Source organism: Pagrus major, chromosome 20, assembly GCF_040436345.1.
Source record: "Pagrus major chromosome 20, Pma_NU_1.0".
Lineage (NCBI taxonomy): Eukaryota > Metazoa > Chordata > Actinopteri > Spariformes > Sparidae > Pagrus > Pagrus major.
Window position 1 is genome coordinate 20,102,456 of NC_133234.1, and position 229,333 is coordinate 20,331,788.

Genomic DNA, 229,333 nt, shown 5'->3' on the forward strand with positions numbered 1-229,333 from the left:
GGTTCAGTCTGTACTGTTCATTGTCGCATCGCACTGGCTTTAAATCAGTCCTAAACAAAATATTCAAAGTATTGCAATATTTTTCTTCTTGCTTTTTTTTTATTGTTTTTCTTCGACTGTTTTGTTGTGATTGTTTTTTTGTTTTTTTTTATGGGATGAATGTAGTATTAATAGTTGCAAAATATATTCTACATGTGTGTCTCTGTGTGTGCATGCTAGCTTGTAGCACGCACACGTTTGTGTTGGAAAGAGATAAATGATGCAAAATATACTGTGTGTTTGATAACAAAAATCTGAAGTATACTCAATGCCAAAATTTGCTGCCATGTAATGCCATTGTTGCATAATAAAGTTTAACCTTGAAATGTTATTATAGAAAATAAAGTTTGATCAAAACTTCAGATGCTGCGTTTTTTTTTCCTCCATTTACTTTTCATTCTAAAGCTGAAGCTACAGTTGGCAGAATATGTTGTACAATCAGAGTGAATAAAGCAAAATTCAACACATGAAGCATTTAAGATTGAAGATGAATGAGCTTCTGGTTCATTTTCGGCTTTGTGCAATTTGTTTTGGCAGTTGACTTTGTTTGGTCATTTAAAGAATTTTGATTTCTGTGGTTTTGATCATGATTCCCACTGCTGTCTGGAACATTGCAAATAAGACTCAAAGGAATAGCAATAAACACCAGCTGTCAGATGATCAGACTGGTTTTAATAATCCCCAGGTTAGCCCACATTTGTTTTAAGGTGTGGATCACTGTACCTCAGGTCCAATCACACATCTGTCAAGTTTTGTGACTGCATCTTGCACAGTTGTGATGCGATCACATTAATAACCTGCCAAAGTACAGAAAATCACCTCAGTGGTAGTTTCCGCTACAGAGAGGCAAAATCAAGTCCCTTCTGGTTGTCCCCCATTGGGACCTTATGCAGGAATTACATTAAATGTAATTTCGCAAGTCAAGAAAGTCAGAGTTTGTTGTAAAGACAGCTAAATTCGATTTAGGTTTGTGTGAAACAGCTCAGTATACGTCAACAACACTTTCGCGGCTGGCTATAATAATGACTGCCAGGTACTCGTGGGTCGGAGCGTCAATATGCTGATGGGTGTTACCTGGTGTAATGGTAACGGTTTTGTAAGAAATTAAGATGAGCACTAAAACTACAAAAACAACATCCAAATAGTTACAATAAGAATTGTCCTTTAAAAGTACCAGACTTGTAACAGCTGTGTTTTTCTGCAGAACCAACACTCAACCTGAGAATCTTGATGGTCGGTTGGGTGTTCTCCGGGAAGAGCGCGTCTGGGAACAATATTTTGAAAGCTGACATGTTTCAGGCTGGTGACAAAACAGAGAAAGCTTATAAGCAAAGTGGCGAGGTGGCTGGAAGGGAGGTCGTCATCGTGGACACTCCTGGATGGTGTAAATTCTTCCCAGCAACGTTTACCCCTTTGCCTTTGAGGGATGAGATTTTAAAAGGGGTCTCTCTGTGGAGAGACCTGACACTAGTCAGCATCAGCAACCAGCATCAAAAAACACTTCAGCACAAATGTCAGAGTTTCTAGCACACGACATCTGATGCAGAAAGATTTATCCATCGTCACGTGATCTCTCTGTCTCTCACAAGCTCAAATATGCTTCATTATTGAGATAAGCCATTGTTGCAGCAGAAATACGTGACATACCATAAACAACCGTGTGACAACAGAAACATTGATTGACAGACAGATATATAAACACCTGGCAAATACTCAGTCGCTTCAGTGTTAGGTCTGCCGTGGCAACTGAAAATCAGTCGCTTGTCTAGTGCAGATGAGAGTTGGTCAAAACACAAAGTTTGACACAATATTTCTTTTCTAGAAGTTCTTTATTGCTTGCAAACAAGAGTCACTCATTAGCAGCGCATAGACGATGACTAAAGACAGGCAGTCTCCCCTTATCCTTTATAATAACAGAAACACAACAAATACACACAATTGTAACATAGTCACAAGTTTTCATATGATCTCACTCAAAACACTCCAATCATCTCCACATCCACCTCATGTTACATATAACACCTCCTATACACTTCAACCATTGTTGTGTGTTTGTGTTGTTGTTGTCGTGTCTGACAAGATTTCACTTTACATACATAATAATGTTAGATCTACAATTGTTAGGTTTCATGTGCAAGAACAACATATCGAAATAATAAGGGACATTAGAGAATTTCCCTCACAGGTCCTTCTACAAAAGGTGTCCTTTTGACCTGAGAATGAAACACATCTTTCTTCAGAATCACTTTGAGAGTTTGCCTACATTAGTGTTGCTTTACTTGTCCACCTTAATGCATACACGCTGGCTTGCCTCTCCTTTCTGTTTCTCTATCAGCAACATTCTCTACTTTGTTTTTAAAAAAGTCGTCCCAAAAAACTTTTTTTTCACCTGCGATTCTGATGTCATAACAGCAGGTGAGCCGTCCGGGAGGAGGCTTATTAATTATGAAGCCAATCAAAACCAATGTGCACTGTACGAAATCGCAACAACCAGGTGCGCTTACAAGTTGGTACAAAACAGATGCAAAAGGAGGCCAACATTAATAGGAGAGGCTGCAGGACAATCAGTGAGATTACAGGAGAGATAAAATACTAGAGAGCGTCTGTCTGTCTGCAGATCATGTGTGATTGTAGACGCAAGAGCAGATCCAGTAGTTAATCGATCACGGATGGTGTTGTTCTCTCAGACGTAGAAGAAAATACAAGTACAAAATGGATCACCTGGTTTTACTTGGGCTGACCACCCAAGTAAAATATATGTGTGGGAAACACTGACATCAAGCACTTGAATGAATCGTAGTAAGCCATTGTTCCACCACAACATTTGCTCATTTGCATTTGTTTTGTTCCAAACAAAGGAAAATGCTGCAAATAAATCAGATTTAAGTGGGCATTAGCCCCATTAAACATAGTTTTATGTTAAATTTGTGACATCTGAGTAGTTCACTGTGGTCACCACATGCCTGACATGTTGTTACTGGTAGTGCACTGAACAGGAAACCTGACTCCTCTCATCTCTACACCATGAAAATATGCTGCTGGTCTCGTTCATACATGATGGAAGAAAATGATAAGAAAACAACCAAAGTGTGAGTGACAGTACATTTAGCAATCACACAGCCAACAAGACACAGGAGGAGATGAAACCCATTTGATGCCTTTAATGTTGACTACATTCTTCAGGAAACATGGAGAAAGCTACACCTGTCAAAGGTGAGTCCATAAAGTAACTCTCATATTGTGAATGAATGTTTTTCTGTCTTCAAGCATTTTTTCATGTTACAATCTTTGTCTCATTTTCTTTCCATCAGAGCTGAACGTTTTACTTGTGGGATCAAACAGCTCCCGGAAATATCTGGTTGGAAACATCATCCTGGGAAAACAGGCTTTTGATGTAGATGTAACAGCCTGTTGTGAGAAGGGAGAAGGAGAAGTGTGCGGGCGAAGAGTCACATTGGTCAAAGCTCCCGGGTGGCTGCGAGGATACGACCTCTGTAATACACCTGAACTGTTCAAGACAGAAGCGATTCTCAGCGTCACACCTGGACTGCACAGTTTTATCCTGGTGATCAATGCTGAAATACCATTCAAGGACATGTACGAGAAGACAACAAAGAAGCACTTGCAACACTTTTTTGGTGACAAGGTTTGGGATCACACAATAGTGGTCTTCAGCCACAGAGGTCAGATAGACCATGAAACCATTGAGGATTACATCAAGAGTGAAGGGGCTCTGCTTCAGTCGCTTCTGGAGGCCTGTGGTAACAGATACCACCTCCTCTGTGACGATGGCACAGACCGCAGCGAGAAAGTCAAAGAGCTGTTTGAGAAGATTGACGACATGGTGGCTAAAAACAGTTGTTATGAAACTGACAGAATGCTGATAGAAAATGCTGAGTCGAAGAGGAAGGAAGTGGACAGAAAAGCTGAGGAGCTGCATCTACAATCACAACAACAAAGGGAAAAGCTCAGAAAACTCATGACAGGTCAGTTGACTTTATTTGGTCATTTAAGGGACAGAACTCTGATTTCTGTAGTTGGTCTGTAGTTGGTCTGTAGTTGGAAACAAATCATATTTGATCCCGTTTGAATTGGGCCATGAAATACACATATGTTGGTCAATTGTAAAAGGAATTTTGCAAGTCAAGAAAGTCACAGTTTGTTGTAAAGATAGTAGGGCTGTCAACAAATATTTTAAATTCGAATATATATTCAAATATTTTTAAAAAATGGAGATTCGATTGTGAAAATTAATATTCGACTGTGGGAAAAAAATACATCAGCGGCTGCTTTGCGAGTGGGCGCACTGCATGACGGGTCAGGGACAGGTCACTTGCACAGCGTCACTCACTGCTGAAAGTGAGAGGCGACAAAAAACGTGGCAGATGCAGATGGCAGAGAAAAAAAACGAATCGGCAGAAAGTTCAGAGCCCAACTCGACAGCAGAGAGAGTGGTTTGGACTCCAAGCAACCTAAAAAGCCCCGTTTGGAAATACTAAGGATTTTGGTCAGTAGACGGCAAAAATGCGGAGCCTCGAGATAAAGTTGTATGCAAGCTGTGTAAGCTACAGTTAGCTTACCATTCCACCACTAACAACATGAGGGGAGTTTGCGCATAGAGAGAGAGGGGGCGAGCGAGAGAGAGGTCTATGGTTCTAAAAGTTTTACGGTATAGGCCACTAGTTCATTTACTTATTTTATAATGTGTCGGTATATTTTCAAAGACATGTTAAAACTAAAAAAAAAAAAACCTATACAAGTAGTTATGTCACGTTGTATTAGTTTGTCCTCCTATTATTGACATAATGCGCAAATCTAGATATTCGAATGGTTCGAACCTATGTGTTTCTTTTAGAGGGTATATTCGAACGTCATTTTGGAGCAGTTTTGACAGCCCTAAAAGATAGTAAAATTCTATTTAGTTTTGTGTGAAACAGCTCGGTATACGTCAACAACACTGACATGGCCGTCACCTCGGCAATTGAAAGTAAAAAAAGAATGAAAATCACAATAAATCTGGTCATATTGACAACTGAAGTTATGTGAAAGGAGAGTTTGTTAACTCTAAGCAAACTAATATACTGTTTCATGTATATTTTGTGTAATTTATATAATTTACATATATTCTATATAAGTCAGTTGTATCAGATATTCTATTAATGTTATTTGTAAACTGTGACTTTGTTGTTCTGTTCTGTATACGAAACATCGTTTGTCCGGCCTGGGAGAGGGATCCCTCCTCTGAGCTATATAAATAAAACTAATTTGATTTTAATTGATTTAATTTAATATGTGGTACCGGCTGTACAAGGTTTCAGTTATGGGTTTTGATGAGCATTAAACGACCCAATGTCATTTACATGACGATTTAATGACAAACCGCAACTTTCTTGAGTTTAAAAAATATCTTTTAAATTGCCAAACACGTGTGATCCCCTTCACAACTCAAGGATTATTAAAAATGTTATTTGTTGCTCCTCTTTGATGTGCAGATGTTTTCCAAAAAAAGGTCCCATGTCGGTCCATAGTGGGCATTGATTCCCATGTCTTTAGGTGTGTCAGCACCACATTTTTCCATGATCACCCACACACTCACACACAGACAGACTGTCTCAAAAGGTGAAAACAATAACAGAATGACTGAAATTGGGAATCAGTCATCCATGACTCTACAACAAATGTGGGCTAGGTGTGTAAAGGTGTCCTTGTTTGGACCACACCCATTTTCAAACTCAGAACTAGTTCCTGCTACAACAGGTGTCTCCAGGATCACATTTTGCTATGATGACACAGACACACACACACTCAACAAGGGTAAAACAAAACAAGCTGGCTCTAACGTTATAATGAATGCCGGGTACTCATGGGTCGGAGCGTCAATTTGCTGATGGATGTTAACTGGTGTAATGGTAATGGTTTTGTAAAAAAATTAAGATGAGCACCAAAACTACAAAAACAACATCCAAATACACTGAACAAAAATATAAACGCAACACTTGTGTTTTTGCTCCCATTTTTCATGAGCTGAACTCAAAGATCTAAACCTTTTTCTTTATACACAAAAGATCCATTTCTCTCAAATATTGTTCACAAATCTGTCTAAATCTGTGTTAGTGAGCACTTCTCCTTTGACGAGATAATCCATCCCATCTAACAGGTGTGGCATATCAAGATGCTCAATAGCTGTGCGAAGTCGCTGGATATTGGCAGGAACTGGAACACGCTGTCGTGTATGTATCGTATACGTGTCGTATCCAGAGACAATAAAAGGCCACTCTAAAATGTTCAGTTTTATCACACAGCACAATGCCACAGATGTCGCAAGTTTTGAGGGAGCGTGCAATTGGCATGCTGACTGCAGGAATGTCTACCAGAGCTGTTGCCCGTGAATTGAATGTTCATTTCTCTACCATAAGCCGTCTCCAATAAAGCAAAACTGCACATTTCAGAGTGGCCCTTTATTGTGGCCAGCCTAAGGCACACCTGTGCCTAACCCTAACCTAACAATCAACAACCTGATCAACTCTATGCAAAGGAGATGTGAGGCAAATGGTGGTCACACCAGATACTGACTGTTTTTCTGACCCCCCCAGACGCCCCCAATAAAGCAAAACTGCACATTTCAGAGTGGCCTTTTATTGTGGCCAGCCTAAGGCACATCTGTGCAATATTCATGCTGTCTAATCGGCATCTTGATATGCCACACCTGTTAAGTGGGATGGATTATCTCAGCAAAGGAGAAGTGCTCAATTACACAGACAGACATTGTGAACAATATTTGAGAGAAATGGATCTTTTGTGTATATAAAAAAAGTTTTAGATCTTTGAGTTCAACTCATGAAAAATGGGAGCAAAAACAAAAGTGTTGCGTTTATATTTTTGTTCAGAGTAGTTACAATAAGAATTGTCCTTTAAAAGTACCAGACTTTTAACAGCTGTGTTTTTCTGCAGAACCAACACTCAACCTGAGAATCTTGATGGTCGGTTGGGTGTTCTCCGGCAAGAGCGCATCTGGGAACACTATTTTGAAAGCCGACATGTTTCAGGCTGGTGACAAAACAGAGAAAGCTTTAAGACAAAGCGGCGAGATGGCTGGAAGGAAGGTCGTCATCGTGGACACTCCTGGATGGTGGAAATTCTTCCCAGCGATGTTTACCCCTTTGCATTTGAAGGCTGAGATTTTAGAAGGGGTCTCTCTGTGCTCTCCATCACCAAATGTCATTTTGCTGGTCTTGCCGCTCGACACATCGTTCACCGATGACCAAAGAAGAGTCACAGAGGACAACATGAGGCTGCTTGGACAAAGAGTGTGGAGACATGTTATCGTGCTGTTTACATTCGGAGACACTCTGGTGGACAAAACTATTGAGCAACACATTGAAAGTGAAGGAACGCCTCTACGATGGCTCATTGAGAAATGTGGGAATCGATATCACGTCCTGAACAATATGAGCACTGATGATGATCAGGTTACAGAGCTGCTGGAGAAGATGGAGGAGATGGTGGCAGGAAACAGCTCCTTTTACCGCAGTGCCTACCCTGATGGAGATTATACAAAACATCTAGATGACAGAAGTGACAATTTAACCAAAGTCAAAGATGAGAACACAACCAAGAAGATCACAGAACAACTCACCATCGAATGGGATCGCAAGAACTGGGAAAAACACCACTGTGAAAGAAGCATGGGCTTACCACCATTGAGTAAGTTTCCACAGACATGAACGGACGCTGAATTTTTAAACACACCATGATTACAGTAAAACAAAATACGTTTTATTGTCCCTCCTGGATCAACATCATCACACCAATACAGTGTATTTGCAGAATTTGATATAATTAAGATTTACCAGCATGGGGATAATAATGTTTGTTTATTATTTTAGTTGCAAAAAGGATCCCTTATACTGTATATCTTTTTGTTTACCAGAGACATTCTGGTCATAATAATGCTTTAGGTTTGCAGCATGCATACTGTGTCTGAAATGACTGTTTACAATATACTATATTCACTCAGGCTACCCACTTAAAATCAATGGTTATTGAGTATTACATTTTTTTAACTAGTGAGTGAAGCTATGCTGAGCTCTCAGGGTTCAGAAGGAGAAGAAGAGCAAACGGAGCATGAAGACGACCAGTTCGAGAGCTGCTTTGGTCCTGAAGAAGACAGTGAAGATGTTGCAGGATCTGGACCTCCGAACCTCTTAAGGAGACTTTTTGAGAGAGAGTGGAGCAGAAGAGAGGTGGCCATGGAGTACGCTTCCAGGAGACAGTTCTACAATCCTGTGGCAGGTGAATAAATCAAATTACCTTTGTGCAGGTACTTCCATCTTGTTCAGTTTTGTATTGCTTTAACATTCTTATTTTTTTAATTTCTATGGTAGCCACCTCTGAGCCAGATAGTGATCAGCTGCTGAAATCAAGAGAAAAAGTGAGAAGTTGGCTCAAATGTTCAACATCTGGGTATGGGACAGCCTCTAACACCAGCGACCAGACAAAGGAAGATGGTATCTGTTTTGGCAAAGAGCCTAGCTCACCACCAGGCGGAGGGGCACCCAAGAGGAGGAAGAAATCTCAATGAAGAAGTAATGGGTTTGCGGCCCGGCTGCAGCCGGGCCTTTCTGTTTGGAGTTTGCATGTTCTCCCCGTGCCTGTGTGGGTTCGCTTCAGGTATTCCGCCTTCATCCCACAGGCCAAAGACATGCAAGTTAAGTTAATCAGTAATGGGACGAGGATATTATTGAAAAAACGTTGATGTTATCACCGCTACCTGAAAGAAACATTTGGGTTTCCTCATTTTGAAGATGTAGAGTTGATTCATTCCAATTCCATTTTTTAGATAAAACATTTGAGAGTCATCAGCATAAGGTTACAATGGTGTGTTAATCCTCACTGTAACTCATGACTACAACTGAAGCGGTATGTCTCTAACATCCTGAAATGAAAATAAAAACCCTAGTATTTTTCTTTAGTTGAAATGTGGTTCAGTCTGCGAACAATGAAACAAAACAGGAGGGGTATTTATATCTATCTAGTAAATCTGTGATGTAGTATTGCATGTTGGTGGTGGTGGAGATGTATAATGTGAGTGCAAATAAAAACAATCAATAAATAAGCAAGTATAAAAAATATAAATAAATAGATGAACATAAACTAAAATATACATGTGAAAAATATAACAAGGTCAGTAGTTAATATCATCAGTTGCTCTTATATCATGTGTTTCTTGGTGGTGTATATGCCTGTGCAATCTGCTGTATACACTGATTTAAAGATGCATTCTAAAATCATTATAACCAGCTTATAATTTTATGTTTTAATGTATATTATTACTGATTTTAATTAAGTTTTTATCATATTTTTTCTTTTTTATGTATATTTAATAGAAATCTATTTTTACATATTATTATTATTATTATTATCATCAACTTCTACATTTATTTTATCTTTTTTATTGCTCATATTCATCTTGTTTTCTTTATCTTTTATTATTTAAACTACTCATTTTATTTTAATTGGTGTGCATTACTCTCTAAATCCATTTTTGTTTCCTTAATGTTTTAAAATCACTTGTAAGCACTTTTTGCATTTTGATTTGTTTGAAAGGTGATATATTATTAACGATCGATTGATTGATGAAATTCAAGTCCAACCTTGGAATTCTGTTATTACAGAAATAAAGCTGGATCAACCTTTTTAATTTTTTGTAGTGTTTTCCTCCTTCTTAAACACTTTATTTGAAGGGTTGTGCATAACACTGACATGACATAATATAACCATGACATCGTGAACCATGTCAACTTCCTGCCCTGGATGGATACCAGGGTAAGAAGAGGTCAGGGATCACAATAATACTGTAATACTGTGTTAAACTACTCAATCAACTGTCACATTGTTAGATTTTGACTGTATTTGACCTTTGCTTTGGGTCATTACCTTCAATCAATTACACCCCATTGTTCTTGTTGACGTAGACACCAGGTATAAAAAAACAAAGGCTAACTGAGAAAAAAAGATTTTAACATGATTTAACAGATTTTTAATTATGGTAGTATGATTGTTCTAATGCAGCACCAGTGACCCACATAATGTGCAGTGAGTGGACAAAATCAAATATCCAACTTCAAACTCTTACATTCAGGAGACTTTTTTGAAAGGATTGATTTCATAACAAAAAGCCAAATAGAGTAAAGGATTTTTCAAATATTTTCTAAAGGCTGCGATAGCTTTTAACTGATTTCCTGAATAATATTAATGAATAATAATTCTTCCTGATCTTGTCTTAATTACATAAAACTTTATGTATTTGTCAACACTTCCTATTAATGTGGTTACAAAAGGGAGCTGGCAGAGGCTGAACCTGACACTAGTCAGCATCAGCAACCAGCATCAGCAACATATCAGCACAAATGTCAGAGTTTCTAGCACACGACATCTGATGCAGAAAGATTTATCTGTCGTCACGTGATCTCTCTGTCTCTCACAAGCTCAAATATGCTTCATTACTGAGATAAGCCATTGTTGCAGCAGAAATACATGACATACCATAAACAACCATGTGACAACAGAAACAAAAACATCACACAAATATTGATTAACCCAACAAGTGCATCAAAACATGCTGTTCACAAGGGGCTGATTGGTTAATCTTTGGTATTGCTGCTGAAAGCTCAAACATGACACCTGTAACTGTGCTTTCTTGAGTATTGAGCAATACACCTGCCATGACATAGTTGTGTAGAGTGTAGTGTGTGTAGGAGTGTGAGGAGTGTACAGATCCAGTCTTAAGCCTCCAAATCATCATTAACAAACCTGCCAACTGCAAAGGACGTACTGAAATTCACATTGATTGACAGACGGATATTTAAACACCTGGCAAATACTCAGTCACTTCTGTGTTAGGTCTGCCGTGGCAACTGAAAATCAGTCGCTTGTCTAGTGCCGATGAGAGTTGGTCAAAACACCAAGTTTGACACAATATTTCTTTTCTAGAAGTTCTTTATTGCTTGCAAGCAAGAGTCACTCATTAGCAGCGCATAGATGATGACTAAAGAAAGGCAGTCTCCCCTTATCCTTTATAATAACAGAAACCAATACACACAATTGTAGCATAGTCACAAGGTTACATATGATCTCACTCAAAACACTACTCCAATCATCTCCACATCCACCTCATGTTACATATAACACCTCCTATACACTTCAACCATAGTTGTGTGTTTGTGTTGTTGTTGTCATGTCTGAAACTAACACACACAAGATTTCACTTTACATACATAATAATGTTACATCTACAATTGTTAGGTTTCATGCGCAAAAACAACATATCGAAATAATAAGGGACATTAGAGAATTTCCCTCACAGGTCCTTCTACAAAAGGTGTCCTTTTGACCTGAGAATGAAACACATCTTTCTTCAGAATCACTTTGAGAGTTTGCCTACATTAGTGTTGCTTTACTTGTTCACCTTAATGCATACACGCTGGCTTGCCTCTCCTTTCTGTTTCTCTATCAGCAACATTCTCTACTTTGTTTTTAAAAAAGTCGTCCCAAAAAACTTTTTTTTTACCTGCGATTCCGATGTCATAACAGCAGGTGAGCCGTCTGGGAGGAGGCTTATTAATTATGAAGCCAATCAAAACCAATGTGCACTGTACGACATCGCAACAACCAGGTGCGCTTACAAGTTGGTACAAAACAAAGGCAAAAGGAGGCCGACATTAACAGGAGAGGCTGCAGAACAATCAGTGAGATTACAGGAGAGATAAAATACCAGAGAGCGTCTCTCTGTCTGTAGTTCATGTGTGATTGTAGACGCAAGAGCAGATCCAGTAGTTAATCGATCACGGATGGTGTTGTTCTCTCAGACGTAGAAGAAAATACAAGTACAAAATGGATCACCTGGTTTTACTTGGGCTGGCCACCCAAGTAAAATATATGTGTGGGAAACACTGACGTCAAGTAATTGAAAGAATCGTAGTAAGCCATTGTTCCACCACAACATTTGTACATTTGCATTTGTTTTCTTTCAAACAAAGGAAAATGCTGCAAATAAATCAGATTTAAGTGGGCATTAGCCCCATTAAACATAGTTTTATGTTAAATTTGTGACATCTGAGTAGTTCACTGTGGTCACCACATGCCTGACATGTTGTTACTGGTAGTGCACTGAACAGGAAACCTGACTCCTCTCATCTCTACGCCATGAAAATATGCTGCTGGTCTCGTTCATACATGATTGAAGGAAATGATAAGAAAACAACCAAAGTGTGAGCGACAGTACATTTAGCGATCACACAGCCAACAAGACACGGGAGGAGATGAAACCCATTTGATGCCTTTAATGTTGACTACACTCTTCAGGAAACATGGAGAAAGCTACACCTGTCAAAGGCGAGTCCATAAAGTAACTCTCATATTGTGAATGAATGTTTTTCTGTCTTCAAGCATTTTTTCATGTTACTATCTTTGTCTAATTTTCTTTCCATCAGAGCTGAACGTTTTACTTGTGGGATCAAACAGCTCTCGGAAATATCTGGTTGGAAACATCATCCTGGGAAAACAGGCTTTTGATGTAGATGTAACAGCCTGTTGTGAGAAGGGAGAAGGAGAAGTGTGCGGGCGAAGAGTCACATTGGTCAAAGCTCCTGGGTGGCTGCGAGGATACGACCTCTGTAATACACCTGAACTGTTCAAGACAGAAGCGATTCTCAGCGTCACACCTGGACTGCACGGTTTCATCCTGGTGATTAATGCTGAAATACCATTCAAGGACATGTACGAGAAGACAACAAAGAAGCACTTGCAACACTTTTTTGGTGACAAGGTGTGGGATCACACGATAGTGGTCTTCACCCACAGAGGTCAGATAGACCATGAAACCATTGAGGATTACATCAAGAGTGGAGGGGCTCCGCTTCAGTCGCTTCTGGAGGCCTGTGGTAAAAGATACCACCTCCTCTGTGACGATGGCACAGACAACAGCGAGAAAGTCAAAGAGCTGTTTGAGAAGATTGATGACATGGTGGCTAAAAACAGTTGTTATGAAACTGACAGAATGCTGATAGAAAATGCTGAGTCGAAGAGGAAGGAAGTGGACAGAAAAGCTGAGGAGCTGCGTCTGCAATCACAACAACAAAGGGAAAAGCTCAGAAATCTCATGACAGGTCAGTAGAGTTTGTTTGGTCATTCAAGCAACAAAACTCTGATTTCTGTAGTTGGTCTGTAGTTGGTTGGTTGGAAACAAATCATTTTTGATCCCGTTTGAATTGGGCCATGAAATACACATTTGTCAATTTTAAATGTAATTTTGCAAGTCAAGAAAGTCACAGTTTGTTGTAAAGACAATACAATTCTATTTAGTTTTGTGTGAAACAGCTCAGTATACGTCAACAACACTAACATGGCCGTCACCTCGGCAATTGAAAAGTATTCAAAAAGATAAACACACAATACATACACGATACATAATAAATCTGGTCATATTGACAACTGAAGTTATGTGAAAGGAGGGTTTGTTAAATCTGAGCAAACTAATATACTGTTTCATGTATATTTTGTGTAATTTATTTAATTTACATATATTCTATATAAGTCATTTGTATCAGATATTCTATTAATGTTATTTGTAAACTGTGACTTTGTTGTTCAGTTCTGTGTACGAAACATCGTCTGTCCAGCCTGGGAGAGGGATCCCCCCCACTGAGCTTTATAAATAAAACTGATTTGATTTTAATTGATTTAATTTAATATGTGGGACCGGCTGTACAAGGTCATTTACATGACAATTGGATGACAAATTACAACTTTCTTGAGTTTAAAAAATATCTTTTAAATTGTTCAAGTACCACATTTTTCCATGATCTCACACACACACACACACACACACACACACACACACACACACACACACACACACACACACAGACTGTCTCAAAAGGTGAAAACGACAACAGAATGACTGAAACTGGGATTCAGTCATCCATGACTGTACAACCAATGTGGGCTAGGTGTGTTAAGGTGTCCTTGTTTCGACCACACCCATTTTGAAACTCATCCTTCATTTTTATCTCAGCTATACACTTGTAAAGGTACTCAGAACAACAGGTGTCTCCAGATCACATTTTGCTATGATGACACACACACACACACACTTACAAGGGTAAAACAAAACCAGCCGACACTGTCGGGTACTCGTGGGTCGGAGCGTCAATATGCTGATGGGTGTTACCTGGTGTAATGGTAACAGTTTTGTAAGAATTTAAGATGAGCACCAAAACTACAAAAACAACGTCCAAATAGTTATAATAAGAATTTTATTTTAAAAGTACCAGACTTTTAACAGCTGTGTTTTTCTGCAGAACCAACACCCAACCTGAGAATCTTGATGGTCGGGTGGGTGTTCTCCGGGAAGAGCGCGTCTGGGAACACTATTTTGAAAGCTGACATGTTTCAGGCTGGTGACAAAACAGAGAAAGCTTCAAAGCAAAGTGGCGAGGTGGCTGGAAGGAAGGTCGTCATTGTGGACACTCCTGGATGGTGGAAATTCTTCCCCGCGCTGTTTACCCCTTTGCATTTGAAGGCTGAGATTGTAAAAGGGGTCTCTCTGTGCTCTCCACCACCAAATGTCATTTTGCTGGTCTTGCCGGTTGACACATCATTCACCGAAGACCAAAGAAGAGTCACAGAGGACAACATGAGTTTGCTTGGACAGAGAGTGTGGAGACATGTTATGTTGCTGTTTACATACAGGGACGCTCTGGGGGACAAGACTATTGAGCAACACATTGAAAGTGAAGGAAAGCCTCTCCGATGGCTCATTGAGAAATGTGGGAATCGATATCACGTCCTTAACAATATTTGCACAGATGATGATCAGGTTACAGAGCTGCTGGAGAAGATGGAGGAGATGGTGGCAGAAAACAGTTTCTTTTACCTCAATGCCTACCCTGATGGAGATTATACACAACATCTAGATGACAGAGGTGACAATTTAACCGAAATCAAAGATGAGAACACAACCAAGAAGATCACAGAACAACTCGCCATCGAATGGGATCGCAAGAACTGGGAAAAACACCACTGTGAAGGAAGCATGGGCTTACCACCATTGGGTAAGTTTCCACAGACATGAACGGATGCTGTATTTTTAAACACACCATGATTACAGTAAAACAGAATAAGTTTTATTGTCCCACCTGGATCAACAACATCACACCAATACAGTGTATTTGTAGAATTCGATATAATTAAGATTTACTAGCATGGGGATAATAATGTTTGTTTATTATTTTACTTTCAAAAAGGATCCGTCATACTGTATATCTTTTTGTTTACCAGAGACGTTCTGATAATAATTATGCTTTAGGTTTGCAGCATGCATACTGTGTCTGAAATGAATGTTTACAATATACTATATTCACTCAGGCTACTCCCTTAAAATCAATGGTTATTGATTATTACATTTTTTTTAACTAGTGAATGAAGCTCTGCTGAGCTCTCAGGGTTCAGAAGGAGAATTAGAGCAAATGGAGCATGAAGACGACCAGTTCAAGAGCTGCTCTGGTCCTGAAGAAGACAGTGAAGATGATGCAGGATCTGGACCTCTGAACATATTGAGGGAACTGATGGAGAGAGAGTGGAGCAGAAGAGAGGTGGCCATGGAGTGCGCTTCCTGGAGACAGTTCTACAATCCTGTAGCAGGTGAATAAATCAATTATCTTTGTGCAAGTAACTTTTGTCTTGTTCAGTTTTGTATTGCTTTATCATTGTTATTCTTTTTTATTCCTATCGTAGCCACCTCTGAGCCAGATAGTGATCATCTGCTGACAGCAAGAGAAAAAGTGAGAAGTTGGCTCAAATGTTCAACATCTGAGTATGGGACAGCCTCTTACACCAGCGACCAGACGAAGGAAGATAGTATCTGTTTTGGCAAAGTGCCTAGCTCACCATCTGGCAGAACGGGCGCCCAAGAGGAGGAAGAAATCTCAATGAAGAAATAATGGGTTTGTGGCCCGGCTGCAGCAGGAAGAAAGAAACTTTTGGGTTTCATCATTTTGAAGATGTAGATTTGATTCATTCCAATTCTATTCTTTAGATAAAACATTTTGAGAGTCATCAGCATAAGGTTACAATGGTGTGTTAATCCTCACTGTAACTCATGACTACAACTGAAGCGGTATGTCTCTAACATCCTGAAATGAAAATAAAAACCCCAGTATTTTTCTTTAGTTTAAATGTGGTTTAGTCTGCTAACAATGAAACAAAATTTTAAAAAAGGACCAAAAACAAAAAAAAAACAGGAGGAGTATTTATATCTCTCTTGTAAATCTGTGATGTAGTATTGCATGTTGGTGGTGGTAGAGATGTATAATGTGAGTGCAAATAAAAACAATCAATAAATAAGCAAGTATAAAAAATATAAATAAATGGATGAACATAATCCAAAATATAAACGTGAAAAATAACAACAAAAAAAATAACAAGGTCAGTAGTTAATATCATCATTAGCTCATATCTCATTTGTTTTTTGGTGGTGTATATGCCTGTGCAATCTGCTGTATACACTGATTTAAAGATGCATTCTACAATCATTATAACCAGCTTATAATTTTATGTTTTAAATGTTTATTATTACTTATTTTAATTCATGTTTTTATCATGATATTTGTTTTCTCTTTTATCTATTTTAATATAGTTTGCAAATCTATTTTTACATTTTATTATTATTATTATCATCAACTTCTACATTTATTTTATCTTTTTTATTGCTCATATTCATCTTGTTTTCTTTATCTTTTATTATTTAAACTACTCATTTTATTTCAATTGGTGTGCATTAGTCTCTAAATCCATTTTTGTTTCCTTAATGTTTTAAAATCACTTGTAAGCACTTTTTGCATTTTGATTTGTTTGAAGGGTGATATGTTATTAACGATTGATTGATTGATTGATTGATTGATTGATTGATTGATTGATTGATTGATGAAATTCAAGTCCAACCTTGGAATTCTGTTATTATAGAAATAAAGCTGGATCAACCTTTTTAATTTTTTGTAGTGTTTTCCTCCTTCTTAAACACTTTATTTGAAGGGTTGTGCACAACACTGACATGACACAAATATAACCATGACATCGTGAACCATGTCAACTTCCTGCCCTGGATGGATACCAGGGTAAGAAGAGGTCAGGGATCACAATACTACTGTCATACTGTGTTAAACTACTCAATCAACTGTCACATTGTTAGATTTTGACTGTGTTTGACCTTTGCTTTGGGTCATTACCTTCAATCAATTACACCCCATTGTTCTTGTTGACGTAGACACCAGGTATAAAAAAACAAAGGCTAACTGAGAGAAAAAAAGATTTTAACATGATTTAACTGATTTTTAATTATGGCAGTATGATTGTTCTAATGCAGCACCAGTGACCCACATAACGTGCAGCGAGTGGACAAAATCAAATATCCAACATCAAACTCTTACATTCAGGAGACTTTTTTGAAAGGATTGATTTCATAACAAAAAGCCAAATAGAGTAAAGGATTTTTCAAATATTTTCTAAAGGCTACGATAGCTTTTAACTGATTTCCTGAATAATATTAATGAATAATAATTCTTCCTGATCTTGTCTTAATTACATAAAACTTTGTGTATTTGTCAACACTTCCTATTAATGTGGTTACAAAAGGGAGCTGGCAGAGGCTGAACCTGACACTAGTCACCATCAGCAACCAGCATCAGCAACATATCAGCACAAATGTCAGAGTTTCTAGCACACGACATCTGATGCAGAAAGATTTATCTGTCGTCACGTGATCTCTCTGTCTCTCACAAGCTCAAATATGCTTCATTATTGAGATAAGCCATTGTTGCAGCAGAAATACGTGACATACCATAAACAACCGTGTGACAACAGAAACAAAAACATCACACAAATATTGATTAACCCAACAAGTCCATCAAAACATGCTGTTCACAAGGGGCTGATTGGTTGATCCTTGGTATTGCTGCTGAAAGCTCAAACATGACACCTGTAACTGTGCCTACTTGAGTATTGAGCAATACACCTGCCACGATATAGTTGTGTCGAGTGTAGTGTGTGTAGGAGTGTGAGGAGTGTACAGATCCAGTCTTAAGCCTCCAAATCGTCATCAACAAACCTGCCAATTGCGAAGGACGTACTGAGATTGACATTGATTGACAGACACATATATAAACACCTGGCAAATACGCAGCCGCTTCTGTGTTAGGTCTGCCGTGGCAACTGAAAATCAGTCGCTTGCCAGTGCAGATGAGAGTTGGTCAAAACACCAAGTTTGACACAATATTTCTTTTCTAGAAGTTCTTTATTGCTTGCAAGCAAGAGTCACTCATTAGCAGCGCATAGATGATGACTAAAGAAAGGCAGTCTCCCCTTATCCTTTATAATAACAGAAACCAATACACACAATTGTAGCATAGTCACAAGGTTACATATGATCTCACTCAAAACACTCCAATCATCTCCACATCCACCTCATGTTACATATAACACCTCCTATACACTTCAACCATTGTTGTGTGTTTGTGTTGTTGTTGTCGTGTCTGCGAAGATTTCACTTTACATACATAATAATATTAGATCTACAATTGTTAGGTTTCATGTGCAAGAACAACATATCAAAATAATAAGGGACATTAGAGAATTTCCCTCACAGGTCCTTCTACAAAAGGTGTCCTTTTGACCTGAGAATGAAACACATCTTTCTTCAGAATCACTTTGAGAGTTTGCCTACATTAGTGTTGCTTTACTTGTCCACCTTAATGCATACACGCTGGCTTGCCTCTCCTTTCTGTTTCTCTACCAGCAACATTCTCTACTTTGTTTTTAAAAAAGTCGTCCCAAAAAACTTTTTTTTCACCTGCGATTCTGATGTCATAACAGCAGGTGAGCCGTCCAGGAGGAGGCTTATTAACTATGAAACCAATCAAAACCAATGTGCACTGTACGACATCGCAACAAACAGGTGCACTTACAAGTTGGTACAAAACAGAGGCAAAAGGAGGCCGACATTAATAGGAGAGGCTGCAGGACAATCAGTGAGATTACAGGAGAGATAAAACACCAGAGAGCGTCTCTCTGTCTGCAGATCATGTGTGATTGTAGACAGAAGAGCAGATCCAGTAGTTAATTGATCACGGATGGCGTTGTTCCCTCAGACGTAGAAGAAAATATAAGTATAAAATGGATTGCCCATTTTTACTTGGGCTGACCACCCAAGTAAAATATATGTGTGGGAAACACTGACGTCAAGTAATTGAAAGAATCGTAGTAAGCCTTTGTTCCACCACAACATTTGCACATTTGCATTTGTTTTGTTTCAAACAAAGGAAAATGCTGCAAATAAATCAGATTTAAGTGGGCATTAGCCCCATTAAACATAGTTTTATGTTAAATTTGTGACATCTGAGTAGTTCACTGCGGTCACCACATGCCTGACATGTTGTTACTGGTAGTGCACTGAACAGGAAACCTGACTCCTGTCTTCTCTACGCCATGAAAATATGCTGCTGGTCTCGTTCATACATGATGGAAGAAAATGATAAGAAAACAACCAAAGTGTGAGCGACAGTACATTTAGCAATCACACAGCCAACAAGACACGGGAGGAGATGAAACCCATTCGAGGCCTTTAATGTTGACTACATTCTTCAGGAAACATGGAGAAAGCTACACCTGTCAAAGGTGAGTCCATAAAGTAACTCTCATATTGTGAATGAATGTTTTTCTGTCTTCAAGCACTTTTTTCATGTTACAATCTTTGTCTCATTTTCTTTCCATCAGAGCTGAACGTTTTACTCGTGGGATCAAACAGCTCCCGGAAATATCTGGTTGGAAACATCATCCTGGGAAAACAGGCTTTTGATGTAGATGTAACAGCCTGTTGTGAGAAGGGAGAAGGAGAAGTGTGCGGGCGAAGAGTCACATTGGTCAAAGCTCCCGGGTGGATGCGAGGATACGACCTCTGTAATACACCCGAACTGTTCAAGACAGAAGCGATTCTCAGCGTCACACCTGGACTGCACGGTTTTATCCTGGTGATCAATGCTGAAATACCATTCAAGGACGTGTACGAGAAAACAACAAAGAAGCACTTGCAACACTTTTTTGGTGACAAGGTGTGGGATCACACGATAGTGGTCTTCACCCACAGAGGTCAGATGGACCATGAAACCATTGAGGATTACATCAAGAGTGAAGGGGCTCCGCTTCAGTCGCTTCTGGAGGCCTGTGGTAACAGATACCACCTCCTCTGTGACGATGGCACAGACAACAGCGAGAAAGTCAAAGAGCTGTTTGAGAAGATTGACGACATGGTGGCTAAAAACAGTTGTTATGAAACTGACAGAATGCTGATAGAAAATGCTGAGTCGAAGAGGAAGGAAGTGGACAGAAAAGCTGAGGAGCTGCGTCTGCAATCACAACAACAAAGGGAAAAGCTCAGAAATCTCATGACAGGTCAGTTGACTTTATTTGGTCATTTAAGGGACAGAACTCTGATTTCTGTAGTTGGTCTGTAGTCGGTCTGTAGTTGGTTGGTTGGAAACCAATTATTTTTGATCCCGTTTGAATTGGGCCATGAGCGACACGTTTGTCAATTGTATAAGTAATTTTGCAAGTCAAGAAAGTCACAGTTTGTTGTAAAGACAATACAATTCTATTTAGTTTTGTGTGAAACAGCTCAGTATACATCAACGCTGACATGGCCGTCACCTCGGCAATTGAAAAGTATTCAAAAAGAATGAAAATCACAATAAATCTGGTCATATTGACAACTGAAGTTATGAGAAAGGAGGGTTTGTTAAATCCGAGCAAACTAATATACTGTTTCATGTATATTTTTTGTATATTCGATATAGTTCAGTTGTATCACACATTCTATCAATGTTATTTGTAAACTGTGACTTTGTTGTTCTGTTCTGTATACGAAACATCCATCCTCTGAGCTATATAAATAAAACTAGAATAAAAAAAGATTGAATTTAATATGTGGGACTGGCTGTATAAGGTTTCAGTTACGGGTTTTGATGAGCATTAAATGACACAATGTCATTTACATGACAATTTGATGACAAACTGCAACTTTCTTGAGTTTGAAAAATATCTTTTAAATTGACAAACACGTGTGTGATCCCCTTCACAACGCAAGGATTAAAAATGTTATTTGTCGCTCCTCTTTGACGTGCAAATGTTTTCCAAAAAAGGTCCCATGTCGGTCCACAGTAGGCATTGCTTCCCATGTCTTTAGGTGTGTCAGCACCACATGTTTTCATAATCACACAGGCACACACACACACACACACACACACACACACACACACATACACACACACATACACAGACTGTCTCAAAAGGTGAAAACGATAACAGAATGACTGAAACTGGGATTCAGTCATCCAAGGCTGTACAACAAATGTGGGCTAGGTGTGTAAAGGTGTCCTTGTTTGGACCACACCCATTTTCAAACTCATCCTTCATTTTTATCTCAGCTACACACTTGTAAAGGTACTCAGAACCCTTTTCTGTGGTCGTTCCCGCTACAACAGATGTCTTCAGGATCACATTTTGCTATGACACACACACACACACACACACACACACACACACACACACACACACTTACAAGGGTAAAACTAAACCAGCCGACACTGTCACGGCTGGCTCTAATGTAATAATGACTGCCGGGTACTCGTGGGTCGGAGCGTAAATATGCTGATGGGTGTTACCTGGTGTAATGGTAACCATTTTGTAAGAACTTAAGAGGTTCACCAAAACTACAAAAAAATAACATCCAAATAGTTACAAAAAGAATTTTCCTTTAAAAGTACCAGACTTTTAACAGCTGTGTTTTTCTGCAGAACCAACACTCAACCTGAGAATCTTGCTGGTCGGTTGGGTGTTCTCCGGGAAGAGCGCGTCTGGGAACACTATTTTGAAAGCTGACATGTTTCAGGCTGGTGACAAAACAGAGAAAGCTTTAAAGCAAAGTGGCGAGGTGGCTGGAAGGAAGGTCGTCATCGTGGACACTCCTGGATGGTGGAAATTCTTCCCAGCAACGTTTACCCCTTTGCCCTTGAGGGATGAGATTGTAAAAGGGGTCTCTCTGTGCTCTCCATCACCAAATGTCATTTTGCTGGTCTTGCCGGTTGACACATCGTTCACCGAAGACCAAAGAAGAGTCACAGAGGACAACATGAGGCTGCTCGGACAGAGAGTGTGGAGACATGTTATCGTGCTGTTTACATTCGGGGACGCTCTGGGGGACAAAACTATTGAGCAACACATTAAAAGTGAAGGAAAGCCTCTCCGATGGCTCATTGAGAAGTGTGGGAATCGATATCACGTCTTTAACAATATTTGCACAGATGACGATCAGATTACAGAGCTGCTGGAGAAGATGGAGGAGATGGTGGCAGGAAACAACTCCTTTTACCTCAATGCCTACCCTGATGCAGATCATCCTAAACACCAAGAAGACAGAAGTGACATATTAACCGAAATCAAAGATGAGAGCACAACTGAGAAGATCATAGTACATCTTACCATCGAATGGAATCGCAAGAACTGGGAAAAACACCATCGTGAGGGAAGCATGAATACGCCACCATTGAGTAAGTATCCACAGACATGAACAGAAAAATTATTTTAAACACACCATGACCATATTGGGCATTTTTTTTCTGGCATGCCCTTCAAAAATGTCCAGGCCCCCACAACATAATAATTCATCAATCATTAGCAACACACCCCCTGCCTCTACCAGTTAGTTCTTGCCTTGGGGTAGGGTGTCCTGATTCTAGTTGGGATAGCGGGGTGGGTTGAAGTGTTTCCCCTAAATTCCGCCAGATCCGTGTTCGGTCCGTCTCGGATCCGCCACGGCAGCAGAGCTTATAGGTTTCACTCTAGTCTATGTGTGTACCTCCACTGGCTCCGCTGCGTTGCATATCTACTCTGTTGCAGCTCCGGCAGTCCGGACCCTTCTGTTGCAGATATGCAAGGCTTCTATTTCTGCCGGATGCTGGAGCACGGCACAGCAATTCAGCCGAATTCAGCACAGAGCAAGCAGGAAGTCACAAACCGAAACAACAATATAACATCCGGTTCTTTTTCAGAATAAAACACTAAGTGTTGACGCCAGCACAAAAATCTAGAAAATCAGACAAATCCAAGCACTTCTTCTAATCCTTCGGTTCAGAACACTAAACTTTTTTTCTGTTTGTTGTTGTGTTTATAACACATATATGTATAATTGCAATCGCACGTGATCCTGTAATCACCGCGGGAACTCCTCGTCTGCCACACCTGCTGTCCAGCAGTGCTGCAGCTTGCTGCACTCGAAACGGAGCCGGTGGGTGTCGATGGACGAGGGAGCACAGAGCAAAATCACAGCTGAGCCGTTCCACAACACACATGCAACCACTGGGATTCCTGGGTTAGGGCTACATGGCCCTTCAAATGGAGGCTTTTCAGAGGCACACTTCAAACTGAGGGTTATGGGAACTCTCTGTCATTTTAATGTATTACGGCTAGGCCTGTCACGATAACAAATTTTGCTGGACGATAAATTGTCCTAGAAATTATTGCGATAAACGATAATATTGTCGCTTTGAGACCATTTTTCAACTAATATAATGATAATGGCATAATAATGCAACTACACCCTTTCAAAGATCAATAAACCTTTATTTCTAAAGAATATTTAACATTGGAATGTGAAAAAGACATTTTAAATATCCAAAATAAATAAAGATGGAGGCTGTGGCCAAAGCAATTGAGCCATGGCCAGCCACGGTTCCTTACTGCAGCAACAATGTTAGCGCCATGTCTGTAGTGATGCGGAGGCGTGACGGTACACGTGATGATGATGACGTATGTGTGTTTTTCCAAGGTGTTTCCCCGGTGTCCTCCTGTTAATCTAAACATGTACCAGCTGTCTGTTTATAATCATATGGATGCTGTTATAATGTGTTGTGATTGAGATCCTGACCCACCAAACATCCTGGAAAGTGACAAAGTTACGTTTTTCTATAATTTACATAATTACATATTCGCCATCAGTAAACTGGACGCTGTCTGACTATTTCACTCGCGGGGTTCACTAAGTTCACTGAGTCTTGTCGGGAGGGCTGACCGTCACCATGACAACAGTAACTGACCGTCGCGCGACAAACACTTGGTGAGTTAAAGTTTTTTGCCGGGGACAGACGCTGTTTTTCGGGCAGAAATGTGACGAAGAGTCGGTCGGACCGGCAGCCTGACAGACACTTCTTCACGAATAACTGCGGTATTTTTTTCCTCACATAAGTTGCCAAAGACACGACCAGTTACTACGTTCCTGTTGTTTGGTCCTGTAACGTTGCTTTGTGGGACATTTATTTTTCTTTTGTTGAGTGAAGGATCTGTAGAGTTATCAGACACCAACACCATCAGATCAACACGCCCTCGCTCCGCGCCGCCGGCTCGGTTCGCCTCTGATACTACCTCCGGAGGCGCAGCGAAATTTCACCCGTCACCGCATCTGAAACTTTCACACAAAGGCGGATGCGGAGAATTGGCGCAGTATCCCCGCATGCAAACGGCTGCGTGAATGGGGCTAGTGACTGACAAGAGGGTTCTAGTGAGAGACACGAGGAAAACAAACAAGCATGCAAATGGAAATTATCGAGGCCGGCAAAATTATCGAGCTCATTTTAATTTATCGTATGATTAATTGATTTATTGATTATCGTGACAGGCCTAATTACGGCCCTTTTCTTTGTAAGAAGCATAAAATAATCACGACCATTTTGCTGATGTCTCAGCAGCTAACTAGCTAGCTCGCTAACGTTACATTGTTATTGCTGATTTGTGCATGACAGTCCCCCATTTTCATATTTGTCAATGGGGTTAGACTTGGAAATGGGATTGGGCCTAACTATGGTAATAAAAAGGGATCCTAAATGAATTTTAGTGAAATTAAGGTCGGTATGATAGCATCAGCAAACTCCTCTGTGTTTATGTTTCTTTTAAATCATATCCATTCAAGTTAATTTCACCCACCATGTTTGGGAGACACTACTCTAGAGTGTAAAGTCAACAAACTTAACTGTAGAACTAACCTGATTACTGTATTTCCTCACCAGTGAGCGATGCTAAGCAGAGATCTCAGGGTTCAGAAGGAGAAGAAGAACAAAAGGAGCATGAAGACGACCAGTTCAAGAGCTGCTTTGGTCCTGAAGGAGACAGTGAAGATGATGCAGGATCTGGACCTCTGAACATATTGAGGGAACTGATGGAGAGAGAGTGGCGCAGAAGAGAGGTGTGCATGGAGCAGGCTTTCTGGAGACAGTTCTACAATCCTGCAGCAGGTGAATGCATCAATTACCTTTGTGCAAGTAGCTTCTGTCTTGTTCAGTTTTGTATTGCTTTAACATTCTTATTCTTTTTTTTTATTCCTATCATAGCCCCCTCTGAGCCAGATAGTGATCAGCTGCTGACAGCAAGAGAAAAAGTGAGACAGTGGCTGAAACTCAAACCAACTTCATCTGGGTATGATACAGCCCCTGACCGTAGCGACGAGTCGAAGGAAGACGGGGTCTATTTTGCTCAAGCGAGCTCACAACCAGGTGGAGGCCGGCGCCAAAAGAGGAAGAGGATATCGTTTAAAATGAAGTAATGAAATTAAGTGAAATTAATCGGTCTGAGTCCCTCTACACTTTTATGTCCATCACTACCATCCAATGCACACATCAGATTGTTAAATATAAAGTGCTTACTCTGATCTAAACTGAGATAAGCCTACAGACAGACTGTAGAGGGACACTCTTCTGGGGACCGACGCTCGCCGGCATATCAAAACATTAAAAATACAGTTATATGCTTATTATATGAGGGTGAACAGGAGTGGATGATGCAAGCAGAGCAGATGTTTTGCACTCATGCAGTGGCTCACAAAGTCCAAAACTGTGAACTATAAATGTTGATTATAATCTGTCTGAACTGAACTCTGAGGTAGCTTTTGTGTAGTGTGAACTTGTACAACACTGGTGATGGTTGATATTACCCTGAGGTGTCAGTTGTCCCTTCATGCCCTCTGCTTTGCACATTGAGCCTTCTGTAGAGAGCAGCTTCTTAAATGATGTGGCGACAACAGTGATTATAATCTAATCACTGCTACCAGGAAGAAATATTTTCATCATCAGATAATTTGAAGATGCAAGACAAGACAGGACATTTGAGAACCATCATCAGTCTGTGACAGTGTTGTGTTATTTTTGCTACAAGTTAATTCTTAACGTGACTCACATCTCTAAGAAAAGTTTGTCCTTCACTTGAGATATGGTTCAGTCTGTGCTGTTCATTGTCGCATCGCACTGGCTTTAAATCAGTCCTAAACAAAATATTCAAAGTATTGCAATATTTCTCTTCTTGTTTTTAATTGTTTTTCTTCGACTGTTTTGTTGTGATTGTTTTTTTTGTTTTGTTTTTTATGGGATGAGCAAGTACTCGGCTGAAACGAATAACCAGAACAGATATGTTCATTTTACAAGTGACAAGTGAAAATGTGACAATATCCGTACACGTGATGAAGGAAAATCCTCACTGGGTATCTGACTGAAGTTTATTCAAGTTTATAAAAATCGTATCAAAAACATCGATCTGAAGCTCGTTTCTGAGTCTCCTCTGTAAATAGTTTTCTAATGAATGATAAATGTAGCAAATTCTGATCAGATTATAACAACTTTAGGCTTAAATGACCCACGTCTGGTTTGTCTCACCCACTTGCCCATTCCACGTATCAAGACAGGTTTAGTTTGGTTGGCTGAACAAATTGTGTACACGCTCACCGCTACTATTTATATGTAGCTCTTTATTATCTGTACTGTACTGTAGGGTTACATGCTGAGGTGGTGGTGGCAGTGTATGACGTGATAAGGAGGAATCAGAATTGTATTGTTAGCCATGTATGCAAGAATTAAAGAATATCTTTTCATTTGCCTAATAGAGAAATAATAATAAAAACAGAGCCAAAGTGAGGTGATAATGAGATGATGTTGTCGCACACTGCTTGTTCCTGGTGGAATGCAGCTGATCAATGGGGGGCGGTTTGAGAGTGTGTATATATTAATGACGAATCTAAAAAGGTGCTGAAAGTATTCTTTCAAGTATACTAGTAAAGACAAGTTCTGAAGAGCTTGCAGTTGTGAATGCTGGCTGTTGAAAAGCCGACGCTAAACGTGCTTTGCTGACTGTAAAAACTTGATTAAATACCAATAATGTGTGAATGTTGTTGGTTTGGTTTGTTGGTAAACTGACGCTAAACCGAAGTGCTGTCTTTGATTGATATGAAGTTGCATCTGAAGAAGGTTAAGAGTCATAACAGTGAGTTGGCAATGAAGGATTCACAATATGTTTAATGGGAGGAAAACTGCAATACTGACTTGAATTTGTGCAGAGAAGCAGCTGACGGAGTTTGAAGGAAAAATTGAATCAATCTCATAATGTATTGAGTTAAAAAAAAAAATAAATATAATAGTTGAATGTGTATTAATAGTTGCAAAATATACTCTACGTGTGTGTGTCTCTGTGTTTAGCTAGCTTGTAGCACACACACGTGTTCGGCTGTGTTTGTGTTGGAAAGAGATAAATCATGCAAAATATACTGTGTGTGTTTTATGTCAAAAATCAGAAGAATACTCAATGCCAAAATTTGCTGCCATGTAATGTCATTGTTGCATAATAAAGTTCAATCTTGAAATGTTATTATAGAAAATAAAGCTTGATCAAAACTTCAGATGCTGCGTTTTTTTTCTTCCCACATTTTCTTTACATTCTAAAGCTGAAGCTACAGATGGCAGAATATGTTGTACAATCAGTGTGAATAAAGCAGAATACAGAGCCACATTCAACAGATGAAGCATTTAAGTCTGTTACAATTAAGTTTACATTCACACCTGTTTGGATTAGTTTACTTGAACTCAGGTGTGTTTGCTGGTTTAGTTTGATTCACTCGGTGTGAGAAAGCTGTAAACTGAACTCTGAGACTGCCTGAAGAGGATCGTCTCAGAGTATTTTCAAGCTTATGTTGTTTGGTACTGATGAAAGAGATTTGGTCCGGACCAAGGAAAAAATATGTTGGTGCCTTTGGTTCTGATCTTGCTCATGTTCACGTTAGCTTTTTACAAACAAACCAACAACTGTAAGCATAAAGTCACGGTGGTTTTTTTTACAGATTTTTTTCCTGTTTTTTTTTTAAATACACAAAATATCCACAAAATTACAAAAAAAAGGAGGTAAAGTTACATGTCCAATGTAAAATGACATGAAAAAACTGAATATTTTTTCCACATAAAAATACATACTAAACTAGTATCGTAGTATACTACTAATACTGTTTTTTATTGAAAATGTAAAAGTCAAGGCTAATAGTGTAATCAGGTTTATTAATGCAGAAAAAAATCAGTGACAATCAACACTAAAAGTGACAATCTTAACACACTAGATTAGGAACCCAAATGCACAACGTGAAACAGTTCAGGTTGAAAAAGGCAAAAATCTTTCCTGGAATCAGGTTCGGCACACAGGAGATCAGTCAGCGAAGCAAACATAGACAAAGGGATCAGACAGAGGCAAAAAAAAAGGGTCAAAACACTAAAAAGGCTATCACGAGGAGAAATGCTGGGATGTTTACTACAGGGAGACAAAGATGAACTGGCACAGAAGACAGGGAGCACGCAGACTAAATACACAAGGGAGGAGGAGATAATGAGACACAGGTGAAACACATCAGGGAGAGGTGGACAATCACAACAGAGGGAAAGCACAGAGGGATCTGAAACAAGAGGAGTTAGACACCAAAATAAAACAGGAAACAACTAAAAGAAACAAGAAAAAACTAAAAACGTGACCTGAAGGCCAATGAGACATGACACTCTACTATTAAAGCCATCTTTTGTATATATAAAGAATATATATTTGTTTCATTGACAGATACCGAGTCTACTTGTGGTGGTTTAACGTTTAAACCGAGTCAAAACTTAAACCTCCTTAAACGTCCAGGAACAGCACTCCTGTGCCTCAAACCAGCAACACAGCTCAGCAAAATGTCTGCATGTGACAGACTGCTCCCTCACTGCTGCATGCATTAACAACCTGAGGGCAGCGTCCATGCATACCCACATCACCACTTATCAATTCAAACTCCTCAGAGGATATTGCGAAAAACAGAAGATCAAACGATTGTGTGTGGTGGGCTGTGTATCGACCACTTCAAAGATGCACTTTTAAGAGGAATAATGTAATGAAATACATGAAAGAATGACACAAAAAGGTTTTAAACATCACAGAGGGAATAAGAGCGAGGAGGGCGAAGAGAATGAGATTAAGCTGACAGCAGAAATGTGGAGAGGAGCTTCCGATGAAGAGCGATGAAGAGTTGGGAATGTGTACTCGAATCCTACTGAGACTCCTGAGCCCATCAGCCGGACCGTCAGAGGGGATTAGGAAGACCGGGGATTACCATCGGAATGGCAAAATTGGATCTCTGTTATATCAGAATAAATGTTAATCCAGAGTTAAACCTCCTACAGTTGTGTATTCACAGAGAGACAGGCATCGATACACATAAACACATGAAGACATCGGTTCAACGCTTACAATGATGTCATTTATCAGCTGGTATCAGGAGATCCATGAACACGGGAAGTACGGAGCATCGAAAAAACCATCAATCAATAATGAGCTCGTGATGCAGAGAGTGGAAAAGAAAGAAAAAGGCAGCATGAGAATATTCGTCCACAATAATATAAAGACTGTCCGTCATCATGAAGCCTAATGTTACTCTACAGTTCTGTGGTTCATCACTCCAGTGTATGAACTGCACTGCAGACTGGAGTCTGTGTTAAAACTGCATCATTTTAAACCATGAGGCTGTTTATCCCTGCGTCTTTGGTGATCCAATCACAAGTGGACAGCGCTAAATCCGTCCGTTCACACTTGGCATTAATATGCGAATCAACATGCGTCTCGTCACTTCCCCACTCTATATGCAAATAAAGACATACGGACAAAGAAAGACAGAACTTAATGTGTAACGTCTGCCGAATTTACAAGAAGGCTCAAATACTGTAGAATTATTCATGGAGAGACTTTTACAACGTTTATAAAGTTATCCCTAAATCAAAAACTCACAAAATTCAGCAATTTAACAAGGGAGTCTGGGGGAATCTTCATCTCCTCGCTGGTGTTGACGTGCAGTTGTGGCTGCTTTGGCCTGTAGTAGTGAAAAACATTTTCAAATTATAAATTGTTGTAAATTACTATTATATATATATATATTATATATATAAGTTAACCTGGTCATTCAGATAAATACAAAAAACATGAATGACGCCATTATCTATGACGCCACTTTATAGATTGACCCTTCAGGAACCCCAGCTGTGATTGACTGCCCGAGGACGTCATTACATTTTCTCCAGTGAATAAAAGACAGCAGGAGATGTTGCTGATGTTCACAGTGGTGGTTTAAAATATATAATCTGAATCTTTGTACATTAAGTGGAAGGAGCTACTTCAAGTGCTGCCGGTACCAAAAGTAAAAGTCATTTTTCCCACAGAGATCATTACATGAACACAGACGAAGGCTTGTACCAGCATGAAACTCACCTGGTTGAATCTTCAGCTCAAAATATGAAATATTCAGGTACATTGAAGTCAAACTGCAAACCTGTGAACTTCAAAACTTCACTTCACTTCACTTCTGTGAGTGTTCTGCTAACGGTACGAGGAAGCTAACAGCTTGAATACATTTACTTTGGGATTCTGCTTCCATTTTGGATTAATTGGGCGACTTTGGCAATGCCTTTGTTTACTAATTCAAAAACCAGGCATCTTTAATTCACCATCGCTCTTCACATCTCCGACTGTCTTCTCAACAGCCGAGGCAGCCAAAGCTCACGGGTAGTGGAGTAATAAGACCCAAACCCAATGCCAGAATGATGGACAAAAACATGATTTTGCAGAAAAACTAAAAGAATCTTTCATGAATCTTTGGTCTGAGCAGGGTTTTAAACTGTGTTGAGCTTGAGTCCTGTTCAGATGTAAAGCGAATGTGTCCTTTAACTCAGTTGCTTGGAAACAAATTCCAGTTCCCAGCTACTATAATAGCAACGAGGAGACAGCAGAGTTGTGGAAAAGACAAAGACGTTGTGTTGCTTCTCTTTCTCTGAATAGAGAACGTCAACACACCGTAGTTCTCTTTTTTGAAGTTCAAAATTGACATGACATTGACTTCATGATGCTACAAACAAAGACAAGAGGAAAACAAAAGAAAATAAAGAAATAACAGAGAGAAGTGGAGTTTTGTTTACGTTCTACAGATAAGTTGAAGTCGGAGTTATCCCCGTCTCCTATACCTTTTATATATTTATATAACATTCATATATTCCAGTAATGAATATTTTCAGTCATTTTCAATCTTGACACACAGGAACCAAACCCCACATCCCTCTGGGGAAGTCCTGTAAATGATCCATTCAGCCACACCAAACACACCACAACTTGGACTCTCCTCGCTCTTTACACCACTGCACTAGACTGGCACTTCAGGAAGAGATGCCAGAGGGGTAACAACAGCGTACTAAATAAAAGTGTTGGGGGTGAGAAGGTGCTGCAATGACTGGGAATGTCATTCCCCTGGAGGGGAAATTGGAATTTCTTTAATTGAGATTGCAAGTTTTCATTTGACAGCAGTAAAATGCTTTGGTTCAATCTGTGTAATTGTAATACATTACCTTTCAACCTCAAACATTGATCAAGCTGCTCCTCAGGGGTTTGCAGAAGTCTCATACTAGCCTGTGATTGGTTGTTTGCCACAGCTGTGCAAGAAACAATCAATTATTCTTAAATAAACTGTACAAATGTGACTGAAGACAAAATACAGCTCTGCCTCTGTGGAAGCTACGTTTGCACATTTTCAAATTAATGAACACCGCAGAGCAAATCCGAGCTGACGCTTTGGTAAATTATTGATTTGCTCCATTGGAAACATTAATTCACGTGTGAGGGGAGGGGTGTAATGTTGTAATCCCAGAACAGATCTCGACGAGACGAGAAGGACCCTTGGACTTTGAACTCTGCAGGGCAAATCTAATCACTTTGGGCTGAGCAGAGGATATCTGCAGGAGACAGGAAATGGAAGGTTTGGCGGGTAAAGAGTTTACAGCGTGCATGTAACTGACTGTAAGAAAATTGCAGTATTGATGCAGAAGATGATTACCTGCTTATCAAGCCATTTTCTGCACAGACAGGAAGATTGCACCGAATTACGTTGTTCTTGTTTGTGTGTTCAGGTTCACGTATTTCGAGTAGTTCCAAGGTAGTGACTCAGAGGATGGCACTAAATGAAACAGAGGACATTGCTTAACAACAACATGACGGCTGATGTGTCTCCATTTGATGGAGTTACCACCAAAAAGCATCTGGCTGCCCTGTGTAGTCCTCGCATAAAAGGCAAACAGATTAGATTAAAATGGCATACAACAGATTAAAATGGCACAGCGGGGGGAAGTGATTTCATAGAGCTGGCAGACGAGATGAACGAGGGCATGTCAAAACTGACAAACAGCGAGTTGGACTCTTTCTCTGCGTGTGTGTGTGTATGAAAAGAGATTAGCGAGAAAGACTGAATGAAAGAGAGAGAAAAAAAAATTAATCATCAGGTTTTTTGGAAAGGGTAGAGTTGAAGAGTGCGTGGGAGGGTTGGGAGTCGATTTTAGATGTAGAATAAAAAAAGAAAACAGCGGTAAAAAAGTGACTTTCTGACACTATAAAAGGAAAAAATGATAACATGTCCACGGGTTGACAGATTTTGCCAAAAGAGGCAGCGCCAGATAAGCCTTTCTGCTCCCGACTGACCCTCGAAGTGAAGCATTCTGGGGTTGAAGAGATGGTCATGGCATGAAACATAAAGGAGGAGCTGGGTTGGGAGGGGGGCGGTGAACAACAAAGCCTCATCCAAACATAAATTTCAGAGATTTGATGCTCTTTACTGAAACATCTGACGACAAAACGAAGAGTATAGAATGGATCTAATTAGGATCTCGCCACCTGCTCACACTCGCTCTTGAGGCACACAGTGTTTACCGCACTGTGCTGCCAGGTGTGACACATATTCAAATGCAAACATTAAAATCAGCTCGTCACTCTCTCACTCACATACCTAAACGACTGAATGGGTTGATTGCCAGTGACCCCCAAAACGACTTATATCACCGTTCTCTAAACGACATGATTGTTGCAGCGTGCCAGCGAAAGGCTTAACGGACCTTCGCTTGGTTAAAGGTGTTATTGCTTTCTGTTGCGTTTGGGTTAAAACGCCGCAGTCGTTCCGATCATCTGACCCCTCAAGTGGTTGCCAGTTTGTGCCCTCGCTCACGTTGCTAACGCTGGCTAATGCTGGTGATGTTGCTAACCTGGTGATACCAACAGCGTTATACTATTGGCTGACAAACCTTGTGCAAAGCTGGAACCAACTGTTAGAACGAATGTACCTATGTTACATTATGTAAGAGATGTTTTGGTTTCACACTGGACACAAAGAGCGACCTCCTGAGTGAAAGTCTAATGCTTGTCTGACCCGACCACCTGTCCCCGACGTCCTCCTCATGTGGGTTTTCTCACTCTATATTCTACCTCGCCTGACGTCCTCCTTTGTTGCCGTAATAATTGCTACGGCCACTAGAGGTCACCACCTAATGACAAAATATGGGTCGTAATAAGCTACTTTCATAGTTGACCTATATGGTTGTTTTTCTGATGAGGACGGGTTGCACACTGTGCTGTACCTCCAAACTGGCATAGCAACTAGTGATTATTTTCACAACTGATTAGTCTGTTGATTATTTTCTTGGTTTATTGCTTCATTAGCTGTGGGGTTTGTTTAAGGCTTACTTTTGATTAACTTCTTTGTTAACTTTCTATTGATTTGTCTCTGTTTGTTTTTTTGTTTTTTTTCCTTATTTCTGTTGTGAGGCAATTTGTGACTCTCAGAGAATAAACTTATTATTATAATCATTATTATAAGATGTCAAAAATCGCAGGAAAAATTGGCAGACCACAAGACGAGTAAATTAAATGCATAATGAAAAAATTGATAATCAGATCAGAGAACAGTTTGTGTGCTTGCTTGAACGTTTACTGTTTATCAGAAAAGTTGATGATAATTTTTTTGTTTTTGTTTTGTACAGAATATCAAACGAGATTTAATGTGTTATTGGTGAGCTTCAGTGGTTCTGGTAGGCAGATTTTTTTCTTACTTTTGAACAAAAATAAAGACTAATTCCAATCTTTATGCTACGTTAAGCTAACCAGCTGCCGACTGTAGCTTCATGTTTAATGGACAGACGAGCGCGGCACTGATCTCCTCATCTGACTCTCATCAAGAAAGGTGGCATGTGGCATGCAAAGCCTTAAGTGCTACTTCAGGATCACAGTAGCTATGCATTCAGCTAAAAGTCAGCTAAAAATACCAAAAATAACATGAGGTTTGGCCACCAGGAAGACTGACGAGCTAGTGGTCCATCTGTGTGGAGATCAGGTAGGGATCTAATGTAAACATGTCAGTGTGAGCCTGTTAAACCTGGTTCATATGAATCCTGCCCGAGTGTCCTTGTGTAATCTTTTAATCGTCCCATATTAAATTGCCCCAGTATACGTGGAATGCACGCTACGTGTGCACACAGTCTGGATGGTGTCCTGCTGTCCATCCAATTATGACTGTGCCATGGGGGATGATGATGAGGGTGATTCAGCTGGTCAGCATAAACGAATGGAAGAGGGAAACCCCACGGGGGGAGAGCGAAATCTCTCTTGAGGAAAAGGTAATGCCAACCAAGTGATGAGGACGGTGTCACTCACTCAGATGTGGCCAATATTGTCACAGAGCACAAAACCCCAAATCACGTCGCCCTTCGACAAAGTGTGGAAAAAGCAACACGACAGATGACGGAAAACGTGTGGTCACTAACCCATTTCTCTAAGAATTCCACCTATTGGAGGATGCTGAACACAATTCGCAATCTACAGTGCAGTAAGTATAGTTTATTGTTTACATAGCATGAAAAAAGTTTGGGTTATACCCAGACCAAATGTGACAAGCTCCACAAAACATCCACCTTCCATGTATTACCTCTGAAAAGCCATGAATCCCTATCCAAGGGGCCTGAGAGGATGGCGAGGGATGATCATGCTGTGCAAAGGGCAAAGCCCAAATAAATTAACTCTTACCTGGAGGAGATGGAGAATGGTGGTGTGGTAACTGATCACACATGAAATAGATTATGTGACTGTAGGATAATAAAGTGTTGTCTAGTTTCAAGGAAACACCCGGCTCAGCGCAGCAGGGAGTGGGGAGTGACGATAATAACCTAACCCCCCCTGGGCAATGTAGACTCGGAGCCTGCAGGTGGATGCTGGGCTGGAGGTGGGGAATATGAAATGCTATGTGAACAGCAATATGTTTTTTGAGCAGAAAAGAAGCTCTGTGGCAAAAACAACTTTTATCATCAACCCAGTCCGGGATAAATGTCAACCATGTACGTTTCTGCAAAACCACACACAAGTTAAAACTGAAGGTTTGTCTTGAATTTTCTTCTTCTCTCTTGTCACAACACTGTGCTCGTGCTCTGGTTAGATCTATAGAACATTTTGTCTGTGGTGTAACAAACTCAGAACACATAATGTTGCTATACAAAGACTTTAAACAAGGACTTAATTGCCCAATTTCAACCATTCTGTAGCTGCCGTTCACTGTGTGGCTGTTGTAGGAATAACCATTCACAAAATCTTGGCACTGAACGTCCAGCTATCATCCTGCCGAGTCCGCTGGGACTCATCCGTCCACTTTTGCTCATTTTGTCTGACATTAAAACGTAATATCATTTTTTTCCCCCTTCAGGTAACATCTCAATCGATTGTGTCAGTATTTTATTAATAATGTGCCCTCTTGCTGGAGATGTTACATGACTGACGGGGAACAGTTAAGCTACCTGATCTGGAGGGATGAAGCAGGGAGATATGAGACATTGGCGGGGAGAGACGGAGAGGATGATTGAAGGGGAACAGAACATGGAGACAAATAGGGAGGACAGTAAATGCACAGAGAAGAGGCAAAGAGTCAGAGATTGAGGGAAAGAATGACTTGACGAGGTGAAAGAATAAAGTTAGATACAGGGAAAGGCAAAGGAGGAGATCCATTATGCTCGGAGAGAGTAGATGGCCTTGGCATCAAGCGTTATTGTGACAGATTAAGGGTTAATGTTCAACAGGGCGGAGAGGAGTGGAATACTTCCATCGTGCTTGCACACACACAGCGACGGTGCTGCTGAGTGTGATGCCGAGGGCTGAAATCAAAAGCGGTGATTCTGATAATAATAATTGCAGTGATTACCGCTTGTTCGCATATCTCCCAGCCATTATTCCCGTGATGTTGTTTTTTCTACTCGACCGTGTAAGCCTGCATTAAATCTCTTCAATCTCGGTCTCTGTCAGCAAGCACAGCTGAGGAGGAGATTGCACAAAGGGGGAAAAAAAAGCAAAAAAAAAAGCATCCCTCTTGCTCTGGAATCACAGATGGACTGCTGCAGAAAATGTAATCAAAAGCCCTGAAAGGGAGTTCTGACTTTTAATATGTAGAAAATGATGCCAGGTTGATGGGTTTATCGGTGTGTGTGTGTGTGTGTAGGTGTGTGTGTGTGCTCAAACTTTAACCATACTGTGCTGCTGTTCATCGCAGGGAGAAAATGGATGATTTATAGTTGGTGTTGGTGCACATTACAATACAAATCACATTTGTTTTCCAATCGCTTCACTTTACATATACTCCCACTATGCCTATACAATATTCAGTGCAGGGATATTGTTTGTCTCAGTTACACATCGAATAACATCGTCTGGCATCACGTTCACATTACATGTTTATGACCAGACTTGCACACTGGGAGGAGGAGAGGATGGATGGTGGTGGAGTTACAAGCGAGATAGCTGCCAGAGACCACACTCCGAGACTGCATTTAAACATTTTAAAGTGTGAAACCACTGCATATTTTTAAGGAGACGTCAGGACAAATATCTAGCCATGCGTGTCGGGACAAAAACCGGATGTTTTTGACAGTCAGTCGGGACATCGTCAGTCACGTTTCTGTTGACTAAAACGGGTATTTTGAGCCACAACGTGATCTTTTCCTAACACTAACCCAGTGGTTGCCAAGCCAGTGATCGCAGTTCAAGAGTGGGTTTCAACATTAGTGTGAAGCCACTGGATATTTTTAAAGATATTTCAGGACAACATCTAGCCATGTCTGTGGCAACAAAAAACAGATATTTTACATCTTCAGCCATGTGTATGGTGACCAGAACAGGTATTTTGAGCCACAACATGACCTTTTCCTAACCCTAAGCAAGTTTTTCCTTTGCCTGAACCTAACAAGACCTTATGCACAGTGTTGTTGCGAGAAAGAATTGAAAATTGTACCAAAATAAACAAAAAAATGCAACATAAAGAAATGTAAAGTTTCATCGTATTCGTGGTCGGCAGAAACGTACTTTGCCAACATTTTTCCTGGCGATTGGGTTGCAACAGGTGGAGTTCTAGTTCTTTACAAAAACATTAAATAAACACTTTCACCTGATTGCAACTAAAATATAGTCTGTTTATTTACTAAACGATTAGACAGAATACTGCTCAGGAATGCTAAATGTGGGAATTTAAGTAAAAGTTTGCTGAAACATGTTGCACTGCAGGTTTAATGCAATCCCAACGCCAAACACCTCAATCAGCACCTCCTGTTGTTAAAAAGCAAGTATATACAGAATTTTTTTTTTACAGAATTATTGCACTGCATTTCACTGCACGGTTTCTCTTTCTGACACTTAGTGGAAGTCAGTGCAGTTTCCTCATCGACGTGTGTGTGGGCGAGAGACAAAGAAAAAGACCACGGAAGGAAAAAACTGAAGGAGTCAATGAGGGACTGAATGAATACATTGATGAATGGAGGACAGAATGAATGATCCAGCCTGTGCACGTGCAATAGGCTAATTGGTAAGTCATGGTTGCTATGGTTACAGCTCTGTCTGATAGATGTATTTTTTCCTTGCAAACATTCATTCTGAAACCGCCGGCTCTACGTGTCTGGAGTTAAAGTGCAGTGATTTGTCCAAAAAAAAGTTGAACTGGTACAGCGTGTCTCTGAAAGCGTCGCTGTGTGGGAGCATTAACGAGGGAAGCTGCATGCCAGACTTTTTTTTTCACCCCGAGTCACTGCTGGGTTTGATGGAAGAACTCCCCGGTTCAACTGAACAAAGAGTTTAGACGCCAGCGAGGGTGCACACCGGCAAAAATAGACCAATAAATAAAGAAAAGGCGAGAGGGTTTTTACAGGGAAGAAGTCACGCCTGGGTTGCAGCAGACTGACGCAAGGGATAAAAATAACCCCAAAGTTTCTATTTCTCTCCCGCAGTAGTCTACTCGAGCTCATCTCCCTCCTCCACCGGTGTGCTATTTTTAGCCCATGATGACTCTTCTACAGAGAGCGTGAGGGCCTGTCTGCCACCGTGCCGCACGTGAGTCCCCCTGCACGTGCGCTCCCCTCCGTGACAGGCAGCTCGGGCGTCAGACACAACTCCCACCACCGCCGCCGGTTATCGACGCCAACCGGAAGGAGGGAAGGGGAGGAGGGATGAGGGAGGAGAGACAGTGAGCAGGAGGGGAGGAGGATTGATCGGAAGATACACTTTATTCAAAAAGACGAGATGGGAATTGTTGCTTCCATTTTACTTTTGTTCAAATTCATGCATTTTTACATTACACTGTCTCTGAGATGGATTATTGCCGTGGATATACTGTATGTAGGCTGTTTAAACTTGTATGGGTTCAGTGAAGAGTCCTGTGCTTGGATTGTTGTTGATTAATATGTCTGAATAACAGATGTGACATGTAAATGACCAAACAATGAAAGGAAAAAAGTGTGTTTTGCATGAACACACTAAAAGAGTGCGTTCATTGAAAGTGTTCTCAGGTGAACTAGTGATCGTGAGCAAGAGAGGACACTTGTTTGTTTTTTGCCTTTCCTTCAGTATTTTATACGCATTCTTATGCATGTAAAATGTCTCGAAAGTTAGTCCACACCAACAGAAGCTCCTCTCTCCCACAGAAAACACTGCTCCTGAAGTGTCATTAGTCACTTTGTGACATCACACTACGTCAAACATTTGCATAATTCACGCCAAGCTGCTCGTTTGACACGTGAGAATTCATTTAGCACAGCTGCTCTGTTGTTGTTAGCAGTGCTGGCTCAGGCTTGTGTGAACTGACCAATCAGAGACTGAATATTCAAGAGGCGGGCCTTAAAGAGACAGAGTGTTTCTTTTGAGCTTTAAAGCAAATTGTAAACCTATTCTAGTAGTAACTCAAAGATAAAATTATGAACCTGAAAACGAGCACAATCTGCTCCTTTACGTCCTTTAAGGGCTTCCGTAGTTTTCTATTGTCCCTCTCCAGGGTTTGAGGTGCTGCTTGAGTCACAGGACCAAACACGTCTCAGTCTTACCGAGCTGTATTTCATAGGATCAGATGTATTTTTTTCACAAGCCAAGCACCATTTAGTTTGATTATATTCATGAAAAGGCAGACGTCTCTATGGCCACTATCTCCAAAACAATTTAGGTGGATAAACAGCACTACAGGTAAGAGGAGAAATGAGTATTTTTGATTTGGGGATGAACTGTCCCTTTAAATCCATGATCATCAGCAAGATATATCCCATCCACCTGACTGCTGTGGAATACTGAGATGCTGATTTAACAGCATGATAATGGCACAGATTTGCCTCGGGCAGGTAAATAAAATGCCACTCTAAAAATGTGCTGTTTTATCACACGACAAAATGCCACAGACGTTGCACGTTGTGAGGGAGCGTGCTATCCGGCATGCTGACTGCAGGGGTGGGAGTCAGAGCTGCGTTTTGAATGTTCATTACACGACCATAAGCAGTCCCCAACGTCATTTCTGAGAAACAATCAACCAGCCTCACGACCACTGACCAAGTGTAACCACGTCAGCCGTGTCATGTAATTATATTTATATGATTCTCGTTATTGCACTGCAGCAAGTGTCAGCAGTGTTTTTCTGCCTTTTTCTGACATCATTCAGGTCGTGTGATTGGAAATGTGGTAACTTTGTTTTGTGTAGGATGTAAATTCCAGACAACTGGTGCAGATTAAATCAATTTCTTTCAATTTATACAGCCCAAAATCACAAATCACATTCCCTTAGGAGGCTTAACAAGCTGTACACTGTATGACAACCTCTGGGGGAGGAAAAAGGACAGTGCTAACTACTGAGCCATCGTGCTGAGTTCATGTGCAAAAGGATAATTTTAATAATTTTTGCAATTGAACTCATCATATATTTACATCATGTCTTTACATATACAAAGAGAGATGGGAACATTGAGTGTAAGGCATCGCTCTGTGTCCACAGGGCCATGAAGAGGGGGTGGTGTTGCTGAAGTCAGTCGGTGAAGAATTCTGAAAAAACTTTCATAACATTGTTAAAATAATTTATCTGTTTTGTCATGAAAACACAGCCTCACCGCTGAGGAGGGCTGGGTTGGCAGGGCGATTTTCAGTTGAATGATCCATTCTTACAATTCTCCCCTCGTACGAAGCTGCTGACTGTGACTCACTTTTAACAATCTCTTCTCCCACTCTCTCCTCCTCTTCTTGGGCTCCTCTGGTGAAGAGTAAGGAGTCCATGTGCAGCGGACCGTTTTTCTCGTAGCGCCCCTCAATCCTTGAATCTCAGCTCCTCTTTCTGTGTGTCCAAGTGAACGTCCAGAAGTGTCCTCACTTTCTCCCTCTGGTTGTCCAGACGGATCAACTCGGGTCGTCGGTGGAGCCACGTTGGAAGATGCAGCGGTGAAAATAGATCAGAGGAGGTTTGTATTTGTGCGTCCAGAGAGAACATGAAACAAAATTAAAAGAATGAATTCTCGCTGTCTTCTTGTTGTCTCTCCGTCTCTTCCTTCAACCTGCTTTCAGCCTTCACTAAATATGATCTCTTTACTGGGTTTAACTTCTGAGAGGTGTATTTCTTCCTCCTAGATTGTCAAAACAATGTCCAGTCTCATTTGATTTCTCTGGGTTTGAACATCTTTGGAAACATTCGGGACTGTTCAAGTATACAACTAAATATTTACCTATAATCTAGTCATTTTTAGACATTTTAATGCAGAATTCCTACATATTATATCTTTAAAACTATCATTTGTGGTTTATGATAACATTAAAAATGATTTCCACTGAAAGAGTGATTCAACAGTGATCCTTCCTGTAGATGCTACTACTCCACTCTTGGATTCATCCGGTGACAATTTCACAGGTAGGTTGACCTCGTAGTACTTCATTGCAGGTGTTACAGCGAGCAATTTGCTCATGCTCATTCTCACAGTGTCAAATCACACCTTCCTGTCCAGGCGCCTGGGAAACTTCCTTCCTGCTCAGTGTTCAGACAAGAAGGTGATTGTTCTTGAGATGCTTGAGAGATTGTCTTCATTACCTTCACAGTATTTCAGCTCCTCCAGTTTTATTTACTATTTTTGCTGCATCGTTTCCTCTGAAGCTATCTCATGTGATTTTGTTCCTTCTCGTCCCACACCAGTAAGTTATCAATGTGTGCTTATACTCCATCCAAGCCTTTAACAATAACCCGCTTCACCGTCCTGGAAAATTCCAGATGTAGTTTATAATCAAAGGAAGCATTGAGAATCAATAGTGTCAGTGGACAGTTGAGCGATTTTATCATTGAGAGTCAATTATCATGTGATTTCGTCCACAGTTGGATGCTTGCATCATATTCTGACACTTCCAGTTGGCTTTCCTAACAGAGCATTTACATTTTCTCACTCTGTGGGCTCGACAGCTCTCATTTTGTCCAGCGGGCAGACTTATTTGCAGTTTATCCACTGATTTCTGCGTGCAAAGTGTGAACGACTGCAGTTTCTTCCAGCAGTTTGTTCTCCTTCCAGGCAGCCCAAGTCCTGAAAGACATCTTTGTGTTCTGAATCATCTGTGTTGTTATCTGTGCTGACTTCACCACCTCTATTTATCGTGTTGACCCATTTCTTTTCAACTCAGGTTGTCATGCCTAATATTGGCCTGAAAGCATGGGCTCTTTTAGCAACACAGACAAATTACAATTATTGTGTTGATTTTCCCAAATCCCACAATCCCCCCCCCCCCCCCCCCCCCCCCCCATTTTTTTGTGGTTAGCCAGTCACACCAGTGGATATTTTTAAGGACACCTGGGGATATTTCCATCCATTTTAGTCACGTCTCATTGGGTGTTTTTTTAAAGAGACCAGGGGACATTTGCAGTGTTTTTTGAGGCGACCACGGGATGTTGGACCATCTCCATCCTTGATCGGGCCGACCTAAACAGGTATTTTAAGTCAAACCGTGATGTTTTCTTAACTCTAACCAAGTGGTTTTTGTGCCTACGTCGTGACGAGAGAGGAATAAAAAAAACTCATCCTAAACAGACGTAAAGTTTGCAACTTAAAGAAACTCTCAGTTTTAACTTATCTGTGGTTTAAGATAGCATTATTCTGGCAATTGGGTTGGACTTCTAGCTGAAAACTGGTTGATACGTGGTTGGTCTGAACATCTAAGATGTATTTTCGCCGTCTTTTCAACATCAGCGTGTCACAAAACACAAAGTTGTGTCTTCATTTTTAATTTTTTTTTATTTTTGTGAAGGTTTTTCTCCAAAGTGAAATTGCACTGTGGTCTACATTTATAGCATTTAATGCTTCATTTAAAATATCATAAATATGGAACCAGACAGGCAGCAAGCTGCTAAATAAAAGCTTCCAGGACTCTGTTTCATACATTAATGTAACGCCCGTCAACATTCCTCTTCCCTGGTGACTACGTGGCCCAATGACAGACAACATTGTACAGTGATAGTGAGGTTTATAGGGGACGAATGTAAACACTGATGGTCTTATTTTTCTATATTCATTACATTGTGCAATCAACATTTACTTCATAATGGTACGCTGGTTGGTCTCGATGCTTCGCAAATGCTGATGACATTTTCCCGAGAGATGTCTACAGCTCTTAGCAACATCTCAGTCATTAACGAAGATCTGATCCCACTCACTGTTTTGTCTCTAACCAGAGTCGCCTCTCTGACATCAGATTTCACAGCTTCACCTCTTTCGTGAGCTTAAAAGCGTCTCGTCTGACTCTTAACACCTCATTCAGCACATAAAAATGTTGGTTTGTTTTGCTCTTTCATGTGCATTTTCCAGCAAAAATGTGTTTACACCTTTGAGTGCATCTTTCATCCACAAAAACTACAATTTTGCACCCACACGTCTGTGGCCTTCAGGAAATATTTGTTGCCATCTTCCAAAAATGTTGCCCGTCTCAAAAACAAGGCCAGAGCATCAATTTTGAGATCAAGTAAGAAGTTTGTTCTTGGCAAACAACACACAAGATAAGTGTCTGCGTGTCTGCTCATCATCAATCGCTGTCAAACAGCTACATTTGGCAGATTATTGGGCATTATTTTATAGTACTTTTTTATCACGGATAGAAACTAATCTTTGATGTTGAAGGAGTGATGAAAGTGGACCGATAAAACTGCACTTAGCAAAACCATCCAAACCCTGAATTCAGGTCACTGGTTCTCCAAAGGATTGCAGGACAAACATAAACCCACACTGACATATAAAAGAACCATTAAATGTATTTTCCCTGTACCGGAGAGCGGCGTATGTGCAAGGTAATGGCTATTGATTCATCACCTTTTCTCTGCTCTGTTCTGCAGGGATTTGGTGAGTTTTCTTTTTCCTCGTTTCCAAAGCAAGGACTCTGTCAAACTTTTTAATCGTCACCTCGAGCTAAAAAGAAAAAACTTTGACAACAAAAGGCGAGTGCAACGAGTATGGGTCTGTGAGTGTTTTTACGTGTCAGTGATGACAGTTGTGTCAATAGTTAATGCAGTGTGTGAGAGCATGCGGGCAAGTGTGTCACTGCCTACATCTAGTGGTGGAGGGACAAACTGCACACTGGACACCATAACACAACTTAATAACATGTGCATGTTGACTGAGGGCTTCACAGTAGTAAAGTTGAGCAGCTGCATTGAAGAAAACTGCAATCAGTAAGTCTCAGCTCCCTCTTTTTTAAACCATAATTACTTCAATGATTGGTTTGCAGAAGAGAAATTGGTCAAAAACATCTTATTGTCAAGAGTCTAACTCAGTCCAATATCAACACACAGACATGATACACATATTTTATGTTCAGCTCGACTTACACTTTCCGAGGATGTCATTATCTCTGATGTCCATCCCGAATTCACGTCCGAAAATCAGCTTAGAAATCACAGAAAAAAGACGCTCCTCAGCTGCAGAACCTGCCTGAGAATCGTCACGTTTTAAAGTTTCCTTCAGTATCTAATTAATCCAGTGTTAGCTATCTGTACACCCGTGAGTACATTAAAAACAGGAACTGATATTAGCTTATTCGGCATACTTTTAATGATGCCAATTTGCTAAAAAGTAAACAAATAAAGGCTAAAGTACGGGGCTCAGGTTGATGACGCCACAGCTAAAGGACGCCATGGCAACATTTTACTTCCTGTTTACATCCCCAAAATAAGACACCCCAGAAACAGACACATACTTAAATGTATGACACGTAATTTGCAGTGTTTGCAAGCACAACATAATACTAATACTGCCAATAATTCGACTTAAGTAACAATAAAATTAATTGTTTTGAGTTGTTTTAAGTAGCCTGTTCAATTTTAGCATAGATGAGCTACATAAGCCTATCTTCAACACTGTAAGAAAAAATTTAAAAAAATTAAAAGCATACATTCGGTCAGGTATAATGGCTAATTAAGACAATATCCTGAAGATTTATTTGATAGTGTTTCTTCTTGATATTGTGACTCTTGTTTCAGGACCTGGAGACAGTGAGAATTTTCAATTATTACCATCTGAAATCATTGTCTCTTTGTAAATATGGTACAAGAGCTGATACCTGGTTTTCCTAAGCTCTTATAATTAATTTTTACAGGTATATGGTCTGAAAGACGGTATTTAAAATCTTAAAATGTAATGTACAGTAAAGTACTTTGGTACACATTCAAGATACTATCCAGCTTTTTGCTTTACTGAATCTCCCAGACATATTGTACTTTTTACTCCACTACATTTGTCTGACAGCTTTAGTTACTAGTTACTTTTCAGATTACAATTTTTCATACCCTTCCTGTACAGTAAAAAACATGTATCTCCAAAGTTGGTGCTGTTTAGGCAGGGCTGGGGTCCATGGGCCGAAGTTGGACCAACATAAGGTTTGATTTGTGCTGCCAGATGTTTTTAATAAAAAAAAACAAATAATGTGAACATGTAGAATTTGAGTGGCTGCTAATGCTGTATTATTTTTATGAGGTAAAATACTCTTTAAATATGTAAGATCCCTTATTATTCTCAATTATTTTTCACAATCTGAGCATGGACAGAGGAACACTTTGTGCAGGAAGTCAGTCAATTAAGGGAACCTCAGATCTGAGTACTGTGAAAGCGCTGAGAGGCAAGTGAAAATATTTAAAGGAACTTAAAAAGATTATCTTGGACTTTGAGACTTCGAAAATAGACTTTTTTTTTCACTTTCACCTCAGGCCTTCTGTGTAAAACCATTTAGCATCCTAATACAAACAGTAGTGTGTTGCTTTTCAGCTGTGGTCCACTATTAAGTTTCAGTTTTGGCCCTCCAAGAGAAAAAGTTTGGGTGGTTGAGAAAATTCTACTCCTTCTACTACTGGATTAGCTGGAAAATACATCACAGAGCTAAAAACGTTAACTTTTAGAGATATGTGTCACGCTACAAACATATGATGACCTAATAGAGTAACAGTAAACAGTATTTAAAATAGTTAAAACTGGCTCAAACTGAAACATCTACGGCAATAAAATGATGACACAAACGCACACAGTGTACGGTGGTTACGCCCCCTGTGGGAGTGCATTGGTAATAACTTTATTGCAAAAATACAGGTTCCCTCTTTCCCCGAGCAACACCACCCCAGAACTGACACACAGTCTACACACACCCACAAACAATAAACCATCTGCAGCGGTTTCATCTTCACTCGTCACCCGTCTCCTTTTGTCTCTGACCGTCGCATCATTCACAAACACACACTTTCATCCTTAAGTTTACATTCATTCGCTCTCTTTCTGCCGTTTCGCTCGCTCCTCCTCCTCCTCCTCCTCCTCCTCCTCCTCCTGGTTGCTCTCTTTTTGCATTCCATTGGTTAAAACGTAATAGTAGATGCAGAACAACAAAGTTCAAACCAGCAGCATTAAAACATGAGATCTCCTCCTCCTCCTCTCCGTGTCTCTGCCAGAGTCCATGAGAGCGCCCGTGGGTGGGTGTGTCTGCCTCCTGACTGTCTCTGATACAGGATCGTGAGGGAAGGTTGATTTGCATAGCGGACTCATGCGCTACAATTGGCTACATTCTCCCACATCCAGAACCCAAAGAAAAACAAACAAATCAACAACAACAAAAGAAAAAAAAAGACAACAACAAAAATCTGAACCTAAATGAAAAATAAAAATGTTAAATACGCTCTCTGAGTCAAGTGCCAACCTTTGGTTTAGTAACAACGATCAATCAACATCAGTAAATTCTTGAAGAACTTTACATTGGCCAGTTGTTTTGTTTATAAGTTGTTATTTTATATAATATTTAATAGAATAAAGCATATAATAAATGTACTCTACACATGTCAGAACGCTCCTCAGTAAAGGGGGGAGTGAATGAAGTTACGTTACTGTGTAATAACTGTTCATACAACTGAGGAATGGTTGACATCTCTGAAGAAGAAGATAGCTCACTGGCTGAAAATATACCTCTAATACATATATATCATATAAAGCATATTCATAGTAGACATGTCACTGTCTCAGGCTGAAGATGAGCATTTTTCTATTCACATCTGAGGTCATCAAAACCAGTTTCAGTGGGAGGGAGAACTAATAAGAAAACGAGTGAATTCATAAGTTCACCTGAGGCCTTTAAATAAAACAAACGCCAATCGGACTTCTCTCCGGCTGCCTCTCAGTCCAAAAGCCTTTCAGGAAAAGTGCACTTCTGCCGAGTAACCTTGCAAAGCGCACTTGAGTCGTCTCTATTTTTTCATTAATAAAGCCTAAGAGAAGGGTTTCCTAACCTACATACTCTCGCTCCCCGTCTCGACTTCCCTCTCCCCTGTCGGCCTATTTCTGGTGCTACCGTTTCCTGTTTTTGGAAGAAAGAAAGCAAGCGCGAATAAAAGAAGAGCGGGGAAGAAGGGAAGAAAAGAAAGAAAGAAAGAAAGAAAGAAGCAGAGAAAAAAGGAAGCGCTTTTCTTGTTTAATCTCCCGGTAGAAACGGGAGAGCTGTCATTAGGTCGGCGAGCGGTTTTTGTGTGGGGGGGGAGGGCGGAAACTCCAGCTAGACACTTGTGAAGTGCACTCCACTCCTATTTGAAATGCAGACATGAGGAAGTACCACTTTTAAGTTTATCAATATTCGTTAATTATCATTATCAACATTCCATAAGGTCTTATTAATTAACATACAGGTTTCATACATGAGTTTTTCTGTACATGACTTTTAGTTATTAGAGAGTTCGGTCTCGGGCGGGTTTTTACTGTGCGCGCACACAGGAAGAGAAAAAACAAACGAACCCGAAAAACAAAGAAGAGAAAAAATATGGCTGTCCATCTGAAACAGTTCGGCTACGTGTGCGTCCAACAGGAAAATGCCCGTGAAGAAAGAGGAAGAGGCGTGGCTACTTGGTAAGAGCCTCCCCCTGAGTTGAGGGGTCCTGTGTGTGGGGAGGGGCGGAGTCTGCCGAGAGCTCAGGTCCGATCAGACCCGGCCGGTGAGCGACCAAGCCGACACTGAAAGCGGCATGCTCGCCAGGCTGACTGCACAGGGGGGAACCCTCTGAAAACCCAGGGGGAGACAGAAACAACAGTCCCGGGAAGAAGGGGGGAAGGTTGAGGTTGTAGTTGGGGGTCAGAGTGACTGCATAGACAGAATAGTAGGTCGAGGACTTGGGAGGGGGAGGGAGGAAGGCAAGAAGGGGCTAAGCAGGGTGCTGCAGGCGCTGAGGGAGGCTCTACGTCAGTGCAGATGTGCATGTGTGCGTGCATGTGTTTGCGTGTGCATGTTTGTTTGAGGGAGGAGGAGGAGGAGGAGGAGGAACAGGATGGGAGTTTGATCCTCCTGAGCCGATTCCAGGTCCGTCGAGGCGAGGCCGGCAAGGACCCCGGCGCCGCCGCTGCCCCGGGTGGAGGTGGAACGCGGTGAGAGATTAGTGAAGCAGAGTCGGACTCTGGTCAGAAGACAGTTTGACCCCCGTCAGACACAGCCAGAAGCTCCCTGCACTGCCCGACAGCTCCTGGACGGGAAGGAGGAACAACAGGTCGGATCAGCACGAAGGTGCAACTCAGATTCACGTCAGACTCACTGAGTGAACAGTCAAAACACAAGATGACATTTTTATGTCTGCACAGTTTCAGTGAAATTAGTTCATTCAAAATTAGCCATGTCTTTACTGTACTTTAATTTATAGGCATTTTAATCTTGTCCATCTTTAGAAACTTTGGAATTTGTCCATAAATTTAATATGAAGTGAAGCGTGGTGCGACATAAAAACACATAAAAACACATAAAAACAGAGAACTGGAACCTCCCAGAATCAACTGCAGCAAAATGGGTTTGAAATTATTCTAACTTCAGTGTTTTCTTTAATGATATAAGTAAAAGAGTACAGAGTATTTTTGCACATACAGTAAGTTAAAGAGAACCGAATTTCCTGTTTTGTGCTGAAGAAAAAAGCAGATAATCTTCAGGATGAAATATTATGTCTTTTATTTCTGGTGATGTATATTTCTCTTCTCTTGTCATATGGCTGACTGATGGACTAAAACACAGTCTCACATACACCTTTAGTGTATTTCCATGCATATAATTGTCCCTTTTTTCAGGAGATTCGATGTAAAGAACGTTTCATCTCCCTGCACACATGACGATAACGGTATCCAGGTTTTGTTGAGCATGTGCAGTTGAGTCTGTGTCCCAGTGAATGATCAGAAACCTGGATCAAGTGTTTACATGCCAAAGTTTCCTGGTTTCTGGAGTAATCCAACGAAATCATCCAGGTTTCTGAGACCAGGATATGTTTAAATGCACAAAGCCAACATCCTCTGATGCTACGTGTGCATGTAAACATGCTCTCTGTTGAAGGCGAAGCTGTCGTCTCACGTCTCACATCCGAAACAGATTTGAAATAAATCTGACAGGTGTTTTATTTGTGATACCATTATTTCCTGCTTTGCTCATTATTAGGGTGCCAGCACCTCCGACAGCTCGTCCCACAAATGTCATTTTCAACTTTTAACTGGAGAGGCGCCTCACAACCTGCCACATAAAGAGTTTCCGCTTGATGTATGACACAAGCAGTTTCTGTTGTCAGTGTATCCTCTGTGACATTATTAGAGATATGAAGTGTTTTCTTCACGCCCAGCAGTTAAATCATTACAGTAAGAGCTGTTTGTTCTCAGCTGTGGAGCACTTGTGATAATAAGTATTCAACAACAGGAAGATTTGCATAAAACATCTTGTAAAAATATTGCAAATCAGTGCGCACATAAAAAACAATCTGCGTAAAACAGTCACTGTAAGTATTCAGTGTTCTGGGGACCTTATTTTCCTCTGAGAACAGCTTGTTTATTCAGTCATGGAAAAACTTAATATTTCTGAATTTGTATTATTACCTCATTAATATCAAAATGAATTACTTTTATGTACGATTCTTAAATAATAAGCACTTGAGAAACACATGAAGTTCCCCTTAACTTTATATTTAATCATTAAACAAACACATAATGTTAGTGTCTAAGTCTACATTTATTTATTTGTTCTTTATTAAATTGGATGCTTTATATTGAACTTTGTAATAAATAAATGAATAAATACATGTAAAGGGAAAATGTAGTCCTTTTTATAGGATAATTATTTGGTTGAGCGTGCACTAACCTCAGCTGCCACAGTGAGGTGTGATTTTCTCTCTAAAAAGAGACCTTAAATGACACAAACCACACAAATCTGCAGGGTCAGAAGTGTCATTTTAGTCCAAAACAAAGTAACCTGATTGAAATTCTGTTATTGCTCTGTCCTAAAGGACGATTAACAGTTTTTTTTCTCTAAACTTAAGTTACATTTCATTTAGCTTAAGGAAATATTTATTTTTTCTAGAATTTAAATGATCAAAAAACATCCTCTTTATCATCTGGATTGTGTTTCGGGTTCAAAAGTTTTTGATTTCTGCAGGAATTTTCAACTAAATTTGACACATGGCAGATTTTCCCAGGGATGAGAAAAACCTTTGGCTCTCCAGTTATTACAAATCAGCGCACATCCCCAGGATGTAGCTACGTGCAAATAGGGGCTTAGCCTACTTTTGTGCCAGATGAGTGTGGTTTGCCAGAAAGTGAAAAGATCACCAAACAGTCATAAAACATCACGAAAAGACACCGACTTTGCTACTGTGACCTGATTTAAAAAATCAGCTCTGAAACCCACTCGTCTGGCACCAAAAGTAGCTCAACCAAGGAAAACATGCACTCAGAAGAGTGGCATTTTCCTTTAAAGACTACAAGTGTAAGGTCATTTGAGCTCAGCGCAGTGTTTACCTGTGAAGCGGTGGAGGGAGGTGGTGATGAGAAGGTGTTGGTGATGAGGAGATGGAGGAGATGATAGTGGTGGAATAGCAACAGGGACTCAGAAGAGAGGAAGTAAGCAGGGAGAGGCACTGACATCAGCCTGCTTCACCTTTGAGAGACAAAGAGGACAGAGAGGAAGAAGAGAGAGGAAGAAGAGCGAGGAGGACAGATTGGAGATCGAAAAAAAGCAGGACAGAAGGAAGAAACGAGACAAACAGCGGAGGAGGGGGGGGAGAAGAGCACAGGGAGAAGCAATGTGTCAGGTGCCACGGCGGGAATCATCAGGCAGGTGCAGTTTAGCAGCGCGGCCACATGGAGGCGGCAGAGCACAGGAAGTCACACTCACAAAGCTGCGGGTTGCAGTCAGGCGGCTGCGGCGCGGGGTCACTACTGTGCCGCTCAGGCTGCGTCCAATCCGCCTCAGGTTTTCCCCATCGTCTGGCTCCACCCCAAAACGCAGATCCCGCAACATCATTGGCTGAAGGGAAGGAAAAATGTCTGTCAGAGGCTGGAAGAGATGGATCCACGAGAGAGGGGGTTCTGTCAGGGAGATGACGTCGATGTTACCTTGTTGAGGTAGGTGGGGGTGCTGGTGCAGTCTGCCCCGTACACACTCCTCTCCATGTCTGCGTTGGGGGTCTTGGAGCGAGCCTGCCCTCCCACCCTGGATATGAGCCTCTCTGATGGGCTGCAGCCTGGAACACACACGGGGTGGAGGGTGGAGGTCAGGAGCCGAACATTCAAGAGTCTAAAACATGCTTTTTTTTTACATGGTTGCAACCTTTTCAGCAAATTAAATGTCTTTTTAAAAACATTTTCATTTATTTTTCTTTAGAAAAGTTTGTTTTTTTGTCAAAGAACCCAAAAGCAGTGATGGGATGTAACCAGGTACATTTACTCAGGTACTTTACTTAAGTACAGTTTTGAGGGATTTGTACTTACTCTACATTTTCTGCTACTTCATACGTCCACTCCACTACAACTGAGGCAAATATTTTACTTTTACTCCACTATATTTATTTGAAAACTCAAGTTACTAGTTACTAAAAGTCCTCCAAGTATGACTATGGGTACTTTTTATAACACTGCCCAAAACGCATACTTAGTAGTCATTGTTAAGATATCCTGTTAAAATATTACTTTTGCAGAAGTGAAAGTCAAACACAAATATATTACTTGAGTTTCAAGTCTCAAAGCATCTAATATTTAATGTATTTAAGTATCAAAAGTACAAGTAAAAGTACTTTCTTCATATATTAAAAACTCTATACTATGTGGAGCCTGCACCTAAAGTCTCCATGCATGTCACCTCAGTCAATTTAAAAAGGTCAATGTTTGAAGGTGTGTAGCTCATAGTTTTGTTTGCATGACTGTGTGTGTGTGTGTGTGTGTGTGTGTGTGTGTGTGTACCTGTCTTTCCAGCCTGCAGACTGGCCTGGTAAAGGGAGTCGAGCTCGGACAGCTCAGCCTCTTCACGGTCACAGCAGGGATCACTGTGTTGCCCTGGGGCATGCTGGGAGCTGTAGTGCCCTGGAGAGGACTGGCAACTGTAGCTGTAGCGCTGACTGGACGCCTGCGGCCTGATGGGAACGCAGCGGTCCGGGGGTGTTTCGTACGGCGTCACCACGGCGTCGGGCCGGTCCAAACTCCAGGAGGACCAATGGCGTGTGCCGCTGTCGGCGACAGCGCCGTGCCTCGGCCAATGCTGAGCAGCGACGGTGGGGGAGTGGGGCCGGGGCGGCTGCCAGAGAGGCGTGAGAGGTTTCCTCTGCCCGGAGGCTTCCAGAGGGGAGGACGGGGGAGGAGGATAGGACGGAGGAGCGGGGTGTGTGTGTGTGGGTTCAAGTTGTGTGGCGTGTGCGGTGTGTGTGGTGTGTGTATCCCAGAGACGCAGAGGAAGCGAGGGCAGAGAGATGGCTAAGTGCTTCCCCAGGGGTCTGACGCTCACCCCCCCTGCCTGCAGCAACTCGCACAGCCTCACCCCCGTCCCCTCCCTCCCATCCTCGCCTTCCTCCCCTCTCCTCCCACCCTCCTCCCCCTCCTCCCCTTGGCTGGAAGGGGCGCAAGGGTGAGGGATGCTGAGGGTGAGCGGGGGTCGAGGGGGGGGCGGCCGATAGGGTGGAGGGGGCGGGTCCGGGCCCAGAGCAGCGTCCTGGTTGGGCGTTGCCTGGTCCTCTTCCTCCTCCTGATTGGGCGTCAGCAGTACTTGGACCGGGCCAGGCTGTTCACTGGAGGACACAAGAGAGGGAGGGTGTCAGTCAGCCGGCAGCACGGACAGGAAAAAACAAAAAAAAAGAGCTGCTCTGACGTCAGGTGAGTTACTGCATAGAGGGAAGGTCACAACAGCATACCAGGATAAACAAGCAGAAAACACACACACACACACACACACACACACACACACACAAACAAACACACACACAAGCTCACTACCGTACAGAACAAACAGCTTCGAACACAATGATGCAGCCTTGTGCAAGCATCGCTTTGTGTATGGGATTTCGCAGCCATGCTGTTTGTGAGTCAGGCACAAGCTCAGCTCCACTGACTGACAGAACAAACTTCACTTCCTGATCCGAACGTCTCCCACAGATTTAATCTGATTATCAGAGCAGCTCTTTACCCTCCGCTGCACCGCTGCACCGCTGCACTTTATCATCACGGAAAATAAATGTGGCTTCTGCAGTCTGGAGTAATTCAGCCTCAGCGGGCCGCTATATTACTTTATTGATTTACATACATTGATATGTGGAGGATATGATGTATGTTGAACATTAGTGGATCCTCTCTGCAGTGTAGCAGTGTGTGTGTGTGTGTGTGTGTTGGTATGTGTGAAGTGAGTCTGTAAATTTGTGTGTCTATTTTTAAAGACAGCGTGTGCGCAAAACCTGTATGTGTCTACGTGAGCGCCGGCCCCCATCCCCCACATTAACTCTCCCGTCTCTTTTCAGCCTTAGTAATTACCCAGCAGGCTTTGCAGCGGCAAGCTATAAATCAGAGGCTCGTGTTGATCAATAGAGGAGAGGAGGGAGGTAATAAAAGAGGCTCAGAGCCGAGCTTTACCTCCTCCTCCTCCCCTTCATCCCGCTGTTAACAGTTTGGATTTACAGTTTAGTCACTTTTAACTAATTTCGCTGCAGTTTAATTTGAGCTCTAATGAAGCAGAGACGACTGAAAGCGACACGAACATGAACGAGTTAACAAATCCAATCGTTTCTACTCTCTACCTGTAATTCTCATCAATTCATCTGGTTCAAAGTGCCGCAGTCAGACTCTGACTTTATATATACATAAGCACTAGAGTTTATTTTTCATAGCACTCTGATCTGTGTGCTTTAATTTTTTATTATTTATTTGATTAAACGTTTAATGTTAGTTCTATATAAAATAGTTAAAGCTCCATGAAAATGCCATCACTTCTTAAAGGGTAACTCCACCAATTTTAAGATTTTTACCACCTTAAAAGCACGTATGGGATTGGATACTAAACATATTCACAACTTGCTGACTCAATATGAGTTCAACCTGAGATCCTCAACGATAAACCAGATCAGGCCTCTGAAATTCTGTTTAAAACCTTTAAAAACTGAAATTATGTGACAAAAAGTTTTTACGTTATAACAAAAATGTCTGTGTGTTGTGTCGCAGGGATATCTACTGAAGTTAGCATGCTAACCAGCTATCCCCAGCCTGCCCTTTGTCAGAATACAACTCTGTGAGCTCCGCTAGCTGCACGGCTAACTGAGCTAACTAGCTAACAGCATCTACACTTATCAGCAGTTAGCGGCTACTCGGGTGATATGCTGCCCTGTTTGTAGACCCTGTTATACTTGCCTACAAGTCTAGTTTTGACTGTTTAACTATATTAAACGTGGGTCCTTTATCTCAGATTCTACGTGAGCTGCTCCACGTTTTAAAAATATGAAGTACGTGTGTTTACTCAGCACTTCTTGTATGAAATAATCTACATCTGAATCTCACTTTCCACCTCCCCACACAGCAAAAAACTAAGACATCAGGAAGAGAGAGACTGACTCACTGTAACACACAAACACAGCAGCGAGAAGCAGAACAAACAAACGGACGGGATGCCGAACAGTATCTGTGACTGCAGCGCACAGGACAGCAAACACAGTGACGGACTGCTGCCGCTTTAGGGCGCACAGAGGGACAGATCAGCAGCACACAAAGAGCAGAGGGAAGCCTTGGCAGCACACAGCTACAAAGAGCAGCACAACAACAATGAAGGGAAGCAGTGAAGCACGGAAAAGCAGAGAGCGACTCCATCTCTCTCTTTTTTGCTCTCGATGGCAACACAGAGCCCAGCAAAGCAAGTTTTTTTTACTGCACTGCAACAAACACACAAACCCAAAGAGGATACGAAGTGACCGTATATAGTCGAGTGTGTGTGCTTGAGAACACACGCACATTCAGACACACAAACACACATACAGCGGGGATGTGAGAGCGCAGTGCTCGGGGGGTTACAAAAAAAAAAAAAAACAGGGGTTCTGGGATTTTGTGCAGCCAGAGCTGGAGACACACACATGAGGGTGTTGAGGTGTTTTTTTTTGGACAGCCAGCACCCAGAGGACACACACAGAGGAGTCCTGAGGTGGGTTTGAGGACAGCTTGAGCTGAGGACACACACGAAGTGAGGAGGGGGAGGAAGGGAGGAAGGGGGGTCTGAGGTGGTTTTGAGACAGGCACCGCTGCGGACACATAAGGGGGGACAGTGGTGGTACCTGCGAGGCCCCTGTGGGCGGGCGCTTCCTGTCTCCCGTTCCATTTCCTGTTCCTGCCTGCGTTTGATTGGGCCCCCAGTGCTCCTCATGCACGCAGCTACAGCCAATCCGCTATGAGCGTTAGCCTCATGCAGGGGTCTGAGCACAGCTGAGGATGTTAACATCAGAGCGGGAGATAAAAAGGAGAAAAGACAGAAGAGATGTAACGACAGAGTGGCAGAGAGAGACAGAGTCGTAGAGTGAGTGAAAGGGAAAGGAAACATCAAATAAGATTGAAGAAGAGTAAAAGATGTCAAAAACATGAGGATGAAAGAACAGGTGAGACAAAAGGAGAAAATAGAAGCAGAGCAGAAGGAGTGGTTATGAGGGGGCCGGCATGCATTACGCTCCTCTACTGTAAGTCAACGTGTGTTTTAGACATGTATAGAGCTGCAAAGTGAGGATTTGTTTTGGGCGTCCCTTTTTTCTTTATCGAGAACTTCTTTGAATTGCTTACACCAAAATCTGCAGTAAAAAATATATTGTTCTTCGATTAAAAGTCAAAGGTACAGGCATGTGTACATGAAATCTCAAAGAGGGAAGTCAACTACAACTCCCAAGGAGCATTTCACTAAGAATCACAGGACGTGTGACACTATTTAGTAACTATTGTGTGGTATTTTATTCATAATTACACCAAAAAAGCGTTCTACATCTTAGCTCCCATTTGTGCCTTCTTGTCCTTAGCTAATGTACCACTGCAGAGGCTCATGGGTAATGTAGTATTTTGCGCCATCCGCCACTAATCCTTCTTTCTCACGCACAAAGCTGAAATAATTAAAACTGTAATCTGTGTTCACCAATCGAATGTTTCCTTAAAACTAGATTATGTAACTTTTGTAAGATGTCTATGGAGTCAGAGTAGTGCCACAAAAAATAATCTGTAAAAGATTAAGAAAATAAATTAGGAAATGTTAATGTATCAATTTATTTCCTTATTTATTTTTATTTTTTTATTTATCTATTTATTATGTTATTTATTCCTCTTTGGATATCTTTTTAATTTTTATTTTACAGATTTTTGTTTTTGTTTACGGTCTTCCTATGACTCCATAAAGGTTTTGCGAACTCAAATCAATTAGTTTTTTGATTATGTGCTGTATTTTGTGCTATATGAATAAAACTGACTTGACGTAGCTAATGTTAGCAAACGTATTTCTCACACACAAAGGTTAAAAACTGGACTATGTAACTTATGCAATATGAAACAGCACATTCATTCTCTTACAAATACAAAATGAAATTCATGAGTAATAAAAATACCTTTGCTTCATTTTATACACTGCGTTGTTTTGCCACTAAAGTCTTAGTTGGTCGCTAGCTTGTGATGGCTAATGTTTATGAAGGCCTAGGAGTGCCATAAAAAAGAATAAATACGTAAAAGGATGTTTATTTATTTACTTACTCACTTACTGATTTACTCTTTAATTAATTCATCTTTATATTTCCACTTTTATTTTCTCATTCTTTTACAGATTCTTTCTTTTTGATGTCACTCCTATGACTCCATAAATGTTCATGCTAAATGCTAATGTTGTTTTCCTCACTCAGATTGAGACAGAGGATGTTAGGACATATTTTAAAGCCCACTGAGGCAATGCGAAACGTGATTTTTTTTTTTGCCATATAAATGAAATTGACTTAGCTAATGTTAGCAAACTTAATATCACCTAAAACAGCCATTTCTGAATCCACTTGTGCTACTTTACTGTTACAGTATGCTTTATTCCAACAGCGGTGGCTGTTTGGCAGCATAACTTTTAACATTTTGAAGGAGACTCTTGTGTTTTTACATTTAACAAACATCAAGGATGTAATTTGTAGAAAACTCTGAAACAGGAAGACTTAATTGTAGGAGAAAGACTTCCACACCCAGCATCTGTTCCCACTTTGCAACTCTACTATAAATGCATCAATACAGTATGATAACTTGTACTGTAGTTAGTGAGTCAAAAAGTCAAGATAAGTGAGGAGCAAAGTTGAGGCTACGTTCATGAAACCACACACACCAAATTCAGATTTCTTTGGTGCGCAGCTTTGTGAACGCACCTTGAATGGTGTTAGTTGGTTATAAAAAAGATGAAGAAGAAGAGGACAACAAAAGAGCAGCCATCACCCATTTTGGCTTTTTGTTTAACAGACTTTTGATTGATAGACGCAGAATAAAGGAAGGCTGATGGCAGCTCTGTTGTTGTTGTTGGCTGTAACGTCCTCTAAAACACTGAGGCAGATTGTCTGGAGTCCGCCTGAAACCATCGATAGGGATGAGGGAAACCAAATTCTGTTACGTAATCGCACTGATAGTGATGCCATCTGTTCGTTCGCAAGTCGTCCTTTCACTTCATCAAGGTTGAGTGTACTCATGGGGGTGTGTGTGTGTGTGTGTGTGTGTCAGGTACATGAGGCTGAACACACTGAAGCACACACAGTAGGACAGACAGGGCACAACATAATAATCCCTGATATAGATTTAGTTAGTGCTGAGCTGGAGGGGAAAACCTGCACACCTGCAGTTCATACAAAACTCTCTCACGTACACAGAGACACGTGTTTTCACACACACACACGCACGCACAGAAAAATATAATTTGCGGATGCATGAAAACACACACACACACACACACACGTAGAGTAGTACGTACACCAGCTGTCTTTGGAGCCAAGTGTCATGTCATTCAGGTCAGGTCCAAGTCAAGTCAAAAGTCTGCAAATTGCATCAGCATGCTAACATGCTCACAATCACGATGCTAACATGATAATAGTTTATCTTGTATAATGTTCCCAGAGAAAATATTTTAGCTTAATGCCAACCAAACAAGCAGTCACCGCAGTAAGTTAGCCTACTGCTGGCTATAGAAGGTGCTGCTGTTCGCCATTTTTAAGCGTATTCACTTTCTTGCAAAGAGCTGGGTGGGAAGATTTGTATCTCAAATCTGTGCAATAAATACGAAGCTACAAACCGTTAGATTAGCTTAGCACAAAGACTGGAAAGGGAAGACAGCTAGTCAAGCTGTGTAAGCGTGTACAGAGTTACTTTGAGCTAAATGCTAACATCACAAAGGGCTGGAAAAAGGCTGTTAAAGAGCTGCATTCGGTCCACACCGAAAAGGTCTGCATAAGAGGAAAAGTAGGAGGATCACCGTCCGATAGTTGTTGAGACGTTTCAGTCTGGATCAAAAATGTATGAACCGACAGACAGACATTGTCGTCCATAGAGCCATACTACTAGCGCTGGATCAAACTCCAGCATTTCTTGTACGGTATGCGCCTACATCTTAAAAAAACTCCCAGTCTCAGTTTTCAGTGACTAGTTAAATGACTTTGACATGTCAAATTGGTGGAGTGCCCCTTTAAATATGACTTGAGTCCAAGTCTGAAGTCTCACAAATCTCACACACACACACGTCACACATACATGACTATTAGTATGTATGTGTTTATTTACATGTAAAAACATAAACAAAGCGAGACGCACACACACACACACACACGCACGGTGAATTCCCTCGAGTGAGGCGGTGACATCAGAGCTCTGAACGTGAACTGGGATTGTGATTTTAAAATGGGAATCACCCTGAGAGAATTTCCCACTCAGTGACGGTCAGTAAACGTCCCACAGGAGTTTCCATGTTGGTAAAAACTGATCTGACAGGGATTTGCTCTCTGCTCTGTTCTGCAACACTGAACTCAGCAAGAGCTCAGCTGGATGACACACACACACACACACACACAAATGCACACACACATAAAACACTCGTGGATGACACACAAAAAAAAACAAATAGTATGAGTTATAGTAACACTCGCTGAAGACAAAAATACCGATGGAGGGAGACAGATGGAGAGACAGACGAACAGATGGGAGTGAGGACAAAGAGGAGGTCAGACAGAACCACGGACGTACAAGTCACTGTGACGACTAAGCTAGACAACAGGTGATAATGTGACCTTAAAGCTGCACCGGGCAAGATTTGAACATAAAAATACACAGAAGTGACGCAGAACTTCACATCCCTCCAATTGAAAGGCAGCAGATTTGCCCTCCGTCTGTTTCTTGTAGAGAAAATTAAGAATGAAATCCAAAGTGACGCCGTAAGTCAGCGCTAATGTCTTTGATACACCAGTTTTAAACATACGACGTTGCCACATGCAGCTTTAAATGCAGTTTGACCTTCTTCTTAAAGGGCCAGTTCACACAAATTCACAAAGAAAAGAAACATATTTTCTCACTTACTGATTCTGCTAACAAGCCATGCAGAAAGAGATCTCTGGACTGTGAAGAGTTTTTATCTGAACTCACTTTGACCAAACAAGTAGTCCCTTTAAACTACTGTGCGTATCAAAAATTGCATTAAACGGTATGAAAATGTAGACAGAAATGTCTTAAAGGTGCAATATGCAAGAAATGACATCCTTAGCTTAGTTAGCCGTGCAGCTAGCAGTTGAGACATAATGCCAAAACAGTTTCTCTTCATATTGTGTTGATAATTTTCAGTTTTCATCTTAAATTCATCCATATTGCACCTTTAAAATAAAACCAGGAATATCACAAGATGGAGGTAAGTGAGATAATATGTTTTCCATAAGTTGGGTGAACCGACCTCTAACTCTTGACATCCAATACATTCCTACTCCACAATCCCTCGCTCCTACTCCCTGTCTTTCTCTTCACCCCTCTTCCCTCCATACCCTGGTGTTGGAGCTGGTCCAGGTCCATGAATTTGCTGGGTTTGGGGTTGAATCCCATGGCCGCCTCCCGCTCCGCTTCCCTCCGCTTCTGCTGCTCCTGCTGACGGGCTCTCCTCGCCACCTCCTCCTGCAGCTCGTCCAGCTCACTGCGCCCTGAGCCTGAGCAGAAAAAAAATCCCCCACAAATGAAATCATCAGTCAGAGCAGAGAGGCAAGATACAGCAGAGTAAGTAAGTTTAAATATGTGCACAGATACGTACCTGCATTGGTGCCGCCGCCCCAGCTGGGGGAGGGCAGCTCCTGCAGGATGGCACCGCTGCTCTTTGACTTGGGCACCGAACGCCATGAAGGTCCTGACATCAGCACCCTTTTCTGTTGCCCCACCTCCCTGTGGAGACAGAGAGAGAGAAGGGAGAAAAAAGGGGAAGAAATAATGAGAGTGTAGATCATACGACTCCAGACAAATATGCCCATTCATTGATTTGTTGTACAATTGTTGGAAAATTTGCCGTCCTTAATGTCACATTCGTATTTCATGCCAATAAAGTGAAATTGAGCAGAAAAACAAGAATGACAGAGGAACCGCGGGAGGGAAAGAAAACGAACGACACAGACGGAGAGGAAGAGACAGTAATTGTTATTTGTGAGCGCCCTACCTATCGGGGCTGCTGCTGTTCCTCTCGCTGCTCTCGTAGCCACTCTCCATCCTCTGAATCAGACGTGGCTGGTGCTCCACCCCTCTCAGAGGTGGAGGGGCAGGGGGACCCATCGTCCGCCCGCTGCCCAGAGACCTGGGCTGCCCGACCAGCCCAAACCCCGCCTCCAACTCCCCAACCTCCCTCCCTTCCGCCTCTTGTAACCCTAGCTGTGCGGGTGGAGCGGGTCCCGCAAGGGGAAAGGAGTCCTGTGGCTCCGGAGGGAGAGAGGGACCGGGCAGGGTGTTGTAGCCCAGAGAGGAGCCTCTCGGTCGGGTGAAGATGCTGTCGATGTTCAGGGCCTCTCTCCTGGGCCTCCAGGTCGGCCGGTAGCGGCCTCCAGAAGAACTGGAGAGCGAGGGAGGAGGATGTCACACAGGATGTTACACTTAAATACTCACAAGGTGCAAATGTGTCTTTGAGTAAAATCTCCTTCACTATGTATATAAATTACAATATTAATGAGGTAATAATACAAACTCAGAACACTGTTTGAAGCTAGAATGGTGGCAGGGTCCGCCACCGCAACAAAGTATATATGTTCAGTTTATTCAGTCATGAAAACAAAGAGAGCTTGTTATTTAGTTTGTTTAGGCATAAGAAAATCAGCCAATGAAGATCTTCAAAACTACATAGTGCACCTTTAAGGAAAGTCATTTTAGAGGGTAGTTAAATAAAAATACATGACCTATAAAAAGACTTAAATACAGTTCAGTCAGGAGACTCACATCGAGCTTTTAACCGTTTATTGCACCAACATTTTATTTCTGCTCTGAGCTCTACAACACATCTGAGCAAGCTCGACACAGACTGAGATGTGGTGATAATTAGTTCATTTGAATTTAGAAACGGTAGCGTGACTGTTTCAATAACAGGAAATTTACTGGTATATACTCAAGTATTGAACATAAGTATATTTTTGAGACACTACCACCAATTTTTTCTCACAGTTATAGTTAAAAGTCACGTTTCAGATTAAAAACATATAAGCTTTTAGAAATAAAAATGCAGGATGTCTACAGTCGATGCATCAGCGGTGCAGTACCTGGACTTGCTCTCACTGCTGGTGCTTTCATCCTCCCAGTGGGGCCCTCCAGCTCCGCCCTCGCAGCCCCCCACTCCTGACGAAGAGGAGGAGGACAGGGGACGAGAAGAGGAGGAGGAGGAGGTGAGCGGCCGGCGGGAGGAGAGGAGGAAGACGGCCGTCTCCTTGTACTCCGGCAGGGGAGGAGAGGGAGGGCGGGGAGGACCCTCCACCGCTGACTCTGAACATGGAAGACAACATTTCTATTTATCCCTGAGGGGGCAATTAAAGTAAGTAAATAGTAGCGAGGCGAAGAACACTTCTCTCCACTGATACTTGAAAACTAACCTGTGTTTGCTCTTAATGTATTTGTACAACAAGTACCGCAGTTTCTCTCTTACTCCCTGAAAACACCGCGGTCACTTGTGTATTTGCTTTTGTTTGGAGCTGTCAAGGTGCAGCTGTACTTTGTGAGTTTACATAACTTTGCGCCAGTATTACCTCCGGTGTCAGAGCCGTGCGGCGGTGTGCCGGTGTCGTAATTACAGACCACCGTGGTCTGGGATTCGCTGGAGAGGTGGCTGCCCGTGGACTGGTGGAGAGATCGGCCGCGAGAGGTGCGGTGACTCGAGCTGTCCGTCGAAGAGTCGGTCCGAGTGTCGCTGGATATCGACGGCTCCCGACCTGAGAGAGAATCAGATCAACAGAGAGATGACCTTTTCAGTTAATCCTGAATCTTCATATGTTTACAGTCAAATAAGTTCAGCGTGCGGGGGCAGGAGTTGGATTATAGGGTTGAAGGTCGGAGCGTTAAAGCAGTAACCTCGCCTGCCCCCTGATGATAAACACTGAGTAATCTGATCTGATCTGTAGCAGAGTGTGTCATCTTTGCTGTACCGGAGTCTTCGCTGTCGTAACCAGCCTTGCTGCTGCAGTGCTGGAGCTCCAGCTGCGGGTTGGAGCTGGTACAGGGGTTGGGGCTCTCCTGCAGTATCACCGGCGTCCCACGGGGGTCAGCGTAGAGCAGCAGCAGGGGCTGATAGTGGCCTTTGATACAGCGAGACACCACGTCCTTCCACTTAGGGCCGATCTGGAGGTGCAGCAGGGCAACACACACACATAAAGACACCCATGAACATACATAGAAACCCCCCGCACACACACACACACACACAAAGAGAAAGTAAATCTATCTATATTGAGATATAACATTACGCATATTCCACCAAAAGCAGAAGGTCAAACACACATTGTGCTGCTGTGTGTCCTCATTGATATCATATTATCACACTTTTCCATTAGCTCAATGATCTAATATGACTGACAGCGTGCACTGTGACTGATGGAGGTGTCAAGGACATGTAGATCCACTTTATATCACACTTTGACAACAAGCGAACGCAGCTCCCTTCGGCTCAGCCACCGCAAGATTTATATCATGTTATAACTCACGCTTGAGTCGTGAAGCATTACAACATGAGACCGGCGTTTAGCGCTTAAACCTGCGCTAAGATTCAGACAAAGACGGGGATTAAACCTTAAACACATAATCAATCTCCAGCCGCCCCCGCTGACCATGCAGCACTTGAACTAACCATGCAGCGTAGTTCTTGTCATTGCTGCTCTCACAGGCACAACTGGAGATGCAGCAGATACTGTACAGCAACACCTCCCCCCCCCCCCCCCCCCACCTCCCCGTGTTGCAGCATGCAGACTCCGAACTGTGTCTCACCTCTTTGACGTGGGCGTCGTCGAAGTACATCCACTTGCGTATCTTGGTCTGGAAGAAGAAGGTGGAGTAGTGCTTGCCGTAGTAGCACACCATGCCCACCAAGTAGAGCTCCGCCTGGCGAGCCCTCTCCTCTGTCACACGGTAGAACAACTACAGAGAGAGAGAGAGAGGAGGGAGGGAGGGAGGGAGGAGGAGACAGGGAGGGAGGGAGGGATGCAGGGAAGAGAGGGAGAGGTGTGCAGTAGCAGGGAGGAGATAGAGATAGAGGAGTTAGTGTGAATACAAGCACATTTTTTTGCTCACCTAGAAGCTGTATGCAGTAATCCTTCACTCACTGCCTCTCCTCATTGTGTGCTGCACACACACACTGCACAGTGCTACATGTGTGCCGCAGCTCCTCATGCAGAAGTGATGCACAGATCTCACACTGACGCCTCAGTAAGGTCAAATAACACTGCTGCACATTTCACATGCACAGATAGACGTGATGAAAGTGCAGAAGTTGTTGGTTTAAGAATCGTCTTTGTAATCCCATCTTTACCTGCTGCTGCATACGGTTCAAATGTCATTATTGAGGACTTAAAGGGACAGTTCACCCCAAATTCAACACATATTCTTCCTCTTACCTGTAGGCATATTTATCCATCTAGCTTGGTTTTTGATCCAAGGAGCTGAGTTATGGAGATATCCGCCTTCTCTTGAATATAATGAAACTAGACGGCGCTCGGCTGTTGGTGCTCAAGGCGCCAAAGAAATACATTTGAAAAACTCGACAGCGATGTCTCTTTACAGAAATCACGACCCGATTACTGAAGATAATCCACAGAGCTAGCCTCTCATTTCCTTCAGAGCTAGGGCTGCGTATTGAACTTCAACACTTTTATGGCAATGACCAAAATGCCGGCGAGTATCAAAAAAAGTCTTGTCATTCCACACCAAATTTCAATACCTAAGGAGTTTATCTCAGCGTCACTGAGTCAATAAGCATGCAGCATGCTTGTTGTGCCAAGATCTAATAGTGCTGGTGATTGGCTGTCTCGAGGCATGCAGGTTTCGTCCAGAGATGGGGCTCATTACCTGTATGTGTAATGTAATCTTTTGTGAAAAAGGATTTCATAAAATTGGTACCAAAGAAAGTATTATTCAGAGACAGGTATCGAAGTCAGCGTATCTGTATTGACATTTATTTTAATAATATCCAGCCCTATTCAGCGCGATGATATGGCAAGAAAATAGTTCAAACATGAAACTGCTCAGAGAAGCTCTGTGGATTATCTCGAGTACCGAGTCATCATTTCTGTAAGGAGAAACTGCTGTTGAGTTTTTAAAATCTACTGTATTTCTTGGTTCCATCTAGTTCAGTTATATTCAAGAGAAGGCAGCCATCTCCACGGCTGAGATCTCCAAACCTCAGCCATTCAAACCTCCAGAGACGGATAAATAGCACTACAGGTAAGAGCAAAAATATGTATTTTTGACTTTGGGGTGAACTGTCCCTTTAAGTCGCCAAAATGTCAGATAATAGGCCATGACGACCTTCCACAACCCAAAGTGACGTCTTCAAATTACTTCTTTTGTTCGAGCAACAATCCAAAACTCAAAGATATTCAATTCACGAAGATAAAAAAAACAAAAGAAAAACAGCAAATCCTCATTTTTGACGAGCTGGGACCAGCAAGCGTCGAGCATTTTAGCTTGATAAATGAAAATCATTAACAATTGCCATCTATTTCATTGTAATAGACCAATTGTTTCCGCCCTAAAAAAACCCAAACAATGGGGGGAAAGAACACAAAAGAGTAACGGGGAAGCAGAAAAGAGAGAAAACAGATGCAGAAGACAAAGAGAGAAAATGAAAGCGGCGGCGGGGTGGGAGGGATACAGGAGACAGATGGATTCACTTTCTCTGATCTGAACGACTAAACAAAAGCAGAAAATGCGATAGATTATGCCTCCGATTCCTATCTAACAACTAGCTTCATCTCACAACGGCGGGATGAAAACGAGAGAGACGGCAGCAGGCGGAGACAGAAGATAGAAGATAGAGGAAGGAATTTGACTCACTATAACACATATTCACTGATCCATTATTCATAGATATCGCTTCAGAATGCGGCTGGAGATGTTACAGTGGCATTAAAATGCATCAGCATTACTCAGTCATGACACGGAGTATCAGAGGCCAAACACGTGTGTGAGTGTGAGGTGTGAAAGCTGCAACACGAGACAGAGCAACGACATCCTGAGCTCCATATGAGAGCAATGGAGGTCAGGTCAGTTGTGTCATGTGTGTTATAATTTGTTGTTTGCTGTAACCGGATAGGTTGAGTTTACTGGGCGTTACAGCATGCACAGATTTGTATTCTGTATTTGTATTTCAGTGTATTTACACGTGTGTGTTTGAGAGTATTTGTGTGTCCTTGCGCATGTGTATGTGTGTGTGTGCATGTTTTTTTACCTATTGGGGACCTTGTCATACACACTGACCATGCCAGGACCAGTAGTCCTCATGGGGACCAAAAACCAGCCCTAATGCAGCAAAACATGATCTCTGAGGTCCTGGTTGAGTTTAGGTTTAAGGTATGAATTGAGATTAGGTTAAGGTTAGGGTTACAGTAAGGGTAACCAAGTGCAAAAACCCACCGTGACATCACTCATTGGTTTGTGGACGATTGTTTTGATGACTCGAGTTCGACATTACAGTCCTCGCCATAGGAGGATAGGCTGTTTTAGCAACTTGTCAATCACAAGGTAGCCACGCCCTTAAGCATACCCTGCTGCTTTATCGTCTACTTCACTCAAAAGTTTACAAGATAAACTTCATGTCGCATTGAAGAAGACTTGAAACTAAAGATTGAGACATTAAACTCATTAGGAAACTGTTTACTGAGGTAATTAATCAAGTGAGAAGTAAGTTCAACGACATGAGCATGCCTCTGGTGATTCGTACCTCTGGCCTGGAGTGATGTGTCTGAATAATTTTTCCAGTGTCTTTCCCCAGTTTCAAAACTGTTTCAAAACCCATTCTCTGTGAGACTCTGGTGCTTTGAGCTAAAAGCTAAAGTCAGCATGCTAACATAATTACTATGATAATGCCAACACCTATCATCATCGCAAAACACCTGATGTTTTGCGATGATATCATTATAGATTAGCATATTAGCCTGTGAGCAAAAACAAAAAGTAGTTTTGCAGGTATTTAGTCAGTAGGAGTCAGCCTCTGGAAACCAGGAATGTTTGCACCAGATTTTATAGGAATCCATCGAACGAGTCCTGCAACTAGAGTTACAAAAAATGTGTATTTTTACTGTTTAACTGTAAGAATTTCTCTTGTAAAGGTCCAGTGTGTTGGGTTTAGTGGACTATGTTATCATTTGTGTAAAATCACTCGAAAATGAAGAATCGTCGTGTTTTCGTTGCCTTAGAATGAGTCTTTTATGTCCACAGAGGGAGTGAGTCCTCTTCAGAGTCCTCCATGTTGCACTGCCATGTTTCTACAGTAGTCTCCCACAAACCTGTCTCAAGAGGGGCCTTTTGCATTTCTTATGGTATTAAGTTGTTTGCAATCTGCAACCTCAGAGGAGCACTGAAGAGGCACTCGCCACCACAACATTATTTCTGACTATTGCTCTTAATCTTACTGTTACTAGCAGCACTCACTCACATGTACACACCGTGCACAAACCTCTTTTTACAAACAAATTTAGAGCATTATGTCAGTGTTTGGGTGGATGTACTTGGCTGCTCACGAAGGCATTCATAACATACGTTAATGTGTTACAATGACCGTGTAATGTGTGTGCGTGTAATGTGTGTGTGATCCCCTTACATCTCCCAGACGCAGGCAGGTCCCCAGGCTGTGTATGACGTCCTCCGCCAGGTCGGAGTGGTCCGAGTCCCACACCAGCCCGATGGACACGATCTCCGGTGAGTTCATCAGCACCCGGCGGATACGCAACACCTCCCCGCAGTTACTCTGTGATGGAGGGAGGGAGAGGAAGGGAGGGGAAAAAAGAAGAGCGTGTGATCAAACAGGTTTATTCATGCTGTGTTATGAGGCAGTGTGACAGCGGTGTACATCGCTAAAAATCATCCCTGTATTTGGCAGAGATGAACACACGTGCACGCATGCAGAAACACACACGGGATGAAGTGAACAGTAGGAGAATGAGTGGCCGAGATAAAAGGCAGGAGGGAAGCGACGATGAAAGGATTGTAAGAGAGAACGACAGAGGAAGAAGCGCTGTGCTGAGTTGTATTTGTCCCTTGGGCCTTCTGTTGAGTTCAGAACCGCGTGTTCTGAATCCTTCCTTTGAGTCATGACCCACCGCAGAGCTGGTGCACACACACACACATGCGCACACACGAGCATGCACGCAGTGCTGGCAGAGCGGGCTCGGAAACAGCCTGAGAACACCCCGGCAACCAGACACTTTGCCAAACACAACACTCGCACACGCACACATGCACAAGCACACACAGAACTCTCTCTTTGTGGGCGGCGGGCTGTCTTGCGCTGGCACCAGAGATGGCAGGAAGGTATTTTGCCAGGGTCTGCTTCTCAATTCTCAGAAAGGGACACAAACACAAGCCTGGCAGCGGCAGCCAAGCAGCACAGCAACTGAGACACAGGCTATCTGTTAGCTTAGGAGGCGTCGACGGGACACACGGCCTCAGTTAGCTCCCTGTGCTGTGTCTCTGCTGAGAACAGCCGCTGACAAGATCATTCATCAAGCGATCGTACAAACAGATTCGCTCTGCTTCATAATACAACATTGATCTTGCAGCCTCGTCTCTGAATTTTGTATGCAAATTTCTTTTCTTTGCTTTTTTCTTTTTTTTTCTCGTTGTGGCTATGCAGACCTTTCCAAGAGAGACTGAGTTATATAACAAGTGCTGCTGGTCAGAGGATACTGTAGGTTTGCAGAATGCTGATTGCGGCGTTCTCCAGAGCAAAATGAAACAACTTTAGGAAAATGTTTGTGCTTATGCTTTCTCACGACTCATACGGCAACGAAATAAAGGGACAATCCCACTTTTATCAGTGTTTTGGGAGCTGAGGATGCAGACTGAATAGTAGAATCAGGTGGAAAGTTACTGTAGTTAAAGGGCAATTCAGATGTTTTACAACTTGGATGTTATTTGTGTATTTTTAGCCATCATTTCCATCAATCATGACAATACTCAAGTTATCGCTGGGATCTAAGAAAGCTTAAAAGTCGCTACAACAAAGTCTACATCCAAATGTCGGGCGTTCCCTGCTTTTGTAAGTCTCAGAGCGCTGAGATCTGTACAAACCCATAATTCATCCAAGCTAGAAGGTCCCTGAAGTGGACTTTCTGTAGACTTTCAGAGAGTCAGCTTGGGGTGAGGGTTTGAATTGTGATGGCCAGAAACAATTTTAAGCCAATCATGACAAATATACAGAAGTACAGGCTATAGTGGTAATCAAAAAGCATTACAGTATATTATAGTAGTCCTGAGGCCTGTTTATCGCCGGCTTATATCGCCTTGCAATGTCGCACCTATCTACGTACATATGAGCGATCAGTAGACGAGGTTTAAACCAAGCCAAGAAGCCAGTCAGATTATCTAAGCTACTAAAATATGAAAAATGTGTAAGTCGCTACCGGCAAAGGAGAAAAAGTTCTTCTTGAATAGAAAATTCTCCTCCTCTCTAGATGCAGGCAATTAATTTGGTGAGTATAAAGTTTTAGGTAATCAAATCTATGGAGATGAAGCCCAGAGAGCTGTTTAATAAAACAGCAGGAGACGAAATTGCAACATTCGCTGATACATTTGTGGTTCATGCGTGGTTAAATAGTTGTTTTCCGTTGTTGTTTCTTGTCATTAGTTAAACGTGTCAAGAAGGGAATACTGATCATGTTGCAAATTGCAGCGTGCATGTTTGAAAAATAGGTTATAACATATGAAATGAGTTTTGAAGTATGATTTTGAGATATTTACTGCTTTATACTTTTATTTTGCTGCATATAAGAGAGAAACTACTTCTGCCACTTTTACTTTTGACTGTTAAACTGCAGTTACTACTTATCTTGCTGGATTTTACATATAAAACACAGAGACAACACATTCATGTACATGGCACCTTTCAAGAGCAAGAATGTCGGAGAGTGCCGGAAAGGATTCGGTGTTGAAGATGATCAAACAGTACACACTCATGCTACGCACTCAAACGTCTCTTCAAACCCCTCTAGCTTAATTTCAAATGCATCCTTAAAAGTTCTAAATAGTTATCTAATACTAGGAGAATTTCACATATTAACACATCATTTCATTTAATACTTAATATCAGATCTAATACGAGGGAAAAATTAGACGAGACCGAGCCATCAAAGAGGGAGCGAGGGGCCCCCCACACGGACCCCCCGGCAACACAGCTGGAAGCCCCAGTGGGAGGCAGTGGAGGAAAATCTAATTGAATCTTGACCTTAAAATTGAAAGTCAAATGGAAACATGGATCGAGATAATCGTGACGCCCTTAATATGAAGAACGCTCAAATCAGCTCCGCCTCAAGCAGCTACAATATTAAAAGCTGCTGTAAGTGTCATTTTCTTATTAAAATAAGTGTTAAATAGCTCTGCGTTCCAGCAGTAATCACTGTGCGGTGAGTGTTTGGTCGGTAACTCACGTCTCTCCTCCTCCTGCTCAAGCAGTAAAAGAGAAGATACATTTTCTGGTATCCCTGCCCGCTTTATCCAATCAGGACAGAGAACTCTATGAAGAGGCAGTCCTGTCTGCTCGGGACGACTTATACTACCAAACAGGCCGAGCGATGAAGATGGCTTAAAGAAAAGAAAGAGGGAAAGAGAGCTGCCTCGGAAAAAAAGAAAGGAGTCGTGCAAGTGTAAGCAACTTAAAACACGGTAGTTAAAGACAACCGTACAGACGGAAACACTAAAAACTTATTTGACGTTTTCTTTGTGCTGATTTTATTCACCGTGTTGCTTTGCTATCATCTTCAATGAACCAAATCTACCCAGCAACAACACGTTCCCATTAGTCTGAGGCTCAACAGGTAAATAAAATCATCAAACATGCATTTAAGATGAACTAAATGTTACATTTTAAAGTAAGATCATGAAAAAGGACAATTTTATTATATGAAAGCTAGTGCGTGATGCAGGTTAGAAGATATCGCCAGATCATAATTGGTGCACCAATATATGCAGCATCACTTTTTCCAACCAAGCCCAGTTAAAATCTCTCATGCGAACTTATAAAATGTATCTAATTGGCTGCCAAAACAGGTTTGCATGACCCTCAAGTAAAAAACGAGTATTTTCACATTTTGATGTTACTTTAAAACTAGTAGAAAAACTGAAAACTTCTCCCACTGCAGCATCCATGTAATTAATTAATTAAATTCACTTCAGCTGTTAACCGACCGTCTTCACACTTCCCTCTGTCAACTCTTTGGCACCAAGCAAACATCTTCACACTCTCCTATCTTCAATCTGGCACCTACAGCATCTTCCAGCAGCCTCGCCGCCATCCACATACCATCGCTTTGTTTGAGCAAAGCCCTGCGTGGTATTAACAAAAGATCAGCGCTGCGAGTGATGGAAGATAAACAGAGACAGGTTTGTGTGGGTCCCGCAGGACTGCGCACACAACGTCAGCGTTTGGGCCGTGAATAATCTAATGGTGCGTGTGAGTGTGGCTGCAGCGGCGGAGTTTGTGGTGGCGCTGCTGCTGCTGCTGCTGTGTGAGGCAGCTGAGGAGGCGCTTTGTGCGGATACTTTGGCAGAGAGGGCTGGTCGAGCGCGGCCAAGCTGGATCTGTTCAGCAGCAGCACTTTCCCATGTGGCAGCAGAGAACAGACCTGCAGAACAAAGGCATCAATCCTCCGTCCACCTCCGTCAATACCTACACCTCTTCTTTCTTTCTCTGTCTGTAATCTCTCTTCACTTTCTTCACTCTAACAGTTTTCCCCGACAGGTTTAACATTATTTTTTCCCCAGCGCAGCCGAACGCTCTTTTGTTTTCTGCCACAAGAAGAGGACGATCGTTATGGTTTACTGTAAAGGAGGTCGATGACGACGAGTCGGAAAACGCTTCCGGTAATAGAAAGTGAGGAGAAAAATGGGAGAAAAATGCAAATGAGATGCTGATTATGTAACGCAGACGCGGCGAGAAAGAAGGAGGGAAAAACAAACAAAGACATGATGAAACTGCCAAAGTGGTAACACTGCACATTCTATTTTTAAAAACTGAATTTCACCCGACTTTTAGTTATTTTTATCAATCCAACTTTTGACTTTGGAAAAAACAGAAATTAGCAGATTCTTTTGGGGTTTTTATAGATTGAATATCAATATTGATATTGCAGCAGCATTGTAGGGATGACTCCTGGTCTTTAACAAAATATTATCACAATGAGATTTCTGTGAAATAATCACTGATGATGTGAAAATACTGAGTAAGTTGGTAAAGGACAGTATAAGAACAAGTAGAACAGTCTGGTGGGTTCAGAAAATGACATCAATTAACTGAAATGCAGATTTTAAACCAAGACAAACCAAAGTGTGTGTGTGTGTGTGTGTGTGTGTGTGTGTGTGTGTGTGTGTGTGTGTGTACATGTGTGTGTGCGTGCACTCACAGGGCAGTTGCGCAGGTCTCCCATGTTGCTGGCGTTGCGGAGCAGCTCTCCAAACATGTCCGGTGTGGGTTTCTCTCTGCACTCTAGCATCCTCACTGCCTGGTTACTGCAGCATTGAACACAAAAACAGCACGTTGACACACTCTGTGAACGTGTACGCTGCTCACAATGAGACCAAAGCTTCATTTTACAGGTCTGCACATTTCATTGTAAGAAGGTGGTGATTTACCAAGTAAGATATTCAAATTTCTTTTTTAAATTACCCCCAATGTACCATAACATTGGGCTCAAATTGTATTTAAAAATACCTCAACACCATTCAAATATAATATTCTGCTATTTTCCAGAAATCAGTTAATAACTAGCTGGTAATTTATTTAATACATTTCCAGGAAACTTCCAACTAGCTTCTGTCTAACTTCCCCTCAGCGTGCTACTCCATTGAAGTGATTTGTCGCAGCTTCACCCTGAACCAAACGTCTGAAGGTAAGTAAAGTAAAAGTAAAAGTACATTTTTGAACCATTTCATTTTCACCAATTTCTATCACTTCAGCAACTTTGGAACAATTTTTTTTACAGTTAGGCTTCATATAATTGCTAATTTCCAACAAATACAACTTAATGATCAAGAATCAAGTTCGGGGAGTTTAGGAAAATGGTTGCAAAGTTGGACTGACCTGCTGAAGTGATGGAAATTGATGAAAATGTTAATGGTTAAAAATTTAATTGAATTTACTGACCTGCAGAAGTTGAGCAGAAACTTTAATCTAGTGGCCTGCTGAGGGGAAGTTAGACAGAAACTAGCTGGAAGTTAAAGTAGCATGGTTAGCAAATGTTAGCTAGAAACTAGTCTTTCCTGTGTGAGAAGCTGTGAAACAGAATCCACATTCTGACTCCTCTCTGGCATATTATGATCTTTGACCTTCATGAAGTGTTTGAGATAAAAGAAAATATCCCTCCAGGGAGCAATAACAGTACAGAATCATCATTATTGTTCTTAAAGGAGAAGTTTATGTACAACTAATAATTTGATGACAGAAGCTTAACTCGTGGAACAAAACATTGTTTCTGAGACAATCTCTTTCAGCAAGGCTTACACAGCGACACTGAGCTGCAATTATCCCCTTTAAGAACAGTCGTCCTCTGAAGGACAAACTCAAATATACGTTATTGTTGTTGTTGTTGTCGTCGTTATAATCTGTGAATACCAAATGAACTCATGCAGCTCAGCACCATGTATGGGATTATGTGCGCAATGAATCAGCATTGTTTTGTTTCTGGTGGAGTATTCCTTTAAGAATAACGATTTTAAAAAAAACATCCAAATCTCTCCCTCTCCTCCCCCCTCTCCTCTCCCCTCTCCTCTCCCTCACCCCTTCCATTAGCCTGACATGAACTCAACCTCTTCTCTACTCTCATTCAGTTTCGACCTCTCCTCTTCGAGACGCGCAGGCAGATGTGAGGCTACGAAGGCAGAAAACAACAACAACAACGCAGCAGGCGGAAACACACTTGTTTACTTGTGTCTGACTCGTGCTCGAACCAGACGTTTGTTTTGTATTGTTGTTGCCCTCTGATTATCTTACTCATGTTGACTTTTGCATATTTGGCTATCTCGACTGTAAACAACAGGCTCCACTAAGGGTAAAAATAGCTTGGCAGCGCTAACAGGCACAAACACAGAGCGGTGGCACCGCTGTGCCCCACAACTACCTTGACACAGTGTGTTTATTTGTACTTTTGCCCCCCATTCATCCCTCTATTTCCTCTGCCGTGTTCTATTTCCAAAAGGCATACGGAGTGATATATCCTCTTATTTCCTCATTCGCAGTCTTTCCGACCCACTGTTCCACTTATAGATTTATGTCGCCCCCTGGGTCTACTGAATCAAACAGCTGATTGATTACTTCCCCTGTTCCTTATTTCATTGACTGAGAGCGTGTGCGAGTTTTATGTAACAGCTCTGAGGATGCACACACACGCGCACATGCGTCTCCTCGCCTGTGGATTTACCTGCGCTTAGCGTCTACCTGGACACTGGAAGAGATATTAAGCTCACCTGCTCTTGCATATGCATTATCGTACACGTGTGTGCATAATGTGTGCGTGTGTTCGCAGTTCAGCAGGGACCCGCGAAGGGAAGAAGAGAACACGCTGTACCTTCCTTTACTGCCACCCAGCCTCAGCTTGCTGCCAGATTTACTGCAGTGTGTGTGTGTGTGTGTGTGTGTGTGTGTGTGTGTGTGTGTGTAGGTGTGTGTCTGGTCTTACCAGAGGGATGTAGTGGAGATGTAATGAACCATCTGAATGAAGGGCAAGGGGTCTGATGTGGCTCCACAGCTGTTACACACACACTGCAAACACAAAAGCATCCTCAGATTCATCGGAGGACATAAAAAAATGTTTGCGTGGGCGGTTATTTTTTCTGATTGACAGCTCGGTAACGCTCTCCTACCTGTTCGAACAGCGTCATGGCAAACTTCTGGTGTGGTATGCAGTGTTTGGCTGTGCAGATGTCCTCTCTGCTCTCCGCGCTGATGTGGAAGTGGATACGCATCAAGAGATTCTCCTGAAGGAACACACGAGGCAAAGTGGGCATCAATTAATATGTGTGTTGTGTGGTAAGTTGGCATATGTGCTTGTTTATATTGTATACATATGTACAGTGTGTGTGTGTGTCTGTGTGTGTGTGGGTTTGATCGTTCCTCTCTGTTGGTGCTCTTGTTAATCTGACCGTGGGAGCAGCATCTATATTTCATAAGAAGCCGACGGATTCCCTGACTGAACACATTTACTACCAATCGATCAGACAGCGCCTCTCATGCACACACATAAAACACACACACACACACTGTGGAGGTCCTTAAGGCAGAGAGAAAGCGGCAGAGAAAGAGACCGAAAGTGGCTGCAAGAAAGCAACAGGAAGGGCTGCAGAGAGGGAGACGACGAGTGAAAATGATAAAACCTGTGACTAATGACATTCCCTCGTCTTAATTTTCCCCCTTCAACAAATGATAAAAGTCAATTCCCAAAACGAGACACACACCATTCGAAAAAAAAGCTCCGCTTTGCTTCTGAGGAGCTAAAATCCAAATTAAACGTGATAAAAGAACATCAGAGAATTCAAAATCTGGGAATCCCCAAACCTGTGATACTTTCATAATAACTTCTTTCAGACAGTTAATATGGGTTTTTTTTTCCATCTATCTTTAATCAAGAGCGTGGTCTTTTTATTTGAGAGCATGACTCACAGATTTCATGATCAGATTTTTTAACTCCTTCCCTCAAAGCCCTGCCTGCACTCTTGGTTTGCTTCTGCTCTATGCTTTGCACTCAGACATACTGTAGGTGCTTGAGCAGATTTCTAGCGTTCCAGTTTTTTCCTGTCAAAAACCTTGTCAAAATTCCCCATGAGGTGTAGTGTTTACCAATGAAATGATCAGCAATCTGCCAGACTCCCATTTCTGACTCATAAAGCCGATGTCGATCTCCTCTCTAGCACACCAACGAGAGGCTGCTGAAGCTATTAGAGCAAAAGAAAAACTGTAGGTGCTCGTATATTTTATACTGTATATTAGAGGTCAGGTGTGTGGGATTTGGTGGTGTCTAGACCGCAACTGAACCACTCAGTCTCAGCCTCTGCTGTGGTGGTCGCTATGACCCGACACCTGGATTCATGCTTTTCTTTCCTGCATTCATCTGAAGTCATGTTTCTCTCTTTTAGCTCTGTTTTTGGTCTCTACCACATCCTGAGCGAACCGTCTTGCTCAGCTCTTCGGCTGCTAAATGCTCCGCTGTGTTCACCAGCTTGTCACTAACTGCTTCTGTCTTCTGTGCAGCGCTGTGCAGGAAGTGTACAGAGAGTTTTTAAGAGCTTATTTGCTAAAAACAGGCGTCCGTGGCGCCTTGAGAGCGATGAGAGTGAACCAAAACAAGAAGCTGAAACTCGCTGTAAAGCTCCATAAACTGAGGGGAGCTGATTTGATAATTATCCGTAGGTCCAGCACTACAACCGACCGCCTTTCACATTATCAGATTGTTTTCATATTATCCTTTTAAACGTTATTATGAGAGTATTTGCTGCAAAAACCCACATAGAGCTTCTCTGCACATACAATTAGTGAGGGATTACTTTAAATTAATCATCTTAAACAACACATTAGCAGGTGTGGTTAGATACAAAATACAATATTTAATTTATTATCATTTTAAAATACAAGGTTTCTATAATGATACAGTTTTTTAGTAATTTATGCTACCACTAAAAACAGAAATGATATGGATGGATTAATAATTAATCTGAGTTGAGGAGTCTTGTAACCTGAGGATAAAGCTGTTCTGTAGTCTGGTACTTCTGTATGTTTTGCCAGACAGCAGCAGGGTGAACAGACTGTGGCGGGGTGGGTGTCGTCTTTCAGTGTCTAGTATCTTAAAGAACATCATCATAATAACCCGCTGCAGAGCCTCCCTGTCCAGGGCCGTGCACAAAAAACGTGCCAGTTTGTGAGCTTACAGGTACAAGGGATGGACAAAGTAACACGGTACACCTGACAATATACAGTGTGATGAACCAGTCAAGTTGAATGGATATCGTCGGTCTCCTGAAGGTTTCAGACTGCAGTGAAGAGTTCCTCAGACATTTACTCAGATAAACCTTCAGGCAACCCCTCACCTCTCCTGTATACGTGTGTGTGTGTGTGTGATTGTGCCCATGTTGTGTCTCAGACTCACAAAGCACTCGGCAGCGTCGTCCATGATACCCAGCTGAAAGCGTTGCTCGTCTTGGAAAGTCTTGGCCAGAGCGCTCCGCAGTGCATCTGATGGCAGCACACGCTCGCTGCTGAACTGGAACTGAGCAAAGATACTCTGCACACACACAGACACACACACACACACACACGGAGAAAGAGAGAGAAATCCATTAGTGCTTTATTTCACTGCTACACTCTGCCGTAAATGCTTTCCCCTGCATTGTTTGAGTTGAATCTCACAGAAAGCGTCCGCGCCCACATGTATATATTTATGTGTTTGCGTATTTATTTCAGCAGAACTCTCTAAACACATTTGTCCTGTAAATCGGCACCTTGTTCCGTCAACTGACCCATAAAACAGAAGCAGTGGAACTTGTTGTCAACTTGTCAGGAACCAAAGTGCTGCACAAAAAAAAACAAAAAACCCCAGACTGGACTAAAACAAACGCCGCAGCCGAGCTGCGCAGCACAGCTGGCCTCGATATCAGACCATATCAATAATAAATGGCATTTGTAGTGCACTTTTCTCCTACAAAAAACAGCTCTCAGAGTGCTTTGTAGCGGTAAAATAGAACCAAATCAAACTGTTGCAGGGGGCTCGGAGAGAAAGCTAGGCCACTGAAGTGTGTTTTGAGGGCAGCGTTCAGAGCCTGAGCAGGAGGGTCAGTCAGTTTGGAGAGGACAGAGATGTTTACACTGTTTACATCCACACGGGACCAGGCAGCTGCCAGATTATGACCCCATATAGTGTCATCATAGTTATTATTATTAAACCCGTCGATTTTGTCCTGTTCGTTTCTCCCGTTAGTTAAAAATAAATCTCGAAAACTACATGACATAATACGTCACCCACTGCTTTGTGGACTACTGTTTTAAATCCTCGAGTTTGGCATTACAGCTGGCGCCATCTTGGTTTTTTTGGAGCCAGGAGTGACCATATCTGGATGAGAGGTTGATGTCAGGGTTTGATTTTTTAGTTCTCTCATTTCCTGTTTTATTTTGTAGGTTCTTTCCTCATGTGTCATGTTTTGCTCTACACTTCCTGTCTTTGTCTTTTTCCTACCCTTTTCCCTGTTCACCCCTGTTTCATTAGTTAATTATAGTGCACATGTGGTGTTGGAATAATTGTAAAAATGTATTTCCAGCTGGGTAAATTTACATGAACACCTTCTTAAGTCGGAGCAAAAAACTCATGACATCCAACATATGACGCTGAAATCATCTTGTAATCCACCGGAGACGTCCCTGCTCCCAGGTAAGGAATCACCACTCTTAACTATGAGGTGTTAAAGTAAAATAACTTTTTCCTGGATTAGTTAAGGAATGGATATAACACAGGCTACACCCATATTTCCACCTTAAGCCACCTTTCTGACATTTTGAAATGACAAATTCTCCAAATTGTATACATAAAACCTGAAAAATACTCTCTAATCCAAACAATATGATCATAACTCACTTGAAATTTTGCAGAAAACAAAACATCAGGACTTTTACTATTACTACTACTATACTTTTACTATCTCAAATGTGTACATTTATATCATTATGATGCCTTAGTGGAATACTGTGCTCTCTGAGGGCTTTCTAGGTATTGTTATTGTTATTGTAGTACCAGAGAGCACAGTCCTAGAAGTTACTGTTTTCTGTGGGGTTGATCCAGGCTGATCTGTACTTTAAATGCAGACTAAACATGAGTACAAGCGGTAGCATTCATTCAAACAGAGGCAGCCAGAGTAACTAAGTGAGCCCGGGCTGAAGAGAGCTGCAGACGTCTAAAAATGGGAGAGATAAAAGCATGGATAACTTCCTCCCAGATTGCCAACGGTAAAAAAATGACCTATTTTTTTGTTGGTTAGAATTCTAAGCTGCAAAAAAAAAAAGAAAAAAAAAAGCAAAACCGAGCAACTACTTTTGACCAAAACTAAAAGAGCCCAAGACAGAAATAAACAGGAGTCAGGGTGACATGTCAGAGCGGTGGTTGGTGCTCTGCTGGTTTTTCTGTCCCAGCGGTAATTCAATCACTGATTAGACGGCTGAACTGGAAACCAGCAGGTGCTCTGTGTCCCGAAGACTGAGAAACAGTGTATTAAATGACAGGCAGATATTATAACACAGGCACATTTTATCAGCCTGCGGTGTCAAATAAAGCTCGAGGATTCAGCAGAAATGTAAATACATCTGTGACATGACTTTTTTGGGTAGAGTTTTTGATGATTAATGTGTGATTAATATATTAAAACATAATTTACAGAGTTGCAAAGCGGAACGTGGAAATAATTACAACAAAATCATCACGCAGAGGCTCACTGCTATTATCTAACAGTTGTAAAACATCCACAAACTGGCATCTAAATGGTTTAAAATCATGAAATAAGAAGAAATGTGTAAGTACATGACGCAGGTCAGAGAGACACTGTGACTGAGCTAATGTGGAAGTCGGACAGCAGCGCTGATGGAAAATTACAGCTCAGTCACTGCTGGTTACAAGAGTCCTTTCAGTAGTTAACACAATGGCCCTGTGTTAAGAAAATGTGCTTAATTAGTGTTAGTTGTAAAAGCACAGTGCATTAATCACGAGCCAATCAGTGCTTGGATAAAAAGGCCAGTGTAAGTGAAGTTAAGAACCAAAACCTGCTCCTTAAAAAGTGGAAGAAATGTTCATGGACAAGTTATTTTAATGTTATGTTTCGTCACGTTCGCCAGCTTCCTTCATCACTCTTTGACGCATCATCTGTTTTCCGAGAAGTTATAGCGACAGGCGAGCAAACGAAACCCACCGTAACCTTGACTAAAATTACAGATTCCTCAAGGTTGGAACATTGTTAAAAATTTGGCACAACTCAACTTAATATATAACAAAGGCCGAGTCATTTTTAGACATTTTTATATGGAAATATTACATTAATATATCTTTAAAACGTGTTGAAGGTCAGCAAAAGACCCTGGTCCTGGTTAAATATTGGAGGAGTCGACGTTGACTGAAAAGAGCGCGCCACAGATTTAGCTTTCAACATTTACAGCTTGTTCGCCTGTGTAGCAGAGCTGCATGCGCAACAGACCAACATATGTAATTAATGGACAAGGCAGCGTGGCTCCGTGCCTCGTGCTGAAAAGTGAGATCATTTCAACTCCTGAAAATAGCTTGAAACCACGATTAGGGTGTAAGAAAGGAGCAGCCGCATGCCTGTGCCATAGTAAAACAATGGTTTCGCTGGCGACGTGTTTCTAGCGATGCGTCTCACTGTGATCGACCTCTGAGACCTGAAAACATACTTTGTCGCTCTCCTTTGAGGCATGAAGTTCTGACTTTTTCCCTGACTAAATGTTGGCAACGTATGTTTCTGCAAACCATTCATACGTCCAAACTTAACATTTCTTTATGCTCAGTTTTTAATCTAATGTTGTGGCAGCGGTGCTTAAAGTCTGGTTAGGTTAAAGCACAAAAACCACTTGGTTAGGTTTAGGAAAAGATCATGTTTTGGCTGGTGTTGTTGCCATAAACACCTAGAAATTGTTGGATTGTCTTCTTAAAAATACCCCCAACGTCTCGGTAAAAATATCGTATCAGATTAGATCGCATTGGATCATAACGTATCAGCGGTTTGTAGAAATTTAGCTTAGGTTGAAGCACCTGTTGTGGCTGCCTGAACTCAACCTCTTCTACTGAACATGACATGAAGGGAAATGAGGATCTTCCAGCCTGGTATACATCTCGTGTGACATTTAGACAAGTTAACAATTGCTTGAGTTGTTTGTTGAACTTAATCACAAAGTTTTTATCCACCCCCTTTTTTTTTTTTTTTTAACGTCAGAAGCCATATTTGATATTTCGGAAGCAGTTTACCAAGATGGCTGTGATCACATGGTGAGAAAATGTTATAAAACAAAAAAAAAAAGGCTTCAGTCTGTGAGTGTGGCAGAGAGAGGGCTGGCAATGGGAAAGGTAATGCAGTCGTACTGACAGGGAGTGTGTGTGTGTGTGTGAGAGTGTGTGTGTGTGTGTGTGTGCGTGTGTGTGCGTGTGTGTGAGTGTGTGTGTGTGTGTGTGAAAGAGAGAGAGAGAAAGAGAAAGGGAAACAGAGAAAAAGAGAAGAGGAAAAAGGGACTGTGCGAGCAATAGGGTGTGTGTGTCCGTGAGTGTGGGAGAGTGTGTGTGTGTGTGTGTGTGTGTGTGTGTGTGTGTGTGTGTGTGTGTGTTATGGTGGCTGTGCTGACTGCAGCAATGCGCCAAGGAGAATGGAGGGGGAATATACCCTACAGAGAGAGGGAGGGAGGGAGGAGAACAGGGAGGGATGAGGCAGAGTGAGTAAGAGAGGGAGGTGTGTGTGCTTGCATGTGTGTGTGCGTATGTGTGTTTGTGTGTGTGTGTGTGTGAAGACATGAGCAATCTCCACCAACTCCTATATTCATTCATCTTTCTCTTTTCTTCTCTCCCACTTTCTCCCTTTTTCTTCTTCTCTCTTCCTATTCTGTGCCGTGTGTGTGTGTGTGCGTTCAGGTATCTGCGTCTTGTGTGTGTGTGCGTGTGTGCGTGTGTGTGTGTGTGGTGAGAGAGATAAAGTGTTGCAGTGATTTCTAGAGGGATAGCCACAGGCAGCCTCTGAACTTCTGTTTACTACAAGGGCGGGCGTCTTTATCTGCTGCAGATAAACCCCCCGAATTTGCACACAATCCCTCCAAAATAAAAGAAATCCATAATCGCAATTTATCCCCGAAAAAAATGGATGTTTGAAAAATTTAACACGCCGTTAAAGTTCATTTGGTGCGTTGTCTCGCCCGGTTATTCAGAGACTTTTATCTGCCTTGCCGTGGGGAGCGCAGCTACAAACAGAGCGTAAGAACAACGTTACATCTGTTGGTTCGTGAGAGCCAGTGACAGGACGCTTAATGCAAACTGACGGGAAATGCGAACACTTAACACGGTGACAATACCTTTGATTCGTACACCCACAGCTGACTAGCACACAACACACCCACAAGCCTCACAAGTGTGTGTGTGTGTGTGTGTGTGTAGCATCCCAGCACCGTAAGACAGATTTGTGAGCACAAGGTGCATGTGTGTAGCAGCCTAACGTGTGCAGCATGCAAGTAAGATTTGTGTGCATGCGTAGGTGAGCCTGTGTGTGTGTGTCTGTGTGTGTGTGTGTGTGTGTGTGTGTGTGTGTGTGTAGCTTTCCCAGCGTGGGCTCTGCTAGCTCAGCGCTTTCAGCCAGCCAATTAATTACAGAGAAGCGCTGGAGACAGAACAGCGTGTAGAACACACACATCGACACTGCTACACACACACACACACACTCACAGACACACACACACACACACTACTACACAGCACATCACACACAACACCTCCCTCCACTCAGACACATATTTGTCATCATTGATGCAACAAATGGCTGGAGCAGAGCTGCATAAGGCTCGTTCATTATGAGGGCTTCATGATGTTACAGATCTTCATCTTCTGTTTGGTTTATTTTCTCTCAGCAGAGATTCAACCTGAAACCGCTTTGTGAAGCCGTTCTGTGCCGTTTCCGAACGCTTAATGTGAGGCGGCTCTTTACTGGGAAGAAAGTGTCTGGTGCATCGTACGTGATGTGTTTTACACGATGGTGGAAGAAGAGAATAAAATACAAGGGATGCACCATGGGGGTTTTTTCAGCCGAAGCTGATAACTGATAATTAGCTGCTTTACGTGGCCGATACAGATAAGATAAGCGATAATTTCACATTTTTTAATTTTAAGAGGTGTGCTATGTAGTTTTGGGGAAGAATTTTTAATCAGAAAAGAAAAATTGACTTTGACTTTTTACGTCTAAACAAACTGACGTTAAAGGACAACACAATTTCATACTGTTTTACTTTGTTTATATGTGGCGGACCCTGCCACCTTTCTAGCTTCAAACAGTGATCTGGAGACCTTATTTTCCTCTGAGAGCAGCTTGTTTATTCACTTATGGAAAAGACAAATATTTTCAAGTTTCCACGGCTCTAATAAAATGTGCCCGACTCCACTTCTTCCATCCTCTCTGAACACTTAAGGATCATTTACTGCAAATTACAATCATGTAATATTATTAATTATCAACATTATTCTCATTTTCGCGTTCATACTTTTATTTTGGGTCAAATATTTGCCGGTTCCAGCTTCTTAAATGTGAGCATTTGCCGCTTTTCTTTGTCATTTATGAAAGTGGATGAACAGTCTTTTGGGTTTTGAACAAAAGAAGCAAGATGCAAAAAAAAAGGTTTTGACATTTTATGGACTAAACAATCAATCATGAAAATAACTGGCAGATGAATTAATAATTAAAGTAATCGCTTGCTGTGAAGAAGAGTAGAGTTTAGTCTAGAAAGGAAATTATTGTGAGAAAAAGGATGAATAGAAGGAGAGGATATTTAAAACAAAGAAAAGAGGTAACAAAACCAAAGAAAGGGAAACGAGCGTGAACTATATTCTTTATTTCGTGGCATCTAACAGTTTTCTTTTTTCTTTTATCTCTTTGTATTTCCATTTAACTCTGTTGTATCTTAGATAAAAGCTTCCCATATTCAATTGTAAATAATTGAGTACAAAGTTAGAAAAGAAAACCCTGAAGAGCCGGACTGTAAAATGGATATTGAACAGACTGCAAATGTTTTGTTATATGGATCCATTTGCACTAATATTGATATTACATAAAGTGAGAAATGGGAAATGAATACTTTTCCACTATAAAAATCTAAAAGTTAGAAGTGTGTAAGTGGACAGGAACTTTTCTTCTGTTCTGCCCTCTTTTTTAAAATAAGTAATCTGAAGTATGGTGGAGTGGTTGCGTAACCCGCTGCAGGAACCTCCCCTGCTGTGTTTATGAGGAGATGTGTCTCGCCTACCAGCGGGTGCACCGGGAAAAAAAGAAGGAAGAAAAGAAGGGAAAAGACCAAACATATCAGAGAAGTCACATGAGTTTATCTCAGGTTTTGTGTGCGGCTGTCACTGTCTCCTGTGGCGGCTGAAATGTAGGAAGACTCCCAAAAGGGAAACACTCGAGTAAAGTACTCCACTTCAGTAAACGGCCTGTGGTTTACATTTCTGACAACGATGTTTGTGGGCGCTTGCTTTAGGTTTACAGTAAGACCTCCACAAGCCAGTGGAGGACAGAGAGGGAGGGTTTTTTTTTTTTTACCTTTAAAGCGCAGAAGATACACGAGTCCTCCATGCACTTGTGTGTGGTCAGCTGTCGAAAGCTTCGGCGGAAGATGTCGAGATGCCACAAAACCTGAGAGACAAAACACACACGTTTACAAACAGAGATAAACGTAAATGAAGCAACTAAATCAAAATTAAAAAGACATTTTTCAATTCCTTCAGTGTTTTATATGTTTTTGTGTCTGTAAAAGATCTGGAAAGTTAAGAAGTTAAACAGAAGCTCCTCTCTCCCACCGTAAACACTGCTCCTGAAACGCCTCGTCAGTAGTCCCGCCTTTAATTCTGTGACTTTGTGACATCACACTACCTCACCTTGTCAAACATTTGCGTAATTATAAAACTAGCAGCCAGTTTGGCACATGAGAATTGATTTAACAAAGCCGCTCTGTTGTTGTAAGCGGTGCTGGCTCAGGCGTGTGTGAGCTGACCAATCAGAGCAGACTGGGTATTCAGGAGGAGGGGCCTTAAAGAGACAGGAGCTAAAAACAGAGCATCTCAGAGGGGGAAGGTGTGAGGAAACTGATGGGTTTTTTGAGCATTAAAGCATGTAAATCTATTCTAGTAGTAACCTAAAATAAAATTATGAACCTGAAAATGAGCATTGTATGTTTTCTTTAAAATAGAAAATACTATATATTTAGTTGGTCATACATTATGTGTTTTTTTTACAGGGACACTCCAGACGCTACTTTTTCAGTGCAATTAGTTTGCTTCACATGATTCCTCTTTTTCTACCAGAATCTGTCTTGAGCAATAAGAAATGCACATGTTTTATTCACTAGTTAAGTGTGTGACGACACCCTGTGGTGCATAAGAACTAGTCAAGTTTCTTTTTATTAAAACTTTTAAATAGCTTTTACATCAGCTACAGTTTCTAATTAAGTCTGTAAACAGAAAAGAAGCAATAAATATTGGAATCGCTATTTAAAAACCCTGTTAAATATGCTGTGAGATAAGATTAGTGACATTACAGCTCATTGTTCGCCATGGCAACACAGCATGGTGTCTGGGTGCAGAGCAGTCAGAAATAGCAACTGATAGACGAGCGAAAGGATGAGTTATTATTATGAGGTGCCACTCAGTGATGAAATGAACATTTACATTTGAAAAGCACGTTCAAACTTGAGGTACTTGTACTTTAATTGCGTATTTCTGTTTTATGCAGCTTTGTACTTCTACTCCGCTACATCTCAGAGGAAATATTGTATTTTTTTGTATCTCCAAATTTGCTGATTCTGATTTTTTGAATTTTTCTGATAAACTGAAGGGTGAAGTGCTCCTTCTTCAGCTAAATAAACTTTAAAAACTCTCTCGGATAAGCAGGAAAATGCATTGTCACGGAGCTGAAAGCAGGCTGTTTTTCTTAATGAAGAACATGATGCATCGCTGTAGATTCAACGGCATAAAGTTATTAAAATTAGCTCACCCTTAAACATCTACAGCAGTGAAATCCTACATACACATTAATGCAGCAGTAATATTAATCCAAAAACATCCAATATAATATAAAAACACTGAAGGGAACATTTACTGCACAATGAATCTTTTTAATTTCATACTTTAGGTACATTTTGCTGATAATACTACATACTTTTACTTCAGTAGAGTTTCAGAGGCCGGACTTTCACAGAAGTGCAGGATCTGAGTACTTCTTCCACCACTGGTGCCATGGTTTGTGAACCACTGATCTAGATTCATTATCTGGATAATGTCTAATGTCAGATGTTATTGTCAAAATAAAATTCCAATTTTCTGCCCAGTGGTTTCTCACGCCGGCAAACAAGCAGAATGAATTACGTCTAAACGGAGCAGCTAGATCGCAGCGAGAGCCGAAGCTCCGTTCAGGTCTCCTGTTGGGTCGAGGACGGTGAAGCTGCTCTGTTAGATTCTCAGTTCAGGTGGTGTTAAAAGCTTAACTGGCTCAAAACAAACACTTCACGGCTGTAGGGAAGGATCCCTCTGCAACCTTTTTATTTGTTATTGTTTAGTAGAGCATGGACGCCCGATCCGGACCTGTCAGGACTCGACAGGGCGGGCCGGGTCTGGACAAATTTAGAAACGATGTCCAGGTTCGGTCATGTCACCTGAGATGGTGCTTTCAAGTGATATTAAGTGGTAACTGATAATAAGTGATGGACCTACTGTCTGTGTTAGGGCTATATGTCCTGATTGTTTTGGGGTTTGTTACTGTATTTACTCTGCGTGACAACATCTTGAACGCAACACACAAGTTAACTGTTGCTTTTCTTTTATATCTAATTATCGTAAATATCGTGATATTGCGACACCACTAATCTACAATTAGCATGTCTTTAAGTTCACACGTGAGCTGTAACTGTGGTACAACTGCACTACAAGGTAACACAATTCTCATCCTTTGTCTAACTTTGGATGCTTTGGACGGAAACTCACAGGAGGAGAAACATGCTTTTTAACCAACTTTCCTTAAACTTAAAAAAAAAAAAAGAAATGAAAAAGCTTTTTGTTACACAAACACTGAAGCAAATGACTTCCTGTAATAATGTGAGGCGGTTGCAGAGAATCAACACCCCAGTCTGCAGCTCTGTGTGGCTTTCAGCCATTTTCAGCTAATTGTTTTCTCCCAGCAGCTCCCACTGCGAGCAGTCCCTACTTTGTATATTTTCAGCAACAAAAGAGATTCAGTGGGACAGACGGACGGAAAAACCACCGGCACGAATCCAAAAGAAAAAGGAGGGAGGAACACATGAAAACTGGTCGAGAAGTGGTCTGCATGAGGTAGACCCCTTCATGTCCTCCCCTCTCTCTTTCTCTCGAGTGCATAATTAGAGGAAAGAGCTCTCAGTGCGTTCATTCAGCATGCTGAAAGATAATATTGACACAACACTGTCCCTAAGGCTTCGACTGAGATCTGCAGCACTCATGCACGGGACCACACACACTTACAGTATGCACGCAGGACACTCACGAACACACACACACACACACAAAACCAATAAGTATGGCAACCTTAGCAATACCAGTCTGCACAGTGTGTGTGTGTATGTGTGTGTGTGTTAAGGAGAGGGTGATAGGTGGAGGAAAGAGGGGGCGGAGGATGACAGACTGCATGCTGACGCTAGTGTATGCGTTCTACCTTTCCCCCCTCTCTGTTTCCCCTCCTCTCCCCGTAGTTTATTTGGTCGTGATGAATCGGCTCCCTGCACGGCACTGCAGCAGCCACAAGGAGGGCACACTCTCCCCATGCCCATCTCTCTTTATCAGGATCTATCTGTCCATCCATCTACTTTTTCCTCCTCCTCTAAGCACATCCCTCTATCTCCTCCTCTGCTTCCATTTGTATCACTTGTCTCTCTCCCTCTCTCTCTCTCTCTCTCTCTCCCCCACCCCTCCCATTTTGACTCCCCTCATTTTATCTGCAGGAGCATCTCAGACAAAAGAAAGTGGAAAATATATCGAACAAAAAGACAAAGTGATGGAAACACGGACGGAATAAAAACCGAGCTCGTCAGTTCGTGTTTTGAGGGGGTCATCGTCCTCCAGCTTCTTTACAGTCGTTGTATTTTGAGTAAGAGACGAATGTGAGCGATGAGAGACGACACAGAAATGTCTGTGGTCGTCTAGGAAAAGGTGCTCCTGTCTCTTTGTTTAAACACATACTGTATTTGTATTTTCATTTATTTGACCGTGCTAATCTAAGCTGCCAAGACATTTAGAGTTTTAATGAAAGAAATAATGAAATGATACTCCACTTAGGATACAATTTAGTCAGCTTTGTTGTTTTGTATATTTAGCAGTGGTGGAGGAAGTACACCTGTTCTTTACGTAAGTAAAAGTAGAGATACCATGGTCGAAAAATACTACATCACAGGTTAAAGTCCTGCACTCAGGATGTTACTTAAATCAAAGTATGAGAGGTTTCTTCAGGAAAATGTCATTATACAACATTTTGCTCTGAAACGTAGTACAGCAACAGAATGAAGGAGCACAAAATGGAAATACTCAAGTAAGTACAAGTATGTCAAAACTGTACTTAAGTAGAGCGCTTTAGAAAATGTACTTAGTTACATTCCACCACTGATACTTATTATTATCCCTCTATATAGTAGTTTTGGTTATTAGTGGCAGGATTGCATGCATGACATCCTCCATTTTATCTTATATTATAACAGCGTTGCTTCATTATCTTAACGCCTGATCACAGCTGTGTTAACTTACTGCTAATGCAAACACACATTTTCTCCCTCTTCGCATTTAAACTGGACAAACATTACTGTAAAGCAGCCACGGGAAATGAAATGTGATCCGTAACGCAGCCGCTCAACAAGTGTTTGCTGCATCACTGCACCTTTATTGCTGTTGCCACAGTAACCACCGGTGTCTTCAAATCAACCCGGCCTGAAATCTCAAAGAGGAAAACTTTACTACAAACACCAGGTCGAAGGATGAGAGGTTATATGAACTCTGAACTGGGGTAAACTGTTTCTGATATTACACACGCACCTTGATTTAACACAAAACTAGCTAGATTTTTTAAAGGGACATACGTATATCACAGCTTTGAAGTTCGAATTAATGATATTTCACAGTAATAAAACAATGTATATGTTAATGTTTTAATTAATTGTGTAATTTCCTTTCAAGCGTAACTAACATGCAGATTTAATTGAGTTCATTTGTGTGAATTGTTTGCGTTTTGAGCTCCATATTGCACACATTATAAAAGGTTTAATACTGGTGGCTTTTAACTCAATGGCCTGAAGGTGTAAATTTAAAATATGTTAAAGAATGGGTTTTGCTACAGATGCTCTGCAGGTGGAGGAGTCCCTGTGATGATTAACAACACTTTGTAATAATCACCATTGATAATTGGTACATTAATAGTTAATTCAACTTGAGTTAATAGTTATTTCCCTGTTCACAAACAATAAACTGCTTTATAAACCATTTATAAAGCAGTTGTTTACTGTAAAGTTGCAACTGATGTTTAAAACAATTTGTAAATGGTTATTAAATTCTGTGAAGTTCAACTATAAGCTTTATTTCGCCTTTATAAAGTGGCATTGATGTTTATAAATCATGCTTGATAAATTGATTAACGGCTTCTGAAATGGAACATAACAACAAAACATGAGCACGTTACTGCACATAAATAAAGCCATTAGCTATGAGTCATAAACCTCTTATTATAAAGCCTTTTTATAAACTAGTACTTCCACCATCTGTGTGCAGATACAACCACGTATTGATCTAAACAGACGCATTTTAAATAACTTCAGTCCAAAAGCACGAAGAGCATCAGAAGCACAGTTTCTGTCATGAATGACGGGAAACATCGCTGTTGTTGTCGCTGTGAGGTGTAACTTCTGGCACGTCACCGAGGTCGTGTGCATCAGCTGATCGGCATCAGATGGCTCTCGCTGTATAAACACTTATAATCACATCACAATCACAAAACAAGCCGCCGATTGTATTCAATTAACGCAATAAGGGTATTTATCTAATCTGACAAGCTCACACTCTCAGTTATAATCTGCTCAGTCTGCCTCACACTGCTGTTACCGGCTGTGATTTCTGCCCTCCACGACCCCGAGCTCCTCCTGTTCTGCTCTCCGGTTACCCCACGTGGCAACGGCATATCTTTTTCTTGTGCATTTTGTGTATCACATGACACCGCTGTCGTGGCGTCGGTTTTTTAACTTTCCTGCACTTTTGACCTCAGTTATCGGGCTGCCGGTCGATTGGTTTTTCACAGCAGATGTTTTGAGGAAAAACTGAAGCAGATCAATGGAATTCAGCCATAGAAGTGCAATGATTAGGAAATTGTATTGCCAACTAATTGGACAATCAATTAATTGAGCTGATTTTTCAAGCAAAAATGTCAAACATTTGCTGGTTCCAGCTTCTTAAATGTGAGGGTTTGCTGCTTTTCTTCATCATTTATGACAGTAAATAATGAGCCTTTGGTTTTTGGACTGTTGGTTGGACAAAAGAAGCAATTTAAAGACGTCACTTTGGACATTTAATAGACTAAACAGTTAAAGGAGACATATCATTCTCATTTTCAGGTTCATAGTTTTATTCTGGGTTACCACTAGAATAGGTTTACTTGCTTTAGTGCTCAAAAAACGCATCAGTTTTCTCTCACTGTCTGAAACGCTCTGTTTTAGCTCCTGTCTCTTTAAGGCTCCCCTACCAAAAACCCAGTCTGCTCTTATTGGTCAGCTAGCACACGCCTGAGCAAGCACCGCTCACCGTGTCTACGGTCGGCTCTTTCCTGTTTTCAGCTTCTGTTCAGCTTCACTTCTACCGTGAATGTAGGTGAAAATATGCGAAAGTGTGACATGGTGACGCAGTGTGATGTCACAAAGTCACTGAATTAAAGGCGGGGCTACTGACGAGGCGTTTCAGGAGCAGTATTTCTGTTTTCTGTGGGAGAGAGGAGCTACCGTTGAGGCTTTAAACTTTAAAGACCTTTTCCTGCTGTGACATGTCGAAATATCTCCTGTGAAAAAGGTCTCACATTTTACTCGCCCTCGGCTTTTCCCACCTCTCATCATCACCTGACCTCCACATCGACCTCTGTACCTGCTCCCAGTATCCTCATCACCTGCAGTATATATAGAAATGGCCCCTTTTCCTTTAGTTCGACCTGCTCTGTTGTCGACCTTTGTCGCTTTTGAGTCCAAACATCACCTACCAGAAACATCACAACAACAATATGCGGGACATTGTCGTGCCTCCTCTAATGTGAGTGTCTCTCGCTGGAATCAGCAGAAGCACATAAATACGACTAGAAACTGTCAGTCAGTGTTTTCTTCAGCTGCGGAGCAACGCTGACTCCTAGAAATGATGTTTCTACATTACTGAACTGTTTACATAATTAAGTCGTGATGGCAAATCTCTGCCTGGATTATCTTCAGAGGCGATGTTGTTTTTAATTAATGCAGAGCTACATTTATTTAGCATGCTGCAACGCCCGAGGAGGGCAGCTGGGGAGGATGGTGGGCGTTCACAGTGCCGGAGTTTGACACCAGAGTTCAGGGTGTAGGCAAAAACAAAAAAGCACTCAAGGTTTGATGAGGATTGTTGTTTAGATTAACTGTAAATAAAATGGTCCACCGGTGCCACACTTCATATCCCTCACATCTGTAAAACCTAAGCTCAAAGGTTGTTTAAGTCAAATAAATCATAATAAGTATAAAAGTAATGAAAGTATGTCATAAATTAAATGCTTTTACATCAAATATTACAAAATAGAAACACAAAACATAATGATCCGGAAGATTTCTAAATGTAGAAACATGAACAAATACACTCCAAAATGTATTTGAAGTTTGAGTTTTTCGTCAAATTGTACCAAATAAAAAGATTTCTAAATGTAAATGTAGAAATATGTATTACTTGGATGTATATACTCAGTATTTCTTAACAATATATACATTTTTGACTTTTTAAATATGTTCATTTCAATGAGCAGAGTACAAAGTCGTTTCAATAGTTTAATCTGCAATAGAAGTAATCTTGCTAGGCCTGCTTGATACAGAAATACACTATAATCAAAGCCACAAAATACACTTTGCTCATCATGTGCGCCACACATAACGTAATGATGTCCTTAATGGGCCTTTAGCTTTCCATTGCAAAAAGAACGGATGCTGCAGCTGTTAAGGTTTTAATTTCAGATCGAGTTAAACAGGATCATGTGAACAACCATCTCCTGCAGCCAGGTGAGGGCCGCCTAGTTTAGGTTAAAACCAGATTATTACATCATCTAACCGTGATATTTTCCTAACCTTAACAATGTGCTGCAAGTCCCTTAACATACACATACAAAACTTAAATACTTCTGTAGTTACTGTGGGGTATTGTATTGCTAGAAAACAAATCAAATACATTATCATTGAACATTTACGTTCAGTATCAACATTTCTGAGACTTGCCAGATGTGTTTAAAACAAAAACATTTGCTCATTATGTTCCCAGAAAACTAACTATTATAAATGTATCTCATAGAGACGGGGTTGCTGCAGTGGAGCCGTACAGCTGGAAACATACAAACACTGTATAATTAAAGTCACACTGGATGTATCTTTGTGTCTCTTTTGCTTCATCAAACAATTGAGATGCTTATTTCTTTTCTCAAATTGCAGCTTAATGAACACACAAAGCTTGTGTGTGGATTACGTAACATACTGAGGTCTTCTGATCCTAAATAATGTCCTTTAATCTGAATTTACTTTCACATTTTTCCTACTTCTCGTGAGTGAAGTTACAGTAAGATTTGCTTTTATTAACACAGCGCTATAAAGCTCATTTTCCATCATCAAGTCCTTCTTCCCTCCCGCTGCATCACACACACACTCACACACTCACACACACACAATAACAGCGCTGCTGGATGAGTGAACCCATGTGTTTCTGCTCCATCAAAGCCGGTCGACTCTGTAACTCCTTCAGCTATTTTATTTTCACCTGTGTTGTTTACACAGTCAAGAGCTGCTGAGCGTACACACACGTTACCTCACAGCACCTTCCTCCACTCTCATTAAAATTACCACACAGAGCAGCCGCTACTGCTGATACTGCTGCTGCTGCTGCTGCTGCTGCCACCCTGCAGCTCCACTGCAGCAGCGGGGGGTTAACTGCCTTGCCCAAGGGTCCCTTAGGGGCCAGCAAGAGGCAGCAGAGTGTTTCACCGACCACAAATAAAAGCGAGGAACCAGTGCAGAGCCTTCTTATAAACTGATTGTGTTACTCGATCAACCATCATAAACTCATCTTTCAAGTAAAAACAAAATATTTGATGCTTCCAGCTTCTCAAACGTGAAGATTTCACTTTCACTTTCATTTGGGCTGCAACAAAAGATTGCTTTTATTACTGATTAGTCTGCCAATTATTTTCACGATTAATTGTTTTGTCTGTAAAACGGCAAAATAGTTTCTCAGAGCCCGAATACGTCTCCAAATCCCATCTTAAATCCCAAAGACTCTTCTTGTACCATCATATAAGACGAAGAAAAGCACTTGTTCATTAGTTGACCAATCATTGCAGCTCTATTCTAGATTGAACATGTTTGGGTTTTGAACTGTTGGCCAGACAAATCAGGCAATTTCAACATCTGGCTCTTGGAAAATGTGATTTTTCACAATTTCACATTTTGCATTTCTACATTTTCACGTTTTATAGACAAAATGAACAAAGTGATCAACTATAAAGATGCTTAAAGAGTAACTCCTTCCGAAACCTGAACTTTGACCCCTTACACTTCACCTTAAACTAAGTGCCGACTCATGCACACTTAAACAAAAACACATAAATGCAAACACACACACAGAGAAATACATTGTGAAACAGCCAACAAGCATCTCGGGACGTCACATCTCCCTCAGTTTGTCGTCACTCATCTGTGTCCTGTCCAACATCCTCTCTCCTCTGTGTGTGTGTGTGCATGTGTGTACATATGTGTGTGTGTGTGTCCTTGAAGTGGCCCACTTCTCTCTGTTAAAGCCTCCTTCATGCCTTTGTTGAGGCCTTTTTCTTCATCTCACAAATAAACTTCACGTCCTTCACTTTGTCTCCTCCCTCCTCTCTCCTCCTCCTCCTCCTCCATTTTTTCTCCTACCTTATCCGACTCCTTGATTCCACTCTTTCTCCCGGCTGTATCCCCTTTGGTCTTCTCCTCAGTCTTTTCATACTGTATACTCCTCATCCCTCTTTCTTCTCGTCTCCTCCTTCAGCAACTTTTTCTTCTTCACATCTATCCCTCTGCTCTCTTCAACTCTCCCTAAGCTTCTGCCTCATCACCCCCCTCCCTCCTCAGCTTACCCCAAACTCTCTCTCTCTTCTTGCCTTTCTCGCTCTCTCTCCCTCAAGAGGCATTTATGTGTGTGTGTGTGTGTGTGTGTGTGTGTGTGTGTGTGTGTGTGTGTGTGTGTAGAGAAAGGTATGTCTGTGCCAGCTGGAAGTCTTGGGAGGAGGGATGCGAGTGTGTGTGGATGAAGAGAGAGAGGAGATGCAGCAGTAGCAGCGCAGTGTAAGCACCTCCACACACAGACTGGACGTCCACGCTGAGGCCAGACCGGCAGCTGTGCCAAAACCCACCGAAACACGCGAACACCCCCTTAATATGTCTCTAATCTCATCCCTGTCCTGCTTAAATATCAATTTACTGCAGTGTGAGGAGGGAGGAGGGGAGGGCATGTGAACTGTGGGTGTGTGTGTGTGTGTTAGCATTGTGCAGCCTGTGCAACTCACGAGACTAAAGGCATATTTAACCCTTTATAAAGTGTGTCTAATCAGAAAGTTGTCGCATTTTATATTCCAGTAACGCACAAATCAGAGAATTCTACACTACAAAAATAAAATTACTACTTTAAAAATCTTCTCAGTACGCACGTAAATAATAAAGGACGCAATAAAGGATCTCTGAAACATCTCTGACGCCGTCCGAATTACCTTCGTACCAGTCAGTTGTGTGTCTTCGTGCACTCAGGATAAGTGTCTAGAAATGCAGCCGCTGCAGGCGACCGGTGAGCGCACGAAATGTGCACAAGCAACTGGAAGCTCATCTCGATGGATTGTCGATTTTGACCGCCAAAATCGAAATCATGACAACCCCAATCTTGATATCTTGAAATTTACCCAAAACTACCTCATAAATGACCAAATACCTCGATAGCGATATTGCTACGATATTGTAGGGATGACTATTGGTACTTTCGCGCAATATGAACACAATGAGATTTTACGTAAATAATAATAAAAGTACATTTACAGTACAGCAAAGTGGATATAATGACTAAATGGGTGGAAGAAAGTGTTAGAACAAGGAGGACTTGTATGTGTAAGTTCAGAAAATTACATCACTTTAATTCAATGCAGCCTTTAAGCCCAGTAAAAGACAACGCTCGTGTCATATCATGGTATAATGCTATCCAACATGCTATCATGACAACAGTACATGAACGATACATAGCCCAGCCCGACCATGAAGCACAATAATACTGGCAAGCGCTAAAATTGTGTAAATTTATCTGTAAAAGCCTGTTTTTTGTGAACTTAAAGCATGAAGGGGTGCAAAAGTACAAACAGAAAGTGGTTTTAAAGTGAACTTAAATGAAACAACGACTGTGATGTTAAAATTCCTATTTTCAGCTTTAGTACAAGCATATTCACGACCTCATCTGACAAACAGTCCAGGAACTGTGTCCATTTTTTTTGCCACGTGTCCAGTTTTCGGGAACAGAAAGTAATTGGACAAGTTAAAGCGACATTAAATCAGATTAAGTCATCATATTTAATATTTCAGTGAGTCAGAAGTCTCCAGCCCACTGATTTCAGCAGACATTTGGTTTCCTCATGTGATGCTCTGCAGGCCTGCACTGCAGACACGCTCACTTCTTGCTTCTTCAGGGGGATTTTTTTGGTCTAAGTCTGGTCTTCAGCGAGTTTACGCTCACTAAACGATCCAAAATTATGCAAATATCGACGTTTTGACCACTACAGTTTAGACCACTACATGAAAACCAGTCAAGACCACTACATGATCCTGAAAGTGTTACTCAGAACACGTTACTCCCTTCGATACCGCCTGACGTCCCCGTATATGTGTGTGTTTATCCGACTGACCTGCAGAGCGCTGTTGAGGAAGCAGCTGTTCTGTCCCGGCTCGTTGCTCAGGCCTTTGCTGGGTGCGATAGAGGTCATGGTTCTCGGGGTCACCAGCCCCTGCACCCCGCCTACCGCTCCGCCACCCGACGCAAAGTAGTTCCTCTTCCACGACATCACTACCTGGACGCCCCCGTTTCCACGGCGAGGCGGGGAAGGGGCGGGGCAGCAGACCAGGCGACGGCCTCTATGTCACTCCCATGAGAGAGAACGAGGGAGAATGAGAGAAGAGTGGAGGAGGAGGAGGAGGAGGAGGAGGAAACGGAGGGAGGAAGAGGAGGGAGGCGGCAGCGGCAGATCGAGGAGATACGGAGAGTCTTGGATGGGGATTTGGCACCCATACAACCCTCCCCCTCTCCAGCCGTGTTTTTACTTTAAAATCTGTCCACTTGCTGGAGCCAGCGGTTGGCTTTTTGTTTCTCTTTTTTTAGCTCCTTGGATTTAGCAGTTGGTGTTTGAGGACATGAGAGTGTGTCCAAAGCGTCCTTTGGCAGACTCTGTGAGATAAATGTTGATGTCCCATGTGTGGGGGGCGGGGGGAGGGAGCCTTCAATGCCTTCTTCTCCTCTTTCACTTCGCCTGTAAGACACAAAGACCAACGTGTTAGCAGGTTTAGATAAACAGACAGTGGTTTTAGAAACTAGTATTTTGAGCTGTTAAACGTATAATTTGTAGAATATGGCCAGAATTTGAAGGTAGGACCAAAATCATAGGGAGCAGCATTTCACCAGAGTAACTCACAACTGCTGCTCTTTGTTAGCTATCCTTGGCTGTAGCTAGCTAACGTTAGCCGTGGAGCAAGACCGGAATCTCGACCAAGACTACGACTTTGGGGACGAGAAGACGCGTAGAAATGCGTTTAACGATTAGTTAACAAGGCAGTTAAGCTTGTGATAGTTCGGTTAAAGAGAGGAAAATGCAACCACTCCTGCTGTTAGCTTATCTCATCCTAATCTCTGATGACATACTGAAGTTTTCAAAGTAGCTCATGAGGGGAAAAAAATGTTTTGAGTAAGTTCATCTCCATAGTGTTAGCTAGCTTAGCCCAAAAAACATGGTTAATTTCAAACGCAGACGGGAATATTGTTAGTTAAATATTGCTGATAAAGATAAATATTAAATCAAAGCAACATTAAACCTACATTAACGCTGAAGCTTCATGTTGCCTTTTAACCTATTTAGCTTAATGTTTTGGCTTTATTGCACATTTTCCTTTCAGTTTAGTCTCATTATTCTTCACAAACATGCTCTTAAAAAAACCACTGAAGACAATCTTCCTTGCACCAGACAGCAGACACAGTTAGCAACAAGTTACTTGCACTTTTAGCAGCTAAAAAGCAAGGTATTATCCTCAGATGCTGGTGGAGACCAAAACAGAGCTAAAAGTGGTGAAAACTGGACTTGCATTTACAAGTTAGACAGAAACACAAGACTAAAGGAATGTTGCTTTCTGTCTGCTTGATATTTAAGCTAGCAAATGCTTGCTAACACGCTAGCCACGGCAAAAATGAAAGCTAAGGAGGTTTTGATGTTCTTGTGCCCCCTAGTGGCCACAGACACATTCATTCAAGCCTGTCATTTCATTGCTTTTGCACCACGAATCATGAAAACAACATGAACACAACAGTGTTTGTCAGGGTAACACAACATCAGTGATACGACGCAGCAACTGCTCGGAGAAATCTGTTATGTCATAATCAGTACTTAGGGACATTAGCTAGAGCTTGTGCTTGCTATACGGCATCCGAATGTGAGTGTGTGTGTGAGGGAGATTGTGGGGGGAAAAAAGAGGCAATCTGTGTGTGTGTGTTTGTCACCCTACTGTAAGTCTGCGTGGGTGTGTGTACATGAAGTTGCATAACACCACAGGGCAGTAGCTAACAGATCCGCAGTGCCCCCCCTCCACCCCTCTGCCGCCACCCTCCCCATCCCTCTCATCCCCTATAGCTTCGCCGTGGTTTGCCGGAAAGGCCACAGGGCACGGCGGATGCTGCGGCGAGCGGGGCAGCAGCGTGGGCTGTCGCTATGACGATGGCCACATGGTATCCGGGGTGGCGAGGTGGAGTGATGAGGGGGTGGGATGGAGGTAAGGGTGCGGCGTCGTGACAAGGCTGGCACGGGGGGGGAGTGCATCGGAGCGAATACGGAAGGGAAACATTACGCAACGTTACAAAGTCAGTTCATCCACTTATCTGTCTGTCTGTCTGTCTGTCTGTCTGAAAAACAGAGACGTTCACGTTCGTTACATTCATCCATAAACAAACAAATCCAAATTGCCAGAGGATTTATAAAAGGATTTGGCTGGCATGCCCCTGTGTGCCATTTTTTCCTCCACAGCACAGCATCCTGAGCTTCTGTCTCAGCATACAGTGTGTGTACGCCTGTGTGCGAGTGTGTGTGTGCGTCTCCCGCTGAGCCTGTGTGGAGTGTGTGATCACACATCCTCTCTCTCTCTCCGACTGCACCCTGCAGCCACACACAACCGAGATGGCTCTGGCAAGCCCTCGCACAAGCGCTGTTTATGTGTTTGTGTGTGTGTGTCAATGTGTGTGTTTTTTGTGTGCGTGTGTGTGTCCCCACATCTTCGGCTAGTTACCATGGAAATAGGCCAAGCAGCAGGCACGCGGGGGAAAAGCCGAACCATGTGATTTAACTGAGAGACACACTGTGCTGCACTGGTTGAGACAGCACACACAGACACACACAGACACACACACAAGGCTGGCGAGTGATGATGATGTGTATTGATGGTGGAGAGTTCCTGGAAGCCAGAGTGAGTCAAGGCACAAGTCAATCAAACTCCCTGACCCTGCGCTGGCAGGCATAAGGAAACCAGGACCTGTGGTCTCAGTCCAGACAGCGACCACACATGAAAGACATTTTCCACGTGAGATGTCGAGGTGAGGACACAGACACACCATGTGTGTGTGTACAGCGCGTGTGTGTAGTGTGTAGTGTGTGTGGCTTCATCTTCTTGCTGAATGGAAATCAGTCCGAGCTGAACTTTAAGCATTTAAGGGAAGTGTCGCAAAGTGAGGTCCAGAATAAGGACCGGGTTTAGGTTTTATTTAAAGGGTTAGTTCACCAAAATTTAGAAAAAAACATATTCTTTAAGTGCTAAAATATCAATAAGATTACTTGCTGCCAACCTAATACAGTTAAGTTATAAACTGACTTTTGTTTGTGGCGGTCACAGTATTGAAAAATGTCATCAGGCGACATGAGGAGCTTCAGAAGTTTGCTGGGAGTTTACCCGAGGACAGAGTCTGAAGGATGGCTCGACGCCTGTTTGATCCCTGGTGCCCTGTCACGCTTCCTCTCTGATCCACATCTCTGCGATAAATGTAAACATTCGGCGCAAACATCCGTCCGTCATTCTGTCGCCCCGCGGGATCAAGAATCAGCAGCAGCAGCGGCACATTCGACACATGTTCATTCCATTTTCCATCGCTTATTTTTCATGATGTTTACTCAATTTCTCAGCCTCCCTCCGTCATGTCTCTCTGTGCTTTGGTAAGAAGACGAGAAGGGTATTTTGGTGATACATAGCGAGGTCACTTCATCTCTTCTAGGGATTGGTTTTACCACGAGGGTTTCACTGTGGTCTATATTGGAACAGCTGGGTTTCCATCCAAGTATCGGAAAAGCATCCAAGCACCTGATCTCCCTTACAGTATGAGGATTTTATAGTTGAACTGGAAGTCAGGATGGGGATATTGGGTTTCCAATGAATTATATGGCCAAAAGTATGTGGACAACCAAACAAAGTAAGTGGACACAGGACTTGCACAGGCATTCAATCCTTCCAGATGTTGTAACCTTGTTGGAGGAGTTTGTTCCCAGTCAGCCTCGGGCTGCATAATACTGGAAAAAATAACTGACATTGAGATATTTTGGTTTCCGCAATATGAAAACGTTGCCTGACCAATATATCGGTTGGCTTGTATTATTGGCTGATGGTGACCTATCACAGCTATATCAAAGATTTATCGTATCAGAGAATATGTTGCCTGATATGCACCGATATGAAAACTTGCTTGGGGTAGCGTCTAATTATGGGGTTGGGCCGATTCAAAATCTTCGAACCAGTTTGTTAGAAGACTGAACTGGGCGGGCAAAATACCAAATTTCACCTCTAGATGTCGCACGAGATGCAGCCACTCCCAAGAGGAACAAAATGAGGGCCCATGAATGAGAGTGTAGCAGCACTACAGTCCATCAGGGCAACTGCAACAGGTCGTGTTTTCATTTCTTAGAACAACAATTTAACTTGTCTTTTTCTAAAGTTTAACATCTAAATGATAAATAAAATAAGACTTCAGCCAAGTGAAACTGAAGAAAAGATGGTACCAGTGACAATTCAAGTATGTGAACCAACTTCCTGGCTATAAAGTTACCTGGGTTCTCCACGCTGTGGGGCCCACCGAGCCGGCTAACATCCGGTTTAGCACCCGGCTAACTTGAATAGAGATGCAATTATTTAATCATGCAGCTTATCTAGACTTTTAAAATTATACCGGACCAAAATCACTCAAAAATAAAAGCTTATGAAGCTTACAAAAATCAAGTATCGGCCAGGCTTTATTGTTTGCAAGGTCCATTCAGTAGATGTTGATCATCACACAATCTTCCTCAGCAGATGAAGTTGCCAAGTTGTTCGAATCAAAAACTTCAGAACAATTGCCAACTGCTGTTTTCAAGGTCAAGACTTATTTGACGAAGAGCATGGTGTCCATGTACTTTTGGCCATATATTTGTTGATATAACCTCCCTGAAAGGTCACGTGTTTCAGACAACTTGTAAAGACTCACCATCTGATCGTTTCTCATTGTTCAAATTTGCTCGTTCGTTCTCCATTTCACGATCCTGTTTATTCTCTTCGGCTGAGGCGACAACATTTCGACATTTGAAAACTGGCCTTGGAGCTGGATGGGAACTGGACGCTGCTTTGTGATGTGAATGTGCTGCTGTCTCTTCTCTCCTCCTCTCTGCTGGTGGTTAGTGTGGCTCGGTGACAGTGACACCGGTGTCATGCAAGCTGAACAAAGAGCTGATACTGTCCCCCGAGGACAATAGCCTGTCTGTCACACTGTCTCGCTCGCACTCGAGCAAACATAAAGGCGAGAAGTATATTTATACATCGCTGTAAAAGAGAGAAGTCTTGATCCTTTCTTTCACAAACTCTTTCCGTCTCCTTCCTCTCTCCGCCTCCCATTCACTTCATTCCTGCTCTCTGTCTCTCACTTTCTTCCACTGACCTCTATTTTCCATTCTCATTCACTCTCTCCACTTCTTCGCCCATTCATCTCTGTCTATTTCCTTTTTCCGTTTCCGAAAAAACTTCACTTCACATGCATGTGAACACACACACACACACACACACACACATAGTGGTTTCCCTGTAACTGGGTTATGTGTAACTTCAAATAGCCTTAGTTGACAATAGGGAGAGCCCAGAGTTCATCCTCCCCTCTGCGCTCCTCTCTCTCCTCCTCTTTTCACACTTTGGATCTAAAGAGAAGTTTTACATATATGTGTGTGTGTTTCGAGTGTGTGTGTGTGTGTGTGAACATACAGTAGGCACACGTGCAGCTGCATGTGCGAGCGTTTTACCGAGACCGAGATCTCTTTTTTTTTTTTTTGCAAGATTCAAGGTCATTTCCCCACTCAGACTCCGTAACGTTAAAAGTATGCATGTCCAAAACACACACACGTAATCGCATGCAAGCACACAAAAACACACACACACACACACACACACACACACACACACGTGCGCGCCGTAACCTAGATGCAACCCATTATCGCCGTGGCACATGTGCGCACCCAATCCTATTAGTGGAAAATATAAAGAGGGGTGAATATTTGCTTAATATTTAGGCTATTACATAACCATCCTTATTTATGGTGCATGCTGGGAATTATGTGAGATTTCTACAGTTTAGGTCAGAGTACAGGGGGAGAGGAGAGGAGAGGAGGAGGTACAGGGGGTTTGGGGGTAATGGGGAGGAAGGTGGAGGAAATGAGAGGAGAGGAGAGGAGGAGAAACCTGTTTGAGTGTGATAGAGAGAAAGAAGGAGGAAAGGAAAGGAAAGGAGAAGAGGGAAGAGAAGAGGAGAGGAGAGGAGATGAGAAAAGGGGAGAGGAGAGAAGAGAGTAGAGAAAATGAGAGAAATGGAAATGAGAAAATAGGAGTTGAAAGAAGAAGAGGGGATAAGGAAAGGAAAGACAAGACAAGGAAGAAAAAGGAGAATAGAGAGGAGATGAGAGGAAAGGAAATGAGAAAAGAGGAGAGATGGGTAAAGGAAAGGAAAAGAAAGGAAAGGAATATAAAGGAGTAAGGACAGAAGAAAAGATTAGAGGAGAGGAAAAACTGACAAATGGTAAAAGAAAGTAAAAAGGAAAGAGAGGAAAGAAAAAGAAGGACGGAGAGGAGAGGACAACGTGGGACCTTTCTTTGAATAAACAACCACATATCAATGACGATATGGCAAAAACAGAAAGAGCACTCCGGCAGATGGTAAAGGTCAAAGGAGACGTATGAGCGTGCCTTTCTTTCCCTCTCCTCCTTCTTCATCCTCTGCCACGAAGAAGATAATCTGCTCTTCTTCATACCTCGGCCCTCTTATAATCCCCTACATGTGGATCCAAACCTGACCACGAGGCACGAACACTTCACACTGAAATGTCAACAAAGCACGAACGCCCCGGGGAAACCGTGACACGAGGCAAGATTATTCACACATGGCCACATCTAGGAGGAAATACTCTGAGGATTAAAACCAATTAAATCAATTTAAGTGAATCTAATGGATTTATTGTCTTTAAATACTTCTCAAAGATTGAAGTATGACAAGGCTGTGTGTCTGTATTCTGGATATTCACAAGATATAATCAGGTTTTATCGTACAAAATCCAAAACAATCGCATGAGAGATGAGATTTTTAAAAAAACAAGCTAAAAATAGATCCAAGTCCAAAATCCTGAGCTCGGTTGCCCGGTTGTCCGCCGACAGCGACAAACAACATCAAACCGTCTTCCCTCGAGTGTTTTCAATAACGCCACCTCCAAGTAAAATACTTCTGAGAGGGCTTTTCTGGCAGCGTGGATCCAGGACATCCCTCCTCCTCTTCACTCGCACAGTATGAAAAGGCTGTAAGATGAGGATACTGTACCAAAGCTACAGTGACAGCTCATGAAACATGGACACAGCAGTGTTCGTAAGGCCATGTCGTACTAAATAAGGTACAAATACGGGCATCGAGCTGGTGTTTTTAAAGCTAAAGCGAATAAAGGGACACACCCACATGCTTACATTAAAGGATACGTTCACCCAAAAATGAAAAAATTCAGTCGTGCTGATGGAAAGTCAGGTCGCTTTTGGAGCCTGACAACAAAACAGTGTCTCCAGAAGCCCTGAGATCCTAAATCGTTATTTACAACCTTTTTAAAAGGAGCAATATGTACATACGCTATGTAGTACGCTAACTAGCCAGCCCCAGTCCAAAGGTCCCGTGCGAGCAACACTCCGGCTAGCTGCATGGCTAACTGAGCTAACAAGCCAACAGTAGCTCAACAGAACACAGCTAGCAGCAGTTAGCTACTCTGGTCATGTGTTGTTTGGAGTAGGAGCTCGACAGGTGGCCAGTTCTCACATGTTGCACCTTTAAAGCTGAAATCTTCACTGTAGCCGCTAAGCTAAAGGTTTAGCGCGCACCCCGTCAAAATAAAGTCCCGTCAAATCAACATGAACCATTTTTTTTTAAACAAGTCCCCGTCTACTCCGGCTGTTCAGGAGAACGCTGCGACGCTGTTTCGCCGTGAAGCTCCAGAAATGTTTCGTGGACGACGAAGCTCCCCCCGACTTTCCATCGGCTGACTCTGTTCCTTTTTTGGGGTGAACTGGTCCTTTAAGTGGGAAAAAAAAAGAAAATCTCACTGTCTTCCAGAGTGAAAACTAAAAGTGATGACCAGTCCAACTTTAAAATGTCAAGGCGACATTTTCGGCTCAGTGCGGAGGGAGAAGCTGTGTGTGTGTCCTCACGTGTGTGTTTGGGTTGTAGAGGACATGTTGGCACATTGTGGGGAGACACTGCTGCTGTCTTATGGTTTAGTTTTTATATAAACTGATGATTAAAAGTCCTTAGGAGTGGCAGTGAGGAGGACGTGGCACCCTATTCTCCCTCTTTATGTTAAGTATTCACGTGCGGGGCGGACGCGTGAGGCAGCAGCAGAGGGGCTGTGTCACCGTCGCTAATGTGACGGCGCGCGGGGCCGGCGGCGGTGATGCGGGGCCCGGTGAGGGGGCCAAAGTCATCAATCACGCGGATCGAAACCGCAACGTTAAATCAATAGCGGCCCCCGGGAGCGATGACAGCGGAGCGTGAATCCGCCTCGGTAAAAGGCTGCGGTCTCTCGGCCATCCATCAACAAGTCCGCGCGCTGCACAGCGGCGTGTACCTGGCGGGACGGCCCGGACCGGAACACCTGTTATCCCCGGACTGTGATGCAACTTGAGATGGGAGGGGAGGGGGGGGAAGAGGGGGGGGGGGGGGGGGGGAGCGATGTCCGGTTAAAAGCGGCAGCCACGCGGAGGAGTTGCTGCGTAGCGGGGGGATTAAAGACCCCGCGCGCACCTGAGAAAAACCCCTGAACCTGACAGGAGGAAACAGCACGAGGAGAGGCATGTGCTGCTGATGAGAGTGATGGCGACAGTGATGGAGATGATAGGAAAGAGTGGCACGAGAGCACATCTGTTGAGGATCACATCTGGTCGACACGCTGGCTTGCCCCCCCTCCCATAAACACACACACACACACACACCACACACCTACTGATGGTGTATTTCGTCCCGTCACACGCGCGCCCCTCTATCCGTGATGGAGCCCGTGCAGTCGTGCGGAGCGTGCGGGTTTGTGTCTTTTCTTTTTACTCACCCCGGCTGCTGTCGCCGCCAGTCTCCGTCCGCTCGCGTGTCCTACCGTGTGATTTAACGGGAGAGAGGGCGAGCCGTGGGCGCATCCAGCCCCCACCAGCGCCATCCAGCGCTGCGGTCGCGGCACGCCGCTCTCGCGATACCACCGTGCCATCTTCCCAGCTCTCTCCCGTGGAGTGTGCGTGTGTGTGTGTGTGTGTGTGTGTGTGTGTGTGTGTGTGTGTGTGTGTGTGTGACGTAGCGGTTTTATGTTGCGGGTTTGCTCAGCCCGATGGCGCCGCCTTCCGGGCACGAGGCGAAAAGAGCGCGAGGGTGGTGATGATGTCATCCCGTGTGGTCTCACCTGTTCTGTCTCTTTCTCTCTGTTTTACTAGTAAGATTAAATAAGTGCACATCAAAGTTTTTCACTATATATATCCAACAAATCTTTATTTCTCTAAATATTTAGAGAAAGAATAGAATCTGTAACACCATGTATGGTAAATTTCACATACACAAAAGTAAATTTATCAAAATGTCCTCTAACTTTACAGGTTTCCTGTGTGAATTTAAAAAATATATTAAAACTCTCGCACTAAACTGTTAATCTGTACAAAGATCTTTTCAAAGAGGAATGATGTGTTGTTTACCTTTTTATATCTTCCATTCTTTTCTTTCCATTATATACAGTACATGTCTGGTGTTTTTGATTGTTTTTCAATAAAGTTAATTGAAAAAAGTCTCTCTCTCTTGCACATTTACCAAGAGTTCCCCTAACTTTATAGGTTTCCTGTGCAAATTTAAGGAATATATCAAAACTCTGGCACTTATTGACACTAAAACATGTAACAAAACCGTTCATCTTTTCACAGAGGAATGATGTGTTTTTATACCTTTTATTTCTTCCTTCTTTCTTTCTTTCTTATATTGTCTTATTTTTTCTGTTCCATTATATATACTACATGTCTGATGTGTTTGTATATTTGACAGTTTTTCAATAATGTTCATTAAAAACAGAAAGTCTCTTTCTCTCACACACCTCCACAGTCAGATGTAACCCACTGTCAGCGACATGTAGAGGACATCTGCTTAATTGGTATCATTGGAGATCTGCCAGTGCCAGTTTACAGTCACAGCCTGAACACATCGCTATTCATAGAGCAGGTGAGCGAGGTCATGGGGACATTGTTTAGTAGTTTGGCAGCGACTTTTAATACCAGTGGCTTATATAAATGAAAAGAAAAAGAAGAGAGCAGCATACAAGACATTTTGGAAAATATCCCTCGCTCTGCTGTCACAAGTTAGTGAGCAGATTGATGTTACTTTTAAGTTTGTATGATAAATATTAAGCTACAGCCAGCAGGTGATTAGCTCAGCATAAATAATAGAAACAGGGTGAAGCAGTTAGTCTGGCTTGGTCAATAGTCTGGAAAATTGTGCCCTTTTTATACATTTTGAAGGCTACAAACAATCAAGAAATAAGTTCGCTGTTAGCCGAGAGTTGGTTAGGTTGCTCATTACTGTGAAGTATAAAGGAAGCTACATCCAGCAGCCGCTTAGCTTAGCTTCCAATTAAGACTGTAAACAATGGGGGAAAGCCAGGATGTCCAGAGCGAACAACATCCAGGAGCAGCAACAGAAACCAGTTTGCATTTTTGCTTGTTTTTGAGTGGGATTTCTGTTAAAAGCCTGAAACCACAGGCTAAATATATTTACATGTTTTTACATAAAATCCACACTAAATAACAATTGACTATAATTGAACTATAATGTGCTTACGCGTCTTAAAAACGGTGGTCGCTAACAAGTGCCAATTTGTCCATCAGGAAAAGCCATCAATCACCAAGAGCTGAGGCAGAGCAGCTGGAGGACATTAAATGTTACCGAAATAAACAAGTGTGGTCATTTCACTTATCTCTGTAATGCAAATCAGCTGCTGCTTGTCTACCAGGAAGTGACTTGTGTTGTTGTTGTTGGTGTGACGTTACACTGATTTGGTCTATAATCTCCTATAAAACAGAAAATTGCCCTTTCTCGAGCAGACTCATCTTGTGCTGGGAGGTGGATTGGCTAGCTGCTTCCTCTTAATGCTAAGCTAAGCTAACCAGCTTCTGGCACGAGCAGACTTAATCTTCTCAACGCTTAGCAAGAAGTCTTATTTACTTTCATTGTTTTTGCTTTAATTACATGACTCAATCATAAATTAGCATCAAAATATATGTCGAACCACGGTTTTCATCAACAGATGGAGTTTGTGGTCATGGAGATGACTTATGTGTCATCATGTCATTTAGGTATGGCACTTCGGTCATGTGATAACAGGTGGTCAGACTTATATGGGCGATCCAGAGGATATTCTTGGCATCGGAGACGTGACTACAACTGAACCACGTCTATTGCAACAGAGCAAAGTTCATCAACACTGTGGTTGAAAGCTCCAGTAGGAGCTACTTCAACAGTTCTCTAGCCAGGCCGTGCACGTTAACATAAAAAAGCAAACAGACGTTCTGTAAAGGGGATCTTTATTGCATAAATACATGTTTAAGAGTGCAGAATGCTTATCTATATCTATTCACACGGGTCTCGCTTTAGCTCACAGTATGCAAAATTATAGTAAGACTCAATCATAGCTGGAAAAGATAAAGAAAGGGAGAAAAAGATAAGAAAGCACACAGAGACAGGTGGAGATACTTATCAAATTAAATCATTTTTAAATAATTTTGTTTCCATGTAGTTAAAGTACGTTTCATCATGTGTTCACAGGAGCCTCAGCAGTTCTTATAGTGTTTATGTTGTCAGTGTCTGTGGTGTAAGTCATGAACTGTGCCTCTCATGTATACACTCATGCGAGGGTGTATGTGTGTTTATAAGTTCCAGTGCATTTACTTCGATGTGTGTGTGTGTTTCAGGCGACATGTACTGTAAATCTGCTTGTGTGTGCATGCGTGTTCACAGGTCATCCGTCTCTCCGTCGAAGGGGATGTTGTCCAGGTCCATGTGGATGTTTGAGTTGTCCTCGCTGCAGATCCAGCCGATGGGCGTGCGGTTGAACGAGGGGCGTGAGCGGATGTCGGCCTGCATGCTGGGCAGAGGCTCCGGCTCCTCGGGGGTCATGTTGATCTCTGGGAGTTCGAAGGTCAGCGTCTTGGAAACCTTGTCGAAGCCGCCATATGGCAGTGCCATCCTGCGGAGAAAAGAAGAGGAAATGGGAAGCCGAGGAGAGAAAAGGTGACACCAGGACGGGCGTTTCTAACAAATAACCGCAAAGAGACATGAAACAGCCATAAAGAGATGCAAAACAACTACAAACAGAACAGACACAAAAATGACCTCAAAGACACACAAATAACTTAAGTACAATGACATACAACATGATCTCACAGAGGCACATAACAACTACAACAAGATGCAAAACAACTACAAAGAGACACAAAATAACTACAAATGCAATATGATCTCAAAGAGACATAAAACAACCACAAAGAGAAGCAAAATTACTACAGAGACACAAAAGCAAAATAAAAGAGATGCAAAATAAAATAAAAGAAATGCAAACAACTAACAAGACATGCAAAAACGGCCACAATGAGACAAAAAACAACCACAAAGAGGCAAAAAATGACGACAAAGAATGCAAAATGACTTCAAACATCATCTCTGAGTCATTTTTGTTTCTCAGAGTTTTGATTCACCAGCAAATTGTACTGTAGTTGTTTGTGTCTCTGTCAGTCTGGGTGTCTTGCTACAGTATGTAGGAGGGGCTGGTCCATTGTCTCAAATCCGTCTGGCTCATTGTTTATTGCTTATTCAGACTGATGAGTAATTACGGAGGATACAGCTGCTTTTATTCTTACAACAACCATTAACAGTACAACAGACAGACATCTACTGTCGGGCTCAAATAAGATTAATATAATTAAATCTGGTACAAAATGCTGTCTAAGTGTATCAGAACATTTATAAATGTGAGTGATGTGGTACAGACTGTGACATCTGTATCACTGCTTGCCTTCGCCAAGGAGGAAGCTGCCTTTACTGCTGGCTGTTATAGGGATGTGAACTATGCAACAATGTGAAGGTTTGCTGCTTACCATGTTTGATATCATTGTAAACTGAATATCTTTGTGCTTTAGACTAATGAAATCAGTGTGTACCTGTTGAAGCTCTTGTACAGAGGCATTTCGGCATGCATCTGGATGGGACCCGGCATGCAGGACCTCATGGTGGCTGTCAGCTCCTCGTTGCCCTTCATGGCCCGTTCCCATGGCGATACGTAGGTGCGTACATACTCCTCCTTCCTCTTCTTCCTCTCCGCCTCCTCATCCACCGGCTCCTCCACCACTGAGACGCACAGGGACAGGGAAACAACGGTAGGACCAGGCAAAATCTTAACATCCATCTCAAGACCATAAGGGACAGAAAGTGTAGCCTACCTTCTACTTTTGGCTTTGGTGGAACAGGAGGCGGGCACATCAGCAGGTTCTCAAGGTTCTGCTGGAAGACAAAAGAGGAAGATATGGTCTGATTAGTGCACACATATGCACAAAACATTTGCACGCACACACACCCTCCCTTCCTTTCCTCTTCTTCAATCCTACCTGGTTCTCGTTGGTCACAATGAACTTCTCGACTCTCTGCTGCCTCATCCTGAACATCTTGGAGCCCTTGTTATTGAGCAGGGAGAGCTCCTCCAGCATCGTGTCCTTGGGCGTCTTAATCTTGGTGCCCAGGTCAAACTCAGAGGCCTCGGGGTCTGACTCGTCATCTGACAGGAAGACGAAGAGGGAAAAATGAAGGGACTGAATATCAGACACCGGCTGGGGAATGAGTGGTGCCTTTTTGGTACAAATTCATCTTTTGAAGGAATCGTTAGACATTTGGTTTATTTGCTGAGAGTTAGATCTCGGATCAATACCACGCTCATTTCTGTACAGTAAATATAAAAACCTGATAGGAACCTACTTCTCCTTCCACCTGTCATACATGTGAACTACGGCAATATAAACGTGTGAGGTGCCGCTGACAGATAGTTGACACTGATAATGCCTGACCACAAACTCGGTCATGTGTGAAGCTTTTTCAGTTCTCCGAGTGGCAACGACGCTGTGCGCGATGTGTGAGGGAGGACTGTGAGGCACTGAGGCAACACCACGACCTTGTTAAGCATCTGAGATTTAAACACAATGCAGAATATGATGAGGTCATGCAGCGGCATTCAGACGATTTGCAAATAACAGAGGTTATTTCCACATTCTTAAAACTACAGAATGCTTTTTTATTAAAGGATAAGCTGTTTCGGAGAATGCTGCAACAATGTTTTGCTGTAAACTCAAGAAATGTGAGGCGATAATGACAGATTTCTGTGTGAACTGTTCCTTTAAGCTTTTGTACAAAGTATTGGTCTTGTATTGGCATCGGCAACACCTGGGTTTTTACTTGGTATTGGTTTGGAAAGGAAATCAACAGTATCGCACACAGCTAGTGGAACTGTTCCTTCAAAGAAAACACTTTTTTTTATTTTTTTTTTCTCATGAACAGCTGCACTTACTCGAATGAAAGAAATCTGGCTCATGAACTTTTTGTTATTAAATCTTTGGCGCAGGTGGCACACACACTCTCTGAATTGTGCTCTCATATCAGCTAAATCCATTTTGCAAATTAAACGATGGGTTTTACCTTCCACTACATGTCCGATATGGAATGAGGAATGTATACGACTGTAAAGGGAGCATTTTTTTTTTACCCTCTGGCTGCCATCCTGTCCTTGTTGTGATGAATTAAGAGCTGAAACCTGTTGTACGCCGTAAAGGATCCGTGTGTGTGTGAGACCGGGGGAGTTGTAGGGGTTACTAGGCCAAAGCAATATGGAAGAAAAGGGCGCTGGGGAATGCCACGGCAGGTTTTCTGGTAGAACTGTTTATGGAGGGAAATCCTTATAACACGCTCCCCTCTTCTCTCTCAGTGATGGAGAGATCTGATGGATTTTACTGCTCCACAGAGCTCCTCATAAAACACTCTTCTCATCCACCACATACACTCTGATATCACTCATAACACCTGGAGTCCGGCCATAAACCAGCGCACGCACGCACACACTCGCACGAACACATCTATAAAGCCGGGAGTTGGCATTGCAATGCTGCGGAGAGCTGTTAGCAGTACCTCATAAATCAGACTTGTGCAAGTAGGCGTGCGTTAAGTGTGTGTGTGTGTGTGTGAGAGAGAGAGAAAGAGAGAGAATAATTGAGGCTGCTGAGCAGAGCGAACTCTCCCATGGGGATATTGATTAGAGCGTTAATTCAGAAGAATGTGTAACTAGAGCTGGCTGCTGACTGGGAAGAAATTGGACGGACTGACAGGGGCAGGGGGTGGACAGACGGACCACATAGAGACAGACAGAGGCCTGGGACACATGACAGAACGACACAGTGGCAGGGATGATGGATATATGAGTGGGCATTAACTGGAGCTAAATAAGGGATCAGCAGGATAAGCTCCTGAATGACTGACTGACTGAAAACAAACCGGTGGAAAGATACAGATGTGGCTGCAGCTGTGACAGCAGGAGTGGTAGAGTGGTAGCAGTGAGACAACAAAGGACACAAATGGAGGAAGACATAATCAGATTGTTGACAGACACATGCAGAGACAGAGCACGCTCAAGTTGCAGATTGCATGCATGTTTTGCTGCGAATAGAAAACACAGCATATTACAACAAGGCTAAACGTCCTCAGCTATGCTAGTAGGTCAACAACCAACATCAAAGAATCAGTGCCGACTGTTTCGTCTCCTCATGTCGCCTGAGACTCGGCCAGAAAGATGCACCTGAACACACCGCAAAGACTACAGCTGACGCCAATCGCGTGAGAGGAAATACCTCTCCACGCCACCAGGTGGCAATAGTCTGTATTCGTCTCTTTCAAAGGGAAACCGTTGTTATGATAAAACGGCGTTTTTTGCGAACTTGCGACAACAAGACGCTGGCTCTAGACCTGAGCCACAGCCGCCCCTAAACTTCAGACATTAGTGTTGTCAAATTATTGATTCTTGAATATTTGCAGTGGTTTCATTCACTCATTTTCAGCAGTATCGATATAGTGGCACAAGCAGTGCCTTCTCGCTGTCAGTGAGTTGACACACACATTACTTGTAAGTTAGTAGTTCATAAAGGTCGACTCTGGTGGGACTCGAACCCACAACCTTTGAATCGCTTCTCCTTTGTTTAACTAGAAGTCCAATGCGCTATCCGTTGCGCCACAGAGCCTACTGCTGTAGGCCGGTGGGAGCCTTAAAGTACGGCCGAGGCAGGTGGGAACGCAATAAAACTTTAAAAAAATATATTATTATTATTTTCTTTTACTTATTTATCGTTATCGTTTTAACCTACTAAATCGCTGATCATTTTAGTTTAAAGTTTCTTAAATTCTGTTTAAACTATTTCCAGTGGTGAAGGAAGTAACCATGTTTTTTGCTTAAATCAAGGCACTGTAACAGGAATGTAATATTAATGTTGGGAGTTTGATACAGAACAATGCATTTGATTTATAAACTCATAATGTTTTGCATGTAGTATTAGAATATTAGAAATACTCAAGTGAAGTATAAGTACCTTAAAATTTATCAATTTTCACCACTGACTACACTTTTTATGTCTCTGCTGTTTCATTTAATGGAAATATTGTAGATGTCTGCTGCATCATCGTGCACACATTTCACCTAAATTCAGCCTGACTTATCTAATTATTTATTATTGTACATTTAATCAGGAAGTCCCACTGGGATAAAACAAAAAAATCTCATTTATAAGAGAGACATAGCAGCCGTACTTATTAAAATTCAACACACATACAGCGTGATTTCTAAAAAATCCAAGAGAAAACAGAAGAACAGCTGTCAGCTATTAAAGAAACTTTGGGAACTCTCAAATTCAAATTATCGCTCTGAGTTTGAACAGCAAGAATTTTAACAGATGGTGAAAATGTGAGAGTGAAATTCATTAAAGTCATTGGTACTGCTTTCCAACAGTAAACAAAAAGAAGTATATCGTGCACAGGAAGTGAAATTAAATAAAATAAAGGAAGACTTGCAGCCATATGTAGCTGCTTAACACAAACACCACTGCAATTAAAATACAACATAAATAGATGAGACATAAATAGACCACATTAGTACTGATATAAATACATATTTCTCACGTCTTCACCAGTTGCATTGACTCCCTGTCCGTCGCTGCTTACACCCAGCTTCACACAAATATAGCAGCAGCTGAATCACCGTCTGGTATTTTGTTGCCTCTTAATGGTGACAGATTTGTGGCTGCTCTGCCATCTGATAATGACCCGTATCCCTGCAGGAGATGCCCCATGCATGTAAGATATTCTGTTTCCAGCTTGGAATAAACGTGCGTTCTTATCAAATCGTAGTATCATCAGACCACACGCAACGATTTACACCCACGCAGATCAATTTAAAACACACAGACAGCGTGGAGCAAAACTTACAAATGGATTTGACATTTACTGGGCTGGATAATCAGATCACACGGGAGATACAGGAAGGTCTTCGAGGAATGTGGATGAAGATAACCGGCTCGATGTTTCATGTTTTTGCGTGTGGTGTGTGAATATGTGATTGTGTGCCGGTTGTATGTGTGTGAGTGTGTGTTTTACCATTCTGGGAGATGTTGGACAGGTCGGTGATGATCCTGTTGGCCTTCCTTTTATGAGCAGGAGCTGTAGTTGGCAGAGACATGGCTAAAGGAGAGAACAAAGAAATGATGACTTAATGATAATAATAATAATCACAATCATCAGCTCCAATTACCAATTTTCACACAGAGAGAACAATAAATATACAGTTTAAAAAGAAAACTCAGGGTCCACTAACTAGCTTTTTTCTGGATCTTTCAGTTGCATCTCATGGACTAGATCAGCAGATGAAGTTAGCTTCCGATTCATCGCCATCGTTGAAGTACGAATTTTTATCTTTATTTATTTGTTGTAGCGTCAATTCATAACAAAAGTTATCTCATGACACTTTCCAAACTGAGCAGGTCTAAACCATACCCCTTTAAATTATTTATTTACGGAGACCCAACATTTCCCCCAAGAGCAAGCACTTGGCATCAGTGGCGAGAAAACACTGCCTTCCAACAGGCAGAAACCTCGGAGCAGAACCGGACTCCTAACCCTAACCCTAATCAAAAATGACCTTTCATGCTCAACAGACACATAAATGTTTCAATAAATGTTTTGATTTATTTAAATTATTGAACATTGGATCAAATGACACCAGTGTGTGTAACGTAAATGGCTTCGACCCTTTGCTCTGCAGTGTTTGGTGTCCGGTTCAGACTTCACAGTATTGTTGTTCTGATGGCCACTGTGTCATAGGCAGTTGTAAAGTCATAAATCCTTGCCGTGACCTGGCCAAGGGACATGAGAGACTACGACCAATCATAGCTTGCTGTCTTTCACAACACGTGTGATGTCAGGACGTCATGTGGTGTATCAGGTGCGGCACCAGCAACAAACAGCAGACAAAGTTAGCAACTAGACAGTCTCAGAACTCATTGGCTATCGTCTGATGAAGGTTTAGCCTCTGGGGGCAACGGCTGATGTTTCGGGGCTTCCAGTGTGTCAGCATATATCCTGATAAAGGATATCCAGGCACCGATCACTGTTAACAGCCCCATGAAGAATGGAGTTGAGGGGGGACAAATCTCTAGAAACAGATGTATGCGAGAGCTTAGCAAGTAGCTTGTACAGCAATATAGCCTGAAAAAAACGCTATGTAGACATGGATACTAAGTGTTGTTTTTTCAGGAGATGTGTCCTTCCAAGAAAAACAACGATATCCTGATTGACAGAGGCCGTGGCATTGACTTGTCAAGCACAAGGCAGTCACGCCCTAAAACTTACCCTGCTTTATTGTCTATTTCACCCTAAATGGGACCATAATTTACAAAATGAACATCATGCTGTATTGAAGAAGACTTGAAACTAATGATTGAGACCATAAACTCATTAGGAAACTGTTTATTGGGGTAATAAACCAAGTGAGAAGGAGGGTGGTTTTCTCATAAGCTTACATACGATCGAGCTTCTTTTTGAAACCAGTGGAATCGCCCCCAGCTGGCCAAAAAAGCTGAGCTGAGTGCAGTTTTAATGCACTTCAGCCCCTATATGGCCAAAAAAACTCAACAAATCAAGACAATCAATCAATAAATTAGCAGTGGAGTAGTAATAAATCACTCTTGGTAATCTCGCTTTAGTTTTTGCTCGTCCAGAGATTCAAAGTGAGACAATAAAAACATTTTGTTGGGGAAATCAGCAATAAATACACCAGCCATATGTCACATTCTCAGTGTTGTAAACATTTTAAATGTTTTGAATAGGCAGGTGCACTCATTTTCATGACTACATACATGTTTTATGTAGTACACTTGCTTAAACATATTGAGTCTGTCAAGGGTCTGGCAAGGAGCGTGACAGATATAGCAACAAGACACTGACAGGCAGTGAAATATGATACAAAAGTGTTGAACTTTTCCATAAACATTTCACGAGAAAGTCTAAAGTGATTTCTGAGCTCTATTCGTGTATGATGAAGTCGCACATCACGTCCTAAATCCAAGCGAGCTCCAGCAGACCCTCTCTGCGTTCCCTAATTCAGTTAAAGCACACTTTAAACATCGTGTATAGCCGGCCACATTCCCCCCGAGGCCACTAATTCCCAGCGGCAGCTCGTGTCTCTCTTGACTAACCGCTCAGATGGGGGCCGGCAGTATGTCGCTGTCTATTGCACAGGTCGAAAGCAATTATGTAAGGCTGGAGGTGAGTCCCCAGTACAAGAGAAAAAAAGCCGCAGGGCCCGTCCACAGGGAGACAGTTAATGTAATTGCTTTTCATCCGCTGTAATTGAAGCTCATTTCCTAGTCTGGGATTCGCTCCTGTGTGAGCTATTTTTATGAACACATGTTCTATAGCACTGAGTAGGAGTGTCATCGGCAGCTACACATTCAAGAGCACCACACACACACACACACACACACACACACATACACACACACACACGTACACGTCGATGTTGCCAACAGGGCACTACATGTCTCCACTATCTAAGAGGGGACCTCTGTTTCTGCTCATTTAAAAAAAATAAAAATAGGATAGAAAAGCTTCTTTGGTGATTTCAGGTATTTTTTGTTGAAATGCAACATGGAGGAGCAGCGCGAGGGCCTGGGTCCTGTTACTCCCTGAGTGAAAAGGCGCTCCTGTCCGTCCCCGGCCTGTTTTAGCTCCAGATAAATCTCGAGGGGACAGCTGGGGAGGAAGGGCATCAGTAAGCACATTCCCAAATACACACATACAGTACATGTATACCCACGGACTAAAAACTCCACCGCAGAAGGCCACATTCCTCACCTACCACAGTCAGTGTTAGGTAAGAGCTGGTGGAGGAAGAGGAAAGTCATGCACCAGCTGGCTCTTCAGATCCAGACTCGGTTTAATTGATTTTTTTAATAATTGCAATTAATTTGACTCAAGAAATTGCAAATCTGTGATGTTAAACTGTCAAACTATGTATGAGGTGAAGCCTTTCTTGACTTCTTGTGACTTTAAACAGTCACTTATGAAAACGAAGTTGGCCTTCTGCTTCTGATTCCCTCATTAATTAATTAATCCATTCGCAGAAGCCTCCACAGGCCACAGATAGGGGCTTCCCCTCCTGACCACATGAATCAAATTTAAGTATAACTGTATCCTCGTGCTTAATAAGGCTCAAGAATTATTTGACAACTCTCTGACCATCAGCGCCAGATAATCCACAAACACTCGAGGCATGTGCGAGAGAGATTTCTCTGGGTTTCACAGATGCCGTCACACAGCGTCTTACCTAAGAACCAGGTTTCCACGGGGAGGTCCCGGAAGGTCCCAAAACAGGTGTGGGTCACAAGGAGAGGAATATAGATTCCCAGGTAGGTTTGTGTCCCAGAGCTTGTATTGTACTGCCTGCCCTCCTCTTTGCCCCGGAGAGAGTGAAACCCTATCAGCAGGGCTGCTCCAGTGCTATGGACCTGGTCTGGGGGGGGGTGGGGTGAATTGAGTAGGGAGGTAGAGAGAGAGGTGGGTGTGGTGTTTTGACTTGTCAGGTTGGTAAGATCAGTGATAATCAAGGAACCTAAAAAAAAAGGAGGAAGGGTCATTACATCATCGACTCATGTTTTGGTGCCAGGCTGTATGGAAGTCTATGGGAGGTGCGTGGAGAAACACACTAAGCCCAACGTATCTACTGTACGTCGTATGACTTCAGAAAATGAAAGAACACACTTCAGAGAGTAGGTTAACAACTGACTTTTGTCAAGTCCGACCAAATATAGCTGATGAGACTGCAACTACACTGCGAACAGGAGCCTTTCCCAAACGAAATAGAGGGATGGACATCGTGTCGCTAAAAAAAATCTGTGGTTAATCTACTCTCTGATGTGTGTTCTTTCATTTTCTGGAAGCATTTCTTCACCAGAAGTCATGCGACGTTGGGTTTTAGTGTGTTTCTCCTTGTATCTCCCATAGACTTCAATACAGGATGATAAGGATATTTTTTTAATCCATCAACTTTATCCACCCAATAGTCAGAATAATAAATGTGCAGTGTGAGTTTTTGCAAACCATGCATATGACATAACTTCACATTTCCTATGTTGTGACTTTATGTTTCTTTAGGTTTGGTTGTGACAGTGCTGTACTTATGGTTTTTTCACTCTTACAAATGTTGAAACACTGTCTCAAACTGCAGTCACTGGCTTGGCTGCCTTGTCGCCTAACTCCACCACCATCCCCTCCACCTCCAGATATGTCAGTCAGGTCATAAACATGCAATGTAAATACATACCTGTGATATCATACGTATGATTTTACTCAAGTTGAATCACGTTACAAACTTTTCTGATGTCAGCGGGGCCAAAAGTCAACTCCTTGATTGTGAATAGTAGGGAACTATTTAGTGAGCTATCAATAAAGAAGTATGGGACAAAATCAGGATCGGAGCTTTTAAACTGTCGACTGAAAGCGAAATGTGAGAATAGGTTCATCTTGTTTACCCTCCTGTTTCAGTGAGGCTTAAGCAGAGGATAATCTCCTTTGGGAAATAGTTACAAGTTTAGGTTTCCAATTCACAAAGATCACATTTAGTCCTCAGACGAGACTTTGATGCCAGATGCTAGCGAAAAGACAACGATCAGCCTGATGATTTTCGTGAATTCATTCTCCCCATCCCTCTCAACTGCACGAGAACAGGAGCTTTTGATAACATGACAAACATCACAAGAGAATAGAAAGCATCTCTCCAGCAGTCCCTGTGTTCCTCTGTCACTCTGTTTTACGTGCCTGAGGCTATTTTGGCTTTTGTTGATGTGTCTTCCTCCCCCTCTCATAGTCTCTTTATAAATCCGCCTCCAAATGACAGACCTTTGGGTATGATTTGCAGCTTCATGCCTCGTTTGTGCCCGGCAGCAGTTACACCTGTATTATCATGTCAGTCACAGTTCCTCGTCAGTCCTCTGCCTCTTAAATCCAACCAGAGGTTTTTGTTAGTCACTGATGGATTTTTGGCTTTTCTGTGCTGGTGCAAAAAAAAAAGCTGCAAGGTGCTTCATATTTCTGTACTGTGTCACTTTGAGTTGTGTATGCTAACATTTGCTATTTAGCTTTGAAATTAGCAAAGCAAAAAGGAGTTGTAGTGTTGTTCCCGTCCTTAGAGCCATGCTGGGTCATGTGGTAGTCCTGAAATTGGATGGGCCAGGTGGCCTTGATACAGATGAGTGTGTAGCTGGGTTATAAATCCATCAGGGAATCTAACTCCCATTTCGAAGGTTTATTACCGAGCTGGTTGGTTATTACAAATTACCTTCTTTTAATACTTTATTACAGCCGAGCAGATCAGTTAGCAATGAATCAGAAGACATTAAAAGAAACTCGTGTTTTTGATCGATCCAAATGAGAGTGAGCATGTCCATTAATTGTCCATCATCTGACCTGCCCCTAAACCCTGACCCTTGACCCCAAACACTCGACTCTGTCGACCCAGAAACGCGGCGTGAGGAAAGAGCCTCTTTGGCTGAGCAGCGGGTGGAGACAGGATGTACGAGGTAGCTCTTCCCCTCCGCTCTCAATCACATTGTAAAAAAGCCATCAGAATTAAGAGTTTAGCACCGGGCCAAATAGCTGGAGATTAACGGCTCCAAAAATAGGTGAAATGGGCTGTGTGTGTGTGTGTGTGTGTGTGTGCAACTGAGCGAGAGAGGTATTAACAGAGAAGAGGAGAGAGACAGAAAGGGGGAGAATCGTAGAACTAATTTGGTAATTTGGCCGAGAGTTAAAAGAGCCACTTCAGTCATTACTATAAGTGCAGTTACAGCTTTTATATATTTCTAAAATCCAGTGACCTAGTTTGTTGAAAAGTGAATATGCTGCACACTGCAGGGATTTGTGTGTATGTGTGTGTGTGTCGCGCCTTCCACTAGCACAGCGGCTAGGCTTACCAGCAGACCTGCACACGACTAAAGTTAGCAGCTAAAGTTAGCCCCGACCGTCACCTGATCCCAGTCAAGGGTCGAAGGTTAGATCTCTTTCTGTGGGCCGTGGTTGGGTTTCAAAGCGCCAAGGCCATCAGGTGTCTGTCATTAAACTGAAAATCTGCTCTAAAATGTTGGCCAACAGTCGTACAAGGACATTTGTACATGGGACATGCATGTATTTGAAATGATTTTCTATCTTCTCATTGAGCTTGATTACCAAATACACTGTGTGTTCACAGCCAGGATCTAGAAAACTTTATTTTACGGGGCACTATGTAGTTTTGGAGAGGAAATTCAAACTCAGAATTTTAATATTTACAATATTAATGAGGTAATAATACAAACTCAGAAATATTTATTTTTTCTATAACTGAATAAAGAAGCTGTTCTCAGAAGAAAATAAGGTCCCCAGAACACTGTTTGAAGCCAGAAAGGTGGCAGGGTCCGCCACATATAAACAAAGTAAAACAGTATGAAACTGTGTTGTCCTTTAAGATCAGTTTGTTTATTCAGTCGTAGAAAAGAAGAAAGTTTGTTTATGTGGTTTTTGATTAAGATCTTTCTCTTTTTCCCCAAAACTACATACTGCTCCTTTAAGGTCGAAAGACATAAGATATAAAATGGAAACCAGACGTTTTTCCCTGTTACGCTAAAGGTTACTTCATTGCAGGATCTGTGATGAGACGAGAAAGGAGACCATAAACTGGTGGTGCAACATGACTGCATGACAAGTCCTACAGTGCCTCCATGTGGTGAAAGCTTAAAAAAAACATTTTCTTGAAGCCTAAATTATTGCTTTTGAAGGCTGCGCATTTGATCTCAAAACTGCCTAAATCCTAAGAGAGCGATTAAGCCGTTAGACTCGTCAGAAAATGCCTGAAAAAGAGAAAAAAGCTTAAATGGGGAGGAAGGAGATACTGAGGCCCGGTGTGGGAGCGGGTGATGACGCGGGTGACACAGGAAGAAACAGAATGACAGCTGATGTGAGTCATGTCTATTTTTATTCAGACTCCCAGTCTCTGTGGAAAAGAATCACAGCTATACAGACGCGTTATACCTCTCCTGTTTCATATCAACAGATCAGAAGTGTACAAGTGTACTGTAAAAGGCTTCCCTCCTTGGTGGGCCTATGAAAATCTACATAAAACAAAGCACACACTGCTGCAGAGTGCAACTAAAAAAGACACTCAGAATCATCAAACACAAATATTCAGAATATATACTATATCAGAGGAGGAACTACAGTAGTAGTAGCTACTTTAAAGCTGCTGTAAGCGCTATTTTCTTATTAAAATAATTGTTTAATAGCTCTTTATTCCAACAGTTTCCACTTCATGTTTAGTCAGTAACCCGTGTCTTTCCTCCCCCAGTAAAAGAGAAAGGAAATGTTCCCGTATCCCTGCCCGCTTTATCCAATCAGGAAAGAGAACTCCATGAAGAGGTGGTCCAGTCTGCTCAGGCAACACACGGGGAGCAAGATACCGACCAAACGATGAAAAACGCTTGACGAGAAGAAAGAGGCAAAGGGGGGTTGTGCAAGTGTGGTGATGTCGAGAGGAGGGAGGGGCTTGCTATCTACAGGAAGTTTGCTAAAACGACGACAACACTTACAGCAGCTTTAAATTCAAAGTAAGCAACATTTCTGATATGATATAGCAGGATGGCAACATGTACTGTATAGTGTTTACAGATTTTTAAAAATGTTATTTCTTCAGTTTATTTCTCAGAAACAGTGCTTGTTCATAAACTTAACTGTAATGAAAACTAGCCAAAATGCTCGTTTTCATTGGTATTTCCTGTCCAGGTGTAAAGGTAGCAACCTAAAATCAAGAAACAAACAAAACGATTGTGAAGTTAAACATGAAATCTGCATCTTGTTTACGTCATCGTTGCCTCCTGTGCTTTCCTTTTGACCTTTTCCCATCCTCGGCTACATCTCTCTCATGACAGTCTTGTCTTTTCACGTACTCTATTCTTCTTTTCTTAATTTTTCATCAATCAATACAATATTTACAGAGCTTTATTTCAGTTTCCTCCCGCATCTCTTTCTGTCCTTTCCTATCTGCTGTTGAGCTCCTTTTTTAAACTTTTCTCAGGTTTCCTTTGCAAAACACGGTGTTCCCTTTAACTAAAATCAAATGTGTTGGATAAATTAATGAGTCAACAAGATTAAATGTAAGTGATAAAATGTGCTACGTGGGCGGCCAAGCCAAGCAGATCTTGTGAACAATCGTGGCTGATAAAACCCCAAGCTACAAGCTTGATTAACAATATTGCAACACTAAAAACACATGGATTTATTAAGAAAATGTTGCACTATGTTCCAATAGAGCCATGGTTTGAGTCTGTTCAGTGTGTGCTGGATCCAGGGCGCCAGACACAAGGCTGCAAACCCAGGTTGGAAGTGCTGAACCTAGGCCGGGGCACCCTGGGAGGTTGAGTGCTGCTGGACACCGGCCGAGAGGCACCAGCGGGGCCCAGGGGACTCAGATCTGGGGCACTCTTAAACTGCCTGTTGGCCTGCGCGCTGTTGGGGGGCTGGAAGTGGGAGAAAGTAGGGGACTGGACTGGATGTGGAGCAGGAGCACAGAAGGTGGGGAGCTGAGGGAGTGGAGCGGTAGGAGCAGGGGGAGGTGGGGGAGACAGTGGGGAGGTGGCCCACTGAGGTTGGTGAGGATGGGGTTGAGGTTGATAGGGTTGGTAGGGGGCGGGGTTAGGTGGAGGGGATGTGACATCAGAGCGCCACAGCGGTTCTCCGAGTGTCGTAGCTGATCGAGGTACAATAACTTTGAGGGCAGGCCCTGTGGATGTTGGCGGGGGCGTAGAGAAGCGCTTCACCTCATATACTCGTGCTGTCTTCTGAGGACCCTGCTGCTGCTGATGGTGATGATAGGCCGAGGTGTCCTGGGGAACCCCACCCCCATAGCTGAACAGAGTAGAGTTGAGCTGGTAGGGCTGGTGGCTCATAATGTCCACAGGCTTGATGCCCGCTTTGTGCCCTTTAGGTCCAGCTGGTGCAGACTTTGCCACCTCAGGCTTCTTCTGGGCTTTTGGAGGGCAGGAGGGAGAGAGAAGGGGGTTGTAGCTGATGGGAGGAGGAGCACGGATGTTGGACGAGTATTTCCAGGCGGCAGGAAGAGAAGGTGTGGGTGAGGGCTCCCTCGTCTGGGCAGGGGAGTAAGGTGCTGCAGCAACAGAGGGCGCTCGCTCCACAATGTACCGATCCATTCTGTTCTGCCTGCGGGCAAACAGCTGACCTCCCTTCCCTGCCAGTTGTGGCACCTGAGGTTGTGGTTTTGGAGCTACAGGAGGTGGCCTGGGTCCCCGCTGAGCCTGCAAGAAGTTGCAGGCCTCTGCTCCCAACCTCAGCCAGTCCTCCTCAGGCCCTGACTCATGTCCGGTCTCCCCACTGGGTGCAGCTCTCACAAAGCGGTCATCCATGTTCTGGACCATCGACATCAAGTCCGGGTTTGGATTAACATCTTTATTCTGGACTGCGCAGAACATCGGCTTCTTGCTGCTGCTGCGACGACGGGCATCTTGCAGGATGCCAGTGCGAGCGGCAGGGACTGAGATGCGCTGCTCACGTGTCACCAGTGAATCGGGGGCTGTAGGCTGGGGAGGTGATGCATTTGCCATGGCAGCATGCGGACCAGGAGTCTCTGCACCTGTCATGTTGATGTAGGGGTGGGCAGATGGAGATGGAGATGGAGAAGGTAGGGCAGGGGGAGGAGGAGGATGAGGTGGAGCGATAGGCTGGGTATGGAAGGAGGCTTGAGTCAAATCTGGGGGATGTGGAGGGGAGATGGGAGAAATGAAGTTGGAGGGAGGTGGATAAGCAGGAGCAGGATGACAGTGAAATGGCTGTGGAGCTGGAGGGGAGAAGGGTTGAGCAGGTGATGGACACACCAGGGTACTTTGAGCTGCAGGAGGTGAGAACTGGGTGGAGGGGGAAGCATGCACTGCAGGCTGATGGTAAAATGTTGGCGGATTTGCAGCAGGCTGGACAAAAGGTGCAGAAGACAGAGAGGATGGAGGGGAGAGAGCTGATGGGGGAGAGTTGACAGAGGGGGGAGTGTTGCTGGTGTTATTTCTTGGAGGGATGTACAGAGAGGTGCTAGACACCGCTCTCCTCGCATCGGGCACTGTTGGATGGCGAGTCGGCTGGATAGTCACCATGGTCACGGCTGTGGGTTTTGGTTGGGGAGGGCGAAACATCACAGAGGTTACAGATGCACGAGAAGATGAAGGGCCTGGGGTGAAGGGCCGTGCGGTGCGGTTCAGAACCCCTTGATTAGGACTGAGGTTGGCGTTCATGTGATGATCTGAGTCTGTGATCAGGCTCTGACTAAGATCAGGGTTGGGACTAGCATTAGGGTTGCCATGTTGGCCATTCTGGCTCAGAAGGGGTGTCTGAGAGGGCGGGCTCAGAACAACACTAGCCCGACTTACAGCTACCGACCCCCCATTGGTCAAAGCAACAGCTGGAGGAGACATGTGTGCAGGGTAGTTACTGATTGGCTGCTTCGTGATGCTGCTCTCCAGCCTTGAGCCCTGATAGGCTGAGCTTTCCTGCCCTGAGACCGCCAACCCTGGACTTTGATTGACAGAGGTCACAAGTCCTGGAGTCTGATAGGCTGAGATGTCCAGCCCTGAATTGTGGTTGGTTGCAGGCGTTGTTGGAGTAGTTGGTGTGGTTGACGGGCAGGCAGAGCTTCTTCTGTCCAGCAGGTCTAGATAACCAGTATCCCACGTAGGGTCAAACGATGCTGAGAATCCCTCTTCGTCAACTTCTGAACCACTAAGGAAGGAGCTCCCTCCTTCCTCCTCTGTCTCCCCTCCTGTCTCTCCTTCTGTATCCCCTCCTCTATCTCCCTCAGCTTTGCCGAAGCAGGTCAGTGTGTACTTCTTGGCCCTCTGCCGGCGTTTCTTGAACATAAGCACCCCTTTCGAGTTGGGGTTGGGAGCATCAGTCAGCAAGGACGCTATAGAGCGGCATTTGGTACGAGCTTCCTTCACCTGTTTCTCCACCACACTCTCCCCACGCTGCAACTCTGCAAGACAGGAAAAGAAAAGAGACAGAGACCAAAATAAATGTGCTGGGAGAGAGATGAAACAAAGGAGAGAACCGGTAATGAGATTCCTAATGAATACATAACAAGGCACGGGCGACAAATGAGGGAAACGACAGTGTAACAGGCCTCGTCGACTGCGAGCAGTGGCTGATTTATACAGTATTATCACAGTGAGGAGCTGCCATGAGGATTACCAGTGACAGACAGGAGTGTGTGTCGTGGATTTAGAACAAAGAATTCCTGCTGCTCTCCAGAGTTGAGTCACACACTCCGGGAAGGTTAGATCACAGTGTCTGTCCTGCACAAATGCTTGTTGGGCACATGTGTGTATCTCTGCTCGGTCCAAGGTTATTTGAGTCTTTTTAGTATCTTGGCTCACCTCACATGAATATCCTCACTACATAACTCTAGTCTGATGCTGCCTCTGCACACACATACATCCATAGTCTGTATAACCTTCATACAGTCAAGCCTACCAAGACATAAACAAACACATAATCCCAATATGAAACAATCTTTCAAGTGCAAAGTTCAGATTTTTCTGTAGCAAGATTAATGACATCCTCAACATAACTTAAACAAGGGTCTACTACAGTAATGCTAGCTGCTCAGATTGGTGCAGGGAGCTAAAAGCTAACACATCTCAGCTCAGACTGTTAGCATGCTAATGTATGCTAATTAGCCCTAAACACAAACAACACGTGAGACTCGGGAGAATGCCATTTAGTCATAAAGTATTGCACATATTAAAATGTTGACCCAGAGATGGTGCTAGAGGAAGGTTACTTCATCCTGAGGAGAACATGAACATCCAGACTAAATTTGTGACAATTCTAGACAATAGTTTTACAGACATTTCACCCAAGATTGCGCAAAAGGGACTGTCAAGGCGCCATCAAAGTCACAAACAGAACCTGACCGATGTATTGTTTGGCTGATAGTATCGGCCTATCAAAGATACATCGGTTTGTAAACCAGAAAATATCCTGCCTCTGTGACGTATCTTTGTCACCACATTTGAGGGTGTATCAGCCATTATATCGATTTCGGAATATCAGTCGTGCTCTAGTCTTGATTATCTGTACCCATAGCACAACTATTTATCCAGAGATATTTCAGTGTCAAACAAATTGGTAAACTGACCGATAAGCCAACCACCAGCCTGACTTTGAGATTGCTAGATCTGTGCCGCTAGCATGACTACAAAATATTCATACTTTTACGTTATGTATTCGTCCCATAGTGAATGATGAAGCGCTACGGTAAAAACGCTTCAGCATTATTTCTCGTTATAGCGTACAACCACAAAATAAGACGCACAATCACAGGTAGAGTGGCTCAATAACATCCTCACATCTACATCATTTCATCAGGATCATCAGTCAAGAACATGATGACAGATAATCTTGACATTAAACTTCCTAAGGTGCTGACATAGAAAAGAAATGAAGAAAAACAACATTTGTGCAGTTACTTCTAATGTGAGTGAACCTGTGTGTAAATTAAGCGTTGAGAGCACATACAAAGGTTTTAACGTGTCTTACCTGCGTACACGACGTGCGGGACTGTGTGTCCACCTAGATCTGACCCTGAAGAAGATGTGAGAACCCTCATGTCACAAACGTGAGTGTGTGTGTGTGTCCTTAAACTCCCTCAGACCCTCCCACACACACCCTCACAGAGTCCAGTTCTGCTCTGAGCGGGGAACCGTTTAGTCGCTGTCCACCAGCTCTTCTCTCAGGGCACAGCCCATGTAAAGACCTTTGTCCAGCAACCCAAACCAACACATGATGTCAACCCACTATTCCTGTCTGTGTGACAGGCATCAAACACCTGTCCGGTCTCTGTCTCACACACACACACACAGACACACAAGGACGGGAAGACCCCACACCGCAGGATATTTAGACAGCGGTGTCATTGAGTGTGTGTTTGTGTGTGTGTATGAGTTCATAAAGCCAGTTATAGTTTATAGAGGAAGGCTCGGTCATAACTCTTCACTGATGTGCCGTTCTCTGCTGCTGACACTTCACACCTAACAAACACTGCACACACACACAGATACACAACTCTATTGAAGCAGAGACAACAATCCCATACCCAAAGATAAAGGCAATGCTCATTTGTATGTGTGTGTATGTGTTTTTGTGGGTAACGTGAGAAAGGGCAGGTCCCTGAACAACTCAGTCATCATTCGTCCTGTAGTAAAGCCTTAACCTAAGTCACACAGGAGGACAGATCCCTCATTACTGCAACGGTCAGTCATGAGTCAGTGCATAAGTATTCAGAGGTATCAGCTGTGATCATTGTTACCTTGTTGTGGTGATGAGTTAACCAGACAAGGCTAATAAAACTTTATGATGTAGAAGAATAGTTTAACATTGTGGAAAGAGTTAAATGACGTCTTCTCGCTAAGTACAGCCTGCCACATAATCTGTCGTAAAATGCCTAAAAATGATTGTTCTTACACTTTTTGTATAATGACATATTTGTGTTAAAACAAAACATTTTTGGAGCTTCACGACAAAACAGCGTCGCAGCGTTCTCCTCAACAACTGAAGTAGATGGGGAATTTGAAAAGACGCTATTTACGCTCTTTTTTTAGACTGAAATCTTCTCTGTAGCTGCTAAGCTAAAAGCGTGAGCGCGCACCTCGCCTGTGCGAGTTTGACAGCGCATCAAGGGTGTAAATAACGTCTCTTTAAATTAATTTGGGATTGCCATTTTATGTTTCTTTTTTTAGCTGTTTTTTACATTTAAAACAAGCTCCCAGCTACTTTAGTTGTTGAGAAGAATGCTGTAATGCTTTCCAACCCCGAGCAGATAATAACAGATTTTTTTTCTTTCCTTCAGGTAGTGAGCTTTAGTGTGCTAATGAGCAGATTTTGTTAGCAAAACAGAACCATGCTAGCTCTTTTGATTCTTAAATTGTATTTTTTTTTCACGCAGTGAGTTTGCGTCAGCTTTGTGTTTGTTATTGTTTCCATTCTTGGGTTCTTTTGTTCGTCATCTTATTCATACAGAGCTCATCTGTTTTCTGATCTTCGTGTTGATACTACTTGATACTGAGTCGCATTTTTCGCATTTCGACCCCTGGAAGATTAGCGATCAGCTAATGGAAGCTAATGGGGTTCCCATTAAAACGAAGAAAGAAAATTAGTAAACGTATTTCCCAAAGTGACAAACTATTCTGTTAAAATAAAATGTCACCATCACAGCAGAAATCATACTAGGCTGCGAATAGCAATTATCGATTTATCTTGTAATTGTTTTGCCTGTGACCCCTTAACATGAAGCAACATCTACCTGCAATGCTTATACGACTGTTTCATTCCTAAAAGTTTTTTTTTTACGCCTGAAAACATGATGAACTATACAGCAACAGAAAAAAACAAAGATATGAGGCAAAGAAAAGTGAAAACCTCTTATTTTCTGTCCCACTTCTCATCTCACCCACAAACTTTGTCCATTACTTTTCAGTTTAGTAAATAAATTGTTTAGCCAATAAAATGGTTTCCCGTCCAAAAGAGGAACTGTAGCTCAAAATATTTAATTTACAAGAATTTAGTAAAGAGAGAAAAGCAGTAAATCCTCAAATTGGAGAAGCTGGATACAACAAATGTTTGGCCTTTCTCTTGATAGATCATCCACATCTTTGATTAATCCGACAAATCCGTTGACGAATCATTTCAGCACAAGAATGAAAGATGTTTCACAGATACTGCGCACACATGCACACCATCGCTTACACATATACAAACATTCACGTCAACACACACGACTACACACCACATATTCAGCTGTGTGGCCTGTAAGTCAGAGATGCGTCCAGTCTATCAATCAGAGGCTTCAATGCCTATAAATACAGTGAGTGAGGCAAATGCTCAGAATACTGACAGAAGAGACAGGCTGCTGTTTCAGGGGACAGAGGAGGAGGGAGGTGGAATATCTCTGTCGGTATCTGGTATATCTCACCCCATCACCACCGGCCCGTGAATGTGACTGGATGCTCCAGTTCTGCAAAATAACCACTAGAGGGTGATGTAGCGTTTGATTTAAGCTTCAAGACGACGCAGCTCTCTGCAGCTGATGCCTTCAGAGACACCAGGGGAATGTTTGGAATTTAAATTAAAAAGCAAAAACACAGTTGTTGAGACTGAAATAGCTGCGTTACAATGAGAGACTGGAGAAATTCCTCTTTCTGCTGGGCAGCTGGTGTATTATCCTAAAACTTTTACTGGTGGAAGTGATGTACACTCATTGTAGCATCAATTATACATTATATATATATATATTCTATGTGTAAATGCCATACAGAAGTAAGCTCGTGGTAGCATCCTGTGTATCTGAATGGTGCTGTTTGTCAAAACTGGGACAACTGTGGTTTGATTCCTCCAAAGAACCCTCTTTGTCTTTGTAAACCACTTTGTAATCTAGTTGTATTTCTCTGTACTGTTGTTTTGTATGAAGATATATACTCACTGGCTTGCCGTGCTTTGTCCATGTAAGTGGTGGAGAGCTCATCGCTGATGGGGGTCAGCTGTGGTCCCACCATGGGCACCAGATGTTTAGCAGAGCCCATCATCAGAGCCTCTTTCGCCCGTTCAGGAGACACAAGCGGCGGGCAGGTGAGCCCGATGCAGCCCGCCACCTCCTGGAAGCCACTGTCGCCCTCTCCCTCGGCTTCCACCAGCCCCTGGTCCGGGGTCGGTGTGAGTGTGTGAGGGGTCAGAGTGTGCGGGGTGTGTTCTGGAGTGGTCCACTCGGTCTGGGGGGGCTGGTAGATGAGCTCTCTGCGAGGGACACCAGGAAGACACTGAGCCTCCCACTGGCCCTGCGTGGAGACCCCTGCATCTGTGGCACTCTCATACCTTAAGATACAACAAAGAGCATCAACTTCAAAAACCCTAAAGCTTTATGTGTTTAACAAGGATAACATGAACAGTTCATGGGGTGCAACTCTAGATCACCGTCCCTTACCCGCTCATCTCTGAGGTCTCCTCCTCCTCGTGGTTGTCATAGCGAGCAGGCGAGCGTGCGTGAGGAGGCGTGCGCCGTGGACGACGTTGCGTGTGCGACTGTGTGTCCGCGTCGCTGTCTGTCTCTCCGTAGTACGCCTCGCTGTCTGGAGGGGAAGTGACGGTTATCCCGGTGGGGGAGAGGAGGGAGGACCGATGGGAGGATAAGGGGGCCGCGGTGGGAGACAGGACCCTGGAGGAGGAGCGGGGCGATGCAGAGTGACCAGAGTAAGATGAGGAGTGGAATCCAGATGGGGCCCTGGATGGAAACACACAGATGACAAGTTGTGAAAATGCAAAACATGCATCGGTTTGCTTGATGTGTTTTCATGCACTGTATGTGTGTGAGTCCTGACCTCTTAACCCTCAGGTTGAGCGTAGCATTCTGCGCATCTATGAGGCTCATGGCTTCAGCGTGACTGAGCTCTGCACACAATTGCTGGCCGATGGCAACCAGCTCGTCGTACTCCTTCAGTCCAGCTCTGCAGGCTTTGCTGCGCCTGCGTATCTGCAGAGAGAAGAGGGGTTAACAACACATTAGTTCTCATTGCTGTGGGAAATGGCATTACATTGTTTACTTTGCCAACTAATCGTCACTGCCCTCCATTAGTTATTTAACTTTTTAGACGTGGTTTTACACCTTTATGGCTTTTGACCCATTAAAACAAACTAAGGGGCCACTATTGTCACACGTTGCATACGTCTTTCAGTTATTATGACCAGGCGGGGGATTGAGGAGGGGAAAATGTCCAGTAAATCACAAGAAATACAAGCTATAGTTTAAGGAATCTATGAAGAAATATGTCTTGCAGTCCCTAAAGATTAATCTTGCAACTCTTTGCAGGATCCCAACGTCCTTCTCAGTCTTCTACAACCTTTTGTGATCCTGCATGTGCATTATTTCACTTGAGCGATTTCAGTTTTTCTCACTGATTTAAAGTGATTGGGGCTATTTCGGGGATGGTGATTTCACGTATTTCCATGCACCAATCAGAATTTAGCAACATCTTAATCAAAGCGCGATTTAGATTGACTAACGTTTGGCGTGCTAAACTAGTTTTCTTTTATTTATGAATATTTTCTGGTTTCTTTACTCTTCTATGACAGTAAACTGAATATCTTCAGGTTGTGGACGAAACAAGACAATTAAGGACGTCATCTTGAGCTTTTAGAAAACATCGATCAACATTTTTTTAGCATTTTCTTGACCAAACAACTAATCAATTGGGTATGCTGTTAGTAAAATGTCCTCAGGCTCTGAGACTTGTAGAACGGCTGATGCGCTCTCTTCTACCGCCAGCCTTCGTCGTATCGAAATAACTCGTGAAGTCATGCAGCTGTTGCTGGAGGTCGCCAAGAGATGATGTCATGGGACCGTTCAGGAAGTATGTCGGTGGGGGGCCGGGTGATAGATTGGGACAGACAGGAAGGCGAGTATTCTTGTTCACTCGAAGAAGAAGAAGATAAAAACCTCCCCTCTGTCTCCTCACACACCTTATCTAAAAATGTTGAGAGGAGGAAAGTGTGTTCCCGCACCTACTCGGACTCTAAAGAGGAAACAGTATTCGCCTCTATCAGTATCTCTTGACCCAATAATCCAATTTCTGCGTCACGCGTGCTATCTCTCTCGTACTTAGATGTACACACACACACACACACAGCACAAGTGTACATCATGAAAGAGGGGGTTTGAACAGCTGCATCACCAGTCTGGACCGGGGGGGAGATGCCAGTCACTCACCATATGTTCCCCCAAATACCCAAAATAAAACCTCGCAGGAAAATCAACCACATTCCTAAACGGACGAAGAAAGACAGGCGCTACTGAGACGGCAAAGAGAGAAAGAAAAGGATTTACAGTAAAGTGTGCGAGTGTGTGTGTGTTTCTGTATCTTTGTGTGTGAACGAGAGGCCTTTTTCTATGCTCAGCGTCCAGCTCCTCTTAAATGAGCTATTCTGATCCTCTAGTTTGCGCTCCATTCCCAACCGGGCTTATCTGAGGTATGCCCATCCAAACACACACACACACACACACACACACACACTTACGAACAAGAAGAGGCAGACACACTGATCAAACTCTCATTAAAGGTGACCTTATCTGAGTGAAAATCCTGGATAAAGAGAGGCGTTCGGTGCCAGAGCGCCACCTCCTCCATCTTGAATCGGACGTCATGACAGCGCATGAGAGACGGGCCAAGTTTTGAACGCCGGTGTGAGCGAGGTCACATTCCTCCTCTCCAGAATAGATTTTCTTATTAGAGAGAACATTCTGGACTGTCAACGAATATAAACACAGACACGAAAAGCTTCTGCACAAAAAGAGTATAACTTGGCTTAAAGTCGGCTTATTGTGTCCGATAAATATGCGACGATGACAAGTCTGAAACAAGTTTATTACCTACTGTTTTGTTGTTTAGGCTACAATAATGTTTATGCCCGCAGCGTACACTAACCTGTTTAAACTTAATCTCTGCTGCTGTATAGACCGCATTCACACGGCGGCCATTTTCCTCTTACATAACACTCAGGGGGGAGCTCAAATGTCGAACTGCTCCGTTCTAAGTCACATAAACGTAGGAAATCTGACAAATTGTTATCATTTTACTGCTTCTTGATTGATTGGCAACTGTAAAGACAACGGATAGTTTCATCTGGCGTCACATCGGATCATATTTCAAGGTAAAACAACACATTTAATGACCAATTAGCTTCCATTAGACGACAGTTAACGTTAGCATTAAACCACATTCTAGATACTGTTTAATACAATACGATTAAGAAAGGCGAAAATTAAGTGAGAAATATTAACACACATCTTGGAGACACCTAGAAGTGAAACACACAGGAAGTATTGTCAGCAGGGGAGTTGTTGTATGCTAACATCAGCTAACGCGTTATAAAATGTGTTGTTTTACCTTGAAATATGGCCGAATGTGCCCTCCACATGAAACTATCCATCATCTTTTCAGTTGCAGATCAACTGGGAAGCTGTAAAATGACAACAACTTGTCACCCTGACCGTGACATGGAGGAAAATGGCCGCCACGTGAATAAGGTCTATGATTGTTCGCCACCAGGATGCAGTGATGAAACCCGAGTCAAGCCCAAAACATGTGTTCACACTGTCCTCTGACCCACAAACCCAACTGAATCACAACAGGGAGGGTGAAACTGTAACCACAGAGGTGCTGTCTCTTTCTGCTCGTTTGACGTCTGTTGTGTGTTTCTTTTATGTGAAAATATTTTAAGCCGCTGTCTTCTTTGTAAAAGAGATTTTGAACCAACAGGCTCCTCGAATTCAATCAAGCTCGGTCCAATATCAAATAAAATGTATTTAAATCTGCTCGCTCATAAATATCAGCCACCTAAATACACCTGTTTTTTCATCAAGATCGCTGCATTACTTCTTGAGAAATGTACAAAATGTCAACAACCAAAACAAATCTTGCAATGTTAACGCAAATGAGAAAATATTTCTGGATCCACTTCAAAAGTTATTGGGGTCTATTCGGGGCCGAGAACCATCCTCCATCCAAGTTTCGTGGAAATCCGTTCAGTAGGTTTTGTGTAATCGTGGTCACAAACCAACCAACTGACAAACGGACATGGGCGAAAATATAACCTCCTAGGCTGAGGTAATACACAAATATAAATAACTGCTGAGCGAAGTAGAGGGAAGATTGCTTGTGTCAAATATACTCAAAGAGCAGTAGAAGAGGTTTAAAGGCACACTACGTAGTTTGGGGTTTTTGTTTTTTATGGCCCGATAAACTAAATAAACAAACTCTTTGTTTTCATGACTGAATAAACTGAATAAACAAACTGACCTTAAAGGACGACGCAGCTTCATACTGTTTTACTTTGTTTATACGTGGCAGACCCTGCCACATTTCTAGCTTCAAACAGTGTTCTTGGCCCTTATTTTCCTCTGAGAACAGCTTGTTTATTCAGTTGTGGAAATAATAAATATTTCTGAGTTGTATTGGTACCTCATTAATATTGTAAATATTAAAATTATGAGTTTGGATTTCTTCTCCAAAACTGCATAGTGCCCCTTTAATGTGGAAAAGACTATTTCAGTATGATGTCGCCCATCAAACTGATCCCTCTCCAGTGCTGCTTTCAAGGGACAGTACTTCTTGCCTTGCTAAAACCAGCTGAGAACAAACTCAGGGAAAGTAGTAAAGGTGTGAGAAAAGCTAGAAAGTCACACAGACAAGAGATTTATGGTCAAAGTAATAAAAACAAAACGAGCAACAGGTTCGTTGACACTGATTTTACCAAAAGCTCAAATTACAAACAAAGCACAGGACTGACCATCAAGCAGCTGTACTTTCTATTAAACCCGACCACTCATGTTACCGCTGTGGCAGTCAGTCTTCTCTGCCACACACACACACACACACACACACACACACACACACATGGTCTCCACTGTACCTTGGCCACCTGTAGAGGTTTCTGCTGCTCTGCTCCTCCCTGCAGCCTGAAGCCCCACGGGGCTCCTCCTGAGAGGGTCACCACAATCTCCTCCGCTACCATCCCTGCTCACAGCTCACAGCCTGCTGTGTGTGTGAGTGTGGGTGTGTGTGAGGGTGTATGAGTTGCTCTGCCCTTCTCCAGCTCCTCACACTCTTGCGAGGATCAATGAGTGAGTGCGAGGCTCAGGTCTCTCACTCCACCCATGAGGAGACAGGGGGGTGGCTGCCGGCTTTCATGTGCTTACACTGGAATGCTGTGTCGGAGGGTGGGCATGTGTGTGTTGTGTGTGTGTGTGTGTGTCGTCTCTTGCATTCAACACTTGCCATGTCACTCTCGAGCACTCTGTGCAGGAGGGGATGCTTGCTGATATACGCTCCCGAAATAACCACTATCACCACTCCCCCTTCGACCCCCCTCAGGGCAGCCGGGCCCGGCCAGCAGCCACGGCTCGAGGATCTGCACCCTGAGACGAGAGGTGTGAGGAGGATCTATAACTTCGTGTGAACGGCCTCGGGGGAGCGACCTACATCATCTGCTTCACCCCTGAGATACCCTATGAGCACTTGCTTGCAGGATAAAGACGCAGGTGTGCAGATCTGGCAACCCTAATTAAAGGACAAGTTTACCGAAAAATGAAAATTGAGTCATTATTTTCTTAACCCTGACGTGGGTGGAAAGTTTGAGGAACATATCAGATTCCTCTTGGCACATTATTATTTGATAGATGAGCGGGGAGGGTTGCCAGGTTGGCTCATGGCCTGATGGAAACTTTAAAGTGAATGGAAGTCAATGGAGAATTGAGGGTTTTTTTTGTGCATTTACAAGTATGAATGTTTGACACGGTGACAAAATCATCTCCCTTTAAAAGCCATAAATTAAAACATGTTTTAAGTTGTTTTATCTGTATTAACACATGACGGCTGGCTGTGTGCGGGGGCCTCTCACGCAACGCGCCCGGAGGTTGAACGTGGGGGAAGTCGCTCTGCGGTGTCCGGATGTGGACGTGGCACAGCGCTGCAGCAGTTCCGCTGAATGTCCGCTTCTGATACCGAGAAGGGATTAGTGAGGAGCACCCCGGGACGACATCGGCTTCACAGTTTGTCGGCCACCGGGTTTCACACTTTGCCCCGAATAGAGGAAAGCCTTACTGTTCACAACACTTCGGAGGTAGGTTTCGATTTGAACCCGGTCGGTGTCAGACGTCCCTTTGCCCGGCTTTGACAGGAGAGCTTGGCTTTTTTTTTTTTTTTTTTGCTAGCTACGTCTGCTAATGCTAACTAAATGCTAAGGCTACGGCTAGCACCGCTCTGCGAAGTAGCTGCTGGCTGCTAGCTTAGCTAACGCTAGCATGCTAACGTCGGCTACCTCCGGCTGAGGCGATTTGGTCACAGCTGATTCAACCGCTGCCGCTGTCATCATGATTCAAGTGGCTAGTGTGGTTGCTAAGTTAACGAGCTAGGTTAGCCCCCCCCGTGACTCGTAAGTTTTGTTAAATCGTGTGTGTTGAGTGCAGCTTCGTCCTGCGGGTTGGACTCGTAACAGTTAGCCACCTCAGGTGTTAACCAGGCTCAGTGTTTTGAGGTTTTGGTTGACATGTTGTGTTGCTAACGTTAGCTAGCTAGCTAGCAATGCGGCACTGAGGTTGTTCGCGTTAGCTTACTAGCTTAGTAGTTATCACACATTACCCCGACAGAGCTGGCGTTTGACTTTGCCAACGTGTGTTTATTATTATTATCAATAAATTACAGTTCCAGTAAGTTTATTTTGTGTGACTGCTAACCCAGCTTCGTAATTGTGCGACCTAGCCGGGGGAGCAGATGTGGGTCACTCAGTAGGCCCGACACACTAAATAGCTGTACGGCTCCAGCGATTGTGTTTCTCGTTGTGGCACCTGCACCGCTGAATTATTCAAGGGCCCCGCTCGTTTAGCCCGTGTTTGTCTGTTAGCTGATACTCATCTCTCTGTCATATAAGTTAGGGACAGTCTCCAGAAGCCAAGTGAGTAAACAACGCCACCCATGCACTCTGCTAGCAGGGGGTGAAGTTTGACATGTGATATGTAGGAGCTGTCATGCCCTCAAAGTTGAGTTACCTTTGGAGAGGGAGTGGGGTCTTCTCATGACTGACATGTAAACACCTTCATAAGTGACACACGTGAGTCCTGTAGACATCACACACTGTCTCAACAGTATCCAGCCCTCACAGCTGGGGAACATCAGCTGGTCTTGTGGTTTGTGTCTGATTTCCTTCAGGTGATTGTTTGGTAAGTTTTGATCCAGTTGAAGTGACTTTTGGCAATTTTTCAGCAGCAGCTTTCGTGAAAGGCATTTATTGATTCTCAGTGTTTGTGTGTCAACTTGATGCTGACACAAATGCAAGCTGTGGGTGTGGTCCAAGCAAACCTTAAAAGCTAATAAAGACGTGAGCGAACCAGGAAGTGTTGACGTCATAAGAAAGAAGGCTGTAGTGTCTCGTAAAGCCGAGAGCCAATTGTCCTTGTCTCTTTTTTTTAGTTGGACAACATGGAGGATTATCCTATATGTTGAAGAGCAGTTAAAGTAAACATTCGTCCTCAGATCAGTTCGCAGGAGCGCTGTGCGGGCCTGTGATCGTCCTCGCTTCTGGAAAAAACGCACCCTGTCGCTTCAGGCTCGAAACTTAAAACTGTCTTGAAAGCTTTTTAACAGTTAACAACGTCCCTGTCACACAGGCGTTTACACTTCAGGCGTCCTGGTAGTGAAATCTCAGTCGAGACCCTGGAAACAGGCTGAACAAGTTCACCGTTAAATTGTCATATTGTGTAATAGTTGAATTTCCTCCAGATTTAGGGATGAACTGAGGATGAATGTAAACCAGCACACTCCAATGGCCTCTCCATACGGCCAGCCCCAGCCTGGCTACGGCCAGCCCGGCTACGCACCCCTGGACGGGGGATACCCCGCACCCTACGCACCCTACAACGGCCCCGCTTCGGCCTACCAGCCCGGGGCTCCACCACAAGGTAAGCTGCTTCTCCTGAACAAGTTGGGAGTAAGTAAGTTCAGATGAGGAGACACCAGGTCGGCTGTGATGCTCTTCAGAGCCGTAACCTTGGAGTGTCCTTCTACCTGCTTCCCGCCATGTGATTGTTCACGTATGTGCCAGTGCATACTAATCTGAATCTCGACCGCCCTCTCGTTTCTTCTCGTCGCTTCACCCACTTCCCTACATCTCTCTGTATTTGCCCTCTTTTCCCTCTTTTCTTGTATTTCAGGTTATTCTCCTTTCACAAGCTTTCCCTCTAAGGCTGTGGCTGCCAACCCAGTCTCTGACCTCTCCTCTCCTCTTGACTTAGGTAACTGCCTCCTCTCTTGATCTTGCTCATTTCACCTCACACTCCACGCGCTCTGCAATCATCGAATCCTCTCTGTGCCTACATGCATTATTCTTGCTGCCATGAGCCTTTCTCAATAAACAATAGGAAACCTTTTGTGTTTAACACCGGTGCCTGTAAAGCAGAGCAGCCACCGGGTTTCATTACCTAGAAATGTTAGCTACTCTTTAATTATCTAGGGATGTGAGAAGTTAGTCGACTAGTGTATATAACGTTGCTACCCCTGCTAGTCTGCACCAGAAATACGAGTTATTTGTCACAATTTATAGCAGTTTACTTGTAGTATTTACTTTTTTTGGCCATATGTGAGCAGATTATAACATGATGTGAAAGATGAGACCTTCCCCGCCTCTCTCGGTTGCCTTAACAAGCTTGTGGATGATTTCTTTAGTTGTTTACTGACGCTGGACTGTAGATTTCTTTGTGAAATACTTGGGTTCGATTTTCCGTGACAGTCCAAAGGATGTGACTTTATGCACTTTCTCCAGTGCTTCGCCTCAGTGCCTCGCTCCACTACGCATCTCCACTATAACAATAATATCAGTTTAGAAATGACGACCGGCTTCCAGCACAATGCAGAAGATGAATGCATTCTCCCAATGAAAATGCAGTTTTGAATAATCCTAAACCTTTTTTACTACGGCGAATATTGTTTTCAATAAATGTTATTTGTTCATTTTTATTTAGTGAGTTGTTATGTCTCGTAGGGTAGAGTTGGTTTAAAGGGGCTCTGTGGAACGAGTCGTTAGTTTATGTTTGTGGACTTCATTTCTAAACTAACGTTAGCTACTTACGACATTAGAAGTTGCATCCTTTGGACTGTCGCAAAAAATCTGGCCCGAGTTGTTCACAAAGAAATCCACACTCCAGCAGCGTTAAACAAGTCGTCCACAGTCTCGTAGTGGCAAACAAGAGAGATGGGGAAGGTCTCATTTTTCACGTCACGTTACAATCCGCTCACATATGGCCAATAAAATGTGATTAAAACACGTGAATTGCTAAATACTTTCACACAGAGCCCCTTTAAACTTCAGTTTAAGCGTCGGGGAGATTAGTTGTTGGAAAACATCTTTATTATCGTGTGAAATAGACGATCAAGTTCAATCTCTGCAGCACTGCTCATGTTTATTGTCACGTTTTATTATTACACATATTTTGTTGTTATTACAGTTTCCAACAAGGGAGGTAGAAAGGTTTAATTAAGCTGTTTGAGAAGGGACATCACCTTTTATTAACCGACTTACCAGCAACATCCTAAAAATTGTCCGTGTTTATATCCGGCCTCGATCAGAATATGGGCACATAAATTTAACTGACCCTCTTAGCGCACTGTCTTTGCTAGCCTGGTTTCTGTCTGAGGTCTGTGCTCCAACCCCAGAGGCAAATCAGGAAATGTAATCAGTCAGATCTAAAAATGTATTTGGGCACCACCACGGCCTATAGCCGCGTTTAGCTTGCTGCTCTAATCTCGTCACATTAGAAAGATTGATTTCAGAATGGATTCAGGATTATTTGTCTCGGGGACGATCGTGTGTTTGTGTATATGTGTGTCTAATCTTTTGTCCCTGCGTTTCAGGTCCCGCCAGGGGTCCTCCCGCCTCTGGAGCCCCTCCAGTTTCAGCGCCTCAACCATATAACCAGTACAGTCAAAGTCAAGGCGACATGCAGAATGGACCCCCGCTTATGACACAGGCACCACCCAGGTAATTACATGTTGATTGATTTTTCCCTGTTCGGACAAGAATGACTCATTGTGCTGTTCCTACTAAAGGTGTGTTCGCTTGTGGCTAGAGCTGCAATAATTAGGCAATTAATCAAACTATTTTCATAATTGTTTTCTCATTTTTCAAGCAAAGACGTCAAACATTTGCTGTTTCCAGCTTCTTCATGTGAAGATATGCTGCTTTTCTTTGTCATGTGTGGTAGTAAATGAAGACTCTTTGGGTTTTGGACTGTTGGTTGAACCAAAAAAAGGCAATTTTAAGGAGTCTCTTTGGGCTCTGGGAAAGTGTGATGATCACATTTCTTGGACACGTAATAGACGAAATGAGTCCTCAGTTAATCTTAAAATAATGTGCAGAATCCATTTAACACACCAGCTAACCGCAGCGAGGCCGTCTGAAACCTCAGGAGTTGGTGCTGTCATGTGATTAGTTTGTGAAAGTGGACTCTAAACCAACCGATGCAAATTATTCATAAATGCACTCAATGTGATGTTTGTTAGGACACAGATGAAGTGTTTTGATGGAGAGCAGTTACTTGTGCTAAACGCGCAGCATAGAAAATGAACCGAGAGAGAACCAGAGTTGCACTCGCCGCTGATACTCAGTTTTCATGTTTTTATGTGCTGGTCCAAGTCCATCATGCTAGGATAATAATTTGTCACCTCTCCTGTAGCAAGCAACGTTTATTTGACACCACTCTTGCTATCATAGCCGCTCGTAATGGAGAATATGTCTGATAGAAGAAATTGCAAATGGCACTGGTGAAGAGGCGGAAGAGAAAAATAAGGAGAAACCGCACTAAACGGGCGAAATCATAGATCCTACAGCGACAGGCTCAAGAGCTTTCTCTTTCTTTTTCTTTTTCTCTTGCTGTGCACTGATCCGCTTACCTGCAGACCAATCAGAGATGATTTCTCTCACCGATGATCTGCCGCCTTTTCTACATGCTCAATTGGCCTAAAAGCCACTCACGAGGGCTGTCCAGTCCCGCTGAGCCACGGGCGCTCACTGACAGCCTCAACAAGGCCTGACAGCCTGGTGCATCAGAGCCTTTACACAATAACATAATAACCATTATCAGTTACAATAACCCCTAAAGGAATTAAAACAGTTTTTTGGGGGGTTGAACAAAAGTAATATATAGTATAGTGAATACAATTAAACAATATGATTAATGTCAATTTTAGTACACTGCTTCAACCCTGCATTATCTTGGCAATAACTGAATTGCAGGAAACTCTAATATCAGGATGATGTTTGTTTGTAGCTGAAGCCTGAAGCTTTAGTTATAAATCTGGTGGTTTAATAAGAGTGTTATCTTAGTGTGTTTACATTTACTTAAACTCAGAGAAAGTAGGTTACACATTTGCATGCGCTGTAGTAACATGGCTACTGTGAATCCCCGCAGCAGCTCTTCTCCACCCCCGACATTATTTTGGACGCATTACTTTCTTATTTTAACTCTGTTAAGGACAGAAATGCTGCGTCAGTTGCTTCTGGCTATTTCTGTGTGGACGTGTGTCCGAGCAGACTGATTTTCAATCGAGAAGACAGACAGAGCGACAGAGCGAAGCCTTTCTTCACAGCGTGAATGTGTCTGAGTTTTACAAACAGCAGAGAATGTATTCAAATCAGCTGTGGAAACTGCCTTCATTAGACGTCTAGAGGGTAGTGTCTGTCTCAAATTTAGTTAGACTAGAGGAGAGAGAGGTTTCACTCCTCGGCAACTTCCACTATCACGTATACGCAGGGGGAAAAGAATTGAATGGCTATTTTTGGCCGGTTTACAACCAACGTATATGCACTAATTTGGGTGAATTACTTATTATAGGAATCGGCTTACTGTAGAAAAGTAACTTTAATCCATTTACTTGATTTCTGTGTTTCCAGGCCTGCTGTGTCTCAGCCGTACAACCAGGGAGCTGTGAACCTGTCAGGGCCACCACCCTCCTTTACCCAACACTACGGGCCCCCACCCTCAATGCAGCAGGTCACTAACCAGATGACTGGGATGCAGATCGCCCCTGGACCGCCGACCCCTGCAGGACCGGGATATGGTGAGTTTGGATGGATTTCTACTTGAGTCTAACATCTCTTACGTGATTGCGATGCGGATGAATCTAAACAAACATCTTGTAGATTCACGAATCATAGACTTTGTTTTACAGTCTTGTCGCTCTCTCCTCAGCTCCACCTCACAGCTCACAGCCACCTGTCAGTAACGCCTACTCAGCCGCACCTCCACCCTCTTACACCCACGCCCCTCCGCCTGTGTCCTCTGCCCCGACTCAGCCACCGCCTCCCAGTGGCCCTGCACCTTCCCAGCAATACTACGGAGGCCCGCCACCTCCTTCTCAACAGCCATTCAACTCCTCTCTTCCCCCTACCTCTCAACAGCAGTTCACCTCTCCTGCACCGGCTCCTTCCTCTCGGCAATCCTTTCCTCCCACCTCCTACTCGGGTCCTGTGCCTCCACCCAGCCAAGCTCCCGCTCCCCCAGTCTCCCAACCACAGCAGCCCTTCCCTCCAGCCCAGCCCCCCTTCTCCTCAGCGCCTCCACCTGTCAGTCAGCCTGCCTTTGTGTCTGGCCCGCCTCCCCCTGCCCAGGGCTCCTTCCCACCCAGAGCACCCCCACCTTCCTCTCAACCGGGGTCATTTCCTCCTCCTGGTCCTCCTCCAACCTCACTTCCCTCTGGCCAGTACCCAGGCCCCATGCCACCCCAGCAGCAGCCCCCTCCATCCCAGCCATCCCCCTACCACTCAGGTCCTCCTCCTCCCAGCTCTCAGATGCCTCCCACTTCCATGGCCCAGAGCAACCACCTGCCTCCAGGACCGCAGGGCCCACCAGGCCCGCCTGGGCCCCTGCAGCAGCATCCACCTCAGCCTGGCATGCCGGGAGGATTCCCTCCTCAGCAGAATGGTGAGTTGACGGCCACGTAGGAGAAGAGACATAGATTTAATGTGTTTTCACCCCATCAATAAGCTGTTTTCTTGTTCTCTTCAGGTGCGTTTGGGCAGGTGAGAGGCCCTCAGCCTGGATATGCAGGCCCGTATCCTGGGCAACCAAACTACGGAGCCCCTGCACCAGCACCGGCTCCTGCTCCACCTGCACAGAAAAGACTCGACCCAGACGCCATTCCTAGCCCGGTGAGCAGACGTAGCACATGCATATTTTCTAAAAACAACATATTGATATATGGATTTTTGAAAATCAGCCACTTTGTTTGTGACTTTCTGTAGACTTCTTTTGTAAAGAAGGCTAGAGCTGCTTAGCATGTGTGTCAGGCTACTGGTATATTAGTCTATACCTACAGTCTGTAGTACCACTAATCTATAATCAATACGACTGATCAGTTTCTGTCTGAATAACAACAATGCTGCCTGCTACTCAACAAAGTCTTGTTGAGTTTTCTCTTCTCACACTCTTTCTTTATATTTTCACTCTTTGTATTTATTTATTTTGTCCTGTTTTGCACAATTTGCTGGACAAACTTTTGAATGTAAAGCAAGCGTCTGACATGCCGGCTGTGCAGAAATCAAGACATAGAATAGATCCAGACGCTATCCCCAGCCCAGTAAGTTTCCTGTGTGCCTGCCTCTTCCTCTGCTTCATCCTGTCCTCTCCACACGCTTGCACTAACCCACAGCCTCCACCTCCTCCTCTAACCTCTCAAATTCAGCGATTGTCACAGTGTGAAAGATGGGCTCCTGTTGGGAATAAGAAAACTTAGACTTATGGTCAGCCATCCCTGATAATTACTGCATTCAACTAGAATTCTTTGCTATCCAGCAGGACTGGAAAAATGCACTGGTGCTGTACGTCCTTGATACATTTTGGCATTACTCCAATATAAACCTGATATATATCCCTGCAGTAAAGCTGAATAAAGTTGTCACAGTCCAAATAAAAACACTAGTGTTTAAAGGGGCGGTAGTAACCGTTTAACAATATTAAAAGAAGATAGATACCACTGTATTTGAAATATGAAGCCACTGCTAGCTAAATTAGCTTAGCATAAAGATTGGAAACAGAGATAAACTGGCAGCCTGGCTCCGTCATAAAAGTAACAGTCTGCCAACCAGCGCCTCCAAAGATTACTAAACATGTTATAGCTTGTTTGTGAACAGCTGTAGATCAGACTATTTGATTGGCCAGGACCTGTTAATTTCCTTTAACTATTCCTTTAAGAATCAAGTGTATGTCTTTTTGTGTCTTAGAGACTGTTATGAGGAGATAAGTCATATTATAGTGGCCGTTCTCAGAATACTGTTAATTTTAAAGATATTTCCCAAAGTTATGACTATGCACTGGATACCATAACCCTGTGTTGGTCTGTCATGATAACTACTTTTCGTTGGACTCGATATTGTCCCATAAATAAATGCACTAAATGATACTATTGTCAATTTAAGACCATTTTATGCAACTGATAAAAAAGCACAATAATGCAAGTACATGTAAATAACTTGTAAATAAATACAAACACCAACCAAAACAATAAATAAAATATGAAAATAAAAACGCTAAGGATGTTGGGCCCAAGTCTTATAATGGTAGGGAAACCTTGCTAGTAATTCTGGCTTCACGTTGACTAAAATGACGGTGACGCAAACGTAGTTGTTGTGACAGGCCTGTCCCATGTTGGTTGTCCCTACTGTCTCACTCCCACCTCAGTGTTTCTGTGTGTTTGAGGCAGCCCGTCTTAGTTTTGACAACTTTAGGGTACTCTAGTGTTTTTGGACAGCCACCCCCCTCAAAACCTCTTCTCTGTGCTCTGCATGCTAGCCTGCAATGTTTGCACTTACCCACAATCCCTTGTATTAATGGCATGCCTTGATATGTCCTGTCCTTTAATTTCTAAGAGGTGTCATTTGGTTTTGTTTTTAAGTCAGTTTATCACATTTGTGAATCTAGTTCAGCACGAATTTGTCCCATGTGTCTGACAGTTACATCCACAGATGTTGATGGGTGTCAGTGTGTGTTTAGAAGCTGCAGATGTTTGTGTTGGGGTTGTGTGACAGTCCTGCATGGGTGTTAAATGTTCCTCCTGTAGACTTCCTGCGAACTGGAGACAATCTGTCTATCTATATACACATGTTCGTATTTCTGCTGAAGGTTTTTATATATTTGCCTCCATCTTAGATCCAGGTAATAGAGGATGACAAGGCTAAGAGCACTGAGCCATTCACCACAGGGGTCAGAGGTCAGGCCCCACCGCTGGTCACCACCAACTTCCAGGTCAAAGACCAAGGTATGTTCTACTTCCTGTGACCAGATTCACATCTGGAAACTACCCTGCAGAAATAATGATATTAAAGGAGAATCCGTGTGTGTGTGTTTAGGGAATGCCAGTCCCAGGTTTGTCCGCTGTACGGCCTACAATATGCCTTGCACAGCCGATATGGCCAAGCAGTCTCAGGTGCCACTGGCCGCCGTCATCAAGCCCCTCGCCACGCTGCCGCAAGATGAGGTGAGTAATGTCTCTTTTCACCGTCCCTCCTGTGTTAAAAATCCCAAAACATGTCTAAAGTGACTCGAAATATGGTCCTTGTATTACCAATGTGACATCTGATACACATTGGCGTTGTCGACAACAATGTCTAAAAAGTGAGTCAAGTCAGCAAGCACTAGCAGTTCGCTAGTTCGCATAACGGGGAAGTGTTTGTTTATTAATGTGGCATTTGAACTACGATTAAAATATGTGGCTCAGGAGAGAGGAAGACCCCAGCCGCACTGGGAGAAGCAGCTCTGGAGCTATGATTGTGGTCGTGTCCCAGTGCAAAAGCCACATATTGTTTACATATTGTTCATATTGTAAACCTAACCTCATGCAGGATGTGATAAGCTGCCAGGTAGAAGAGCTCGATAAGATATTTATAGTTTTATCCCTTGAGGTTGTTGACTGTAACAATTAGTGGATTCATTAGTTCGTTTATTGTCAAAAATGTAACTATTTTGATCATTTATCAATAGTTGAAGTCATTTGTGAGGCAGAAATGTCAAACATTCACTGGTTTTAGCCTTTAAATGTGAACATTTGATGCTTTTGTTCATCATGTATAAATGAATTTCTTTGGGCTTGGGACTGTTGGTCCAATAAAACAAGACAAGACTGACAAAAATATGTAATGGAGGCAGGGTATTTTATATTTGTGAGCTCTAAATACGTCTCTGTCAGCTGTGGTAAATTATAGAGGCTGTTTTTTTTGACATTTTATAGACCAAAATCTTGATTAATCAAGAAGCCCACACGTTTTGACCTGACAACAAGCTTTTTTGCCCTTCACCCTCATCATGTTTATGTTTCACTGTGTAGATTTATCTTCTAATATTTTCTGAACAGTTTTCAGCCATGACCAGATTTGAAAAAAGATTAGTTTTCAGGGTAAAGCCTGATGTGTATTTATCATGACAGGATGCCTGTAATGTTGGTGGGATGGATAATCTGCCCCATAATCACAGTGGTGGGAGTGGCTGCGTGACCTTGTTTCATGCGCTCACCACATGTGTAACCGATATCCATTTGGACTAGTTTTACGTTACATCAGTTTGGCAGGAATGAACAGTTTTGCAATAAATAGGGTGTAAATATTTACCGATGTGGGAGCGGCACACATTACATCCTGTTTCAGTAATTCAGGCCTTTACATGAAGTCATCCTGGTAGCTTAAATTGTTTGAATCGACTTGCTCACTCCTCTCATTGCATCTCTTGTCAGAGCCCTCCATACCTGGTGGACCACGGCGAGGGCGGTCCAATCCGCTGCAACCGTTGTAAGGCCTACATGTGTCCATACATGCAGTTCATAGAGGGAGGGCGCCGCTTCCAGTGTGGGTTTTGCAGCTGCGTCACAGAGGGTGAGTTTTTTTCTGCATTCATGCGTTTAAACTTATTTTTCTTATCTGACTGTGCTGTACTGATGTTATCCTTTTTCCAATAGTGCCTCCACATTACTTCCAGCATCTGGACCACACTGGGAAGAGGGTGGACTGCTATGACAGGCCGGAGCTTTCGCTGGGCAGCTACGAGTTCCTGGCCACTGTCGACTACTGTAAGGTAAGTCCTGGGATGAGAACGGCTCCTTTCTGCAGGAAACAAACTAAAGTGGATTCATAAACTCCTGTTTATAATGATCGTTTAGCCATGAACCCCCTCAGGGATCTGCAAGTGTCATTCTCTAAAGTAGAAGGTTGTTTCATGAATGTTATTACAGACCAGAATTATACAATAATGAACAAAGCCATCAACCACAATCTACAAAAATGAGCTGGTACTGAACGATCGTGTTATTGAGTCGTAGTTGGAAGAAAATAAAATTCTAGAAACTCTCTGTGTGGGTCATATGTTATGATTTACACCCGACTTCATGACTCTTTTTTCTTCTCTGGAACAGAACAACAAGCTTCCTCAGCCTCCAGCCTTCATCTTCCTTATCGATGTGTCCTACAACGCTGTGAAGAGCGGCATGGTCAACATCGTCTGTCAGGAACTCAAGACTCTGCTAGACTATCTGCCCAGGTACGCAAACACAACAAAAGATGAAGAGCGAAGATGAAGTAGAGGAGGAAAATGCTAGAAAGGATATAGGGTAGGAAGAAGTGGAGCATGAAGCAAACACATTAGGTTTATTCGCTCGCTTACGGTCAGTTATTATCAGAAACGTTCTCCCAGTTCATCCTCCGTTTCTGCATCCAGGGAGAACCCAGAAATGGACTCCATGGTCCGGGTGGGATTCGTCACCTACAACAAGGTTTTGCACTTCTACAACGTCAAGGCGAGCCTAGCCCAGCCCCAGATGTTGGTGGTGTCGGACGTGTCAGACATGTTTGTACCCCTGCTGGACGGTTTCTTGGTCAACGTCAACGAGAGCCGGCTAGTTATTGAGAGGTGGGAAACCACACACACACACACACACACACACACATAAATACATACATGAGGTGTGTATAGAGGAGCAGTTGTATCTGGTTTAATGACACGCTGTTTGTGTTTTCCAGTTTGCTGGACCAGATCCCAGAGATGTTTGCAGACACCAGGGAGACGGAGACGGTCTTTGGACCCGTCATCCAGGCAGGACTGGAGGCACTCAAGGTAAACACATGTTCTGTTCAGGTTTCCAAGTCCAGACTCAGATCTTTTTCTACAGCATTTAAGGAACTAGACAATTTCTTAAGTTTAGGGCTGCAAATTTATCGCGGCCACTCTACTTGCTGGAATTTCAATTCCTGGGACATTTTTTCATTAATTTTATTTTTCAAGCAAAAACACATTCAAAATAAATTCTGATTATTATGTAAAAATGAATAAAAGATAACAAGCAGACACAGGCATCAATATACCTTCCAAACGCCCACTTCTCCCTCTTTTACTGCCAATCTGAAACTAAAAGTGTGTAAAAATGACTGAGCAGTATGACTCCGATGGATCCTGACCTTCAAACCTTCAAACATGTGTAAACACGACACGACTACAGATCCGCTGACACGCCTGACGACTTGTATGTTGCTGTGTGTCATGTTCTCAGGCTGCAGACTGTGCTGGGAAGCTATTTGTGTTCCACACCTCTCTGCCCATCGCAGAGGCTCCTGGAAAACTAAAGAACCGAGAAGACAAGAAGCTGATTGGGACTGATAAGGAGAAGGTAAACTCACGATTTAAAGTGTGTGTTGTGTGTAACATCATATTATGTGTCACTCCACACTGACTCCCCTTCCTCTCCTGTCATCCTCAGTCTCTGTTTCAGCCCCAGGTGGGTTTCTACAACACCCTGGCTAAGGAGTGTGTAGCCCAGGGCTGTTGTGTGGATCTCTTCCTCTTCCCCAACCAGTATGTGGACGTTGCCACGTTAGGGGTGGTGCCTGTCTCCACTGGAGGTTCTGTCTACAAATACACCTACTTCCAGGTGAGAGGAAATCGCTCTTCTTCCTTCAGTCTCATCCTCAAACTGATCCAGCACTGAAGCCCCATGCCTTCACCGCTTCTCTCCAGTGTTTCTTTGCTCTGAGATTTTGATGAATACCAGCTTGATCGTGTGGGTAACACATGCTGTGTTTTCTTTATACCAGGCTCAGACGGACAAGGAGCGATTCCTGAACGACCTCAGACGAGACGTTCAGAAACTAGTCGGGTTTGATGCCGTCATGAGGGTGCGAACCAGCACAGGTGAGGCTCCCCTACTTGAAAACAAAAACAAAACACTCCAGGCCGAGAGAGATGTGACAACTCACCTCATGATCTCTCCTCTTCTGTCTCACCCTCCCCTCCCCTCAGGTATCCGAGCGACAGACTTCTTCGGCTCCTTCTTCATGAGTAACACCACGGACGTGGAGCTCGCAGGCCTGGACTGTGACAAGGCCATCACTGTCGAGTTCAAGCACGACGACAAGCTCAGCGAGGAGACGGGGGCACTCATGCAGGTGTGCAACAAAGTCCTTTAAGAAGGGAACACATTTAATTTGACATTTTAAGAACGCCTTAGTTTCTATTACACACAACAGGGATCGTTCAAAATCTTGCAAGTTTGGAAGATGCTTAATTTGAACAGTTATGTATAAATGTTAGGAATATGTTTGAATTTGAATATAACCTCCTACAAAATGCTTGATTTTGAACTCTGTCTAAGCATCTTCATTTGTAAGAAATACAAGTCTCCTCTGTCTCCCCGTAGTGCGCCGTGCTGTACACCAGCTGCAGCGGCCAGAGGCGTCTCCGCGTCCACAACATGGCGGTGAACTGCTGTTCTCAGCTGGCTGACCTCTACCGCAACTGTGAGACCGACACAATCATCAACTTCTTCTCCAAATATGGTGAGAAGAATCTCTTCCTCGTTGTTATTCAGTGTCAGTGCAAGAAATCCCCAGCTGCTCCAGCAGAGCTGCAAAGAAGCCGACAGTAGATCCACATCTGGAGTTGTTCTTGATAGCTTGTTGATGAGAACATACAATTAGCCATTTATTTAATTTGAACAACCCCAGATTGATATGTGTGTTTGTGTGTCGCAGCTTTCCGCGGCGTCCTCAGCAACCCCACTAAGGCGGTGAGAGATACTCTGGTCAACCAGTGTGCTCAGATTCTGGCCTGCTACCGGAAGAACTGTGCAAGCCCCTCGTCAGCTGGTCAGGTACTGAAAACCGAGCATACACGATAATACATAAGATCACATAATGCAGATTTTCTCAACCTTTGGCTCACAACCCATTTTTCCTCGCATCATTTCAAAGATTTCTACGACTGATAGTTTGTTTTATAAGAAAATAAATATATTCTAACAAGACCAAAGTATTTTCTAAGTTATGAAACTCAGCTTTAGCACACATTTTATCATAAAGTGTCATGTTTACATCCCTGTGTTTGTGTTTTCCAGCTGATCCTCCCAGAGTGCATGAAGCTGCTACCGGTCTATCTCAACTGTGTGCTGAAGAGCGACGTGCTGCTGCCGGGAGCCGACGTCTCATTGGACGACCGGGCCTACCTGCGGCAGCTGATCAGCTGCATGGACGTCTCGGAGAGCCACGTCTTCTTCTACCCCCGCCTGCTGCCACTGGTGAGATCACACACACACTGAACCCCGAGAAACTTAAAATCGTGTCATTGTCACCTCTGAAAATCATTTTTTTATACGAGCAGAGGCATTTGTTGCATGCGTTTGCTGCTCTCTTACTCAATATGATAATAGCCTCTGTATTGTTATTAATACTGTTTTCTCAAACCTGAATAAATCTACATAATAAAGCTCTCAGAACAAAGAACCGGTGCTTGTTTTGATGACGGTGATGATTTTAGACTCCATCTATCGCCATTATCTTTTATCACTGTGTGTAATCTGCTCATGCAAAGTCTGCAGTGTTGTAGATTTAATTACACCTGGGTCAAAACAGCACAGGGGCTGCATCTGGTACCAGGTCAAGGTACCAGTGAGAGAATGAGATGTGATCCAGGAAGTCCAGTCAGAGTAACAGATTAAAGTGTTTAAAGGCTTATAAGACAAACGTGTGATACTCAGGTGAAGATGGAGTTATTTGAGTAAATGCTCCGTGTGATCAGTAGATGGCAACACTAACACATTCATCTGATATTGTTTCTTGTCTTCGTCTCTCCAGTCAAAGTTGGAAAGCGGGTCGTTGCCGGTGGCGGTGAGGGACTCGGAGGAGAGGCTGTCTAAAGGAGGCGTTTACATCCTGGAGACAGGACTCCACCTCTTCCTGTGGGTGGGAGCCAGCGTTCAGCAGGAATTGCTGCTCAACATCTTCGGCACGCCGAGCTTCAGCCAGATAGACCCGAGCATGGTGAGAGGAAACGGAGTGATACACTGCCCTCAGTTTGATCCTTGATTGTGTCGTTCTGTTGTGTTTTTTATGTCATGGATTTTACATAACATAACATACATTACATGTGATTTATTTTAGATTTCCTCTATAGTGATGTACAGTATAGTTGAAGATATTATATGAATAATTCCATATTGATTTCACGCAGCCTTGTGTTGGTATAATGGACAGAGTTGTATAAAATATCTAAATGTCCCTGATTTGTGTTTCAGACGAGTCTGCCAGTGCTGGACAACCCATTCTCTGAGAGACTCCGAGAGATCATCGACTCCTTCAGAGCTCAGCGATCACGATACATGAAGGTAAACTTTTTACTCTCTGATGTCTCTGTCCAAACACTTGTTGACTCTCCTCTGTCGTCCTGTCAGGAGCTAGATACCAATATGCTGAGTGTCTTAATCTGTAGCAGAACAAAGCAAAGCTAAAAGAATGAAAATAAAAATATGAATCAGGAAGTTATTGATCTAAAAATAAGTTAAGAAGACCGGGTATCTGATGCCGCCTTTTGATACTTAAGGTAGAGGTGAAATAATCAATCCATTGATTGATAAGCCGATGAACAGAAACTGAATTGGCAACGGTGGCAAGTCAATCATCAGGCTTTCTCTGGTGATGGTGATGACAAATTTGCCCCACTGGACTTTCTGAAATGTTCTCACCATTTTCAGACTTTTAATAGACAAAAAAGCCAATTAATTTAGACAATCAACAGTAATATAAGGGTTAGTTGCAGCCCTATTTGAGAGTTTGTGATGCTCAATCGTTCAGACACACTCACATCTCCCTCTCTCTCACACTTCTCTCTCCTCTCCGTTGCAGCTGATGGTGGTGAAACAGGAAGACAGAACCGAGCTGATATTCAGGCACTTCTTGGTCGAGGACAAGAGCGCCAGCGGGGGAGCGTCATACGTGGACTTCTTGTGTCACATGCACAAGGAGATCCGCCAGCTTCTCAGCTAGGCCTACAAATCCCCACCTTCACCTGTATGACCCCACCCGCCCGACCCCACCCGGTTCACCCTTCCTTGTGAAAGAAAGCGCTTTATCTTCCCTTTTTTTTTTTTTTTAACCTAATAAACTAAAGCTCTCCTCGCTGTCTGTCGGCTGAGCGTCAGAGACAGCTGGCAGATCTCGTTGTGTGTGTGTGTGTGTGTGTGTGAGGTTGTGAGAGAGAGAGAGAGAGAGTCTGATGTTAATAGAGCTTTACTCTGCCTCAAATCTTCTGCTCCAACACAGCAGGAGCAAAATAACTGACGAGGGAGGGTAATGTATATACACAAGTGAACAATTTATGTATGCAACAGACTGAGTGAGTGTCGGAGACGGCTGATGTTGACTGTAGTCGGTGTAACTGTCTGTATTAAGAGCACTGAAAGGCTGTTTTGGGTGAATTAATGACCCTCAGATAGCAAACACTTTTTATATGATTGAATCCCAATAGAGTGAAGGGCATCTACATACCGAGACATAAATGGAATTAAATAAATGCTGTTCTTTTCGTCTTTTTTTCTCCTTTAATCATGGCCTTAGTACCCGCTTCCCCAGGCTGTTCCAGTCATCCGTGATGTGTGTGTCTGTGTGTGTGTGTGTGATCTGAGAGGATTAATCGCCCACTGCCCAGTTCTTATTTCCCGGTGTGTCTCCGGATGTGAGCACCTGAATTTAAGCCTGGATTCAAAGCTCAAACTGGAGTCTGAAGACCTTTTTTTTTTTTTTTTTAACCCACAGCATTGAAGAAGTATCGTGAGATGTAAAATCTGGGTTTAATGGAAGAGGATTAGTGCCACTGTTGAAAAAAAGAAATTGACTTTTGACTACTGAACTCAGAATTCTGAGAAAAAGAAGAAAGTCGGCACTGATTTAAAAAAAGTGAGAAAATCTGAGTGAAAGAAAAACAAAGTCAAAAAAATCTGAACCCCCTCCAAAAAATGTTCAGTGGCTTTAATCCTCGTCCGTGGGGGTTTAGTGTCCAACTGACAAGCAAACTGAAAATAAACGTACATGCATCAATCGGCATGACCCACATTTGTTTAAATCCCTTTCAGTTGAGTTTTTCGTTATTGATGCAGATGTCTGGTCGCTGATAAATCAGATGTTTCTGTTTCGAGAGGACGATTTCATTAGTTCAAAGTCTATGCAGCAAAGAGAACGGCCCAGACAAAATAAACTACAGAACAAAAAGAAATCAAGGGACAGGTGTGAACTGTTGGTCTCAGCATCACAGCGATGGGAACTCCCCCTCGTGATTCTGTCTGGTCATGACGTGTAAGTGCTGCAGACTTTATATTAATCAAGAGGTTTGATGTCCAACAATTGTACAAAATAAAAAAAAAAAACAGAAGCAATTTTCCAGCAGACAGAAGTGAGCGGGTAAATGGACATCAGTTAATGTTTGCAGACTTTGAGTTGTCTCCGCACTGATGGTGTTCAGTGTGTAAATAAAAAATATATAATCTGTACAGAATTAATAGAAAATAACAGTTTTAAAGACCTGCCTGAACAGCTGCAGTTTGTTGATGGGTGGTTTCTCTGTCACGAATGGCCGAAATATAAAATCACGGCTTTTACTGAAGAGAGGAAGACGCCTCGACTGGCTTTTTGATATGTTTGTGTGTGTGTGAGAGAGAGAGAGAGAGTGAGGTATGAGTGTGTGTGGGTGTATGTGTGTGGGTGTATGTGCGTGTGTGTGTGAATGTGGGGTCGGTCCTGGTGAATTTCTCCTGAGGAACAGAGGGATCAGCCAACACACACACACGCACTACCCATGAGATTAAATTCAGTCTTCTTCATTTATCACTTTCTGTTCCTTTTTTAACAATGTGACTTTGTGTTTGTTTGGTGTGTGTGCAGCCCTCTGTTCCGTCTTTATGTTCACTGACTTTGATTGGCCCACCGTCTTGACTGTAATCTTAATTTCTGTTTTCTTTTCTTTGATTTGTTGTTTTTTTTTTTTTTTTCATTGCCTCTTGGGACTGCTAATAAAATGATTGTTGAAAGTGAAATTCAACATTGTGCTTCTCTGGAGTTTTTTTTCTTTGACTTTACTGTAAACTACTTTAAATGTCATCAAAATACATCCTATTTATGTTGCTTCAGAAGCTGATCAGTATCTCGTTATACTGTATTACCTCTGCCAAGGATTGTTGGTTTGTGAGCACGATGACACAAAAACTAGTCAACAGATTTTCATGAAACTTGGGTGGTGGAGGGTTCTTGGCCCACAATAGAGCCCTGTAACTCCTGGTGCAGATCTGGATGAAGGAATTTTATTTTTTTTTCCACTTTCTTTGACATTGCGAGATAGGGCGTTATCCAACATTTCGGTCAATTTCTCAGAGAATAATACTTCGATCTTCATGGAAAAAACAGGTATATTAAGGTGGCTGGTATCTATAAGTGAGTTCAATTTGATCAGATAAAAGTCCTGATTTAGTGGATTTAAATATGTTTTATTTGATATTGGACTGAATCAGGGCATTGGCAGAGGTATGCACTCTACTGAGAGCCATTCAAGTTATTAGAAAAAAATGTTTTTCAAGTTCTAACAAGATATTTTCATATTAGTACAACATTACAAACTTATACTATACTATACTAATTATATTATCATGTGAAACCTGTTATATTCATGAAACGTTTCACATGATAAGATATAAAGAATATTTTTCTAACAAAAGTTTCTTGTTTAAACCTGTTAAGTTTGTATGTTGTAATAATGGTAAAGTATCTTGTTTTAGCATGAAAATATCTCGTAGAAATAATTTCTTCACATTATTCTGTGATGCTGATCTGTTATTTTGGCACGGCAGTAATACACTCCACCATATATTGTCATACACGTGAGGTCTTCACCACCATATAGACAGTTTCCCCTTTTTTTTATTCCAAGCCTTTTTTCACTTCCTCTTAGTATCCTGCCATGCAGACATATTTGGTTTCATAAGTTGAGGTTTGAGGTTTATGTTCTCGATTTGTGCTTCCAGCATTTAAAAATTAATATTCTGCACTGACAAGTTTATTAACTCTTTAATTCTACTGTAAAATGCCCAATACATGAGCGGCATAAAAAAGAATGAATCTGTATGATAATGAAAAATTGTTAAGCCATATGAGGAATAAATGAAAGAATAAATATTTACATCACATGATTTCCTAAAGTGTTTCTGCCAGACAGATCCGTTGGTGCTAGGAGAAGTTTGAGCCTGAACACATTTTTGATTTACTTATTTATTCTTTAATTTATTCCTTCTTATTTTTGTAAGATGTATTTTTACGGCACCTACATGACTTCGAACTCGTGGTCATATTTTTTTAAAAACAAATGTACCACAGTCCAGCCATGCTCGCAGCCAATGCAAATGTCTAGCTATTATGCTCACAATTACAATGCTAACACGCTGATGGTTACCATCTTAGTTTAATGTGATAGCATGCTAACATTTGCTAAGTAGCTTAAATTATACACAAAGGTTGTGATTGATCAGAATCAGGTTTATTGCCAAGTAGGTTTTCATATACAGATATAGTGACACAAAAGAAAAAAACAAATACTGCAAAAATAGAATATAAAAATGTATTTACCATAAAAATATGTCGGACACTTTGTTTAAAAAAGAGCATACCATTGGGAATATTATTAGTTTTACAGGTGTGATTTCAAAAACCACCACCAAGTAATGGACAAATTAAAAATTTCACCTTTGAAAGTTCAACTTTTGTCAAAAAAACGCAAATGTAAACCTCATTGTTGTGCAACAGGAAAGGTTTGTGGATTATTGAAGTCTTTAGGATTCATCCTCTGGGAACCATGAATGTAAGTACAACATTTCATCGCAATTCATCAAATATTTGTTGAGATATTTCGTCTGGACCGAACGACTGAAACCACACTGCTGATGTGAGGTTTGGGGTCCAGTATGGGGGCAGAGGTCTGAGAGAATCTGGGCAAACAAACTTAGTTATTTTGTTTTCTGGCTCAGAAGCAGAAGAAAAGAAAACACTATACTATGTTACATGTCCTCTGTGTTGTGTTGGACAGGGAGAATATGAAGCTGTTCACTGTGTCCAGGTATCACTTAACACAAGTACACTGTGGAGTCCACCCAGCCCAGCCTGAACCCTGGGTAGACGGGCTCGGTGAAGGTGGTGTGGAAGCAGTGGAGGAGCGTCAGCTCACCACAGGAGACCTTGAAGAAGGACAGTTTCCCTGCTGGCCAGTCCAGAAAGACTCCCACTCTGTTGGAGACGGGCTGGGTGGCTACAGCAGTCTCCATCCCTCGGTGCCAGGTCCTGTAGCCATTGCTGTTGCAGTTTAGTCCCCAGGAGGAGTCGTTTTTGCCCAACCAGCTGTCGTGACCCTCTCCCTTCCTGGACATCCCTCTGTAGGTGACTCCTATGAAAGCTCTCCCACTCCATTCTGTCTCCCAGTAGCAGCGCCCAGTCAGTCCCTCCGTGCACAACACCTGTCTCCAGAAATCAAACCTCTCTGGGTGGTCAGGGTATGGCTGCTCGGTCCAACGCGTCGCCTTCCTGTTTCCCTCGGCCAGAGAAAGGTCTCTGTGCGCTGTGTTCGGATCCAGGGTGAGTTTTTTGGTGTCTGATGAAACAGATCGAGAATGTCAGTCAGTATCATGCTCACAGTTGTCTCGTGACTTTAGAAGAAAACAAAGGAGACGAAAGTTGCTGGTTACTCACATTTCTTCGGACCTGGTTGAATCCTGGACTCACCACACTCTTCCATTCTACAACACCAGAGAAGACCACAGTTTGTATCATTAAAGGTGCAATATGTAAGAATTGGCAACCTGTTGAGTTCATACTCCAAACAATAGGGGGCAGCATATCACCAAAGTAAGCGCTAAATGTAGCTGCTGTTAGCTAGTTAGCAGGGGTTACAGTGGGGTCAGCTCCAGGGTGCCAGGAGCTAAACCTGCCAGAAAACCACTTTGGTGTCTTTGACGTTGACGTTGTTATTTTTTGAATTATTAAGACATTTTGATACTTTCACAGTATTTATATAAGACCTGGACCTGCTTATATGTTAAAAAAAGACATGGAAATATCACTTTCTATGATAAAAGACCTTTAAATTAAAGAGATCGACATTTTACAGTTGAAAAATGAACTTTACAGAGTTTGGTGACACTTAAATATCCCTTAGGCCTTTCTCTACCGCAGTATCTTCCTATTTATAAATCTGTTGTTGTCATCATTTGAGCTCTACTTTACACCACCACTACCTGAGTTCCTCCAGGCTGCATTGTGGGTCGTCTCGCAGAGCAGACATCAGCTGCAGGCCTGAGTTTCCCGGGTGGTTGTAGCTCAGGTCGAGCTCTCTCAGACTGGATGAGTTCAAAGCGGCCGCCAGGAAAATGCAGCTTTCTTCTGTCAGTCTGCACAGGGACAAACTTCACAACAGACACCCGGACATGTCATCCAACTGATCTCCATGCATGTTTGGCACTGTACTGTATTCTGCTGTTAAATAATTCATCTGGCATGGAATTTCACTCAAGGCACTCACATGAGTATTTCCAGTTTACAGTGAAGACTCCCCAGACCGCCACAGAGCTTTCTGACTCCCACGTCCAGCAAGTCATTGTCAGAGAGGTCAAATACTTTCAGGTGGCAGGAGGCTGAGCTGATAACTGAGGTCAGGACGCCGGAGCTGTGCTCTGTAAGGCTGCAGCTCCTCAGTCTTAACAAACAGAGAAATAAAGAAATAAACCACTTGCTTGGTATCTGTAAATAAAAACCTGTATCTAAAAGAAACATGTCGAATATTAACCTGAGTGTCTCCAGTTTGCTGCTCTTCAGTCCACCAGAGAGCTGCTTTATTCCTGCATCTGTCAGGTTGTTGTTGCCCAGGTCCAGCTCTCTCAGCTGGGATAAGCTGATGCCATTCGCCAGGTTTTCACAGCAGGTCACAGTGAGATTACAGGCATTGACACTGCAGGAGGAGAGACAGTATAAGGAAGGCGAATAATCTAATAAAGAAATGTCCCCTTATGATAATCTGTTCGACTGCATGTTATGTTATCTTGCACTCACTGCATATGGCATAAAACAGGATTTAGAGCAAGACAAAGCATTGATATTTGAGGGCTAACACTTGTAGTAACAGCTTTTTGACCACTTGGGGGCAGCAGTGACACACTGTGTCACTTGTTTACACATCAAGGATGACTTTATCATTCATTTGGTGTCATGTTTCTGGCCTCTTAGAGAATATAGGTCCAATAATAACTCTATTTTAGCTCCAATTTTGGTCTCCACCAGCTCCTGAGGGACATATCGGGCTCTTGAACTGCTAAACACTCCAGTATGTTCAAAAGCTAGTCGCTAACTTATATAAAAAATATATAGATATAAGGTTTGTTGTCACAAAACACTCTGGAGGTGTCATGACTTCCCAGTCAAAAATATAAGGTTTTGTTTGAATCAATCAGCAACACTACTGAACACCCATTTAGATTGTTTTTCAGGATGTAGTTCCTCTTCAGAGTTTCCTAGATTTCTCCATACCAGTAAGAATCTGAGCATGGAAGCTGACTATCTTTAACATCAGTGCCAAAAAAATAAACTTTAAAGCACGTTATTCGAGATAAGGATGCACTTACTTTGCCGCTCGGGCGGTTTTTATTACAGGCAGCAGCCTCAGAAGTCCTTCCTCTGAGCGGGTGTAGTTGCTGAGCTCGAACACGCTCAGCTCTTCCTCTGATGTCAGCAGAACAAAGACCAGGGTGGCCCACTGGGCAGCTGAAAGTTTGGCTCTGTTAAGATGATCTGGTCGGAGGTAGTGCTGAATCTCGTCCACAAGAGAGCGGTCGTTCAGCTCATTCAGACAGTGGAAGAGATTGAGGCATCTGTCTGGAGATGGATTTGCCCTGATCTTGTTCTTTATGTGTTTAATGATCTCTGTTCTTGTGTTTTGGTTTGTTCTGTTGCTGGTCATTAGACGTTTCAACAGAGTCTGATTGGACTCCAGAGACAAGCCCAAAAGGAAGCGCAGGAAGATGTCAAAGTGTCCATTTTTGCACCGCAAAGCCTTCTCTACGGCTTCCTTGTAGAGGATGACCTCTGATGCATCCCTGAATGGGAACCGTCTCGAAGCGGATGACTTCTTGATCAAGACGTTGAAGTTGTCGTTGTGAAATCTGAGGTAGACATACAACGCAGCGAAGAATTCCTGGATGCTCAGATGCACGAAGCAGAACATCTTCTCCTTGCCGAGTATCAGCTCCTCACTGAAGATCTCCGTGTAGATTCCTGAGAACGCCTCCGTGACTTTTATACCGTTCTGGTTGAGGTCGCTCTCATAGAAGATCAAGTGGCCCTTCTCGAGCTCTTTGAAGGCCAGTTCACCCAGTGACATGAGGTTATGTCTCAAGCAGTCAATGTTTGACCCTCTTCTTCCTGGAAGCCTCTTCTCCATGTCGTCCGCATACAAGGACAAGAAGTGGATGTACATCTGAGTGAGATTCTTTGGTGTGTCTTTCCCGTCAGTCGTCGCCAACTTCTTCTCAAGAACACTCGCCGCCATCCAACAGAAGACTGGAATGTGGCACATGATGTGAAGACTCCTGCAGGATTTCACATGTTTGATTACCCTGTCTGCTAAGCTCTTGTCACTGATTTTCTTCCTGAAGTACTCGTCTTTCTGGGGGTTGTTGAACCCTCGCACCTCTGTCACAAGATCAATGTGCTCCAGAGGGATCTGACTGGAAGCCACCGGGCGAGATGTTATCCAAACAAGAGCCCAAGGAAGCAGCTTTCCCCTGATGAGGTTGGTCAGAAGCACACCAACCTTGGTTTCCTGTGTCACATCTGACATTATTTCGCTTTCGTTGAAGTCCAGAGACAGGCGGCTCTCGTCCAGACCATCCAGAATGAAGAGCATTTCCATTTTACCATTAACAAAGATTCCTGTGTCTTTTGTTTGAGGAAAGATTTCACTGAGAAGATCCACCAGACTGAGGGTTTTCTCTTTCATCAGATTCAGCTCTCGGAAAGAGAGAGGAAACACAAAGTCCAGGTTGGTGTTTTCTTTCTCCTCTGCCCAGTCTAGAGTGAATTTCTTGACGGATACGGTTTTCCCAATTCCAGCGACTCCCCGTGTGATCACAGTTCTTGTGCGGTTGTCTCGTCCCGGTTGAGGAACAAAGAGGTGATTGCAGTGGATTGATTTCTCCTGGGCCGCATGTATCCTGGATGCCATCTCAATCTGTCTCACCTCATGCTCCTGGTTGACTTCACCACTCCCTCCCTCAGTGATGTAGAGCTCTGTGTAGATCTTATTGAGGGATATCTTGTTTGCTTTTGCCACCATCCCCTCAAAAAAGTGACTGAAATCCCTCTTCAGAGCATCTTTCAGTTCCTGTTGACATTCTGCAACCCTGTCATCTGGATGTCAAAATGCAATGAAAGGTTATTTAGGTTTTATTTCTTGCTTTTATGAATCTGTCAACACGTTAAACTCCAAAATGAGGTTAAAGGTGTAATTTGTAGAATATGACCAGAATTTGAAGGTAGCTCCGAAACATAGGGAGCCAGAGTGGACACAACTGGACACCGAACGTGGACTTAACACAGCCTCCAAGACCGAACGAGGTCAGTTTGATAACAGAGGATACAGTATGGAGGTGATTTACAGCAGCTCTGAATAAGACCATGACTCCGGGGTTTTCGAAGGGTCGAAGAGTTTTTAGTTTATGTCGACTGTGTTTTACAAAGAGTAACTTCAACACAGTACATCGTTGACATAACTTCAACCCTGTTTGTTTCTTCACACTCTGTTTTAAACTAAAATTCTGGCCATATCTTCTAAATTGCTCCTTTAGGTGATGGTGATAGTGATAGTAAGTACTCACGTTGGGATTGCAGCGTCTCTGCAGTGTCACGGTTTACGTCAACGTTCGACTCTGCAAAAAAAAGGAGTGAAAGATCAGCACTCTGCTGCCCAAACCACAGTTTCAGTTATGACCACATCTTACATGTATCTACCTTGACCTGTCGAGATGATACTGATGTTTAGGTTGCCGACGTTACCAGTGATGGTGGGAGCGACCACATTGCTGCCACCCTGAGCAATGTAGCTGTGATGGATATGATGAACCAATGACTCAATAGAGGAAACAGACTCTGAGAGAAACCACAAAACTCAATTTCAGCACTTTCTTACAAAACCAACTTAAGCGAATGATCACTGGAGTAAAATTAATATAATAAAGTTGGATTAACACTTTATCATTATTATTATCAGTCTTTTAAGTTTGTTAATAATTTTTCCTTGCAATAACAACTTTTTATTCTGAATTTGACATCCTTACCTCGGGTGACCTCATCTGTTTTGTCAGCGACACTCTTTTGCTCCATATTTTCCTCATCGGCTCCTTCGCGGCTTCCATGACTTAGATTGGTACTCCTCATAAATAGTCTTTATTTGGTCCTTGGACATGAGATGAACACTTTCCTTTGCAGTTGCAGAGATTTACTTTCAGCAGATCGAATATCTGGTCATGGAAACTACATTAAAATAAGGGGAAAAAAATTATTTCAGATACATAATGACTATATTCAGTGAGGGCTAATATAAGAAAAGCTAAAGGAAATGCTTACCTACTTTAACAACGACTGATGTCCATCTGATTTAGACATCAACAGCAAACTGATCATAAGCGGAGTTGTACTTGCACAGATAAAGCAACAGTGTCTGGCTTCCTTCCTGGTTGACACTGAATAAAAACAGGAAGCTGGTGGGTTTTTCTGTCTGCACAGCTTCGCACGAAATAAAGTCTCCCTGAATAAACCGCAACTCTTGAAGCAGTTTCATTTACTAGAAAATGAACTCCAGTTTTTAAAAAAACAAACTGCAACAACATGATTTGATTAGCTTTATTGGTAAATTATACACTGATATTGTTAATATTTGGCACCAAGTAAAAGCAAGATATTAGGATTTGATAACAAAAGACAAAAACACCCAAAACCCAAAGAAGTTTTGAGAAAAATGTGTCCTCATTTAGGATATTTAGGCACAGTGGTGCTTTGAGCTAAATACTAACAACAGCATGATTTCACATGAGTATATCACAACAATGACTAAATCATGAAACATCTGAAAATGCAAAAAAGCCTTAAACACCCTTAAAACAACAGAAACTAACAGATAAACTGAGATTCCTCATGTAAAATATTTACTTCAGGTCATTAAAAAAACAGGCCGTATTTAGGCACAGTGGTGCTTTGAGCTAAATGCTAACGACAGCATGCAAACATGAAAACAGTACAATGATGTGATGTCAGATATAACGTTTTTTCAGTATTTCAACCATGTAATATCATTTTTTCAAGCAAGATATCAGGATCTCACCTGAATATATCACAACAACAATAATGGCTTAAGAAGTTTAAATCATGTAACATCAAACAATAGAAAAACAGTACAATGATGTGACATCAGAGGGTTTTGGCACCTGCTCCTTTGCCCCTGATGTCCAAAGTGTCTTTTAGTCAAAGTGTATTCTAGTGTTTGTTTTTTGTAGTGGTAGTTCTGTTAAATACTTTGTTAAATTGTAAGAAATAGTACCATCCTTTGCAATCAAATGTGTTTTTCTATCATTTCCCTTTTAATGAGTCTCTTAATAGTAGAAAGCATTATATTTGAGAAAAGTAGGCCATAAATTTTCAAGAATCTAAAAGCATGTATTATCAAACAGCTTCTGCTGAATCTAGAATTATAATATAAAGCTGCTTAAGAGATCATTGTGTCATCAGCAGTTCACTTTGCAACTTACACAGTTTTAAGTGTGTGTATCTTTTATTGTTTTAATGTTTATCATAATTTCTTGTATTATCATGAAATTTCATTCAGCAGTGCAGAGACGCCTCATAAAGAGAGGACTGAAACAAAAAGAAATGAAGCTGGAGCCAACACACGTTTTGTGTTTTTCTTTGAAAAATGACTTAAACAAAAAATCTGTTATCAAAATAGTTTCTCAAAATAGTAATTTCAACTGATCAATTCATTGTTTCATCTCCAGGTCCATGTGCCCCTTTTAACTTTGAGCACCTTCCTCTCTGAAGGTCTCTGCACAGCCCTGCTCGACGTCATCGCCAGCCTCATCAATAGGAACAACTAACAAGTTGTGCTCAACCTCATCCTCATCAATGACTCTAATGTGAGAAATATATGGGTACATCTTCTGAGTAAATGTCCCCTCATTGGTCATGATGGATGTGTTATTATCAGGATCATGAAATGACACTTTCCCATTTTTGTAGTCTTGTTCTACTCTCATCCTTTTGGGTTTTTTCTGTAGATCCTGCTGATAGCGGGTGCTGCATTCTGTGTTTCCAGGACACGGCTGCCGTGTATCGTTGACCTTCACCTTGGTCGGATGGTCAGACACAGAGGGACATGAAGATGCAGTTTTGGGGTCCACAACCACAGAGGCTACAAATCAAACAGAAAACACTGGTGAGTTTAATGACCAGAGGTGAAATCTGAATTCATTCAAAGCTTATGGGCCTGAAAACTTACTCTGTTTTATGTTGTTCAACATCTTCTCCAAGACTGTGAGCGGAAGGTTTTCCACATGCTCGGACACATTTATCCATGGTTGTGAAATTGTCTGTAGATTCCTCAAATCCGTCTGCATTCTGGATCAAATTAAAGAAATTAATTAACAGACTTTTTAAAAAGTCTCCCCAAAACTTTACTCACACACCATATATACCTTGAAAGAGTTATTGAAAAGCGCTTATTAATAATTACTGTGCAGAGAATTAATCATACACACCTTATCATTACAGCCATACAGACCTGCAAAGAAAACAAGAAATGCATTATTATTCCTCACATTACTTTTCACGAATTAGACCTGTCATGAGATCTGATATTTACCCCAGTGAACCTTTCGCCGGCCCCAAACTGTCCAATTTCTTCAATAGTGTCAGAGAGCGAGGATGTGTTTTCGATCACATCAGAGATCAAATTTAACATACGACTCTTCAGTCTCACTTCTTCTCTTAATGCATCTTGTCTGGTCTTTTCCTCTTCGTCGAGTAAGGCACGAAGCATGTTGAAGTCGTCCGTAATCTTATTCTTTGTGTTGCAGCTCTGAGTCTGTGGGTCACAGTAGAATCTGTCTTCATTTCTTGATTTATTTAAGATGTCACTCATCAAAGTCCAAATATACGTAGAAGTGCTGACAAACCTTAATGCGCTCAACTGATGAATCACACAATTGTTTGGCATTTTCCTGCATCTTTTTGATGTTCTTGGGTGGAGTCTGAAATTAAAATCCTTCTTGAATTAATAATGAAATTTTAACCAAAATCTCTTCACAATCCAACTATCTCTTACTTTAGGGTGACATTGTTTTTGTTTCTTTCTTGTTTCCCATTTTATTTCATGTAAGATAATGACCGTCCTTCTGTCTACCTCGACAATAGACGATCCCACAATGTTCCTTAATAAATGCAGAATAACAGCAACTTTAATGCTGATTGATACAATTGTCAGACCTGTGCCCCATAATCGGTAAACACTGGCTTGATGTTAAGCTTCATTCATTTACATAGTGAACATTTTTATCATAATACGACATTCAACAATGCAGTTGAACAAAGCCGGTTAAATAACTAAAACAACCTCACCTGAAACGACTCTGTGTCGTTGCTGTGTCCTCCTGATGGATCACCTTGACTTATCCCTCTGTAGCTTTCACACAAACTCTTCAGAATAAAATTAATCGGAGGGTCATCTTCCCATGTACGCTTCCTACAAAGTGCACATTCCCCACGGGTGTTTATCTCCCAGTGTTGGTGAAGGCAGGACCGACAGAAACTGTGGCCACAGTGCAGCACCACAGGGTCAGTGAAAAGATCTAAGCAAATTGTACAAGAGAGATCCTCGGGCACAGTGGGATCGACTTCTCTTGGTTCCTCTCTTGCAGAGGAGGTCCGTGGCTCCTCTCTTGCAGAGGAGGTCCCTGGTTCCTCTCTTGCAGAGGAGGTCCCTGGTTCCTCTCTTGCAGAGGAGGTCCCTGGCTCCTCTACTTGCTGTTCCATGCTTTGGTTCATTTGGTTCAGTTTGGCTGTAAATCAAATAAATAAGTTAAGTAATATTACTGCTATAATTAAGTCACAGGTTCCTCAGTGGGAATCATAATATTTGTTATACTCTACTGTATATACTCTGATTGTCTTTCTGCTTCCACATGAGGCTCAGCTACAGTTTAAGAGTTTGACACTTAAACAATAGAAATGACAGTAAAAATGTATGAAACATTTGTTTTCTCAATGCATTTTTGGTCCCTAAAAATATGTAAAGAATTAACATACTAAGACATTTACCTCGAACTTGAAGGTTTGAGGCAAGATCATTAAGAAGCATCTCAGATAAAGTAGCCACTGTCCTCGCCACAGCACCATCTTCCCCGAAAACCTGCACCAGTATATTCACAGTTTCCTCTCTGGTAGCGTTCTCCAGCTTGGACCTCGGGATGGGTCGGGATCCGTCTATCTGAATCTGGAGCAAGTACCACTGAAACTCCCTCAGCCTTTCTTCAGTCAGATCATCCAGGTGCCTTTTCAGCAATATTGGGATTGACACTGGTGTGGTCATTTTTAATTTTCAGCAGGTTCACAGGATGTCAAACTATCAATTGGAAATTAAAATCAGAATTAACTTATGGAAAAAATTAAATACATTCACATATGAAGAGCATCTTCATTGTTAAACGACCCACATTGCAAATGAAAATCTATCAACATGACTCATTTTTTTTTCAATTTTTTTAATTCAACTGTTGAATTAAAAGCATCACGATTCATCAAGAAAACGTTCTGCGAGTCAGTTGTGTCTTCACATACTTATGTACATAACTTCTTCATAGGGCTCCAGTTTCTACATGCTGCAGCTCTGCCTCTTGAACAGATGGTGGAAGCAAAGTCCACCATGTGCTGTGTCGGTGTTACTGACTTCATGAACAGTACAGGCTTTGAGTGATCACAGATTTCATGGCAGGTTATGACATCAGTTTTCTTTTCTTTTTTTCAAAACCAAAAAAATAAAGAAATACATAAACACACAGTGCCTTTAGTGAAGTAGATTATACAGATAATTCTGTATGTAACATTAGAGGATAAGTTCACAGTATTTCAAGCAGTCGTAAAACACTTGTTGGTCACTAGGTCTGGACAATATGTTGATATTATATCGTTATTGTGACATGTGACAAGACACCATCTACTACTTTGGATATTGTTATATCCTGGTATGGCAACAGTGTTTGTCTTTTCCTGGTTTTAAAGGCTGCATTACAGTAAAAAGATTTAATTTATCACTTCATTTGTGATGTTTATCTGATGGGTGCTGTAGTTCAGTTTTCCTGGCTTCATTTCAATTAGGTTTAGTTGATTTGTTGTGTGAGGGTAGAGGCTTAGCCCCAGTTCTGACCCATCAGGCCCATCAGTTTGTTTGTTGGGTTGTTTGTTTGCAATTTACTTAATAGATTTACCTTCCTTTAAAACTACAACCTGTTTGTCTTGGGTTGGACCTCACTTGAAGGGGGTCTAAAACAATAACTTTGAGTCAGACAGAGTGGAGGTCTTCCAGACAGCTGAAGCCTCATGTCAGCAGAATGTTTGAATATATTTTTGCACAAAACGAGAATAGATTTTGTCTCCCATCACTTACACTTAAACCTCTCCAATTATTTAGACATAATTTTGATGAGGGTAACCTTTTTATCTGTGTTAACGGTCCTCAAATGTTTTTACAATCAACATAAGAAGTCAAATGTTACATCTGTTGCCATGTGCAGGGGTGACTGTAACAGCATATGGGGGCAATTGTAAGTGTAACACCTAAATGAAAACACCAAGGATATAGAAATAGTTACAACAATTTAATATCTATTAAATAATTAATTCCAGTTTAAATCTAAACTTTTAAGTCTTGGTGGAAAAGTGTTGGCAGGCAGAGAGGGATCATCACTGTAGTACAAAGGGATTTAAACTGAACACAAAACACTTTTCTTTCATTGTTAGAAAATCAATCTATTCAGATGTTGTTACTAAACTGGGCATTATTTGATGGTGTACCACTCATAGCACATGACACTAGAAACAGCTCACATTTGAGAAAGATATCAAATGTTCGACAACGTTGCATTCTCCGGTCCGAGGCCACAAATGACGTCGCCTCCCCCTCGTATCAAGGCTGTCGACAACTTTGAGTTGTGACTAGCTATATGTTCTGGTTATCACATGAAAAGACTTAGACACACAGCTTAATCTCTATAGGGTCCAATGTACATGTGGACATCAGATACCACCCCCCCCCCCCCCCACACACACACACACACACACACACACACACACAGTCTGACGGGAAACTGAAGCACGTCCACATGTACAATAAAAGAGCTTTTCCATCCTATAACTCTTCATCCTCTTCATATATTCTTACAAGTCCCCCATTCACTCCAAAGGCATCACTGTAAGGCCACTGTGAACAGGAGGAATAGTCACATTAACCTGACCCTGTTGTAATGTTCATAAGGGCACCTGACTGATGGTTTTAGGAGACTTGTGTAACTGTGATGTCCTGTCATTTAAGCAAACTGCTTCAAAACTCTACCACTAGGTATGTGGATGTTGCCTTTGTTACTAACATATTGACTAAATCTAAGTCAACAAATAATTTACAAAAGGAATAATAGTTTACAATGTGAGTAGGTATCACTTTGTCACAAAGGTGATCATCTCTTTGTGATCAAAGCTCAGGTATATTTCAGCATTTTCTTGGGGAGAATCCCCCAAACCTCTGTCAGACTGTCCCACCTTCACTTTGAATGTGACCTACGCCTCTGTCACTTCACTCTTATCTACCAGCAGGTGAGCCGAACCTGAACACTAATTAAAAAAATGCTAAAAAAATATCATCAGTATCTCTTACTGCTCACCTTTATTCTTCTGGCTGCATTCCAGACATCTCAGAACTCTAAAGTTTCCCACTTTCTTCTAGGAAAAGGACAAAGAAGAGCATCCAGGTCGCACTTCTTACTACCTGGTTTCATGCAATGGACAGTGAATGACGTGTTCAACGGTCAAACTAACACATTTTACATTAGACAAATAGTACCCCACCCCAGAGTCACTCAGGCAATACCAGGAAGTTCTGATGTTGAATTTCAAAATTAAAGCCCTCTGAAATTGAAAATATTTTCCAATATTTACCTTTAATTTCAGATTGACATTGGAAGGAAACAAGCTGTTTCCACAGTTATTTAAATTCAGAATAATAGTAATCCACCTCAGAGAGTCATAAATCTGAATTCATATGGAAATATTGAAAAGAATCTTACCTGTAAGAGGGCTTTAATTTTGAAATGCCACATCAGAAGCTTCTGCTACTATCTGAGTGCAACTCTTAGGTGGAGTACTTTCATTCTGAACTGAAATTACTCTGTGGAAACAAGTAGTTTCCGTTAACGTAAATCTGAATTTGAGGGAAATATTGAAAATATTTGATTATTAAGTCAAGTATTCATCAGAAGCTCCTGATATTGTTTATTTTTACGTTGGACTACTTATTCACACAGATGAAATGCCATGGCCTCCATCTTCTAAGGCTTCAGTGTGATCAGAATAAGGCTGGTAAAATGATTTACGTAAATAATCAATGAATTCCTTGAATGCTCAATTAATTAATTAACTAATCGTTCAATTAATTCAACAATTAATTAACAGACTGACTGGCTGAATTAATGTGAAATTGCAAATTGTGCTTTTATTTTGAATTCTGTTCTTGGACTGCATTATGGTAATATGTAGTATATACAGGGGCCATAAAATACCTGGGGGCTAGTTTGACCGGGGGTTTTCTAAGTGGAGGCGGGCTTTCAATGTCGCTTCTCACGCGCGTGACACACTGCGTTGCCTCATCTACAGATTTAAATTGACAGTGAAAGAAAGTGTGCACAGGAAATAAACTGTCCCTCACCTGCTGTGTGTATTATCTTCATGCCTGAGACATTTTCTACACATACAGACATGAGACACACCTACAGTCACAAATGTTTAGCTATTAAAATTTCCTGGTGCACGTTCAGTTGTTTCACTCTCACCAGCAGCACTCGGCACAGACTCTGAGGAGCTCTAGTGGAGAGACGTGTGCACCTCTGCTTTACATCATCCCCCAAGACTTGTACCAGTTTAATAATTATGACAACAGCAATGACAGCTGACGATGGCCTACTGTAGCCGACTATTTATGATGATGGAGCTGAGCTGCCAATGGGGCAAAGGAAGGTAATTGGATTAAAAATCACAGTAAAAGTAGCACAGTATTAACAAACATGAGTCAGCTGCTTTATTAGCTGTTCTGGAGGCAGGTCGTGATCAGATGATATTGTACATTCATTGGGCATATTCCTACATTACCTATAAAATGTATCCTTATTTAGGATATTTAGGCACAGTGGTGCTTTGAGCTAAATACTAACAACAGCACGCAAACATAATCAAAATTATACATTGATCTTGTAAATAAAATGAAGTGGCATCAAATGTAACAGTTTTTCAGTACTTCTATTGTGTACATTTTTGATGCAAGATATCAGGACTTCACATGAGTATATCACAACAACTGCAAAAAAGCCTTAAACACCCTTAAAACAACAGAAACTAACCGATAAACTGAGATTCCTCATAAAATATTTACTTCAGGTCATTAAAAAAACAGGCAGTATTTTGGCACAGTGGTGATTTGAGCTAAATGCTAACGACAGCATGCAAACAACAGTACATTGATGTGGCATCAGATATAACAGTTTTTCAGTATTTCAACCATGTAATATCATTTTTTCAAGCAAGATATCAGGATTTCACCTGAATATATCACAACAACAATAATGGCTTAAGAAGTTTAAATCATGTAACATCAAACAATAGAAAAACAGTACAATGATGTGACATCAGAGGGTTTTGGCACCTGCTCCTTTGCCCCTGATGTCCAAAGTGCCCTTTTGTCAAAGTGTATTCTAGTGTTTGTTTTTTTGTAGTTGTAGTTCTGTTAAATACTTTTGTTAAATTGTAGGAAATAGTACCAGTTGTTTTGCTAGTTTGAAGAACAGATTTAACATCCTTTGCAATCAAATGTGTTTTTCTATCATTTCCTTTTTAATGAGTCTGTTAATAGTAGAAAGCATTGTATTTGAGAAAAGTAGGCCACAAATGTTCAAGAATCTGAAAGCGTGTATTATCAAACAGCTTCTGCTGAATCTAGAATTATAATATAAAGCTGCTTAAGAGATCATTGTGTCATCAGCAGTTCACTTTGCAACTTACACAGTTTTAACTGTGTGTATCTTTGGAATATCTTAATTTCTTGTATTGTCATGAAATTTCATTCAGAAGTGCAGAGATGCCTCATAAAGAGAGGACTGAAACAAAAAGAAATGAAGCTGGAGCCAACACATGTTTTGCCTTTTTGTTTGAAAAATGACTTAAACAAAAAAATCTGTTATCAAAATAGTTGTCAATTAATTTCGACTGATCAATTCATTGTTTCATCTCCAGGTCCATGTGCTCCTTTTAACTTTGAGCACCTTCCTCTCTGAAGGTCTCTGCACGGCCCTGCTAGACCTCATTGCCAGCCTCAACCTCAGACTTAGACTCAGACGACTCAGACTCAACCTCAACCTCAGCCTCAGCCTCAGCCTTAGCAAAATGGATTCCAAAGTAATCCAAAGGAGGCATAAAATCAAAAGGAATAGGCTCGAATTGAAGTGGATGGGTCTGGGTGGATGTGTAATCATTGCAAAATGAAAATGGTATTGGTATTAATTCGTAGTCTTGTTCTACTCTCATCCTTTTGGGACTTTTCTGTAGATCCTGCTGATAGCGGGTGCTGCATTCTGTGTTTCCAGGACACAGCTGCCGTGTATCATTGACCTTCACCTTGGTCGGATGGTCAGACACAGAGGGACATGAAGATGCAGTTTCAGGGTCCAGAACCACAGAGGCTACAAATCAAACAGAAAACACTTCACTGGTGAGTTTAATGACCAAAGGTGAAATCTGAATTCATTCAAAGCTTATGGGCCTGAAAACTTACTCCGTTTTCTGTCGTTCAACATTTTCTCCAAGACTGTGAGCGGAAGGTTTTCCACATGCTCGGACACATTTACCTGTGCTTGTGAAATTGCCCGTAGCTTCCTCAAAGCCCTCTCCATTCTGGATCAAATTAAAGAAATTAATTAACAGGTTTGTCTTTTTGAAAAGTCTCCCCTAAAACTTTACTCACACACCATATATACCTTGAAAGAGTTATCGAAAAGCGCTTATTGCTGTGCAGAGATCCCTTCCTAACGCAATTACAAAGCAAAGGCTCACTGATCGCTGAACCATTTGTGTAATCTGTTTATTTGACCGTGTGCATTTATATGCGTGTGCATGTGTGTGTGTTGGGGGAGAGAGCCCAGCCTCTGACTAAACTCGGTCTCTCTCCTGTTTGCTCTTGTGTTTGTAGGTGTTTGAAGTCAACTCATAAAGCCCCAGGATGAGCAGGATTTCTCAGCTGAAACATTAACTCCCACAGACAGAAAGAATTGAGTATCTCAGCATCTTGTTCGCAAGTGACAGGAAATGGGGTGTCAGGTGGCCTGAGGAAGGGTCTCTTCATGGCCAGTATGGACAGGAGAAGGGATCACAGTGACCAATAACTCTTTCAATTTACATATTGGCATGCAGGAACTGTTTCATGACAGAACAAAATCTGAATTTTATCAAAAGGCAAGGGCTCATAAACACAAGAAAACATCATTAATCATACACACCTTTTAATTATAGTCCCACAGGTCTGCAAAGAAAACAAGAAATGCATTATTATTCCTCACATTACTTTTCATGAATTAGACCTGTCATGAGATCTGATATTTACCGATATGAACCTTTCGCCGGCCCCAAACTTTCCAATTTCTTTAACGGTGTCAGAGAGCGAGAATGTGTTTTTGGTCGTATCATGGATCAAATGTATCATACGAATCTTCAGTCTCGCTTCTTCCCTTAATGCATCTCGTCTGGTCTTTTCCTCTTTGTCCAGTAAGGCACGAAGCATGTTGAAGTCGTCCGTAATCTTATTCTCTGTGTTGCAGCTCTGAGTCTGTGGGTCACAGTAGAAACTGGTCATCCTCTTAATTTCTTAATGTGTTTAAGATGTCACTCATCAAAGTCCAAATATACGTAGAAGTGCTGACAAACCTTAATACGCTCAATTGATGAATCACACAATTGTTTGACTTTTTCCTGCTTCTCTTTGATGTTCTTGAGTCGAGTCTGAAATTAAAATCCCTCTTGAATTAATAATGACATTTTTTTTTTTTTAAAACATGTCTTTATTAGAGTTTTGCATTAAAACACATCATTATAACAACCATGTAGACATATAACAACATCCACTCAACAAAACATATAATAATAATGAAATTTTAACCAATATCTCTTCACAATCCAACTATCTCTTACTTTAGTGTGACATTGTTTTTGTTTCTTTCTTGTTTCCCATGTTATTTTATGTAAGATAATGACTGCTGTTCACCAATGTGCTGCCTGCTGCAAGAAATAAAGCGCAAATACCATCGTCCTACTGTCTACCTCGACAATAGACGATCCCACAATGTTTCTAAATAAATGCAGAATTACAGCAACTTTAATGCTGATTGATACAATTGTCAATCCTGTGCCCCATAATCGGTAAACACTGGCTTGATGGTAAGCTTAATTCATTTACACAGTGAAATATTTTTGATCATAATACGACATTCAACAATGCAGTTGAACAAAGTTGCTTAAATAACTAAAACAACCTCACCTGAAACGACTCTGTGTCGTTGCTGTGTCCTCCTGATGGCTCACCTTGACTTCTCCCTCTGTAGCTTTCACACCAACTCTTCAGACTAAAATTAATCGGAGGGTCACCTTCAGGTATAAACTGCTTACAGAGTGAGCATTCCCTAACGATGTTCTTCTCCCAGTCTTCCTGAACGCAGGTCCGACAGAAACTGTGGCCACAGTGCAGCACCACAGGGTCAGTGAAAAGACTCAAGCAAATTGAACAAGAGAGATCCTGGGGCACAGTGGGATCGACTTCTCTTGGTTCCTCTCTTGCAGAGGAGGTCCCTGGTTCATCTACTTGCTGTTCCATGCTTTGGTTCGTTTGGTCCATTTTGGCTGTAAATCAAATAAATAAGTTAAGTAATATTACTGCTATAATTAAGTCACAGGTTCCTCAGTGGGAATCATAATATTTGTTATACTCTACTGTATATACACTGATTGTCTTTCTGCTTCCACATGAGGCTCAGCTACAGTTTGACACTTAATCAGACACAGATTGTCATAACATCTCAATAAAAATGACAGTAAAAATGTATAAAACATTTGTTTTCTCAACGTATTTTTTGTCCATTTTGTACATTTTACCTCGAACTAGCTTTGAGGCAAGGTCATTAAGATTCATCCGAAAGAAAGTATCCACTGTCCTCGCCACAGCACCATCTTCCCCGAAAACCTCCACCAGTATATTCACAGTTGCCTCTCTGGTAGCGTTCTCCAGCCTGGACCTCAGGATGGGTCGGGATCCGTCTACCTGAATCTGGACCAAGTGCCACTGAAATTCCCTCAGCCTTTCTTCAGTCAGATCATCCAGGTATTCTTTCAGCAATTTTGGGATTGACACTGGTGTGGTCATTTTTAATTTTCAGCAGGTTCACAGGATGTCAAACTATCAATTAGAAATTAAAATCAGAATTAATTTATGGAAAAATGAAATACATAAATATCTATAGTACAGCAAGAGCATCTTCATTTTTAAATAACCCACATTGCAAATGAAAATCTATCAACATGACTCAGACAGAAATGTCCACAGACGAGGGAATGTTTTAAAAGTCTACTCACGTGATGTTTACTCTTGTTCACCAACTTCTTTCCTCACTCTCTGACACTCATGCTGAAGTTATAGCGACAGGTGATCAAATGAAACACACTGGTACCTTGAACAGAGTTGGAAACGTTTTGGATAATGTAAGTACACAACTCAGTCTAGTCGTCTTTACACATTTTAATGCAGAAATGTTAAATTATGCATCTTTAACACAGTTCTATTCTAGAGGAAACATAGGTTTTTGGTGGAAAAAATATTTGGATATTGTGTCAAGTTTTACATACTGTTAAATTAAAAGCATCACAGTTCATCAAAAAAATGTTTTGGGATTCAGTTTTGTCTTTACATACTTATGTAAAGACAAAAAGATAAAAATTCAAAATGAACTCCAAAAACGAATCAGTGCTAATGATTTCTCATTAGCGTGGGATCTGTCATTTAAAGCACCAGTACAGTACATAACTTCTTCATAGGGCTCCAGTTTCTACATGCTGCAGCTCTGCCTCTTGAACAGATGGTGGAAGCAAAGTCCACCATGTGCTGTGTCGGTGTTACTGACTTCATGAACAGTACAGGCTTTGAGTGATCACAGATTTCATGGCAGGTTATGACACCAGTTTTGTTTTTTTTCCCCAAAAATAAACAAATACATAAACACACAGTGCCTTTAGTTAAGTAGATTATACAGATAATTCTGTATGTAACATTAGAGGTTACATACATACGGAATAAGCCGCTAATAAAGAAAAAGATGAATCAATCAAATAGACGTATACCCAAATTTATCCGGTATAATACCCAAAGGCTTATACCGCAGGATCAGTTGCTATATCGATGCCCAAAGGCTAATGCGCTGGATCAACACTTTCTTATCACAATAAGCTAGTTAAACAGTAAACAGTAAAATTACCATGTGTCAGAAAATATCCCAATGTCTATGCCAGTCATCTTTTTTCTTTATTAGTGGCTTATTCCGGTCATTCAAAGTTCAGTGAACATGATACATAATATGCCACAATGTTCCGTGACGTAGATGTTATATGAAGTAATGCATTATTGTGTTCTCCTAAGAAAGAAAACCTGTCAGTAAGTATTGTTTGGTTGGTTGGTTTAAAGTTTCTGCTATCGATTAGTCAACGGTACCATCCAACAGTCTTTCAATGGCATAACAGTCTCAAGCGGCACATACCGTCATGTGTCGGTGGCATAACAGCTGCATACCACTCCAAGGACTGGTATACCAGCGGTATAACAGTGGCATACCACTCCAAGGATCGGTATACCAGCGGCATACCACTCCAAGGATCGGTATACCAGGGGCATAACAACAGCATACCAATCAAAAGATTGGTATACCAAAGGCATAACAGTGGCATACCACTCCAAGGATCGTTATACCAGCTGCATACCACTACAAGGACTGGTATACCACAGGTGTAGTGCCGAGAAGAGACTGCTTGCCGAAAAACGACTGCCCCCGACGGGAACGCGTATCAGTTCAGAGGAAGTGGGCGTAGGTCTACTACGGGTCAGCTGGCAGACGCAGCACCGAGAGAAATGTTTTTTTTACTGTGCAGTCCTGTAGCCCAAGTGAAGAGGCTACGGAAAAAGAACGGCGCAGATAAAAAAAAGTAACCTGATGTTTCCATAATGTAGGCTAGTTGTCAACAATTGATGAGGGTAGATGCTTTACCTTGCCACTTTTATTGTTGTTGTTGTTGTTGTTGTTATCGTTGTTGCAATGTGATTTTACACCGCTTTGATCTATAAATAAAGTCATAATTCAATATCCCTGTTTCAGTGATTTTATAACGAGGATTAGGAAATCAATGCAGAAAAGAATGCAGGAGTGTTTCCACGTCACATTAGATAGCAATCATATAACACATACTGAGAAATTAGTAAGTGCTATCAGAGGTGGGTAATAATGATTTACATTTACTACATTACATTTATTTAAGTAACTTTTTGGATAACTTGTACTTTTAAGAGCATAATTATGAATACAATAATGCAGTATATATAGAACTGTAGGATAACTGTAACGGATTGCCTTTACATTCTGCATAACATTCTCTGTGTTTGCCAGGTGCATGTACAGTGAATTTGGTCAATATCACTGTGTCACTGTGCAGTCACTTTTCGGCAGCGCCTGCCGAAAAGTGACTGCACCCTGTAACTCTGGATTGGGAGGGGTTACATTCTCTGTCTTTTCAGCATTAATAGTAGAGGAAACCAGGTGCATGTAAAGTGAATTTGGTCAATATCACTCCTTGCAATAAGGACTTACAGGGTGCAGTCACTTTTTGGCAGGGCCTGCCGAAAAGTGACTGCACCCTGTAGCTCTGGATTGGGAGGGGTTACATTCTCTGTCTTTTCAGCATTAATAGTAGAGGAAACCAGGTGCATGTACAGTGAATTTGGTCAATATCACTCCTTGCAATCCAGAGTTACAGGGTGCAGTCACTTTTCGGCAGGGCCTGCCGAAAAGTGACTGCACCCTGTAACTCTGGATTGGGAGGGGTTACATTCTCTGTCTTTTCAGCATTAATAGTAGAGGAAACCAGGTGCATGTACAGTGAATTTGGTCAATATCACTCCTTGCAATAAGGACTTACAGGGTGCAGTCCCTTTTCGGCAGGACTTGCCGAAAAGTGACTGCACCCTGTAACTCTGGATTGGGAGGGGTTACATTCTCTGTCTTTTCAGCATTAATAGTAGAGGAAACCAGGTGCATGTACAGTGAATTTGGTCAATATCACTCCTTGCAATAAGGACTTACAGGGTGCAGTCACTTTTCGGCAGGACCTGCCGAAAAGTGACTGCACCCTGTAACTCTGGATTGGGAGGGGTTACATCCTCTGTCTTTTCAGCATTACTAGTAGAGGAAACCAGGTGCATGTACAGTGAATTTGGTCAATATCACTCCTTGCAATAAGGACTTACAGGGTGCAGTCACTTTTCGGCAGGACCTGCCGAAAAGTGACTGCACCCTGTAACTCTGGATTGGGAGGGGTTACATCCTCTGTCTTTTCAGCATTACTAGTAGAGGAAACCAGGTGCATGTACAGTGAATTTGGTCAATATCACTCCTTGCAATAAGGACTTACAGGGTGCAGTCACTTTTCGGCAGGTCCTGCCGAAAAGTGACTGCACCCTGTAACTCTGGATTTTCTGGACTTTCAAGAGATTGTGCCTAAAAACCACACAAACATGGAAGAGGTGGCCGCATTCGTGCAAGCAGAAGAGTTGACTTTATTCTCGACTTTTCGACTTTATTCTCAACATTTCGACTTTTTTTCTTGTAGTGCATAATGAAAAAAAACCTTCCTCCTCTCATTTCCCCCTCATCCCTGGCTCTAATACCCGTAGAGCTGAACCTGAACACTAATCATAACAAAGCAACAGAACAACTGGCAAACAAATATTAGTTAATGTTAAACTGCTAATAATGCTAAAAATATCATCAGTATCTCTTGCTTCTCACCTTTATTCTTTACCTGCATTCAAGACATCTCGGAAGTCGAATATTTCCCACTTTTTACTAGAAAAAGGACAACGGAAGAGCATCCGAAGTTGTATTTCCTACTTGTTAGCTAGCTAGCTAACAACAACTTCTTCTTCTTCTTCTTCTTCTTCTTCTTCTTCTTCTTCTTCTTCTTCTTCTTCTTCTTCTTCTTCTTCTTCTTCTTCTTCTTCTTCTTCTTCTTCTCCTTCTTCTTCTTCGCTGGATCGCAAACCAACGTGTAGAGGTGCATACCGCCACCTACTGTACCGGAGTGTGTAGCCTCAGGGCTTCATGTATCTCATGTCACATTCTACATGTAAATGTTGATAATAATAGTACATTAGTACAGTATATATATTTAAATATATATTATATCTTACAATTTAAACCTGTATCTTTCAGAAAAATAATGAGAGCCTTGTAACATTGCCTCATTTTGTCACTCATCCCTAAAATCCTTTCCAAACTCCATCTCCGCCCTAGTTCATATATCATAATTGCTACATTTCATGACAACATTTGCAGCAACCTTACAAACATCACACTTATCCGACACACACTTTGCCATTAAGTAAAGACTTGATTTTAATCCTGTATGTCCGAGTCTTAGCCTTGAAATAATCACTTCCTCTCCTCTGCACTTCCCTTTGAAATCCTTCAAGTTAATTGATTTCTGAATGGTGTAGTAGTGTCTTCCCTTTTCATCTGAATCCCACTTCTGCCACAAATCCCTCACTGCCTTCCTCATTAATGATTTGGCCTCACCTTTACCAAAGGGGACTGTCATTATATCATCATTTAATTTCAATGCTCTTTTACACTGGATCAGGAAACGATTAAAATGAGGACGTTTCACTGTGCTGTACTAAAACTGAGTACTGATTTAAAGGAACAGTTCACACCAAAATGAAAATTCATTCATAATCTACTCACCCCCATGCCGATCAGAGTCAGATGAAGTTTCGTAGTCCAAAAAATATTTCTGGAGCTTCACAGCAAAACAGCAGTGAGGCATTCTCCTGAACAACTGAAGTAGATGGGGACTTGAGTTAAAATGTAAAAAACAACCCAAAAAAATCATGAAATAGCTCCATGCAGTTCACCCGAGTCTCTGGAAGCCCCAAGATCCCAAAGTGATTTGAAAAAGCTGAAGTCTTCACTGTAGCTGGTAGGCTAAAAGCGTTAGCACAAGCTCGACTGCATGTTTTAAAAACAAGTCCTCATCATTTGCTGTGAAGCTCCAGAAATGTTTTGTGGACTATGAAACTTTACTTGACTTTTCATTGCCATGGGGTGAGTAGATATTGATAAAATTTTCATTTTTGGGTGAACTGTTCCTTTAAGACAGATGTTTTTTGTTTTTTTTCTTCAAATGTGAACCTTTCCTTTAATGTTTCAATTTGTCTCATTTATAATATTTCTAGGCAGATTTGAGGTGGCAGTTCGGGTTTGTTTGGAGTATCTTGCTGTACAGAATTATTATTATCTTTATTATTATTAGTTACAATAATCCTTAACTGAATTTAAAAAAGGGTGTTTTTTGGTTATGACACTTTATTATAATGTTATGAATATTATATTCTGACAGACATGAAACTTGATATAACCTTAAAATAGTATTTATTAAATTACACTTATAGATTAGAATTCAGTTCCTTAAATAAATAAATCTATATGGTATGATAATCTTCAATTTTCATACCATGGTATACCTTCAAAGCGGTATATCGCTGCAACCGTAAATTGGAGTAGTATGATAATATAATATAATGACTTAAGACTCCAAGTGGAGTATTCAGGAGCATCTCTGTGCAACCAGAGCATGACAGAGAGATGATGACTTTCTAATGACTATGTTGAGTAAACAATAAAAGTATTGAGAGAAGACTCCAAACTTTAAATGACTAAACTCTTTAATCATCAAGAACAGGAGCTGAGCACATGTCACCTCTGATTATCACTGTGATGTTCAAAAAACGTACCATTATTTATTCATCTTGGCCAAGCTGACTGAGCCCACTGGCATTTCATCAGCAACACCCAGCTTTTCACCCAAAAGGCTGCACACACTGACACCCGGGTGCTGTCCAACACGACCGTCGACTACTGACTTCCTGAGCAGTCGGGGGTCAGAGGCTGATTGCTCCGGGGCGTCACGACGGTATCTGTTGAGGGAGGAAGGAGTGTTGCTCATTCACTTCCCCCAGTCAGATTATTTCTCCGAAGCGGTGGTGAACAGGAGTGTCATGACTCAGCTCTTGGCTGCGTCCACTCTCTCAGTTGTGATGATGTAACAGATGGCATATCCACCCTCATTAGTCACAACAAAAGGAAAAGTCATGACTAAATGTAACGCAGCTACTGAAGCTCTTTTTGCAAAATTGGTCTATTCTGGATACAAACAGAGCTTCAGTCAGCCACGGGAGTCTGCTACAAACTGCAGTGTGATATTTTGGCTGTGCAGATCGTACCACAGGACTGATTTAGCTCCAAGAGGGCATGTAAGCCCGCATGGGTGTATGGATGCAAGCTTCAACTGGCCCCCGTACAGAAAGACAAGAATGATGAACCAGGAGAGACTGTGTGACCATCATAGTCATCAGCTTTTTTGCTAATTAGTGTTTTCTCTGAGGGCGTGTGGAGAACATCCACATCCTCTTGCCTTTTTTCAAAAGTGCTGATTGTGTTTTTCACAGCAGGGTGGCATAAGAACACCAAGTGATGACAACCTTAGTGATGCCTCCTTCATGTTACATTTCTGCTGCAAAATCAGGAGTGAGGTTGTCATGCAGGGGCTGGATTTCTTTCTCGTGTCACTGTAGCGTCTGAGTCAGCTGGTGGCAGTGTTGTACAAAGTATCCAAAAGTCATACTTGAGTGGAAGTGAAGATAGGGTGTATAAGTGAAAGGCACCCATACGAACAATACTTGAAAAAAAGAATTGGATATTAAGTGTGTTTGAGGATTAAAAGTAATTTTCTGGCAATAAATGCATTCATACTGCCATTAATCAGCTTTTTAGCTCCGGATTGTCATTCAGAGGTAGATACTGATTGCACAGTAGAAAATATGACACCATCCACGCATAGATTGGTTTCCCATAAACCTTGCTCTTAAATTGAAACACTTAATTTTTTCCTGTCGAGATGGAGCATCATGGCACAAAGGAAGCGAGTCTGCCATTGTGCAACCGAGACAGGAAGAGGCATCGTTTTCCCCGGTCGGTATCTCCAGGTAACAGTGGAGCAACTGGAGTAACTGTGGAAACTCTACTCCCACTGATGGAGGAGGCAAAGAAGGCAAAGAAGGAGAGTGATAGAAACTGACGACAAGCAAGAGTAAACGGACGGGCATTCCCTCGATGGAGAGCGCCGGTGTTGTGTCAGAATTTGTTCCCCTGTTGATATGTGTTCCCCCTTTCCAGCCAATGTAATCATATGTGTCAATTTGCATGTATTAATCACTTTTTTGTTGGCCATATGTGAGCAGATTGTAATGTGAAGTGAAAAATGAGACCTTCCCTCAATTATTGGATCTGATATTCAGCATTTTTACAATTATGGGGATCAGTGATACTTTATCTAGTTTCGCATAAACTAAAATGGCACTCAGTAGAGCGCATACCTCTGCCAAGGCCCAACAAGCCTAATCCAACATCAAATAAAACATATATACATCCACTAGATCCAGATTTCTATTCTATGAGGACTCATTCGTAGATACCAGCCACTTAAATATGACTTATCTTTTTCATCGCCATATCTTGCAATGTTAAAGAAAGGGAGAAAAATTCCTGGATCCGTCCCTTTATCCAGATCTGCACCAAAAGTTAATGGGGTCTATTCTGGGCCAAGACCCATCCTCTATGCAAGTTTCTTGGAAATTTGTTAACTAGTTTTTGTGTTATCGTGGTCACAAACCAACAAACACGGGCAAAGACAAAAATAAACTGATTTAAATATGTGCTACTTTGGCTCTGATGCAGCATGCAATCTGCAGAGTAATTACCAACTCTAATACACTACTACATGTTTTTTCTGTGACATATCTGAATTTTTATGTTTTGTGTTTTGTCACAAAAATAATACGACACATTCAATATATGAATATCCCTAACTACTTTTGAGAAGTGTAAATGTAATGTATTAAATGTACAATATTTGCCTCCAAAATGTAGTGAGATGGAAGTATTTTTTATTTCTATCAACAGGAATTCTTACATACTGCACCTTTAAGTGCCAGAAAAATGTAAATACTCAAGTACAGTACTTGAGTAAATGTACTTAGTTACATTCCATCACTGGCTGGTGGCGGCTGGAGTCTTAAATGTAACACATTCAGTGCACAGTGCAGAATGGCCAACAGGCTGCTCGGGAGGAAGATGGGAAAATGTCTGACTGTAATAATACTACAATATGGAAAATGGCACACAGACTTTCTTTCTTTCTTTCTTTCTTTCCCTCGCCGACTGCCGATTTCATCTGAAACCATCCTACTTTCTCTTCTCTCGGCCTCCCGTGCTCTCCCTCCTCTTCCCTCCTCTGCTCCTCTGTCTCTCATGAAGCGGGCAAGGCGTAGTGTGTGGTTGGTGTGAGATAACAAAGGCTGAGGAGTTCACCATTATATAACTTCTGTGGAGGCTGAGGAGGTGGAGGAAGAGGAGGAGAGGCAGCAGGGTTAGCACGTAGGAAAAGGAGGGCAGGAGAGGGCTAGTAGCCTACGTTGCAGTGCTCATTTGTCTTCCACGTAACACACACACACACACGCACGCTCACACACACACATGCTGGCCTCCTTTTCCTGCCCTCCATCACAGATTCAGCAGGCTGCACTTGCAGATACGGCCTCATAATATCTGAACTTTCTCAGTGTTTCAGCTCTGTGTTCCCACGCTGACAACCACACATAAAGATTTTCAAGTGAAATTTTGCTCTCCATCTTTCTGACAGTGTCTACGCGAGCTGGAGTGCTGAGCAGGCAGCCACACGCACACAGACACACACACACACACACACACACTCACATATACGCAGGGCCTCTAACTCTCGAGCTCTATGGCTCCCTCCAGCCCCACCCGCCTGTCCTCTGATGGCCTCCCACTCATGCCACATTAAACATTTAGTGAGGCACTCTGGATCCGTGTGACACCATCTTTTAGCGCCGCCAAGCTAACAGCCCTCACACACTGTGGAAAAAACATAGGTGCATGCTCGTCGGTGGAAACCTGATACAGCAGTCACACTACTCGCTCTGCCCATCTCTGTCTCTCCTATGCACGTACACGAACGCAGAAGGCAAAATCAGTGGCTCAGAGAGGCCTTCTGTGTTGAGAGCAAGACCTGCATTAATCAATATTGATTCCTGGAGTGTGTGTCTGCATGTGCATGTACTTATGCAATGTGTGTATGTCTGTGTGTGTGTGTGTGTGTGTGTGTGTGTGTGTGTGTGTGTGGGTCACAGTTTGCCTCTCTGCTGCAGTGAGGTGTGACCCAGGGTTGGGTGTATCCCAACCCAGTGCAGTAAAATGCAGCTGTGATGCTCCCTGCAATATTTTTTTTTTTTTTTTGAGAGATATGAGAGGAGACAGGAACCTGATGTCAACGCCGTTGTTCGCAGCCGGTCACACGCACCACTGCGGGAGTGTGCGCCTTCCAACAAAACGTCACACAATTATGATCCACTGTCCCTCAGAAGTTGATTTATTGAACAAAAAAAAAACAAAAAAAAAAACAAGGCAGAGAAGTCAGCTCCATCTCATCTCATTTTCAGTGACTTCATTGAACTGGAGGCCCTGGTCTCATGCTGCACGAGCCTATTCTCGCGAGGATTCCTCCCCTTTACTACACACACACACACACACACACCATCATCATCACTCCTCCTCCTCCTCCTCCTCTTCTACCCAGCCCCTCCCTTTCCGTCTCTACTCGCCTCTATCCTCTTCAGCCTTGCCTGCCTGTCAGAAAGGTACTCCAGTATTGGAGGCTAGGCTACCCTCCTCCCGGACCCCGTACGAGAGCCAGCCACCGTCGTACCCCAAGGCTCGGGCTCCCCACTCTCGCCACCGACCATGGCAACCACCGTGACTTCCACCAGGTTCACCGACGAGTACCAGCTGTACGAGGAGCTCGGGAAGTAAGCAGCAGCAGCCCGTAACGTTACAGTGTGCATCGTGTTTGTCTTGTCGGGTTTTTTCCTTTTTTTTTTTTGTCCCCCACCCCCGCAACCTCGCCTCACATTATATCTGGTTAGCCAGCTAGCAAAGGCGATAGCTAGCCAACATAGCTTACAGACTAATCACGTTGAGTGCTGTTATAATGTGTGTGTCTGTGTGCGTGCGTGTGTGTGTGTTTGTGAGCGGAGGCTGTTAACTGTCGTGGTGCAGTCCCGGCTAAGTAACCGTTGCTATCGGCTAGCTTAACTAGCTTAACTAGCAGCTCCCGCAGCAACGGACGCCTGGTTACTAGCCGACTAGTTAGCAACCACGCTGATATTGATAAAAACCAGCCCGAGTTTTTAGCCCCGCTAGCGTTGCGTCTTTTTTTGATGAATAGCCCCGCACCAGAGGTTGGCGCAGTAACAGCTGTTAGCCCCCTTCCGTGTTTGCTAGCCGGTATTTTCTGGTCCGCCGGACCCGTCGGCGGGGCCCCGGGAGACGCCGGAGACGCAGCCCTGTGACATTTCACCGGCCCACGGGTCTGACAGCTCCGCGCTGGCTCGACAGACCAGAGGCTGTGGTCGCTAGCTAACTAGGCCGACCACTTTTTTTTCTCTCTCTCTCTCTCTCCCCCCCTCCGCCTCCTCCTCTCTCTCGAGCAGCTGCAGATGATTTGTGTAACCGTGTTGAGTAACGTTACGTACCCCTGGATCACTTAATGAGGAAGTTATTCGGTCCAGGCTGCGCTGCGCTGCGTTGCAAATGCCCCGCACGTTTCCCCCGCACACCAGCTGGCCCGATCATCGTGTAACGTAGTTATCAATAAATGCGTTAAATTAATGGAGGTGAGGAGGGGGGGGGAGATCGTCAAGCACTGGCGATTATAGCGGCTGTTTACTGTGTAAGAGGCAGTGACGTGTTTTCTCGGTATTTTGATGACGGGCCACTACCTCCTCTGTTTCATCACCATCAACATCAGCAGCAGCATCTGTTGTTCTTGGCCGATGAAGCCTTTCTCCCCCCCTCCTCCCCTGCTGCTGTACCCAAACCAGCGGCAGCAGGGCGACACTGGCCCTATGAAGATACACCGGCCTTAATTTCCAGCTGCCATTTCCACTGCCGAGTAATTGTCAGTAATCGATGGCACTGATTGCACAGCCAGAGCACTGGGACACATATACACACCTACACATCCTCCATAGTGGCTCTGCGCTTTACTGCTCCTGCTTCTTAAGCATGCCGAGCACTCACCTCATCTTGTGTCTCTGCAGCCGTCTGTTAATGCATTTTGCTCCGTCATAGGTTATTAACGTCAGGGCACTGACTTGTATTCCTGTCACCTGTCACCTCTCATTTGCGGGTAAATAATTGAAACTAAGAGCAGAGCGAGAGTGGAGGGAGCAGAGTGCAGCAGACAGCAGCAGCCCTCCATATATCATGGACGGGGCCTGTACAGGGCCAGATACTGCAGATTGTACAGGCTGTGGTATAGGCTCAGTGAAAATCATGCATAATTACTTGTTCTGTGATGCTCCAAATTGAACATCGCCATAGCGGCTCGCAGGTGAAAAATATGGAGCATTCATCTAGGTCAATATGAAACTCCTCGGAGCAGGAGTTGTGCACTTCCTTTCCTGCTCGAGCAGATTTATAAGTCAGTGTTGTTACCCTGTGAATGTATCAAACATCGGCCATTGTTGTGTGAGATGCAGCCCATTCTTTGCGCTGGCTGTTGCAAATTGAATTTCCTTAGGGGCTGTAGGTTGCGTCGCATTGTTGTGCCTATCAATAGATTAGCACTAGAACTTGGCCATTCATTTATAATCCCAAGACCTGAGCTCATATCAGCACTCACGCTTGAGAAGCTTGTTATATTGCCCACCTTTTCAGGTTGTAACACACCGAAAGCTGTGATAGTAATGACTAAAGTATGTGTGTGTGTGTGTGTGTGTGTGTGTGTGTGTGTGTGTGTGTTAGAGACAGAGACCAAGGATGTTGGCGTACACAAAAACAAACCACTGTCACAGAAGTGATGCAGTTTCAAATGTCACGCTGTGTGTATGTGTGAGAGGGAGCATGTGAAATGGAACTGATTTTTGGTTGTTTATGTGCTTTTTTCTTAGGGGAGCTTTTTCAGTGGTGCGTAGGTGTGTAAAGAAGTCATCAGGACAGGAATATGCTGCAAAAATCATCAACACTAAGAAGCTGTCTGCAAGAGGTATGGTAACACCACGCACTCTCACACAGATGCTGATATGTGCATATTTGCCCCATTTGTGGTGTTTATCAAATCATAGAGCATTAACGTACATGTTGTTTTACATTGTGATAGTTGTTATTATTATTGATAGGGCTGTACATTTATTCTTAAAGTTATCAAATTTGCAATTTCAAAATCGCAGAAGCTGCACTTTTTTTGATAAAGGTAAACTGTGTCACAAGAAATGTTTGTAAATGAAGCATTGTGGTGCTACACAGATGCTCATGCCCCACAAATGGTATTCTCTAGATGTAAGAGCACATGTAGCAAAAACCACACCATCATCATTTTTATTAAAGATGCACAATGTTTCAGCAGATACTGATAATCTATAATATTCCATATCTCTAATAAGACTTAATCAGGTAAAACTGGTAGACTTGATTGTTGTTGCCTCCTATTTTTATCGGTTTGAATTTCACAGATATCGATAAATAGCCAATAATAAGTTTTCCAACATTGTGCAAATACAGTACACTGTAATCTACTGGTGCAATATGTATCATGCATCCCTGATGTTTTTCAGTAATAAGTGAAATGCAAAAATGACGAATCCCACTACAATTGTGACTCATATGGCAATATGAATCTGTCATGATACTCAGTCATTCTTTGCATATTGTTCAACCCCCAAATCCTAGAAATGCTTTAGAGAATCAGTTCATAGATAAAAAAAAAAAAAAAACAACTTAAATTTGCTGCTTATCCAGTGAAGGAAGCACTTGATGAATCATAGTACTTCATCCTGTGGGTGCAGAAATCCCATACATTCAATATTTCCACGAAGTACCAGAGACTAAAGGGATAAATACCCAGGTATTGTGCAGCAAAATATCTGCCCTCTCACTGTATATGTCTTCACATCCCCCAGCCTTATTGGAAAGCATGCACACAAACAGAAGTCCCAAATTGTCCAATAGCGGAGGAAATCTTTTATTCAATCACCATGTCTGTGGGGAGTTCTTATCAGCAACCTCTTGGTGGTTTAATGACCCTCTGTATAAACACTGTATTGAATAACTCTATCTCTCCTCTGTGGTATCGTTAGTCCACCGCTGTACAAAGAATTGATCCAAATTTCTTGAATGCTCTTCATGAAAAGGGCACACGTTTGGGACTGAAATAAAAACAATAAGAACTGGGCAGTACATGAAGGATGCTTCTTGTGTGTCGTGTTGTTAATTGTTGCTTTGGTGTGTTCAAATATCACACGTTGCTCGCTGCATAGATCCACACCCACGTGCACATGCCCGGTGTGGCGTGCCATGTGGTAACGATGACGTGAGCTCATGTCAGTGTGTCAGAACCTCCTCCTTGGCTCCGGACTGAGATACTTAATTGCTTTCTCCTTTTTGTATCTGACAAATTAGGCCTGCTCTCCTTCCTGACATCCACGCACACCTGGCTTCCTTTGTTCTCCCTCCCTGCACTCTCTCTCATTACCTCCGTGACTCTCTTTCTCCGCTAGCCTCTCTCCGTCATTGCCTTTCTCTTGTCGTTCTATGAAGGGGGATTGGTTTGTATTGAGGCTAATCCACTTATGCTAAATGTATCTCATCAACCACTAAGACCCCACGGATTCCATAGGCGCCTCCCTGTTTGCCCTGTTGTTGTCTGAGTCTGATGGCATTTGCGTTTGTGTGTGTGTGAAAGAGAGACCGAGAGAGCAGGGAGCAACACTAATAGAGCATGTCTGCATTGTGAGGCATCTGTGAGTGTGTTGTAATACCGTTATTGTTCTATCCCTGCCATCAAGTGTCCACACAGGGCCGCTCCTAGTATTAATGTCCCACCGAGGAAAAGTAAGGGCTCAGCAGAAAACTGTTGGCTCTTTGCAGAGGCAGGCAGCACAATGTAGGCCTGTGTATGTGTGTGTGTTTGCCAGGGGAGAAGAAAGCTGGCCAGTAGAAGAGTAGAAGGAGGAAAAGGAGGAGGAGGAGATTTTAAACAATATAGTCTTGCAAGGAGATCAGTGACACTCCACACCAGGGGAAGTAAGGTGAAATGAGACAAGAGAGCGAGACACGATTGAGTGAGCGAAGGAGGGAACAAGAGGATTTTGTGCTAAGAGAAGAATTGCGGTAGGCCGCCCGGCTGACGCAACATGCACCTACACGCACACAAAAAAACACACCGTCCACACGCTCACACACACAGGCAGCCAGTGCGTGTGCAGGCAGCCTGCCTGGTAGGATTTGGGTGGGTTTTTTTTAGCCTGATGGGGCGAGTGTGACCTCACGCGTGGCCTGGTGGGTAAGTCTCTCAAAGCTCTGGTAAACACTGCAGTAATCTGAGGAGGAGGGGGGGCAGGGAAGGAGAGGAGGGAAGGAAGGAAGGAAGGAAGGAAGGGAACGAATCAACGAAGGAAGGAAGGAAGGAAGGAAGGAAGGAAGCGAGGGTGGACGGGATGTCAGGGATGGATGTAGGCGGTTGGCTGTGGGATAGTCCAGCCTACAGGCAGTATGGGGGTGGATGCGAGTGGGCAGCAGGGTACACGTAACGAACACACACGAAATACATGCAACTGATTCTCAGCACAGAGAATAAAGGGTTTTGAACGCTCTCTGGTTTGTCGTGGTTTCAGTTTATAAATGAGCCAAAGAACAAGATACAGCCCCTGAAGTGACAAAAATCCTCGTGATTAATTGAACTTGAAGAAGAAAATGAAAAGCTGTGTTGGATGTAGATAGTTTAGAGTTCAGTTTCAGATAGAGCCTGACCGTTATGGGATTTTTATTCGATATATCTGCCGATATATACACTTATTTTTTGCAATGATCCCTCAGATGTGCTTATGAAACACTTGGCAGAGATAAGTAACAGAGGCAGGATACTTTACAGTTTAACAATAAACTCTTCTCTGGGAATTTGATAAATATTGATTATCCTAAGCATGTTTTTCTGTTATAATCTCTAAAAAAAGAGTTTTTCATATCGGCACATATCCACAACAAAAATGCTATTGATATATCTGTGATGGTCTAATATTGGCCAACTGAGATATCAGTCGGTCTCTAGTTTGAGATGATAGTGGTGCAATGGTGCGATTTCATAAGATAAAAATAAATGCTGTTACATTTTGTTGTTGATGAGTGAGGTGACTATAAAAACTGGATATCTGCTGCAACACTGTTTAAGAGATAGCATATAGCATTTTTACTTATTTAGTATTGGTGTTTTTTGTTTCTGATGAACTTAAAAAAGTGCTACTTTGGTTCTGATGCAACAACCTACTTCTGTTTGTAGTCACCACAATGTGGTCTCACTCAATGTCCTGCCCACAACACTATCAGATTGGTTAGTGTCAGTGTCAACATAACCATTTTGTTTTTTCAGAGGAAAATTGCTGCTTCCTCAGCGCTGTTCCTTTTTTTGTGTGGCCGCTACGAGTGCTTTTAGCTGAAAATCGTTCAACTTTTCAGAAAGGCGCTGGGGTCATCACCATCACTCTTTCTCAGGCGACCAATCATTTATTAGGTTGGGCGGGACTTGTTACCTGTCACCCTGGTAACCAAGAAAATGCAGAAGAAGCTTTTTCTGGGTGCTCTGCTATCCTCAGCTTTATCAGACAGAATCTCTCATAAGAAAGCCAGATAAGTCAATTTGTTGCAGCGGATCTGCCGCACACTGAATGTAGCTGGTGCGTGTTGTGCTTTTACCACCCTATGCATTGTAAGCTGTGTAGTAAGCCCTCTGTTGCCATGATGTTGCAGCGATCTTTTATTTGCCGCACAAGTATAAGCATTTCAACCCAGCGCTCCCAATCGCATTGCCAGAAGAAACATTACGTGATAGTCCATCAACACTTAATAATCTGAATCCGCAAAGTAACTGGTAACTGAAGTTATCAATAAATGTTGTGAATTTGAAATATTAAGTAGCAGAAAATGGAAATACTTTGGTAAAGTACCTCAAATACAGACCTTGGATATATTGTACAATTGGTTATTGTATTTTTACTCCAAATGTGTATCGCTTCCAAATATCGGATATCGGTCTCCTACATTACTAATAATCCTTATCTCTATCGGCCCTGAAAAATCCATATCAGTCGATCCCTAACTGTAATGCACCACCGTAAAAGCTTACATTTCTGTGTCTGCAGTTACTGTCTTGTGGCTGTATGATTCTCTTAAATGTGTTACTTCACTATCATTAATTCCTTTTCAACAGTGTCCCAAATTTTCAGTGCAGCCCCGTTAGTTCCTTGCTGACCTCCGGTAGCCAAAGCCTCTCATTATTATTAATGGCAACCCACCGGGACTCTGCAGTCCCCCCTGACTGTCAGCTGGTCACAGACCTCTGAATCACCGCCCACATCTTCAATTTGTTCAGCGAATTGAACAAGTCTGGTATAGAGCTCATTGATGGCCATTTTCTTCCCCAGCTGAAGAAGCAGTCGACCTATCACAGCTCGAAGCCGGATTAAAGAATGGGGACCCCACCTTTGTAGACGGCTACCTAGATACATCCATGATAAACAGTGAAAGGAACATGGCTGCAAGAATAGAAATAAGCATTGATGAGAATAGCTCTTCAAGAGGAACTGCTACTACTTTCGGTCTCAAAATTAGCTTGTATCTGAACCTTTTAAGAAATAGGCAAGACTCTGAGGCCTGCTTCGGATGTCAGCTGCCACAACAAGTATAAAGAGCAAAACAGCGGCTGAATCTCGTCCTGTTCAAGCCTCTTGCACATTCTGTAGCTGCTGATAAAATTAGCAACCCTTTTAAACGTCGGCGGAAAAATATGTCAGACATTAACAAGATCTATGCCTCTGCAGCAGCAGTAAATGCAACACATCAGCCGATAAGTGCTTAACAAGATATTTAGTTTGACAAACAGTAATGTTAACCGCAACTAACAGCAGGGTTATGGCTAAGTAAACACACACCAGGAGAGCTTCTTTTAGTTCAGCTGCTAGCCAAACTACAACAGGTTCCCATGTAATGAAATGTGCTTTTAGGGACTTGTGTTTCCAGCAGAGAAACAGTGTGTCTGATAGTTGCAGGTGATTGCTGGTTAGTTTAAAGGCTGGGACAAAATATCGATACGCTAATGTATTGCATTGCTTCCTCTTGCAATAGGATTATCGATACACTATCTGACAGTCAGTGTGTGTGACAAAGTGGTGCTAAGCTAAGACTCTGTGCCCACATCGCCTGAAGTCGTTGTTTCCTCGCTCCTCTGCTGGATTATTTGAATATGCTTTGGGGCAGACGTCTAGCAGAATTTGAGCAGCAGTTACCTTTTTAAACAAGCATGTTTCTTGAAAATTGTTAAATGAACGGCTCCTAGCCACTGCTACAGCAGCGTCTGTCTAAACTGAAAATGGCAGAAACAGAAATTGGCCTGATATGAATGAACACAGGCTGAATAATGAAGTGAAACAAAATTCAGTCTGATTATCAGGCGGCACGTTTCCTGCCATTGATCAAAAAGTAACTCGAGAGGACAGCTGACGGAGTGCTTTTTGGCGTGTAGTGGTTACCACGGTGACCGTAATGGCAGCTGCGTGTGCATTTACATCACACTGCGAAAATGATGGTTGTGATTACACTTTTTACCAGATGAAGAGGCAGGTAAATACTGACACATGTAACATATTTTACTGCCAGATAAGTGGGTTGGACTATTCTTCCAATTAGCCAGTTGCATTACAAACATTTTGGGTGGTAACATTTATATTATTTATACGAGAAAATATTGAATAGGGTAGTTTTTAATGTAATGATACAGCTTAAATACTGACTATTACGATACTAATTATACGAAAATTATAAATTGCATTTAAACCATTTTCCACATCGTTCAGTAGATAACAAAGAGGCAAAACAGAGTAACCAGTATATTAAAAAATTATAATGTTTTTATAAAAAATGTGGTATAGAGCCATTTTCATTAACATCCTCTGAAAACTTCCCAAAATACTGTCATGTTATGAATATTGAGGTGCCTTGTCAAAAATCCCAAAACAGATTCAGAAACTGAACTGGACCCTCACGTGTGGAGTCAGCTTGTTAAATGTATGTATTTGTGGTGGACAGGTGTGTGTGTGTGTGTGTGTGTCAGTGTCAGGTCGTCTCCATCCTCCTCAGCTGATGTAAGATGGCTGTGGGCCCGCCCCATGGCAAAGCAGATGGCCAATTAGAGAGCAGCAGGAAGTGCCAGTAATTACCCTCCAGCCCTCTCTTTCCTGTCTTCTTCTTCTACACACTCTCGCACCAACAAATAAGGAGATTGAATGAATTAGTGAGTGCTGCAGTGACACTGCACCAGGGTAGACGGCTATACACAAACACACACACACACACATACACACACATGCGCACGCACACACAGGGGAGCTGTGATCCTCTTCTAGCAAATGGACGTTCCATGTAATCCTCCCTCCTTCTCTCAGTCTGCTCTCCGTCCTGCGTCACTGGTGTAATTAGAAGGAGGTTCAGGTCTCTCCCTTATTCACTCGCTTTCTGTCAGATGAGGGAAATCTATACCTGCGGGGAGACGACAGGGAGGCTAGTGGTAGGTAGATGTGAAGAGTGTGTAGCTCTGTGTTAGGGAACAGAAGACAGGGCTACAAAACGCCTCGACTACGGCTTAACAACTTGTTCACACCAACTTAGAGAAAGTCAGACAGAGAGAGCATAAAGGAAGGATGCAGAGATGTGACTATGCTTTTTATATTAACGTGCGATGTTGAGTAGATCTTCTTTTGAAAGTAACTTGTTGCATTACATAATGAAACCTCTTTGCAATACCTTGTGTATGTTTGCTGCTTATATTGTCCAGAAGATGCACATGTATTGACTCTACTGACATTAAATAGCATATTCTACGACCCATAATCTGTAACTCTGCAGTACGCATGGGCCGATATGAAAACATCACGCCAGGATTACCCTGTCACTTTAACTTACATTTTGTTTGAAAACAAATACTTCTCAGAAAGGACACACATGTTTTTTTTTTTTTTTTGTGAAAAACAATCAAAGAATCCTAAATACATAATCATAAACCCTGAAAAGAAAGAAACCAAAGAAGAAATCAACACAAGACTGTATGTCAGCGAGCTAAACAGCTTTTTCAAATCAACCATGTGAGGATATTCAGAATTATCTCGGTTCCCGATAATGAAAATTCACAATCAATTTTTTTGAGTGTTTTTATCGTAGATTTTAGCACAATCTACGATAAAATGTTTTATCGTACCATCCCTACTCTGCAGGCTAATAATAACAAGAATGACAGACGCAATATGCCCTTCACGGCTCTTTTATGTTTGAGAACAAAACTTAAAATCGAGTACAGGGGAGAATTTAGTGTTATTTTTTTTTTTGCAATGAAGAAAATGGAAGGATTTTGAGTACATATAAAGCGAATGAAAACCAAGACATACAGGGTAAGCAGCTGCTTCTAAGAAAACAAGAAAACACAAGAGTCTTATAGCCTACAGTACATTATGTTTCAACATGCTACTAATGAAGCGGAGACTGCCCTCTTTGCTCTGGCCATCCCTCTAGCTGGGTTACATCTGCGCACTGACACAACACAGCAGCACTTGCGCATCCGAAGGTGGCTGTGCACTGCCTACCAAGAAGTAGAAGAGAAACAGAAACGGCGCAAATGCATCAAAAGAAACAAGGAAATACGGTTACATTCTTATAGTAATGGATTTCTTATTTGGAAACGTGAAAATAAACCCAATAACACACACTAACATCTGGCTTTCATCTCCAGTGTGAAAATATATAATCAGAATTTTTAGTTTAAATGCCTTTCAGATGAAGTATGATGAGGTTGGTGATACTGCCGCTTTTTTTTACTGTTCCCTGCCTGTCTGGCATGATGAGGAATGTGACACATAAGAAAAACAAAAATGCACACTCATCTCCTGGCGTGTGGAAAAAGTGACACACCTATTTTTAATGGGTTTACCTGCATTTACAAACCTGAATATACACTCTGATATGTAAAAGTGGTGAAGCTAACTGATTACTTGAATTGCAAAACCAACATGTATATGTTACCTGTTACAACAAAAAAGTAATCAGTACTCTCAATTCAGATAATGTGCTCTTATATCATGTCTGTACACACTGTATTGCATTTGTAGAACAGTGGGAACGTTAATGCTCAGCAACAGCATGTGAATTTTATCTGAGGCTGTTGCTGCACTGGGGAAATGAATGCAAATCTTAGTGAGCCTGCCCTCTGTGGTGTAATCGCTATGGAGCTGTGGGGTTGAGCTGGCTTTACCACAGTGATCACACACACACACACACACACACACACACACACACACATGCACACTGAGTCACACTGCGTCTTCACTACAGTTGCCCCATGTGACCTCTGACCTGAGCGTCGTAGCTCCTAAAGTGATGGGAGGGAGCAGTTTAACATGCGGTTGACACACCGGCTGTTACAGGATTCAGTCAAATCCTCAAACAAGGATGTTGGTTTGGACATGGGGCGTTTGCGTGTTCTAGTGAGCATACCCTCCCAACCATATTCTACTCTACTAAACCCTTTACACACATAAACTCGCATGCACAGGCTCGCAGGTGCAAACTCCCGCACACATTACTACAGACGGCCTCATTTATCTCAACTATAACCTTAAATAAAAACATACATGTGGTTAGTGGAGCGCTGCTCGGATGCAGCTTGCGACTGTTAGCTTTCAGAGGCAAATGCCGCCTCTCAGCTTAAAGGACTGTAATGCTAATATGTCAGATATTTGCCTTTGCATACACAAAACAAATCTTTATGTGAAACAAATTACCTCGTACTTCTCAAATATTTGCTTATATAGACTTAATTTAACTGCACGATTTTTGTTTGTTTTTGTTTGTGGCCGATGCTTCAGTTAAACATTAAACACAGGAAACTGGAGGAGTGAGTCAAATTAAGTTTAATACCAGTTATCAAATATTGGCCGTAAGTAAGCTTTCAAGACAAAGCAGTTGTCTCAGTCTCATTGTGCATAAGATGTAGATCTTAGTTTATACCGTGTGGGATGGAGAGAAATCATGACTAGGGTTTATTGTGATTATTTTGAGAGATATTTTGATTTCAGTATGATTCAGGATTGGTGACAGTTTTCATTTTCACTATTCAAACTATTAAAATCATGATGATGTGACAAACAAACATGTTTTCTTACATCTGGAGAACAAGATTTGTAGGCCAAGACATTGCTGCAGCGCTACATTATAGTGCCGTTTTGTCACATATTTTACTTTTATCAAAAAATTGCAGCTTCTGCAATTTGTGCGTCTGATATGTCTGATAAGCCATTTCAGACAGAAATGTGTGACAACCTAAATAAAAAACAAACGTTACTGTATGAGTTCTTGTAAATTGGTGCATATGTGGCATCCGGAGGGCTAGAGGTTAAGACCCGCACCATCATAACCACATGCCCCTGTTTCGATTCAGTCAAGGGGAGTTTTGTTGCAAGTCATACCACCCCAGTCTCTCTCTCTCTGCCTCTGTCTCTCTCTCTCTCTCTGCTTGTCTGTCTCTCTCTCGCTCTCTCCTTCCTGTCTGCATCTCAGCAGTCACAAAGTGGCAAAAATGTTAAAAGTAGACATTTTAAGAGAGAGGATATTGAAATGAAGGTATTTTTATTGATACTTCTGAAATATGGAGTTATTACATGTTTCAGACTGCTGAACATGACTTACTTTACGTCTCCTTTGTCAAGTAGCACAGATAAAAAGCATAAATGCAAATGAATATCTCCAATCAGCTACTGAACACATTTATTTGACCAGGTGATAATGTGCAAACACTTTGCTGCTCTGTGACTTGTCTAAACTGCGACTTTTCTCTCCACAGACCATCAGAAGCTTGAGAGAGAGGCTCGTATCTGCCGTCTCCTGAAGCACCCCAACATCGGTGAGTTTCTGTGTCTAAACGTGGCCAAAGGTGACACCTGTGGTTCTGTTTGTTGCCCATGCTTACAGGATAAAATTCTCACCTGCAGTGCACCAATGCTGGTACACTATCACATTTTAGTCTCACGCTTTTCTGATTTTGGGTACCTGTAAGAGAGAGAGTTTCAAGAATTGAGACACCCTCTTTATAGGTATGAAAGCACACATCGGGGTAGGGGCAAGGGCTGTGTTGGGATTGGGCCTTACTCTTAAAGAAATCAAGGTTTATTTTAAGGATATTTTCTGAGTAGATAATTGCTGTGCAGCTGCTTCTATAACTGTTGTACCGGGTGATCATTTGGGGAAAACTGGCAGCTAAATTCAGCCTATAGAAATCACAGAGAACTAAGCCTGGATCTCTGGTATCACAGAACTGGTAAGCGACTGATTGTTTGTGGATTTCTCTGGGTTTTCAAGCTATGGAGCCTGTTTATATGAAAGAGGCAGAGTTCGTAATTACAAACCAGTGACATGAAACAAAAATGTTGTATTTATTATTTACTGAGCTAATTAACAGCATTTAAAAGGTTGCCCTAGTGTTCCCTGTGATAACTCATTTTGAATGTCAGTGTAGCTGATCTTACAGCACTGCTGCTGGCAAGTATGGACATTGGTGCACAGAGCAAAGCTTTGTTGAGCAGACAGATGAGGGCCGGAGATGCGGGGTGTTGTCAGATTGCAAGGCTCACTTGTCAGGATGGAAGAGGGATCACAAGCTGGACTGCTTTAAATTAAGGAGAAGAGTGACTGATTAACATTGATCATCAGAAACATGTAAATGTAAATGCACAGTAGGGAGCAGATTTTAGATGTTTTCTTGCTTTTTTAGTTCCATTTCACTGGATATCTTTAATCCAAGATAGTTGAAATGACCACTGTGTTTTAGCCAGTATGTTAACATCGCTAGTTTGCACTGGTATCAAGACGCTAACAGCTCAGGACTGCTATCTGTGCTGAGACATTTGTGAGATCAGTTGTGCAGCTGTCGTGACAATAGAAACAAAAGGGTATGTGGATGACATCACCGCTATTGCCTAAAAGCACAGACTCAGTAAACCCAGTCAGACTAAAAGGTGACGGAAGGTTATCTTCCTCTTTCTGACAGCGTGACTGACTCTGCTCAGTCTGATAAGACGAGACAGTCGTTCTCCGTGTCAGACATGTTAGGAAAAATGTCCTCTGCTTTCTTGACATTCTGATTTCATTACTGCTCTGATAACCCACCACATCATTTTGTGTTAAACGTGGACATTTTTGTTGCAGTGATGATTAAAGAATTAAATGCATTGCACTGCTCTAATAAGGATATCTAGAGGAGGGATGGGTGTTAAAGGGCAGAAGGGGGAAATATGACAAAATCAATGACACCTCTCCAAGCGCACTCCTCATTTCTCTTTTCCTCATGTCCCAGTTTTCTGTCGGCCCCTCCGGCACTCATTCGCCCCTCGCCTACTTTCCCTTCCCCTCTCTGTCTAGATTTCTCTCTCTCTCGCTTGTCCTTCTTCCCCCTTTTGACATATTTTGGCATCGTCTGCGTTCAAACTTCGGACAAAAGAGGGCACAAAAAAAGAGACAGATGGAGAGACGAAAGCAGGAGGAGTAGGAGACAGATGGAGGGAGAGCGAGAAGATGGGAGGAGGAGGAAAGAGCAGTCGCTCTTGTTTCTTGCTGCAGGGCGATCCTACTTCATCTTATTATACAACTGATATTCATTTTACATAACCAAAACTGTGGCTCCCTGACACTGAACCTAAGCTGCATCTCAGGCCCATCCTCTAACGCCTGGCTCCCACTGCCTGGATATCTGCTTTGTCATTCTGCTGCTCTTTAGTCATGTTGACACAAGGGCTGGGGTGGTAACCGCATAACCGTAGTATTGTGGTAATATGAGCTCTTTACTGTAATCACCACTTTATGTTTTCTGTTCTCCACCAAACGCTCACTTATCTCCATCAGTAATCAGGAAATAGCTCTTTTTGGGAAAACACAACATTTCCTAACCTGGTCCCAGACCCCCGAATCACTGCTCACATCTGCAGTGTATTTTTTTTCCAACTATTCACACACTGTAGGGCTTGTGTTTTGTGCTCTTTGACAGCTATTTCCTTTAGCTTTTTACATTATTAAGAATGGAGACGTCATCTTAATGTGCCAGAGCCAGAATAACTGCCACAAAAACAGGTTGCAGTAAGTGGATGTACAAAAATAACAATTCAGAAATCCGACCTTTGTTTGACAGACAACAGTCAGCTTGACAAACCTGAATTAAAGTGCTCAGCAATCAAGATGCAATATCTAAAATTAATCGGCAACTATTTTGATAATGGATTAAGTCAAAATTCTCTGATTCCAGCTTTGTAAATGTGAATATTTTCTGATTTCTTTACTCCTCTATGACCGTAAATTGAAATATTTTTGGGCTGTGGACAAAACCAGACATTTGAGGATGTCATCTTGGGCTTTGGGAAACACTTATTACACTTATTATTATTTTCTGACATATTATAGACGAAACAACTAATCGATTTATCAAGAAAATAATCGACAGATTTAACGGAGAATGAAAATGATTGTTAGTTCGAGCCCTACTCTGGGCCATTAAATGGTGGTTAATCACCTAACCACTGGATGCACCACTGGATGCACTGTTGCACAACGATGTATGAAAAACTCAATATGTAACATCTGCAGTTCACTCCAGATTCTCCATTTTCTGACAGTCGAACAGTACAGCAGTTCTTTACGTGTCTTTATGCGTCTGTCTCACTGCCCACCCTCTCTCTTGCAGTGAGACTCCATGACAGCATTTCAGAGGAAGGCTTTCATTACCTAGTCTTTGACCTGTGAGTATATTCTGTATACATACACACACACACTGACATTTTATCCATGCATGTGACTGCGGTTGGTTTGTGTATGCTAACAGCTTCTCTCTCTTCCCCCTCCTGTCCGTCTCTCTCTGTCTTTCTTTTCCCCCTCCTTCTCTTCTTTCTTTCATTCCTCCCTGCCTGCCCTCCCCCCTCACAGGGTGACAGGAGGAGAGCTGTTTGAAGACATTGTAGCCAGGGAGTACTACAGTGAGGCTGATGCCAGGTAAGAGCACATATGAACACGCACAAACAGACAGCCTAATCCCTTTAAACATATGAGTCCTCGCTGTCGTTTCATGAGCGGGAACACACAGGCACACAGTGGTGGATATAATTGGTTTGCTTGTATTCTTGTCAGCAAATGCACCCCCCCCCCTGTCAACAAGTACATCAATATACTTGCGTCTCTTCTCTCTTTGGTCACTCTTTGTTCTCCCTCTACATACAGTGGTGCTGAAACAATAAAAATGGAACTGATAATGTGAAATTTTGATAATCGATTTACTCTGCCAAAAAAAATGCTATTCTGAGCTTCTCAAATGTGAAGATTTGCTGCTTGTTTCTGTTTTATGTTATTGCTAATTAAATAATCTTTGGGGTTGATTGGACAAAATGATCAATCTGAACACGTCCCCTTGGCTACTGTTAGAATTTGACAGTGTTTTCTGACATTTGTTCACATTCTGACATTTAAGCTTTCTCTCCTCCTTCTCGGAGTCGCCCTCCTTTTCCCTGTGGCTGTGTAGTGTGCAGCTTATGATGTCTGTTGTACAATTGGATTAGGGGTCTTTGTCTGTTCACACGGGGGGCTTTGGAAAGACACAAATGGTGCACGCACACACACAAACCAAGCCACGTGGATTGAGCCTCGGCCTCGCTCTTCTCTAGCTCGCCAACCTTTGACCCGTTAACCTTTTTCTAGAGACGTGACATGAACATGAGCCTCAAAGAGTGGGATCGTGGAGCCTGACACCACAGTACGTAAGACAGTACTGAAGTGGTCGGGTATAGGCTTGTAGGAAAATTTTTACAAGACCCATCATGAGCCAACACACTCAGCAGGCGAGTGTGAAAACAGGCTCAGCAGCCAGAATTGAGAAATAATGGTATTAGTAGCAGCTGAATTGACGCCCCCATTATTAAAATTGCTACTGGGATAGAGATTTATTGACTGTGTGGTGTAAGACCTCCCACACAAGTTTCTTTGTATTGATTGTTCAAACTGCAGTACCTTGATTATCTCTTTGAAAAATGATCGTTTATAGTAAATGATTGTTAGGCAACTTTGCCTTAAGTTTAACATTTACTGGCTTTGGATGTAATAAAGATGATTTTTCTGTTTAGGAGTTTGATTTTTATCATCAATTAATCCAGTCATTATTTTCTTGATTGATTGTTTGGAATATTGGGAAAACTGCAATTTCTTGTTGCATTTGATTAAAAAGTAAAAAGACCTGCGTTGTGGTGGGGAGAAAGAAGGATAATCGGTCTATTCCTAATCAAGATGAATTGGTAAAAGTTTTATAATCGAATCGTAGCCCTCTGAATCGGAATTACATCATGAGGTGTCTTGAAATTCCCACATGGACTATATACAGTATATACAACTTGTCTGAAGTCTGTATTTCAAGTTGGTCAACAATATGGACAGCATTTGGTCAATCCAACCCTTTTTAAATGTACGACAGTTTTAATTTCATGTTATTTATCGTACAGAGAACAAGAATGAGGTCAGGTTTTTTACTCCTAATGAAGTGCATCAGTTTCATAACCAGACCACAATCCACCAGGCTTCGGGAAAAACACACGCAGATCATGTGGAGTATATGTGATGGTTTCCTTTATATTGGTAATGAAGGGCAGTGTCTGACACGTCTTTCTCTCTGTTTGTCCCCTCTTCTCTCTCCGTAGTCATTGCATTAGTCAGATCTTGGAGAGTGTCAATCATATCCACCAGCATGATATTGTGCACAGAGACCTCAAGGTGAGTGGCTGCCCGTTGCCATGACAACCATGCACTCACACACACACACACACACACAGACACATACACACACCTCTGCTCGTGGCCATGGCAACACACAGATGGCTCTCGGTCTCTTCTTTTCCTCTGCATTTTCTGCTTTTATCCCTATTTATTTTTTTCCCCTGCGACGCTCTCTCCCATCCACTGCTTTTACCCTCGTTTATTCGTCGTATCTGTTCTCAGATCTGTGTGTGTGTGTGTGTGTGTGTGTGTGTGTGTGTGTGTGTGTGTGTGTGTGTGTGTGTGTGTGTGTGTGTGTGTGTGTGTGTGTGTGTGTGTGTGTGTGTGTGTGTGTGTCGAGCGGAGAGATGGTGAGTCATGATCACATGGCGGGGTTGGTCTCTCACCTATGGCAAGGAAAAGACAAGGACTCCAACGGCACATATGCACGTGAACACACACAGTTTGCACTGTTATGAAGCAGGTCTATTATGAGAGAGGAGGTGAAGGCATAGATAAACCTCAGGAGTTGCCAGGACAACCCATGTGACATCACACCCCACCCATGGAGCGGCGGGGGAGGGGCTTGAAATGTCCCAAATTGCTGATAGGCTCAAATGCAAAAGAGTGGAGGAAGAGAGCTGCTGTGAAACCTCCAGTTTTCTACTTAACCCAGTTTAAGGTGATGATAATAATCCTGGTAGGAAGGACGGTAATAATAAGTATTGAATTGTACCTTTTTCATGCAGAGAGCACAAGGTGTGGGAAAAAAAAAAAAACAACCTCAAGGGGTGTATGAGACGCATGTGGGCGGCTTTTGTATGTGTGTGCGCGCACTCTGTGTCGGAGAATAACGCTATTACCTCGAGCGCTGCCTGTCTGATTTGTTGGCCTTTTATCCTGAGTGGGCTTTTACTGCGGCCATTTATGTCCTACTGCCCAAACAACGGCCATTTAGAACGCTGCCACACACGCTGCCTCTCGCTAAGTACACTTTCCATTTAGCATGCAGTCTGCAGCGCTGCCTAAATGACTCCCGACTGGTTTCTATGGCTACGAACCCATGCCCATATAAGGGCTTGTGGAGATTCTCAACCACCCATCCTCTCTCTCTCTCTCTCTCTATCTCTCTCTCTCTCTCCACATCCTCCGTCTTTTCCATCGCTTTCTCACACCTTTACCCCACCCCCACACGAGCTGTGTCGAACACATCAAATATGAATATTTCTGAGAAGGGGCTTTACTGAAGAGTGCCTGTCACTATCTGTCTCTCACTGTCTTGATCTCTTGTCCTACCTTCTGCTTCACCGTGTGTGTGTGTGTGTGTTTGTGTGTGTGTGTGTGTGTGTCTGTCTCAGCCTGAGAACCTGTTGTTGGCCAGTAAGATGAAGGGAGCTGCAGTGAAGCTGGCAGACTTTGGCCTTGCTATTGAGGTGCAGGGAGACCAGCAGGCTTGGTTTGGTAAGAAAACACAAACAGTGACACACACATATCAAACGTGCTGGACCATTAACTGATCTGTTATTCTGCCCGGGTGTTAAGTATACAAATCACTGCTGAATAGCCTCATTCATACAGTAGATCCGTACAGATAGACATCCACCTGCTCACTTGGACGCCAAAGACTATTTGTGCGAGCTCTGCTTAAGAGGCTCACGGACACTTTGCAGTTCATGCTTCGGCCATTGTGTCTTGGCCAACAGCCGAGCTGCTAGCATTTGGCTGACTCTCCAGTGGGGACGGGATGATTAACGGGTATTTGCTTGTGACTCTACACTGTCATAATCTGGTCTTGCTTTCGTGAGTCCAGCAGGTCACTATCATCTGAACCATTCACATAGCTGCACGGAAATAGCCTTCATCAGAATTTAATAAAAAGGCGTCAGTTAATTGTGTCCTCTTGTTCGGTAGGGTTTGCGGGCACCCCAGGCTATCTCTCCCCTGAAGTCCTGAGGAAGGACCCCTACGGCAAGCCTGTGGACATATGGGCTTGTGGTGAGTCGTAGGCCTCACTTTTGAGCAATAAACATGTTACAATCAGCTTGTTACAAACATCAGATTCTGGTCAAGTTTGTCTTTTAGTCGAATGAACCAACATAACAGACTTGCAAAATATTATCTGAAGGTAGATTTCTTCAAAAGATGCCTTTGGTTGTATGTCTCTTCCCACAAATAATGAGTTTAGAGTTTATATTCTGACTTACTTGTTGCAGTATGGATTTTAGCACTGCTTAAATGAAATGCCTAATTTGACTGCAGAATACTGCAAGTGTTGTAACTCTTCTTGTATCTCTTTGTTTTCTGTCAGGTGTTATTCTCTATATCTTGTTAGTGGGGTATCCTCCATTCTGGGATGAAGATCAACACAAACTCTATCAGCAGATTAAAGCCGGAGCATACGATGTAAGTGTGTGTGTGTTTTAGGTGTACATCTGTGAGGGGTGCAGTGCAGGGGTTTGCTAAGCAGTTTTTGAATGTTTAATAGTGTCCAATTGAAAGCTGGTCCAAAGCTATTGATCCTATCAGGGCCTCCCTGACGCATTGCAGAGGGGTATGTGTGTGTCTGCGTCTGGGAGTGTGTTTGTGTGCGTCTGTGTCTGAGAGGGAGAGAATCAGAGAGGGGGTATCCTCCTCTCTCTGTCTCTGGATAATCAAGTCACATTGCAGTTTCCAGAGAGACTGGAGAAGTCTGTTTTTTAGGGAATTTTCTCTTAATAAAAAAGCTTTGAAGACCTTAAAACATGCACGTGTTCTGTTAATCAAAAAGAAATTTAGCATTTGTTGCAGTCTGATTTTGTCAAATTATCTCAAGACCTGGTGCCCAGATGGTGTGGATTAGCCAGAAACATGAGGAAGCAGACTTTAAATCAGCCTGTTAGGAAACATGTATTGTTTTCCAAATCGCTTTGCTTATTTACTTCACTCCTTTCCAAATGTTACACCCACTTGTTCCTCCATTTTTCTCAGTTCCCGTCCCCAGAGTGGGACACAGTGACTCCAGAGGCGAAGAACCTGATCAACCAGATGTTGACCATTAACCCAGCCAAGAGAATCACTGCTGAACAGGCCCTCAAACACCCTTGGGTCTGCGTAAGTATCCACTAAAGAATACTCGGTCAACAATACGTAAAGAATTATTATATTTTGCGGGTTAAATTCACCAGTTTCATCACAGTCACAGCTAAGGGATATTTGCCAATATCAAAAAGTCTTACACAATATGATTTCATTTCAGTTGAATTGAGGGACCTGTGATTGTATGAGACAGTATCATATGCCCAATTAGACTTAACCATTACTTTTAACAAAAGCATAAAATTTGGCTCGATAACAAATGTCAAGGAGACAGCGCTAGGCACCATTATTAGCTTAAGCTTATGGAATTTTACATTGCATAAACAAGCCTAGCAGCTAGCGCACTTTTCCTGTACTCATAGCTGAACGAATGACGTGTATTATTTTTACTTTTTCGTGCTCACTGCTGGTTTAAGTCACTGCATGTCCTGACTGAACACCATGGTTAAATTTGAGCCTACACGCACGTTTTTTCAGCTGAACATTGTTGAAACAAAGCAAGTAGCAAGAACAACAAGATAGTGAACGGCTGAGTGAGACCATTTGTCCGAAATCCAAAATATTTCCTCTGAGGGGAGAGTAAATATCCTTGTCGTCTTTCTTTTGGATGCTTGCCATTACCCGCCTGGCACTAGAACTGTTGTTTAGGAAGGAGGTGCCATGGGAATTTCAAAGTAAAGGTGTATCTTTAAAGATGATGCTATGGACCGATGCTTTCACGTTGCGTCGATAATATTGCATCATTAGTCATTAAATTGATTTAAACGACCTGAAACAATAAATCATTACACCCTTCCCGGCCTTCATGTTATTCTTTTAAAATAGATTCAGATTGACACAAAAACTGTAATGTTTTTAATTCTTGTTTTTTTTTTTTTTGTCCTCCTGCAGCACCGTTCTACAGTGGCCTCCATGATGCACAGACAGGAAACTGTCGAGTGTCTCCGCAAGTTCAACGCTCGCCGAAAACTCAAGGTACTAATCCTACATATTGATTTGACACCTTCCATTTATTGTTAAAGAAATGAGTCACACTGCTCATCCTCTGCCTCCTATGCATATCTTTTATGATCTGTGCAGTCCTTCAGTGCATGATCATTGAAATCTTTCTTTCTAATCTATATTGCTGCCTGAGTATTAAACCTCAGGACTTATTTTGCTGCTTTTATGCTTTTCATTTATATTTATTTATATTTACATTTTGCATTTTTGCATCTTTTGTGTTCTTTTAACGTTAACTTAAGCTTGATTTGGTCTTTCTTTATTTTTATAGCACTTCTAAAAACATAGTTTTAAATGTGCTTTACAGATTAAAAGCAGAAACAGAAAACAAAAGTAATTTCTTTTTGGTATTGTAGCGTTGAGAATCAAAAACTGTGAAGTACTAAAAGTTGGCATTGAATTTCTAATCAGTTTTTTGATCTGTTGATCCTGATTTAAATAAGATGTTACCAGTTTTAGGCAGTTTTATTGAGGTACTCATTGTTAAATGGGCTCTGCCTCTATTGTTAAATGAAAAAAGGGAAAATACTTTTATACTTCCCTAAACAGAAAAAGATATAGTCTCTGTATGGACACAGAAACATTGTGTTAGCAGCAGCCTTTAAACATTTCATTACCCAGCTCTAGTGGATGTAGTTTGCATTCACAGCTGCACATGCAAACTAATGGATCATGTAGCAGTTGTTCTTTTTTGTCACATCATTTAAATCCATTTGCATACCAGAACATGTTATTGGACGTGGAGACGTGAAGACTATTAATGGTTCATCTCCCCTATTTAATTATTAGATACTGTTTGACGGAGAACAAACAAACCGTCAGCCTTGACTGGATTTAGCCGCACTGTGATGAAAGCAGAAAGATAAAAATGTTATTGTCCCATTTAGAAACGAATACAGAGCAGCGAGTCCAGAAGAAGGGAAGAAAAAAAAAAAATCCTGTTAAATAAAACAAAACTCCTTGCTCTCATTATACCTCCCCTCATTTCTCTCTCCTCCTTCCTCTTCTCCTCCAGGGAGCCATTCTCACCACCATGCTGGTGTCCAGAAACTTCTCAGGTGGGTGTGCACTTCGCCCTCAGCCCTCCCACGCAGCACATGCAGAGGGAGAGGAGGAAGGAGTGGATAGAGTCCTCTGCACCTCTTTTAACCCCCTCACCACACACACATACACAAGACGCACACATGCGCACACACATACACACACCGCTCACCCACTCATCCTCAAAATAACAATGTTTTTGTGTGTGCACAGGAGTTTGCTTGCTTACAACATTCAAGATTCTTCGAGTCTAGAAATAAAAAGTATCGATAATGGTGGATTATTATAAGTGCATTGCATTCTGATATGTGATATTGTGTCATGTTTTATATGTGGGTGTCAGTTACGTCCTTGTCCATGCTAATGTCTCTCTCCCTGTGTGTTTGTGTGTGGGCGAATGTGTGTGTGTGTCCCTCTTTTCTGCTGCCACTGGAGCGTTTGCATGTATGAGAGAGGGAAGCCTAGACTTTTATGAGATTTATTAATGTTGGGGGCAAGTGTGGTGTTATAAAACCAGGTGACTGTTAAGAATCTGTGTCGTTACCTCAGTCTACTGAGAGTGACTTGTTTTCGTTGAAGCCTTGTTCTCAGCCTCTAAGTAATTGGCCAGTCGATGGCTAATGATTTCAACCCTGGGCCTAGGAAACCACAGGGGTGCACGTCTTTTGCTCCAGCCCATTTCTGTCAGCCCTTGTGATGTATCTGGGCTAGCCAGCACAGCCTGTGATTTTCTAGGCCCACGATTGAACAGCGTGAGATAGATCTGCCTAATTTGCACAGCCCCTCCCAACTGTAGCATTTCTGTCCAATAGTGGGCCGGCAGCATACCAACTCTGCTGCTGCCGCCTCCTCCACGGCCTCACTGGCTCAGGAAGGTACGTCCCAGAGACACGCCCATCCTCTCCACACACAGTTACTTCTTTGGTTCATAATACAGGGGTGGGACCCTATTACCACCTTCACACTCCTGCATGCAGCCTCTGCCAGCATCTTCATCAACATTCACACACACATGCACGCAAACTCGCACAGATTTTGTACATTAAGGGTCTTACGGGTGTATATGTCTTTGCCGTAACGCAAAGATATCACATTTTATGCATACAGTCATATACATCAGCATCACTTAATGATAATCGATTCAACTTGCACTCCAAAGTGCTTTTTTACATTTACACTTCACTCACCATCATTCAGACTCGACCCCCATTTCATCTCCAAAATTAGTTCTGTCGTCACACGCTCCATCCTGACTTCCACCTGACCCCACACGCCCCAGTGCTCTCCCCATGTGAGGGGAGGCACAAGGCATACTGGGGCAGGGGATGAGGAGGGGCATGTATCCTGGGGGCGGGAACTGACACTGCAGGGGGCCGGCAAGAGCTGGGTTGGCGTGCTGCCATCGTTCGACCTGGGTTTGGTGGGAAGGGATGGAAAAGGCGGATGTTGAGGAGCTGAGGGGGAGAGGTTTAGACCGAGACGGATGGGAGGTGCCGCTACCGGAACCTACTGTTGAAGCCATCATCGTTGTGCAGCCTTCCTGATGAATCCCCCAGAGGTTAAAGGCATCCCACGTCTCATCTCCCCCTCCTGAGGTCTGTTTTAGTACTTTCCAAACAAGTCTCTGTGCCTCCTCGAAGAAATGCCACAAGCCAACGTTGCAACAAACCTGTCACCCAGTGACATATTCCAGTCACTCTCATTGTGGACTGAGGGATGGACTATTTTGAAAGTACTAATATCAGTCTCAGCTCTCATCCTGCTGGGTGGGGACGGGTGGTGAAGGTCGACGATTCCGATGGTGGCTCCATGGATTGAGTAAAGTAGATCAGTCAGTGTAGAGCAGACTGGATTTTCTGTCACCTTTTCAGACGGGAGAATCGTCTCTGCTCTACAGTGTAAATAAATATCTGTAGGTAGGATCTGTATAGGCAGGATAAAGGTAAAACTGGAGAAACCTAAAGGGAGGAGGGTGATTTTTACTTGAATGTGTGAGTGGTGCGCTGAGATTCCGGGTGTTTGTGGTGGTTTGATTGTCAGCTAGAGCCCTCCGAATGCAGGGCTTCCTCACTGAGACTGGACAAAGTTGCCTGTTTGTAAGTTTCCGTGAATATCATGAGTGACATCATCACACCAGATGAGACTCCTCAACTGTCTTCTTTTTTTGTAATTGCTTAGCTATTTTTTTTTTTCTTGGCTTTTGGTCCTCTGATGATGTCACTCATCACTGTCCACAATCCTAGCACTTTTTAGTTTTGTTTGTTTTTTTACTATACTGTAACTGCTTCCTTGCACATCTCTGTAGAGTATGGCTAAAGCAAGGCTTGGCGGTTTGCTCATGATGTTTCCTTTTTCAATGACAATATAGCAATAATGTGACAGAAGTGTGCGTTTTGAAGCATTTTCCTAGAAAGGTGTTTGCCTTGCTGTCTTTCGCATGTGGGTGTCCTGTGTGGTTACATTCTGTAAAATGCTCTCGGGAGATACAACATCAGATGCTTTCTAATCCGTCCTTCCCTGCAGGCTGGTATCTTGCTCGAGTGGTGCAGCGCTCCCACCGTGGGTCACTTTTACCCCCTTCCCACCACAGCAAATCATGTGCTGGTTCTGGGCTGGTGCTAGTGCTGGTTCAAAGTTATTGCAACCTGTGAACTTTTTAAGAACGGTTTGCTTTTCCATGGGTATGAGACCCACCATAGCGTCTCATCCTTCAGTCACTGCATTCGTCTCCAATTTCCCAGCATTATCAGGAACAACTATGGCGGACTGCATCGACTCTTTTCAAGCATAGCAAAGTGTTACATTGGCATCCAAACATGATTAGTACTGGGGCCACTGTTTCAATTCGTCCACAGTCTTTATTCTCCCATGGATAAGTCCGAAACACTCAACACTAGCTCTGGTTTTCAAAAAATGGCGGTCAAAAGCGGTTTTAGTTGGTACCTGGTCACGATTTCCCTGCACCCGGCCCCTGACGTAAGCTTTTCTTTTTTGTAGAACCAGCAAAGTGTTGGTGCCTCTCTGGAACCAGTTTTCCTGGCCAGGAGCCAGTTCATTGGCTGAAATGCAAATAACTGGTTCTGGAGTAGGCACTGGCTCTGAACCAGCACCTGCACCAGATTGGACTAAAAGGCGTACTTGGCTCTGCCTGTGCTAAAATGCGAAATTGGCGAATTTCTCTTTAGGAGCTGGAGGGACGGACTTGTTTAGAGAGCATTTGTACGTGGTGGTCCCACGCTGTCGTAATTAGCACCCTGATGGCTGTTTGGTAGAAGATGTAGATGAGTTCAGAGTGTAAACAATCAGCTCTCCTTTCCCTAGTCGTGGAATGAACATTTTCTTTTATTATATATTTTTTTCCTTCTGGATGCTGCATGGCAGGGCCAAGATAGAAGCTGCAACAGCCAAGATTAAGGAGCATGAGTTGACACTTGATATGTTTGCTGCTGTAAATGCTGTGGCCCTTATCTCCATTCTCTTGTATTGAAATGCTCTTTCGACCTTCCCCTCTCTCCCCCTCTTTCCCCTCTCCCATTTCTTATTGGAAGGTAAGAAACACAAGATAAGATATTTGCAACCCGTGTGTGTGTGTGTCCATAGAAAACGAGAGAAAAGGAAACAACAGACAGTGAGAGCTTCAGACTGAGGGGAAAAGTGACTTTGGCCCTGAACAGAAATCAATGATTTACATTAACCTCGCTCATCACAGTCAGTCCTGGCGGCAGTTTGAGTCTGACCATCACTCTCTTTTGAGATCTGCTGGGGTCTTCCAGGCAGGAAATGGATTTAGGAAGTTTACTTTGCTCTCAGGTTTCTCTTTTATCCCCAGATGGCAATGAATGGATTATGATGTTGAATGGGTTTTGCAGAGTGTAGCAACTTGCAAAGCCAAGGGGGGGAAAAAAATGAACAACAAATCCATTAAATGCATGTTATTCTCAGACATCAATCTAGACTTACTGTCATAAAGGCTCAGGTATTGGGGTTTCAAAGATTGTGACAAACTGCAGATTTCTTGCTCAAGTTGCGGATTTTCTCTAAAAGCTGCAAAAGAGCTGTGTGGATGCTGTCGTCAACAGTTAAACTCTACCTGTTTCTCTCCCTTTCTATCCTCCTCCACCCTTTTTTTCAGCATGCAAAAGTTTACTCAACAAGAAGTCAGATTCTGCTAAGGTAAGGTTGTCTTGTCACCTCTGTGCCCTCTTTTGTTCTCCTACACTGCGTCCTCTCCTTCTGTATTTGATGACCTCCTTTTTTACTTTCTGTTCTTATTCCGTACCCTGCTGTCTCTCTCGGGCTCACGTTCTCTTCCTCGTATTGTATCAAGAACAATCTTCATACAGTTCAAGATTTTTTTTTTTTTTTTTTTTTTTGGCTTAAAATTCCCATTCATTTCAATTGGGGATTATGTTATAACTCAGGGCTTCTCAACCTTCTGTGGCCTGTTTTCAGATCCAAGAATCCCATCCACAAGTTGGAGAAACTTGAACTTCTTTTACCCAGTTCTGGTCTCATTAGCTGTGTTTCTATTAAAAGGAGCAATATGTAAAAAAAAAATTAAAAAAAATCACTCTAAACAGCTAGGAGACAGCATATTGCAAGAGTTACTGCTAACTGCTGCTAATGGTAGCTGTTTTAGCTAGCTAGCTCCGTTTGCCATGCAGCTAGCAGTCCATACTGGGAGTTGGGGCTCCCCTACCTAGTGCAAAACAACAAGGAATTGTGGGAAATAATTAGGCATGGGCCGATATTAGATATTATCGAATATCGCGATGTTTGCCTCCATATGCGATATTTTTCACAATATCAAATATCGAGCAGCCGTTCCGGCATTTTTGAGCTTTTATTTTAAAAAGAAAATGCACAAGGGCTATCATGGCAGCTGGGGCAATGCGTGTCGATATTTTGGAGGTAACTGCAGGTTTATTGGCTAGAAGTGGCGGCATGCGCTTTAACATACAGAAATGGAGGACTTAGTTTCTAAGAAGGTGGCCAGCTCACCAATTTTGTAGTATTTCGGGTTTAAAGTGGGAGAAAATGACGAGCCAAGGGATTTGAAGAGGCTACATGCCATTTTTGCTGTAAGCAGGTGTTAAAGAGGACAACAACACAAATTTGCTGCTTTACCTCAGAGTCCATCATCCAGCACAATTCGCTCAGCTCATCTCGCTGAGTGAACAAGTGATGATTGATTTAGTTTTCTCCAGTTATGCCGTTTCCATCAACATTTTCTTATGCGATACTTCAAAATGTGCATAAAACACAGCTAGTGTTGTGTGTCGTCATCGGTCACATCTTTCCTGTGTTGGTTTTACCCTTCCACCTTTAGTCGGTCTCACTCAGAGGGTTGCTGCTCTCTCTCTTCCGAGCAGTCTCCGTCATTCTCTGCTGCTATTAAGCATCTCTCTCCTCTCCTCTGCCTCCCCCTGCCTCCCTGTCTTTCTCCCCTGCCCCAGGGGTCTCTCTGTGCAGTTAAGTGGCGGAGGCATAGAGAGTTAGTGAGGCAGTAAAAAGGATGATCTAGAGGCCATTCTGTGGCACTCACCCTCTCATTTACCCTGTTAGCTCTCAACAGCCCGGGAGCGTCGACCAACATTAGCCCCATTCCCTAAAAGGCGTATAATTCTAATGCATCTGTGTGTGTAACGTATGTGTGCGTGTGTGTAACGTGTGTGTTCACTTTGAGTGTCTGCGTTCTCGTCCCAGCCTTCTACCAACAACAGTAAGAACAGTATAGTGAGCGCCATCAATGCCCTGAAAGACACCAACATGGCAACCAACGCCCAGATGGTACAGTAGGCCGCCGGAGTGTCAGTTCCCGCCTTTAACACCCCCCCAACCCCTACCCCCCCCAGTAGTTGCATAGTAGCCCGTTGTGCCTCATCCTCCATCGTCATAGTTGCTGCTTGTCATCCTTCATCTACCATCCAGGAGGTGTTGCACTGTAACACCCCCTGCCCCGGCAGTTCCCATCCATTTTAGCTATTTTATCCCCCCCCCCCCTCCCGGCTGCACATGTGTTCCTGAATCAAAGCTTTTTGGAAACAATTAAAAAAAGCTCATCATTACTTTGAATCTCAGGCTGCACATGTGCACCTTTTTTTGGATTCCTAAGGAGCATGAACTTGTCTTTAGGATTATATGCCTCTAAAGTGGCAGCGCAGAGAACTGTAGAGTCCTGGTTCAGTTAGTTCCGGCTGCTGATATCGAAGTAGAAATTATCATGTAATGGCCTCTGTGTTATCTGCTTTTTCGCCCATGCTTAACCAGCCCTCCCCCTAACTTTTTCACTGAAGTCAGCACGGCCTTGCACCCATCTGTCCTAACATCTTACCTTGTCATCAGTTTTTTTTTAAGCCCATCCAACCATCTTCCTCACTAAGACCATTGACATCCTTTCCATACTGCCATATGTTTATCGTTGTGCTGTTATTCAGTGTTAGCATGTTGAGATTTTAAGACGCTTTACTAGCATGCATTATATATAACATCTTGTTCTGGTGTGGCTACATAATACACTGTCTGATCGTTAAGGTGGTGCTTCTCAACTGGTGGTGCAGGACCCGGAAGTAGACCTGGGTGATGAGGCTGAAATCAGTATCAGAATATTAATTAATATTTTAACAGTAGGTTTTGTACGTAAATGTTAGATAAATCACATATATTATTGATGCTCAGTTCAGATAAAACCATGGCTGAAACAATTAACAGATTAGTCGACCGACAAAAGAATTGATCAACTATTTTTAATAAACAAGAATGGCTCTCAGTAGAGCGCATACCTCTGTAAAGGCCCAGCAGCCTTTAATTCAACCAACCCTAACCCAAAATCAAACTTGATAGCCTTTAAACCACCCAAAACTGCTCAACCATAATTTAAGCTCACCAGATCTAGGCTCACTTATTTTTTTTATTTTTTATTTTTTTATCAAGATCCATGCATTATTTCCTGAAATTAACAAAAAATGTGAACATTTGAAGATCTTACCTTGGATTCAGGCAACTGGGACTGTGAGAAAATGGGATTTTGCTCTTTTTCTGATTGATATCTGATAGAATGATTAAACGTGATAAAATTGGCAGAATGATCGATTTTTGACGACAGCAGAGAATGACATCATCACAAAACGATTACAGAAAATTATGAAGCAACAATCTTCAGTGATAGTAAACTGGAATACTTTTTGTTTTTGGACTAAACAGGCCACATTAACACGTCAGCTTGAACATTGTGAAATTCTGACGATCATCTCACCATTACTAAACTAATCACTAATGAAAATAAGGGTTAGTGTGAGTGATCATATCCCAGCCCTAGCCATGGGTGTAGCTGACGGTTTTGAAGACAAACCTACTGCTAGGAAGGAGATGTGTTAGGTTGTAGAGCCCATTGCTGAGGTGAGGTATGGGGCCCAGTTTAAAGCCAGTTGAGAGGCACTGGTTCAGGAGTATGACGTCTTGGTCTAACTGCTCTGTTCTGCGCTACAGGAATCTCAGAGCACAGTGGTGCACAACCCTCCTGATGGAGTCAAGGTAAGATGTGTGTTTTGTCTTAGCATTTATACACTAAAATTAGCGCATACGTGCAGGTTTTTTATAAATGCTGGTAAACCCTCTAGAAATAAGTGATTGACTCCTTTCCCACTGCCAGTGGACGAGTTTGCCTTCCTGTTTTAGTTTTTTTCTGGAGCGTCATAAGCGAAGTGACGCACCGGAAAACGGCAGCACCGATCGAGCAGCCAGCACAGATCTGTTGCTGTCATTAAGGCTAGTGACAATATTATGGTGGTTACTTTTCTTTATCTTTACGCACCAAAATCAACGGGCGTCCAGGTGCCATGTTTCCATCACTGCAGATTGAAGCTGAAGCTGATAAATACTGGGATTACTGCAGAGTCATTTGACCTGCTAATCAATGCTGATTGTACCATTTCTGATTGAAGACAGCAACCAGATGTTAGTGGGTGTTGGTGTTTTTTTTTTTGTGGTATCCGTCTAAGCGGTGCTTCCCTCTCAGGCCCGTTGGACTACGAGCTGTCTGTGTTCATTTCAGTCTGTTTCTGATTGTCTGTCTGCGCTCCACAGGGATCAACAGAGAGCAACGCCACCAACGACGAGGAGGAAATGAAAGGTAGGAAAGGTAGTCAAGTGTTTTCTTCCCCATTTCCTGTTCTTATCCGCTCTCTCTTTCTCTGTCTCCCATCTAGTGAAGTGTGTTTAATTTGACTGTCGTGACTGGCAGGTGTGCCGAGATGCAACACGTGTCTCTCACACTCTTGACTGTGTGCCTGTGGTGTGTGTACGTACGTATTTATCGTGTGTGCGGCTGCGTTTTTCGTGTGTGTGTTCTAGCGGACAGTTCGGTGCTGAGTCAGAGCAGCGCCACAGAGGAGATGCCCCCACTTCTGCCCTCACCTCAAAGCTCACCTGCCAGTAAGTTTTTAACCATGGCAACCAGAAGCTATACGGTCGCCACTGGCAAGGACCTAACACCCCCACCCACCCAACCACCCGCCCCACCCCCACTCCCACCTTGGCTTTTTGTAGTCACTGGCAATGACGTCTTACATCTTTGAGCTCCCTCACTCTGATCCACCAAGCTCTTTTTGAGGGTTCCCACTGGTTTTGGAATTTGTGGAATATTGTTGATTTATGTTTCTTTTGTTTTGAATTTTTTTTTAAAGAAAACTCAGGGACCATCATAGAGTTTTTATCTTTCTTAATATTGCAATTGATTTGATTTATTTTTAAGGATATAAATTCCAGTTTATTACAACTTGGATCATATTTTTGGACTTTTGGATTCAGATTGGTCTGATAATCACTAAAAACAAGTCCAACATCACAAGCAGTCAGACATGTTTTAAGTAAACCTGTGTTCCTTGGACACCAATAACTGCAGTAGCTGATTCATGACCAAAACTTTAAGGTGAAAACAGACACAAATAAGTCCTTTTCTTTGTTGATTTTAGATGAAAACATGCAGGTCGATGTCATTAAACTCTAGATGATTGACACTCTGCAACAGATCGTAAAGTCTAGAAAGGTAGTTGATTGAGTCCTAATCGAACACCATGTTTGTATTCAGTCAAGCCTCTGGCTGTACTCAGCACTCACTAGAGACTCCAGTTACATTCTTCAAGTCTCTTCCCCTCTCTTCTCCCTAAATTCATTAATAAGGTACATTTTCTCTCCAGTCAGCAAGAGTACAATACACCTGACAGCGGAGGTTATGCATCTCCTCAACTTGCTGCTTTAGAGAAGTTGAGAGGCAAGAGTGAGGATAAAGTTAATACCTGCATAAGGATGCAACAATCTACTAACACCAGCGCTTATTTTCCTGAATTTAATTCTTCACGTGACTACATGAAGATCATTGTACGGTAAAATTAGGTCATGGACTGCTGTGGCACTAAAATCTGAATCAGCTGCTCGCCTTTATTGAATGTTTATGATGCTAAAGATGATAGAACTATAATTATTTAATGTGTTTCATCACTCACGCTCCTTCAAAAGCTGCTCAATAAAGTCGGATCAATAAATCTCCAGTTTCCATTGATATGATTGTCTGACCATTAATGAGACCCAAGTTGTTATGAAGTGGAATGTTCCTTTATCGGGATGCATTACCAGACTTATTACTTTTTCACAAACTGATTGCAGAAGGTCATTTCCTGCTGTGTGTACATCCATTACACTCGACATTGTGGGCTCATTTCTTAAGAGCCAAACTTTAACTGCTTTACTACCTGAATTTAACTTCACTGAACTCAGAAGAAACTTAAAAAAACAACAGCAGGGGCGAATTTTTTAGGTCACACAGGCTCTTTGACCTAATTATAGAAAGTCATTTAAAAAAGAAAAAAGAAAAAGTTGTGGAATTTTTCATCAGGGCCACTGTGGGAACCCTGAAATGTGTGAGTGTGTGAGTCTGTGTGTGTGTGTGTGTGTGTGTGTTTCTTGGTGCATCTATCCCCTTGTCCTCCTAATGTGACAGCACCAGCTGGAGGAAGCCTTGCTTACCTTGCAGCTGGGTGTCCTAAACCGGCCTCCCAGTCTGACAGGCCCTGCTGCCTGTCTGACTTTCCCGGAGTCCGTGCACACACACCATAGAGCATCAGGTTTCTCTTTGTCCTCACATTGTCTCCTCCATGCTCCTCTCCTCTGTCACGTACTTTAATCTTTTAATTTATTCGCCATCTCTCTCTAATACGCCATTCTCTGCTACATCGTTATCTCACCTCTCCCCTCTTTCAAATCTTCCCCACTCTAATCTCTCTCGACCTCTTGTCCTCACTTCCTGCTCTCTCGTCATACACACCTGCACTTACAGGGACAGACTGATCTTTCCCCTCTCTTCCTCTTAACTCCTCTCCTGCATCTTTTATCCACTCTCACCTTCCTTCCTTCCTGAACATGCTTAGTTCCCCCCACAGGCATAACACGAGCTAATAGCAAACAATGGCTTCGATCCTCTCTTTGCTGGGTGCTGCAGCTCATCAGGCGAGGCTTTATTAATGTATGTGCGCATTAGGGTAGAGTAGACGTGAGCAGAGCAGGCAGTTAAATGACTTCCACATCACACAGCATCACGATCAGAGCTGCCATCCTGTCCTCTTGTTGCTCATCTGCATGCTTGTCATAAACAGGGTTCGTACAGAGTCTTGAAAGTTTGGAAAATTACTTAAGGTTAGGAGTATGCTTGAGTTTGAGTTTAATCCTTTGACACAATCTGGTGTTTCATCTACACAATCACTCATGTAAACCAAAAATGTTTTAATATTTGATATGAAACGATCTTGTCGTCATTTCTTGTTTGTCTCCTGGCTTCAGAATGAACAAGAATTAAATAATAATGTCCAATCAGAAACAAAGTGACAATATACATTGATTTCTGGAGGTATAAAGCAAACTTTTTCATAATTACATTTATAGAAATCATTAGATTTGGTCATAGAGGCTTTGACAGTTTCAGGTTTAGATACCATGAAAGAAGAGGTTGACATACAAATCAGTCACTGAAGATCTTTCTCGTCTGATTAACATTTCTTCCCTTACATAGTGCACCTTTAAGGGCAGATGTAATAACAATAGTTTGGAGCAGGAAAAAGTTGATTAGCCAATTGATAAGACGCTACAAAGAAGAAGTTGTGACATTTCATATCCCAAAGGTCAACTTCACTGCGACATCATAATATTTGGCAATATTTGGCATCTGTCCATTATTCAACGCCACACAGCTCAGGAACAGCAACTTACGCAATATATATCTTGATATTTTGAAATCTCTTCAAAAGCACCTCATACATGTTAACATTGGGCAACAAAATCAGATGTCACAAAGTTATTGATGAAATGCCTCCATGTTGATTTTGCGACAGTATTGTGGGGATGACTATTTGCTTTTTGACAAAATACAAACACAATGACATTTTTGATCAATAATCATCAGTAATGTGGATGTAATGACTGAGTGGGATAAGGCAAGTTTTAAATCAAGTCAAATAAGTTCAGAAAGTTGCATCACTTGACTGTAATGCAGCCTTTAAAACCAGGAATAGACAACGATGCTGGACATTCATTGATCCATTGACGATTATCTGCCGTTAATGACAGTTTGAAAAAACATCGATGGCGACTAATCAGCCAAACCGATTTTATCAGTTGACCTCTACAAGAATTTTCCTCTTAATAAGCTGTACGAACCCTGCATGAACTAAACCCACACTAACTTTTGAGTGTCCTTCATTTATTACTAATTTTACTGATTTCTAACCCACGTCAGCTTTGTCTCATTCAGTTTTTAATTTTACTGCATGTCGTCTGCGTGTTTTGGGATGCTCACATGTACGTTTCTGTCATCCTTGTCATCCATCCACGTTGTTTTGTGTTTGTTGACCACCCCGTTGTGTGTTTCAGTTCCACCGCATGACGTAAAGCGCATGGCATGGAACAGCACAGGCAACAGCTCCTGCCCTGACTCTGAGCTCTCACAGTCCTCCATGCCTGCCGCTCCACTAGGGAGCAACACTGTCGCTGCTATAAACAACACTAAGCAGAGTAAGGACACAGTCTTGACTAACTTGACCTCAGCTTTTCCTTGCTGTCTACTCACTGTAGCTGTCTCACACTAAAAGCTTGCATCTCAGTCATTTAGTCAGGTTCGAGACTCTTCTTTCTGGCTCGTTTTCGCCAGTTTTAAGACTTGAAATGAGGCAAACACCTCCACATGTTGTCAGACCAATAATACTTGGTTCAGGTCTTAAGAAGGTTCATTTACATTGGCTGCAAGTAAATACAAAATGGCATGAAGGACAAAAAAACAACAATGTTTTAGTCGGTCTCTCAATACTTTCTGGCTTCCCTTCCTTGTCCATTTTACTAAAGTAGTAAATTAGTTGCAGGTGTGAAGTCTCTGTTTTTTTAAAAAAAAATGCTAAGTTATGTCCTCAAACATCTGGGCATTGTAGTTTTTATCAAACATTGCTGAAACAGGACTAAATGGTACATTTGTTAGGGCTTATTTTCAGCTGCAGATTAATACACATTCAGTGCTTTTAATGTTATGTAGCATCACATGGTTTCACGGATGTTTTAAAAATGAATCCTGGTATTTTTAAACCCGAGCACTATGTTTACATATCTGGATGTGTTTAAATGAGTAAAGTTTTGGAGTCGGTGCAGTAGATCACCTCAGGTAGCTGTCACAAACCTGGCTACAACAGCTGCGGTGCAATCCTTGTGGACAGGCTCAGATGTTAAATGTCTGAAAACAATACATAAAGAATCCCTCCAGAGAGAGACCTTTTTAATAAGCAGTAAGATGTTTTTGTTTTACCAGAACAGCCGTTACGTAGCTTTGTTAAAACCCACCAAACTCGACTGACGGAAATACTACTTTTACCTCACAGAACTCAGGAATTTCTGCCTACCGGTGCTTCAGATGGTTCGTTTGCTTGTGTTTATGTGTGAATTTTAAAACACCATAATCACAAAAGTAACGGACTAACCCCTTTTTAAATTGTATGTGTTGAAAAGTTACAGGCAACAAACAATTTGAGTTTTGTTTTTTCCCCTTTTCAAACCTTTATTTAAGCCTCTAAAATCCTTGAAGTTTCCCTTGTTTGCAATCATGTCAAGATGCACATAAATTTGCAGAGTTAAAACGATATATTCAGTGAAACCAATTGCACACTGAGGTTAAGTGATGTCAGATCACTGTCTTGAATTGTCCCGGGTTAGTGATATGTACAGGACTGTGGTTTTGTTAGGAGGGAGACGGCAATTTGGGACTAACATTGTCTCTATTGACATTATTGAAACCGTTATTTTTATTTATTTGTTGATTTGTAAACCTGGTCAGAGGCAGATGTTAAGGCCGTTTCATAGAAAATGACTGTAGCCTTGAAAGTGATGTGTTGCGAAAGTAAGTCTATGAGCTTGAAAGGTCTTAAGTCTTATAAATCTGATCTCAAATGCCACTGATGATCTTTTTTCTGGAGCTTTCAGTAGCATCTGTCAGTCTTCCTCAGTGGTAAAAAACTTGTCAACAAGTTTGCTCAGTTGTAAGTGGAGCTTGAGTTCAGATTTCGCGTGTCAAAGCTTATGGTGTTTACAAGCGGAATTTTCTGTGTTTTGTTTTGGTGGCAGTGTTTGCTCACACAGCAGAGTGTTCAGTCAGTTTTTGTGCTGCACAGAAGGTGAGAATCAGAGCGACGGATAGTGATGAGGGGTAGAGTCGCAGTGACGAAGCAGCTCAGACCGAATGATGAGCTTGTAGCCGCAGACGAGAGAGCAGAGAGAGAAAATGTCATCAAGCAAAACCACCACATAGTTAATTGTTGTCTGGGCTTCTAACAGACCTCTCACCATTTACCATCTGTCTGTCTCTTCTCTCTGCTGCTCTCTCTGTAGCTCGTAAACAGGAGATCATCAAGATAACAGAGCAGCTGATTGAAGCGATCAACAATGGAGATTTCGAGGCCTACACGTGAGTACGGCTGCATGTGTATAATGAAAAGCAGTGGATGAATTTATGTAATGTTCCAGCAGCATTTCTTTCTTAGGTCTCTCTCAAGTTTTCTCAAGACTGTGTTTCTCTGCACTAATGTCTCTGCTTTCTCACCCGTCTCCGTTTCTTTCTCAGGAGGATTTGCGATCCTGGACTCACCTCTTTTGAACCCGAGGCCCTGGGGAACCTGGTGGAGGGCATGGACTTTCACAAGTTCTACTTTGAAAACTGTGAGTCTCCTCTTGTAGACACACAAAGCATCTGTCTATTTTAATCTGCTGAACAACAGCCAGGTGAAGCTTTCTCTCAGAGTGAGGTTCACCAGAGAGGGTGGTCAGTTTTTGGGAAGTAAATTTGTTTTGTTTTTTCCATGACCGCATCTGAAATGTCCTAGTGTTGTGCAACGATGATCTGCTTTATACTACTTTCTCCACTGTCCACTGGTCTATCCGGTAATCAAGGATACATTTCACCGTCTTGTCTCCATTTGTTTTGTGCAGTGCTGAGCAAGAACAGCAAGCCCGTGCACACCACCCTGCTCAACCCACACGTGCACCTGATCGGCGAGGACGCCGCCTGCGTCGCCTACATTCGGCTCACACAGTTTGTGGACACCACGGGCCGCCCTCGTTCCAGCCAATCGGAGGAGACCAGGGTGTGGCATCGTCGCGATGGCAAGTGGCTCAATGTTCACTTCCACTGCTCAGGAGCACCTGCTGCACCACTACAGTGATCAGGTACACACACACACACAGATGGTGTCACACATGTAAAGTAGCCAAGATAAATTTAGATTTAGTTGTTTCAGTAAAAGACCCGTCAATCAATTTGGCTGTTTTTAATCGTGTGTTTTGATTCTGAACATTTAGATTTGGATGTCACAAATCTGGTTTATTGTAACTTTATTTTCAAAGCTTTGGCCATTATATCTGTCTGAATGGTAACACGCCCACTCATCACTGTAAGAAGTCTGTGCTTCTGAGTTAGAGATGCACCAAATGTGAAATTCTGTGCCGATACTAATGTTTAAAATAACTATTTTGCCAAAAGTCGATGCTGATGGGTTTTGTTTTGTTATTTATTTTGTGTTTGTTGTTATTTTTTCCCCCTTTTGTGTCGTGGAGAAAAGAAATCTTCGTTATAAGTGCACAAATTTGATCATAGACAATTCTGAAGCAGTCTTTAATAGATACTTTTATATGTAAAAGATTATTTTTTTTCTTTTATTAAGTAACTTCAAAAGCCTTTTCAGCCTGCTGTACAACTACCTACTCAATAATAAGAATTTTTCAGTACTTACGTAGCCTTACAAACTGATGGCAGGGATGCTGAGAGCCTGTAGTTTATAAATGTTGTAGCGCAAAATTGATTCGACACAACAGATGATAAGCTGCTGCCATCAATGAATGTCATCATATTTGCAGATAACAGTCAACAAGACAAATATCTGCTGATATATTAGTGCGTCTCTTCCGCGAGTGTTCTAAGAACGGCTGGTTAAATTGACTAAATAAGTTATAAAGTCGGTCGGTAAACTGTGATCGATGAAAACTTCACTCTTTGCATTTTCTCCTCTGAATAAGTTTTGCTAATTTTGAGGTTTGTTTAAGAACCTGTCTGAGGACATGCTGGTGGCCCTGGAGGTTAAATCTGACATGTAATCTCAAAGTCCCCCAATGAAGTCCAGCTGGGGACCTCTGCCGCCGCCCTGTTCTGTCCTCATTTCCTGTCAGCTTTCTGCTGAATGCTACTTAAAAAGGCAAACATACTTTTTCTAAAAAGCTGTCCGATTGCCTGACTGCTCGTGTTTCTTCCACATTGGACTTCTTTTTGGAAGCATTCTGCATCTTTCCCAAAAGTTATCACCTAACGGCCAAACTAAGAATAAAAATAAAATCCAGTAATAAACCAGAATTATTCTTTATTAACTTCAGACAATTTTAGTGAAGCGTCTTTGGAAATGAAGCCTAATTTCAGTCTCCTCTCTCCCCCCCCAGTGGTCCTGAGCCTCCAGTCTACTGGAGTGTGTGTTTTGGGGGGCAGTTTTTTTCAGCGAGCGTGTTTCGGAGGCACGTCCTCTGCGTGGATTGGCTAGTGCCAGGAGCCCGGCCGGGCGAGATCGCATCCCTCTCCACGATACCAACCAATCCTGTCCCCCCTTTGACCTGCTGGGGGCCGGCTGAACACAAGACACCGCCCCCATGGGATGATGCATGCATCTGGCGCCTGATTGGAGGGCGCGTCTTTGCCCTCTATCCCTCCCCTGGCAGCCATCTTTTTTCTGCCCGCGCGAGATGAGACGTCCTGCGTGAGGAGAGGATTTACAGTTGAACTTGTGACAGTTTATGAGTATGAGTTATGAATATGCTGTGTAAATTATGACTAGATGTACCAGAAACCACCAAAACCCAACCAAGCATTTATATTCACTATCTAATAAGGGAGGAACAGAAGGGAGTGTGAGGTTAAAGCAGCTGAGATTTTGGACACTTTTTCTTTTTTCTTTTTTTTTTTTGTTGGTATTCTAGGGATTAACCGGGTAGAAAGTGTTGTGCTCGTTACCCGGCGTTGGTGTGAAGACGTAGGGAGGTATTCCCACCCCACAACTGAATTCTCGAGGGGGAAAAAAAAGTCAAGTGGGCTCAGTCAGAGAACTTGATGACGAGAGAAACTTGATATCAAAAACATGAAGCACCAAAGTGTAGAACTTTAGGCTTTTTATGTGTTTATGTGTTTTCGTTTGTGTGCTTGTTTTTTTTTTTGTTTGTTTGTTTTTTGTTTTTTCTTCGACCGAGCAGAAAATCGTGTCGTCGTGGGATTCGGGGCGGGGTGGGCGTCCGATTTGAGGTTAAATGTTTTGTTGTGTTTTTAGCGTCCTGTTCCCTTCCTGTGAATAACCGGAGCCTCTTTTTTTATTTTATTTTATTTTTATTTTTTTTGTCTTTATTATTATTATTATTATTATTATTATTATTATTATTATTATTATATTTTTTTTGTCTGACTGATCCTATAATCAAGGCTCCTTTTTAAAGCAGCTGAGTTTTTAAAAAAAGAGGGATTTTATTGTGCAAGTTTAAAGCTAACCTGCGCGTGTTAACACGTTCTGTTGTGTCTGTATGCAGTGGAGGGAGAGAGCGGCCCGGGGAAGGCGTCTGCGTTTTGCATGTTTGCCCGCCGCCTCTCCCTCATTCACCCCCGTCCTTGACCCTCCCCCCTTTTTTCTCTCTTCTTAAACCATTCCCTCTTTCCCTCCTTTTTCTCTGCTTTCTGCAAGGGCCTGGTTTGTTTATAATCACTGTGTAAATACAGTGTATGTATAGATATATGTAGAAAAGTGTAATATATGTACATGTATCTAAGAGACACTCATCCTGTGCATCTGGGCATGAAACCTCTGTGACCCCGTTCTAGTTTAGAAGCAACATTTTCCTCAACGATTCGCTTTAATTCTCCTCCTTAAAGTACTTCCTTAAAAATATTGGTAGCTCTTGATGAATCACGATGATCACACACACACACACACACTCGAGTCCCGTGGCCATAAGACTGTTTTTAAAGACGGGGAATAAAAGAAAATAACAGGTTGAAAATAATGAAACCCTTCTGCCCAACGAGACTTTTTAAAACAACCTCCATCATAGTGTCCTTAACTCCTGATCCCACAATGCTGTGAGCCATCTCTTCATATCATATGCACACACACACTCTCTCTCACACACACACACACCTGGTGGTGTGTTTCGGCTTTGTAACATATCTGCACCACTGCTGTGTGACCACGGTGCCACCCTTGCTGTGCTGCTTAATTGTCTCCATCCATCCGCGACAGTCGAATCTTAAAAAAACCCCACCCGATATCCTCTCCCCCTCCTCCTCCACCCCCCTTCTCCTCCCGTGTACCTGCTCTCGAGATGTTTATTTGTACCTCTCTCTGTTGTTTCTCTGTTCCCGTGTGTTACTGGTTTGAGTTTTTTTGTCGTCGTCGCCGTTGCTGTTAACTTGTCGTTTGGTAAATTTGCCGATCTGCCAAGCTGGAGTTCTGCACTCTCCCTCGCACACAGAAGAAGAAGAAGAAGAAGATAAAAAGGGAAAAGAGGGAGGAAGACAACACAAATTTTACAGATTGAGCGATCACAGATTGATCGGGACAAAATTATTTATTAATGTAATCTACCCTTGGTGGTTTTAAAATCGTGCCTGCTCAGTCGAGAGGAGTTTTGAAAAGCCAGAGAGAGAGCGAGAGAGAACGAGTCGGTGTGGGTGTGCAGGTTTTCTGTGACCTGCACTGTTGAACCAGAGCGGGAGACCTAGTTATATGCATGTTTCAGTTACGCATTTCTACCATGTACCTACCTGAATAAGGATGGAGCTAGTGTTAATATATGATATTTGCATCTTTTGAAATAAGAATTTTCCTCCATCCAGAATGTTGAATAGGTGACATGAAAAATACAAAAAAATGCAAAATTTTTAAAAAAAGGATTCAGGAGCCGTAGCTTGGTATGAGGCCCTCGATGTTAGCGTTTTCCCTGCGTTGTAATGATATACTATTGGGCTGCGCTTTCTCCCCCAGCCTTCACATGGATGCTGGAGTTTTTTTGCATGATCATGATGTACAATGAAATACAACCATGAATTGACGACTATCAAGTGTTTGTCTGAGTGTTAGTTGGTCTTCATCATAGCTTTGTTATTCTTCGAAACTTGGATCTTGAAAGTATTTAATAAAAATACTATTTCAGCACTGGTTTGTCTCTCTCGACTCGTTTATTTTTCTTCTTGTTCCTGCAGTCGAATGTTTGAGCTCCGCTGCGAAGAATGATGTATGAGTAGAGTTCGACACTAGAAGGCTGTTTTCGTTTTCAGCCCTGAAAGTGTACATTTCTGCTGTGCTCGTTGAAAGTCTGATTTTTAGGAGGCGGACGATGCACAGCCGATTCTGATCATGATAAAAACCTTGCTTAAAGGTCCTATTTGTAAGAAAAGGTGATTTGAGTCTCACTTTTAACTCCCACTCGTCAAAAACCGACGCTCTGGGATCTTGTCTGACCCATCCTACAATCCCTAACCGTCGTCATTTGATTAGCAGGGAACCCAAAAATCAACTTTTCTCACTAATGGAACCTTTTAAAGGGTTGAAAGTAGTTGAAAACATTCAATAAATGATCAAACATTATCAAGTGTGAAGAAAAACTTGACATTTCATCACAGACGTCTATTTACTGGGTTGCAGAGATGTCAACTGAAGTTAGCATGCTAACCAGCTAACCCCACCTCATCCTGTCTCAGAAAATTTCAAACAGTAAAGAAAATTAACTGAAAATGCCAAAAAAAGAGAGTTGTCATGGCGTAAAACCAACGATCTGTTGATCTTTACTGATGCAGATGCAAGTCTAACAATTAGTTATTGACTCAATCGTGGGTTTGGAGAATCATGACACTGACAATGAACTTTACTGTGAAGGAGGAGACGTCTTGTGAAATGAAAAATATTTGTATATTCATATATTCTGCAATTTAAATGAGGATGAAGGAGTCGAAGCCCTTTTAAGGATTTTATTGTGGTTTAAAAAAAACAAACATGTCAGACATTTTAATGTCTTAATGCAACTGTAGAGGGAATCTTGAAGCTTTGTCCCCATCGTGTCCTGTCGGATTTAGCTTTTGTTGTCACACGGAAACATTTTTGAACCTTCTCCAAAAAACATCTTATTGGAAAGGCATCCATTCAGTGGAAATGTTGCTCCAAACAACCTGCCAAACAGTTTAGTGTTTACCTCAGCTGCTTTCTAACTCCATGGTTTCTGAACGCTCACACTCGTCTGGTACCACACACACTCAGTGACATGACAAACATGACCCCTTTTTTTTTTAGACATTATAATAACACATTTTATTTGAATAGCACTTTTAATGTTACAAAGTGTTCTACAAAAGAAAATAAACAAGATCGGGCAGATAAAATGAGAGTATCACCAAAGTACATCAGCACAGAGGAAGTAAAGACAATAATGTGTTGGATCTAAAATATATAACCCGTATAAATAAAACATGAAACATTTCCAGAAGCTTTCATAAAGAGAAGAGTTTGAAGAAGCCTGGGCCTGATGACTGTGCATTTTTGACATTTTCAGCCTGGATTTAGAGAGAGTTTCATCAGCACGGTCTCACCCTGAAATCACCAAATTTGGAGCTAATAGAGATCCGATTATGTAACACTGCAACATTGATTAGTCATGCTGAATATCTGCTCATGTGGTCCAATTTTAGGAAATGGAACTAGATCGTCTCAGGTGACATTTAGCTTCACGAACACTGGCCGTTCTTTAAAGGCTCTGATTGAATCGTGCCGCAAACTAAACTGGACCGTGCGTCTGTGCTTGGCTGGATTGCTCTGAACGCCACCCAGCCATCGCAGGCTGGCATCGTATCTGCCCTCCATACTCGTCTGTCATCGCATAACGTCAGATTTAAGCCCTGCATAACGCTGCATAGCCCCTCAGGCCATTAACATAGACACGGGATCAAATAATCACTGCTGTCCGTTCAACAGCTCGTGCATCTTCACCGTCTCACCACCTCTCAGCCTTTCTACCGTCTCCCATTGCTCTTATTTTAGCTGTATCGAGCCCTGTTGAGAAATGCTGCAGCCTTATTTAAAAAAAAAAGGGTTTCATGCTGTTATTTATGATGGTCCCAGTTATTTTAAGGATTGAGTCTGTGTGTGTGTGTCCCTGGGATGTAGGACAGCTCCCACTGGTTCCTCTGCTTTCTGTGTGATTAATGAGGAGAGCTCAGCAGTTGGTTAAGTTCGACACTCGCACTTACTTTCTCAAAGACACACAAAGAAAGAGGAGAAACTCTTGAGGGGAATGTGTCTTGTTAGCTCCGTCTGACCTCCGACTCCTTGTGTCAATGAAATTAGGAGAAAAGCTGACCCACAACGTGGCTTCTGAATCTAAATTACTTTTGACTTTGTTCAGGTCTTAAAGGACAAGTTCCCTTTTTTTTTTTTTTCATCACAGAGCTTACGCACATATTTCCAATCTTATGTAAGCACGCAGAGCACCGCCTCGACAAGAGCTTTAGTTTTCCAAGATGGTCCTCAAGAACCATGGATGCATCTATTTTCGGAAAACAAGCCCACGCTGAATTCAGACAGTTTTTTTATATATATATATTTCTACCAAAAAAATCATTGCAAACTTGCAGATATAGCAAAAGGAAGGAGTCACATCCATTTTTAATGATAGGACACTCAGGCCTGAGAGCTTCCTGTTGCAGGAAAGCAGCTTTATCCTAGTTTTAAGGGCCCAAACAGGACCTATTCTATTGGTGGCCCGTGGGCCAAATGTGGCCCTTTAACAACCTCATTCTGGTCATTTGATCATTAATGGGCCCATTCATTAGTTTTTTCTGTTGCTAGTTATAAAAATACTTTAAAAGTTTTAACCCACGCTGTTTAAGTAGAGTTAATTTAGGAGCATTTGTTGAAGACAGAACTTTATATCTACAGTATGTGACTTGTTTTTCAGTCTTCAGTAAGAAAACTGGGCCACTAACGGGTCAATGAAGATGTAAAGTATTGAGAGTCGAACTAACATATTTGGCATTTGTCCAAAGTTTTATTCCTCAAGATTTACAGGTGTCATCGATCAAGTTAAAGTACAGGTAGAGTTTTTCGGTAAAAGTGAACAAACGATGAACGAGTAGATGTGAGACCTGCCCTCCCGATCGTACAGTATCCAAGTGCAGTTGATATCGGGAACCGTCTCTTCCTGTCGACAGACTCTCTAACGACTCCGATGGCCCATTTGTTCTTCCCCTCCACCTACACCTCAACTTCTCCATTTCTTTGTCAAACTTGTCCTCAAAGACAGAAAGTTCTTCTTCAGTCTCCTCAAGTTGAGAGATGGTGCACCGTAAAGTCTTCCTGACGCTCTGCTCTTACTGGCAGCTGTGAATGCTGAACTCCTGCTGATCGTTCATGTGTGGCAGGCTGGAGAGAGATGGTGATCTCAGAAGGACATGGAGGTAGTCGTTGGTGTGTGAGAGCTGCTCCAGCTCCGTGCATCTTCGCTGTAGTGCGCCGATTTGTTGCTCAGGACCTTTGATGAATCCCGCAGCTCTCCTCTCGATGGCCCTCTGCTTCTTGTTAATCACCAAAACGAGCTCCGACTTGCTCCTTTCAATCGAGGCAACAAGAGCGGTGAACACCTGCAGGCTGTCCGATATGTCCCTCTTTCCGAGATCCACCAGGTATTTGACCTCCTGGACCTTCTGCAGCTTCTCCTGGATCATCCGTCATACCTCGAAGTCCCTCTTTCCGAACTGAGTCTTGACCTCGTCACACGCTACCTGCGGAGGTACAGTCTCGTGAGTCTCATGGCTTTCGCTGATGCAGAGCTAGCAAACACACTCTATGTCCATCTTGCAGAACATGTCCAGGAGAACATTGTGCTTCTTGCACATCCTGTTGTCCAGTTTGACGTCGGGGTCGAGCAGAGTGAGTCTCTTCAGTCCTGCAACTCTGTGATGAGGCTCCAGGAGGTGAATCTCACAAGAAGATGTCAGACACTCATGGAAAAACTTTGCAGCCTTCAGCTGGGTGCAGATGTCGCAGGCCTCATCTACATCTGTGCCTCTCAGACACTGCCCGGACCGTCGTGTTGGTTTTTAACTCCGGTCTCCTCGCAAGCATCTCCTTGCAGAGGGAACACTGGCAGTTGTTGCTGTTGTCCCATGACCCGTGATGCATGCCTTGCAGAAGTTGTGGCCGCAGGCGACGGAGACGGACTCAGTGAAGACCTCCAGGCAGATTGAGCACTGAAACTGTTCTTCACACAGCAGACTGCTGCAAAAAGCCGTGCCTGCAACGTTACGTAAACCACAGCGTTACTTCCTGGAAAATAGATCAGCTTTTGTTTTTTATCTTTCAGACCAATATGTGAGCTTGTGTTTTCCTTCCTCTTGTTACCCTCACACGTTGAATAAGCACTGACTCACCTGAGGGTGTGAAAACAGCCCATACCTGCAACACGTACTCTGAAAACTGAAGTTACACGCTGACACAGCAATAATCCCCGTTTAGACGTCTTTATAGTTCATCATCTTAACTCTGAACATCTCGCTCTTCCAAATGTGACACTCCTGCTGCTATGCTGTAGATCCAGTTTCAGACAGATGCTATTTAACCCTTTGAATGACTCACTCACAACAAACATAATGTGAGTACACATTAAAGTGTGTTTACAGGTATTGGGGAGAACTACTGCATATGTGAAAAAAAAGTAGTATAAAGTCTTTTGTGGCTCCAGAGGAAGCTGCACGTAATCTGATAAATTGCCTCCAGCGATGTTGCATTGTGGGTAATGTAGGCACCAGGTTTTGAAAAGGAAGAAGAAAGCGTGGAATAGCTGTATCGATTGTTTTTGAATTGTCCGTAATGAGTCCAACAGGGTTATAGAAGTGAAATGCTGCTTTTCAAAACCTGGTGCCTTCATTACCCACAATGCAACATCACTGGAGGGCTTTATATCATCTTTTTCACCCCTTTAAGTGCAATTTTGAGGTACTTGTACTTAACTTGAGTATTTACATTTTATGCTACTTTAAACGTCTACTCCGCTACATTTATCTGACAGCTTTAGTTATTTTATATGTTCAAATTTTAGATACAATAAATATTATTTACAAATAAGATATGATGCATTTTTGGAGATTAAACTGTTCAGTACAGTTCAGTTGATGAGCTACAACATTAAATCTATCGTCTTTGTACCGTTTTCAATTGAGTATACGTCAAAAAGGGTTCGCAAATGATCATCCTTTCTGTCTTTTTGTGTGTTTTACATAACTTTTTTAGAATGAGAGTTGTAATAGTAGATAATCCTGACAAGGACCCTTCTGCATGATGAGTACTTTTACTTTTGAATCTCAAAGTAAATTTAACTGATACCTGAGTGAGGGACTTGTAACAGTTGAAATAGT

The 229,333-nt window shown here is 42.4% G+C and overlaps 8 protein-coding genes and 1 non-coding gene across 23 annotated transcripts; 2 read left to right on the top strand and 7 right to left on the bottom strand.

Moving 5' to 3' along the window:
• Window positions 1-53,099: 53,099 nt before the first annotated feature.
• LOC141015963 (ubiquitin carboxyl-terminal hydrolase 54-like) lies at window positions 53,100-96,173 on the bottom strand. The gene is made up of 15 exons (XM_073490191.1): window positions 96,018-96,173; window positions 84,384-84,476; window positions 77,201-77,335; window positions 74,925-75,038; window positions 74,741-74,823; window positions 72,470-72,575; window positions 67,675-67,821; window positions 63,846-63,995; window positions 63,011-63,203; window positions 62,594-62,797; window positions 62,135-62,348; window positions 61,051-61,437; window positions 60,655-60,782; window positions 60,395-60,547; window positions 53,100-53,149 (listed from the first exon to the last, which is right to left on the bottom strand). Exons 1-15 carry the CDS (start codon window positions 96,171-96,173, stop codon window positions 53,118-53,120), a joined length of 2,295 nt encoding a protein of 764 aa, XP_073346292.1. The 3' UTR covers window positions 53,100-53,117.
• Window positions 96,174-107,920: 11,747 nt separating this feature from the next.
• myoz1b (myozenin 1b) lies at window positions 107,921-113,723 on the bottom strand. Its single transcript, XM_073490321.1, has 5 exons — window positions 113,642-113,723; window positions 109,570-109,736; window positions 109,405-109,465; window positions 109,126-109,312; window positions 107,921-108,155 (listed from the first exon to the last, which is right to left on the bottom strand). The coding sequence occupies exons 1-5, from the start codon at window positions 113,721-113,723 to the stop codon at window positions 107,921-107,923; spliced, it is 732 nt and encodes a 243-aa protein (XP_073346422.1).
• trnar-ucu (transfer RNA arginine (anticodon UCU)) lies at window positions 112,145-112,236 on the bottom strand. Its single transcript is given in 2 exon segments — window positions 112,145-112,180; window positions 112,200-112,236. It is a non-coding gene; the product is annotated as a tRNA-Arg (tRNA).
• Window positions 113,724-121,896: 8,173 nt separating the features above from the next.
• synpo2lb (synaptopodin 2-like b) lies at window positions 121,897-134,185 on the bottom strand. The gene is made up of 6 exons (XM_073490331.1): window positions 134,084-134,185; window positions 129,997-130,148; window positions 129,603-129,899; window positions 129,105-129,493; window positions 124,139-124,601; window positions 121,897-124,093 (listed from the first exon to the last, which is right to left on the bottom strand). Exons 1-6 carry the CDS (start codon window positions 134,183-134,185, stop codon window positions 121,897-121,899), a joined length of 3,600 nt encoding a protein of 1,199 aa, XP_073346432.1.
• A 956-nt stretch (window positions 134,186-135,141) lies between these two features.
• Window positions 135,142-153,557, top strand: sec24c (SEC24 homolog C, COPII coat complex component). Of its 4 annotated transcripts, XM_073489055.1 has the most exons (25): window positions 135,142-135,292; window positions 136,948-137,126; window positions 137,379-137,459; window positions 139,075-139,201; window positions 141,113-141,279; window positions 141,411-142,142; window positions 142,227-142,369; window positions 142,729-142,797; window positions 144,366-144,474; window positions 144,566-144,693; window positions 145,942-146,080; window positions 146,164-146,279; window positions 146,617-146,741; window positions 146,919-147,110; window positions 147,221-147,314; window positions 147,748-147,864; window positions 147,955-148,125; window positions 148,289-148,385; window positions 148,494-148,639; window positions 148,891-149,029; window positions 149,225-149,343; window positions 149,587-149,766; window positions 150,323-150,508; window positions 150,763-150,852; window positions 151,370-153,557. In XM_073489055.1, the coding sequence occupies exons 2-25, from the start codon at window positions 136,967-136,969 to the stop codon at window positions 151,508-151,510; spliced, it is 3,768 nt and encodes a 1,255-aa protein (XP_073345156.1). In that variant the 5' UTR covers window positions 135,142-135,292; window positions 136,948-136,966; the 3' UTR covers window positions 151,511-153,557. The 4 variants fall into 4 exon arrangements, with proteins under 4 accessions (XP_073345156.1, XP_073345157.1, XP_073345158.1 ...); XM_073489056.1 differs by lacking the exon at window positions 142,729-142,797; XM_073489057.1 differs by lacking the exon at window positions 137,379-137,459.
• Window positions 153,558-155,020: 1,463 nt separating this feature from the next.
• LOC141015128 (NACHT, LRR and PYD domains-containing protein 3-like) lies at window positions 155,021-161,222 on the bottom strand. Its single transcript, XM_073489059.1, has 10 exons — window positions 161,172-161,222; window positions 160,879-161,074; window positions 160,553-160,690; window positions 160,420-160,470; window positions 158,170-159,952; window positions 157,338-157,499; window positions 157,074-157,247; window positions 156,790-156,957; window positions 156,245-156,291; window positions 155,021-156,146 (listed from the first exon to the last, which is right to left on the bottom strand). Exons 2-10 carry the CDS (start codon window positions 160,976-160,978, stop codon window positions 155,626-155,628), a joined length of 3,144 nt encoding a protein of 1,047 aa, XP_073345160.1. The 5' UTR covers window positions 160,979-161,074; window positions 161,172-161,222; the 3' UTR covers window positions 155,021-155,625.
• A 1,367-nt stretch (window positions 161,223-162,589) lies between these two features.
• On the bottom strand, window positions 162,590-164,332 carry LOC141015130 (uncharacterized). The gene is made up of 6 exons (XM_073489061.1): window positions 164,210-164,332; window positions 163,768-163,842; window positions 163,455-163,676; window positions 163,351-163,373; window positions 163,092-163,210; window positions 162,590-163,004 (listed from the first exon to the last, which is right to left on the bottom strand). Exons 2-6 carry the CDS (start codon window positions 163,816-163,818, stop codon window positions 162,607-162,609), a joined length of 813 nt encoding a protein of 270 aa, XP_073345162.1. The 5' UTR covers window positions 163,819-163,842; window positions 164,210-164,332; the 3' UTR covers window positions 162,590-162,606.
• A 4,585-nt stretch (window positions 164,333-168,917) lies between these two features.
• On the bottom strand, window positions 168,918-177,147 carry LOC141015129 (E3 ubiquitin-protein ligase TRIM35-like). The gene is made up of 9 exons (XM_073489060.1): window positions 176,995-177,147; window positions 173,522-173,616; window positions 173,045-173,345; window positions 172,434-172,792; window positions 171,824-171,898; window positions 171,504-171,725; window positions 171,400-171,422; window positions 170,679-170,797; window positions 168,918-170,586 (listed from the first exon to the last, which is right to left on the bottom strand). Exons 3-9 carry the CDS (start codon window positions 173,310-173,312, stop codon window positions 170,201-170,203), a joined length of 1,452 nt encoding a protein of 483 aa, XP_073345161.1. The 5' UTR covers window positions 173,313-173,345; window positions 173,522-173,616; window positions 176,995-177,147; the 3' UTR covers window positions 168,918-170,200.
• A 5,820-nt stretch (window positions 177,148-182,967) lies between these two features.
• On the top strand, window positions 182,968-224,090 carry LOC141015745 (calcium/calmodulin-dependent protein kinase type II subunit gamma). 12 transcript variants are annotated; one of them, XM_073489911.1, is made up of 23 exons: window positions 182,968-183,149; window positions 185,295-185,389; window positions 195,278-195,337; window positions 198,164-198,218; window positions 198,403-198,468; window positions 200,157-200,229; window positions 201,570-201,672; window positions 202,123-202,206; window positions 202,520-202,614; window positions 203,179-203,301; window positions 204,178-204,261; window positions 205,304-205,346; window positions 206,142-206,204; window positions 209,462-209,502; window positions 211,036-211,119; window positions 212,818-212,862; window positions 213,415-213,469; window positions 213,682-213,762; window positions 217,249-217,389; window positions 219,244-219,319; window positions 219,476-219,570; window positions 219,841-220,077; window positions 221,338-224,090. In XM_073489911.1, exons 1-22 carry the CDS (start codon window positions 183,085-183,087, stop codon window positions 220,071-220,073), a joined length of 1,860 nt encoding a protein of 619 aa, XP_073346012.1. In that variant the 5' UTR covers window positions 182,968-183,084; the 3' UTR covers window positions 220,074-220,077; window positions 221,338-224,090. The 12 variants fall into 12 exon arrangements, with proteins under 12 accessions (XP_073346012.1, XP_073346013.1, XP_073346017.1 ...); XM_073489912.1 differs by having other exon boundaries at window positions 213,415-213,460; XM_073489916.1 differs by lacking the exon at window positions 217,249-217,389.
• The last annotated feature ends 5,243 nt before the right edge of the window (window positions 224,091-229,333 follow it).

Coding starts and splice junctions, on each gene's coding strand:
- sec24c (XM_073489055.1), top strand. CDS start 136,967: ATGAATGTAAACCAGCACACTCCAATGGCCTCTCCATACGGCCAGCCC. Junction 141,280..141,410: donor CCCTGCAGGACCGGGATATG/GTGAGTTTGGAT, acceptor CTCTCTCCTCAG/CTCCACCTCACAGCTCACAG. Junction 150,853..151,369: donor AGCGATCACGATACATGAAG/GTAAACTTTTTA, acceptor TCTCCGTTGCAG/CTGATGGTGGTGAAACAGGA.
- LOC141015745 (XM_073489911.1), top strand. CDS start 183,085: ATGGCAACCACCGTGACTTCCACCAGGTTCACCGACGAGTACCAGCTG. Junction 202,207..202,519: donor TGTGGACATATGGGCTTGTG/GTGAGTCGTAGG, acceptor GTTTTCTGTCAG/GTGTTATTCTCTATATCTTG. Junction 217,390..219,243: donor TATAAACAACACTAAGCAGA/GTAAGGACACAG, acceptor CTCTCTCTGTAG/CTCGTAAACAGGAGATCATC.
- LOC141015130 (XM_073489061.1), bottom strand. CDS start 163,818: ATGCAGGAAAATGCCAAACAATTGTGTGATTCATCAGTTGAGCGCATT. Junction 163,374..163,454: donor CCGGCGAAAGGTTCACTGGG/GTAAATATCAGA, acceptor TTTTCTTTGCAG/GTCTGTATGGCTGTAATGAT. Junction 163,005..163,091: donor GTTGAACAACATAAAACAGA/GTAAGTTTTCAG, acceptor TTTGATTTGTAG/CCTCTGTGGTTGTGGACCCC.
- LOC141015963 (XM_073490191.1), bottom strand. CDS start 96,173: ATGTCGTGGAAGAGGAACTACTTTGCGTCGGGTGGCGGAGCGGTAGGC. Junction 63,996..67,674: donor CCTGCCTGCGTCTGGGAGAT/GTAAGGGGATCA, acceptor CTCTCTCTGTAG/TTGTTCTACCGTGTGACAGA. Junction 62,798..63,010: donor TTACGACAGCGAAGACTCCG/GTACAGCAAAGA, acceptor ATTCTCTCTCAG/GTCGGGAGCCGTCGATATCC.
- LOC141015129 (XM_073489060.1), bottom strand. CDS start 173,312: ATGACCACACCAGTGTCAATCCCAAAATTGCTGAAAGAATACCTGGAT. Junction 171,423..171,503: donor CCGGCGAAAGGTTCATATCG/GTAAATATCAGA, acceptor TTTTCTTTGCAG/ACCTGTGGGACTATAATTAA. Junction 170,798..171,399: donor TGTGGGACTATAATTAAAAG/GTGTGTATGATT, acceptor AATTTGATCCAG/AATGGAGAGGGCTTTGAGGA.
- synpo2lb (XM_073490331.1), bottom strand. CDS start 134,185: ATGGTAGCGGAGGAGATTGTGGTGACCCTCTCAGGAGGAGCCCCGTGG. Junction 129,900..129,996: donor CTCAACCTGAGGGTTAAGAG/GTCAGGACTCAC, acceptor GTTTCCATCCAG/GGCCCCATCTGGATTCCACT. Junction 129,494..129,602: donor GAGACCTCAGAGATGAGCGG/GTAAGGGACGGT, acceptor TTGTATCTTAAG/GTATGAGAGTGCCACAGATG.
- myoz1b (XM_073490321.1), bottom strand. CDS start 113,723: ATGTCTCTGCCAACTACAGCTCCTGCTCATAAAAGGAAGGCCAACAGG. Junction 109,737..113,641: donor GTCCAACATCTCCCAGAATG/GTAAAACACACA, acceptor TCTTCCTGTCAG/ATGACGAGTCAGACCCCGAG. Junction 108,156..109,125: donor CTGTACAAGAGCTTCAACAG/GTACACACTGAT, acceptor TTTTCTCCGCAG/GATGGCACTGCCATATGGCG.
- LOC141015128 (XM_073489059.1), bottom strand. CDS start 160,978: ATGAGGAGTACCAATCTAAGTCATGGAAGCCGCGAAGGAGCCGATGAG. Junction 157,500..158,169: donor AAAACCGCCCGAGCGGCAAA/GTAAGTGCATCC, acceptor CTCCTCCTGCAG/TGTCAATGCCTGTAATCTCA. Junction 156,958..157,073: donor TGTAAACTGGAAATACTCAT/GTGAGTGCCTTG, acceptor TCTGTTGTGAAG/TTTGTCCCTGTGCAGACTGA.